General features: G+C 50.6%; 1 protein-coding gene, 1 long non-coding RNA gene and 1 other non-coding gene across 3 annotated transcripts; 1 reads left to right on the top strand and 2 right to left on the bottom strand.

Moving 5' to 3' along the window:
- Window positions 1-44,137: 44,137 nt before the first annotated feature.
- LOC137233033 (uncharacterized) lies at window positions 44,138-55,916 on the bottom strand. The gene is made up of 5 exons (XR_010947269.1): window positions 55,655-55,916; window positions 51,224-51,320; window positions 48,911-49,070; window positions 48,008-48,189; window positions 44,138-44,298 (listed from the first exon to the last, which is right to left on the bottom strand). It is a non-coding gene; the product is annotated as an uncharacterized lncRNA (long non-coding RNA).
- Window positions 55,917-71,026: 15,110 nt separating this feature from the next.
- LRFN2 (leucine rich repeat and fibronectin type III domain containing 2) lies at window positions 71,027-248,039 on the bottom strand. The gene is made up of 3 exons (XM_067753044.1): window positions 247,574-248,039; window positions 106,283-107,707; window positions 71,027-72,368 (listed from the first exon to the last, which is right to left on the bottom strand). Exons 2-3 carry the CDS (start codon window positions 107,680-107,682, stop codon window positions 71,399-71,401), a joined length of 2,370 nt encoding a protein of 789 aa, XP_067609145.1. The 5' UTR covers window positions 107,683-107,707; window positions 247,574-248,039; the 3' UTR covers window positions 71,027-71,398.
- Window positions 83,033-83,139, top strand: LOC137233235 (U6 spliceosomal RNA). The gene has a single exon (XR_010947394.1). It is a non-coding gene; the product is annotated as a U6 spliceosomal RNA (small nuclear RNA).
- Window positions 248,040-288,358: the final 40,319 nt, after the last annotated feature.

The raw sequence follows: 288,358 nt of genomic DNA, 5'->3' as shown, positions 1-288,358 counted from the left end.
CGAACACTTGAAAGCAGAATGCCTAGAGCAGGGATGGGCAAACTTGGTCTGCGAAGGGCCACACAGTAAATATCGTAGGTCTTGGGGATCCTATGATCTCTGTCACAACTACTGGACTCTTTCTTTTTGGCTTGAAAGCAGCCACAGACATGATATAAAACTTTATTTACCGAATCAGGCAGTGGGCTGCAGTTCTGCTGACCGGTTAGGGAACTGGGGCGGGAAGGAGTCTCAGGGGGAGAGGGGTGGGCGCTGGGCTCCAGCAGAGAGGATGAGAAGGCCTGGGAAGGACCTCAAACTGGGCACTAGAGGTGAGGAAGGGCCCTCGGAGGGAGGTGACAGGACAGACAGTCTGATGCCTACTCCTGACTTAACTACTTTTTGGCAGGAGGCAGAGGCTCTAACCGGCAGGTGTTGGAGAGACCAAGAGCAGGCAAGGTGGGCGTGTGCACCTGTGTGGGGGGAGGGGGCCAGCAGGAAGGGCTAGTGGTCCAGGCTGGAGGTGGCTTGACGGGCTGCCCCATCACGCCACCTCCCCCAGGAGCTGCAACAATTGTTTCCTGTGGTTCAAGTCACCGCAGGCTTCCAGCACAGGACAAGCGTAACCATTACCCCTTCCCACTGAAATGGCAGTAAAGACTGTCTAAAGGGAGTGTATCCATCCCCTGCAAGACAGGAGGGAGACATCCATGGACCCTCTGAGGTCTGAGAGGAGAGCAGGGACTGATTGAGTCAGGTCAGGGGAGAACCCAGAGCAGAGAGGCAACCCGCCAAACTCACCAGGTCTTAGAAGGACAGCGGGGAGGGAGAGACTTGTTCTTCTCTTGCAGCCGACAAATGAGAGGCCAGAAGAGGAAGAGCAGATCAGAGTCGAGGTGATTAGTTGGGAGACTGTCTGTAGAACAGCTGTGCAGTCAGCTGCCCCCAGGCCCCAGCGTGGAGAGTGGCTGCAGGGGGGATGTTTACCCCGGGCTGGAACCAGAATGGTGCTCTGGGAGAATAATTTCCTAAGACTTCTGGGATGTAGGTGTTAGCCTCACACCGTCACACCTTCCTTCACGTGTCAACATTCCATGCTGTGCACATTCACAGAGGTTACAGGAAGGCCTCTCATTCTGGGGACTTCTGATTCTCATCTTAACATTTTATACCCTTCTGTACTGTTGGATTTTTTTTTTTTTTACTACAAGCGTGTATTACATTTAAAAAATTTCTTAAGAAGAGCTAAGATAAAATATTTATACCATATTTAACAAAATACTAATATTTATACTATGTGAAGAGTTTTTATAAATAATCATAAAGGCAGCGCTATAAAAATGGGTAAAGAATATGAATAGGCAATTTACAACAAGCAACAGGCTGGTGCGTCATACAGAGCCCGGACAGGAAACAGAGCTCACGCCCAGATGGTTCAAATGATGGCAGTTACATAAGGGAGCAGCTTATGGGGGGTGAACAGGGTTAAGGGAATAAGCAAAGGATGGCAAGGCCCCCAGAGGCCAGCCAGCGCAAGAGGATGTCACCGCTCACGCGCTAAACGGACTTCAGTCCCACGAGAGGTGAGGCATGCGGAGGGGCTGCCGTGGGGGAGCTGTAGTCTTAGAACAAAGCCAACGTCGGAGACATGGGGCTGAACCAGGGAAGAAATACCCCGACCTCTCTCTCCTACCACCCTTCAAACTGCTCACCCAGCATTCCAGAAAAATACTCCATAGGCAAATTCACACATAACATCTTCATTATAGCATTCCTTATAATAGGAAAGACTGGAAATAATGTTAATTAATGTCCATCAATAATAGTGATTATAACGTTGGTAAAGATCACGAGAGCTAATAGTTTTGTCTGTGTGTGTGCGTGTGCACGTATGTGCCAGGATTGATTCTAAGAAATTTGCATGCATTATCTCATTTAATCTCACAATAATCCTGCGTGGCAGGTACTATTATTATCTGCATTCTACAGAGAGTTAACTGAGCATTAGTAGAGGTGAAATTCTGATACAGCCACTTTATGGAACAGTACGGCCACTTAAAAAAGAAGATAGGTCTAAATACATGAATCTGAAGAGAAACACATTAAGGGAAAAAAGGTCATAGAAATGTTTGTATAGTGTAATCTCTTTTATATTTTCAAAATGTCAACTGTGTGTGTGTGTGTGCATGTAGATAAAAGGCCTGGAAGGACGCACTTGACAAATACTGGTGCTCACCAACGGGAAGGGGGACTGCTGGGGATAGAAAGAATTTCATTTTTATCTTACACGTAAGCAGAATGTACTCACATATTTCTTGTGTACAAAAAAATGAAGGAATAAACAAGTGAAAGAAAACAGAAGAACAAGCCTCTGTGTGGAAACTGGGGCTTCAACCCACCAACGTGGCCACTGCCCTTGTCTAGCTGTGTGTTCCTGCTCCTTGCTTCTCTAGGCTCAGTTTCTTTGTCTACGAAGAAGGGTTCTAATGGCTGTACCCTCCCTATAGCTGGCGTGAGGAGTGGGTGGGTAGCCAGTGAGGAGTGCCCCACAGACCCGCCCAGTAAGCGCTATGCTTCCAGCCCCGGGATGGCTGGGGAAGGTGGGTGGGTAGGGGCCCACTTCTGGCCTTAAGGCTCCCTAGTGTCCAGGGGACACTGTCCTCCCTGACCGAACAGAGCTCGAAACCCAGACCTGAGGCCTGACCTGCCCTCATGTAGGCCAGGCACGTCCTCTGTGCTTGGCTTCTCAGTTTGGCAGAAAATGGCCTGAAGAATCATGTCCTGGGAACCAGCAGCCTCATCCCCTGATCAGAAGTTGGAACAGAGGCCAAGGTCATTTAGTAGAAAAGTGAGTTAGAGAACCCCAGGCATATACCTCTGTGACTTTCTAGACCTTAATGGTAATTATTTGCAGAGTGTTGCCAACCCCCCTCTGCAGGTCTATTTTAATAAAGCTCACGTGCTCTGAGCACACTGATGAGGGCTGATAGGGAGCTAAACGCTGCCCGGGAGAAGCAGCTGGTCTGCACCCTCTCCAGCAGCTTATTCAGAGGCGAATCTTTACCTAATGTTGACAGGGATCTGCATGTTACATCTCCAAGGACTGTATTGTAAAACACAAGTGTGTAACTTTAAAGTCTGGAAGGGTAAGTACCAAACTTACCCCAGAAGTTACCTCTGGTGAATGCGTTGTATGGGGGTGGAGTTGGGGGGCAGGGGGGTCCCCTAAGCGGGTGGTCAGGGAAGACATTTGTATTTTACTCCAAATACTGAAGCAGTGCTTGACTCTGTTACTATGAGAATGTTTGCAAATATTTCTTGTGGAAAAAAATTAATAAGAAAAAAAAAGGAGAAATGCACCAAACCAGGTTTCTCTGTGGAATAAACAAGCTCATGGATATGAATATGTAGTTGGCCCTTACGTCGTCTATTTAGACATAAAAGGATGCACTGGACTGTTTATTGAACCCTGATGAGGTGCCAGGTGCTGTTAGACATGCGTTAGCATATTGGGTTGACCAGATGACCCTACCAGGTAAGTATTATTTGCCCCATTTGCAGACAGAGTCAGGGCACAGGTGGAACTACACCCAGAGCCCTCAGCCATGCATTTACGGGTTAGTGAAATCACAGAGCAATGTGAAATGGATTTTCTCCTCCCAGAGAAAAGCAAAGAACCTCACGGAGAAAATTCTTCCCCCCCTACCTGGGAATCCTCGGAGAGAACCTTGCAGCATCTGTTCACATGTTATTGGGGAGCAAAATGCTAGGAAAATTGGAAACCCTGCAATTCCGCCCCGCTGGAACGAGTCTGGGAGGGTAATCAATCCTCCTGACAAGGAGGAAGAGCGAGGGGTCCTGGTCACCCAGGGGAGCAAGCCAGGTCACCCCTTTTCAGTGGACACTCAGGGAAGACTCCAAACAGGGGGTCATGGCAGTTTTGCCACCAGGGACTGTCCTGCAGCTACCGTCCAGGGCGTAACGGGGGGTGGCGGGGGCGGGGGGGGGGTCAGAGCAGGTCCCTTTTCCCCAGAAACGGGGCCAGCAGCCAGCAAGCTCACAGCTGCCCTGTCCCAACGCTAAGATGGATTTTATAGGAGCAGCTAGATGGGCATAAACCACACACAGGCAGGTTGTTACTCGCTCCAGATGGGTCGTGCTGAACGCAGGCCTTGGCTTTTAGAACCAGCTCCCTGCCTTCCCCATAGCTAGAGGCAGACGGAAGAGGAAAAGTCGCAGCTGGAACTGCTCTCCTGGTGACTGTGCCACCCCCAGCCCTGGGACCCCGGGGGCCTGTCAGCCCTTCCCTCAGCTTCCCTGGAAGTTCCTTGGGGGCTTTCCTTTTCCCTCCCCCAAGCCCCTGCTCACTAGGTGGCAGATAGCCAAGGACTCCCACCACACCAACGGTCGAGTTTACAACCCAATTACATGGGGTTTCTGTGGCTGAACACCGCTTGCGATTACTCTCAACCTTGACAGGACTCTAGGGGTGGGGGCTTTGGATTCAGGTCTTCTGGATTCATCGTCAAGCGCACGGCCCCTGGACCGGGTTAGAGTCACTCCTCCACCTTGTGGTCATCCTTGGAACTGCACCCCGGGAAGGAAAGCAGATCCCGAGAGCTCTTAGCCCAGCCGATAGGGATACGGAGATGGCTGGGGGGACTTAGGATGATGATTTATTGATGACCACGATGATGACGCTGAGTCAGTGAGTTTGAAATCACTGGCTTCTTGCCACTTTCTGCTCACATCACCTCCTCACAGAGGCTTTCTCTGACTACCTTACTTAAAATAACACCCACCCATCATTCTACCCCTCTACCCGACTTTACTTTTTGTAGCCCTTATCATCACCTGAAACATTATTCGTTTGTTTACTTGTTGATAGTGTAAGCTCCACGAGGGCAGGAACTTTGTCTTGTCCACTGACTTACTCTCCCTCACTAAGAGTGCCTGGCATGCATGCAGTAGGTGCTCAGTAAATGTTTGGGGAATGAAGGAGTTAATAATGACCCCCTTACCCACCCCTGTGCCCAGCAGTCCTCCAAGCCCCTGGCAAGGCCTCATGTCCCTCTCCCGCAGGCCCAGCGATGCCCCTTGTGCTGGGAATAATTACCATGTTGGACCCCTGGGCTCAGCCCCAGCCAGCCTGTGCTGGCCTGGCCCTTCATGCTCAAGCCCCTGCCTCAGTTCTCATCTTTAGTACCTGTGTCCCTCAGTGTCATTCCCTGCGCCTGTGGCTCTGCCTAAGTCACAGCGGCTTCAACTTATTGCCCATGCGTTGAGTGCCTGGCCCCGGGGCTAGGTGCTTCATGTACACTAACCTCTAGTCTTCATAGCAACCTGCAAGGCAGGTGTTGGTTACCCTCATTTTTCAGATGAGAAATGAGTTCAGAGAAATTAAGTGATTTTGCACATGTGATTGCCGCCACCCTGGTGTTTCCTAGAGACCATGCCCCATGACGCTAATGGGTGAAACAAACAAAGAAAAATTCGTATGAACCAGAGTTTCCATGGTGAGAGATTTTAGAAAATGCTAAACACGGCAGGATTGTTTCTACCAGGACTTCTCAGAACCTTTAAAATACCCACGGGCATTGCCACCCTGCAAATGGGGAGGAGCATATGGAAAGCACAGCAGGTTCCCAACGTATTTGACTTTGGAACCCCTTTATCAAAGAGCGCCTCACAGAACGTGGCTTGGAATTCGATGCCTGCAACCTTGAAAGCATCAAGGTCCACCTCAATCGCTCCGGCCAGGGATGCCACGGGGCGGGGGTAGACAAGCGTCCGGCACCTCCAGTATGTATCTTGCTTGATCTAGTGACAACCCTGTGAAGGACGGCTCATGTATCCTCACTTTCTAGATGGGGAAACTGAGGGAAAGTAATTTGCCCTATTTGCCCCACAGATATTTGACGCAGGTGGAGCATGATTCTTCACCATGTTCACCAGGGTTAAGAATAATAATGAGCATCTATGGGGAACGTGGAGGCAGCCCGGGGCCTGCATGAAAGGAGCTGGGGGTAGGGGTGCGGCTGTGCCAGGCCTCTGAGGGTCCCCCCAGCCCTGACAAACTCCTGCAGCCACGGCCCTCCAAGCTCTTTGGGTCCACATTCTCACCCGCTCCTTCAGTTTTCATTAAACACTGTGTATGGAGGCTCGTTAAAGAGAAAACAGTTGTTCTATTTCTGAGTAGCCTCAGGACTCCTGACTATTTTTACTGCTTGAAAAACACTGCAGAGAATTTTGTACTGTTTGAACTTGACATTGCCTCTGAGCCCAGCAAGGCCTCCAGGCCAGGGCTGAGAGACAATTCTCTCCACTCCAGGACACCTTCCTCGCTGCGCCAAGGATCTGCCTCAGGCCCCTCCTCTCCCCCAGGAGCATTCTTCTCATTACTGGAGGTCCTCATTTCTGGAAGTTTGCCTCACTTCCAAGCTCTGAAACACACCATTTGGCCGTTTGGTTCCCTGTTTTGTTCCTAGTGCTTTTTCTGAGAAACAGCCTATTAACAGTATTAGCTTATCCTTAGATAGCACTTGCTGGGCGCCAGGCACCGTTCTAAGCTCTTTACCTATATGAACTCGCTGAAACCTCACAACAAACCTATCAGATAAGTAGTGAAATAGATGGGGAAACTGAGGCAAAGAGGGGTTAATTTCCTTGTCCAAGATCATAAACTACTAATTGGTGAAGCCAGGACTCAAACACAGGCTCTAGATTTTGTGCTCTTAACTACTCTGTTATGCCATCTGCTAATAAACTCCCAGGTTTGGCCCTGCTCTTGTCTACCACCCGCCTCGGGGTTTGTAATTCTGCCACCAAATCCCAGCCCAGTGATGACAGCTGGGTGGGCTGCCCGCCTAGGTCTCCAGCCATCACCTGATCCTGGATTGCCATCACCTGGATTGGCATCACCTGTGGCAGATTGCATTTCCCAAAGACGGTGCAACAGTACCCCCTCGTGCCACATGTTCTTCTAGAAACTTCCTACTCCCCTCACTCCTTGAACCAGGGAAGACCTTTGGGACTGCCTCAACCAACGGAGTATAGCTGAAGGGTGACACCATGGGGCTTCAGAAGCCAAATAATAAAAATATCCTGCAGGGAATTCCCTGGTGGCCCAGGGGTTAGGATGAGGTGCTTTTACTGCAGTGGCCTGGGTTCAGTCCCTGGCTGGGGAGTTAAGATCCCACAAGCTGCGTGGTGTGGCCAAAAAAAGAAAAAAAATGATCATGCACGTCTGCCTTCTCTTCAGGGACTCAGCCACCATATTGTGAGGAAGCCCAAATAACTGTTGGAGAGACCCATGTCTCCTAGCTGACAGCACCAACTAGCCCCTGGGGGTGACGGCGTGTCACTTTGAAAGCTGTCCTCTAGCACCTACTAGAGTAACCCAGCTAACGCAATGGAGGGCGGAAGCAAGCTGTCCCCACCCAGCCCTGCCCAAGTGGCCGAGTCCCGAGCAAAAGAAATGATTATTGTTGTTTTCAGCTCCTAAATTTGGGGGCGGCTTGTTACATAGCGACAGACAACCAGAACGCCTGCTGTGACTGTCTTTTGAAGCACTTTGTGACTCTGGGTGGTCATCCCTGATGCAGCTTATTTTACTACTGGCTTTACTCTAGGGACTTCCCTGTGCTGCTCTGTTCCCACAATTCCTGTCTCCCTAACAGAGAAAGTGACAGCTGATGCTCTTCCATCTGCCCACCTCACTGCAGGGAACAGGGCCCCACCAGACTGGTCCAGCTGCCACCCATCCTCCCAGCAACTGAGATCCGGTCTCCTCACTACAAGGACTCAGTTTCCTAGGCAGTGGGGTCAATTGCCACCTATCTTCTAGTTCACAAATTCTCACTTCAGCAATGCCTCACTCTGCTGTTTGCCCCTTCTGTTGAGTTTTAAAGTTCACTTCTTTTATTTCACTTATGGAAGTTATATTTAGTTCTTTTGCAAACTGGTCAATTTTGATAGCTCTTCTTTGCTTCAGCATCCTTTCAATCTCCTTTTCATTCTTTAACCATATCCAACTTACTACTTTTGTACTGGGTATCAGATGGTTACAGTAGCTCCCATTTGGGGGAATCTGATCCTTCAGTGTATGGTTTCTCATAACTCTTGCTCATGGTGGCTTGTTTCCTTGTGTATTTGGTGATTTTAAAGCGTGAGTTCCAAGTTATCTGCAATTTTTATCTGTGAGAATACTTCAAGATCTGTATTTAAAGTGTGTTCTTCACACGGGTCAGAATGGTCATTATTAAAAAGTCTACAAATAACAAATGTCGGAGAGGGTGTGGAGAAAAGGGAACCCTCCTACACTGTTGGTGGGAATGTAAGTTGATACAGCCACTATGGAGAACAGTATGGAAGTTCCTCGCAAAACTAAAAATAGAATTACCATATGATCCAGCAATCCCACTCCTGGGCACATGTAGGGACAAAACTATAATTCAAAAAGATACACGCATCCCTATGTTCATAGCAGCACTATTCACAATAGCCAAGACATGGAAACAATCTAAATGTCCATAGACAGATGAATGGATAAAGAGGATGGTACATATATGCAGTGGAATACTACTCAGCCATAAAAAAGAATGAAATGATGCCATTTGCAGCAACATGGATGCAACTAGAGATTATCGTACTAAGTGAAGTCAGAAAGAGAAAGACAAATACCATATGATACCACTTTTATGTGGAATCTAAAATATGACATAAACGAACCTATCTGTGAAACAGAAACAGACTCATAGACATAGAGAACAGATTTGTGGTTGCCAAGGGGGAGGGGGTTAGGGGAGGGATGGAGTAGGAGGTTGGGATTAGCAGATGCAAACTATTATATATAGGATGGATAAACAACAGGGTCCTATACGGTACAGCACAGGGAACTATATTCAATATCCTATGATAAACTATAATAGAGAAGAATATCAAAAGACTGTTTATATATGTGTGACTGAATCACTTTGCTGTACAGCAGAAATTAACACAGTATTGTAAAACAGCTATACTTCGATAAAAAGAAAAGTGTGTTCTCCAGAAAAGATTTGTGTTTGTTTCTGCAAGGCTCCTGGGGATACCACCAATTTGGAATCACTGGCAAATTTCACATGGATTTACAGGTCGACCTCATCTTATTGCACTTCACTTTATTGTGCTTCACATATATTGCATTTTTTTACATATCGTAGGTTGGTGGTGACCCTGCTTTAAGCAAGTCTATCAGTGCCAGTTTCCAATTGCATCTGCTCACTTCGTTTCTCTGTGTCGCATTTTGGTAATTATCTCAATATTTCAAACCCTCCACCAGCAAAAAGATTACGACTTGCTGAAGGCTCAGGTGATGGGTAGCATTTTTTAGCAATAGAGTATTTTAAAATTAAGGTATGCATTTTTTTAGACATATTGCTATTGCACATTTAGTAGACTATAGTATAATATAAACATAACTTATGCACTGGGAAACCCAAAAATGTGTGTGACTCACTTGATTGCTATGGTCTGGAACCGAACCCATAGTATCTCTGAGGTACGTCCGTATTAGGTCAAATACGAATCTTTAAGGACATGCCACCATGGCCACATTTGGCTCTTTTCAGGTTCCCTGAGGTCTACTTTTCCTCTCTTCTAATAGTAGAAGTATTTTGAAAGAAAGTCTGCTTCAAGTTTCACTCTCATTCCAGTGCCCCAATGTGCGCAAATCTGCCACATGTTGATCTGAGTTAGTTTTCCTGTTTCGTTTCTTACCAGAGGTCCCAAAGACATCCTTAGGGCACTGTGTACCTCTGGAGAAGAAGGGGGCCCTAAAAATGGAGGCGTTAAAACAACAAAGGCAATAAAAGATAAACATTTTTATGGAAAAGAAAAATTGTGGGTTTGTACCCATTTCAAGAAAACTATTTCATGGGACTAACAACTAAAATTGTTTTCTAAATGCTTTGGCAGCTCTCCCTGCCATATCAATGAGTTAATTACGATTGAATTTCCTTAAAGTCCATTCCTCAACCCGATAACAAGTGGTTAACACTTACTTACTATAGGCCCTAAGAAGCAATTCTCAAAAAACCCTTTTCGCTTCAAATATCTTAACTAACTCAGTGGATCTCTCAGTGGTTCAGCATTTTTATCCACCTGGTTAATCTGCACGTGTCTGGTTTGACAATGTCTGCATTATAGCAGGTGTATGAGTTATACGTCGCCACCATCAAACTTAGTGGCTTTAAACCATGAACATTTAAACAGTCCGTGATCTAGCCTGGGCTCAGCTGTGTGGTTCTTCTGGCCTCAGCTGGATTTGCTCAAGTGTCTGGAGGTGAGCCTGCTTTTGGCTGACACAGGCTGGCCCTGCCTAGGGGGACCGGGCTAACTTGGTTCTCTTCCATGTGTCTCTCATCCCCCAGCAGGCTGGCCTGGGTGTGTTTTCAAGAGAGCATGTTTTTCAAGCCTAGGCAGTGTCTCACCCATGAATATTTCACTGGACACAGCCAGTCACATGACAAGCTGAGAGTCAAGGGATGGACTTCACTCCACCAGGTGAGAACATACAACAAAGGGTGTGAATACAGGGAGGAGTAAAGAACTGTGGCCAAACGATGTGATCTATCACAGCCAGCGTCAGGCATTGCTCTCACAGGGGGCATGTCAGGCAGCTGGTTTAATGGACCAGGGTGCCCCTCAGGCACTGGGGCACAGACAGACAGAACTCTCCTCCCTCCTTCCTGAATCCACTTTGGTCTTTGACTTCAGAGTCAAGGTGTCTTGCTCTCTCACTACACACCTACTTCTCCTGGTAACGCAATGTTAGGGTTTTCAGAGATCACCTAGGAAGGCAGTGGTCAAGCAGGGCTGATCTTCCTGGGGCCAAGGAGTCCACTCCCCAGCTCAGGCCAGGGCAGCTACTCAAGTCTCTGGGCACATTGCTGAAAGTAAATAAAATGCGGCTGGAGTTCGATCACTTAAAAACTGAACATGATTTCTTTCCTGCATTAACTGGGGATACCTTAAATTGATGACCTGGAGAGAATCTATCGAATCTTTGGTTTGTCAATACCATGCCAAGGAAAGGAATATAAATCAGAGAGCAATTATAAGAAATTGTGTAGGATGCTGCAAAGCCCAAGGTCAGGGGCCAGGACACCCACTTGCCTCCATGAACTCAGAGCCCACACCAGGGCTGGGGCACACCAGGTGTGTGCTTAATAAGTGCCCAGCAGCCTTGGCTTCACAAGCAAAGAATATGCTTGTGATACTTTGGTGCAAAGAGAAGGGCCGAGTAGATGTATCCTGAGAAAGATTAGGGGAGACCCTGAAGGGCCTTTGGTCTGAAAGAAAGGTCCATATGGGGTATACTTGTCAGAACTATAAAGGGAGCAAGTGACAGAAACCTAACTCACGTTTGCTTAAAAAGAAGGGGAGATTTCTTGTCTCAGATGACTGAATAACCCGGAAGGCTGGCAAAGGAGCTGGCCTCAGGAACACTTGGAACCAGCAGCTCTGTCCCTTTCGCTCCCTCTCCTCTGCTTCCCAGGTTTTCTCTGCCTCAACTCTAATCTCACTGACCTTTTTTCTTCACGTTGTAGGTGGAGGGTAGGGAATTGTTGCGGAACTGATCAATAACCAGCCCTGAACTCCATCTGGAAACCTCCATCTGGAAACTTTGTGACCAGAGAGAGGAAAGGGCTCTCTCTTCTGAGATCTTATCTGAAAATCCCCAGGAAGGGTTCTGACTGGCCAGGCCTGTGTCATGGGATCCATCCTAGGCTGATGGATGGAGCTGGAGTTGGGGGTATGGGGCAGGAATGGGGTCCATGACTGGTAAGTCCTCACCAGAACCACGTGGTTCACAGGCACATTTCCAGAAGACGAGGATACTGTTGGGGGCAGAAGAACCATCCCGTCCACCACAGAGGGCAGATCATTCTAGTACAAGGCACAGCTTTGTCCCTATATGCTTCACCTTCACACCTCACCTAGCTTATGGGGGGTGCGCACCGGTAGAGACTGTAAGCTACTCTCTTGCTGAAGGGAGACTGGGCTGAGGTTAGTGAAATGTGGACGGGGAGTGAAGTAGACAGGAACTATCACTTTCTTAAACATGCTAAGCACCACAAAAGGTGCTTGACAAATATTATCTTTTAAGCCTTATACTGAACACTTGAGGGGTTCTTAGTCCCACGGAGGCCCAGAAAGGACAAGTGGGAAACCCAAGGTCAAACGGTGGTGGAACACCTGAAACAAGGCTCTCTGACCTACTCCCCCAATAACCTAACTAGACCGTGAAACCCTCTCTGAGCCCCAGCAATTCCACCGCCAGGTTTTGACCCTGGAGACGTAAGGGCTTATGTCCATCAGACAACATACATAAGAATGTTTCCAGCAACTTCATTCAGCCCCAAACTAGAAACAAGCCGATGTCATCAACAATGGAATGGATAGATAATTTGTGGCATATTTGAACGTGGGATACACCCTGGCACAGAAAACAAACAAACTTGTTAACGTGCATGAACAGACATTTTGTTAGAAGACAGACACAAAAGAAAACATACTGTATGCAGTGCATTTATAGACGTTCAAGAATAAGCAAAGCCAATCATGGTGACAGGGATCAAATCGCAGTTACCTCTGCGGTGGGGTAGACACTGGGAAGAGGCACCAGGAAGCCTGAGGGCGTGCTGGGAAACTGGTTACTTGGGTGTATCCATAGATAAGAAGGCAACAAGCTGTACACTTAAGATCTGTGTACTCTATTGTATATATGCCACACCTCCATTTAAAAAACAACTATTCTCAGGTTTGATTGAAGTTCCAAACCCTTCCAATTTGCATTGGTCTTTAATTTTCATTCATTTCATTGCTCACTCATTTATTCAGAACAGAACCTGGGGTTTTCCCATCTAGGTTTCCAACTGTATCATTTCTCAGTGTATCTCCCTACAGGTGCTTTAGTGAGACCTCACTCAGCAGACCACTCTGGGGTTCCACCCTCCCCTTCACCCAGTTCCCAAATTCCAAAAAAGAAAACCCAGAAGTTCCAAAGGGGCCTCCTCCTTTCCTGGGATCAACCGTCAGGGTGAGTTGGGGCTGGGAATGCCAGCTCCCAGCACACGATCCTCCTGAGCCAGGTGGCGCTAGCATGGCCAAGAGGAGCTGGAGCTCCCTGGAGGAGCTGAGGAGGGGCTGCCTGGCAGAGGCAGGATGTGGGGAGATCAATCCTTCCACACTTGCCCTGAAGGAGGAGCACCAATAGAAACATCTTCATAGAAGGCACTGGAACCAGACACAGGACCATGGCTACAGGGGCCAGACGCAGTGGGAAAGGGGCTCTGTTTTGGGCTTGCTTTGCAGTTTGGCTAGTTCCTTACTTACTCACTGGATGACTTTGATCTTGCCCATGTCAACTTCCTTACCAGCAAAATGGACCCCAAATACCCATTCATAGGGTTATCTTGAGTTAGAGATCAAAAGTAGACTTTGCAGAAGGGCTAATCTAGTTTATACAGTGCCTTCTCATGAATGACAAAAGAGGAATCCTTCCTCAAAAGATTTTACTGCCTTACATTGGACATTTATCATAATATACTGATTTTCTTAGGACAAGAGATATCATAGCCATCTGTCATAAAAAAATGGTCATATTAAGCTTTCAAAGCCACAAGGTCTCTAATGTGACTGGTAACCAGTAGGGTTGTGCAGTGCACAACGTGAACAACCATATATATCCCTGCTTCCAGGATATGAGGCAGTATGAGAATACAGGAGCTTTGCCTTATTTTTCTAGCCAGGAGGCTTAAGTTAGCTCCTTCATTCTTGCAGGGCGTTACTCTTGCTATGGACCAAATTGTGCCCCATCCCCACCCCATGAAAATTCATATGTTTGAGGCTTTGGGAGAGAATTAGGTTTAGATGAGGGGCAGGGGGAGAGGGGCTCATGATGGGATTAGTGCCCTCATAAGAAGAGGAGGAGGCACCAGGTTTCTCCCTCTGCCATGTGAGGACACAGTAAGAAGGCGGCCATCTGCAAGCCAGGAAGAGGGCCCTCACCAGGAGCCAACCAAGCTAGCACCCTGATCTTGGATTTCTAGCCTCCTGTGAAATACCTTTCTACTGTTTAAACCAGTCTGTGGTATTTTGCTATGGCAACCCAAGCTGAGTAAGGCAGATTTTAGTCCCAAGAAGTGGGGTACTGCTGTCATAAATACCTAAAAATGTAGAAGTGATTTTGGAACTGGGTAATGGGTAGAGACTGAGGAGTCTTAAGATGCATTCTAGAAATAAGGACCTTAAAGGGGATTCTGGTGAGGCCTTAGACAGAATTGAGGAACATGTCATTGGAAACTAGAGGAAAGGCACGATCCCTGTTTTAATGTGACAAAGAACTTGGCCGAACCGTCTCTAGTTTGGTGGAGAGTAGAACTTTCGAGGGATGAAATTGAATACTTAGCTGGGGAGGTTTCTATGCAAAGCATTGAAGGAGTGCTTTGCTTCCCTCCTGACTGCATAAAGGGCAAAAGGAGAGAGATGTATTGAAGAAGCAGTTGTTAAGCAAAAAGGAACCAGAGCTTGAAGATTTGGAAAACTGTCAGCCTATCTGTATTGCAAAAAATGAGATATCTTGATCTGAAATGAACACGAAGGGTGTGGCTGAACGGGATTTGATAAGGAGGTCATGGGTACAACTTGGGGGACGACACTGGTTCCAGGAACCTCACAGATAACAAAATTCAAGGATGTTCAAATTCCTTATATAAAATTGCATCGTATTTGCACGTAACCTGCGCACATCCTCCCATATACTTTAAATCATCTCTAGATTACTTATAATACCTAATACAATGTAAATGCTATGTACGTAGTTGTAAATACAATGTAAATGGTATGTAAAGAATTGCCTGCATGTGGGAAATTCAAGTTTTGCTTTTTGGAACTTTCTGGAACTTGCTTTTGAGTATTTTTGGAATATTCCAAAATGTGGAACCTGCAAATGTGGAGGGCTTACTGTATATAATGACACTGCCAGCTTGAACTAAAGGGGACAGAGAAAACAGGGTGAAATGAAGGAAAACTGCTGGACCTCTTAGATGAGCCTTCAGGGCTGGATCACAGAGCTGTTTGCAGCAGGTGCTATTCTTCAAGAAAAGGGAAGATGGATCCCAAAGGCGATTCAGAGGTCATCAGGACCCTCTGTTCAGGGGCCAGACAGCCCCTGACTAAAGCCTAGGGGCCACAGCTGCCCAGAGTGTTAGGGATGTGACCCCCACTCAGCAGAGATGCAGAGAACGGACCCCTGGTCCAGTGGGTCTGGAAGGCAGAGCATTGAACCAAAAAGGATTATTCTTGAGACTGAAGATCTAGTGGAGCTTCCCTCGCTAAGTTTTGACTTGCTTGGGACTTATTACTCCTTTTTTCTTTTCTGTTTCTCCATTTTCAATGGAAATGCCTATCCTTTGTCTGGAAGCACATAACCTGTCTGGATTCACAGGTTCACAGCTGGAGCGGAATTTTGCCTCTCATGGGTCAGAGTGCAAAGGCAGAGGATGGTCTGGGAACTTCTAGCTACCCGAGTCTCACCCATATCTGATATTTAGATGAGACTTTTGGCTTTAGACTTAGACTTGATGCTAGAATTAGTAAAGGATTTTGGGAGCCGTTGGAGTGGAATGAATGTACTTTTTATGAGAGAAGGACACGAGTTTGGGGGGTCAGGGCTGGAATGCTATGGACTGAATACTTGTGTCCCCACCAAATTCATATATTGAAGGCCTAATGGGATGGTATTTGCAGGTAGGGCCTTTCGGGGGTAATTAGGTCATGAAGGTGGAGCCCTTGAGATGGGATAAGTGTCTTCACAAGAAAAAGAGAGGGTAAGAGCTCTCTTTTTGCCTTGTGAGGACACAGCAAGAAAGAGGCTGTCTGCAAGCTAGGAAGAGGGCCCTTTCTAGAACCCAACCACGCTGGCACCCTGGTCTTGAACTTCTAGCTTCCAGAACTGTGAGAAATCAATTCTTAACGCCTATGCCACCCGGTCTACGGTATTTTGTTATGGCAGCCAAAGCAGACGAAGACAGTTCTCATTGTCTGCTGAAGTGACTGTCCCTGAAGATATACTGATAATGGCTTGTTATTACCCCTCACAGGGACATTTGAATTCTAGGGTCTAAACTAAGCCCCCTAGGAGTGAAGTGCTCACGGTGGGCCTTTGAGCCGCATGGCTGTCAGTGGGCAGGGATGTATTTAAGGGAGAAGGGAGATGCTGCCACCTCCTGAGACAGCTTCCCTCCCTCATCAGACTGCAAACAACACTCTCCTCCACCCATGCCTGAAGATGGTCTTGGCTCTAGGTTCTGAGGCCCTGCTCTCTGGGAAGGAGACTGATCCTTCCAGATGCAAGGGTATTAAAGTCCCTGAGGTGGGAGTTTACCATCCCTGGAGCCTCCTTCTGGCTATAAAATTAGACCTGCCTATTTCAGAGAGCCAGCTGGCAGGTGGGAGGAGTAGGGAGTGGGCTCTGACCCCTCCAGGGATGCCTGGCTTAGAGACAATAAGGGAAGTCATCTAGTGTCTTCTACACGTTTCCTTCCCCACAGTTTCTGCTTTAGTATTTTGGGAGGAAAAAAAAGCATTCTGGTGATGAAAGTGGGCCCTGCTAGAAGAACATGGCTGCCCTTGGAGGGAATGGATCCCTGGGGAACCCATGGTCTCCCAAGCTCCACGGGGCTTCCTGGAGGCTGAGCCTCTTCAGTCCCTTGTTCATTTGGCATCTCCCATGGGTGCCCCAGTGTGTAAGCCGTGGGGAGACATAGATGTACAGGAAAACACCCGCACTCCTGCCAGGAGCCCACAGCCTGCTGTAGGACTCAGGCTTGCAGACAAATCATTACCAAAGGGTGTGAGAAGTCCTGCAGGAGAAATGATGGAACTATGGTGCCGGGGGTATGCACAGGAGGGGAAGAAAGTCCTCCTGACCCCTCAGGAAGGGCTTCCCAAAGGAGGTCACATTTGTACACCATGGGTCAGAGTGCAAAGGCAGAGGATGGTCTGGGAACAGCTGAGGGGCACGGGATGGGTTGGCAATGGATAGACCCAGACACCCAGGCAGGGGCAAGGTCCTCGGGGGCCTGTGGGTAGCACTGAGTGGTTCAGATTTTATCCAAAGTAGGTGTTGGAACTATAAGATTTTCAGCAAAGGCAGGAGGTAACTTTCCCAGCGAAGAAAAGCACGTGCTCACCTGAAACCTGGGCTCTTCCAGGAAGGAGCATCAGTGGTCTGAGCCCTTGGACCCTCCTCCCTGGAGCCTGGCTGACGCTGCTAGCCAGGGCCTTGCATGTCCAGCCCAACCCTTGACTGTGTTCTGTGCGGGTTGGCCCACCTGTGCTACCATGACTACATCCCTTCCAGTCATCCTGGAAACCTCCAGTGCAGCTTCTCCAGTCATGGCTCAGGTATTGGGGTTCTTTTGTGATCTTAACACATGGGAGTCCAGGAGTAGGTGAATCTTGAAAGAAGAAATCATTCATTCACCTTGAGAAACTAGCAGAGCTCCCTGCTCCCGACCAGGCTGGGGGTCCTGGGAGGGGGCAGAGGTGGAGAACAAGAGGCTGAAGGGTCCCAGCCCTGCCTATACCCAGTCAGGCTCTGGAACAAGGCATTCGTGTTCTTCCTTCTCTCCTAAGAATGTCTACATGAAAATATACTTACACAATAGAGCCCAGGCCACACTCAACGTGACTCTCAACCAACGGAACAGGCTGCTGCCTTCCCTGCTCCACGTGAAGGGACCCTGACCTCCCAATAATCCTGCAAACAAATGACCTTGATTTTCACTCCATTACCAGGGCTAATCTGTCAACTCCCTCCTGACTCGCACAGGAAACAGGCTCATTCATTATGGATGGTGTGTGTACTTTGCTGAGTCCTCCTGAGGAATCCGTTATGTGGTGTGTCGTGACACCTTCCTAAGCAAAGGGCAGGGCTGAGACGTGTCTCCCAGGAAAGCGTCAGGTCCAAAGGGCAAAGGGCTAAAGCATGAAGTGATGCCTCTCGCCCCCCCACCCCACCCAGCAGGCAGCTCTGCGCCCTTCAATCGCTCCTCAAGGCCACAGCATCATCTCCCTGGGCAGCTCCATGCCCATTTTGTCCTCAGCCCCTCTTGGTTTACAGAGGGGAAGACAGGGAGTCTCAGGGAGGGAGCTTAGATTAGTTCTTCCAGGGCAGCGGTTCTCAACCTTCAGGGCACATCAGAGTCCCCAGGAGGGCTGGGAAAAACTCAGATTGCTGGGCCCCACCCCAGAGCTTCTGTTCGGCAGGTCTGGGTGGGCCTGAGAATCTCCTTTCTAACAGGCTTCCATGTAATGTTGGTGCCGATGCTGGCCTGAGGTCCACACTTTGAAAACCACTGCTCTAGCTCCTTCCCTGGCACCTTCCTCACAGGTGATGCTGGAAACACTACGTGTGCTTCTTCCTCTTAGTTGCCTTCCTCCAGTCACCACTCTCTACTATTTTATTTTCTTGTCTGTCTGCCTTCCCAGGCTGTCCGTCCCTAGAGAGCAGGATCTGTGTCTTAACTACCTGTGGATTCCCAGGAAAAATACTTAGCAGGACTCAAACTGCTTGGAGAGCAGTGGATCTCTCTCCGGGAAGAAGTGGCACTGGGGTGGGATGGGTCCCAAGAGGCACTATTACTTTTTCATCGTATTTACTGCTATACTGTCTGGATTTTTGAAAAGGAGAACAATTCATGTATTATTGTGTGATTAAAAAATTGTGTCAAGAGAATGAGAAGACAAGCCACAGACTGGGAGAAAATAATTATAAAAGACACATCTGATAAAAGACTGCTTCCACAATGTACAGAGAACTCTTAGAACTCAAAAATAAGCAAACAACCCAACTAAACAATGGGCCAAAGACCTTAATAGATGTCTCACCAAAGAAGATATACAGATGGCAAATAAAAATGAAAATATGCTCCGCCTTATATGTCATCAAGGAAATACAAATTAAAACAACAAGATACTACTGCACACCTCTTAGGATGGTCAAAATCCAGAATACTGACAATACTGAATGCTGGAGAGGATGTGGAGCAACAGGAGTTCTCCTTCACGGCTGGTGGGAATGCAAAATGGTACGGCCTCTTTGGAAGACAGCTTGGTCGTTTCTTACAAAGCTAAACCTACTCCAACCATACAATGCAGCCATTGTGCTCCTTGGTATTTACCCACAAGAACTGAAAACTTATGTCCGCATAAAAGTCTGCACATGAATGTTTCTAGCTGCTTTATTCATAATTGATGTCCTTCAGTAGCAACCAAGATGCCCTTCAGAAGGTGAATGGATAAGTAAACTGGTACATCTAGACAATGAAATATTATTCAGGGCTAAAAAGAAATGAGCTCTCAAGTCATGAAAAGACATGGAGGAGGCTTAAATGCATATCACTAAGTGAAAGACGCCAATCTGAAAAGGCTCCCTCCCGTATGATTCCAACTTTATGACATTCTGGAAAAGGCAAAACTATGGACATAATAAAAAGATCAGTGGTTGCCAAGGAGTCAGAGGGGAGGGAGGGATGAATAGGTAGAGCACAGAGGATTTTTAGGGCAGTGAAAACGCTCTGTGTGATTCCATAATGATGGATACGTGTCATCGTACATTTGTCCAAACCCATAGAATGTACAACACCAAGCGAGAACCCTAAGATAAACCATGGACGTTAGGTGATAATGACGTGTCAGTATAAGTTATTGGTTGCAACACAAGTATGACTCAGGTGGGTGATCTTGGTAATGGGGAGGCTGTGCACATGTAGGAGTGGGTTTGTGGTAAATCTCCCATAACGTCCCTTCAATTTGGCTGTGAACCTAAAACTGTTCTTAAAAAATTAAGTTTTTTTAAAAAAGAATGGATAAAGGACCATTTCTTTGACTGAAGCATCCTCTCTAAAGATACTAAAGATACTAAAGGTACCATCCCACCCCCCCACTGAGTCCTAAAATGTATTTAGCTAATAGCATCACTTAGCACCAGGTGCTGCTGAAAGAGTTGTAAACACACAGACTTACTTAGTCCTCAGAACCACCACGTGAGGCGGGTACTACTTATTATCCCTCTTTCCCGTGTAGGGAAACTAAGGTACAGGGATGTTAGTTACCTTATTCAAGGTCCCTTGTCTAGTTAGCAGTGGGGTTGACATTCACCCGCTGGTAGACTAGTTCTGGGATTGTGTCTTGACCTCTAGGAGGGCTGTAGGGCTGTATCACTTAAGTTATGAACACCTTGAGGATGGTCAGAAGATGGAGTCGTATTTATTTACACCTAACCCACTTTCTTCTAAAGAATATTTGAGGGAACTACTACCTGATTTTGTTAGCCAGAGCTTACACTGCCTAGAAATGCTTGCTACCGTATATATATATACACACACACACACACAAAACTATATACATATACAAAACTATATTTGTGCTAGAAACACAATACAGAAACATGAGCTTAAGCACGTGTGCTCACTCCCCACCGAAAAAAGTCATCAAAGTAGATGTGATCAGTGGCTTCTGGGATTTCTTGCTCATACTGGCTTCTCACTGGTTACTGGCAGGCACACAAGCATGAGGTGCCGAAAGGAGAGGAAACATCTATGGGGGGTGGGGACAAACCTTAAATACAGAACATTTTCTTCATTAGCCTGATTTTTTCCTGTGCATTGGGAAAAGAGCTGCGTGATTTGATGGTTGGGCCCGCTCTCAGAACCCCTGAGTTCCTTGTCAGTGGAGCCTGGAGCTTCTGGACTGGAGGGCAGTTCAGAAGCTCCTCATCTGAGCAGCTCAGGCCCCACGCAGCCTGACTGAGTCAGCATCTTCGGGGGCTGTGGAGGGGAGGAGTCTGGCTTTTCTCTCTGTCTCTTTTTTTAAATGCCCTGCAGGTGATCCCAATGTGCAGCTGGGGCTGAGAGCCTCCTGGAAGGTCCCCTGCAATTTTAAAGTTCTGATTCTCACTCTAAAATCCCTCGCTTTTAAAAAATATTTTGTGTTCTTATCCCTGTCCCACAGCCCCAGAGTCCTGGCCTTTCTGGGGGACGGTGCTGGGTTCGTTTAGAATTTAATCACCTCCTTGGAAGCGGAGCCCAGCTCCCCAAGGGGCTGCTTGTTCACCTCCGGTGAGGCCAGTGGATTTATTGATGGTTTCTGATTTTATTTATTTCCCCGCCTCGGAGATGTTCTTCTGCATACAGAGAACTCGGGCTGTCTGCTGCCTGCACAGCCAGGGCCACTGTGAGCCCTGGCTCAGATAGATGGCAGAGTCTGCCCAGCCCGCTGGCTGAGAAGCTGGTTGCCTTCCTGGGGGTGATCTATGTGATGTGGCAAGGCCCTGCCTGCACCCGAACATCTTCCCCACGAGATTTCCCAGCACAGGGCTTCGGGATGGATGGGACAACACAGGCCTTGCCTGCAGGAAGCGCCTGGAAAATTCTGTTCTAACTTGGAGGGTTCGGCTCTGCCTATTTAACCCTTTGCTTCGGCACCAGCCCAGGATGGCATCAGTCGGAGCTTGTTCTAATGCATGTTTACTCCCCTGCCCTACCTTCTATTGCCTGGGACCAGTTTGGAGGACACAGCCTTTGGGAGGGCAAAGGTCTATGCTGGAGACCACAAAGAGGGGATAGGCCCATCATTTGTCCTTGATTTCTATTTTTCATGCTATCTCATTTAACACCCACTCCCTTCCCTCCCCTGCCCCCAACCTAGCCAGGTTCCTGCCAAGTAGATGGAGTATAAGTCAGGATCTAAACAGGAAAACAAATAAATTCAAGTATGCAATGGAGGGAATATAACACAGGGGCCTGGTCACGCAGATATTGGAGGAGTCAGCCAAATAGGGCACCAAAGTAACTTAGAAATTAGCAACCTTGAGAAGCCACTGCCAGTGCTCAGGTTGGAGAGAGAGAGAGAGAGAGAGAGAGAGAGAGAGAGGGAGGGAGAGAGAGAGGGAGAGGGGGTGCTGGCAAAGCCTGGGAGCTGGAGCCACCAGGACAGCTGGGACCAGATGGCCTTTAGAGCCAGAGCTGGGCCATAGCTGCCCCAGGCAGGGAGAGAGGGACCCAGACCTGGCTGCTTCCTTCCTGATCCTGTGCTCCCTGCTGGGGAGATGAAACTCAGCTGACTCAGAATCTGCGGAAGGCAGATAAAGGGCAGGGAGAGGACAGAGGACAACAGGCGTGAGACCAACACAGTGGGATCGCCAGACCACCCTGTACTGGCTGAGAGGCCACTCAGCCAAGACCCCACGGCTAGTTCGGGTTTGGGCCAAGGCCTACGCTGACGGCCGCGTGGCTGGGACCCCATCGTGGGCCTTCCCTGGGTGGGACATAGCAGGCCTCTGGCTCCGGCCCTCTTCTTTAGGACCAACCAAGACCTGCTTTGAAGGCAGGTGGCTGACGAGAAAGGGTTGGCTGTGGTGATGCTGACTCACCGAGCTTCTCTTTCTGGGCTCCGGCCACGTGAGTCCCTGCGGGAGAGACAACGCTGCGTGTTCGCTGGTCTGTGTCCTCTGTCTGAGCACACGGCCAGGCTGTGTCTCCCAGGCTCCCCTGCACCTAAGCTGGGGCCACGTGACCAGAACCAGCCAATGGCGTGTGGGCAGGAGCCTTGTGGGTCTCTTCCAATCCAAGGCACTTAAAATCAGGTGTGAGTTTCCCGGTTCTTCTCTTTCTGCCGCAGTCACCTGGAAGCTGGCACGTATTGAACACGACACCACAAGACAGAAGCAGCCATGATCCCTGTAGGGAGGACGGCTGTCCCAGGGAGTCACACAACCTGCAATGGAATGTGTGTGTGAGAAAACCTTTATTGCATTAAGATACTGAGATTTCGAGGGGTTTTTGTTTGTTTGTTTTCTGATTTTTTTTTTAAGCCACAGCATACGTGACATTACTGCAATACAGTTGCTATATGCTATAACAAGTCCTCCCATTATATCAGGGCCCCTCTTACATGCTTCTGCAGGCTTTCCACAAGGGCAGCCCTGGTTCCATTTCAGTGGTCCTCGTTGAGACTCTGGTCTCCACGGAGGCCAGGGACTGCCTTAGGCATGACATTCTCCTCGAGCTAGCAGAGTGGCTGGTGCAAAGGGGAAAAGCAGCTGTAGACTAAATGGATAAGTGAATAAAAAATGAATAAAAGCAAGACCAGAACCAGAACTTGCCTTACACTGGAGCACTAGAAGGAAAACACTCAGTCGAAGGGAGCCAGGATATAACTCAGGAGAAGCTGGATGGATTAGAAAAGCAATCCATTCAGGACAGGTGAAATACAAGGCAAGGCTTTCAGAAGTTACGCCCAAGCCCCGGCAATCCAAGAGGAGGCAAGAAGAAAACCCAAGGGGGCCCAGGATCTCAGCGGACCACAAGCCTGATAATATCTTCAGTGAAGGGCCAGCCTCCACCACTGGGACAGGGCCCAGGAAGGAGGAAGCAGCACATGCAAGACAGGGTGCGATCATCCCACTGCACTTGGCCTTCTCCCGGCATCTTATTTTAGCTTCACATTTAAGAAGGATTCGGAGGTTCTGGAGGGGAGCCAGAGCCAATAGGAGAAATGATGGAAAGTTGGGGAAAAAATAGAACTTGTAGGAAAAGCCTAGAGGGTGGGTGGGAGTTAAGTGGGGCCGGGGGAGGAAGGCAGAGGTTAATGGGCGCCTCTCTAGCTCAGGGGGGCAGAACTAGGGGACCTGGGTTCATAAAGCAAGAAAGACTCAAGTTAGACTTCAGTCGGCGAACCTCAGTGAAAAGGGAGTGATACGTTGGAGGACGTGGTTGGGCTTCTGGTGAAGTCATCACCTCCCTTGGCGATCCCTCTTCTCTGCATGCCTCAGTGGGCCCCTCCCTGGTCCCATAAAGGGTCAGGCACAAAGGACGACCGGGAAACATGAGGTCCTAGAGGAAAGACGAGAGAGGTCTGATAATGCCACTGGTGTCGCATGACAAGGAAGAAGAGGAGACTGACCAGCGTCTGCCTACTCTGGTTTATGGATCTGAGGCAGGGGGCTGGACCAGATGACTTCTGTAGGTTTAGAAATTCCTCACATGGTGTGGAGAAAGAGCATTGTTTCAGCAGTTTGGTACTTGACACTTTCCGCCTCGGTTTTATCCTGCATGGCTATGGCCCTAGGAAATGTCTTATATCTGTTGGAGCAGATCACATATTGTAACTAACCATAGCCCTGGGACAGGCTTTAGAGAAAGGGTCACGGAGAAGTGAGGAAGCCCCACGTATCCCTGGATGTCAGGCCTGGAAGGGTGCTGGGAGGAGCAAGGAGCTTTCGAACATGATTTTCCTGCAAGAGAAAACGGATCCAGTTCCCCTAGCTGAAGGGCCTCTCCGTTCTTCTCAGGCCTACGGCAACGTCACAGCAGGAGACACTCAGTCCCTCTCCCAGCAACGCACTGGTGGGATCTTTGCTCCATCTTCCTGCCCTCAGCACTGCCCTGAGGCACCTCTACGTGGCTGCCTCTTTCTCTCCACAGGGGGACAGTCTCTGGGCTTCCTCTTGCTTTGCTAATGCTTTTAAGCCAAACCACAGGCCCTATTTGGGTCTAAGGAGGCAGAAAGGGCTAATACAACAACCCCCCTCCCCCCACTCACTTACTTGCTCCTAGGGACTGTCATTGGTCTTACCGAGCGCCCCAGTCCCACCTGACCCCTACACTTTCCCCTGCCCTAATGCTGCAGCCGCCCCTGCACATGGCCACAAGAGGGCACCATGCCATCACCACCCTAGCAATCTGGCCCTCTCCTATTCCCCCTTCCTTAGAGGACAGAAGGATTCACATTGGCACAACTAGGAAATACCAGGATATTCTAAGGGGCTTAAATCAAAAGGTGTAAAAGGCTGAAAGATAGATAAAAATATGTGCCGGGCCCTGTGCCAGATGCCAGGGATTAAAAAGGGAATGAGACCCACACCTGCCCACTTCTCAGTCCTAAAAAGGAAACAAACAAGGAAACTAATTACTATGCAGACGGGTAGCCTAGGGAGATACAGAAATGTAGCCTTTTGAGGGAACACCTAAGAGGGCCCCCTGCCCACCCCCAGCTACAGCAGGGGGCTCAGGGAAGATTCCTGGAGGAGCCAAGTCTTGAAGGGTGTGCAAGAAGTAGCCTGGTGATGGAGGGAAGGGCAGCCCAGGGAGCCGGGACAGCATGAGCAGAGGCTCAGAGGCATGAAAGTTTTCATACTGGACTGTAGGGTAATTAGAGCTATGCCATAGTCTGTGCAACACGATCTGTTCCTTTCCTCGCTAGGCAGAGGAAACACCAACTGTGTTGAGCTTAGTGGGGTTCCCAGACCCTCCTCTTCCTCCTGGGGCCGGGGAGTGGTGTCACTCTGTCCTCACTGGTGCTCGGGATGCTGACCTCCTGGTTTAGGTATTATTATCATGTTCAGTTTGCTGAAAATGTAGGAACCTGCCCAAGTCTGACAGCTAGTGAGTGACAAGGCAAAACTCTCATCCAGCCCTTCTAGAAGACCCTAGATCCTATGGTCTGTGCTGGTCAGAAGAAGGGACAGTGCCAAATGTTCTCTCTCCACAGTGGCCTATAAGGATGGCCATTTGTAAGCAGATTTTTTTTTAAATGGGTGTTTTCTGACTATAAAAGTAATGCATGCTCATTTTTTAAAAAATCAAACAATATAGAAATTCACAATATTGACAGTAAAAGGCCCCCCTAATCCCTCCTCTCCCTCCCCAAGATAACTACTGCTTGGGGTATATTTTCTTCTAGACTTTTGCATGAGTTTGCAAATATATATTATTGTCCATTTTTAATGGAATTAAAATTAACAAAATAATTGTTTCTGCAATTTGCTTTCTTCACTTAACCGTCAGTCTTGGACAACTTTTCATACCCGTACACACTGTCCTATAAAGCAGGGGCTCTTGCGGTCCCCACTTATCGCTGAGGAAGACGGGCTCAGGGAAGGTTGGTTGCCCCAGGCACACAGCCCACAGGAGACAGGGTTGTCAGCACCCCAGGATCCAGGCGTCCAGCGGGGACTTGCCCACAGCTACACCTGCCCACTCACCACTTTTCTCCCAGCAGCCTCAGCACCATCGTCAGCTGCTGGGAATTTTTAGGAATGGATTTCTGTGTCATTTGCAATAGATCAGGAATATCCCAGCGAGACAGATTGCCTGAGCTTTTTGGGTGGTTTTCTGTGAGCTGATAAAGTCCTGTCAGTTGAAAATCAAGACTCATCCCTCATGTATATCGATGATTCCTTCCTTCAGGAAGACAGCTTTCAGGCAGGAGATGGAGGTGGAGTGCAGCAGTGCAGACCTGCTGACCCAACAGCCTCCTGAAATAGCCCTACATCCGGACCTGAGGAGGCGTGAGTCGTGGGGATTCAACCAGGAGCATCCCTTAGCCTCTCGCTACTCAACGTGTGGTCCCAGCTTCCCTGGGCACTAGTTAGAAATGCAGAATCTCAGGCCTCACCGCAGACCTGCTGAATCAGAACCTGCAACTTAACAAGATCCCCAAGGGACTCCTGTGCAGAGCAAAGTATGAGTAGCATGGCTTTGGCAGTGTTCTGGAGCCTGTAAAGCCAGCCCGTGGCTTCTTTTCTAGACGTTTCGTTGATGTGCTCAGTATTAGAAACTTAATAAGAGCTAGCAATTACAGGGAAGCGTCTACGTGCCAGGCAACACTGCAAGGGTTTTACTTGTATTAACTCATTTAATCCTCACAAGGACACTGCGCAATGAGGTACCATGACTATACTGACCTTACAAGGAAGAAACTGAAGTGCAGAGAAGTTTCCTAACTTGCCTGAGGTCACATGCTAACACGTAGGTGAGCTGGGACTCCAAGCCAGGCCCCCAGGATCTCAACCACTACACCCCACTGCCGGGAGGAAGGTGAGCCCGTCTGACTCCTCGAAGCTGTTCTGACGGGCGCCTCCTAAGCAGCATTTCCCAGCACTTGCCAACACATCTTGTTCTATCCCTTACTGCCTTCCACCCCCTCAAACACTGACCACCTAAGGGAAACCAGGACGCTCAGCACTGGTGTCATCACGGCCTTCGCAGCGATGCTGGGACCAAGAAGTCATGACAGCACATCACGTTCACAAAACCCTTTGTCCTCCCAAGAACCGAGTGAGAGGAGACAGGTGTCATCTTCTCCATCAGACAGGTGGGCCAAGGAAGTCAGAGACACCAGGTGACTGACTTAGCCAAGGTCACACAAAGCTAAGAGGCAGCTGGGCCTCCTGGCTCCTGAGCACGTTCCTTTCGTCTCCCCAGGCTGCCTGCTTTGCTAGAAGACTCCATCCCAGTCTCCCCACCCTGAAGGCAGCCCACATCTCCTCTCCGTGCTTCCACAGCTCTGTGGGGAAACCTGGTCCCTAATGGGGCCACAACCTCTCTCCCAGGCTGCCTCCTGCCTGAAGCAACTATAAATCACGGCCTTTTCCCTTCATTCAGACCTGATGTTTAATTCATCGCTCTTCTGGTGGCTTTAATGTAGAACATTTATTCAGCGGAATAGCTTTGCTTTGCCTCCCAAGCTTTGCTCTGTTTAGAATACCGTTTCCATTGCAGGGGGTGGGGCTTGCTAGTAGCCAGCTCCCAGGATGTCCCTCCTCCCCTTCCTCAAGAACGGCCCAGCTCTGCCTTCTGTGGCGACCCACCCTGGGGCTGAGTCAGCCTCTGTGCCTGGTGAGGAGTCCAGACTTTCCTGTCTTTCATGCAGGCACCTGACATTTTCAATTTGTCCCCTCTCTCCCAGGCCATGTGCCTGACGTAATGAGCTGCCTCGCTCCCTGTGTCCTGTCTCCCAAACCCCGCAGCTGGGGAACCTAGCCCCTGAGGTCTGGGCCTGCCTCAGGCCCAGGGCACAGAAGTTGGAGAGTCCTGGCGGGCAGCACGGCTATCATGTCACACGCTTGGAGCTCCTGCCTCATGCCATTGACCACATCTTCCGCTTCCCCCAGTTTAGACAATTCTAGAAACCTGGGTTCCTGTCCTTAGATGCTTATGCCAGGACCCCACCTCCCGGATGGGAATTTCTATCGTCCAGGATATCAGCATATTTAAAGTCAGGAGAAAATGGCAAAGACTGCTAAGTGTCTACAAAATATCCATTTCCCCCCTCTTTTGTAGCAACAAATCCCTTAGTTGAGTACAGGGCTTAAAACTCAGCTTACATATAAAACTATACTCCCATCCTCCCTAGTAGTCACGCATGTCCATATGACTGGATTCTGGCTAATGAAATCTAAGTAGAAGTGTTGTGTGGGTCTTCTGTGAAGCCTTCCTAAAAAAGAGAAGGCACAATTTTCTGAATTCTTTTTCTCTTACTTACTAGTTGGAATACGGATGCAAAGGCTGGAGCTCTAGCAGACATTTTGGACCATGAGGTGGCACTCACATACAGAGTATAGGAGAAACACCAACTGGAAGGAGCCCAGGTCCCTGACACTGAAGATCCTCCCTGTTTGTGTGGTTGGCTCATCTATGAATTTCTTTTACAATATCAATAAGCTTTTGTCTTGTTTTAGCTACTATTATTTTGTATCTTTCAGATATAGGTAGTTGAATTGATTCCTAATTGATGAAGATACAGCCATTTACCTGTTTCTTTTTTTTTTTTTTTTGCGGTACGCAGGCCTCTCACTGTTGTGGCCTCTCCCGTTGCGGAGCACAGGTTCCGGACGTGCAGGCTCAGCGGCCATGGCTCATGGGCCCAGCCGCTCCGCGGCATGTGGGATCTTCCCGGACCGGGGCACGAACCCATGTCCCCTGCATCGGCAGGCGGACTCTCAACCACTGCGCCACCAGGGAAGCCCTTGCCTGTTTCTTGATCTGGGTGATGGGAACTGCTTGCCTGCCAGGCCCATTGCCTGAACCAGTTTCTGATACAACACTGATGGATGTGATGTCTGATACGAATGAAGGACAAGAGAGACACAGTGGAAGGGAAAAGGGGTCTGGGACACAATGAAGAGTGTGTGGATATAATTCAGTCTGCTCACTTTATAGATGAGAAGACTGAGTTTCAAAGAGAATGAACAATTAGTCCACAGTCACAGACTCTGCCACCACTTAGAGACAGCTTGGAAAACATCAGAGAAAAGCTGACATGATTTCCAATCTTGCCATGGGCTGGTCCTGACTCAAAGAATCAGAGCTTGCCTTGGCAAAGCTCTGTTCCTTTCTTCTTCTCTTGTGAGGCGCATTTATGTATAAAGCACCAGACTTCTCCTAATTATCACACAAGGCAGATGCAGGGGACAGAGTCAATCCTCTCTGGGGCGAAGCTGCTTGGTAGGAGGCGAGCTGCTTCCACCTTGCCTGAGGCTGGAGGAGGGTACTTTCTGTTTTTCCACACCAAGCTTCCCAGCCTGTCCGTAGAGGGTGATGGTGAAGCACAGCCTGGGAGACCAGGCTGCTCTGGTTCGAATCCTGGCTGTACCACTTACGAACTGCATAACCTTGGGAAAATTGCTTAACCTCTCTGTGCCTCAGTTTCCTCACCTATAAAAGAGGTGATAGTTTATACCTGCCTCATAAGGTTACTGTAAAGATTGTGTTAGTCAGTAAGAACCCAGAATAAGGGTTAGTTATTACTATTGCCCATGAATTCCAGATTAAATTCCTCTTGCAGGAGAGACTCTGACATGGTCAACATTTTGCCATTTTGCTCACTTTCACATTATCATATGATCATTGATGGTTCTTTGATGGCAGGCGGCAACTGTCTTATTAGTCTTTGCTCCTCTGTACTTAGGATGGTATCTGGCAAGTGGAAGATACTCCACTAAGAATGTGTTGAATAGACCTTAGTGGAGCTAAGTTATTTCCTCATTTTTCAGATGAGCTTCTCTTCCATTCTCTCTCCTTCTCCCTCTGTCTCCCTCTGTCTCTCTCTTTGGCTTTCTTTCTGTCTCTGTCTGTCTGTCTCTCTGTCGTTCATTCCCACCATCCTTCTCTTTCCATCTCGTACACTCTCTCTTGCTCGCTCTTTCTTTATCAGCCTTTCCTGCTCCAGCCTTCCAACTGGCACTGGCACCCTTTTCCTGGGCTTCCCACCCCAAAGTGCACCCTCTTCCTGCTCCAAACTCCCACAGAGGCTCAGTCTTGTTGTGAAGAGCCTGCCCACTCTCAGCCGTGCGGACACCCAGGCGTCAGGGCTGGATGGGACCCCGCTGCCCCCTCTCTGTTCCAACCTCCTCACTTTTCAGATGAGGACACCAAGGTCCAGAGAACAGAGGACACTGTCTCACGGTCACACGGCCAGTTTGTCCCAGAGCTGGGAATTGAACCCGGGCTTCCCGACTCCCTGCCCAATGTTCTTTTCCCTGTGGTATCCCCAGAGGCAGACTGGTGGACATGCAGTGGGAGACTATGGGGTGTTTGTTGAATGAATAAATGAATGAATGAATGAATGAATTGTATCAGGAGGGAAGGGTTGCTCCAACATCACCACTTCTGGTTTCTCTGGAGACCCTCGTGACCTCTGGCTCCTGCCCCACCAACATAAGAACAGAGGGCAGTGGGGAGGAAGGCTGACGCCTTGTGTCCAGGGGTCCCCAGACAAGGTCTTGTCTCCACCGCTCACGTGGGCAAGGTCACCTCTCCTCCACCCACATTCCCTCCTCTACTGGCTCCCATGTGCATAAAGGCTGTTTTCATTGTTCTCCCTGGAGTGATCTTAGAGGTCCCAGTCCCTTCTCTGAGATTAAGTCTCGTGCCAGGAGTCGTGGACCTGCCCTTTTCTCTGGGGCTCGCTGTCTGCTCAGGGCCACCTGTTCTGGCCTCAGCACTGCCGACAGAAACCAAGTGACTCCTATTGGAACCCTGTAGCTTGTAGCTGGCTCTGCCTGTTTGTTTTTACTGCAAAGGTGGCACCCCTTTTCCTCTCAAGGAGAAGGGGGGATGGTTGACTGGACACTCCTTCCCCCAAAGCCCAGCCTGGGGCCCTCCCTGCAGGCCCAGCTGGCTCCCTCACGTCCTCCTTGCCTGCACCTCCCCTGCGTTTCCCGAATGCTACCTGGTGCTGCAGTTCCTCCTTTAACTGTTCTTGTCTTAATTCCATCCCCTGCAATCGGAGCCTGAATAATGAGTTATTTTATAGGAAGATGGATCTGGGTATTAGGGCATCATTTAGTTTGCCATTACAACAGTCGATTCTGGTTACATGCTCAGCTGTGAAGGGGAAATGGGCCAGGATGCTGGAGCTTTCTAAAGCATGGTGCTTGTGGGTGGGAGGAGGGGGCACTGGGCTGAGAGGCCAGAGGGCGTGGAAGTCTGTCTAGCTTTAGCCCATATTCTTTATTCTTAGAATATGATGCTGGGGAAGAAGCTGTAGGACTGAAAAGGGATGGAACCCTTTTTGGAAGGGTAGGAACGATCAGGGTTTTGAGGCCAGACATGCCAAGAGTGGGAAGGTATTTGTTAAACAACTGAGTGAAGGACCCCAAATTAAAGAACGTTTCAGACTCGTCAATATTTCAAGACAACAGAGTGGCTGATGTCCCTACCCACCACGGCACCTACTAGACCCAGTGCAGGACTTACAGTGCCTTCCCTTTCGGATCTCCAAGTCTGATGGGGGAGACACAGCAGCTCCCCTCAGGGAGCTCCCAGTCTGATGGAGGAGGGAGATTCTCTTTCACGTCACCTACACAGGGTGGTGGTGGGGGGGGGGAGCTTCCCCACCTCCCACCCATGTCTCAGTGTCTCCTCATCCTCTATTCCCCTCTTGTCACTTCTCACAACCAGGCAGTGCCCTTTTCTTTATTTTATTTTGACTCACTTGCCTGTCTCCTCTTCAGCTAGAACAAAGGCTCCCTGAGGGCAGAACCGGCATAGGAGCCCCCGGCACGGGCAGAGAACACTGAGTGTGGAGTTGGCAGGCTTGAGGCTTGCCCTTTGGAGAAGTCATCACACGCCTCTGAAGTTCACTGTCCTCGACTGTTTCATGAGCCTTTCGTGCCGTAACGTTTGTGACAATGCGGTTTCCTGCACAGGTTGCCTGAGTGCTGTCATTAGTAACATCATTCATCAGTGTGGCGGCAATCTCAAAACCTGTCTATGACCAATGAGCCCATGGGCCTCGAGGGGAACCAAGGGAAGCCTATCCCGTCAGGAGGCTCAGATCAGCCATCGCTGAACAAAGCAATCCCTTTTGACTCTGGCCACAGAGGGGCCATCCCCTGGCCCTCAGAGGACCTCAAATATCTCAGGGACCTGTGTGCTTCCAGTATGGCCCATTGGGGAGAGAACCAGAAGACCAGGGGATGATTTGCCCGAAGCATTTGGGTACCAGTAACAGCAGAAGTTGAATAGGCTTTAGCTGCATTACCAAAGCTATTAAAGTTAAAAACCACTAAACAATCACAGCTGCTTCCCGTCATCCACCCCACAGCCGTCCAGAACAAAACCAACAAGAACGTGTTAGAAGAAAGCAGACACTGAGGTTTATTAATACCTTGTGTTTGTCCAGAGCTTTAAAAGCAAGCCCCCGGGCCTTGAGAACACCTCCCACCAGGCACCCGTTCAGCAGCACTGCGGGTCCCTCCCCTCACACCTCCACCCCAGAAACTTCAAGGTCTGAAGTTCATTTTTCAGACCCATTATCAGAGAACATTTCTGAGCACAGCTGTAACACAGGGGGATGGTGGGTGAGGGATACTTTGACATGGGTGGTCCATGGGTCACAGTTGAAGACCCTGGGGGCAGGCAGAGCAGCCAGAGAGAGGGGAGCACGGTGGGAGCTGGGATTTGGGAATCCTCTACGTGAGAGCAGAGGCACTGACTGTGAATCCTGGGGCCAGAAGTAAGCCAACAGCATTGGTCTGCAAATAACCTTCATCCTGCAATTGTTGGCAGACTCTACAAACAGAGGGAGGTTCTGCAAACAGTACAAGTGTGTTAAATAGCTTCAGACTCCCTAAACAGCAGCTTGCTCTATACACAGAGAATGGTGCAGTCATCAGGGACCTAGTGAGCAGACAGTCACAGGATTTATACCTCAGGTTTAAAGCCACAAACCAAAAGACCATCTGCTGGTGCAAGTAGGAGAGAGAGTAGGGGTCAGTTTCAGTGTTTCAATGAGGTTGTCATAAACAAGGTGGTCTGAAGACCTGAGCCTTTTATATTGCTCCGTGGGGCACTCACTGACCGCACCCTGGAAGGATCTGGTGGGGGGCAATGTTCCAATTCTTCTCCACGGCTTCACTTTGGTCCACAGCATAACATGGCGCCTCATGGGGAATCTGGGCATCTGGCTGTGGCAGGCTTGGACCATGCATTATTAAGAGGGATGCTGGGTTCCTTGCAGAAGGCAGAGGCTGGTGGCAATCGCATCGTGGCATTGTTGAGTCCTTCTGGTTTACAGTCCATTTGCACATCCATTATTTATGACGGTGGAGTGGCTGTGAACGAGCTGAGACTCAATTAAGATAACGTTCTCCTGCACAGAAGCAGCGGTTAATGCTGAGAAGTTATTCCAACTCACCCTCTACACTGCACAGAGCCAGGGATACAAGAGACCAAGGGAGGCTCAGAGACAGAGAGACAGAAGCAGAGACAGAGAGATGGAAAGAGAAAGAGGAAGGCAGACACGCCCTGAGTCAAGAGTGGGAGCCTCTCCTCACAGCCCGTCTTGGCCCTTATCCCCCGGCCTCTACACCGGAATCCCTGCTCCCTGTCCTGGAGGAGACGGACCAGGTCTCCTGGAGTTGAATCTCCCAGGGTCCACTGTTCCCCTCTCTTCCTTCCCTTAAACTGTCCATCCTACATTGTTGGGTTCCCCAGCACATGAGAGAGTTTGGTACGTCCCCTGAGGACTGTGATACGTCTCCTGTAAGGAGAACGGGATGCCAATTCGACCTGCTGTGCCGTCTGCCCTAGAATTCACGGAGCCGGACCACAGGAGAGGCAGGTGAGGCCGGCAGGGCTCCCGGGAAAGGATGGTGGGCGAGGGAAGAGGAGGAGAGGTTGGGGGTCAAGGTGGAGAGAACGTAGGTGGTGGACAAGTGGCTAAGAGAGGTGGGGGAGCGGGAAGGGAGAAAGGGAAGAAAGGGGAGGGAGAAAGGGGGGGCTGGTGTGGGATACGTGCAGGGGAGGCTACAGAGACCGAGGTAAGAGGGGACAGGGAGACAGTGGAGGCGGGGGTGGGAGAGGCAGGGAGGGGCCTCATCAGGCATGTGTTTCAGGGCAGGGAGAGCCCGTGATGGGTAATTATGGTGCTTCACTGAGAGGCCACCAAGGGAACTCTGTCCACTGGGACCCTGAGTTGAGCATGTGGAGGGGAATGGCAGCCACGTTCCCTGAAAGTCCTGGGTCCTACATCCCTGCTCAGCTCCCTGATGAGGGCAAAGGCCTGGCTGAGCACCTGGGGGAGCAGCTCTGTGGGCAGCAGGCACAGCTGCATCCACCAGAGAGTCTGGACCTGGGAGCTGGGAAGGCGTCTTCTGGTGGGACCGAGTCCTGTCTGAGGGAGGCAGCTGGCGGCCCAGTGCCCCGGCTCCTGCTCTAGGTACTACGGCATCTCTGTCCCGATCACTCCCCCTTCCGTTCATTTCCAGATGGGCAGCCCTGCAGGTTGCCCTGCAGAGTTCCGCTGAGTCCTGGTCACAGTCACCCACCTCCTCCTGCTCGGACTGTGCTGCCTTCCTGTCAACACACAGTTTCACTGTCATCACCACCATTACTTTTCAGCTTGTAAGCTTGAGGGCAGGAGCTGTATGTCACCCAGCGCTGTGCATGCATGTGTGTACACACACCCTCACACACTATTGACACAAACCTCAGACCTACTCCAGGGAGTGCTGTGCCAGTCCGGGACTTTGCAAATCTACTCTGGATAGTTTAAGCAGAAAAAGAAGATATCAAATCTTTGGGGGAGCCAGACTCAGACTCTGGGGGAAGCCACACAGTCAGGAATGATGCCCAACCCACCCCTCGGCTGTGCTCTCACCAAGACCCCACAGCTGCACGATTGGGCACATGTATTATGGTGCTGATTCAAGGTGCTGGGTCCTGGATCTCCACCATTGCTTCCCCCAAAGCCAGATGGCTCTGCCTCGGCTCTGCAGGTAACAGCCACTGTGTGGCACCTGTACCTGCATGCCTGTCTCAAGCCGAAGCCTCCTGCAGGGGCGTCCCTTTGGCAGCGTCCAGGTCCACGCCTGTGTCCTGGATGTCGCAGAGGCTGGGAAGAAAGTCTGGTTTCTCACCCCGAGAGGTAGGACTCCCGGAGTGGGAAATTCCCAAACAGGGCAAGGGTGTTCAAGAGCTGTGGGTGACCAGAAAGCATGCCGAAGTCCTCAAGTGGTGCTGAGGGGTGGCTGAGTGCAGGAGTGGAGAGCAGCAGTGAGCAGAGCGACCACTCACTGAATTAATCCCCGACATGTATTCCAGTGTGCAGCGCATGGAGGGCCAAAGGAGTACAGCACACACGCTTCCTGCACTCAGGAAGGTACTGCCCTGGGGAACAGATGTGAATGTGTCCCATCATCCGTCACCGTGGAAGGTATGTGAAGGTGTTGCAGGGGAGCTGAGGCGCCTGTGATCAGTCAGTAAGGATGAAGTGCCCGAATCCACGCACGGCAGAGCCCTGCTGGGAAGCAGGGAAGATGGACCCTTGGCGTCTTTCCACCTGTAGCTCCCCTGCCTGGGAGCTGTCCAGTCGAGCTGGAGAAGGGCTAATGGATGGGAATGGCAGGGGTGTCCCTTCCCCAGGTGTGTTTGCTGGCGAAACAGGTACCAAAGTGAGGGAGAAGAATCGGACCTGAAGGCATGGAGCAGGGCAGTCTGGCTGTGCACACATCACATTGCCAACCTGCTCTCAGGATACTCCTGCCCATCAGCTGCCTGTGTTCCCTCCCTGCCTAGCTTGGTGCAGGGCCATAAAGACAAGAACACTCCCCGCTGGCCTCCCCAGAGGTGGAAGATACTTGTGCTGGGATTTCAAGCACCTAATAGGGACCGGGGATTGGAGGGCCTGGGACCCCTTGCCTTGCACCAGGGGGTCATTCATTCTACCCAGGCGTCACCCAGGTGGTGGGAGATGTCTTCTGCCCACTCCCCCATGTCTGTACCCCAGACCCTTCACAACGCATCAGCAGGCAACTTCCCGTCATGAATTGCTCCCCATTTCCTTTTATTTTTGGGGCTTTCAGCTAAAGGGATCTGTGAGAAGCAGGCAGGTTCATGGGCCTAATAGGGCCGGAGGCATCTCTAACCAGACAGGGAGTGTGTGTCTGGATTTGTCGCCCGACAGGTGCAGATGTTGGAGGCTCTCATCCATGAGACGGAATCACTCCTGGGGATTGAGAAGCTCAGACGGCTCAGTCAGAGGCAGGCTGCGCATCTCAAATGGGGGATGGAGGCTGCTGGCAGAGCCCTTCCAACAGACCAAGGTCAGTAGGCCCAGCACTTCATAAACGGAGTTATGGAAGCTCTGCCTCGCAGCTGAGAATTTCTAAGGATGCCTCCTCTTCTAAGAATTTCTAAGGATGCGTTTCTCATCACCTCCTTCCTATCACCAAGGAGTCCTTCCCAGGTAAAGGTAAAAGGATGAACAAAATCTCTGAGGTATGACACCCGGGGTGAAAACCCAGCTCCACTGCCTGCTTGCTGAGTGACTTGGGCCAGTCACTGACCTGCCCCAGGTCTCCGTTAACTATCTTGCATGTGGGCCTGTTGTGAGCAGCCAGTGGCTTCTCCGTGTGGTCGTCCAATCTTCTGCACTTCTGCAGTGCTTTATTCCTACTTCTGTTAGGTGATGTCGTGGTAAGAAACCCTGGCCTGTACTCGTTAGCTGGGTGGCACTGGGTCAATTACTTAACCTCTCTGAGACCAGTTAGTTGTCTAAAATGGAGGTGGTGACAGTACCAGTTGGTCGGACTGTTGAGAGGGTTAACACCTGGGAAGCCCTAGGACAGACTGGTGCCCCATGAGCCCTTGGGAAACGCTGCTGGTTGTTTTGCCGGTGGCAGTGGTGTAGGAGTCTTCCAGTACCCATTCCAAGAGTTAGATGATTCCAACTTGTTCATCTTGCCTCTCCTGTCAGCCTGGGAACTGGCCAGGGGCCTGGAGTGTACGCAGCCTGGGTCCTGGTGAGTAGGGGGACGTTCCATGAATCCACCTTTGATGAATCAGTGAAAGGGCCGCTGCCACATGAAGATAACGTGTCACCCCAGCGCCGTGCAGAGCGAGCAAGCCCCTGTGGCTTCCTGTCCACTGTGACTCCTCCTCTCCGATTCTCAGTTTTCCCATCTGTGATGTGGGGATAATTGGCTTGAATAATGTCTCTGAGGCATCCAGCACCAACCCTGGCTCACGGTGGGGGCTTCAAAAATGGTGGCTGGAAGCCGTCCCATGAGACCCACCCTGGAAAAATGGTGACGCTTCCCAAGAACCTCCCACCTTCCCCCGCCCTGGCCCACCTCTCCCTTCTGCTGCCTGCTCGAGTCCAGGTCAGTGCCCCAGGCTCCAAAATGCGTCCAGCCCACCCCCAACCCCCAAGAGCCCTAGTCAACTGGTTATTGGAGGATGGCTGTGAAAAAATTAGTTCCCACGAGGAGGGAATTAGGTTCTCCCTTTCCCAGGGCCACCTGCATTTACAAGAAGTTTGGAAATGGCATCATTCATGAGGTAGCAAGCAGGTAAAGTAAAGGTTTAGAGTAGTAAGTTGGATAACAGGGAGTGATGGGATCCAGAAAGAATTAGCACAGCACTCACATTCAAAATCGTGAAACACTATGTTGGCCAAAGCAAGCACCGGGTTATGGGTCCCCAATCTGCCACCTGTGGCTGCAGTGGTGATCCCGGCTGAGGATGGAGCACGAATGGGGTAGCAGCAAGTACCACCTCTGCCTTCAGACCAACCCAGGGCGGCTCTCAGTCTCCTCAACCAGTGAAGAAAGTCTCTCCTCCCTTCTCCTCTCAAAGGGAGCCCGAGAGAGGCCAGTGTCCCTCATGCCGCTGGGAAGGCCCTCCTCCGTGGCCACCTCCCTGCAGCACAAGCTGGGGTCGATCTTGTCCTTTCCATGTTTAGAAAACGTTGGGACCTAAATGTCAGCAGATGATATCGGAGCAGCATGACAGTTACCAGCTTAAACTGAAAGGAGGAAGGAAAAGCCCACCCAGCACCCATCAAGCCAGGCCAGAGTGGGGAGCAGAGCCCTGTGCTTCCACGTTAACCCTTCACCTGCCCCGCACTGGGGAGGAGGTATCTGGGGACAGGGAAGTGGTGTGCTCGGACGTGGGGCTGGGAGTCACTTGACTCCCTGGGGGCAGCTGCAGCCTCCTCTTCGCCTTGGGTGCAGGCCTCGGTGGGGCAGGCATGCCAGGCCAGGGGCCTGCCCCCACCTCCGAGCCGCCTGAGCCCCTGCAGCACCTCCTCCTTCCTGGCTGGCCTGCTTCTGGGCTTCCCGGAGGTGGTGAGATGGTGGAGGTGAGCCCTGCAGGGCCAGCGCAGCCTGGGCAAGCTCCCAGGAAATGTTCCTGCCATGCGTTCGGCCTTCTTGAGGGGGGCTGCTCACTGGCATTACAGCCTCCCCGGATGTCCTGGGACTGTCTCCGCAGCCTGACCCAGCTCGGCCCTCAGGCTCCGGGTAAGCTGTGGTCTGGATTTGCTTCCCCGTTCCTTTCAACCCTCTGGAGGAGGGAAGGACCCTTGGTCTCTGAACAAGGGCAGTGCTAGGTTGTCTTTGAAAGGATCTGCTGGGATTTCTACCATCTTTCCTCCAGCGTCCACAGCAGTTGGGTCACTGAGTCCAGCTGGTGGCCCCCCCGGGCCACGCCAAGAGCCTCTGCTGCTGTTTCTCCATACACCTGCAGCTCCTTCTCCACGACGTCACATGCTCGTGACGTCAGCCCATCCATCCCCACCCCACACCCAGCTCCTTGAGCCCAGGTCCCTTTAACCCCAACCTAGGTCCCTGGGCGCTCTTGGGGCTCCCTTGACATGGACCCAAATCCAGAGGCAGACTGTCCCTGGAGAGCACTGGGCTGGGAGTCAGAGCTCAGAAAGCCTGGGCTTTAGCTGTCCACACATCGTGTGCCTCTCCGAGCCTCAGTCTCAGAATAAATTTATCCTTTACGTCCTGACTGGCTGTGAGACTCTGAGATTTCTAAATATTGTTTTTATAAACAGAGTAGACTTGGCCATATACACACATGCACACACATGCAAGATCCCCAGGGAGCTGGGCACAACTTTGCTGGGTCAACACAGAGGCACTGGCCAACTCCACCCAGAAAGGGGTGGGGGACAAGACGTGCTGGGGAAGGAGGTGCGGCTGAAGAGAAGGTGGGCAGAGAGCCAGGAACTGCCTCCAGTTAACAACCCATCCCCCCCACCTGACGACACATCCCCCACCTGGCAACCCATCCCTCTGACAACCCATCCCCCCACCTGATAACCCATCCCCCACCTGACAACCCATCCCCCCACCAATCCATTCCCCTACCTGACAACACATCCCCTTAACCAAGGCCTGTGGTTTGAGGGCCTCTGGGCCAAGACTGGGTTAAGAAAACCTGCTGAGGGCAGGCTGGAGGGAGGGCAGAGAAAGCTGGCAGTGGGGGGAGATTCAGAGCAGGTAAGAGCAGGAGTAAAGAACTTCGCCCACATAGTAGGAAATTCTGAGCTGGGCCAGACCTGGGGGCTCAGGGCCCTGCTCCCCTGCCATTGCCACCTTGGCACCGGCCTCAACTAGACCTCCCAGAGCAGCGGCTGCCACAGCCATGCCGATGACCTTGAGGCCGCACGTCCAGCTTAATCCACGTCAGCGTCAGAGTGAAGGTCTCACTGTCACTCGGGGATATTTATAACCTGCCTGCCAGGCCCCAGTACCTGGAGGCTGCCTGGAAACTAGGCCACAGGAGCCACAGAGGAGGCAGGCTCTGCCCCTGCCCCAGCTTCGGAAGGCTCCCAGGAAGTGGGGCCCAAGTTAGGGGACAAAGGAGAGAGAGCCTCTCTGCCCAGCTAGAAAACTCGCCCCACCTACTGGGTGAGTGGAGTTTCCAGAAAGGGCTTCCCGTGTCCATAATAAGCTTGTGTCTAGGCTGAGTCTCCCACCCACTCCTAACAAGCAGCCCATTAACAAATGACCCAGCTGTGTGCATCCTCCCGGTGATCAAATCACCCAAGGGCTCCCAGTGCTTGGGGACAAAGCCTTCACCCACACCACCTCCCCACCCGCTCCATGTGGAGGGGTCATGGGGTCACTAAGGACTCAGATGGCCTGGGGTCCAGTGCGGGCTCCACTGATCTCTGGGTAACCTTGAGTAATCTCATGTGAAACTTTCTGGGTCTCAGTTTTCTCATCTGTAAAATGGGCTCAACAGTGAGGCTTCCATGAATAAAATGCTCAGGATGGTGTCTGGCACGTAGTAAGCACTCAGTGTGTGCCAGCTTGTATAGAAAGGCTTACTGATTAGGAGAAGAGGCTCCAGACCAAGGCTACTTGGGTTTAAATCCTGATGCTGTCACTCACTGGCTGAATGTCCTTGTACCCATTACTTAACCTCTCTGGGCCTCAGTTTCTTCCTCCCTAAAATGGGAAGAATAGTACCTACTTCATGGGGTCATTGTGAGGATTAAGTGAGTTAACATGGAAAGCTCTGAGAATGGTGCCTGGAACATAGTAGGTGTTCAGTTAGTATTAGCTCCATGATGATGATGATTCTGGCACGATTTTCTTCCAGCCAGGCTCCCTCTCTTCTTCCTGCCCCTGTACTTAGCTGGCACAGCTGCCCTCCCTATTCACCCTCTCCTTCCTCTTCCTTCCCAGTTCAAGTTCTGTACTTCTTTCAAACCCCACCTCCTCCATGCAGCCTTCCCTGACCACTTTGGTGGACTCTGCACTGCCTCCCTTCTCTGATCCCCTAGGTCTGACCCCGGCCACCCCACATTATTCCTCTGAGTAAATCTACTCTGTGGGCCCTGAGGCAGGGGCTCTGCCTGGCCCACCTCTCCTACCCACCTTGGTGCACAGAGCCCAGCCTCGTGCTGGGTGAGCAGCAGTGAAACCAAAGCTTTCCTAAGTCAGACTGGTCCTTGATGAGTCTGGACCTGTCTGTTCCATGTAGGCATCTATTCTTGAGCTGGGGGACAGTGCGTCCTAGGCTCCAACACACACACACACACACACACACACACACACACACGCCCCGTAAGGTAGAATCGAGTTGTTTCCCTAGAAATAATCCCCATTCCCACTAATGACAACGAACGTGCATCTTCCCCAAGCCCAGGCGTTCTCTGGAGTTTTCAGTCCTCCCCAACCCTGGGAGATGGGGCACACCCAAGAGCCTAGGTGCGACTCTTGGCAGGGTGACATCTGACATCACGAGGGGGCACCAAGGCAGGACACCCCAAGAACCAGGGCCAGCATGGGGGAGGGGGGCGATGTGGGAGGCTGAGGCACTGCAGTCCCTTCCTGAGGAGGAAAAGGGCACCAGAATGTCATTGTTTTCTCTCCCTTGAAGGCCTGACAGACAGCAGTCAGCCTTTCTGACCCTGAGGCTGTTCACACTTGCTGTCTCCAGGCTACACTCAGCCCCAGGGACATCAGAGGGCTCTGTTGACCAGCTTCCCCTCCCCCCCTCACCCTGGCTGGGCTCCCAGGAGCTGCCTGTCTCCCTAGGACCTGTCACAATGGAGGGCTGTCCCCCCCGCCCCCTCCCCTGCCTCCCCCAGTGATCACTTCTCCTGGGGTGCGCCCTGGACAGAGGCAACCTCGCTCATCGTACAGGGGCCACCTTTGGCGGGGGCCCCTCCTTTTCCTATGAGCCGGGGCACAGGGAAGAAGGGGGCTCAGCAGGGCAGGGAGGGAGTGCTGCCGTTGGACTCATTATTCTCTGGGTGACAGAGGGCCGCTGTCGCCAGCCTGAGTGCTCAGCCCTTTCCAGCCTCCATGTCAACCTGCCCCAGAATAGGTGAGGATGGGAAGAGGCCCTCCTGCAGCCCCCTCGGTGGAACCCCGAGCCTGTCTGCTTGGCCCTCACGCCTCTCCCTTGCTCTAGTCTAAGACAGCCTGAAAACGGTCTCACACTAGTATCTGTGATCTATGAATGAGAGCTGGAAATTAACCCCCTCCACTTTGTAAGTTATCCCCAAGGATAATACCTTCCCAAAGGAAGGTTTGTCTAACGGAGGGAGCCCGGGCCAGGGGAGAGGGGGACGAGAGAAGCCTTGTACATCCAGCCAAGCGTTGGTCTGTGTACTCCAGCCCCATGCAAAGGTAAATCCGGGCCCTTCTTCCCCAACAGCAGGGGGTTATGTGCATAATACTATTGGGTATTTACAGAGCACATCACAGCTAAAAGATGCCTTCCAACACGCTCCATCAATTTGCTACCCTTCTGCACTACAGGACAGCAATCCTCTTCCACATGGGAGGGTACTGGACCTCAGAGCAGCTGGTCCAAGCCTCAGCATGGAAGGATGTATCAGATGCCGCTGGTGCCCCACCCGGATCTCCTTCACCTGTCAGGCACCTGCCCCAAGCTGCTGCAGCGATGGCTGCTAATGGCTTACAATGTGCCCTTGTCCAGCAGGTTGTCCTTAGCCAACAGGAGACACTTCCCTGGGAGACAGCCAGGAGGTTAAGGCCTCCATCATAGGCCCCCGCCCTGGGAACAGCCCTTGGCTAATGACGCTGGGTAGGGACTAAAGGCAGCCCCCTTGTCTTAAGGTGGGACAACTCCACATGCCATCTGGCTCCAGAGCTCCTCGTGGGTCAAGCCGGGGCTTAGCCTCACCTGAAGTGACTTCTTGGCCTCGATTCTCCTCCTGCTGCCCTCACTCCTTCACAGCTTCTCCTGAGAGCACTCCCTCAACAAATCACACAGACTCGGGGATCCCAAAGAAGACCCCTCTTCTGGGGAACCAGGAGGGCTAGAACACAGGGCTTCTGATCTGAAATCTTCACGCTCTTAAGATAGTTCCTGGGGTGTTTGTTGCAGTGAGAACCTAGCTTTCTGCCAGGATCTGTCTCCCTCTCCTCCCAGAGGAGAAGCAGGTTCTTACCACTTTCCCCTGAACCTGAGCCCCGGCCCCGCCCACAGCCCACAGCCTTTCCCCCTCCCTGCCCCCAGGCCGCCGCAGCCAACACCAGCCATCTAGCATCCTCCTGGGCCTCCAGGATCGCCACCCAGTGGCCTGACTTGTTAAGCAGCACAGATGGCAATTAACTGCATGATATGAAAATATCCAACCCTAATTATTTCAGGGATGAGGCCAGGGACCATAAATAAATGATGAAGAGGCTTTCCAGAGTCTCCTCGGCTGGCCCCTGCTCTAGCTTGCGGAAGGCTGGGGAGCAAGGGGGACGCTTCTCCGCACAGAGTTCAGCGGTGTGGGGTGGTGAGACAAGGGGCCATGCGGAGGGAGGCGGCGTGAATTTACCAGGGGAAGTCAGGCCACTCTTCCAGGCACGGAAGTACACAACCGTTAGGGCCACCGTGCTGGTCTTGCGGACGAACAGGAAGCAAACAGCAGTGGCTCCCTGGATGTCCTCTGATGAATAACTGATTGTAGAATGCAATCTGGTGAACGAACTCCAGGAGGACCCCCAGTCACCCCCTTCTCCCACATCTGCCTCTCCTTCCCTGTCCCATGCCAGGCTAAGGCAGGTTTTTCATGTTTCCCAAATGATTAAGTTCCCTTTGTGCCTCGCCCCAAGGTGGCCACCCTATGGGTATGCCCCTGGGGAGTCGCAGTCAGACGCCAGGAAGGATAGGCTACAAGCTCAGATAGAGATCTGAGCCACTCAAGGGCTGCCCTTTGCTGGAACAGGGTGTCTTTTTCCAGCAACATATCACAACAAAGCCGTGGAGAGAAAGAAACAATTTGCATTCATGGATCCTTTTATGTGCCAGAGTGAATGCCAACGCGCACACACACGCACAAAGGCACACACACACACACCCAGGGACATACACACACAGACACATTTGAACAGATGGGGCTCCCATACTTTGAAAGCCTGAATATGAACATTGGTATTTATGGAGGGAGAGCTATTTACTTCACAAGAGGTTTTGCAACAGGGCTGCTTTAAACAGTAAAGCAACCAAACCACATTGAATAGAATTTGATTTACAAAAATTTGACTTACCTGCACATTTTCAGAAGCCCATGCGTTGTAGGGGTGCGAATGTGTGTTTGTACATAAGTGGAACTTGTCAGGGCCTCTGGTCATCTAGTTGGGGAAGGGGCAGGCACTTCTGATGACCGGCTACGCACCTAGCCGGGTCCACACACCAGTTCCTCCTCCACCTCCAGCTGGAGAGGAAAACAAACCCTGACCCACGGCTCATCTTCAAAGAGGTTCCCCCACTGACCCCACCCCAGTGGTTGAGCCTCCCATGAGTGTTCTGAGGGGGGCAGCTAGAAAAGAGCTTATTGACTGTCTCTACCAACCCCCTCATTTTTTTTCTTTCTTTCTTTTTTTTCTTTCTTTTTTTTTTTTTGCAGTACGCGGGCCTCTCACTGTTGTGGCCTCTCCCGTTGTGGAGCACAGGCTCCGGACACGCAGGCTCAGCGGCCATGGCTCATGGGCCCAGCCGCTCCACGGCATGTGGGATCTTCCCAGACCGGGGCACGAACCCGTGCCCCCTGCATCGGCAGGTGGACCCTCAACCACGGCAGCACCAGGGAAGCCCTAACCCCCTCATTTGACAGATGAAAAAAATGAGGCAGTGGCCTGTCGCAAGCCCAGTGCCCACCTGACCTTGGGCCTTTAATGCCGTTATCCCAGCCATCTCCACAGTACCTGGTGAGGCCAAAAGCAATAAGGAAGGCTCCTGGGAAGTAGCCTTGCTGTCCAGTCTCCTCCAGGCTTGGGCCTGCCCCCTCACTTCTCTGCCCTCCTCCCCTCCCTGCTCCAGGTGACAGATGTGTCCTCTGAGTGTGAGCCAGCCTATGACACTCCCCTGATGAGATTAAAACTCACTCCCTGGGTAAAAACTTTACCTTTTTATTAAGATCTCACCCTTCAGAACCAGCTCCTGTGTCAACTGCTTACTGTGGGTCCCTTGTTCTGACTTCCCGTCCCTGGGTGTCCAGTCCCTCTAAGGGGAACCAGACTGTTCTGGTTCCCCTTAGAGGGACTGGACACCCAGGGACGGGAAGTCAGTACAAGGAGTAAGATTCAGTTCTCTCCTAATTTCCAGTCCAGAACTTGTCCCAGCAGAAAAACACACACACCTCTCAAGATCTAAGCCCCTTTTCTGTAATGACAACGAGGCTGATCATAAGAGCAAACGCTTATTAAAAAGGAATAGCTGACACATGCACATGGCACCTATGACGAGGAATAGCTGACACACATGCACATGGCACCTACGTGCCCGGCAGCGTTCTAAGCTCTTTACATATGTTAACTTATTTGATCATCACAACAACTCAGAAGGAAGTTCTGTCATTACCTCCCCAGAGACCCAGAGTGGTTAAGTAATTTGCTCAAGGTCACACAGCTAGTAAGCAGCCCAGGAGGGAACTGGGCCCAGGAAACGTGACTGCAGAGTCCAAGATCTGACTTCTTGAACCCTTCAGACCCGGCCCTTGCTGACATCTCTGACCTCAGATCCTACCATCCCTCCTCACCCCAGCCCTGCTACTGCTGTCCAGCTACAAACACACCATGTTCATTCCCACATAGGGCTTCTGTCTTTGCTGTCCCTTTGCCTGAAATGCTTGGCCTTCAGGCTTTCATGTCTCCTGGGACAGGCTCAGCCCGGTGACACTATCTGAAGCTGCCACCCCACCCCCCTTACCCGTCACTTACTACACATAGATGTGCTGTATTTCCTTTAGCACTTCTCACTACCTGACACGGTCTTACTTCTTGGTTTACTGTTTCTGCCACTGAGATGTAAAGTCCACAGACACAGTGACCTGGCCCTCTACTTCACCGCGGTGCGCCCTGCACCTGGACCAGCTTGGCCTGGCACGTAGCGGGTGCACACTGCTGCGGACTAGAGTGTGCCCATGAAGGCGTCCACGTGAGGCGCGGCGCACAGATGGCCGTGTGTGTGAGACAGTGCTCTGCAGTGTAGCACCAGCTAGAAGTGGTGAGACCAGCTTAACGTAAACGGGCTTTCTGGCAGCCGATGCTAAGAAACAGAATGGCTCTGAGGACTGATCTCTAATTACCCGGCCTGGAAGAAGGCAGAACAGGAAAGAGAGCCCCTGTGTTAGAGCCCAAGCATCTCCACCACCTGGCCCAGGCCTTTTGTTGGTTGCCTGGAGAAATGGAAGACTTGGTTAAAAGGTGCGAGGAACTGGCCCCTCCAGAGTCCTTTGAAGGGGTGGGGACAGGAGCTGCGGTGGTCCAGTCGCTCTAGTTACTGAGTTGAGCTTCTAAATATAGCCGGGCCAGGCATTGGGCCCTGAGGAGGAAGGTCTGAGATCAGATAGGACGGAAGGGGCACCCCTCCCCCCAGCTCCCTGCCCCCCACCTGACCACTCCCTGCCCAGGAGCAGTCTGGGGGGAGGGGATGCCATCTCTACTCTGACAAGGAGATAGGGGGAGAGAGGCCAGCAGGGACCTAAGCTTATGAATGTTCTGACCCAGGGCCTGACCCAAGCTGGGGCATTCTGTTCTGGACAACAGGTGTTTGGGAAACGTAGGATCACACACCCGTGTGTGGTCTATGGAGGTACCGCCAAACTCAGGCGGATGTGACCCTTGCTCTGTGGCACTCGGGCCTTGCCAACTTCAGCGCTGCTCCAAGTCCTCGTCTGTGTGTGTGGTGATTCATACAGTAGGAGGAGAATACCCAACCCCCGTCTACCGTATGGCTGAAGGCCAGTACGTTAAATACGATGCCTTCCCAGAATGGAGGCGTGGATATGGAGGGGGGAGAAAACTCCAAAGCCACCATGAGTGGCATGAGGCAGGAGTAGTCCTCCTTGGCCTGGCAGATGCCCAAAGCCTCTGCTTCCGCAGAGAATGTCCCAGGAGTCCTGTACTGAATGGGAAGGGCTGGGCAAAGCTCTCCACAGCAGGGGGCTTGCAGAGCCCAGGGACATTCAGCAAGCCCAGGTGTGCACCTCTGTACCCACCCTGCCCGTGGTGCCAACATGCCCCATGTCCTTGTCTTTTGGTCACTCTGGCCTCTGGGGGTCCTGGTGTCCCTTCCCCCCACGTGATGTTCCCCCCGGACTGTCAAGGAGCCAGGAAGCCTTGGCTGGAAGTAGGTAGCTGGATGCAGGGATGGTGCAGAGGGCGCCCAGTCTCGTGGCCCAAGATTCTCCCTATCAGAGCGTCAGCATCAATCATCCTGCCCCACACCCACCAGCAAGGGACCTCGTCTATAAAAGGGGACAATAACGCCCTCTTCAGAGAGCTGTTATGAAGACGAAATGAGAAAGGACAGTGAGGCACCCAGCACAGTGTGTCAACCCAAACAACAAAGAGGCATGTGGACATCCACCGTGACTCTCTTCTCTGGACTCTCTTTGGAGAGTGTAAGTTGGCCTTTCCCATGAGAAGATGTGGTCAAAATTTGTTATTGCTTTCTACCATCTTGAACTGCCCAAGACAACTGTCTTCTCCACTCCTACCTCCAGTGGAACTCCCACCACCCCCCGGGCACTCCCCATGCTGGTACCAGCTGCCCCACAGGCCAGGGCTCAGTTGATCAGTGGACATTGGAACTGGGTGCCCTCTCCCTTAACCCCACTGGTTTACGCAGGGTCGGGGGAGCTGGCAAGGAGCTCCTCCAGGGACCACCTTCCACTGCCCTCGGCTATTGCCAAGGCTCCACCTTGGGTCTCCCTACCCAGGCAGGGGATGCGCTGTTTGCAGGCCCGCCCCAAAGCCTCCCTTGAGCCCCTCCTTTCTCGGGTGAGGGTTCTCAGGACTGCTCAGAAGGCAAGACTGGGATGTGAGCTGGAATCCTAGTACGAGGAAAACATGGCCCCTCCCATCATCCCTGCTCCCCGCCTCCCCTCCCTGACCACGGCTCCGCTCTGCCCCTCCACTTACATCCGAGTGAAGTCAAGTCTTCACATGGCCAGGTCTCTGCTCCTCGGCCGAGTGTCCTGGAGCACCCCCAGTCTGCCTCGAAGCCGACTCCAGGATGTCTGCTTCACCCACGGCCGAGGGGCCCCACCATCACCCAGGCTCCAACAGAGTCCCTCTTGCATCAGGCTGGGATGAACAGGTTCCTTTAAGAGAGTGTTTTATACCTTATTCTTTACTGTTTGAGGTGGTGCATGGAGTGGTGAAGTTAGGACAAGAGTCTACCTTTACTTTCTATCCCAACAGGTGGACTGAGTTTGGGAAAGAAGAGAGATGAGAATTACAGGGAAAGGGCCCTGGTCCCCGGCTGCCTCACTACCCACTACTCGAGGGACCCCCCCACCCCTTGAGTAGTGATCACTTCCTGTGGCCTCAACAGCTCTAGAGCAGAGCCTGCATCACTTGGAGGAGTGGGACCACCTTCCTGCGTGTGGTTACATTTTGTGGAGAGTGTTCTGTTAACATGAAGGAATGGGCTCCCCCCCAGTGCCAGGTACTGGGCGAGGCTGGGGGCAGGGTGGGGCAGTGTTCTTCACTGGTGTGGTTTCTTGGTGATCGCTAAGGAACAACTGTGTGAGACGATGACTCCCAGGTGACAGATGAATGCGGCAGCAGTGCTGACCACATCTGGGGAGACGTGATCCACAGGGAATCAGGGCCCTGCGCTGTGAGGTGTACTCTGGAGTGATATCAGGAGCTCTTCGGGGACTTTTAGCTGATACTGGGACAGGGGGGCCCATTTCCTCCTGGGTCTGGGGGAGTGGGCCACCATCTCCACCCCCTGTGCCCATCTGCCCTTTTGTCCTTCCCTTCCTGGGGTGAGAGCATGGCAAACACCACAGCAAGTGTTCCAGTCCAATTCCTCACCCAGAGCTGGTTTTCTTGTTCGGATGGTGATGACAGGCCACCCTGGATGCCGAATCTGTCTGTGCCCAGGGTCCAAGAGGACAAGAGAATGGATCTGGTTGGCCAGGGCTGCCTGGAGGGGGGTCGGCACAGACCTCCTCTCCCGGCCCCTGGGTGGATTCTGAAATTCAACATGCCCGTTGTTAGTCAGGATGGTGTCAGTACTCCTTGGCACAAATACGGATCAGAGAACTCTAATATCAGGTAAGGGAGACTAAGCTGGACGGCCTCGGAGGCACTTTCCGTGCCAGTCCAGTGATTCTAGAGCCCAGTATACCCAATATTGTCGTCGATATGATGTAGCGATCACAGTGTGCTCACGGCCATATTATAAATGCGATGGAGGCTGCTAGCCCTCCATTTCTCCAGTCCTGGGTGTCACGGATGTAACTACTCAGTGCTCCTCAGTTTATAAACGCACAGCTGCCTGAGCTCGATCTGCCTCTGAGGCCAATTTGCCAATTAAAGAACTGAGGCTGAAAACTAAAGGCTCCCCGCCTTACTCACGAAGAGACGGGAGTCCCCTCACTGTTCTCTCCTGCCCACTGTCTGCTCCTCCCACAAGCCCACAGGACCACGTCCCCCCAAACTTTAATGCCAGAGTTTGCTCCCTCAGGCCTCCTCTTCCTCAGAAACAACCATCAGTCTTAACTGACTCCTGGTTGGACTCAGAGCAACTCTCTTCCCCTTCGAAGGCCTCAGTCGCTTTCTCTGATAAGTGAGGCACGCGGGTCTGCAGACCTCGAAGAGTGCCATGAATCCTCAGCTGAGAGCCACCTTGCACCAGGCAGTCCTCTGGCCAGTCCATCCTTTCCCAGGCCGGGCATTCCTGATACAAGGGGACCAGAGAGGGCTGCATGAGAAGCACACCAGTCCTTGTCAGCCAGAGACGGTTCCTTAGGGAGACTTGTGAAGACCTCATGGGCCCGGGCCTAAGTGCTCTCACATCTCACCACAAGGGGCAGAGCATCTTGTACTCAGCAAGTCACTGAATGTGAATTGTCCTGATTTCTAGTCTCCTGCACAGGGCTGCTGGCCTCTGTCTTCTTAAAGTTCACGGCCCAGGTGTTAGGAGTCAGGACTTTAGGAATTAAGGAACTGTCTAGGTTTCATATCAATTCCAACACAGGAAAATGTGTTTATTGAAGGCTTCCTCAGCCCTGTCACTCCCCAGGACTGTGACCTGGGACATAGAGGTTTGTTTAACCTCTCTGTGCCTCAGTTTGCTCATCTGGAACATGGATATCCTACCCCACGTCACGGGCTTACTGAGGATTAACTGGCAGAGCGCATGTGCAAAGAAGCACAGGCTTCTCCCTTCTCTACTCAGAAAGCCCTTTCTGCATCGCTAAGAACTTTCCTTTTCATGGAGCCTCAGAACAGTCAAGGAAGGTCAGCAGGGGCCCCACCTCTTGGGCTTCTGTCTTTCATCACAGATGCCAGGGCTTGGCCCATCCAAGTGCCCCGGGAGGCTAGATCTTGGCGTTCCTCCTCTGCTCCCCTTTCCCTGACCTCCAGCTTAGCCCCACTCCCCATACGCAGGAGTCGCAGCCGACCCAGAGATCGCGACGGTTTTTAAAAGACCGGTGGCTCATTATTTCCTCCCTCTGCACTTTGGTCCCGTGGGCTGGGCTCAGCTCATCTGAGGTCAGGACCTGGGTTGGGGTGACGGGTAGAGCTCGGCCACAGAATATTCATAGCGGAGTCTGGAGCCAGGCTTCTTAATTTGCCCCAGATGTGACAGCTGTTGTGTCCCCAAGAACATGTGTGTCTCCACACCCACCGATCCAGGTTAAAAACTGACAGGTAAGAGCGATAGGTATCAGGAGCCCTGAGGTGCCCAACAGGGGGGACACAGCCCCCGAAGCAGGAAGAAAGAGCACCCTGAGGCCAGAGCACAGGCTCCCCTTCCTCAGAGGGCTGGCCGCTGCCTTTGTATGTTGACAGACACATTGGCTGCCACTCCCACTCCTGCCACGGACTCCCTAGTGGCTGGGACATGAGCATGGAGAAAAAAGAAAGGAGAAATCGGGGTGCCTCCCCATGTTCTGAGTTTTAGGAGTCCCTTCTTTCACTGGTCTAACCAGAACCAGGGGGTCTCTTCTGCATCTCTCTCTCTGTGTCTCTGCACCTAGCACTCACTTCTGGGTTTCAGGCTGTGCTGAGTTCTGCTCAGGGGAGGCCCAAGGGAAAAACAGGCTCAATTCACCCCCAGTTCAGTGGTACTTGGAATCCTGGTGCCTCTTACCCCCCAATTCACTTGCTGGTACTTACTGTTCAGAGACTTCAAATAGCCGTTCCGTACACCCTGCTCAGGTTTTATAGTCAGTGGGAGACAGGCTGCCATGGGTTTACTGCATCTCTCCTGGAACTGGAACACAGCAAGATTTTAAAGCCCCACCAAGCTACAAAACACTTGGTCCTTCTCCTCTCTCCAGGAAGAAGGAGACGAGTCCTGGCTGACTGTCACATTGTCCTCCATCCCCATATGAAAACACAATCACACCTATTCACTCATTCATTCCTCTCACAAATATTTCTTGAGCACCGGTTCTGTGCTGGGCCACTTCTAGACACCGAGAATTCAGCAATTAAGAAACAGACAAAGCCACTGTCAGGCAAGGCAGTCAGAATATAAACAAATAATTAAATATATCCTATGTAGGCGTTAAGTACTATTGTGAAAAATAAAAGAAGGTAAAAGGATGGGAATGCTTTTTTACAAAGGGTGGACAGGCAGAGCCTCTTTGAATAGGTAATGAAATCTAAGGAGAAAGTAGAAAAAAGTGAGTTCTCTAAATATCTGAGGCAGAAGTATTCCAGGAAGAAGAAACTGTCAGGGCCCTTTGAAGACAGAGAAAGCACGTCCGTTCGGCAGGCCTGAGGAACAGCCAGGGGGCCTGTGTAAGCGGGGAGCACAGGGCAAGGAGGGGCGTTGTTGAGGATGAGGTCAGAGGTTGGTGGGGGGTGGGGCAGATTACATGTAACCATGTAGGTCATTGTTAGGACGCTGGGGAACAGGGAGTTTGACACGGAGAAGTGGCATTGCCTGACTTCTAATTTAAAAGGATGGGACTTTCCTGGTGGTCCAGTGGTTAAGACTCCGCCTTCCAATGCAGGGGGTGCAGGTTTGATCCCTGGTGGGGGAGCTAAGATCCCACATGCCTCACGGCCAAAAAACCAAAACATGAAACAGAAGCAATATTGTAACAAATTCAATAAAGACTTTAAAAATGGTCCACATAAAAAAAAAGTCTTTAAAAATTTTTTTTAAAGGATCAGTTGACTGCTCTTTTGAGAATAGATTTGGGCAGGAGAGTGGGGGGCCAAGAGGGAAGCAGAGGAATCATCTAGAAGACCACGAAATAATTCAGGAGAGAGAACACCGTGGATTGGTCCAGGGCGATTCAGATGGACGAAGTTAGAAATGGTTGGGTTCTTAATATATTGATATGTTGAAGGTAGCGTGGACAAGAGCTACTGACAGTGAGCGTTCAGATGGAGAGAGAAGATGAACGATCAACTTGGCGTTGCTCTGGAGACCATTTGGCAATCACCCTGCTGACCCAGGAATCTCCGGCTCAACATCCCTGACATGATATTCAGCCACTTAATGCATACTCCTGGGGAGAGAGGATCCACCACCTCACACAACGGCCTCACGCAGTGCTTGAAAGTTCTTTCTTTCTTTTTTTTTTTTTTTTTTGCGGTACTCGGGGCCTCTCACTGTTGTGGCCACTCCCGTTGCAGAGCACAGGCTCCAGACGCGCAGGCTTAGCAGCCATGGCTCACGGGACCAGCCGCTCCGCAGCATGTGGGATCTTCCCGGACCGGGGCATGAACCCGTGTCCCCTGCATCGGCAGGCGGACTCTCAATCACTGCGCCACCAGGGAAGCCTGAAAATTCTTTCTTATACTCAAAGTCTACATCTGTGCTTTCTCTCACTGCTCCTAAAGCAATACAGGGCAGGTCTCCAACACCTTCCTCACACAGTCCTCCAGATTGTCTGATTTCTCTCTCGGTTCGCATCCCCCATCAATGCCATTTTCAGTTGCTCTGGACATGAACACATTCCAGAAGGAAGTAGCTCTGGGTGCTCCACTTCCTTCCTCGGTAGAAGGGCCAGGGACTGATTGTTCTCTGAGGTCCTTCTAGAACATCATTCACAGATTATGGTAAATGATTTGCATTCAGACCACAAATTTAAATTTGGCAAATTCACTCAACCCTTACCCTTTTTCAGGTGGGAGAAATTAGAGAGTTAGTTTAGATCTTGCTTCTTACCACTGAGAAAGCCAAAGCCATTAGAAGAGCATCTCCTTAGGTACCACCTGTCAGCATCCATGTCCACACCCCCTGCTTTCCTTCCCATTACAAAAATGGACTATCTGTGCTCCTATCTAAATTCAGCCCCTCCACTTTTCTGCTATATTCCACCCCTTCTCTCATGTTCAAGAACACTGGTGACCTGAGAGTTGGAGGGAACAATGGAATAGAACTAATATTTTTAAAATAAAATTTAAGAATCCTTTATAGAAATAAAAGAAAGCCTAAATTTATGTAAGAGCTAACCATGTGTCTGGGAAAATTGAGAATGATCAACTCAGAGACACAGCCTAAAAAATGATTAGACTTTAAAGACAAAGAAATCATACTCAAGGACTCCAGGCACAATACTCGTAATACCTACAAGAGTATGAAAATTATATTGGCATCAGGATATTTAAGAGCAACCTGCAAAGCAAGGCAAGAATGGAACGTTATTTTCAGGTAACCAAAAGAAAGGAAACAAATTGTGAGCCAAGGACTTTATATGCAACAAAGCCATCATCTAATTACCAAGACTATAGAAAAATAAATTATATACACAACGAGTAGGGCTTCCCTGGTGGCGCAGTGGTTGAGAGTTCGCCTGCCGATGCAGGGGACGCGGGTTCGGGCCCCGGGCTGGGAAGATCCCACATGCCGCGGAGCAGCTGGGCCCGTGAGCCATGGCCGCTGAGCCTGCGCATCTGGAGCCTGTGCTCCGCAACGAGAGAGGCCACAACAGTGAGAGGCCCGCGTACCACAAAAAAAAAAGAAAAAGAGTAAAAGAATCTGTGCAAATGAGCCCTTCATGGATAACCTGATAGAGGATGAATTCTATCCAATCAAGAGATGATGGGGGAAACTTTGGCAAAAGAATGATGGAGGATGTAATATATTTAAAGTGTATTTATTTATTATTATTATTTTATTTTGCGGAGGTTCCTTAAAAAACTACAAATAGAACTACCATACGACCCAGCCATCCCACTACTGGGCATATACCCTGATTATACATTTTATATGGTTTGAAATTTAGAATCATGTTAATATTTCACATATTCAAAGAATAAAATGGAATCAACATGAGGGAAAAGATACTTACATCATCTCTAAGTATCTGCCAACAAATTACTTACTAATTCCAAAAGAAAAAAGTAACAACTTTACAATGGTGAAATCTGGCTTAAAAACATTTTGATGAAGTGATGAACATTAGCCTAACCAACAATGAGACAAACCAACATCATGGCCCCCTATTATTTCACTGACAAGGACAAGATTCACTTAGAGTTTTTGCCAAGGATGCACTAGCTGAATCCAATCTACGTGTAATACAATACAAAAGAGGGAACTGTTCCAGATTAAAGAGACATGACAACTAAATGCAGAATGATGCTGAACTGAATTCCGGGCTGGAAAACATAATTGGTACAAAGGACGCTACCTGAATAATAGAAGAAATTAGAATATAAATAGAATATAAATTGATTAAATACTAGTATTGTATAGATGTTAACTTTCCTGATTGTTAATGATACCGAGCTCATAGGACAGAATTTCCTTCTACTTAGAAAAAAAATAACTATGGAAGAGTAAACAGGCATGATGAAATGTAAATTACTAGTAAATGAGAGAGAGAGAGAGAGAGAATGATAAAGCAAATACAGTAAAATGTTAACCATGAATAGATCTAAGTAAGCAAATATAGGAATTCATGTACTATTCTTGGAACTTTTCTATAAATTGGCAACTAAAACAAAATAAATGTTAAAAAATTGTATTCACACCTCTCCTATAGCAGCCCTTATACCCATTAAGTACCCCAATTTCTATATTCCATAACACTTAAGTTCTAATATCAAATATATAGTATGTTTATCATGAATCTCCCTCCATAAAAATACGAGTTCTCAGGGACAGGAACATTTGCAATTTTGTACAACGAGGTAATCCTGTTTCTAGAACTGTACCTAGCATTTCGTAGATGTAACATAGATATTCTTCAGTGAATGAATAAATGTATAATTGGTTAAAATAAGCTCTAGGGTCACATGAGTCAAATCCTTGCTCTTAGTGTTCCTTGATACAACATGGGCAAGTTACTGAACCTCTCAGGAGCTTAGCTCCTAATAAGTATTTACTTCAATACTTATTGAGGAGAGTGACATGAGGATATGAGGAGAATGACATCCGCAAAAATTGTGCAGTAGGAACAAACTCCAAAAGTTTGTTCTCCACAAAAGCAATAAATAAACTGGCAAAAACTGTGAGAATCAACTTTTTTCAGAACTCTGGAATCGAATCAAAATTTACCACAAGCAGAGAAATGATTAATTGATTAAGAAAAAAAAAACAGATGAGTCTAGATAAGAGAGCTTTGTGACATTTTAACTTACCCTGATACCATCTCCCACTTCCCAGCTTGCAGTGGCATGAAGACAACAGCTGGCATTCCTAGTATGTACCTGGAACCAGAGGGAGCAGAACAGACTTTATTCTCAAACAAATGTAGTTTTTTTCTGACCTGTCTGGTGGCTCCTTGAAGAACCCTCTCAAATGGCTTGCTTTACTTCACCTCATTCAGAACATTCCCAGGGTGGAAGCAGCTACCCAGGGAAAATTTGTTCAAAACATTTAAAGGCAAATGTATTAGCTTTTTCTTCCTGAGACCGGGAATAACGGTTGGGGAAAACAATAGACTAACCTAAAAGTTTGGGAGGAAAGGCTGGGAAATGAGATGATTTGGGGAATAAGGATTTTGAAATGCAGTCACATATTTCTGGGAATCTAGAAGGCCATGCACCTATTCAGGGCTGGGCGTATGCTAAGAAAAGACCTGAGAAGGCCCTAGGTTCTTACCTCTGGCTGAATCCAGGCTCTGTAGGAGCAGGGAGTGAAGGCTTAGGGGGAGTTGTAGTCTGCTTAGCTGAGTGCTGGAATGCATGTCCCAACACACACACACATACACACGCACATGCACACACAGAGTCCATCTGCAAAGACTTGAGGAATTTTTTCTTTTAGTTCTAAGAGCATAAGGAAATTTCTCTTGAACCACTAACTGAGCATTAATCTAACAGAACAGACTTTAATGACCACACATAACAAAGGATACAAACTTTCCAAAACTCGTTCAGAAAAGTCAAAGAACAAGGGACACGCAAATCAAAACTACACAGTGAGATGCCATTCACACCTACTAAGATGGCTATAATTTTTTTTTAATAAAAGTAAAAAGTGTTGATGAAGGTGTAGAGAAACTGGAACTCTCATATATTGCTGGTAAGAATGCAAAATGGTACATCAATTCCATGTTGGCAGTTCCTCAAAAAGTTAACTATAGACTTATCATATGACCCAGCAGTTCCACTCCTAGATATATATCCGAGAGAGAACTGAAAACAGATACTCAAACAAAAAAACACGTGTACACAAATGTTTATAGCAGAATTATTCATAACCGAAAGGTGGAAACAATCCAAATGTCCACCAACATGAATGGATAAAGAAAATATGGTATATATGTGCAGTGGAATATTATTTAGCCTTAAAAAGAATGAAGTACTGATACGTGCTACAACATCGATAAACCTTGAAAACATTAGGCTAAAAGAAGCCAGACACAAAAGGTTATATACTGTGTGATTCCACTTACATAGAACGTCTAGAATAGGCAAGTCATCAAAGCAGAAACCTGATTAGTGGTTGCCAGAGGCAAAGGGGAGGGGAGAATGGGGATTAACTGCTTAATGTGTGTGGGACTCCCTGGGGTTGTAGGAATGGTGTGTGACAAAATGTTCTGGAATACTGGTAATGGTTGCACAACGTTGTGAAGCCACTGAATCGTACTTTTAAAAATGGTTAAAGTGATAAACTTTATGTTATGTGAATTCTATTTCAATTTTTTTTTTTAATGGGATCTCAGTTCCCCCACCACGGATTGAACACCGGCCTCTGCAGTGAAAGCTCCAAATCCTAACCACTAGACCACCAGGGAATTCCCTATTTCCATATTTAAAGAAGTAATATGGGATGCTCAAATACATTGATGGATTTTGAGCTTTTCAGGACTGACTCTTTCAAAATAAGTGCCCAGTGAATATTCACACATGGGCCTCCCCCAACTGGCCTCTAAGACATTTTCTTATTCTCATTGGTCAGCGGCATCCTCATCTGCTCAGCAACCCTCTCCCATTGGCTGGATCCTTCAGCTCTCTCCCATTGGCTGGATCCTCGATGCCAAGGCTCTGAGTGAGAACCCGGGTCCCCCAGGTTCTGTGGCAAGGACACAAGGAAGCATGGGATAATGGTAAACCGTCCTAGAAGGGTCTGGGTCCCCAAGGGCTGGCTGAGACTGGGTAAAGCTTCCTCTATAGTGAGAGGCCTTTGGTTGGTGGGAAAAGGTCAGGAGTTGTCATTAGGGGGCTCTGAATTGCAGCTCAGCCCCTAACTCCTATGAGGCCTCAAGCTATTCACACCTCTCCTGTAGCTCCTATAGCTGGATGGTGCTTTTCTCTGAGGTAAAATGGAAGTGAGGACTCTGGGATCACAGGCATCACATTATCAATGTGGTTTGATGTTCTGCCAAATATAAAGCGAGGGCCACTGCCCTCAGAGGCCAGACGGCAGCCTATCTACATTCTGGACGGTCTACGGGCTCCCATCCCCTCCCACACCCCCAACTCCTACTCACAGTGCTTGGCCCATCCAAGACTCAGAGGTTCCCTAGAAGGCCCCAAACTCCACGGAGTCCAGGCGGCCTCTCCCCCTACTCCTGCCTTGGGACTGCTGGTGTAGGACCTGTCGAAGGCTCTGAAACGTTCTAGAAGGCGCGAGGCCATCCTCCGCTTCCCCCTTACACACCGCAGGGGGTGGGCAGAGGGAGGAGGGCCTCTGATTGGAGGAGGCTTGGTGGGAGGGTGGCTTGATGGGCGTGGCCAACGGCTGGAGGAGAAGCAGTTGAGAGCAGTTAATTTCGGGAAGCGCCCTGCGCTTTTTTCCTGAGGTGGCGCTGACTTAGTTGAGGAACAGGCTTTTGGGGATTCCCCCCTCCAGGAAGATCAGAACTGCTATAAGGACGCAGGAAAACCCTTGAGGCCCAGGACGTGGAGAACGGGGCACACTCTCCCTCAACCCAGGTTGGTCGCAGAAGTTGCGGCCGGAGGGTCCCCTGGGGCCACAGCCCTGCCGTCCTTGGGGCCTGGTGCTCCTGTCCCGCCAGGAGATGGGCGGTGGTTGGCAGGGCCCCGAAGCCCCTCCCAAGCCCCCTCCCCCTGGCCTCTGGCCTCACCAGAACGCTTCTCTGCTCTTTTCTCCCTTTACCTCTTATTGCCTCTCTCATGGAGGAAGGATTCCAGTCTCCCATCCCAAGGAGGAGAGCCACCTGAATGCCATGAAAGACACTGGGACTCTGGGGACAAGTACGTGCCTGGCAGAGTGACCTCCCAGGCCATTCCTGTGTGCCCTGCTCTGCGCTCTGCCGGCTTCTACCAGGCCTCTCCTTCCGGGTCTGAGGGTATTTTTCCTGGCTTTTAGTCTCATTTCTCAACTCCCTTTCTGCGGTGATTTGTGAAGGGTTGGGGTGGACAAACTGGAGACCTGGGGGGTCAGGGATCTCAGTTTCGAGTCCAAAGACGTCCCTCTAAGCTCTGGGTGATCATGGGAAATACGCTAACCCCTTCATGGGTATGTGCTCTCACGTGGAAAGTGACAAAATCATAATGCTAATTCCGAGTCTTGGTGAGAATGGGAGTGATTTATGTGAATGTCTTTTGAAAATGGATGTGCCACAAATTACTTATTGTGATTTTAACTCTGTTCTTCCCACTCCCCGCCACCCAGCTGCTGCCTTTCAAGGTACCGAGTTTCTTCTGATTGCCTTTTTACTTCCACAGGATGGGTCAATCAAGCCATAACAAAGAGCATGGAGGCAGCCCTTTTGTCCACCCCGCCATCTTCTAGGAACTGGGAAGCACCCTTCAGGAGTCTCCGCTCCAGTGGACCTTCCCAGGCTCCTTCCTTCCCAGCCTTTGCTGTGGCATTAGCCATCTGGAAAAGGAGCTGCTAGTAGGACCCTGACTTTTGTTCCCGGCGCCACTCCCACCCCTTCCCCTCCTGATATCCAGTACTCTACCTTCAGGGAGGAGACGTGAATTTCAGGCAGCAGGAAAAAAACCGAGCCTTCAGGGTTATGGTTCCCTCCGAGGCCAAGGTTCCCATGACCGTCAGTAGAGAGGGCTGGGCTGGGCCCCTTCCCTTCCTCACTCTTCTTTTCCCTTTTTGTCCAAGAGCTCCGCTCTGACCCCAAGGCTTTTCCATTTACCATCAACATGGAAACTTGACTCTTCACACAAGTATATTCTTCCTCGTTTGTGCATTACGTTGTTCCTCAAAACTGCCCTTCCACGCAGGAGGCCTGTAGGGCTCAAGGGGCCTCGTCAGTCAGCTAGGCCCCCCTTTAGGGCCTCTCAAACCACAGGTCGAGTGGAAAAGCTTAATAAAGGCTGCATGTCCTTCTTGACCACTGGCTTGTGGTCAGTGTGCTGATTTGGAAGTGAAGACTCAGAGGGATCCTTTCTGTCCTTCCCACCCAAACCAGGTGGATGGTGTTTGTGCCGCTGGGAAATGCAAAGAGGGGCAGGTGGGAGGGCTGTTCAGGTGGGCACGCCTGGCCCTCCCACCTCCCCTTTTGAATAACGCTCGTCACTGTCTCATCTCGGGACCTGGCCCCAGCTGGTTTACAGACACCTGGCAGAGTGCGCCGAGCATCTGCGTTGTAATAGGGCAGGAACTAAAGGAACAAATTTATCCACCAGAATGTCAGGTCACGGGGAAGGTTGTAGGAGCAGGTAAACAGTGATTCACACTGAGGTCCTGGAATTTGATTAGTTACTATTTTTATAACTTTGCTCTTTTAGTCCTTGATTGAGGATAAAGGGGGAATTGGAACAGATCACAGGTGGGAGGGCATGGAGGGGGTTGCGTCCTCATTAGAGTGGGAACGGAGGAGTGCAGGTATGCGTCATCGGCCTGTGCTGTGTACCTGAGAGGTATGGGCAACTTTCCTGGATCCCACAGTGGGGAGTGCAAGTCCCAGAACACAAAACATCGGCTTATTGGGGCCTCAGAGGTTGCCCGGTGCCCCTGCCCCTCTCCCCTACCTGTTTTCCCTGTGTGTCATGGAGACCAGAGCTGATGTGGCAAGAGCACAGACATCCCTCAGACTCCCCATCTGGGGCCCTGGTTCTGTTCTCTTCTACCCCAGTGGTGACCACAGAATATTCTGGGAGTTGTCTTCTGTTGTGACGCTGGGGGCCTTCCAAGGAGCAGTAATGGTGGAGTCTGTACAAACCTGGAGCTCATTGACACACAGGGCACGTGTTCTTCATCTATTCTCTTCCTTGGTGGGCTTCGGAATTAAAGGTATAGACCCGTTTATAATCACGACACCACCTGGCAGGGATATTGGTGCATGGAGGAGGGCTTATTTGGAGACCTCTGATCTCTCCAGCCCTCAGACTCTGGGCCTGATATGCGTATAATAATCACTAATGTCCTGGAATTTATAACAGTGTTGTCATTGATCCGTGTCATTACTCATCATGAATTGGTGACTTCTCGAACTCTATGGGTTATTTGTACTGCGTAGAGCTCTGTGATTTACAAACACAAAAATCGTTGGAGGGAGAGAGGTACTATGCTATCTTACAGATGAGGATACTGAAACGGGAAAAAGACCCAACTCCCTTGAGCGAGGGGGTATGCAGTGCACTTGCCTTGCTGTTGCTTTATGACTCCTCCCCTGTCTCCAACCCTCACACTTTGGAAAGCGAAAACAAAAAAGAACAGGCATCTGGGGATTATTTAACGCTCAGTTTGTCAGGACAAAGTTTAAGGACTCTTAGGAGGTACTGGGACAGGCACAGAGAAGTCACTAGATATTTGCTCAGTCCATTTCTCCATGTCTTCTGCTTTTCAATGTTACATTTGTTCTTAACTCTCATGGCTCACCTTCCAGAGAATCTGCTGAAATTCTAATGTCCTTTGCTGTTCCATAGGTTACTTTGGGGCAACTCCAGTTTTCGAGTGATTACCTAGCCCTCCCCCTAACTAGTTGTACGGCCTGGCAGCAAGTCATTAACACCTGTCTGCGTGTCTGTTTCCTCGGTGAGAAAATGGGTGATCTAACCCATTTATGAGGTGCTTACTACACTGTTTGCTAAATAAGACTAGTTCCCTCTCTCCTGCTTGGACAGTCCTTTGTATTCTGTCAAGAGCTTGCCTATTTATGGTGTATCACAACCAAAAGGAAAGAGTCCCAAGTCCTCCCTCCCATAGCTGGTTCAAGACCAACCCAGATATCATAAAACTTTCTGAAAGACTTCCATCCTTCTGTGCAACAGCCCCCCCGCCCCCAGAGACTGGGTGTGACAGGTCAGTGCACCTGGAACAATCTGAAAGGCCTGGGGCTCACTGCCTTCCATCATTCTCCACTCATTTAGTCTCCAGCCATCCCCTCGTGGAGACCTGGAAGGGACAAGCGGACTTGATGGTGGGGCCGTGCCCCGAAGCCTACAGTATTCATGGAGAAGCCAGCCCTTCCTTCCTTCACTAGGCCTCGAAATGCAGGTGTAGACATAGCCACGATTTTCCAATGTGCTTCTCTCTTCCTACACGGGGTCAAGAGTCTTTGCCGGACTAGTTCCTTTGAGGAATTAGCGCCTCAGAGCATACAGCACAGTCACTCGAATCCTGAAAACGACCTCAACTCCCGGATAGCCTTGTGGCTTCACTAGGTGGAGGGCCCTCCAGGACACTCCATGTGGAGCCCGAGCCCTGTCCTCTGCTCCTTCCCCCTTTTCTAGATGTGGACAGCACACGGGCTGGATCCACACCTCGGACCTGCACAGCTGTGTCCTCCCAACAGCTCTTCTGGTCCTGCCCCTCATCCCTGCCCTACTCGACCTTTCCTGGACCCATCTCACGCCCCTTCTTTTTTGCTTAGCCCCCAGTGGACAATGGTGTCTAACCCCTGTCCCAGCTGGACTGGCCCTGGAGGGCTGAGAGAACCTCATGTCCACAGAGGATCCCTGGCAGAGCTGCCCTTCTCAGCCCTATCTCTCAACTTTCCAGGGTCCTATAGCCTTTGTCTGCCTCTCCAAGACCTGCTTGTGGGGCTGCTGTCTTTCCTACCTCTGGCTGCCTTCCTACCTATTGTGGCAGCCAGCACTGTAACGGCTGAGTGTCAGTGGTGTGGCATGAAGAGAACTCCAGTTGTGGGGTCAGAAGATACAAAGTTTGAGACCCACTTCTGCTTTATAAGCTCTATAAGAACTTGGGGGAAAATGGACAACTTTCATCCTCAATTTGGAAAATCTATAAAGCGGGGAAAGCAGTAATGTGTAAATTGGAGTTTTTAGGTAAGGAATGGAAGGAATGATAATCCGTGTGAAGGAATTTATTTGTAATAGTGAGAGGCCGTACAGTCTAACTCTGCTGCTGACCGTGTATCTTAAATGTCTCCAGTTATGTTTCATCCCTCACGATTCTGCAGACATGTTGGAGGTAGGGAAGGAAACTTGGTTGACCACCCCTGGAACTGGATACTCTTGCCTGGGCCCACTCCGTCTTGTTCTTTACTCCAAACCGAAGATGGAGGGATTCAGGCAAGAGGATCTTGCTTTTTCACGCCTGGCGCAAAGCCGCGCTTTCCAGAAATCTTAGGGAGGTGGAAGGCCCTAGAGCTCAAGAGAAAAGTCCCAGCCCCTGCTTCCCTAACAAGTCAGGGCTGAACTAAGCTACAGCTGTTTGCAGGATTCCTCAGCAGGTAGAATCTCATCAGAACGCTTAAAAGTGTGAAGATCAAGAATTTGGTCCTTTGATTGCCGTTGAGGCCCTCCGCACCTCCTCCCAGACCTCTGGGGTGATCCACAGTTGTCTCCATTTACTCTCGACATGCAAGCCAAGCTCTTGGTGTGTGGGGGTCACCTAATCCCCAGCATCGTGTCCTGCTGCCCTTCCTGAAGCACCTGTGCACCATCAGCTCCCCCAAGGGGCCTGTCCAGCTATGCACACTCTAGCCAGCCCCCTCTGACCTCCAGATGGAGTGAAATATTTCTCTAATGTTCTTTGTTCATTCAAGTTGGGACTAATGTGCTGCTTCAGAAGTAAAATCCCAACTGGGAGCCAATCTTAATCTTCCCTCCTCAGGCAGGTGGATGTCGTTTGTGCTACAGGAGACCTGGATGTTAAGGAGAGGCTGCCTGGGGTCATCCCATCACCCCTCGGAAAGTGCTCACCGCCTGACTCAAGTGGGGACCCTCTGGCCCACTCTACATCCTTGAACAGAGCCGGCCTCTCCCTGGATGGCTTACCTGGCACCTGGCAGAGTCTTCCCATGGGTATTTACATTGTAGAAGGGAAAAAGTCTTTTAACCCAAAGGAATAAAGAAAAGCCAATGGGAGATTTTTAGTGGCAGCATTTGTGTCATTCCAAAGCCCTGGCTGTTAGATTTTCGTCACTATGCCAGATGTGAGACAAGGGTGAAGTGTGAGCAGGGATAGGGGAACCGAGGAGTGAGGGAACCCAGGGGAGAGGTCTGGAATCTTCCAGGTCCTTCTAGCTGCTGGGACAGTGGATCTCAGAACACAAAGGAGTATCGGGCTGCAGAGGCTACCATGTGCTTCCTGCCCCTTTCCTCCCTCCCTCCTTTTCTCAATGTCATGACCAGCGTTGACTCAACAGGGGAACAGCCCCTCCGCAGATGTTCCCAGGCAGGGCCCTGGCTCTGTACCTGGTTTCCTACCTACCTGTGGTTTGGCCACAGCAGTCTCTGAAAGCTGCTTTCTCTCTGGGCTCTGGATTTCACGTGAAGGCAGGAATAATGGTTCTGCAAGGGCCCACCAGGAATAAGGAAACATAACCATCCGGCACTGATCTGATTGGAGTACAGGGAGCCACAGCCTGCCTGGGTAAATTCTGAAATTCCTCCCGCACGATCTTGCCTGTAGTAAGATTAATAACAGTTTTCATGGATATTGAACAGGGGATTCTAATACCCACTGAGGGAGGCTAGAGTGGATGACCTCTAATAGCTCTGTGAGTCCTGGGATTCGGTGAACTTGAGATACCTATTATCACTGATATGATGTAATTTATAATAATGTTTTCAATGATGCATACCATTAATAATAATGACTTTTCACTCTGCCTTTTCCAACCCGATGTGTGAGCTATATAACTAAATGGTAACTCCTCAGGCGTACTTACTGCAGTTGATGCTTACCATCGATACTTTACAGGAAAGGAAACTCAGGCCAAGAAATGGGCTCTGAGCCCAGCTCCTCCCCCTGGATGGCCCCTCCCCCCCAGGAGCAACTGCACCTGCCTTGGGCTACGCAGGACCCTCCAGTTCTTTGCAACTCCCCTCCTGCCCTCCTCCCACCCACCTCAGAAGCTCCTGGGCAGCTAGAATTGTCTCCTTCTGTCCCTGCTTGTCCAGTACAGGATTCCAGTCCTGGCTGGGCCCGTCTGACCCAAAGCCAGTCACTTCGCCATGCTGGTCCCTTTGGAGATGAAAATCTAGTGAATTCTTCCAGCCAGAGACGCCACGTGGGCTTCTGGCCAATCCATCCACCCATCTGTCTCCTCCTGGATAGTGGGTTCTTCAGAGCTATAGGTTATCTTAAAACGAGCGAAAACAGGCCATCTTTGTAAAACCAGAGATCTAGAAACCAGCTAATGTCCCTGCCCCTCGGAAGTGTGTAAGGCCCTCCAGTGCATGCCCAGTGTCCTTCACTTTTATTTTGATTTCTCTCGATACCGGGCACAGTGCAGGGCACACAGTAGGTCAGCAAATGCATGCTGAAAATATACAGCAATGATTTCTCCAACTCTCTCACTTTCTCTGCTGGACTGTTTTCTCAAATTCAAGGTTTATATACCAGGACTCAGGCCTTTGACCTGAAACCCAGCAAGCTCTGCATTTCTAATGGTCTGTGCAGTTCTGTTAGTAACTTCAGTGTAAATCAATTTATTGAGTGTTTACCCAGCTCTGCCACTCACTAGCTGTGTGACCTTGGGCAAGTTATTTAACCCCTCTCTACCTTAGCTTCCCCAGTGGGGATGATAATGATACCCACTTGATTGAATTGTTTTGATGATAAAGTGAAATGATCTATAGCAAGCTCTTAGAATAGTGCATGGCACATAGGAACCTCAATGAACAGCTGTTATCAATTCAATTTTGCAGTTCAACATCCACTCGGAAAATGCCCACCTTGTGTCAACCTAATGAAGGGATAAGAACCTTCTCATAATTAGTCAGGGTAGGTAAGGCAATGAGGCCATCCTTGGTAGACAGACAGAATCATATCCTTGAGAGATTCCCCAAAAGAATGTGTGGGAAAAAGTATGACAGAGAACCCAGGAGGGGAACCTTCAAGATTACTGGATGTAAATGAGGGCTTAATTCTCTTCTTCTTGGTAATATTCCTTCTCAAATGGTGAGCAAGATACTTGCTTGTTACCAGGACATGCCAAGTCAGTGACTGAGGGGACAGGTGTGGGGCTCTGAGGTTTTGTCTCATGAGAAAGTGGGAATGGTCTCAGGAAGGTCAGCTGACAGAGGTAACCACGGTTTGGGGAACAGGGGACATCTGGAGATAGCACTGGCCGTTCAAAGGAAAGAAAACTCACCCTTGCAAAACATATAAATGCTGGAGTCCTTGCTGGGTGTGCCAGGGAGCACCAATGAACACATGTTACAGAGGAGGTGGCAGAAGAAGAGGGGGTATGACAATCATCACCTAAGCAGATGGGCAGCCTGGACGGAGGGGCCCAGGGCTGTGGGAGGCTGGTCAGTAGGCTGACTGGCTGTGGACCAGATGGGCTTGGGGATCCCATGGAGATGGGTGTAATGCCAGATTCACCCCCTCATCAGTAGGGAACCAAGTGGGTAACTGTGGGAGACACTGACATCTCCGAAAGGGGCTGGATAGTGAGATCTTCCTTGCTGCAGCCCCAGAGAGACTCCAGCACAAAATGGTGGAGAGAATGCTGGCTCTGAGTCACTTGGACTACATTTGACTGTTGGCTAAAGGGATCAGATCAGTTATCCCAACAAAAACAAGAAAATAACCAGACAAGAGCCTGCAATCTGGGCCCATTTCCCCAGAGTCAGCGAGCAGAAGAAAGATGCCAAACGTCCCAAATGAGGACATGGCTGTTGCACCTGTGGGAAGATGCTAAATGGCCAGGATGGGGACCACAGGATAGCTGCAGAGGTAAAGCTCAGCTCCCCTCCTTGGTCTGTTGGGAAGCATATCAATTTCCCCCTGCCAGAGGCTGCAGGGAAGGGAAGCCTGCGAGCCTGTAAACATTCACTGGCTGTGAGTTGGGGGACCTGAAATAAGATAATGAAATAAGCTGAGAAAATAAGATCTTTGGTTTAAAGGCTGAAAGCACAAGTAGATATTTTTAAACGGAGAAGGGGGCAGCGTTCCTCTGAGATGTTTGCAGAGCAACCTGGATGGGTCTGATTCTATTACGCAAAAGTAGAAGCCTCAGGTGTTTACCTGTGAGAAGCCTTCTTGTCACAACGAACTTTTCCTGCTGCCAACTGCATCACACAGAATGTTGCTGGGTTTGGGATCTGGGTGTGCTGTATAAAATTGTGTGTTCAGGTTTTGACTGCTGCCTGCCAACAGCCTTTTTTTTGAATAAGTGTGTCTAATTTACCAGCAGCCGTTTGCAAACCCCCATGGCTGCAAGAACAGAGGAAACCCCACCCAGTTTGCTGAAGCCCTGAGACCTTTACTGCAGACACACTGAGAACAGAGAACAGAAGACACGGAAGTACTCAGGCTGTACTTATGAAAAGTCTATACCCACAGACTCTGGGAGAAAAGTTACTACCCATTTGGGAAGGGGGACATCTGAGACAGTGACCTTCCTCTTACCTGGTTAGAAATGATATCCCTTATATACAAAAAAAAAAGCGAGTCTAAGTTATTTTGGAATTTCAATGCTGTAATCATGGCAAAATGAAAAAAATCTACTTTGAGGGGAATCTGAGGGATGTGTCATTATCAAGAACTTGGGGAGAGGGGGTCGAACACTTGCCAGAAACTCAGTAATTCAGCCAGGCTCAGAGTGTATCAGCTACCTCTCTTCTGTGAGAGATCAGAGAGCTAAAGGCTTCTCTCTGTCAGGAAAGAGGATCTGGGTAGGCAAGCATCTCTCCTGATAGGGACAAAAGTTTTGAATTAGGAAGAGGCGAGAAGATGGGTTTGGGCATTAGAGTGAGCTGGTGTGAGGTTTTCTGTCTTAAGGGTACAAAGTTATAGGTTTTCAGGGCAGAGGGGGCCAGATGAGGCTGGAGGTTGGAAAGCTATTAAACAAGGGACCTCTAGCGGTCACCAGGCCAGGAGAAGGGATGATCAGGGGAATTTTCCTGGGATGGGAATGTGTTACAAGCCAAAGAAAGGGCCAGAAAGGCTCGTGCAGGGTCAGAAGAAACCACTTAACCAAGGGGCCCTTGCCTGGAGTCAACACTCTGAGAATTTTAGCAGACCTTTGGGCCAAACCCAGGGTTTCCAGATCAGGCTATAAATTTGAGTACTTCAGTCACTGTAAAATATAGTCTGTAACGAATGAGTTGAAGAGAGGAAGAAAGGATAAGGGAGGCCGTGTGGCGTCACGTGAAGAGCTAAGGCTTGCAGCCATGTGTGACCTTGGGCAAGTCACTTAACCCCTCCGAGCCTCAGCCCCTTCGTTTGTAAAACTGGCATAATAATAGTTACCTTGAGAGCCTGCAGTGAGGATTCAGCGAGACATGCGTGTGAAGCAGCAACACAGGACCTGGAACCATTAGCTTCCTTCCCCGTCCAGAAGCTGTGCTTGCAAGTCAGTGGTTGTATGTGTAGAGCTGCACTGTACCAGCCCCATGCGGCTCTCAAGCACTTTAAAGGCAGCTAGTCTGAACTGAGATATGCCATGTGAAACACACATCAGATTCCCAACACTTTGCACAAAAAAAAAGAGTAAAATATCTTATTAATCATTTTATAGTGATTATATGTTGAAATGAAAATATTTTTATATATTGGGTTAAATAAACTATATTGTTAAATTAATTTCACCTGTTTCTTTATACTTGATTTAATGGGCTACTAGAAAATTTAAAATTACAGTGGGGTTCACACTTTATTCCTCTTGGACAGTGCTGACCTAGACACTAGAGGAAGATAGGGTCAGGAAGCTGTGTTCCAGAAGCTCATCTGTTTCTCTACCGTGGGTCTGTGCTTTAGTTTGTTGTCCTGGTTCCCCGGTAAAAGAACCTTTTGAAAAAATGCCACCTTGGGCTCAAAGTGGGTGGAAGGTACTCGGGCTCCCCTAGTGGCTACGTGCGGTAGTGGCCATCCAGGGAAAAGGAGGCAGGGCTGGAAGGCGACAGGATGGAGGGATCAGGTTGTAGCCGGGGATGGACTATTCCTTCTCAGCCTGGAGCTTAATTCCAGACCCTCTACTGACCTTTACTCCAGGAGGCCGGCCCCATTCTCTCTTATTTCAGAAGGCTCCCATCTTATACGTGAACTTGGCAGGAAGCAGGCTCTCACTAGGTGGTACCAAACACAGGTGTAAGGGAAGATGCCACCTCAAAGCCACCTTCAGAAAACCACAGCGTTTCCAGAGAAATAAACAACAGACATTCACAGACACAGGAATGTTCTTTTTTTGCTCTCTCCCAAGAAGTGTGATCCGTTGTTGTTTTTAAAACTGTACATTTTACTGTACATTTTTTTTTAGCAAAAGAGAAGATTGGCATTTGTATTCTGCCCACAGGGATGTCACTTTCCAAAACTCCAAGTCAGAAACCTGACAAACACAAGCGTGAGTACATACCATGTCACGACAGAGCTCGTAGCCGCTGATGAGGACAGAGAGTTGATTCCCCCCCTTCCGATGTCCACCACTTTCCCTCTGGGCATCTGAACCCAAAGGCAAAAAGAGAGGTGGTATTTGGGGTCACTTCCTCAATGGCTACATTTAGAAAGGCTTAGTGAGAAAGTGCAGAGGGAAAAAAGAGTGGAGGAAAACGGGTCCGAGAAAGAGGGAGGATGGGAGAAAGCATGTGCTCTGGCACCGGGGCTGAAAGTCAGCTTGTGGTCTCAGGAAGAGACTGGCCTGGCCTGTTAATGGCCTGGTCTGTTTAATGTCCTGGTCAGGACCAGAAAGGGACTGGGGGAGGCAGAGAGGCACCAGAAGAAAAAGAATGAAGACAGGAGAGTAGAGGGAAGGTGAGGAGAGAAAGGAGGACGGGGAGGAAGGACGAAGGCATGGGATTTGGAGGCTCCTGGGAGGAGCCAGAAGGCAGTCCTGCATAGACAGCTCCCCGCCCTCTCCCCGTGTGTTCTGGGCGAGGTTGGGGGCCACCAGCTCAGCTCCAGGTCTGAGCCCATTAGAACGTTTCAGCCCCAAATGGACTCACCTGTATGCTTCGTAGGCTGTGTAGTGAGCAAGTGGCAGAAGGAGGGAGAACAAGAGACAGAGGCTAGAGATCTATGGCAGATGCTCGGGAGAGGGAAGAATGAGGTGGAGAGAGGTAGTGCGTTGACAATGAGGAGAGACCTGGAACAGACAGGGACCAGGAGAGACAGAGATGCGGGGAAAGACCTTCAGATGCTTCCAAAGCCTTTTCTCCCCCGCCACGTCTCGTCTGCCCCCTCTGGCCACTGTCTGGGAACGTAGGGGTCAATTCCTAGATGGAGAGGAGCCCGTGTGTCCCTCCCATCGCCATCCTGACATTTCCATGATGGATCCTCCTCATGGAAGGCATCCCCCGTGTCCCCATGTCCCACCCTGAGCCACCTTCTTCAGGAACAAACAAGGGACAGACTTTGGACATAGAAACACCCTAGCTACAGTGAAGACAGGGTAATGGATTTCAAGCACCACCCCCAGGAGGTAAGTGGCCTTGGGCCGTGCCCTGACTTGGTCACTAACTCACTATGTGACCTTGGGCAAGTCCTTTAGACCCTTGGGGGACGGGAAGAGAGGGTTAAGGATGAGATGATCGCAAACACCTCTTCAAGCTTCAGAACCCTACAATTCATTTAGTCATGAGGAGTCCTTAGTCCTTCGAGCTGGAAGGGAATTGGAGACTTGGTATGATCGCATTCGTTTACGAATTAGGAGCCCGAGGTCCAAAGAGAGAAAGGGTCTTGCCCACTGTGTTTAGCTGGTTATTCGGTGGTGGCTCTGGAACCCAAACTCAGAGCTTTGGACCCCGTGTCCAGTGCTCCTCTGCCACCCCACTCTGCTCTCCTTAATTAAGAGAAGCCCTCTTGCCACCCCCCCCATGTCCATAGGGACTCCCTGTGCCAGCTTCCCCCAAAAGAAGCAAAAATCCCAAAGCAACTCCAACAGTTAACATCCCTTATGTCCTTGTGTCTCATAAAAACCCTTCTCCCTCTCCACACGTAGAGTCCCGGAAGTTACCCTTCTAGTTTAAGCTGATGTGATGGGTGTTTGAGAAGCAAAGGAAGCTGAGCCAGGGTTGGGGGAGGTCACTTATCCCTCCCAAGTGTGGGGACTCTTGGGAATAATGAGGCGTCTGGGCAGGGGACTCCAGTCTTCCCCCAAACAAATGTGCAGCCCAAATCATGCCCTGCTCTTCTCAATTGGCAATGATCGCCCACCGCCAGGGCTGCTTTCGTGTGTAGAGTAAACTCTCCGTTATCCGTGTCACTGAAGAGAAGGAGTCGGGGAAGTGGAAGAAATAAATTAAGAAATAAAAACAACACCGGAACCATCAGCAATGCAAAGCCGCTTGCTTATAGGCTACATTTGTGATTAGAAAGGCAGGAGCCCCGCCTTTCCAAACACTCAGGGCTTAGTCTGACATTTGAGCCATCGAGTCTGCTTTCCCTGAGCACAGCCTGATGGGCGGTGGGGGATGGGCCTGGGAAGGTGGTGTGTGTGGTGTGGTGGGGAGGGGAGGCCGTTGACAGGGAGACAAAACTGTCCCTGGATGTAAACATCACCATGGAAACGCCACAAAGACTTGTGGGTAAAGATGCTTTCCTCTTCTCTCACCCTGACAGGGTGGGAGGGAGGATGCCCACCCGCCCACCCAGGCCTACACCGTGCTCTCCATCACCCACTCGGAGCTGCCAAAAGTTCCCCGGGCCCCCGCCAGGTCACTCTCCTCAAAGGGCAAGAGCATGCCGTTGACAGAAAGACTGCGTTTTGTCCAGATGTTCGAGACCCTCCGAGGGGGGCTGTAGCCACCAGGGGCGACCCCTCCCGCAGCCGCAGCTGCAAAGTCCCCCATGTCGAAGGAGTGGCTGCGTTTGGCCTTGCCCTCCAGGGGCAAAGGGAGCAGGCTCCTGGCCCGGGCCGCAGGCGGCCCCAGCAGTGGCTCTCGGTCCGAGGGGTGGCCCCTGGCCGATGTCCCAGACCCTCTCCCGCCTGGAGTCCTGGAGTCCAGCAGCTCCTCCTTTCTCTGACTTTTGAGGTCCAAGGAGGCGAAGGCCCCCATCAGGCGATCAAGGTTGGGCTTGGGGCGGGGCGCGGGGGGTGGGAGCCTCCAGGGGCCCCGTCCCAGCCCTGCAGCCTCCCCGAAGCCCAGGGAACTGGAGGAAGAGGAGTCGCTGCCTCGGGCCAGGCCAGCGCTGAAGTCCATGAGCTCGTGGCCCACCACCACCTTGGGTGGCCCGGGTGCGGGGGCCCCGCTGGGTGCGCTGCCCAGCGCGGGGGGCTGGGCCCCATTGGTCTGCGAGTGCATGTTGCTGACGGTGGCCGCCGGCTTCCCGGCGCCCTCCTGGTTGCAGACCTTGTAGCGCACCATGAGGATGACGATGAAGACCAGCAGCGTGGCCACAATGATGCCACCGATGACGAGGATCATGGTGCCGCCCAGGATCTGGCTGTGCATGGACTGGCACTGTGGGTAGTCGGCCTTGGTGAAGAACTGGGCACAGCCCACGATGTTGGTGGCCGTGAGCGTGGTGGCCGTGTCATCCCACATGGCCAGCACGCACAGGTCGTAGCCAGTCCCTGACACCAGGTTGTTGACCACGAAGGCCTTGTTGGAGGCTGGGATCATCCTGTGGGGGGTGGGTGGGCAGAGAGGGGGAGGGATGGTGAGGGACAGTAGGGTGATGGGGGGACAGAGGAGAAGTAGAAAAAAGAGAGAGGGTGACAGAGACAGGAGAGATGGAGAGGGAGAGGGAGCCACAGACGCAAGGACACAGAATGAGGCAGAGCAGAAGAGGGTGACAGGTGGAGAGACAGGAAAAGGGAGAGACAGGGAGACAGAGGGGAGGAGGAGGAGGGGGACCCAGGTGAGAGAACAGAGACAGGTTGGGGTGGAAAGGGAAACGAGAGAGAACGATTCCGGGGTGGAGGGTGGAAGTGCCAGAAGCAGGTACACAGAGAAAGACACCGGCGATCAGTTGCAGGGAACAACCCAGAAGATGTGGAAATAAAAGAAGGGAATGAGATGGGGGATAGTTGATGGTAGAGACAGTGGAAATTGGTTAGCGATGGAGGTTCAGGGAAGAAAGGGGAGAGATTCAGCAGAGAGGAGAGAGGAAGCACACGGGGAGGGGCAGAGGGAGGGACAGAAGAGACAGAGATTAAAGGTGTGAAGAAGCAAAAACTGAACAAAAGGGACTCCCCACCTCCCCACTTCTGCCTTGTCTGCTGCAAATGGTCCCTGGGTCTCTGGACAGTGGGGTTGAGAGTAAGGTCGGCCCTGGCCCCTCAGCACCCTCCCAGAGGCCGGGTCCACCCCTTGTCTGTCCTGCGAGATTCCTCAGCACTGACAGCCTTGTTCTGAGCCTGGAGTTGTACTGAGTCACAGACAAGGTCCTGCCCTCAGGGACCAACTCCATCCTCATCTCCACATGGCTTTCTCGTGCCTCGAGAGGGAGAACACTCGCTGGTGCAGACTGGGGTCTAAGCAGAAGAAAACTGGAGGTGGAAAGAGGGGGTGTTGCGTGGAGGGGAAGGGCACGGTGCAATGTTGAAGAATGGTGGGCAACTGTTTCTCAGAAGGAGGGGCCGGGTCCTCCATCACTGCCATAGCAGCCCAGGCGCATCCAAAGACACCTGGGAAAGGGTATCACTGGTTGGGGAGGTCTTGACTGGTCTCTCACCTTAAGGGAGGGTCTGAGGGGGCAGCAGTCTCCCCTCACTGGGGCCCATCCACCATAGCCTGGGCCCCTTCTGCCTGGACCTTCAGGAAGCGTGGATGCAAACCGTGACCTCTAAGGCCTTTGTGCAAGTATCATGCCTTCTGGTGGGGGTCCCTAGAAATGACACCTGTCTCACCCCATAAACACTCCTGCAGAAATACCTCGGCCTGAAGGTGCCACATCTCTCTCTGCAGCCTTCCCCACCTCCCTCCACTCTCAAAGAGCCCTCCGTTTTCCTGTCCCCTACTAATCCAGGGCTCCATCTATACTTGCCAACCCCTCACACCTAGAGCCAGGCAGCTTAATTGAGATCTCAAATATGAAATACTGGAGCCTGAACACTTCCACCTGGGAACCGCGCACGGAGGCTGGGACTGACAGGCAGGTATTGACAACCCGTCAGTGGGCAGCCCTGGAGGCTGCTGCCTCCCTGCTCACTCTTGGCCCACACAGCTGCTGGGGAAGCCACATGGAAGAAATTGAGTACTCTGCCCCCATCTCCATCCCCAACCCATAGCTACAGTGCATGGGGCAGAAGAGGCGGGTGGAGGAGGTTGGAGCCCAGATCCAGCATGCGTCCTGCAAGCCAGACCTTTAGGTCTATCTATCTCACCTGGGCATCATGGTAATGCTGTGTCCTCATGTCACAAAGGAGGAATGGCCAAGGCTCAGAGAGGCTGAGTGATTTGCCTCAGGTCACACAGCTGGGACTGCCAAGATGAAGCAGTTGGGGCTTTAACACTAGCTTCTAGATCCACAGTCTGGTCTTATGCTTTTCCACAAACTCGGACGTTTTTCTTCATCTCAGTGAAAACTGCAGGCCCCGCCCCGGGCCTGTGGCAGGTCAGCCACCCCCTTCCCTGGAGAATATTCAGAGCCCACTGAGGCTCAGTTCTGCTGGGCCAACTGCTGTGCAGAGCCCAGGGCTACACGGGCCCACTTCCTCCCCCCTCAGGGAAGTGATGTGAGTTGGAGGGGCAGGAGCTGTGCACACCCAGAACGGTGACAATAGTAGAGCAAACACTTGATGGCAAGTGTGTGCCACGCTCTATTTTTGGTGTCCTACTTCTATCAACTCACTTAGCCCTACGGCAACTCTCTGAAGCAGCCACTGTCGTGACCCTTGTTCTGCAGAGGTATTAAGCAGATGTAACATGGCAGAGCCGGCATTCAATCCCAGGCAGTCTGGCTCCCGTCCACTCTGACCCACCTTGTTCCGCCACCTCTCTGGGTCGTGAGCGATGGAAGAGCATATCCATGGAGGAGGGGATGGGCTGGCTGCTTTATTGAACACTTGGTATGTGACAAGGGTTTCCACATTCAATATTGCATTTAAACTTCACCACAATTCCAGGACACGGGAGATGGACTCCGAGCCCAGAAATCATCTCAGTGTTTAGCCATCTTATCCTGGGAAGCAGACCCCACTACTACTACTTCTAACAGTTTAACACTAGCAAACAAATCTACAGCTGATTTCTACAGCTGATAACAGAGGTTTAAGAAGAAATCACACGGGAGCATACTGGTTATTCTGCTATTGGCTCTCAGGTCTGTCTTCCCTTTCACCTGCCCTCCCATGGACAACAAGGAACTACATTTCCCAGGCTCCCTTGCCTGTTCCCAGGCTCCTTTGCCTCCCAGATAGAGCTGGCCACTGGAGGCCCCAGAGGAAGACTGCAGTGTGGGAGGAGGGGAGAAGCCAGGTATTTCTACCTTTTTCTGCTTTAAGTGGTGTCTCCCTCTCAGCTCCTGAGCCTCCTCTGTGATCCCAGCTCCAGGGGCTCTGCCTCCTGCCAGAGAGACCTGGATCTTAGGCTCTGATGAAACCATCTTCTCCATTACCTCCATCCTTGGGCGGGGCGGGTGGTGGCAGTGGCTTCCTGCTGTAGCTAATCTCTGTGATGCTGACCCCTCAACAATCCCATCACCTGTAACCCAACCCCAGTACTGCATTCCCTCTTCTATCTAGCGTGTTCTTTGTTTTATTTTCTCCTTACAGAATCCTAGGTGACACAAGGACATCTAATTTACACGACAAGAAGGAAAAACTTATTTTTTCCTTGCACTTTGGGAAAAAACTCTCATTACTTGATGTCAGCAGCAGCACATCTTATCTAGTAGAACCCCAGCTGGAGGAAGCACTTTGCCACCTTCTCAGAATCATTCATCACTCCCCAAATCTACCACCTGACGCCTTTGCGTAGAGCAGCCCCTCTTCCTAGAAACCACTTATCTTTCTCCACATGGTGACCTCATCCTTCGAGGCCTGACTCAACGTCTCCTCTGACGCAACCTCTGCTCTCTGCTCCCACAGCCCCCCTGCCTTCCTCTGCTAGAGGCCCTTCTCAGTGGATGCCTGTGTCTCCCCGGAAGAAATGGGCCGTGTCTTCACCTTTGTATCTCTGTTGCCAGTCATCATATCTGGCCCTGTGTCACTGCTGAGTAAATATTTACCCTATAGTTGAGCAGTGAATGAAAGACTGCTTTGTTAAATACTAAGGCCTGTACAAATGTCAGGGATTCTTAGTTAAATATGACAGCTGGTGACCCTTAGACACTGCCTGGCCCTGAGGATGTCTCGGGAGAGGCGTTTCTACATCTTTGAAGTACACCCCTGACGATCTTGATGGACTTGCACGTAGATATGTGTTGGGGTGTGTGAGTGCAGACGAATGTGTGTGCATGTGTGAGAAACGATGTGTGGGGGGCATGTCTATCATTTGAGAGCCGGCTGCGTGGGTATTTGTGAACATGTGTGTGTGTGTGTGTGTGTGTGTGTGTGTGTGTGTGTATAGGTGTTCACTTATATATAGTACACAAAGGTTCTAGTTCCAGACAATGTTGGTCACTGCTTTGTCCCTCTTCCACCCAGCCCCCCAGAGGCTCCACATGTCCCCTAACACTTCTGAGTGGACATCCCATGTAACCTCTCCCAGAGACACTTGCAGACCAAGTTTGCTCTTTCCTGACTGCTGCCATTAAAGCTACTATTTGGGGCATGTGGGAACGGAGATGGGAGAGGTTCTTAGAGTCTCCCCCTGAGCCTCAGGGCAAAGCCTATGAGCTGACTACCAAAGTCTACTGTCCCCCTTTCGCGGGCTCAGTCCAGACCACATTCCCCCGCCAACTGTGCACTTAGTGGTGTCCAGGTGGCGAGTTCTGGCCAATGGAATATGGTGGCAGCAGTGTGTGCGCCTCTGCGCCAGGCCTTACAAGAGGGGGAGGACTTGCCCAACTCTCCTTCCCCTCTGCTGGCTGGACCCTGGGTGCAGTGACCGGCCTTGGCCAGGCAGATGACAACAAGGCCCACCCGAGGGATGCTGGAGACCGGGTGCCTGAGTCTCCACATGAGGAAGGCCTCCTGATGAAGCCGGTAAACCGCCCTGGACTCTCAGGAGAGCGAGAAATCAAATTCTGCCGTGTTTGAGCCTTTATGCATTTGCATGCATTTGCTGTAGTAGTTGGCCTCTCCTAGCTAATCCAGGCCCCTGCAGATACGATGAGGTGAACTTGAGGAGTCTGTTATGTGTAGGCGTGACAGAGAAAAAGAGGGCGTGAGCGTGTGTGTGGGTGACTGAAGAGGTGTGTGTGTCTTTGTGTAAGAGGGAGAAGTCGGTGCTGGCGTCTACACAAGAAATGCGATTCTTGCCTTCCTGGACTTGTCAGCAAACGCCACCTCTTTTACCTCCAGCCTCCATCCCCCTCAGCGCCCAGCATCACCACTTTTAGGTGCTCTCCTCCTCCCCTCCCCCATCGATGAGGCACCGGCTGCCTGCTGAGCCCCAGCACTAATTTGGAGACACCATGTCAAGCTGCCCTCACTCCACTTCCCTGGCTCTGCACCCTCATTACTGGCTCTTCACAGAATCACCAGCCTGCCAACCTCTCTGGCCGGCCATGACATCTCAGGGCACATGAAAGGGACTCATTAAACCAAGGCAAGCACCCTGGCTCCCCAGCCTCTCCCTCTAGCTGCCAGCCCCAAAGAGGCCTGTTTGCTTTCCTGCACAACTGCAAGGGAGCAGAGGAGACATGGCTGGTTCTATCTAGTGTATGATTCATTGAGTACGTACTATAAGCCTGGCACTTGACAGGCTGGGTCTCTGATTCTGCACACTGATGCTGTGAGGTAGGAATAGTTATCCCCACACTACAGATGAAGAAACTGAGGCTCAGGCAGATCGGTCACCTGCTCAAGGTCACACAGCTGGAAGGCGGCTGAGTCAGCGTGGTTAGCCAGGGCTGCCAGGCCACCAAGCATGGTCTTCCCTATACTGTATTACCGTGAACTGAATTGAGCAGAATCAGATGGTAGCAGGAAGCAAGTCTCAGAGTCAGGGTAACTATCTGACAGCAATTAAAAACCAAAAACAGAAACATGTATTACTACAAAGGCAGCTAACATTTATTGAACACACTATATGTCAAGCAGTGTTCTGAGTACTCTACCTGTATTAACTAATTTCATCCTCACAGCAACTCTGTGAGGGAGGTACTATTATTATCCCCATTTTACAGAAGAAGAAATCAAGGCTCAGAGAAGTTAAGTGATTTACCCAAGGTCTCATGGAGAGAATGTTTGTGCCTAGCCAAGATTTGAAGCCAGCACTGTCACATTATTTCAATAAATGCTCTTGATAACCCTGGGAAGTACCTTTCGGAATTATGCTCCCCATTTGAGAGACAGGTATGAACTGAATTACCCCCTATAGCTATTTAGGGGTAGAGATGAGAGTCTCATGAGGGTTGTTTTGCTACTTCTGAATGCTCATGGGAAGTCTGAAGGAAGTGAGGGAGCTATGTGGATGTCTGTGGGCAGTTTTCCCACAGAGGGAGCTGCCAGTGCAATGGCCCTGAGGCAGGAGCCATGAGGAGGCCGGTGTGACAGAAAAAGAGTGAGGGAAAGGGAGAGTGGTAGCAAATGAGGTCACCAAGGTAGTAGCCAGGAGCCAGGTTCTAGAGGCCTTGCAAACACATTGTGTCTTGTGTGCCAGCGCTGAGGATTTGCTGGGTGCCAGTTTTGAGAAGGATTCTGAGGCTGTGTTCAGACTCAGTGGGACACAGTGCTATGGGTCTGGAAGAATCTGTTTTATATTTGTTGCTTCTCGTCTCAGGATCAGAGAGCCATTAGAGAGGAGTACTGGAAATACCGGTACAAGTGGTAGAAGCCCCTCTTCTGGTTTCGGTGCCGGACGCTGGCCCTCCCTGAATGCACGGCCCTGAGTGATAACAGGGGAAGGCGCAGGGCTGCTCTTTAGAGCAGGATTACCATAGAGCTGGCGTGACTCAGTGAGGGCTCCGAGAATTAGGAGCCTCCCGTTAACTTCTGAGACAGGCCAGGGGCCGGGGGCCAGGCTCTGTCGCTGCCCTACTGCCTGTGCCCCTGCTGAGAACATGGGGCTCCCCTGGCTGCCCTGAGACACTCTGTCTTATTGGCAATGGCTTTGCCCCATCAGCAAGTAAAGGAGGCACATTCAACATGACTGAGATTCTGAGGCAGGGAACCCCAATATCCATTCCCACAGCCCTCAGAACAGCAGGCAGGTGGGGATCAAAACTCTTGGTTGCATTGGCCTCTGGATGAACTCTCTTGCTCCCCTCCCCCCACCTCTCCTCTACAAGCAGCCAGAGGGATCCTGTTAAAACCCTGATCAGACCAAGTCCTTCCTCTGCTCAATGCCCCCAGTGAGGCCTGTCCCACGTAGTCAAAGTCCTGACGTGGCCCCCAGACCCCTTGTGACCTGCCTCTCACCCCTCCAAGTTCCTCTCCTCCTACTTACCCTGTTCACTCTGCACCAGTCACCTGGCCTCCCTGCTGTTCCTCAGGGTGTTGCCAAGGGTGCTCCTGCCACAGGGCCTTTGCACCGCCTGTTGCCCTTGCCTGGATGCTCTTTCTCCAGATGTCCATATGCTCTCTGCCTCACCTCTTTCAATTCTGCTCCAACGTCACCTCCTCTGACTGTCCCGTTTAACATTGAGGGCTTCCCCCATCTTTACCTTGACCCCCAGCCCCTTACTCTGCTCCATCTTTTCCCATTACACTTTTATTGCCTGACAGACACTATCATTTGCTTATTTACTAGGCCTCCTGTTAATCCTCTCTCTCTCTCCTTCCACTCCTGAGAGCAGGCTTTTTTGTCTGCTTTGTTCCCTGACGTTTCCCCAGCCTCTAGAACAACACTCGGCACATAGTAGGCCCTCAAAAATATTCTGTAGGGCAGGTGAATGAAATGAATGTTCCGTACCGGCACTGTCCAATACAGTAGCCATACATGGCCTTTTAAACTGAACTTCGAACTAATTAAATTTAAATGAAATTAAAAACTCAGTTCCTCAGTCACGTTAGGCACACTTCAAGGGCTCAGTAGTCACATGTGGCCAGCGGCTGCCACACTGGACAGCGCAGCTGGGCGGCAGCCCACCGTCTCCGAGTTCTACTGGCCGTGGCTCCTGTTATGCCCTCTGGCAGGTGGTAGGAATCCTGCCATTTCCTATGTGAGTCCTGGCGCCCCAAACAGATGGGCCAGGCCGGGGAGGCTTGTCCAGCTCCGGGACAGCTCCCGCACCAGGACAATTGGTCTTGAAGGCTTCAGTCCGGGCCTCTGCACTCTCTGTCTCCCCAGGTGTTCTCTCCACGACGCTGGACAGCTTCATGCCTTCTTTTTGGTTCTTCCAGCTTCCCTCGACTCCTGGGGCCTCCAAGTTCAGTGGGGTCTCTCTGGGGCTCCCCCAAGCCTGACTCAAGCTCGTCTGCCCCCCAGGAGTGCTCTGACTCTCCACCTCCCACTCAGCCTGTGGTCCAGCCCCTTCCCAAGACTCTGTCCCGTGGCAGTACCACCTCCCTTTACCCACGGTCCACAGGCTGGGCCAGCCCTGGGCCAAATGGAGCCTTTGGGCCCCTCTGGTCCTCCACTGCTATACCCTGTTCCTGCTTTTCTACTTCGCATCTACTAGTTACCCTTGTACTTCTGTTGTGTAAGTCTCTATTAAGAAAACTCCCTGATAAATCCAGTCACCATGATGAATGTCACCCCTCTCAGGAAGAGTGACCATTAGAAAGAGAGGCGGCAGAGGGCAGTGGTGAGGAGCACAGTCTCGAGCTAGACTGCTAGGGTCAAACGCTGGTTCTGCCTCTTCCTAGCAGTAATCACTTACTGTGGGCCATTCCTTTACCTGTCTGTGCCGTAGTTTCCTAGAAATATCCTATTTCTGGAAAAAATGGGGCATTTATAATCTCTGCTCTGTAGGGTTATTATGAGGTTTGAATGAGCCATGACTCATAAGGAACCCGGGTCAGTGTCTGGCCCACAGTAAACTCCACTGGAGGGTTTGTTATATAAAGGGGGGGTGAAGCTGAACTAAAAGTAATGTATCTCGGATAGTGGAAATCCAGGCCTCGAGGGTTTGTGGCTGGCAAATCTCATGCAAGCTAGACCCTGGGAGATGTGTGCGCAGCTCCTGGATCCTGGCTGGGCTGATAGGAGACATCGTGGCTTCGACATTCACAGCAGCAGGACATGTTCCCCCCTGCGTGTGGCTCCAAAAGTCTTTTTCAGAAGAAATGTGGTGACAATGTTAGTCCAGCCCTGGCTGAGTGAATGAAGGGATTACTGGAAAGTCAACCAAAGTGAGCCAAGCCCCAGCAGGCTGCCTCTTCACTCATCTCCCCAGAGTAAGTTCCATCCTGTTCCATGGTGCTCCTTCACCAATGGGATAAAGCCGGGAGTGAGAGTGCGAGCCTGGGACTGGACCACCAGGGTTCAAAGCCCAGTGCCATCGCTTACCGGCTGTGTGACCTTGGGCAAGCCACTTAACCTCTCTGTAATGGGGGAAAGATGATAGGGCCTCCCTCACAGAGTTGCTCTGAGGACGAAATGAGTCAGTGCCTGTAATTTAAACCATGCCTGGTCCATCGCGAGCTTAGCATATGTAGTGATTCTGACTGAGGGAGTCGTCTGGCCCCAACAAGGATGGAGATGAATCCCACAGCATGAGGTTAGATTAAATATGGGCTAGTGAGGCAGGTACACAGCCCAGCTCAGGGGCCAGCCAGCTGAGCTCTGGCGGTCTGTCTCTTCTGCTGGCCTCAGCCTGCCCTCCAGCCTAGCACTTCTCTGGCTGACCCACCAAGATGATGCCGGCTCTTTCTAGTTCCCCCTGTGCCATCTCCACTCACAGACCACAGGAAAGCCGGGTTGAGGGGGCCCATCGACCCCCTGGCTGTCAGCGCTCCACTCACACACTTCAGGGACACGCCAGGCAGCCCCCCATCCCCCAGCTTCGCGCATCTCTGAGCTGCTCAGAATCCCTGCTCACGTTGCTATGGTCTGACGGCTGCTGCTTGGTCCCACCGGCCCCAACTCAACCCCACAGAGACACCTGGGACAAGGTGTTTCTTTCTTGAACACATTTCAGCAGTTCCCAAATTGTGCACCAGCTCCCTCACGCCCCCCCCCCCCCTTGGGTTTCCACTTCTCCAGAGTGAACATTTCCATTCCTTCCCACCATCTTTTCGGGACACGCTCTCCAGCTTGCCTCGCAGCTGCTCCTCACTGATCACACGCCAATCTGTCTTTGGCCCTCCTCTGAGTGTATGGGGGCGGTGGGCAGGGTCTGAACCGGAGAACAGAGTCACGTTCCCTCAACCAGACGTCCTGCTTCTCCTGAGGCCCCCCACCCAAGACAACACGGAACTTTCTGGAAGCTGCATCGCCTCGGTGGCTCACACTGAGCAGGTGGCTAATGGAAACACCCTGTGATTTCCCCAGAGCTGCAATTAAGCCACGTTGCTCCCATTCTGTCCCCTAAAGTAACGTTTCTACCATCATAGGCTGAGCCGACCCAGGCGAGGTCCCCTCCCCTCATCAGGCCTTTTTCTCTCTCTGTATATCTTTATCTCTCTCTCTGTTTCTCCTCATCCAAGTTTCTATGGATGTGGAACTTTTTCCTGCATCTAATTGTCCTTAGCTCCCAACCCCCAAGGATTGGGTGGGCACATCACAAGAAAAAAAAAAAAAAATGTGCGCTCTGGGATCTGACAGAAATCTCTCTTCGAAGGCTGGTTCTGCCCCTGACCAACGGTGTGACTCAGGGTCAGTTTTTCCTCTCTCTGAACCCAATTTGCTCATGTATGAAATGGGACTAGCGGTCCCAACCTCCTGTGCTGAATGTGAGACATTAAGTGTGCTGGGGAAAACATGACTGCCCTCTCCTCTCCCTTCCCAGGGCCATTCAGTACTCCTGTGACGACGATGATGGCCACGATCTTGCCATTTATCTCCTCAAGGATCTGAGAAAAGCTTGCTCAATAACAATTCATCACTTACAGAAGAAACGCAGAAGGTGTCAGACCAATTATACCTCGTTGTAAACACAGGAGTGAACAAAATGAAGATTCCCCACCAGCCACCTCCAAACGCACTAGAACCACCGGCAGACGCCCAATCAGTACCATCCAGTGATGTACCTGATCAGACAACTCTGCCCGGTTAGCAGATCCATAATTTCCCAGGGGCACCACGCAGGGGCAAAGTCACCTGTGGCACCGACTCCTTAAAACGGCTATGATGGTGCTCACGTCAGCTGCACATATACTCAAACTGGAATGATGTGGAAGAGATTAGTATGGTCCTTGCACAAGGATGGCATGCAAATTCGTGAAGCATTCCATATTTTTATGAAATTCTGACCCATGTTACAGCTTGGATGAATGTTGAGGACATTATGCTAAGTGAAATAAGCCGGAAGCAAAAGGACAAATATTGTGTGTTTCCCCTTATATGAGGTACCAGAGTGGTCAAATTCATAGACTGAAAGTAGAAGAGTGTTTGCCACGGGGAGGAGGAAATGAGGAGTTGGTATCGGATAGGTGCAGAGTTTCAGTCTGCGATGATGAAAAAGTTGTGAAGATGGATGGTGGTGACGGTTGCACACAAATGTGAATATACTTATGGCCCCTGCACTGTACACTTAAAAATGGTTAAAATGGTAAATGTTACGTTATGTCTATTTTAGCACGACAACAAAGTGGCCAAAAAGATGCTATCACAGAGCAAATGCTGCCAGGTGGGCAGGAAGAGGAGAGTTTGTTGGTGTTATTTGTCACTTCAGTGTGGCTGATGCACACTCAGGTGCAGTCACCCCCGGCAGGGACCTTGTGGTTCTGTGGTTGCCAGGCTTGGTTGGCCCAGTCAGGTCTGGGGAGGGCACAGGGTGGGGCAGAGTGGCCCCCTGGCCATCCGCTTGCTCTTTTATATCTGTCCTGTTGTTGGAGAACAAGGCAGCTTCAGAGCAGAGCTTGGCACACACCAAATGCACGCAAAGAGGTTGCAGGAGATAAAGCATGGTGGTTCCCAGCATCCGCTGTGCTGTCAGCTGGATCTGGGTTCCAGTCTCACTCTGCCACCGACTGACTAATTGTGTGACCTGAGGCAGATTATCTAACCCTCTCTGTTTTAGTTACATAGAATGCTAGTACCTACTTTGCAGGAATAGTGTCAGGATTAAATGAGGTAAAGTGTGTCAAACATTTGGCATGACTCCTGGCAATAAATCAGGGAACAGCAAACACAAGGTTTTGTTTGAATGACAATGGTGACGTCATTGATGACCCTTGATAGAAAAACTCAAGATGAAATGAAGTCCTCAGTCATCTCATGGATGGGTTTTGGGGCCCTGCCTTTTCCCCCAGTTCTAATCCCCTCCCTCTGTCAGATCAGAAGCTCCTTGAAGAAGGCAACTTTATCACCCCCAGGTAAGTTTGTACTATGGTGTAAAAAGCTTACTGACTGCGCAATGTAGGTAAGTCATTTCGTATCTCTGAGCCTTACTCAGTTTTCTTGCCTGCAAAATGGGTTAATAGTATTGATCCTACGGCATCTTGTGAAACTTAAATACAGTGATATTTGTTCAGTACTGAGTATAGTGCACAGGCTATATTTGTGCAATAAAAAGCGGCCATCAGTAGAAACGAACACAATATTTTAAGTCGACTATACGCCAATAAAAAATTTTTAAAAATAGCAGTAATCAGTATTACCTTTAGTAACTTGGCAATAAGTGATTCTCTGTGCTGTTTCTTAAATAAACCTCAGAATTTATTGAAAAACAAAAGCAGCCATGATGACACTTGGATTAGGTGTCTGAAGACCAAGTTCAAATCCTAGCCCTGAGAGCTGCTAGCTGAGGGATCTTGAACCAGGAGATTGTTGGGAAAACCTACCAAGCTCCCTGGTTGCACTTAGTAAAGTGCTCACAAAGCTGAGGTGTCATTTTTTGTAATGGGGACCCTCAGAACCCCTGCATGAATGAGTGACTGAGAAACTGACAGGCACCTCCCTGAGGGCTTCTCCAAGCTGCAAGCCTGGAGGCTGGACTCCACGACTAAGAGGCCTGCCCGACTTCCAGCTCGCTGAGCTGCAGCGCCGGAGTGCCTGCTGCCTCACCCCGAGGAGAGACGCCCTTTCCAGCTGGTGGTCTGGAGGAGCCCGCTTAGCACTTCTCCAGCCTGTGTTTCCGCTGATCCGGCCCTAGACACCTCCGCCTCTAACAAGCAGGCTGGCCGGGATGGGACGAATCAGGTCAGGAGAGAAACAACCTCTGAGGTGAGACCTCATTGGGCAGTGGGGAGGTCACTGTCCAGTCAAGTGGATGGAGGAGCAGAGCTGTCCCCACCCACCAAATAGTCTCAAGTTCAGCTGGATGGACAAGGCTGTAACCCTGACTCTCTCATGGAATTGCTGTGTGACCTTGGGCAAGTCACTTTCCTCCTCTGTGCTTCAAAGTCCAATTCTGACATTCTAGAATTCCACAACAATATCACCAGGAGAGGGGTGACAGGAGCAAGGGAGAGGCAGGAGGAAGGAAGGCAAGGCACAGTCATCAAAGAGCTGTGGGAGTTCGGGCACCAGGTCCCCAATTCTGAGCACACGTGGGATTTGGCACAGAGTGACCGGGGTTCTGGGCTTAAATCCTGACTCATAACTTATGGGCTGCATAATCTTTACCCCAGTACTTAACCGCCCAGAACTTCAGTCTTGTTTGTAAAAGCAGTCTGCCAACCTAATTTGCAGAGTCGCATGAGGATTAGAAGTAAAGTACGGAAAGCACTGGCATACGATATACTCAATAGACCGTATATGTACCTAGTGCATGCTTACCTACGTTATCATCTATCATCTGTCTATCATCTGTCCATATCCATCCATCCATCCATCCATCGCCATAGTGTTTATAGAGAATGCTAACACCGTCCAACCCACCCATCTCCCAGAAGGACCTCTGGCAGTGGCGAAGGTGAACTATCTGGGGGGAATGGTGGGTTGCCTGGGGGTTGGCCCTTTGTGCTGAGTGGGAAGGTAAGCTTCACTGTGGAATTCCTTCATTTGTCACGAGTTTCCAGGTGAGGCTGGCCTGGCCTAGAGGTGCAGCATCCTGGTTTTAACTGGGAATAACTCAAAGCAGTATTGTTGCCCTCCCCCTCCCCCTCCCCCTCCCCTCCGCAAGCCTGGGGCAGCAGCTCCTGTGGGGACAATGAGCCCCTAAATGTGCTTCAAGGCCCCTGGAGGATGGCCCTGTGGGTGTGTGATCTTAGTATGGAAGTAATCACGTGAGCAAATCTAATGTGAGTAAATCACAGACTTCCATCTGTAACTTTCTGGTGGTCTCCCCAGCACTGTATATTGGGGTGCATGGGTCTGAGGCTCCAGAAATTGGTTTGCTTTCCTCCCTCTTCTGGTCCAGGCTGGGAGGGGTGTCGCTGGGCTGCAGAGGGGGCAAAAGGCGGGTGAGCGGCCTGCCCCTCTCCCACCCACACAGGCGGGATGGAGGCTGGAGCCCGGCGGGGGAGCTGTGTGTGTGTCCGCTGACTGGTGTGTATGTGTGTAGGTGTGTTGTGTGTGTGTGTGTGTGTGTGTGTGTCTACTGACCAGACTAGAAGCATCATTGGTGTGTGAGTAGATGAGAGGAGGGTGTTGGCTTGAGGCTGTGAGCCTCTGTGAACATTTAAAGGAGGTGAGCATTTGAATGAGTCAGAGCCTGGAGAAAACACCCTCCCGGGGCCCGCAAGGCTCCTCGTGGTCTGGCCCCACTACCTCCCTGCCCCGTCTCCTGGACTCTGCCCCTAGCTCTCTCCCGCTGCTGCGGCCACCCTGGCCCCCGTTGCTCCTCAGACATGCTCCAGCCTTGAGGCCTCGCCCTGGCCAGTCCCTCTGCCTGAAATGCCCTTCCCGCAGACCTGTTTGGCTCACCTCCTTCAAGTCTCGGCCCTGACTCACCTTCTCAGTGAGGCCCGCCGGGCCACCCTATTTAATATTGCAACTTGCCCACCCCCTGGGTAAGACAGAGCTCCTTACCCTGCTCTGCAGGTTCCTTTTTGCGTAACACTGATTTTCTCCCCTCACCTCTATGATTTGCCCATATATCATGCTTGTTGCCCGTTTCCCCCGCGAAGACGAGGATCTCCAGGTGTTCTGTTCGCTGATGCGTCCCGAGCACCCAGAACAGTAGCATTTATTTGACGGCATATTTGCCTCTAGTTTCTCATCTGTAACACGGGGACAATAAGAGAAGCTATCCACTTCAGAGAGTTGTTGGGAAGACTAAACGAATGAATACCTAAGAGCACCGAGAACGGTGCTCGGCACACAGCTTAATACACGTTAGCTGTTGTCACACTCCATCACTGCTTGGGAGGTGGGATTGAGTGAGTGAGCCATGTGAGGGATCCAGCACACCGGCCGTCACCCAGGGGTGAAGGTGCTTCCTAAACGCTTCTCGCTTCACTCTCACCCCACCCCTTAAAAATTCCCAGGAAGGGAAATTCCCTGACCTCTTCCAGTCATGGAGCCCGTACTTTTGGGCCCTCTTTGGGTTAGGAAGTTAGTTATCAGTAAATTTACTATCTGTTCGGGTTTTGTTGTTGTTGTTTGTTTTTTATCAAAGGAAGAAGCAAGCAAGAACCCAGCCTGCCCCACCCTGGGCTGCATAGCTCCCAGGTCCTATAGGTAGTTAATAGCATGTGACTAACAAGCACATCCTTTGTTGGGTGTGATAGCAGCTTGGACTACGCGGCACCTGAGCCCAGGAGTCGGGTGCCCAGATTCTTCTCCCAGCTCTGCAACCCCCGATAGGCTGGATGACTGGGGCACGTCCCAACCCCAATCTGAGTCTCTGCTCTTCCCTGGTAAGGGGTTGGGATTAGACCATTGCTAAAGTCTTTCCAGACTCATCTGTTCATCCGATTTTTATGGAGCACCTGTTACGTGCCAGTGCTGCTAGAGGGGATAGAGCAGTGAGCAGAGGACACAAGTCCTTGTCCCGTGAAGCTGACGTTCTGGGCGGGGGGAGGGTGAACAGTAAATAATTAACACAATTGGTAAATCATGTACTATGTTAGAAAGTGGAGTGTGCTATGGGCAAGAGAAAAAGCATAGCAGATTAAGAGAAGGTGAAAGGGTTTGGGCGTGGGGAGGGCAGACTCAGCTCCATGTGGGCTGCTCAGGGATAATCTCCTTTAGCGGTGACATTTGAGGTGAAGGACATCTTACATTCCAGGAACCTACGAATCTCTGTGATTCTCTATTCCGTTCGGGGTCCCCTGGAGTCCCCATCTCTTATTTTCTCTCCTTCTCTGAGCACACTGAGCCCCAGCTTGCCCAGTGGGTGACGGGGCCAGAAGACAGGTCAGCCAAGTCCCCAGCGGTGGTGAGTGATCTATCACCGTCTTTATTCACATTCCAATATTTCACGGCTCCTGTGGCTCTGATGGAATCAATATGACCTTTTATTCTTCACCTCGCTTAAGGCTCAAGGTCAACAGCCCAGCTGCGATCTATCGGCTGCTCCCTCCACTGGCTGTCTGTGAGCCAGGGAGCCCCATGGCTGCCAGAGATTCATGGCGCCACCTCCCAGCCCCACGCTCCGCCTGCCCCCAGGCACTGGGCCTGGGCCTTGCCTGGCTGAGGAAGCAGCAGCCACGGTGGCTCAGGGGACCATGGCTTATTGAGGGCAGAGACCAAGCCATAAACCTCCCCCCTCTCCCCTGAGCACTGCCCATCACTAAGGTTGAACCCATGACCCGGGTTTCATTTCAGTCCTGGGAGGGGGCAGCCACGGGAAGGCCAAGCAGCCACGGTTCAAAGGGCAAGTCATATATTAGAACGCCAAGGGCACGGCCATCAGTTTTCTCAGCATGGAGAAGGGACGAAAAGGCATCGGCCTGCCTGCCTCAGATGGAACCCTCCAGGCCCTTCCGGCAGCCGAGGCCCCTGCTTTCAGAGAAGCCTGGTTTTGCCTGTCAGACACCACCAGCACTCCTGGAGGTTCTTCCACTTGTCTGACGGAGACCCATCCCTGCAGCACCCGCCTCTTTCCTCTCGTTTCCTCCTTATGTGTGGGTGGTGGGTGGGAAGGGATGGTCTGGTTCATACTTCCCCTGCTTCCTCATGGTAGTCTGAGTGACACGGGCTGCTGGTCTGGGTTCGCTAATAGATTAGGTGGCTGGGAAGGGGTGGCTAGACAGTCTAGAAAGGAAACGCAGTCACTGGCCTGTATTTTGAACACACCACCTGTGACCCTAAGATACCATCTTGCTCCTCTCCATCCTAACTCATGTCCTGGGAGGAAAAGGAGGGGTCAGGAGCTCTCTGGAGCACAGCCAACCTGGGTTTGAATTCTGGCTCTGCCACTTCCAAGCTGGGAGAACTTGGGCAGCTTACTTACCCTCTCTGATCCCAGAGATTCCTACCCTGCAAAGCACCCATAATAGTCCCAGCTGTCTCCCAGGGGTGGTGCACATGCTCGATGAGGGGTGGGGGGGGGGGGTGGGGGGAAGCACAGAGCAAGCACTCAAATGCTAAATGTGTATTAGCAAGGCCTCGACGTGCAGACTCTAGAGCCAGTCCACCTGGGTTCAAATCCCAGGTGGGACACCTTGGGTAAGCTTCTTAACCTCTTCGGGCCTCAGTTTTCTCATCAGGATAATAACATCTCATGGGGATGTTGCAGGAATTAAATGGGCCAATAAATGGAAAGCACTTAGAAGAGCACCTGGCACGTAATCATTTCTCAGAAAGGTCGGCTCCTATTATCATCACCATGACTGGAGGAGAAACCATCTGCGATCACTTGGCACTTTTGACCTAAGCCCCATCAACTGGTTTTGGGATTTATAATCCACCAACCTCCAACCAAGCTTATAAAGGGCCTTGCAACATAAAAACATATATAAAACGAGACGAGTAAATTTTTAAAATGCTTTATGGCAGATCATGAGCCGGCAAGAAGGCTTGAACTAGAGGACCCCAGGATGCTTGCTGTGATGGCCAAACAGTAACCTCACTTACAACCCCCGCATACCCACCAGGTTGCCACACAGTGCTGGGCCACTTCATCCTGGGAAGAGCCTCGGGAGGAGGGGGAGTGATGGCCTCAGAACATGTGAGGGCCACCCTTTCAGTGTGGGACTTGGACCAGAGGAGGCCAGTGGGGCTGAGGCAGCCTTCAGATGAGGGGCACCCCCGGCCCAGTCCACTTTGCTCTGGTCAGGCCACATCCAGCATACTGCCCACTGCTGGATCCCACACATGCAGAGGGATGGCACAACCTGGTACACATCTGAGGCAAGAGACCAGGAGATGTGCCACAGGACCCACCCCAGGTCCCTTCCTGCTCCAGGGACAGACATGACAGCCCTTTACCTGTAATCCCTCCCACGTCTCTTCACTGATCGCCCTCCTACTTGACCTTCTGGGTCACCTCCAGGAAGCCTTCCCTGACCGCCCCAGGCTCTCATAGGCTCACACAGCTTATCATACCTGTAGTATCTGAATCAGTGACTACACAAGTACCTAGTCCTTTAATGCCTGTCTCCCCGGGAAATGTGAGCTGCAGGAGGGCAGGGGTGTCCCATTCTCAGCTGTCTTCCCCGTGAGTGGCCCAGACCCAGCATCATAAATACCTCTTGAATGACGAAAAGTAAAAGGCGAAAATGGACGGTGGCAGGGAGGGAAGATGTTGCATCTGAAAAAAATAGCACTAGGTGAACCATGAGAATTATCTGCAAAACTTAAATAGACATATTATGGAAGAAGAATGAGTTTTATTCCTGATAAGAATGAAGACAGAATCTACGGCTAGGAGGTAGAGGGAGATGGAGTTTGGGGCCTGTAAAAAAAACTTCTTAGCTTAAAGGCACCCAGCAGTGATCTGGGCTCTTGAATAAAAAAGAGGGCAGGTTCCTGGGTCTGGAAGTTATCCCCACGTGGGGCCAGTCAGCATCCCAAGGAGGTGGTAGGCGTGGGGGTGGTCAGTAGGAAGGGTGGTGGGCATCATAAGGATTCATGAACAAAGGAGAGAGCTGGCCTGGATGACTTTGAACTGCCCCCTTTTCACTCTGGACTTTTTTCAGTCTATGAGAGTAGCAAGAACTAGGCCCATTTTAAAGATAGAACAACAGAGTCACAAGAGAGTTTTAACAAATGAACAGCTGAATTGGTCCCCAGACCTTGGCTTTTCCTCCCTCTCCCTGAGCTCTCTCAAGCCCTCGGCAATGTGTCCACACAAGGGAACTAGGCTTTGAGGATGCCTGATGACCCCTTCCTGACCCCCTCTCCCTCCTCCTGTTAGAGCCTCCACTGTGCCCTCCATCATGTCTGCATCCTCTGTTGGCCAGTCCCAGAGGAAACCACTTGAGTATCTCCCATGGCAAATGCAAAGAAACACATCTCTAATGGTGGGATTTCAGATCTTCTGATCTTTTGTGAAGGCAGTATTTTTGGATGGGATTCTATTCCTAGGCCCACTCTAGGCAGGACGAGGGAGACTGGAGTTTGGGTCTGGACCTGGGCAATCCTTTCCCGACCTCAGGAAGGTAGCCTCCACCCACTCACTTCTTCTGCAGGACAGAAGCTTCTTTCCAGCGCCCCTACCTGAGGGAAAGGACTGCTGAACACCAGCCTAGCCAACCTGAGAATTTTCAAAGCCTCCCTGTTCCACGCAGACCTTCTTTAGATCGATAGTCAAAGCTTGGCGGAAAAGCAGCCTTGGGAACCAGCCCTTGGCACTGGCTCATAAACGGTGGCATTCTGACGGGTGGTAAAAATATCTCTCTGGTGTTCAGTGCCAGCTGCCGCCACCATCTCAGCTTCTAAGATCCTGTCTCCATGCCCAGGACCTCAGCAGCCTCCGCACCTGTCCACACACACACCCCAGGAGACAGAACACAGGTCACCCAGCCCCTGACCACTGGCCACCCTCACGCCCACAAATCCCACCCCAGTTGTTGCAGCCAGGCACCAGCAGAAAAGGCCCTTAAGAGCCACCAGAGAGGGAGATGCATCCTCAGAAATACTGCAGCACATTCCTAATGAGCTAATTAAGCAAGAACATAAATAATTACTCCCTATCAGAGTGAGAGGACTTGGGGGGAGAGGGGGTGATGACTGAGGAGCTGGGACAGTGATGGGTGAGCTGTGATGCTCTGGAGGGGGAGATGGGAAACTCCTGTCCACTGTGGCTGTGGGTTGGGCCTCAGGGAGGTCCCCGGGCCAGGGAGATGGAGCCCCAAGGAGTCTGCCAGAAACATCATCACAAAATGCTGATTTGTTCCCTACCTGAGCGTTTCCTGCTCACTCACGTGCCCACGCCCTGACCTCCCTCCACCGTCATAACAAGCCCAAACGGGAAATTTTGGTGGAAGGGGTCGTTCCCCCCATTTTATGGATGTTGACATTAAGGATCAGGAGGGTCTCAAGACATTGCTAAGACCCCTGAAACCGTCCTCTACCTGGTCTCCCTGCTTCCACCCCTGCCCCGATAGTCTCTTTTCCACTCAGCTGCCAGAACCTTCTTTCTTAGTCACATCATGCCCCTCTCCAGTGTTCAACCACCCAATGGCTCCCATCCCATTCCAGATAAAGTCCAAGGCCTCGCCATGGCCTACGAGGCCCTACACGATGCAGCCCCATCCAGTTCTCTAACCTCATTCACTGTCACCCTTCCTCCAGACTCCCTGGAGTCTTGCTGCGTCTCCAGCGTCCTACCCTAAGGGCCTTCGCACTTGCTGCTTCCCCTGCATGGCTCTTCCTCTCACTCCATTCAGGTCTCTGTTCCAAGTTCACTCTTTAGAGAGGCCACCTCTGACCACCCATGTAAAACAGCGGCTCCCCAGTCTCTGTCTCCTTACACTACTTATTTTTCTTCCTAGTGCACATTTAAATTTTTTCTTCCCTCTCCTCCATAAGAATGTAAGCTCCTTGTAGAAAGCACTTTGCCTATCTTGTTCTAACCCTATGGTCTTGACTAGATTTTACCCCAAAGCAGACACAAAATAAGTATTTACTGATTGAATAAATAAAAGTCTAGATACCAAAAGTCGAAGTGTGGTTTGTGCCTAGACTATCCAGTTCCAAATCCAGAGTTTCTCCACCACAGGTCATTTCTCCCCTCAGAACTTGACCATGGTTCCCCACTGCCAACAGGAGAAATCTTGAAGTCAGGAACAGAGCACTGGCTACAAACTCCAGCTCTGCCACTTCCAAGCTGGGGAACCTTGTAAGTCCTGTCACCTCCCTATGGCTCAGGGTCTTCAACTGTCAAATGGCAATGTCATACCTCACAGGGTTAATGTACCAAATAAGAGAATAACTTACACAGCACATCTTTAAAACCATACCTAGAATGTAGTAAGGACTCAGTAAATATAGCTATTGTGTGTGACACTCAAGGCCACCCTCTGTCTGCCCTCTTCCATCCTCTCTGAACAAACGTCTTATTATTTCCCTAGACCAGAGGGTCTCAAAGAATGGCCCCCAGATGGACAGCTCAGCATCACTGCGAGAATGCATTAGAACTGCAGATTCTCCGACCCCACTCCAGACCAAATGAGTCAGAAGCTCAGGGGGGCTGGGCCCTGTATCAGTGTGCTAACAAGTCTGCCAGGTGATTCTGATGCGTGCTCAAGTCTGAGAACCACTGCACTAGAGACAGCCTTTTCAGCAGGTAAGCCAGATGTGGTAGACTGAGCTGTTGGACCTGGTTCTTCACTTCTCTTTAATAAGATAAAACCTCCACAGCCTTGCCGTGGCCTGACAGTGGGTGATATGCAGGCCCTGCTTGGCCTTGTAACTTGCTTTGGCCCATGGGATTTAGCAGATGTAATGCCAGCAGAGGCTTGACATTTGCTTCTTCACCTGCCCACTTGCATTTCTGCTATCACCATGAGAAGAACATACTCTGGGTGGCCACTACACCCTACCTGGGCTCCAGAACGAGATAAACAGAGAAGATCTAAACCAGACCCAGAGCCTGGAGCCCAACCCAGCTGAGACCAGGTGAACTCCAACCAACCTGCAGACCCACGAGTAAGAAGATTCAATAGGTTGTATGTCACGTAGATTTTGAACTTGGTTGTCACGCAGCACTATCCTGGTGACACTGACTAATATACTGGGGCTCTCAGGGGTCCTTGACCAGGCCTGATCATTCCTGCCTCGGCCTCTTTATTGCTTCCACCTAAAAGAGCTAACCCCTCCCCTCTTCCTTCCAAATCCCACCTACTCCCCCGGACACAGCTTATACCTCACTCCACCTGCTCCCAGAAGCTCTGCCCCATCCAGCCACAGAATACACCCCTCCCAACCCAGGCATGTGAATGCACTTCCATTAGCTCATGAAAAAGCTCAAGTGTATCAAGTTCACCAAGCAAATTCATTTACATTTTCACCTTTTGGGTGGCTAATTACTAAGCTGAAATGCCCCTTAACTTAGTATCATCACTAACTAATTACCTGGTTAGAAGGTTAAGGGTCTTATAGTTCCGTGTGGTGTTTCATTTCTGAACAAGTACCTTCCTGACGCTGCAACAGTAGTTAGTTCCCACCCACAGCATCAGCCCTGCAGCCACAGCACAAGTGGGAGCCCGTCTTTGGAGCCCACCCCAGCTAGAAATAGCTCTCCTTTGTAAATAGCTAATGAGCTTGTTCATGCGTGTTGCATGTCTCCATTGCCCTGCTTTCACCTTGGGCTGGCATATCACAGTCTGGTTTTGTCTGATTCTGTGGGCTCACCACCCCCCACCACCTCTGAGGCTCTGAAGATGATGGGCATTAATCTGACTTCATGTTTGTAACCCTTCTGTCACCTACGGGGTGCCCACTCTCGTCACACACACACATGCCGGACCACAGGCCTAATTGGCAAGGACTCAGACATCCCTCTTGGCTTCTCTCTCTGTCTCAGTGTCTCTAGAGATGAGCAAAGAGCACTCACAGAGTGGCAGAAAATCAGCCCAGATCACCTTCCTTCCCAGGCTGGCCTCAGCTAAACTACACACTGGCTACTGGCTCCCGGGATTTTGTGGGCAGGTGCCAAGAGACGTGGATGACACAGACGCTTTCGCCCATATGGCTGTGTGGCGGTTGCACTCCTGCCCAACACCCATCCTCTTCTAACTCCCCTGCAGAGCCCTGATTTTATTTGGGAAAGCAGCATACCTGAGCAAATGACCAACTTTCTCGGGCTCTGACGTGGTCTGAGGAAATACAATGAGATGGAAGCAGGAGTCATCGGGTGGGACTTCTGGGGGACTCTTTAAAGGGGCTGACTCATCCAGAAGGTTGGTACCTGTCTTAGTTGGGCTTTCCCGGGAGCAGACTCTATGATGAAGATTTGAGTGCCAGTAGTTTATTTGGGAGGTGGGCCCAGGATTCTCTAGAATGCGGAAGAAAGGCCAAACAGGCTGTTTCGCTAAGCAACTTACCCTTGTGAGCAGTCTGGGCTCAGTCCTACTGGGACCCTCTGGGAGACAGCACAGAACATGCCTCAGCTGTCCTTCTTCTTTCCCCCCGGGGGAGGAAGCTGGGGTATTAATCCTCCAACTCCCTCTGGCATAGGGTGGGGCTGCTCCTGGGGACGTCAACTCTGCTGCACTTCAGCTGCCCTCCCTGTGGGCTGGGCACACCTGAGGAAGTCCCAGAGGGAAGGGTCAGTGAGCCACATGTTGAAGACGGCAACTGACCTAAGAAGGAGCTTCAGTCCCTGAGGCCCATGGAACTCCCATACCAGCACTGAGCTATATCCCTCTGGAATTCCATGACATGACAGAAACAAACCCCCAATTTTGTCAAACCACTACAGTCAGATCTTCGCTACGAGAAGCACTTCACACTATCTGAAGATGCTCTTCACGTCTTACATCTTTTATCATTTCACAACATCCTTGTGAGTTATTATCATCCCCATTCCGCAGATGAGAAGCTTGAGGCTCAGAGAAGGAAAGGGAGGGGATAAGAGACCACGTCTGGAGCCCTGGATTCGATCCTCCTGGTATTAATCACTAAGCCTCAGCTGAGGGGTAAGAAAAATGACTCCAGCAACTAAAATGCACAGGATGCTTTTGTTTCCTAAATGTTTCACATGCTTTATCTCTTTGGAGATAACCCCATTTGAAGGGGTTTGTATTTCAATGTTATAGACGAAGCAAAGTCTCAGAGTGGTGAGATGACCAGGGCAAGGTAGAGCTGGATGGGAAGCCAGGTCTCCTGACTTCTTCCCTCACCAGAAGTTCAGAGACCAAACCCCAGCTGTGGGATTTACAGCAGCTCTGCCCACCAGTACTGCCCATTCCCTAGGTGCAACGGCCCAATGCTGAACACACACCAGAGTCACCGGGGGAGCTTTAACAACACGGATGCCTGGGCCCCACCCCAAGCTGACTCAGGATCCCTTGGAGAGAGGATACAGCTCCCCATGGATTCCGGTGCACAGCTAGGTTTGGGGAACACTGGGGTGGTGGGAAACCTCAGGCTCCAGGTCAGAATGCCTGGGTTTCACACTTCCCCCACCCACAGTTCTCCTGGAGCTGTTACGAGGCTGAAAGGAGCTGGCTGCTGTGAACATGTTTGGGGGAAATTCTAGTTGTCAGGTGAGTGTTTGTGTTTGGTGTCATTCTGACGGCTGCCACCACCAGCATGATCCCCGAGTCCCAGACACTCCTCAAGCCTAACCCCTCCCTCTGTAAACCTTCTTTGGTAATTTCCTGGTGAGAAATAAGTAATATCCCCACCCGCACCCCCAAACCAACCAAATGTATATAAAATTAACAAGGAACTGGTTCTCTGGTTCTCACTTGCTAGAGGGGGAAAAGCCACATTCCAAAAGAAAAGTAGACTGGATGCGCAATTCTACTCCCTTTACTCCTGCTAATTATTTCTCCCTTCGAAGATGTCTTCAGACAGAACTTTTTGAGAATAAAGAGTGAATGACAAGTAGAGAATTTAGTCACTTCTGAACAGATGCCCTGAAGGTTTTTGAATCTGAGTGGAGTCATCTTCTTGTGCAGAGCAGGAGGGGCAGGATGATAAAATGGTGATATGATTTGAGATGCTCTTGGAAGGTACCCCTGAAAAATGTCTCTCCTATGCACAAACTTGCTGTGGGTTTTGAAATTCCACCATTAGAGATTCACTCCTTTGGGTCTTTCAGAGTTTCCAATTGAACTGCGAAGATTTCTGAAAGGGGTGACACCTTATACTTTGATCTCTTAAAACTCTATCAGATTGTTTTCCTAATTTACAGTTCTCTTAGAGTAAGGTTTTGAAGAATGGAGCCACAAGAAGAAGCCTGGAGAACAGGGACGAAAAGAGGGGGCTAAGAAAGGAAAGTGGACAGGCTCCTAATAACAATAAGTAATGACATGTATCCTGTACTTCACAGTTGACTATGAAAGATGCACTTTCAAATAGGTGATCTCATTCAGTTCATGCCACTGTCTATATAACATATGCAGAAAGGAATCTCTGTTCCCATTTTACAGACAAGAAAACAGAGACTGACAGTGACGCAGTGTTTTGCCCATGATCCCAAGACTAGTAAATGGTAGAGTTAGGGTGCACACTCAGGTTCTAGAAGTGCTAGCTGCCTCTTTGTCTTCTGTATATTACTGGCAGTGCATTGTGCCTAGTTTTAAAAGAACTACATTTCCCAGCCCCCCTTGCAGACATGTGTGGCCATAAGAGATATAAGCAGAAGTTATTGGGTAGAGTTTCAGAGAACCTCTTCCCCTTTGCCCTCTGGCTCGTCTGCTTTTTATCTTTCCTGCTGTATAGAAAGGAGATGTGAAAGCTAGAGTGCCAGCAGCCATTTTGCACCATGAGGGAACCTTAAGGACAGAAACTGTGTGCTGAGGATGGCAGATGAGAGAGGTAGGAGCTGGGCCCTTGGTGGCCATGCTTCCCAGAAACCCAGGCTAAACTCTCTTCCACTGGACTTCTCTTACACAAGAGACATAAAGCCTTATGAACTTAAATCTCATTAGGTTAAGTTTTCTATCCATCCTAATTGCCACGGCTAGGCCTTAGAAATGTGGGGAAAGCAACTAAAGCTGGAAGAGAAAATCTCAGCAGACTCCCAGTGGGTTACCCCATCCTTCCGAGAAAAAGAAGTTATAGTTGGTGCCCCCCAGCCCAAGTCTCCAGCCTTAAGGAAAACTCCTTGAGGTATCAGTGAGATGTGCCCCACAGCATGATACCTGGCATTGGATGTAGGACACCACATTTCTAGTCTTTGCTTGTGGAACCTTGGGAAATCCACTCAATTCATTAAAGACGTAGTTTCACCATCTATAAAATGGGTATAATATTGGTCCTGTCCATCTCCACTTGTGGACATCAGATTTCTATTGTCAAGCAATGTAAAAGAAATTTAGAAAAATATAAAACCCAAGGCAGGCTGATCTGGCTCTGACCAGGGAGTTGCCAGGGATCTTTCTACCCCACACACCCCAATTTCCTTCTTCACACCTTTTTTTCCTCTGCCTGTCAGGGTTCAATCCACTGTTTCAGGAGAAGCTGAGATGTCAAAGAAGCAGCTGAGTCAGAGAAACTTCCCCCTGTATAGGTGTCAGGTTTTGCATATGGCATGACCCTTCCTTTAGGGAGCACCTGTCCCTAGCAGTTTCTTCCCATATCCACAAGATCCCAGGTTCATCAGTAAATTTGCCTCCACCCCAAGGTGGGGAGGGCTACATTTTCATGGGGTAGGGGGGACCAACTGAGGTGTTGATTCATAACATCCTGATGGGGTAGAAACTGGCTGAATCTGCCATTTTATTTTTTCCCCAGAGGGGAAACAGAGCAACAGTTAAAAAAAAAAACAAAAAAACAATGCCCTAACCCCAGCCTTGCAAAACTCTGTGGGGTGGTTCAGTCTCCCCCAAGGTGGGGAGTATGTCTGACAATCATGGAAGAATATGGCATGGAAAGGGGGGTCTGAAGATAATTGGGGGTTGGGGCATGGAATGGTTACTATCTTCTACCACCTTCAGGTCTCTTGCCTCATAACCCCTCACTTTTTCTACACGGAATTGATGACAACAGACTAAGCTGCACAAAGACAAGGCTGCATCCTGGCTAATTCCACACTGTGCTATAGAAGTATGCTGGCTGTTCCCCTGGCCCTCCTGGGGACTGTTCCAACATCATGCCTGGAGGCAAGTGTTTGTGAATGTCATTTGGGCTGCTAATGACATGCAGGGCACTTAACTTACCATGTCACACGGGGGATGAAGCAGAGCTGGGATGGGCTTCTGCTTTCTCATGCACGAGGGGAGGCCCCCTTCTTTCTGACTCTCCTCTCGCCATCCTTCCTCTTCCCCTCAATGACTCCTCCCCACCCCCCTGACACTGCCCCCATTAATGCCAGCCACTTCCTGAAAGGGCAGGCCCTGGGGCAGACAGATGCAGGAGCTGGCCCTCCCCAGTCACACGGGAAACAGGCCAGGCCCCACTTGTGGACTGTATGTGTCCAGCATGACCCAGGGCTGCCGGCAGGGCTCAGCCGTGTGTACTCAGGGAAGGCAAATGGCTTGGGAAGTCAGCAAAAACCATTAGATAATTAGGGAGCTAATTATCTGATTTAAAAAAATAAAAGCGAGACACTATTTCATAGCCAAATTCAAATCCTGAGTTATCCATGGCTTGGAATTAGCCATGTCTCTGCTCCCCCTTCCTGGTATATAGAATGGAACCTGATGTTTCAGACACAGCTCACAGCCCCCAGGGCTTCTGTAGGCCCATGGTGTTGGTCAATGGTGACCTGTCAATGACGTGTCCAATCTGGCTGGACAACTGAGCCTCCACCAAGGTCCCTGTCTGTGGCCTCAGGCCTCAGGGCTTAAACCCCTATGAGACAGGGCACCCTAACCCTGGGAGGCAAGATGCCATGTGGCCCCAGCTGGCTAAAGCAGGTGGATTTAGCAAGTGTGGTAACCATACTGTCTTGATCATGGGATAATAAGAAAACAGAGCCATAGACCATCAGGGTAGGCTCACTTAAGTCAAATGTTACAGTTAGGCTGACCACTCAGCATCCCTGGCATGGAGTTAGTCGGGTTCTACTTGAACCCTTCTGGTACGGGCAGCTCACTACTTTATGGCAGCCCTTGCTTATTCTGCTGTTGGGCAGCTCTGATGTTCATTTCCATTCTGTTCAGTTCACCAGGTGTTGACTCAATAGCTGTTGTGGGCCAGGACTTACTAGGAGCTAGGGATCCACAGATGAGTAGGTATGAATAGCACATGCTAGAGAGGAAGAAAGACACAAGCCAAATCATTTTGCAGCCAGATGGAGAGCAATGAGAGAGGTAGGTACAGACGCTGCTATTGAAAATTTTTTATTGTAATGGGTCAGTGCCTGCTTTCGTATGTGTGTGTGTGTGTGTGTGTGTGCGTGTGTGTTCCTCTCTCCTACTCATACATTCTTTGAATAAATTAAGGGATATATGACTCCTTTCCCAAATCCTGTCATCTCCAAGGTAACCTCTGCCCATCTCACAAGATTCTAGAATCCCATTCTCATCAACGGATCTCTGGATATATTGCCATTGGTAAAGATAATCTCTTGAGACTCTGTCATCCTGTATTAAACGTGTTACAGCTCCACTCCGACCAGCTTGAATGATTCAGTGATTAAAATCGTAACCTCCCATGATCTGAGCACTTCACCTCTGTTAACACAACCCAAAATTACAGGAGTCTTTTGGCAGCTCCATCACCTTGCGGCCATGATGTCCTTGAGATCAGCTAAAACTCTGAGCCGATGCCACACAAAATTCCAGTCAACCCAGATGTGCCTCACCTTGAACTCATGCAGTTGAGTTTTTGAACTGAAAGAGAATACATATTTTCTGTGTCATTATCCATGTCAATAAGAAAACATACTGAGCAGTACAGAATGGGGGCAGGTATGGGCACAAGGCAGGGGGCTTTCTCCCATGCTCACATCAATTTGTTAAGCAACCTGATTACTTGACCAGTTACAAGTCCACTTCACCAGTTCACACGTCTCCATTTTGGCCCAAACACAGGGTAAGATTTTTGTCAAGTGTCCTTTACAATTGTGATGTGCTCTGTTTATGGCAGTGAATCACAGCCATAGAAACTCCTAGGATGTTTTCCAACAGCATCTATCACCGCAGAGGTTCTGGCCCACTTCCCCCTTGGAGATGCATAGGGGTGAGGGTCTCGTGGAGAATCCTGTGTCAGGAGGGATGTCACTGAGGAGGGCTGCCCTCGTGAATGACAAGGAGGCAGATTGAAAGAACTACTGGGTCACAAACTAGTGAATATAACAAAAAAGAAACAGACTCACAGATATAGAGAACAAACTAGTGGTTACCAGTGGGTGGGAGGGGCAAGATTGGGGTAGGAGATTAAGAAATACAAACCATTATGTTTAAAACAAGCTGCAATGATATATTGTACAACACAGGGAATATAGCCAGTATTTTGTAGAAACTATAAATGGAATATAACCTTTAAAAATTGTGAATCAGGGCTTCCCCGGTGGCGCAGTGGTTAAGAATCCACCTGCCAATGCAGGGGACACGGGTTCGAGCCCTGGTCCTGGAAGATCCCACATGCCGCAGAGCAACTGGGCCCATGTGCCACAACTACTGAGCCTGCGCTCTAGAGCCCGCGAGCCACAACTACTGAGCCCATGTGCCACAACTACTGAAGCCCGTGTGCCTAGAGCCCGTGCTCCGCAACAAGAGAAGCCACCGCAATGAGAAGCCCGTGCACCGCAACGAAGAGTAGCCCCTGCTCGCCACAACTAGAGAAAGCCCGCGCACAGCAGTGAAGACCCAACACAGCCAAAAATAAATAAATAAAATAAATTTATTAAAAAGAAAAATTGTGAATCACTATGTTGTACACCTGTAAATTATGTAATATTGTACATCAACTATACTTCAATTTAAAAAAAAAAGAAAGAAATACTGGGTCATAGTGTCCCCTGAAGACAGCTGAATACTTGGGCAGGATTTGTCCCCTGGAAACCCATGCTGGGTCCTGGCAATCAGCATTCTTTGCCAAGGGCTTATAGCCATCTGTTGAGCAATTCTGCCCAGCCTAGCATCCTATGCTCTATGGGGTCTAGTCTTCAAAAGGAGACTATCCACCCTTTTCCCATCTTGGGCACTTCTCTTTCCCTCCATGCTGTCTCAGGCCCACCCCCATGGGCTTGGGAAACTCAGCTAGTGTCCTCTAGTCCTGGAATGTGACCCTTTGGGTACGTGTGATGTGTCTCTGTTGGCCTTGGTTTCCTCCTTGAGTATTGGTCTTGCCCTTCCCATGTTGCCTGGATTCCAGTTCTGTCTCTGCTACTTTCCATGTAACACCTTGGGTGAGTTTCTTATATGGGAAGTGGAATAACAATAGTTCTCACCTCCTGGGGTTTTGAGAAAACTCAATGAGTTAGTACACATAGAGCCCTCAGAATAGCGCCCGGTTCAAGTAAGCTCTCAGCGCAGATGTGTACCATTATTGCTGGCCCTGTTCTTGCCGGGGAAGGTGGAGGCCAATTGGAAACTGTGCAGCTTTCCCTGTGGCTCTTGTCTAGTCCTCCTGCAGCCTCCTTCCTAACCAGCACATTTGTCCTTCCTGCTGTGAACATGGATTAAAAGCCCTGCCCTCTGTACAGTGTGTGCTCCTCTTTAATATTCACCTTTGGATAGAAGCCTTTCTGCCCCGCTTTTGTACACATCCCTCTTGAAGGGATGTTGAAGGCCAAGCGTGTCACAGAGCCACTGTGCAGCCCACTGGTGTCTCTTCTTTCTTATGGGAACAGTTTGCTTTCTAAAAATCCACTGTATCCTTCTTGGAATCTCCCATTTGTCCTAACAGCCAGCTTCACTGTTTGGGTGAGGGCAGCACAGCCATGGTGGCTAAGTCTAGGCACCAGATCAGTCCTGCCTTGTTCTGGCTGCACAACCTTGGGAGAGTTTTAATTCTCTTGGTCTTTTATATTTCTTGGTATGTCCAGGAGATTTAAATGAGATATTTACTTCTTGGAAAGCTACATTGAAACCCACAGTAAGCTGGCAATAATGTTGTCTGGTGATTGCTGTTACTATTATCGGGCTACAGACTCACGCTGTCCTTTTTCTCTAAATTTTGGAAATCCAACTTCTTAAAGACTGAATTGCATATCTAACCATACTCTTCCCGTTTCTCGCCCAGGATGGCAGACAAGATAATGGTCTCAACTCTCACCATTACTGTTACTATAACCATCACTATTGCTAATAACAATAATAATAATAATTTGTATTCCTTGAACACTTACTATTACGTGCCTGCACTGTTTGGAGAGCTTTCCATGCGGCTTCTCTTCTAATCTTCAAGACCACAATAAGGGGAAATCTGCATTGTTATCTGCATTTTTTCCCTAAGATTTCTGACGTTTCCATTTACTTCATTTTATTGCACGTTGCTTTATTGCACTTTGCAAATATTGTTTTTTACAAATTAAAGATTTGGGGCAACGCTGCATTTAGGAATTCTATAGGGGATATTTTTCTAACAGCATTTGCTCACTTCATATCTGTGTCACATTTTGGTAATTCTCGCAACATTTCCAACATTTTCCTTATTGTTCTGTTTGTTATGGTGTCTGTGATCAGTGATCTTTGACATTACTACTATGACCCACTGAAGGCTCAGATGATGGTTGGCATTTTTTAGCAATAAAGTATTTTTTAGTTAAAGTTTGTACTTTTTTTAGACATAATGCTGTAATACACAATAGACTACACTATAGTGTAAGCATAACGTTTATATGCACTGGGAAACCAAAAAAAGTCATGTGGCTCGCTTTATTGCAACATTCACTTTATGGGCGTGGTCTGGAACCCAACCCAAAATATCTCTGAGGTGTGCCTATATTTCTATCTATAAAGCTAGCGTCTCCAGGATCTCAATCACCAAATAAAAGCACTTTGAATTCAGCTTTGAGTGACTTCAGAAGTACACCTCCGATCCCTCCCGCGGCCCTCGGAGGGTTTCTGAGACCCCCAGGGAGGGGTACCATCTTGGCCACCTTGGCTTGCTGCCACCTTGATGCCAGTATCTCCCCCTCACAAACTGCATGTCCCTTCATCCTGCGTCTTTGCAAACCTCAGAGCTGGTAGCTTTTTGCCTTTACACTTTGTATCAAAGTCGAAACCATATAATAAATTCACAAGTGAAGAAATATACTTATTTTCAAAAGGTCAACCTCACAAGGTATCAAAGAAATGCAAATTAAAGCAAGGTCCATTTTTCACCTATGAGATTGGCAAAAATGAAAGTAATTATATATTCTATAATTGGCAAAGGTGCAGTCAAAATGGGCACTGTCACCTTCCACCGGTGAGAGGATAAATAAATGTTTATATGCAATGTATAAAGGTTATAATTTACCCGTGAAACCAGTGATTCAACCCTTAAGAAAATATGCTAAGGAAATCACTGAAGTTGCACAAATGTATTTATGTACAAAGATACATCCATTGCTGCATTACTTTTTTTTCTTTGCTGCATTACTTCTAATATTGAAAACTGGAAACAACCTAAATGTCCAACAATAGAAGACTGATTAAATAAATTACGGTGCAGCCAAATGAAAAGTACTTTTAATACCATGGGATCTAAGCAAGCTGCAATGTTGAGTGGAAAGAATTAAGAAACAAAGGACACACTAGATTGATCATAAGTATTATTTTGAACTGAAATAAAACTTAGAGGCCAAATGCTCCTGGTTAATTTTGAGTGGTGGGATTACAGGTCATTTTTTTCTCTCTCTTTATCATTTTGTCTATGTTCCAAATTTTCTACAAAGACTATTACTTTTATAAGTAGGAAAAATATATATGCAGATTGTTTAATTTCATATATATATGAATACATAACATATATTGTTTAATTTCATATATATATATATATATATATATATATATATATATGACATGCATATACTTCAGTTAAGTTCTAATGCTGTTTTCTCTACATCCTGAGAATGAAGCTGTTCTCCAGACAAGCTACACATATGACGCCAGGTAAGGGAAGTTCCTTGGCTCCTGCAGCTTCCATGGTGTACCCACCCTCCATCTCATGGACTCCGTTTGGTGAATAAATGCCTTCCTTTCCCCACAGCTTCCCATCCAGAGACCGATTCATCAACTGAGAAAGTCAGAGTAGGAAGAAACCTCATTGACAGATCAAGGTTCTTGACCTCTCTTGTACCATGGACGCTTCAGCTGTCTGGTGAAGTATATGGGATCCCCTCTCAGAATAATCATTTTAAATGCATACAATAAAACACACAGGATTTCAAAAGAAACCATGCATTCCTTGAGCTGTAAGATTCTAGGCCATGTCTGTCATGTTCAACACAAGCTGAGGCTGGCCAAGGAGGAAACACACCTGTGGTCAGCCCCCGACCCTTTGGCCTGGACCCATCATCTGTGGGCACCTCCCTCCCTCCGAAAAACGTAGGCAATTCTGTTGCAGCTTTTCAGTCTTAATCTCCCTTTCTATCAGCCTAGGAAATGGCCCTTTGATTATCACAGAAGGAGATGAACATCAGTGTCTCCATTTCCAGATGAGGAGACTGACACCCAGAGTGATCAGGACAGGTGGGCAGGATGGCCCCACCTCTAATATTCAGTAGGCTCACATGACCTGCTCTGGTTAATCAGAGCTCATCCAGGGCTTCTGAGAGACCAAATGGGACATGAACGCTCTTCTCCTTCTAGGGCTGCATAGAGGAAAGAGGTTGTCTGAGGGTGAAGCCAAACCAGAAGAGAAATGAAACTTAGGGAAGCTAAGAAACTGAGAATGCAGGATGTTTGTGGGGCCTTTGATCTACCCCGAGGCAGGTCCCCAAGTTTTCAATTACATGAGCCAACACATTACCTCTCCCTTTTTCTTTTTTTCAGCCAGTTTGAATTGAGTTCAATTACCTGCTGACCAAGTCAGGTGCAGATTATCCCCATTTTACAGATGAGGACTACTGAGGCAAGGCAAGAGAGTTAAATGACTACCAAGTGGCAGAGTGACGATCTGAATTTTACACCTCCTGACCTTAACCGTGACTGCCTACAAGTCCAGGTGAAGGTCAGGTTCATCCCTCCTTGAAGGAGTCAGATTCTTTGGCCAAGAGTTCTGCTCATTGTTATTGTGTGCCCTCCATCTGAGGCTCAAAACAGAAAGTTCTGAGGCTCACAGCCACGAGCCCACCTACCACAGTCATGGCCCTGGGAGGTACGGTCCTCCGACATACACATCTCTTTGGGCTGCCCATGTGGGGTCCCGTCTTCTTAAACTTGTAGGTAATGTTCATTCTACTTCCTCTCACCTGCACAAATGGCGCAGTTTGTCCCCAGAATCCCACAGCCACCTCTGGGGAGGTGGGGCATAGGTGGGAACAGCTCAAAACCCTCCCCATCATTTCCTCCTGGACCAGCCAGACACCTCCCTGTGTTGCCGCAGTCCCGGGCTCACCTGTAAATCAGTACCTCATCGTCGGAGCAGTTGTACTGCAGCTGGTACATCTTCACCCGGGGGGCGGACTTGCTGACCGACCACTTGACCAGGGCCGAGGTGGTGGTCACATCGGACACTAGCACAGCCCGTTCCGGGGGGCTTTTGGGAGGCTCCCCGCCCCCGCTACCTCCACCTCCCCGGCTGGTCTTGCTGGAGCCAGTGATGTCCGAGAGGCGGGACTTGGGGGACGCCGTGCGGCCGGTGCTATTGCTGAGGTGTGGCAGCTGGACAATGGAGACCTCCACTGTGGCCGTGGCCTCCCCAGCGGCGTTGGCAGCGATGCAGGTGAAGGCACCGCTGTCCTGAGACGTGGTGATGAGGATGTCCAGGGTGCCATTGTCATACACGGCAGTCCTGGAGGAGTTCCCCACCAGGCGGTCATCGGGGGCCACCCAGTGGATGAGGGGGCTGGGGTCCCCGATGGCCTTGCACTTGAGTGTGGCCGCCTGGCCCTCCAGGACCAGCAGCTTGTGCGTGTGCTGGGTGATGAGAGGCGGTTCGCACACAAACTCCTCCTCACGCACGTGCCAGAAGTAGCGGCCCTTGAGGCCCCCCGGGGAGCCACAAGTCTCCAGGTCATCGTCCCGCTCGAGCCTCCGCAGCCAGAGAAGCTCGCAGTTACAGTGCAGTGGGTTTCCCCCAAAACTAAAGGACAGGGGCGGAGCGAAGGGCGTGGCCGTCAGGGCGGAGGCCTGGGAGTGGGCGAAGATGGGGTCCGGGGGCAGCTTCTGCAGCCGGTTGGAGGTGAGGTCCAGGCGGGCCAGTTTCTGCAGGTCGGTGAAGGTGCCCTCGGTGATGTGGTCCAGCAGGTTGTGGTCCAGGCTCAGCTGGTGCAGGTTGACCATGCGCCTCACAGAGCCCCAGGGCAGGCCGTGGAGGTTGTTGTAGGAGAGGTCCAGATCCTCCAGCGTCAGCAGGAAGTCCTCGAAGGCCTCGTCTGCGATGCCTCCCAGCTGGTTGTTGTTCACAATGAGGTGCTGCAGGTTGACCAGGCCCCGCAGCGTGTCCTCCCCGAGGCTGGGCAGCCGGTTGCTGTCGAGGTGCAGGGAGCGCAGGCTCTCGAGGTCCAGGAAGGAGAAGGGCTGGATGTGGCTGATGGTGTTCCTGGACAATGTCAGGTCCACCAGCCCCGTCATGTTGGCGAAGTCCTGGCGGCCGATGTGGATGATAAAGTTGCCGCCCAGACGCAGCTCCACCGTCCGCCGGTCGATGTCAGGGGGTACGAAGAGCAGCCCCTTGGAGGGGCACAGGGTCCCCAGTGACTCAGACAGGTTCTGGCAGACACAGTACTTGGGGCAGGCGTCGACCACGGTAAACGCCATGACAAACGCCAGCAGGCCACCAAGCAGGGTCTCCATGGTCTGGTCACTCAGGCCACGGCGCCTGGAAGGGAGGGACACAAGGTCAGGGTCAGGAGGCGACTTCCGAAAGCCCAGGCCCAGAGCTTCCTCCCTCACACCCACCCCCCGCCTTGGGGAGCAGTAGAGTAGCATCTGCTCACGCAGGTGTAATCTCTTCAACCAGTCCCTCCAATACAATTCCACTTTTTCCTTTCTCCTTAGCTCTTATCACCTTGGAACAGACTATTTAATTACTTATTAATTATGTTTATGGAATATTTTCTATCTCCCTCACTAGAATGTCAGTTCCATGAGGGCAGGTACTTTTGTCTATTTTGTTAATTGCTATAACCTGCACATCTAGCACAGTGCCTGGAACATAGTAGATGCTCAATAAATATTTGTTGGATGGATGCATGGATGGATAATTCCATACCAGTGGTTCGTCGAATAATCATTGGATTTGAAAAGTGTTTTATGGCTGGATTTTGAAGTGGTTTTGCCTTCTTAATTGGATTAGGCTCAGCATGAAATCAAATTGGACCAGCATTCCCTAAGAACAAGAACATGGACAAGGAGAGAGCTGTCAGAGAGCTGTCAGAGAGCTGGGAGATGCCAGTGTTAGTGGGGAACTGGCTTTGGGTAAGTTCTTCACCATGGAGAATCCACATAGTGGGTGAATCTCTGGGAGTTCAGGGAGGTGAAGAAGGGGGTGGGGTGGGAAGCCAAGGCATGGACCTCTTCTGAGCACTTAGTATGTGCTGGGTCCCCTGCCCAGACCTTCATATACATCACCTCATCTGGGCTTCAGGAACACACTTCATGGGGAAGGGCTTATCTGTGTATATAGATGAGGACTTGTCCATGGCCTAAGAGCCTTCTTCAGGTCCTTATGCAAAAGTCACCTTCTCACCAAGGCCCTACCCTCTGTGCACATCCCTCTTCCTTGCCCTGCATTTTCTCCTTGGAATTGATCACTATCTAAGTTACTATATGTTTCACCTAAGTGTATCGTTATTGTTTGTGTTCTGCACTGGCAAAAAGGCCCCAAACGGTTGGGACTTGTTTTTATTCACCACTGAATAAAAGGCCTATAGCACTGCCTGTTGCATAGTAGCTGCCTTTGTGAGAATGACTATCCAGGGAAGGAGGGAACAGGGCTTTGGATCAGGTCTTTGAATCTCCAAATCCTACAGTTTCATCATTATTCCATGTGGCTCTATTTATGTAGTACTAAGAACATCAACTGAGCTGGACTTTTGGAAAATCATTGCACGCTGGCCGTGTAGCATCACGCAGACCAACAGCTCTCGATTTGCCTTCTAGGAGTGCTAATTAGGGTTCTGCAAGGAAGGCTCCTAAGGCCACTGCATTGGGAAGCACAGCCCACTCTCGCTCACCCTTTCAAAAGCTCTCGCTGCACTAGCAAGTTCGTAGAAGTGTTGAGAAATTCTGTGGCAGTAAAGAAATATGAATTAATGTTTAATCCTGCACTGCTCCTTTTTTTAAGCTAAATATACTCCTATTTTTTTTGCATAACAACTATTAATGCCTTGAGGAAGTAGAGCTCTATTGCACCCAGTTTAAGGAGCACAGATGCAGACAAAACAACCAGCTGATAAAAAAAAGATACATAGTAAATTTAAAAACCTATTCCAATCAGATATGACTTTATTGTGAAGATTTGAGTTCCATCACTGTGTCTCTTTAAGGGTAAATCTCCGACCTGAAACCCCTCAGGGTGAGATTTACTCTGTATTTTATCTGTAGTGAGTGTTATTCCTGAACAGCACTGTCCGATAGAAACATAATACGAGCCACGAATATAATTTTAAATTACATATTAAATTACATTTAAATTACACGGCCATATTAAAAAAGTGAAAAGAAACAAGTGAAATCAATTTTGATCATGTATTTTACTTAACCCACTATATCCAAAATATTATTTCAACATGTAATCAATACAGTTATGAATGAGATGTTCAACATTCTTTTATTTGTACTAAGTCTTCAAAATCCAAGTGTATTTAACACTTAGAGCACATTTCAAATGCTCAATAGCCTTATGTGACTATAGGCTTCCACAATGGACGGTACCGTTAGAGCAGGTGTTAGCCAACTGTAGCCCAAGGGCCAAATCCAGCCTGCCACCTGTATTTGTAAATAAAGCTTTATTAGAACATGGCCATGCTCATGTTTGCATACGGTCTATGTCTTTTTTCATGCTACAATGGTGGAAGTAAGTAGTTGCAGCAGACAGAATATGGCCAGCAAAAGCCTAAAATATTTGCTGTCTTGCCCTTTACAGAAAAAGTTTGCTACCTCTGTTCCAGAGGATTTTCTTTTCTTTACATCTTCTTCATTATGGTCACCCTCATTAAAAGCCTTTGTCAACGTGCCTATTTCCATGCAGCTCTGCTCTGAGCTCCCATGAGCAAAAGCCCACCCTTCCAGTCCCTGCTTTTGCCCATCTCCTCCTTGAGGGGTACCAGCCTGCCCTGACCCAGGTCCCACCAGGCACATCCATCCCAGAGGTGTCTACATGTGGAAGCTTTTGTGCCACCTTCTCCATGCCCAAATGCATGGCCTTCTAGGTCCATACTTAGCTGGGTCCTGATAAAGCAAACAGGAATCTTTTCCATCTGCCTTGACCCTGTTATGTTTAGCACAAGGACAAGTCTTTGCAAGAGCTGGTTCTGCCCATTTTTCCACTTTCTTTCTCACGACTCTTTCTTCCTTTGTTCTTCTTGCTTCAACTACACTCAACAGCTCTCACTTATAATTGCCAGGCTTGATCTTCCTCCGGGACTTCTTCCAAGCCCTGCTCTCTTCCCGGCTTCTCCCCCACCTCCACTCCTGCCTGCCCAAGCTCCTAGCCCACCTCCAGGCTCAGCTTAAATGTCACCTGCTCCAGGAAGACTGTCCAAAACCTAGACCAAAACAGACGTTCCTGCTGTGGACCCCTTAGCAGCCTATACTCGTCCTACGTATTGCTCACCACACTTATACAATTCCTTAATCACTTACATATCTGTCTCCCTAGGCTGGAAACTCCACAAGGCAGGGAATTTATCTACCCTGTCCACCCAGCACCCAGTACCACACCCGACGTGTAGTAAGTGCCCAATCAGTATCGAATGAGTGAATGAATAAAATGTGGTGCTGGGCCAAGGGAGCTTCTGGCATTGTCACTGAGGTTCTGAGTTCTGTATCAGCTCTGCCCAGGGCTCACTTGGCTAATCAGCTGAGAAAACCATCTTCGTGGAGTGGCCTGGTCACGCAGAAGCTTCAGAAGTATCTTCTGCCAGCCATCCGTGTGCTTTCAAGCGTATGGTTCATTGTGGTCAGGGAGGTCAGAGGTCTCTGGCCCCTTCATCTGCTCAAGGAGAGGTGAGTGGTATCTCCTACACCCACTGGGGACACAGGGATAGCCACACCCAAGGAGGTCCCTTGCTAGTTAAGCTGCAGGTGGCTGTGTGCACACGTGCCTGTGTCCATGTGCATGTGTATGTTTATGGGGTGGGGGTAGGGTTCTGAAAGCCTCTGGCCCCTTGAGAAGGGCATCCTCCTCATGAGCTCTTGTCAGTAGACACTGCAGTTTCTAAGGCTCAGCAGCACTTTCCAACATCTTCCCATTGCTGCACACACAGGAAATGGTAATAATCATTGTCAAGTGCATCTGAGTCCAGAGCCGAGGCTGTTGGTGGCCTGTGGGGGTATCTTCCACTGTCCCTCCAGATCCTCTTTCTCCTCCCTCTCTGACCCTGCCCTGTGTCCTGGAAGGCTGACCAGCATGGCGGCATCAGTGAGATACGGACTGACTGCCCTGTCCTAGGGCATCCTTGGGCCTTTCCATCCCTGCCTGTGTCGCCTGCCCTCCGGCAGAGAGCGACGGCAGTGGCAGCAAGCAGGAATGATCCGGACACTTTGGGATGCACTCCCTGCATGCGGCTCATGGTTTCAAACAGTTTTGCCCGTGTAAATTATGCTATGCTAAACAAACCACATTTTAAAAAAGAGTTTGTTGAGGATTAACAAACATCTAATGAATTCAAATCTGTGACATAATAGAGCTGGGTAAATATATTTTAAGTAATCAGCATGGAAGCTTACTGACAGAGAAGTGACTATTGAATCTTAATTAAAATTGTATTCTGAGAACCGTCACTTATTACTCTTACAGCCAACAAAAGGCAGCTTAAACCCCAAGTTGGGAGGGAGGTGAGGGGAACGGGGTAGGTAACAGGCAACTAGCGCACACCTGGGGGGGGGTGGGGAGGATCCCTCTTTTGAGCGGAGATTTGAACAAATGCTAGAAGGAGCAACCCAGGTCCCTCTAAGCATCTTGGAATGGTGTAGGTGGTGGAGGGGACCACGGAGAGGTGGCGGATTAGGAGTAGAAGGCTGGTATCAGGAACAAAGAAGCAAATGAAAGCAGGCAGGAGGGGCCAAAGCTGAGAGAGGTGCGTGGGGATCAGAAGCGAGGCTATGAAATGGATGCTGGTATCAAATGTCAGAATCAGCCTTCATGGGAGGAATCCATCCGCAAAGGAGCAGAAGCTTGTCTGCTCAGAATGTCTATGAGCCAGGACTGGGGGGAGGGGAGGGGCGAGGCAGGGAAGTTGCCAGAGGGACCAGGCGATGAGCGGGAGAGGAAGAGAAACAGTCTCCCCTGGCCCTGCAGTGCCTGAGAGAATCAGCATGTCTCTGGGAGTTTGCCCAGGGTAGGAACAGTTCTCCTCCCTTCCTCCCTAGGTTTCTGGACGCGGTTTTCACAACAACTCTGCAAGGTGAGTGCTGCCACTAGTCCATTAAGATGCTCCGGTGTGATTGCAAAGAGGTGTCTCCACCGGGCGTCTGGAGTCCTCCTTAGCTGAACAGCCTTGTGCAGTGAGCAACCTGATCTACCGTACCTCATGGCCTGAGTATTGCTACCCCTGTTTTAACCATCAGGAAGTGAGGTTCAAAGAGACTTGGACCTGCCCAAACTCTCCCATCTCCCCTGAGAAGAATCATGATTTGAACTCCAGATAGTCTGGCTCCAGGCCGCCCTGAGAGTAGAAGAGGCCCCTCTAGAGGCTTCCATGGGCCTGGTGTACGTAGAAACCGGCTGCCTCTACCATGAGACTGCTTAGTAACCTGCGACAACCCAGCTGTTCAACTAAATTTGGGCACTTGTGTTTCCTGCTTGGGGATGGGCCTGGAAGGAACGCTGCTGGTGTTCTCAGAAGCTGAGGCCTAATTGGCTCAGAAAGACCCACCCGCCAGGCCCGATGGTAGTGAGTCACACACATACACACGCACGCACGCACGCACACAATTAAATATACTGGCAATGAATATAGAGTTGTGGAACTAGGCTGGTGGTTTGTAATCAGAATCTCCAGATGGGATTTTATATTTAAAACCAAAGGAAAAACAGAACGATGAGGACAGAAAGGGGAAAACTAAGGGACACGGCAGACATGGCAGCACAAAAGCAAAGTTCCTGTTCCTTCACTTGATGTGGAGACCACAGACTTTCCTCGCCCTTCCCCCAGCCCCTGGCCCTGCCTTCCTGCCAGAACCACCTCGAGCTGCTCCAGACAGAAGAGGCAGCATTTAGCAGATGGCTGGCACGATATATGTGATATCTCTCCACCCTGATTTCCATTTAAAAGATACCTTAGCAACCAGCCGAGGAGCCACCCGCCCCTGGAGCCTGCAAATCAAGTAAGAGGCCTGTCTCTGCTTCAGGTGAAAAGAGCCCCTCCAGGGTGCTCCAGGCCGACAGGAAAGTGTGAATTAATAAGAGGGGGAGGGGCTCGTATCTGCCGGGAGAGGCAGCCGCCTGCGTCTTCTTTCCAGACTTGCCCTCTCAGAGTACATCGCACCACTCGAGGCAAGACCTGAAGGGACCTGCACGGGAGTCAGGGGACCAGAAAAGGACACTTGATTTCCAGACATGGGTTTCCTGAAGGGGCTGCTTCTCTGATCTAGGAGTTGTCAGGTGGCGACCCTGCCTCTAGCGCGGTGTGTGGTTCCAGTTGGAGGCTTCCAGCCCCTGTCCTTGCCGCATCGCCAGCACCTCCACCTCTCAGGCCCTTAGGAAGTAACAGTCTGGGGCTTCTTCTAAGGGTAAGAGAAATGAGTTAGCATCAGAGAACTGTTATTCTCCATCCCCCTCCCTGATGCTGCTTTGCACAGGAATCCTTCTAGAATCTCGAGAAAGAGGGGATGGGGGCAAGTTCAACGAACGTGTTGGAGAGGGAGAGAGCTCCTGACCTCCGAGAGCTCCCAGTCTGATGGGGGAGGCATAGCTTTTGGCCACAGGCAGCTTCTATGTCGATGCTGGAGTCACAGATTCTAGTTTGAAGGGAGAGGGAGAGAAGGAGAGAGAGACTGAGAAGCAGAGACAGAGAAAGCCAGAAAGCTGGCCTTGGAAGCTCTTAGCTCCGTGGCTGCAGAAAGACACCCACACGGGATGGGCAAAAACATTCCCTGTGCTGTCCCCAGGCAAAGCCGGGGAGACAGAGGCCACAACCCAAATCCTGGGACTTCTTCATAAACTAGCTACAAAGCCTGGTCTTAGATAGCAGAGGTGACAGGAGAGAAAAGGGAAACGAAGTCTAAAACCTGCAAGGGCAGAATGAGCCCACTTAGGCTCTGTTTAAACTTCTATTGTGCAAGGTAAGCAGCTCTTCTCATAAGTAAGTTGCTAAGCTCAGAACTGCTTCCTGTCTGCTCTCAGTGACAGCACGATGCCTCCGTGTTAGCGCATCCACGATAGCTTTGATTCTGTTGCAGTGCAGTTACGTGTTTCCCTGTTTTCTACCCTATTCACCCGGGAAGCCCTTCTTGGTATTTTGTTCAGCTCTGAATCCCCGGTAGCAAGCCCAGTACTCAGCACAGAGCAGGCACCAGGGACATGTTTGATGACAGAATGAATGACCGAATGAATGACCGAATGAATGAACGAGAGCCCCAGCATGAAGAGCCGTACACCTTGGCGCCTGCGACCCCGCACACGCCTTCCTACGGCAGGAGCGTGCGCGCCCCGTCGGGGCAGGCCAGGCGGGCTGGCGCGTTCACGCCCCGGAGAACAGCCCCCCAGCCGAGGCCAGTGAGGGGGGTGAAGATGAGGACCTCAGCTTCCTCCCGGTTGGGAGGACCGACTCCGAAGCACGTTCTGCACCGTCTCCCACGGGTCCCCAGTGAGACCGGGCCGCAGTGGCCCTTCGCAGTCACCTGCTCCTAACGCGCCCTGTTACTGGCTGCGTCCCCCCCCCGCGTCCCCTCCCATCCCTCTTCCTCTACCCGGGTGGCCTGCGATCACGGGCCAAACAAGCCACTTGCGCTCAAATCCGTGTTTCAAGCCCGCTTCTGCGGAATGCAGCCCAGGGCACACTTCTTACAACTCTCCCGCTATAAGGTACCCGGCGAGCCTGGGCCGTTGTGCAAACGTCAGATACGTGGGCATCAGAAATGATGGGAAAGCCATGCACGTTCTCGTCGATGACCAACGCCAACAGGCCACTATGGAAGGAAAGAGACCTTCGCCCCCGCACACATGGTAGGTATCGAGAGCTGAATGGCAAATGGCTTCTACCCAACACGTGCGAGCCGGTGTGGACGCGTGTTCGCGTGTGGATGGCGTGGAGCACGTGTGGATGGGCGTGTGTGCGCGGGGGCGGGCGCCCGGCCGAACGTGCCGGAGGCGCCTCCGTGGCTGCGCGAGCGGCGCCCCCCGGACGGAGGCGACGACTGAGGGAAGCCGCGGGGCCGGCGAATGGCGGGCTGTGTGGGGGAAGCAGGGCCTGGCTGTGCGTGAGGCGGCCCGTGAGGGGCGGGTGTGTGCGGGAGGGGCGGCGAGCGGATCTGTTCAGCTTTGACGGGAACAAGTGCCGTTTCGTGGCTGCGTTGTCAACCGCAAGCGCGCGCATCTCCATGGCCGCCTGGGATCGGTCCCCGCTTGGGGGACACAGACAGCCTACGGGCCGGCGGCTCTCAGCGTCGCTTCAGGCCTCTCCATCCGGCCCTCAGCTGAGGGCGTGTGAGGCCTCGGCTTTGATTCAGTCATGACTCTCGAGACTTTTCTCTGCAGTAAGCCCGGGCCCGTTTCGAGCATCTTTTAGATTCTATCACCTGCGGCCTCAAGCGAGCGAGGCTCCGGCTCTGGGCACCTGGGCGGGGCACCGCCTTCTTACCTCAGAGGTGGAATGCGGGGAACGCGGATACCCAGGGATGCGCCTGCGGCCCACTCGGCCTTTCCGGTCCTTTCTCCCTCTCCCAGGGTCTTCCCCAGCAGATTCACAGCCGAGGACCCGTCTTCGCCATTTCAGCCCCTGCATCTTCGCCTGCTCTAAACCAAGGGCACCCGCCGCCAAGCACCCCGGCCTCTCTCTGGTCCCCACCCTCAAGGGAGCAGAGTGCGTGGTCCCCGCTAGGACCCTGGTGACGAAGGGAGAAGCGGGGTGGATAACTCAAAGCGGCAGAGAATCCAAAGCCCATTTCCATTCGGCCGGGGATGTTCACTCTGTGATGTACTCTCCTCATTACGTTTGGCGCAGGCTAAAATTAAAATTGGCTTTTCTTCTTCAAGCCAGCCAGGCTACAGGCTAGGCAATGGCTGGAGAGCACTGAAGTTTAGTCCGGCTAGACAAATTAATTCCGGGTTAACATCTGACGAGGGTATCACACGTGAAGGTCAATAGAGGTAGAGGTTGGAGCTCCCTCAGCAGACCGGGGCTCCCTGAGGGCGGGGCCGCGTCTCCTCCTCAGACCGGGACTCCCTGAGGGCGGGGCCGCGTCTCCCCTCGCTGCCTGAGGGCGGGGCCGCGTCTCCCCTCGCTGCCTGAGGGCGGGGCCGCGTCTCCCCTCGCTGCCTGAGGGCGGGGCCGCGTCTCCCCTCGCTGCCTGAGGGCGGGGCCACGTCTCCCCTCACACCGGGGCTCCCTGAGGGCGGGGCCGTGGCTAGCATCTGCCCACAGTTCTTCCTCTGGGATCTGAGGCTAATATCAGCAGTGTCCTGCTCCTCACAGACCCCTCTCCTTACCCCACCCTGGGAATCCCAGGTGAGGGCCAGGCCTCCCTGAAGCAGCCCTTCCCCGCAAGTCCACAGCTGGGCCTCAGCAGGGGCGGCCCCCAGCGCCATATCACTGAAGCTCACAGGCTGCTCTGAGCAGGGTGACGTCTCGTTGCACAGGCCTGTGGTTATTACCCTTCCCTGTTGTTATGCACTTGGCGCCACGTCAAGCGTGGCATATTTAATCTTGGACTCCTAGTAACACCTCTGATTATTAAAAGAAAAAGAATTTAGACAATCAGATTGGCCTGATGGGAGTTTATCTGCCTGTTTGTGGGTGGCGGGGAGGGCGCTCCTGCAGCGGGGGACACAGTCACAGACAAAGATTCCCATGTTGCACCTGCAAGGTCAGGTCTTTCTTTGGCCTTGAAACAGAATCCTCATCACCTGTTGGCCAACCTAGACTTACAAGGTGACACCAAAGCAAGAAGACTTTTCAGTCGGGGCTACCTTTGATGTTCTATAGAGGTCCCACAAATTCCCTCAGTAGACGTACGTCATGTGAAAAAGTCACACTAGGGAAAAGGCCTATCTGTGGGGTCCTGTGACGCGCTGTCCCGTGTCCCATGCCCCGGCTGAGCAGCACCGAAGGGCCAGGAGGGGTGGTGAGGCAGGGCTGCCCAGCCCCTCGGGGGTGGGGTGCAGGGTGCCAGGCCTGATGCCCGCTCTACGCCCGGGCAAACTCCTCCTCATAGACCAGCTCTAGCTCCAGCGCCCCAGGCTTCCTCCCACTTTGTAAAAAGTCTCTTCCTGTGTCCTCCCAATTCTGGACGGAAGGGACAGAGAAACATCACGAGTCGGGGAGGAACAGATGAAAGAACTGAAGGGATACCTGAAGGGAGTTTAGTGAAGGAAGTTTAGACTATTTACAGAAGTGTGGGCAGGGTTAGGGGAACCCGAGAGGGGTGATGTGGCCGCCAGGGGCTGGCAACAGAGGGAGGCTTTTCAAACCTTTTCATCCCTAGGCCTGAAGGGTTGAAGGCAGAGGGCAGCTCCCAGGACGCACGCAGTGTTACAGACGCGGGAGCGGGATGGGGTGGATACAACCCGCTGACCAACTACAGCCTGGGAGGGAGCTGGCCGAGGAAACGGTCCCCTCTCTCTCCTCCCGCCTCTCACCTCCTCCCGGGCCTCCCAGTCGCCAAACCCAGGAAGCTAGAGGACAAAGGAGCCTGCAGGAAGTGGTCCACACAGGCCAGCCTCCCAGGGCACAGGCAGGGCAGATAAAGGTGGAGAGTGCACCTGCAGGAGCAGCTGGACAGTAATCTGCACACAGAGCGAGCAGCCTTCTCTCTTGTCAACTTTCCCGGTGGGTTGTTGGGTAATAAAACCACTTGTAGGGCTTCCCTGGTGGCGCAGCGGTTAAGAGTCCGCCTGTCGATGCAGGGGACACGGGTTCGTGCCCCGGTCCGGGAAGATCCCACATGCTGCGGAGCGGCTGGGCCCATGAGCCATGGCCGCTGAGCCTGCGCGTCCGGAGCCTGTGCTCCGCAACGGGAGAGGCCACAACAGTGAGAGGCCCGTGTACCGAAAAAAAAAAAAAAACCCAAAACAAAAAAACAAAAAAACAACCACTTGTAAGTGTAAGAACAGGGAGGAAAAAGGAGGAAGAGGAGAGAGAGGAGAGAGAGATGAATCCACTGGAAACAATAAACCCCACAGAATCAAGGGCAGTAAATATGAATTCAATTTGCTTTTGCCATTTACACAGCCCGGTCTTCAGTAAGCGCTGACAGGCTGATCAGATAAAAGTCTCCATTGCCACCAGGACGGCACATTTAAATTTTTATTACAAACATCAGGCTCCATTACCCTGGGATTTGCTCTCTGCATTCCTAATGTGGTCTTTCTTCACGTTGGAATGGGAGCACCCTGGCTCCCAGGGACTGACTCACACAGCAGGAAGAGCCTGGTGTAGGAGTTCTGTGACCTGGGTCCCATCCTGGCCCTGCCATGGCCTCAGCAAGCCGCCTCTCCTCTGTGAAGCCTCACCTTCAGTCTCTCTTTTTTTCCCAGACTTGGCTAAAGCACTGCCCTAGGCACAGCTGTCACTGTCTGGTAATGCCTTCTTCCACCTGAACTAACTGGGGACCTGGGATGAGAGGGTCTTGAGAAAGTGTGTCCTTAAACCTATATTTTTCTATGAACGTCTCAGAAGGCCAAAGACTTGAATTTGGCTTCAAGAATTCTTACTCTTTAGCCCTTGAAATGTAGATGACGTCATTATCGTCATCATGGTCTATCACCATCTAACGGTGAACATGTGCTGAGTGTTAATTTCATGCCCATCGTTTCATGGTTTAACCCTCTCATCCTCCCACCCACCCTAGGGGTGTGGTAATTATCCCTATTTTACAGATGAGGCAAGTGAGGCTCAGAAGGTGTTTAGGTGACTTGCCCAGAGTCCCCCTCCTAGTCAATGACCGCTGGTCCCTCTGGGCTGTCCGAGTGTTTTGTCAATATTGTCAGTCTCAGGACCCTAGGGCTCACCTAGCTCTCCTGGAGAGCCAATCGACAACATGTACAGGGGCTGTAGCCAAACAGTAGGCAGAGTCACTTTATTATCAAACGTTCAACGGAGAGAGAATGGGGAGCTCCCCCTAGAATTTCGGGGTGGGGTTCTCTGCCCTGATGTGTCAAAGGTCAGAGTGCTCCCAGAGTTAAAGCACAAGCAGGTGAGAGATCAGGGGGCTGGTTGCTCCTGAGTGGTGCCCTTCACACTGGTCCCAGTGGGGGACTGTGAATCGCTTTTCCACTTGCACCATCACTTGGCCTCAGGATTCAGGGGGGTTGCCGACTTGGAGGAAGGGACTCACACCTTCCTGCTATGAATGGGAAAAGCAAATCAGTGCTTAGTCGAGGCAGTGAGTTTTATGTTTCTCCTGCAACCCCCAGGGTTTAGTCCCAGCAAGCAAGTGCTCCCCTTGAGACCCTAACTCCACCAGCCTCAGGTAGGGTGAAAAAAATCATTCTGATAATCAGGAGATCAGAGTGAAGTTAAAGCTGAGAGGAAGCTGTCCCTGCCACAGTGTGACCACAGCTGTCTACATCTCTCCTACCACCCCCGGTTGCCTCCAATGTACATGGGAAGGGAGTTTGGGAGCAAGGCGATCTCTGGATCCTCTTCCAGACATAACCTTTCCTAATCCTATTCTTGCTGCCCCACTTTCAAAGATCAAATAACTGGTTAAAATATTAATCAGTGGTTAAAATATGAATAGCTGATTAGGTTAATTGAGAATTCTGCACTGCTTAACCAAGGAACAGGGTCCCTAATGAAATCTTAGGCATTATCCCCTGATTTGTGGGAACGGTGTTAGGAGAGACTGCAAGGCTGGGAGAGTCTAATTGTTTCTCCTAATTCACATCACGTAACTGACTCCTGCCTTTTGACATAAAGCAGAGCCAGAAAGGACGAATGCCTCTGGCTTAAGTTCCCACACAGAGACAAGGCGATTGGATGGAGGCTCACTAGACGAGTGAAGGAGGACTCAGCCTACTTTGCTAAAGGAAGTAAACGGGGCAACTTCCTGCTGTAGTTGAGTGGAGGAGTAGTGGAGAAGTCAGGTTGGAGAGTTAGGTGGGCAGTCAAATCAGCCAGCCCTTCCTTGACGCCCAGCGTTGTGCACTTCCTCCATGGTGTGACAGTATAGAGTCCCCTGGTTGTCCGCTGATATCCATTCTCCCCTTTTCCCCAGTAAGAAGTCCCAAGTGTTATTTGGCCACAAAGCCATGCAGAATAAAGACTACATTTCCCAGCCTCCCTTGTACCTAGGTGTGGTCATATGACTAAGTTTTAGCCAATGGGCTATAAATAAAACACTAGTATGTGATACCTTAGAGGTGTCCTTTAAGAAAGGATGCACCCTTCTTTGCCCCTCCCTCTTTCCTAATAACTGGGATGTTGATGCGTGGACAGAACTTACACAGCTATCTTGGTCCACGAACTGGTAGCGATGTGTTTGAGGATACAAAGTGACAAAACAGAAGGAACCTGGGCACCTGGTGATCATAGCACCACCATATAGTCCTGGAATCCCTGAAGTTTTTGTTTTTGTTTTAATTATAACTTAAAAAAAATAGTTTAAGACTCATAAGAAGTTTCAAAAATAGTAAGAATTCCCATAGACTCTTCACCCCACTTTCCCCCGTGATAACATCTCATATACCTAAAGTACATTATCAAAGCAGGAACTTGACATTGTTACAATGCTGTTCACTTGAATATAGACCTTATTGCCCGTACTTTCTACATGAGAGAGAAAAAAAGTCTTTCTCATTTAGGTTACTTTGTTTTGTTTTTTAACACTCACAATGAAATCAATTTCTGATATAATTTCCAAAAAGTATAAGGTGGCATCCAAGCTCCATCCCTGAGAAAGGTACATGGCAGGCAGGAGCTGGCCCAGATGCAGGGAACAACCAGACAACCTTCAGGGCAATGTGGAGAAGTCCTTTTGAACAGTGAAAGGCATAGGACTATCGAGCCATCTTTCCCTTTGATGGTGCTCGTGAAAGGACTCTCATCCTCGACCTCCTTGCTCTACCACTGGCCCTGGCAGGCATCCCTGCCCTCATGCCTAACTCTGTGCTCACTCTTCTCTTGCTGGACCCACCTCCACACCCACCTCTTACCTACGCAGAGCTCTGCATCCCCTTGCTAATTCAGGAAGACCTGAGATGCTCATTAGTGTTGCTGGATCCTGGCCCTTCAAAGTCACATGTTAGTAGGACAGGGGAACGAAGGCGGGTGACATTTGTTGGTATTTTCAACTCGGGTGAAAACAAACAAATTGCACTGGAGTTAAATGTCAAAGAAGCCTGAGACTGCTGCATGGGAAGAAGGGAGGAACGTCTCCTCTCGGGGACAGCCTTCTCCGTATCCCTGAGCGGGTGCATGTGGGAGATGCAACTGTGTTTGAAGCCTGCAAGGAAGGCCAAGTGGGCCGTGTTTGTCCATGTCCAGCTTCATCCTACTGCAGGCAGGCTGGTTAGACATGTAGGCAGTCCCCAAGGGAGGACACACATTCATCACCCATCCATGTATCCAGAAAACATATACTGAGAACTGGCTACATAGAAAAGGCTCTACAATAGGTGCTGAGGGGAAACCAAAGATGAAACAAATATGGCTGGTCCCCACCTCCCGGGAACAGGTCTCCCGTAGAGAGGACAGAAGGCGTATAAACATATAGCGTAAGAAGAAAATAGTCATCATCGTTAAGGGTACAATGTTCTCAGACGAAGAAGAAGGAAGGAGAACCAGGGATGAATTTGAGGCTTTGCCATGAGGCCTGCAAGATGGACAACATTTAGACGTGCACAGATGTGGGATGAAGGTGGCATTCGACTCAAAGAGATCACCGAGGCATCTCCACCCACATTACTATTAGCTTTACTATCATTGTTCCCCCCCAAACTGGAAGGAAGTACACCTGTGGAGCTGGACACATGTGATGTAACCCAGCAGCACAGGAAGGGTTTCTGGGGTCTATGAACTTATTGGAATCGTGTGCTGAATTTTGTGTGGTCAAGCATTTTTCTGGCAGGAGTGTCCACAGCCTCCATCAGACTCTACAAGGTAGAGGTTATTTGCCCCCAAATTGGACCCCTATTCTAGAAGCTGGCAAGAAGCCTTGCTGGATGTCAAACCATTACTTGTCTGAATGAATACACTCCATGGAGACAGGCTGGAGATTTCCAGATGCGGCTCTTCCTGCACAAGCTCTCATTCCTGAGACCTGATTTGGAGAGACTAAACCATCCCCAGCCCCAGCTTGAGTGGGTGGGGCAGGAGGTAGAGAAAGGGCGTTGGTGGCGGTCAGTTGGGCAAGCTCTTTCCCAGGGAAGCAGCAACCTCTGCTTATGCCCAGCCCTGCACTGATTGAATTATCAGCCCTTTCACTTAATGAGCATCTCTCTAGGCTGGCCATGAGACCTGTGTTCGGGAGAGCAGACATTTCATTAGCAGAATTCAGTGGCACTGTGTTGATCCCGGTTTCCTGACAATTATAAGAAGGAACCAGAGGGCCAAGTGGCATCCTTCTGTGAGCCTTGCCTTGTTCAAAACATGCAAGCTCTCTTCCACTCCCTAGTCTCACGTGTAGCTCTGTGTGACCAGAGGAGGCAAGAAGCCCCTTCTAAGAGACCCCAAAGTACAAGAGGAAGGGCTTGTGGGGATGAGCCCTTGGGCCTGGACCACTTTGGCTGCAGAGAGATGATTACAGATTAGGAATGAGGAAGAACGCCACAGGCTGCTGGTGGACAATCTTCCAGGAACCATCACTCCTTCATCTTGCTTCCAAGGATATCTCTTTCAATGCAAATGACATTATGGATACTCCAGGTCACCACTGGGATTACCATTATCTTCCTTTCCACACGAGGAGAAACAGAGGCACAGGAAAGAGGACAGGGGCACTGGTGGAAGACTCTGGGAGGACTTCTGAAGTGTTCAATCTTACCTCCGCAGTGAAAGTCTTCCAGGAACAATGGGTGAGGCACATACCAGATTTGCTGTGTAATGTGACAATGCAGGTGGGAGTTTCTCTAGGTCAGCCCGCTTCACATCCATGGTATCAGCTGGCCTCAAGGCCAGAGTCATGGCTGGTCAACATCACAAGTCCAAGGCCACGCAATCCTGGGTCCACCATGCCATCAGTCTGCTCCTGTTATACCCTTAGCGTCCCAAGCGGACAATGATCCAGAATTAACCACATGAGCTGTCAAAGCCACAACAGCCAGTGGTGTCACCAGTAAGGATTATAACGTCACTGTCCACATTGGTGAGCTCTGAGCCCAGGTGGACTCTTACCCCAGGGCATGCTGAGTGTGGGAGAGAGGAGTGCCCTTCGGTCTATGGGTCTGTGGTGTGTGAGCACAGCCCTTCCTAAATTCTCTACATCAAAACCTAGAAGAACTGAGGGACTAGACCCATCTGACTGTTCCATCAGATCCAGAAGACCTTACAGATGGTGACAGGGCTCTGAGAGGAGCCACACAGACCCACTAACAGGAGAAAGATGACTGATGGCATCAGCAAGTTTCCCTGAAGACAACCGTGTGAACAAATGGAATTTTCCTTCTCCCCCACACCTCCGTATCACATGGGAAGGGAAACACACATAGAGAGAGGGAGGGAGGGAGTGCGAGAGAAAGATGGAGAGAGAAAGGGAAGGAAGAAGGGAGGAAGGAAGGGAAGAGGGAGGGAAGGAGAGCAGAAGAGGGGGCAGAGAGGGAGAGAATATAAATGAATACATGGAACTTTGGAAACAGACACACCAGCCCCCTAGGGCAAGATGCTGGGTTGTAGCGTAAGCTACTTATGCAGAATAAGAGTGACCTGTTGCCAAGTGTAGGAGATGAAGCAGTAGGTGGTTTCTTCCCCATGGGGGGTGTTCTATGGCCCTGCTCCACTCTGCTCACCACAGCAGGTGGAGGCCCCAGCTCGCTCCAGTAAGCAATCAGCAGTGCTTCCCTATGTGTGTCCTGTAAGGAGCTCTTACCCTGGGAAAGTCACTGATTGTGTCAAGAGGCTGGAGGGAAAAGGAAGAAGGGAAAAGGAGAGTTGGAGAGTGAGGATGTGGCAATGCTTTTGTGGAGAAAGGGGGATGTGACTGGCTGGCACTGATATTCTCATCTATATCCCACTATGGAGGATGGATGAAGGAAGTCTCAGCTCTCTCTAGCTTTAAGGATTTAAGAGGGAAGCATCCTCTAAGGAGCATCACCCCAACACCCCGACAGCCACCACCCTTAGCAAAACCACTCCCACCATAACTCCCCCAATGGTGGAAGCCTCCCCCCACCGCTGCCCCCCCAGACATTCACAGACACACACAACTCCCTTTGAGTTGGCTTTGATGTCCAGATGTTTCTTCCCTCTGGGTTCAAAACTCCTTCCTTTTTCCCCAAGGGCATTTCCCCAAGGGAAGTGTGGTCAGGACTGGAAGGAAGTCCAGGAAGGTTGCAGGAAGTTGCAGGAAGGTTTGGAGTTTTACTCACAGATCCTTCGCAGGGTCTCTGATTTGCTGGGTGCATGCTTTGTGCCCAGGGTCAGAAAGTCACTCATACTGACTATCCTTTACAGCAAACGAATTTCAAGGTTCTCACAGATATGCCAAAGCTCCAAGTCAACAGGCATGTAAAAGTCCAGCCCCATCCATCATGCATTGCGTTCAAACATCTACCAGCCTCTCCCTGATTCAGGTTAACCCTCAGTCCCCATGAGCTTTTGTGCTGGACAATCTCTCTGCTCCATCTCATCCTGTTAGAAGTGACCCCGTTCAGCTGGGATACTCGAGACCAAGAGGATGGACTGCCACATCCAGCGGGCAGGTAAAAAGTCAGACCTTCATTACGTTAAAACTCCCTCAGGACTTCCCTGGAGGTCCAGTGGTTAAGACTTTACCTACCAATGCAGGGGGCGCAGGTTCGATCCCTGGTTAGGGAGCTAAGATCCCACATGCCTCGTGGCCAAAAAACAAAAACGTAAAACAGAAGCAATATTGTAACAAAATTCAATAAAGACTTTAAAAATGGTCCACATCAAAAAAATCTTTAAAACAAAAACTCCCTCAATGTCTAATATACTCAACCTTATTCATAATAAAGGAAATGCAAATGAAAACATCTCAACATTTTTTATTGACAGGGTGGTAAAGACTGTGAATACCCAGTGCTGGTGGGGCTATAGGCAAACAAGTACAACAAAATACTGTTGGGGTAGTGAGGAGAGGGTGTGCAAATTAGGAAGATGCTTTGGCAATACATATAGAAATTCAAATTGCATCCACTAGTCCACATCTAGGAAGTTAATTCTACACAGATACTTGCCCATATGCACAAAGAAGTAGGTACGAGGATTTCATTACAGCATTGTCTACAATAGACAAAGACTGTATATAATTTAAGTATTCACCTGTAGCACATCCGTATTTGAAATGCTGAGTTGCCAAAACCTAATGTATCGTCAGATCCTATATGTACCCCCCAAAAGGACACACACTCTATCTATCTATCTATCTCTCATCTATCTTTGATTTATAAGCCAGACAATATTTGGAAGAACACAGAAAAATTGTGGTTTCTCTGGGAACTGTACCTGGAAATCTGGGCCATGAAAAAGACTTTCATTTCACCATTCACACTTTTTTACTGTTTCCATTCTTTATTGAAAGGCACTACCTCTATAATAAAAAAGTAGTTATAAATACCTTAAATAAATGAAAATGTCTTGATCTCCCCTCCTCGTCCCCGTATTCCTACTGTTCCTGCCTTTGAGCCATTTCCCCCACTTGGACCACAGCAGGAGCTCTCTGTTGCCCTTGTTCTCATTCCTCTATGAGTGGTTGCCTCTGCGTCACCACGGGATTCGTGTGTGTCACCCTATCAAACACACCACGATCTCCTGGCCTCACCTGGCTCCCAGATCATTAGCCACTTGCCCCATCTCAGTGGCCGCCATGGCAGAACACTTCCATGAAGACAAGCGTGTCCTGGAACAAGATGCCACATTCCAAGGCATGGGATCTGGCTTCTACAGCAGCTCCCCAAAGGGGCCAGTGGAAACAGGAGACAGGAGAAAGCCAGGCAGCTAGCTTCCTCTATTGCCTCTTCCCTCCAAAGTATGGATTCTCCACACAACCTGTCCCGAGAATTTCTGCTCAGCTGAGCAGGTTCATCTGATGCCTCCTTGTGGCTTGTTGTGAAGCAGTGGCCATCGCAATGACAGTGACCCGTCACCATGCTGTGCCTCCCATCCTTCCCTGCCTTCCTCCCCTTCTCCCTCACTCTCACTGCCCTGGGACTGTACCTCCCAAATGAGCATCAGTATTTAATCTCCACCCCAGGATCTCATTTCTAGGAACCCCCAGGCTAAGATAACCATACTGACAATTACTCGTTTCTAGGTCTCTTTGTATCTTTCAAATTTAGGGTACAAAAGGAGACTCAACCTTTATGAGACTAGAATTCAGCTCGATCTGAGACCTCTCGGATACCGTGGTAGGTAGCATTCCAAGATGGCCTCTAAGAGGCCACCTCTTGTAGGATCCCTTCCCTGTGAGAGTGAGGAAGTGGGATGTGGGGACTTGTGAATATGATGGCATATTACTCCTGTGATTACGTTACATTATATGACATAAAAGTTTTGTGGATGTTACTAAAGAAGGTCCCTCATCAACTGACTTGGAGTTAATCAAAAGGGAGATTATCCTGCATGGGCCTGACTTAATCAGGTGAGCCCTTCAAAGGGACTCAGCTCTTCCTAAGATCAGAGAGATTTCTCCTGCTGGCCTGGAAGCTGCAAACTACCATGCTGTGGAAGCGTCATGTGGCAGGGAACAGTGGGCAGCCTCTAGAAGCTAAGGGAGGCCCCCAGTTGACAACCAAAAAGAGAGCAGGGGCCTCAGTTCTATAACCACAGGGAACTGAATTCTGCCGGCAATCTGAACGAGCTTAGGAGTGGATATCTCCCTAGCTGAGCCTCCAGGTAAGAGTGCCTTGATTTCAGCTACGTGAGACCCTGAGCAGAGGACCTACAGACACAGCGAGGCAATACATCTGTGTTGTTTAAGCCACAACATCTGTGGTCATTTGTTATGCAGCGATATAAAACTAATACAGATACCCAGAAGTGTGGTTTCACTTCCGACTAAAAGGAAGAGGCAGCTAGCTGCACAGACAGCCAGAGGAGAAGGACACTGCGCCAGAGGGAAGCGGACTGAGGAAAGAGAGCCTGAGAGAAACCGGATCCAGGCATGCCAATGAGATTTGTTTCCTAAGCCAGAAATAGCCACATTCCGCAGCCACTCTGGGTACTTATAATTGCTGTTATCTTTGTATCTTCTGCTCTCACGTAGGGGAATAAAATAACAATAATGATGTTGATGATTGTGATGATGACGGTGATGAGGGTAATGATGGTGGTGATGATGACAATAGCACAGTGGTAACCCCTTAGTTTGCACAGCCCTTTCTAGTTAACAAAACTGGTATATTTGTTTGCATGTTTGATTCTCCAAGATCCCCGGAGAGAATATTTTCATCTCTATTTTACAAATGAAGAAAATGAAAACAGAGATTGGAAGCCTCTCCATGGTTACACAGTTATTAAACGGCTGTCCAGGACCCAAGGCTCATGGCTCCCTCCCAGAAAGGAGAAGAATGAAGAAAGAGCAGCTGTGTTCCTTGGGTCGAGGCCACACGAACAAGCCTCAAAGGCAGCCCTACTCATACTTACTTAGAGGAATTTCGGCACCTGGGAAAAATGGCACCAGAGTCCCTCTCAGCCTATACGTGCTTTTCTCTAACCAGTAACGGGTTGACCATATAGCTCTTCGGCATTTTACTCAGCGAGAGATTAGGCTGGTCATCATCCCTCCCCTCCAGGCATCCCACACTCTCCCCTCTGCACCTCCTCCCCTTTCCTCTTTCTCCTCCCCCTCCTCCCCTACCTGTTCTTACTCCCAGACTCTGCCCACTAAGAATACCATGGCCATATGGAGGTATGAATGAATAATGTTGGCTGTACATGCCTGTCTGCAAGCCAAGAGAAAGTGTGCATTTTAAGAGGGTTTTCCCACGGCCCTAACCCAAAAAAAGGGATTGTAATTATGTGGATTTGAGGCCTGGAAGTATAAGTAAGCTGCCTAATTTGCAAGAAAGCTCAGCATCTACAAGGAGTTTCTGGGTATGGGATTAGCATTTCCTCCCCCAGATGACTATCTTATCAGTCACAAAGGTAATTATTTGCAACTATTTGTTGTTATTCCCAGGGAAGAGTAAGTGGAGCTGCCTTATTGTCAGACTAGGGTTACATCAGAAATGAGAAAACTCTTAAAAAAGCTTAAGGGGCCATTATTTGCCATGGGATCTTGAGCAAAACAATTGTGGTCACTATGTCTAGTGTTCGCCAACATCCACCTCTCCCCGCTTCCAGACAACCCTCCTCGACCCGGCCCCCTTGCAGGTCCGTGAGCTCTGGGACCACGTCTGGCTCATGAAATGTAAGCAGACTGTGTGTCGTCATCAGACATGATTCTAGTCTCTCTCTCGCCCTACCATGAGGACCAAGGGGGTTACATGGTCCAGATGATGAAGCTACAAGAAGACGGAGACGTCATCAGCCTGGATCTCTGAGAACCACGTGGAGGACAGTCGCCCTGAAGAGTCACTCAGGCACCTTTTACTTCACGTGGGTGAGAGGTAAACCTTCGTTGTGTTCAGGTACTGAGATTGGGGCTGCTTGTTATTAAAGCATAACTAGATTATCCTGACGAATATATCACATAACTTCACTGAGCCTGTCTTCTCTTTGATGATGTGGAGAAAACCTGCCAGGCTTCATCCTAGGGTAGCCACGAGGAACAGATGAAACCATGGACAACTGCTTTGCAAACGTGAGTCGATGTCAGGACAGGTCAGAGAACGGCCAGTTCACCAGAATGGAGGTTTTGTTGATACTTGGTGCTGTTCTTTCACGTAGCCAGGGGTGGCCCTGGTGCAGGAGGCGGGGAGGGCTGGGTGGTGGACATGCTCGTGAAATGAGGTACCGCTTAAGAGCAGCAGAAGCCCAGAGGGCCCAGGAAACAGCTACACACGTTCCTCTTAGTGCTCAGTTCCACAGCTGCCCGCTGCTATCTGCATAATTGGGTTCTAAGTCCTAGCGCCATTGGGAGCTGATGGTCCGGAGCAACATGAAATAACTCTCAGCTGCTTCTATTTCCTCAACAGTCAGAGAAGAAACACTAAGCACTCTGATTCCTTATGCTAACAGACCCCATCCCTTCCCCAGGGCTCCACTGGGCACAAAGTAGCAGCCAGAGAGTACTTCCCAGGCCCTCCTAGGGTTGGGTGTGACAGTGTGATCTTGTGTTTTCCAAAGAAAGCATGCAGAAGCGATGAGTGCAACTCCTGCATCCCTTGTCTTAAACAAGAGCCTTTATACTCAGCTTCTCTTTCCAGTTCCCACATGTTGGAAAGCAAATGTGCCAGCCACACAGCTCCAACCATGCAGGTGAACACAACGCCCAGGGGAGAGCTGAGGCACAAGATAAAAGGAACCTGGGTCTGAACGCTCTGTCAATCACAGTGGCCCCACCAGCCTGAACCAGCTAGACTGTTATGTGAGAGTAAAACATACCTTCATCTTTTTTAAGCCACTCTCTCAGGACTCTGTTATAGCAACTTCACATTTATACTAACTGATACGCTGGATAAAAAGAGGCTGCAGCGAACGTTTTGGTTTATTCCACACATGCTTTCCAAGAACCCATAGGACAAACTGCAACAAAAGCAATCTTTCTTATTTATAAGACTGGCTAAAGATCGCTTCCTCCCTAAGAAGAAAAGCCAGGTCCTTCTCCTAGGCAGGCAGGTTGGGGGCTCTGAAGGGTCTAGCAATCTATTACCCCCACCATCTAACACTCCTCACTTTCCCCAATAATCCAAGGAAATTGTCTCTCCAGCTTGGCGGCCACATTCTCAACAAAGTGGACAAACTCTATGATGGGACTGGCATAGGAATAAAGTCTTAGACCAGAGGAGCTGCCATGGAAGGGGATGACAGGTGCCCCTGGTATCCCTGCACAGGGGGTGTTGGAATAGAGTAAGAGTCTTGGGTAGCCTGTGAGTAATGTATAACTCCCTTGTGAATTGCAGTGAAATTGCAAACACTGTCTTTTTATGTAAACAGAGATATTTCAAGTACAGATACAAACATTCGCCCTTTGCCGTGAACGTCCCTTAATCCATAGCCCACCCTTTCCTGCTTCTTAATTGCCTCCACCTCCTCTCTGCAGGTCCTATCTTATCAGTCTTTTAGGGCCCAGAACAAATGCCACCTCTTCCCCTCGGAAAAACCTGCATGCTGTCCACACCCAGATCAATCGCTCCCTTCTCCAATCAGCTAAAGCATTTTTATCTGTGCTTCCTTGGGGACACCTGGAACTTTGTACCTTGTAGATGGGTTGGTGAAGATGCATAATGAAGGCTTGTGGAGTAGCTGGAGAGAGGATCTTTTAATGAGAACATCTAATGTCTGTCTCCTGCTTTCTGCGAGGGGATATGATCTTACTTGATTCTTATGTCAACCCTAGAGGCAGGTACTATTGTTACCTCCACTTTAAGGACAAGGAAACTGCAGCGCCACGAGATTAAGGAACGCATGGTCACCCAGCTAACAACTGGTGGAGAAGAGATTTCAAGCCAGGAAGCTAGCTGCAGTGGAGAGCTGACTGTTATGATCACTGCACAACGCTGCCCTCTTTCATGAGAGGGGAAAGCGGGTACCCAAGAAGCTGGCACAGTGGAAATATCCATACCAGAGGAGGTGGCTGCAGACAGGAACAGGCACCCCTGTGTCCAGATGCCCCCTGGGCTTATGTGTGGAGAGCCATCACATGACAGCAGGCTTGAGCTTTGAGTTACTCAGCTGAGACCGCGAAACAATTCTGTCAATTAAGTCAAACATCTGGTCAATGCAGCAAAAAATCAGTCACCAGGGGTCTGGCCACAGACCCAGGGCTCCTTCCAGGCAGTAGATTCTTCCCCAGGCTCCAGATGACGGAAGTGAGGCTTCCCTAATTCCCAGACCCTAATTTGCATGTTCCCCTTTGATTGGCTGGGAAGATTCATACCTAATGCAGCCCTTAGGACATCATGTGAGCAAAGGAGGGACAAATCCTGTGGGCTCTAAAAAGGGCTTCAGAATGGAAAGCCAAATTCAGCGCAGATCCAAAAAGCACAGTCCCAAGCCGGGTGGTAAATTCTGTACTGCCTGCTGTAGAAAAATGCAAATTGCCATAATAAATGCTGATTATCCCAATTACCTCTAATTGTCTGGCTTGTGTACCAAGAGCATTACCATAGGAGAGGCTGATAAGGGAGACCGTGTATTTAGCAGAATACCCTATCCTGGGAGTTGGGTTACAAATGAAGTAGGTGAACTGGGCAAGGAGGCCCCCTCTGTGGTCCCTGGGAGGGATGTCACAGAAAGACACGAGGGCTTCACAGCTGCTTGGGGACAGCACTGACGCAGTGACATCTTTATGCAATGGTCATTACATGCTATTTTAAAAATTGGCCGTGTGCTGGAGAGATAAGGGCAGAGAATATATGCTTGTTCTCCATGCCTCCCTCCTTCTGGCCAGCTGGGTCTGCGGAACACCTGGGGGGGAGGGGAGGCTATTGGATGGAACATGACATTATTTTCCATCATTGTAATGTAACATTTGATTCATCCATTTATTTAATCAACCAGCCGGGACAAGCATACGCTATATACCAAGCATCTGGAAACACAGAATTTTAGAGCCAAAAGTGACGTTAGAAATTATGCCCACTGAGTATACAACAATCGTATCAGGTGATTCATTCCTTCCAGTAGCAAATAATTTACAGATTCTACCACGTGCCAAGCACTGTTCTAGGCTCTGAGGACACAGCAATGAATAAATGAGATGAAACAAAAACAACAACAACAGAGGAGAGACAGAGAATAAATGAGATAAACAAATAAAATAAAGAGCATACTAGAAGGTGGTAAGTGCTGAGGAAAAGCAAGCAGGAGAGAGGATGGAGATTACTGATGACCGGGCTTGAGGTTGAAATTTAATGTAATTAGGGTGACATGAAAAAGATGACATAAAAACCTTAAATGGTAGTAGCAATGATAGACTGGCCCTGCCTCTAAAAACCACATGCTTTTAGTCAATATCTGAATAAACTAGAGAGAATTTGATACAAGGCAGAAAAATGTGGTCACCAGTTATCGACAAGTGCATTAGCTAAGGTCTTCCGTGTAATTATGTAGGCTCATTCTTTATTAGCTTAGGTAAGATCACAAGGCTTGCTGGGACCTCTTAATTCTGTTACAGCATCGATTAAACTGGGCAAATGCAAAATGCGCGATTTGCATGCACCCTTGTGGAATTAAAACCTTTCCGTTTACTGATCGAGCAATAATTACTATAAGGAACACCTCAGCTAAACCAAGAAATGATTTAATTTGCCAATGAAGAGAAAAACAGGGCCTCAGCAAGGAATCTACACTCTGTCTTGGTCCCAGGACAGAAGCTTGGTATAGGCTCAGACTGATGGGGGAGGCCCTGAAGATGGCTGGATTATGAAGGAAACAATCCAGGTGCCTCCATAGGCTCTTGCCCGATTCTAGGTACAACCACTGGGCTTTGGCTGAAGATGTCTCCTTCAGAGATACGTGGACCTCATTCCAGGACACCCCACAGGTGCCCTCAGTACTCGATTCCCAGCCTTCCTGCCCTAAGCCCTCTCTGTCTGGAAGAAGCCCTGCCACCACATGACTCTTTTCCTTCTTCCATCCCAAGCTTTTTTACTGGCATCCTTGTAAAGCAATTCCAACTCATCAATGGGGCCACAATGAATACAACCGCAGGGATACCTCACAAGTGATAGCACTCGACAGTTTATAAAGTTTCTGTGTCTGTTACTTCATCGAATCTTTACAAGAGTCCTAAATCTCTGTTTATGGATGAGGGCACCAAGGAAGGGTCCAAGGTAACAAAGAATGGAAGCCAGGACAGTCTGGCCACAATACACATGTTCACCTTTACCTCATCACGAACAGTTGCTTCCAGGGTCCACTGTGCCCTTCTTTTGTGGCTGGGCATATGGCTTCCAGAAAGAAGACAACATTTCCAAGCTCTTCTTGCAACTAGGTGTGGCCACAGGACTAAGTTCTGGCCAAAGATATGTAAGGGGCAGAGGTATATGCGACTTACAAGAAGTATCCTTACAGGCAGTTGTGATATACTCGTATTAGAATATAATTTGGTTTTCATCCTAGTCCTGGCACAGAGCTCCTAAAACCCTTTGTAACTTCCTGTGATGAGAGCCATAAAGGTATCCTTTGCTACATTAATGGTGATTTTTGGAAAACACCTAAGGGTAGGGGCTGGTTGCTAGGGGAGTGAACCATTTAGTTAGAGGGTTGGAACTTTCAGTTCCACCCTCCTGACCTCCTGGGAGGGGAGAGAGGCTGAATCAATCATCGATCGCCAAATATTAATCATTCATGCGTCTATGACGAATCCTCATTAAAAATGGTTTGAAGTACTTCTGGGGTGGTGAACACCTGGAGGTGCCAGGAGAGTGGCACACCTGGGCAGGGCATGGATGCTCTCTGCCCCTTCCCACATGCCTTGCCCTGTGCATCTCTTCCAACTGACTGTTCCTGTGTTATATCTTTTCTGTAACAAACCAGTGAGCTAGTAAGTAAAATGTCTCAGTTCTGTGAGCTGCTCTAGCAAATTAATCAAACCCAAGGAGAGGGTCATGGGGAACCTCTGATCTATAGTCAGTTACTCAGAAGCACAGAAGACAAACTGGACTTGCAACTGATGTCTGAAGGGGGGGGTGGGCAGTCTTGTGGGACTGAGTCTTTAACCTGTAGGATCTGACACTGTCTCCAGGTAGATCGCATCAGAATTGAGTTGAGCTCTAGGACACACAGCTGGTCTTGGAGAACTGCTTGGTGGAGTGGGGAAACAACACACATGGGAATTAGTGTCAGAATCAGAGGGGGTTTTGACCCTTCCCTCTTCTCCTTCCTGCTGCCTGGAATGTAGATGTGGTGGCTGGAGTTGCACTGGCCATCTTGGACCAGGACGTGAGTTTGGAAGTGGAGGCTATAGCCATCAGGGCAACAAGATGGAAGGAGGTCAGACTGCCTAGCTGGGCTTTTATGTAAAATGGAATAAACTTTTGATGTCCAATTTGGATTTTCTGTAAGTCAAAGTCATACTTCATCCTAAATAATATTTTATCTACAAACAGAGCTGGCCTTGGAATACCAACATATGTCTTTCTACCTTTGTAACCAGAATCCTAATTTGGATGCTCTTCTTCTCTCCCTGGGACCACTGCAATAACTCTTCACTAATCTCCCCTGCTTCCAGTCCCACTACCTCAAACCCATTTTCCACACCAGGTACAGAGGGACCTACCAAGTATGCTCATCTGGCTACACCCCTTCCTGCCTCAAAACCTTCACTGGCTTCCCATTTGCTGCAAGATGGTGTTCAAACCTCTTCTTGAGGGGCCTGATGCCCCACGACCACGCCCCCGAGCTCTACAGAGGAATTCTCACAGTTCCCTGCACAGTGTTTTAAACCAGGCTACTTACTCCACTCCGTCCTCCCCGCATGTATCACACCATTGCTTGCCCTGGTGCATTTGCCTGTGCCATCTCCTCCGTCGGGAACAGTGCCCTGCCCCTGTGGTCTGGCCATCTCCTAAATGTCCTTCAGTGTGAACTCAGGCTTTAGCACTGCAGGATGCCTTCTCTGATCTACTTCTTATTCCCCCTCCAGACCATGTAAACTTCCAGCTCATGTCCCTATGCTACACTGACCACATTGCAATATAATCATCTCCTATGTGTCTCTCCCCTCCACTATATTGTGAAACCTTCTATAGCAGGGGTCCCCAACCCCCGGGCCACCAACCGGTAGCGGTCCTCTGCCTATTAGGAACCGGGTCGCACAGCAGGAGGTGAGCATCAGGTGAGTGAGCGAAGCTTCATCTGCCACTTCCCATCGCTCCCCATCGCTTGCATTACAGCCTGAACCATCCCCTGCCCCTCATGTCCGTGGAAAAATTGTCTTCCATGAAACAAACATTTTGGTCCCTGGTGCCAAAAATGTTGGGGACCACTGTTCTAGAGTAAGTTCTGGTGTCAATTTCATCATTCTCTCACTGGGACCTGGTAAAGACCTGGCCAAACCAGACATTCACATTATTGATGAAGAAATAGATCAATTAATTGTAGCAGACTCTGTTGGTAAGTGGCCCATACCTCCTCAGGGCTCACCATTCCCATGCATGCGGATGGCTTCACACTCCAAGCATCTGTGACTCTATCTAAAGGCTTCCTCTGGCCATAGGAGCTCACTGGGCTAGGGAAGACAGGCCAGAAATGCTGAGAAATTACTTCCCCCTGCAACCAATCTTGAATGGGAAATGGTGGATAAATACCCTGGCTTTCTCACCCCTTGGGTGGGACAGCTCTGAAGTGTGACCTATACAATTTCCTTTGGTAGGCAGAATAATGGTCCCCCAAAGATGTCCATATCCTAACCCTGTGAATATGTTAGGTTATGTGGCAAAGGGGAATTAAGATTGCAGATGTAATTAAGGTGGCTAATCAGCTGACCTTAAAATAGAAATAATCCTGGAATATCCTGGTGGCCCCAACGTACTCAAAATGGCCCTTAACTGTGGAAGAGGGAGGCAGAAGAGGGCAGAGTGATGCAATGTGAAAAAAACCTGCTATGGCTGCCTCTGAAGGATGAGGCCATAAGCCAATGAATGTGGGCAGCCTCTAGAAGCTGCAAAGGGCAAAGAAGTGGATTCTGCCCTCGAGCCTCCAGAAAGGCGGCACTGCCAATACCTTAATTTCAGCTGTGTCTGACCAATTGTGGACTTCTGAACTATAGAACTATAAGATAATAAATTTGTTCTTTTAAGCCACTAAGTTTGTGGTATTTGTTACAGCAGCAACAGGAAACTAATGCACTCCTAGAGGTCCCCAGTGAGACTGAGTCCCAGTTGTTAAAATCAGTAATTTGCTCATTAACACACCCTGTATCGGCTTCCTGCCCTTCCTGTTCTCATTTCCCTACTTCTCTACTCATGCTTCCTGAGTTCACCCCCAAATATTCTACTTACCCTCAAATCCTCACCTGGGTTTGCTTCTAAGGGGATCCAACATAAGATATTAATTAATTGGAAGAACTAGTGTTACTTGACCAAAAAGGCCTGGGCTCTCCTGACCCAGGATTTGACCCAGATCTGATACCTAACAGCTTTAGGAATTCTGGGCCAATTAAGTTCCCAGGATGATCAAATTTGTGGGAATTTGGAGAGTTAAGAGACATCCCGCAGTTACCAGGGATTAGGGGAAGCCCAGCAGTGGCTCAAAGGGAGAGGTGTGCTGGATGGGATGGAACAGAGGAGAGGGAGGGCAGGTGGAGCAGAAGTGGGCTCAGAAGGGCCACCCAGAGAAGGGTGGCAGTGACCTACCACTCACCCCCTGCTTCCCTCAGAAAGGTGCCCGTGGGAAATAAGAAGCTTTAACCTGAAGAAAAGTCTGGGGAGGACAGACTGGAGAACAGGGTGGTGGTGGAGAAGCGCACTGCTCTAAAGGCCCTACCAGGGGTGTACCAGGGCTCTTACCCAGTGTACAGAAAGGAGGGGAAAGTGATGCAGCAGGAGAAGTCAGACTCCAGCTAACTGTCTCTCTTTAGCCACCAAGCACGTGGGATAGAGGGATGTTCTTTGCAGAGAATCCAGGAGATAGAATAAAAGGGATGACCTTTGCAGGCCCATTCAAATCTGAAGTTTGGAGCTTTTATGACCTTAAGACAAGATAACAAGATCACCCCAGGGAGCAGGCAATAGCCGGAGAGGGGGAAGAGGGGGAGAACCTATAAATGCACTGAGCAGAGATCTTCCCGGTGCAACTACTGCCTCCGCTAGAAGGGCCAGAAGGAGGAAACAGAGCTCTTCCCTGGAGAGCTCCCAGTCTGAGGGCAGAGACTCAGCCCCATCTTCAAGGAGACCCTGATATAATGGGGGTGGGGGGAGGAGATAGGGCACCCACCTGAAAGATACCCACTGGCCACACATCCATCGAAACCCTGGATGAGTGGGTGTCTTCACCATGAGGTGATATGGACAGAGAGGAGAGGACCCCACTCAAGAATCTACCGGGATCGCTCCTTCTGGAGGGCAAGCCACAGGGTCTTAGGCTGGGCACAGCATGACATTTATAGGTAGAATGTACTCTGACCCACTTCTGCTTCTCTACCCCTACTCAGATCACCCCAGGCAAGCCACTCCTCTCTCTACCTTAATTTTCTCATCTGCAAAATGAAGATAGTGTATGTTTTACTTATCTCAGTATTTGGAAATTTGAATGAGGTGATGTTGATGATGATGACGATGATGATGTGTATGGTCCAAAAATAAGGCCCTCTCCCCTTCCCTTCTGCCCCCTCCCCCGCCTAGGTCCCTGGTGTCCTTTCTTTGATATCAGTCGGTGAGCGGAGGGGAAGAGCTTCCTCTAGATCCCATCTTGGGGCAGGCTCAGCTGCCCACGATCCCAGAGGCTGCACTCAGTGTCTGGGGGACATGGTGAGTGACTCCTCACAAAGTTCAGTGATGCCACAGGGATTTTTTTAGGTGCGTTATCTCCAGAGTGGGAGGTGAGAAGAGAAAACAAGGTGGTCTCAGAGATGTCTCACACTGCTCAAGGACATCTCAGGGGCAGGAGGCAGGGGCCCGGCTCTGCTCTCTGGAAGCACACAGGGAACGTGTGCCCTCTCTCCTGCACAATGGCAAGGAGACAGCTCTGACAGCAGGAGCTTCTGATGGGAAAAAAGCCACCCCAGCCTCAGGGATGGACCAGTCTGATGGGGGGAGATACAGCCTCTGTCTTCAGGGGACTGCCAGTCAAAGGAGGAAAACCACCTCCGATTTCAGGAAGATCTATCAGATGAAAGACACCTGAAACTCAGGATGCCCTAGTCTGAGAGGAGACAGACCTGACTTATGACATCTCCCATCACGATGGAGGAGGCACAGTCCCTGCCGCAGGTGGCCCCAATCTAATGGGAGCAGACAGCCTCTGCTTTAGGAATCTCCCAATCTGATGCAGGACACTCAGCCCCTGACCTCAAAGCCCCAAACCCTGGCCTGAGGGAACTCCTAGTGAGAGGATTAGAACACACTTAGAGCGCATCTGTCACAAGCCAGTGCAAATGTCACCATGTGGAAAGGGATAGAATGGGCTCATTAGGGAATGATTTCCCTGAATCGGATGTGCGCGGGGCTGCCTTGCAAACCCCTCCACCCATCCAACCCCAAGTCTCGCTCATGACTTTCTTTAGTGGACCGCAGGCCCTGCTGACCTAGAATGGGAGGTTTAGCGTCTATTCCAAAAAACATCGTCATTACTTCTATCCGTGTTTAGTGATCACTTGTTCTCAGCCAGGCGGGGCTTCAGAGACGAACTTTTTCAATCTGGTCTCTGCCTTCCAGCAATTCCCACCCACTGTCAGAAACAGACAAGGGAACACGTCTTCCTCCCACTGCCCTTCCTCCCTACCCCAAGCACCTAGAGATCCCACAATGCCCTGTTTACACGTCCCAACCTCACCAGCTGTCGGGCTTGCTTTGGCCATCTCTGTGACCTGTTCCTGGCACGGAGTTCAGCCCCAAAGTTGGTGTTCAACAATTCCTGGCTGCATTTAACACACAGCAAGGCAAGTACCAATGCACTACTTTCTACACTTTTCTATATGCTTGAAACTATCATAATTTAAGAAAAAAATGATAAGAAAGACATATAATAAAACCACACAGAAAGGAGAGCGAAGGGAAATGGCCAGCATTCAGAGTGATGGGAGATTCGGATTCAGAGGGATCTGGGGGTGTGGGACGCAGGGACCGGGCCCAGATGTAAGTTATGGTCAAGCTGTTTCTTTGGTGGTGAGTTAGTGCATACTCTCCATTACTAAAGAAAACTAACTCAATAGTCAGATAAAAGTGGTTCATAGAAAACCAGGGAGACATGAGACGCAACTTCAGGTCTGGGCACCTGAAGTCCAAAGAGGAAAAAACTACAGAGTGAAAACCATGCTAAGAGGAGACTGGACAGAGCGCTGAGGAAGCAGGAGGGGGCTGATCTGTGCCTGCTGGGTTGGGGGGTGGGGCGGGAGCACATGGCACAGGAAAGCTACACCCCCGGCTCCCGTCCCGCCTCTACTTCTTACTAGAATCCTCTCCTCTCTTCTCTTCTTTGGCTTCATCTCTAAACTGGAAATAACAACAGCCCTTTCTTCCTTCCTGGCCAGTTTTGAAATGCACTGAGGTGACACGTGTAGGGGACATCGAGAAGGGGCAGGAGCTCACCCGAGATGACCATGAAAGTGGGTTGAATGGTCTACCCTCCCCCGAAAGATAAGCCTACCTCCTAACTCCCGGAACCTTGAGTGCCGCCTTGTTTGGGAAAAAGGTCTTTGAAGATGTAATTCAGTAAAGGTGATGAGGTCATCCTGGACCCCAAATCCAATGACAAGTGTCCTTCTAAGAGACAGTAGAGGAGATAAAAAGACATAGCAAAGAAGGCCATGTGAAGACAGAGGCAGAGACTGGAATGTTCCTGCCACAGCCAAGGGACACCCGGAGCCACCAGAAGCCAAAAGAGGGAGGAAGGATTGTCCGCCAGAGCCACTGGAGGGAGCACCCCACCACAGTCCTCATTTCAGACCTGTGGCCTCCAGAACTGAGAGAGAATACCTTCCCGTTGTTTTAAGCCGCCCGGTTTGTGGTCATTTGTTACAGCAACCAGAGGAAACGAATACAGCCATCACCACTGGTGTTCATGCTGTTTTTTTTTGTTTGTTTGTTTTGTTTTTTTTTGCGGTACGCGGGCCTCTCACTGTTGCGGCCTCTCCCGCTGCGGAGCACAGGCTCCGGACGCACAGGCTCAGCGGCCATGGCCCACGGGCCCAGCCGCTCCGCGGCATGTGGGATCCTCCCGGACCGGGGCACGAACCCGCGTCCCCTGCATCGGCAGGCGGACTCTCAACCACTGCGCCACCAGGGAAGCCCCATGCTGTTTATTCTCCGTGAATCCACCCCGTCTCCAATCCATTTCCTTCCCCCTCTGACCCCTGGGTCTGGTCCCAACCAACTGCGTTTCTCAGACTTCCCTTTCCTCTGGCTTCCTTGGGTTCGGTCACCGGGGGGTACCAACAGGAGACTGGAGAGTGAGGTGTGGTGTTTCTTCCACCACCCTGCCATGGCGCTGGCTTCGCGGCCGTTCTGGCAGTGGCTGTGTCCTAAGGCTACGGCTCTTGTGGGACAGTCCCTCTCCCCGGCTACAGCTCTCAGTGTTCCCTGTGTTCCCTCCCCTTGCTCTGCAGTCCCCAGGGCTGGTAACCGTTTGTTCCCTGCCTTGTTTTGCCGGGAGTGTACCAGCCCTGGTGGGCCCGCTGCCCTGCCCACACCTCTGTAAACCGTCCCTTCACTTAGCCCTCTGGTTAACGCTGGGAGTTAGTCATCCTTGCAGCTGGGTCCCTGCCAGCCGGTGTCCATCTGCCTGGGGCAGAGGGACAGACTTGTAACCTCAGAGCTAGCCCCTTCCATTTGAATTCTCACTGGCAGAGGTTTCTCTCTAAACAATCACACTGGGGGACAATGGGGCCCTTGGCACCCGAAGCATGTGCCTGGGCCTCAGTGTTCTCACCTGTCATACATCCCCAGCTTCCCTGTGGAAGCCCACCTAGGACTTCCCTGCCCCAGCCGCCTTAGTCCCCTGAGGCATGCCCATTTGGGAAAGGGGCGATCATGGGGTGGGCGTGCATCGAAGAAACACAGCACCCCTCCCCACTGCGCCCCCCCATGCAACAGAAACCAACAGTGAAATTGTGCCAAGTGTTTTCCACGTATCCAGTGAGTTAAGAGGCTGTTTGGGGGCTTCCCTGGCGGTCCAGTGGTTAAGACTCCGCGCTCCCACTGCAGGGGGCGTGGGTTCAATCCCTGGTCGGGGAACTAAGAACCCACATGCCTCACAGTGTGGCCAGAAAAAAAAAAAAAAAAAAAAAGGGGCTGTTTCCTGCCTGCTCTTAGAGGAATTCCCTGAGAGAGGGAGAGAGAGAGAGAAATTTGGAAGACTGAGCAGCCTGTGTGATGACCCCCAACCCCATCCCATCTCCCCCCATCTCAGGATCTGCAGCCTCCTCCTGCTTTGGCCCTCACATCACCTCCCGTTGCTCTGACTGTTCAGCTCTGACATAGGCGACCTCCAGGCCTGGGCCCCACTTCAGGGACCACCAGGAGAGGGGCGGAACATGAGAGGCAGGAGACGGGACAGGGGGTGGGGCACGCGTCCCGGGTACCACTTGGAGTGTCAGAGCTGGAGATGACATCAGAGCCACCTGATGAGCAGGTCACACCCAGAGTGTCCCTAAGCCTGAGGATAGCGGGCTGAGAAGAAGGTGGGCAAACCAGAGCGTGTCTAGCAGAACTGGGCCTGACAGGTGACGGGTGGAGGAGCTGATGGCCAAAAAGGAGGAAGAGCTGAGGGGCCAGGGGACCCTGCTTGTGCAATCCGAGTCTGCAGGGGAAGGCATGGGGCCGGCCTGCAAGTATCCGAGGGGTATCAGGCCAAAGGGATGGACTTCTCAGTGGCTCTAGAACTTCAGCCAGTGCAGGAAGGGACAGCGAGGCAAGTTTGGGGCTCAACAACCCAATGAATTTTCCCAAAACTCAAACTCCTGGGAGATGGGTCTGGCCTCCTGGCAAAGTAACAAGCAGCCCAACATTGAATGTGTTCAAACTGGACTGTCGTGATTCAGGGATGCTGCCATGGGGACCTCTGTAAAGGATGTTACTCTGACTGCTAAAATCTCTTCCTGATACACCTGCGCTGCCCCGTGGAGGTGGCATGGTGTGGAATCCAGAGGATAGGCTGGAGGCAGCTGGCCCCGATTCAAATCCCTGCTCTGTTATTAGCAGCCACGTGGCCCGGGGCAGCTCACTAAAGCTCCCTGCTGTAGAATGGGCATAAAAGTAACAGCACCCCCTTCACAGGACTGCTGATTCATTCTGTATCACATCGAGATGCCCTCTGTGAGATAGCTTGTCACACACCCACAGCCAGAACAGATCTGCCCGTAGGAAGAAGGTGAACAGGGGACCCCATGCCTGCAAGCAAGGCTGGCAAGAGGGTGCCCGAGTGCCCAGAAGCAGTGAGGCCCACTTATTCACAGAAATTTAGTGAACCTTATGTCCCCAAGTACCCCACATCTGGTGGCATGGTCACAGGGACCCAATAACCCGTCCAAACGCATGCATCCCCACACACATAGGGGTCTTGATGATAAGCTCCCTGTGTGTGCACAAAGGATAAAGACAACGTGGTTATAAAAAAAGCTTGGATCTCCCCCCCCTCCCCCCTGCCCTCCCCACCCCCATCTCTGCTCTCCATCTCCCCACCCCCCCCCACCCCTTCAGTTTCTCTTGTTTCCTCTCCTCCCAGAGCTGGACAGGTGTCTCTAGGTCAAAACAACTGATCGATTTCACCAAGTCAGGGACCTAGCAGGCAGGGCTTTGTGAAAGCCAGGAATCTGGGAACTTATTCTCACCATGAGAGAGCAACCACTGCCTGCCCGGACTTTTCACTTGTTTGCCAGCTGAGTTGGCATCTGAAGACCCGAACTGCTCCCCACAGCAGCAACTCAGGGAGGATTTGAGGGCATGGGGAGCAGGTCAGGGGGGTACTGTGGTCTTTTTTAGTCCAATAAGGATTCCCAGGGGTCCTGCCAAATGACCTTGGGCAATGGTCGGCTGAGTACCCCCTCTGTCCCCATAAAGCTCCAGATTTCCCTGCTCTGAACCCGTAGCCTCATTCCAGAAAGCCTGGCAGCACAACGCATCTCCCTCCTCCTGATGCGGACGTTGGTATGAATCCCTCAAGAAACTGCATCCTGTGGTTCCAGGGAGGTCCTAGGAGGAGCCCTGGATGCGTCATGACTCCGAGCATCACTGAAGACAGCGATATTGTATTTTCCCCCTTGGCCTCTCCTCTGCCTGTGGCTGTCATCCCCACCTTCAGTTACCTTGGTGGACTGACAGCCCAGAACCACATCATTCATTCCCCAAACCTCATTTTCATTGACTCTCAACTTCCTACGACTGTGATTCTCCTTGGCCTGGAATCTCCTGTCTCTTTCCACCCTGGTGTTCACACCCTTCACTCACGCTGGGCAGCATCCCCCCAGCAGTTCTTAAGCACCTGTTTCTCAGGCTGTTATGGAAACAGGTCTCATTGGGTAAGATGCTGGGGCAGAGGCCCTCCTGTGCCATCAGAGGAACACAACGCGTGCCTGGCCCATCCCTGCCCCTCTGTGTCTGGCTCCTCCTGTCTTCCCAAGGCCAGCTCACACCTTGTCTTCCCAGTTCCATGTCTCCAGTCTAGCTTCTTTCCCCTCAAAAAAGGTGACCTCCTGGGCCCGGCCCAGCTCCAAGGCTCTGCTCTCTGCTACGTGTTGGCCAGGAGTGATGGTCCTAAAGTGACAGGCACCCCCAGCTGCCACCCCTTGACAAGAAGTCCTGTTACGCATCCCAGGTAACATCATGCCCCCCCCCCCCCAGCTTAAATGTCAAGTCTCCAGGAAGCTCCTGAGAAGGAGACATGTCTGTCAGACTAGAAAGCACCTCTGCTTCAAAGGCACAAAAGCCTGAGCTTAAACCCCAGCCTGGCCATCTGCTCAGCTGGGTTAGGGAAGTGGCATAACCCACCCGGGCTTCCATTTCCTCACCTGAGCCATGGGGAAATAACAGATAGTGGCCGAGACTTGCTGAGTCCCGGGCATGGTTTCAGAGGTGTTATATAGGGCTGATTCATTGAATCCTCCTGACAACCCCAAAGCTGGGCATTGCTGTTAGCATCCCCATTTAATTAATGAGGAGACTGAGGCCCGAGTGGTTAAATCACCTGCCCAAGGATATATGACTATAAAGCGGTCCCTCAGATCCACTGTGGCCTTAATCACTACCACACACACGTCTTTCTCGCTCGTTGGGATGCAACACCCAGATACTCCCTGGCACACAGCAGGCACTCAATAAATGCAAGATGGTCTTATGGTTGTTGGTAATCTAGATATGGGGGCTTCAGGCAGGCCAGTGGGACGGGATCGGTGTAATGAGGGAGACTGGAAAAGGGAGGGCAGGGCACATGCAGGTAAATCATGACTCTTCTGCACTAGTTTCCTGGGGCGGCCTTAACAAATGGCCACAAACTGGGTGTTTTAAAACAGAAATTGATTCTCTCTCAGTTCCGGAGACCAGAAGTCTGCAATCAACGTGTCGGCAGCACCTTGCACCCTCTGAAGGCTCCTGGGAAGATTCCTACCTTGTCTCTGCCAGCTTCTGGGAGCTCCTCAAAATCCTTGGCCTTCCTTAGCTGTGGCTGCGTCGCTCCAGTCTCTGCCTCTGTCTTCACGTTCCTTAGCTGTGGCTGCATCGCTCCAGTCTCTGCCTGTCTTCACGTGGAGGTCTTCTCTGTGCCCCTTTGTGTCATATGAAGCGTGGTGAGATGATGCCTTTCTTGTCTCTTATGAGGGCGCCCATCTGGGGACTAGGGCCCTCGTTAATCCAGGATGATTTCATTTCAAGATACTGATCATCTCTGAGGTCCTGGGTGCACTTATTTTTGGCGGGCCACTATTCAATCCACTATGCATTCTTCATATTCCTTGCGTAGAGAAGGTGATGCTAGAAGACCCTGTGCTCTCCTGGATCTTGGAGGGAGATGAGTATTGACCCCCATCAACCACTGAGACAGGATGGCGGCTAGTGGGGACAGCCGGGGCTGCACCCACTTTCATGGTTGCTGGAGACTGGGGTTGCCACTTGCATCCCATACACGGAGGAGGGGCCGCCAGAGGTCGGCAGAACCCCCAGAGTTTGCCAGAAGACAGGGGCTGGGCTGGGCTGCGCTGGGCTGGGGATCCCAGCACCTGCTCTGAGACTGTAAGACTGCATTTGACTGACTGCTGTAGCTGTACTGCTCTGAGAGGTCAGCTGGACCAAAAGAGCATCGCAGGGAAGAGACCAGGATATGAGCCCAGCGGGTCCCTGGAGGGAAAGTGGAGAAGGATTTGGGGATTCCACTCAGTATCAGAGACAAGCACTGGCTGCCTCCCCGCAGTGCTGGCTCTGGCATGACGCAGAGCTGTGTGCAGGGGATGAGGGGTAGGGATGGACAGAGCCGGGTCCCGGGCCTTGGGGCTCGCGGGCTGCCACAAGGGGGCGAGGAGCGTGCACAGATGGGGTGCACAGAGAGCTCTGTAGGTTGTGCAGAGAAAGGGTATCATCAGCACTGACAACCGAGTGGTTCTCTTTGTTTCAGTGGGAAGATTTGATGGTACGTATAGGGAATGGGGATAGTGAGGCCGAGAGAGGGGCCCTTGATCCCTTCCCCAAGTGCCAAAACTAAGGCTGTCCTCAGAGATGCTTTTTTAAAAAGCGGTTTCACGCCTCTTATTTCAAGTCTTCACTCCTGCGGCCCCTTCCATCCTGTCGCACATTCCAGGGGCACTTTTCTCTGTGGGTCCCAGGTCGATGGCACCCCCGGGAGGGTGCTGCCTGTGAGATGGGTCTATTGCTCCTGGGTTACAGAAGGGAAAACTGAGCTTCAAAGAGGATTGGTGATTTGCCCCAGAACACACAGCTAATCAAAGGTAGGGCTCAAGGGCTTCCCTGGTGGTGCAGTGCTTGAGAATCCGCCTGCCGATGCAGGGGACATGGGTTCGTGCCTCCGTCTGGGAAGATCCCACATGCCGCGGAGCGGCTGGGCCCATGAGCCATGGCCGCTGAGCCTGCGTGTTCGGAGCCTGTGATCCGCAACGGGAGAGGCCACAACGGTGAGAGGCCCACGTACCGCCAAAAAAAAAAAAAAAATAAAAATAAAATAAAAATAAATAATAAAAAAAATAAAAGGTAGGGCTCAGAAGAGGATCTAGGGATGTAGAATTCCAGCCAAGCAGGCTGCCCCAAGGCAGCATTGTGACCTTTCTGAACCCTAGGCATGTTTGCCTTCCTGGGCTCCTTCCTTCACAAAAAGATATTAAAAATTCTATTTTATGATTGCATTGGTATGACGAGGAATACAATCCAGACTTGATTAAACATTAAAATATTTTCTTCTTTCCTAAATTTGAGAATGGGTCTAATCGGCCCAACATGGCTTCTGGGACCACTTACTGCCCTGTCCCAGCCTGGCCTGGTGTGGCTCCACCCAGGCCACCTCCCTGGACCTCAATCACGGGGGCTTCCCTGCCCCACCCATACCTCAGGCCATGTCAGGGGCTGGATCATCAAACATGCAAGCCTTTACCCCCCGCCCATAGCTACTGCAGTCCCCTGAGATATTACCTGCCTCCTGTGCACTGTACATTTCTCCAGACTCACCTCCTCCAAGCAGCCTTCCTTGATAACCCAAACCTATTAGGAGCCCCCACTAGGAATTCTCTTTGTATGGAACCATCTGGAAATTCCCTTTGAACTTTGTGTCTCCCAGCCTCACTGTAAGTATTAAGGGTGGACCCATGTTCTCCTGTGGGAACCACCCCCCAGCTACACCAGCAAAGCCTGGTACAGAGGTGGGCACACAGGGAGCCCCATGAACAGGAGCAGCCCCTGGGCCAGATGTGCCGAAGTACTTGCTGTTTCCCATTGCCTACTGGGGAATGTTGCTACCTCCCCTGCTTTCCACCTGGCAAACTTGTATACATCCTTCAAAGCCTCAACTCAAGTCTCCTGGCTCCAGAAGCCCTCCTTTACCTTCCCAGAGAGAACCCATTTCTCCCTTTTCCTACTCTCCCTCGTTTCCAGTGCACAACCCACTAGAGGACAGATCATACCACTCCCTCGTCATCCTTTATGGGGCTGTTTTCCCACCACTCTGGGGCTCTCCTGAGAGCAGGGCTCAGCCCAGGCCTCAGGAGTCGTCGGTGACCTGATGGATGTTTTCCACCCTGGCCCCAGCCCATGATCAGTGGGAAGCAGAGTCAGGACAGCATCCTGTTTCCAGCCTACCTGGGCTGGACCCCGAGGAATGTCTCAGGTCTGGAGGCCAAAATACCTAGACATCTGGTTCCCCAAAATCTCTTCCCATCTTCTTCATTTATTAAAATCACCTTCAACTCTTGATCATTAGGGAATGGATTATCTAGGTCATATCTACAGTTCTCAGCCCTGGTTGCACATCAGACGTATGTGAAGCTTTTATAAAATTCCAATGCCTGGGCTTCCAGCAGATCAATTACATCAAAAATCCCAGTAATGGAACCCACCCAGCATCAGTGTTTTTGGTATTTTTTAAGACTTTTCAGGTGATTCCAATTATCAGTGGGGTGAATAGCACTCATCTTGCTGGTGGATTTTCTCATCAAAAGGGTCCCGTTCTGTTCTCACAATGTCTATCTTTTGGCTCATATCCTAAACCAAGGGGATCTGCTTGAAGGCTGGCTGGGAAGAGTTTACGCTGGACAGTGTGATTCGGCTGCCTGCCTTCAACACGGTTTTCTCTATTGGCTGTGGTCCAGAGAGGTTGAGCGTCTTTCACAAGGTCACTCAGCTAGAGGATGGCACAGCTGAGTTGATAAGTAGGTCCTTTCAACAAATGATTCAGTGGTGAGCCTGGCAGAAGGACTCTCACTAGGGGACCAGTGAGTCTTGGGGATGGTGTGCAGCGTGCCTTTTCCCAGCACCCGCGCTGCAGAGGTGCTCCTGCACTGTCTCCCTGGGTAACATCTCCCCAGCCTCTAAGTGGCCAGCTTTGGGCACGTCCTGTCATGTCCTCCCAGTAAACAGACCCCCAAGCTGTAGCTGCACACTCTTCGTTCCCCATCCCCTCCGGAGCACTTGCTCTAAGAGGCCCAGGAGATGACACCCGCACCCCACTTTGGGGACCCGACGCTTCTCTCCAAGCCCAGGAAGGAGAGATGTTTAATTTCTCAGACAATGCCACAAGAAGTAGTTTACATGCACATGGAATGTAACAGACGCAGCAAACCGTGAATATCGTAAACCTGTGTGCGGCTTCTCCTCCTCCACGTGACAATTAAAGAGATAGCTTGGGTCACACATGCGAAGCGGCAGCGTCAGGGCAGGAAGCCACAGGCATAAGCTGACACGAGGGGACAAAGTGTCCTGCCCGCTGCCATGCTAGGCTCCAGGCTAGGGCCCACCCTGCCCCCTCCTCTTCCTCCTGGGTGGAGGGACAGGGTGTCCTGGTACCCTGCACACCCTTCCTTCTCCTGTCCCTGATCCGAGACATGAGTGGGGGGGCTGAACCATACTTTGTGGTTCCTCATACTCCTACTTGGTCCACAGAATAACCCTAGGAGGCAAATGCTATTATTGGCCAGTTTTATAGGCAAAAAGTAATAAATCGTATTGTCACCATTATCACCACGATCGAGGTTAACATTTGTGCATATTTACTGTTTGCCAAGCTCTATGTCCTTTACCCATATCAATTCATTTAATCCTTGCAACAGTCCTATGAGTAGGTACAATTATTATCCTTATTTTACAGATGGGAGAAACAGAGGAACAGAGAGGTTGAGTAACTTGCCAATGGTCACACAGCTAGAAAACAGAAGTGAGGAAATAATCTAATCATCTGTTGAGTGAGAACAATGGAAATTCAGGAGCAAATGATATAGACACAGCCCCATCTCTCACAGTGTGGGCAAATTAACTTGCTGAGTATCCCTCGACTGGACAGCATGGGGCCAGGACTTGAACTAGGAGCTCTGGTTCTCTGAATTCAGTATACTTTCCGCTTGCCCAAGCTCTCAGCCTTTTCTAGTGCATGCGTGTGTGTATGTGTGGTGTATGTGGTGTGTATGTGTGTGTGTGCACGTGCAGCTGTGTAGTATGTGAGAGGCCAGATCTGAAATTTATTTTATATTGATACACTTAATTAAGAACCAGTCAGTGTTTTTGGCTCTCCTTCTGATCATAGAGTAGGTCTCAACAAATACACTGATGAGTTAGACTGCATCAAATCCAGCACCATCCCCTTCCCCGAGCATCTACAGACTGGAGATGTAGAAATATTACATTCCAAGAAGTCGGTAGAGACAAACAGTTGAAGGGCAGACTCTAGAATTTTGCCTGGCTCAAGACCAAGTTCCTACACGGACCAGCTGGGAAACCTCCGGCAAACTGCTTACCTTCTCTGGGCCTCGGCTTTCTCATTGTAAAGGGGGATGAGGATGGTTCCCCCCCTCCCAGGATTAGATAACTATAAAGCACTTAGAACAATGCCAAGCATGAGCACTCAGTAAATTACAGCTATCATCGTCATCATCACCATCATTACACTTAATAGCACATGTGTCTCTATCTTTGTGCTAAAGCGCACTTGAGAAGATTCTCTTTCCTCAAGCTGACAAGTGGTAAAAACCCAGAGAAGGGGGGTCAGGCTTCACACTCTTGAGCTGACAGTGGCTACAGTGTCAAGGGGCGCTGGGCCTGCAAGACAGGACACACGGGTTCTCTCGTCCCAGCTCTGACATCACACAAGGCACTTCCCCACACTTGGGCCTCAGTTTTCTCACTGGCAAAATGGGAAGTGGACTAAGTAACTTTTAAAGATCCCCTCCAGCTCTCACTTTGTGGAATTTCTAGGCGCTCTCTCCTGACTCCTTGCTGCTATGAGCATCTGGTGCTGCCACCCAGGATTCTGAGAGGCACCCTGGGTTGGGGGGACATAAATCTGAGTATGTGTTGTTAAAACCGTACAGAGCAAGGTCCTCGGTTCACAGGTAAGGAAGCTGAGACGCACAGCAGGAACCCAGCCAAGTTAGTGGCAGGCCCGGCCCTGGGTAGGGGCTGCTGGCTCTCTGTCCTCGCCACAGAGCCTCCCTAGAAAGGCCTGGGCGCCTGGAAGGATGAAGAATGTGCCAGAATCCCACTTTTGTGAAGGGCAGAGCCAGAATGCCAACTCAAGTGCATCTGGTTCCATAGTCCTTCTTTCCTCCACTAGGTGAGGCCCTGCCAGCCCTAAGAATCTGTGCTGCTGTGAAATTAGTCTGGGAAAATAGTTTGAGCGTAAAACCTGTGAGTTTTTTTTAAAGGCCTGCTTCTAGGAAAACCTCATGGACTCTTGAAAATCGACGTTTGGGTAGAGACACGCATCTCCTCCCCTTTTGCAGGTCCATATATGGAAGCCTCAGGAGCTAGTAGAAAGGATAAAAGTAAACACTAGATTACTGCTTACTGTGTACCGGCCTTTGTTTTAAGAGCTTTGCGTATATGAACTCATTTACTTTTTTTTTTTTTTCTAGAATTCCAGGCTGATGTTTATTTTCCCTCAAGACTTTACATACAATTCCAATGTGTGTGTTTGGGGTACTTTTGGAGTATAATTGCCTTTACAATGTTGTATTAATTTCTTTTGTACAATGAAGTGAACCGGCTATACGTTGGCTCGCCTATATCCCTTCCCTCTTGGGCCTCCCGGCCCCACCGCATCCCACCCATCTAGGTCGTCACAGAGCACGGAGCTGGGCTTCCTGTGCTTTATATCATGTTCCCGCTAGCTATCTATTTTACGCACGGTAGTGTATATATGTCAGTCCTAATCTCCCAATTCATCCCCCCTCCCCTTCCCCCACTGTGTCCACCTGCCTGTTCTCTACCTCTATGTCTCTACTCCTGCCCTGAAAATAGGTTCATCTGTACCATTTCTCTAGGTTCCACATACATGCGTTAATATACGATATTTGTTTTTCTCTTTCTGACTTACTTCACTCTGTTTGACAGACTCTAGGTCCATCCACATCTCTACAAATGACCCAATTTCATTCCTCTTTGTGGCTGAGTAATATTCCATTGTCTATATGTACCACATCTTCTTCATCCATTCATCTGTGGTTGGACATTTAGGTTGCTTCCATGTCCTGGATGTTGTAAATAGTGCTTTTAACAGCACCAGATTAGCAGTATGATCTCTGTTTTTCAGATGAGGAAATGGAGGCCTGAAAAGTGATTTCACACAGCCAGATACTGGGAAAGCTGGGATTCGGTCCCTCTTGTCTTGTGGGTGATCAGTTCTAATCACCATCTAGGCTGCCTGTAAGTCAGGGATCACGTCCTAGGGCCTGAACGTCTTAGAGCTGAGTGTTCGTAGATTTGAAGCCTAACTCTTTGACCAGGTCACAGTGTGGCCTTGAGTGAATCCATGACCTCTGGGCCCTCACGTTCCACCCCTGGAAATAAGGATAAGACAGTCCACCCTGCAGAGTTGTGATTGGGAATTATTGATAATGTATATCACCAAGTCTCAGAAGGGGCCTAGTGGGACATAAACACTCACCAACTGTCATCATTTGTGGTTTATAGGAATATCAGACTGCTGACTGGGCACTTACTGCAAAGCCTAATTACTCTGAAATTCATAGTAACTGAGATGGAGCTTAAAAGAACGTCACCTATACATCTGGAGAGAAGGTTAAAAAAAAGTTCTGCGGAAAACATCCATAAAGAACTTTCTAGAGCACGTTTGTGTTATTGGCAACTGCCATGCTAATTTGAGTGAGTCACCAATAGCTAACAGGCCCCAGATAAGTGTCTAGGTCTGTTCAAGCTTGGGTTTGGAAGGGAGGAAACTACTTATTGAAAAGCAGTATTTGATTCAGACGCTTGTCAATGCAGACAGGTCCTCTCCGAGGATCAAAATCAGCTTGTTTTGGGTTTCCTTATTTTTCTTGCTTAGAATTCTAGAAATGGCAGGGATGGCAAGCAGCTTGGAGAAACTGAGGTCCAGGGAATCTGGGTGCAGAGCCAGGCCCAGGGTACCTAGAGAAGCAGGCCTGAGAAGAGGGGGCTCTGCTCTTCTACCTTCCACATACCTGGGGAGTAGGCTGGGGGCTCCCTGGGCCCAGGTCTGAGAGGTCCCTATGCCCGGGGGCAGGAGATGGGGGTGGCTAGGAGCTCAGTCCCACAACCCAGCCATTCAAAGCCTCAGTTCCACAGCCCAAAGGCTGAAGACTACAGACACCCTGCAGCACCAGGCCAGACCCATGACACTCTTCTAAGTGTTTTACTTACACTAACTCATTGAGTCCTTCCAACAACCCAGTGAGGTGGATATTATCATTGTCTCTGCTTCACAGTGGGGAAACTGAGGCACCGCAGTTAACCAGCTTGCCCAAGCAGCTAGAAGGGACACTGGGGCTGTGGAGCCAGGCAGTATGACTCTGGGGTCTGAACTTTTATTCCCTGTGCCTCTCGGATGCATGTCAAGCGCCGTGTAGATGAAGGACATACTTTTAGGCAGGAATGGGGAGAACAGGACAGGGCAAATCTAGGTTTCTGAAATTCCTTCTTTCTAGTGGGCCCAAGTCTGAAGAGGGTTACTCTGTGGGTCACTTGGCCAGACCCGGATGACAAGCCCCATGGAGTCCCCAGTTCTCAAAACAGCATCTGGGAGGCAGATTTAGCCGGACCAGCATCAGGAGAGGATGGCAAGGCCTGGGGTGCTGAGGCCCACATGCAGGACCCTTTCTCAGGGATCAAACCACATTCTCTCCTCAGAGGGATCTTACCGCTGACACTCACCCACCCACCTGCTCAGCCTTCTCCAGCGCTCCCCAAGGTCCCCACTTCTCCTCCTGCCGAAGGATGCGAAGACAGCAAATAAAATCTCCAAACTTGTTGTCTTTTTTCTTTTTCAAAGATGTCGCCTGTCTGTGGTTGCCATGGTGACACCTGCCGGCTTCTCTGAAGTCAGGGCTCAGCTCCCTCCAACGGCCTCCCCTACTGAACCCCCCTTTTGCCCCCGCTCACCCTGCCCATTTCTGCCCTCAGGCAGAGGGTCCCCAGGCCCAGCCTCCTATTCCTCCTGGCCAGGCTGGCTCAGATGCCACAGGTGGAGTGGGAGATGGCTCAGGCTGGGGTGGAGAGGACTTCAGAAGAACCAAGTGCACAGGCAGGTAAGTGACAGTGATGAGCTCCCGGGTGGCAGAGGCCTGCCAGGGACGCCCAGACATGACTGAGCTGCCCGAGGGGCCGGGTGCACTCCGCTGCCAGCTCCCTGTCCCTGCCGCAGCCCCTGTGCCCTCTGTTCCCCCGGCCTCTCCTCTGTCCTTTGGGCTCTCTCTTCTTCCACCAAAGCCCAGATGGCTCCAGCGTAGTCAAGAAGAAAGAACCTGTGAAAACTGATTGGCTTGATCCCAGCCAAGGTATTTCGCCTCTCAGAGCCTCATTTTCTCCATCCACAAAGGGTGGTTAAGATGTACCTTAAGGGTTGCTGTGGGGCGTAAATGAGAAATGTGTGCAAATGCCAGAGACACAACAGATGCTACGGCAATGCTCCTTCCCTCCTCTGCTTCCCGCTGTTTCCAACCCTCCCGCCCCTGCCCCTGCATCTTCTGTCTCCATGAACCCACTTTGCTTTTCGCTCTTCTCCATTGCCCTCCTTGCTCTGTCTCCTCTCCACCCCTTCCTCCCCAGGCGTTATAGCTAATGCAGTCAGCTTCCAGCCTGGAGGTCATCCATTCTTCCTGGGGTCATAGGGCTTCCTGGGGAAGGTGGGGGTGGGAGATGCTCAGCCTCCAGAAGGGACAGCCTTGACCTCTGGCGGGAAGCCAGTGTGAACACAAGAACAATAACGGTGGACACCGTGTATCGAGCTCTCACAATGTGCCAGACTCTATTTGAGGAGTTTCCCGTGAATCAGCTCATGTAATTGTCACACCGCCCTGTGTGCGCTTACTATTGCCATCCCCACTTCATACCTAGAGAAAACAAGCAGTGGCAGGAAACGAGGAAGGAGCTGCAATTCTACAGTGCAGGACACGAGAGGGAAGAAGGAAGAGGGGATCTGGCAGCTCAGAGGCACAAGCAGCATCTTCTTGCCCTTCCTTTTGTCAGGTCGAAGTTAGGTCCTGCCATTATATCAGATACTCCCAAGGAGCATCTGAATCCCTGAAGGTATCCTTGGCTCAAGTTCAAGGTCACCCACAGAGTCTATCCCACCACCTCCTCCAGAGCCTGTCAGCGTGCCCCACGCAGAGAGCGTGGCCATCTCCGTCCACTCTCCCGCCAGGAGCGAGGCCATCTCTGCATGCACAGCGGGCAGAATTCTCAGTCTCCTTTGGCAAAACCTTTACCATCCTGCCAGCCCGTGGCAGCTCTGTAGGGCCGGGGGCCGGCTACCTGCTGCTCACCACCTCTTCTCAGCAGCGAGGCTGCACCAGCTGCCTCCCCACTGTCAAGGAAATGATCTCATTCCAGGAGCAAGGATTTACTAGCAGGCAGACAGCAGGCCCTGACAGGGACAGAGTGTGGTGACAGGTCGAGAAACAGGGCTGGCTGAGAGCTCTCATCTCCGGAGGCCTCTGTCCAGTTACTGCTCATCAGTTTTTTCTTAGCTTTCTGGCTATTGGCCACTTCTAATTCCCGCCTGCTCCACTGCAGGCCCAAACTGGGGAGGGAGAGCTCTCCTTGCCAGATCCTCTCCCCCACCTTCTGAGTCCCAGCCGCCTCTCTAGACGGCTGGGCCAGAGCTGCACACAATTAAATGCACACACCGACCACCTGGGGTCTCCAGAAAAGAGCAGATCTTGATTCAGAAGCTCCAGGTGGGGTCTGAGATGCTGTATTTCTATCTGTCTGGAAATTACTTGGGAGTGGTGAGGGCCTAGATGACTCAGGATTGCATCCTAAGAGCAGACTTTGAGAGCCAAGGGTCTAGGGCTCCCCAGAGCCTCACATGGCCCTCACAGGGCCTTCTTCTGGGATCTCTCCTTCAGGAAATAGACATCACACAATTGTTCTTAGCTGCCGCCTACCAGTCATACAGGCCTGCCCGTGAGCACCTTCAAACCAAGACCATGAGCTCTGAGCCATGGAGTGCAACACCTCTGAGCGACAAAGTGTGACACCTGGTCCCTTCCTTGGAGGAATGCTGTCCTTAGACCCCTCCAACCCTCACACATTGACAAGCACGGCCAAGGGAGAGCTGTGCAGAAGGGCCCTGCCGTCTACACTCACTCCACAGTCTGATCCCATAGAAGATGGCAAAGTTCAGGAGACGTGAGAAAGCTCAGGCAAGACACGGTGCAAGTCCAGATGTCGTCTCAGCTAGCAGAAAAGCCCCCAGATGGAGATCTGAGAGTCACCGTCAAACACGCACAGAAGAGGCTAAGAATAGGCAAAAGCCCCACATCTTTCCGTATCGCACTCCAACCTTGGGCAGGAAAGATCATCGTCAACTTACTTCCTCTTGGGTTCACTCTTCTAGCTATAAAAGGGGTATTTCTCAGACAGGTCATTTCTAGAAAAGATCTCATGCCTCCGCCCAAGAGGGTCTGTGTGCGTTCAGACGCAGGAGGATGAACCAGGTGACATCTCAAGGTCACTCCCAAGTTGGAGGAATCTATGAATTCCCTACCAACTGCTGGGCATCATGGACAGAAAAAGCCCCTTCCCTACTGCAGTTTGTGGGTTTGGATTTGATTAAATCTCAAGATGAATTTTTCCCAGTGACAGGGTGGCCAGCGTGGAAGCCATAATCCCTTCAGTAGTTCAACATGTTCATGAGGGTGAGAGGAAGCTTAATGCTGCAGTTAAAACGCTAAGCTGAGTAATCAGTTCATTAGGAATTTACTCAGTATGTTTGCTGTCTGCAGCTGGGCCCCCTCCCCTAGACAGAGATAAATCCGCAGACAATGCAGACGGTGACAAGATACACTCTTCCAGCATCGACATCCATGCTCGTAATGCCCTGACCCAGAGGAGAAGTTTCTGGCCCAGCACCCTGCAAGGTCGTGGACCAGGCCAGGCTGCTGACCAATGCTGGGGAGAAGTCTTGATGTGGAGTACACCCAGCGGCTGGACTTCCAAACCCCAACAGAATACAGGGTGAATCAGGCCAGCTGCAGCCCAAGGACTCTTGGTAATCACGGGCCGATGAGCCCAAGTGTCTTGGTTTAAGTTCCCCCGGGAGACCCTGAGACAAGGATTCGAGGGCACGTAGTTTACTTGGGAGGTGGTCCCTGAAAACACTGGGAGGGGTGCCGGGGAAATGAGATGGAGAACAGAAGCCAGTCAAAAAAAGTGTGTTATCAAACATGTTACAAGGGTAAGCAATGGAGCTCAGTCCCACTGGGATCTCTGGGCAACTCAGAGGACCCAAGTCAGAGTTCTCCCTGCTGAGGGGTGAGGGTGCTGGGATAGGAGTGCCCAAAAGTCAGTGTTTGAGAACAGCTCTAGCAGTGAAATCCCCTAGACACTGGACGGGCAGAGCGTGCTCCAGCAGCCAGAGAAGGCCCTTACGCCAAAGATGCAGGTGGAGGCGGCAGGAGCTGGTGTGAACAGAGATGTTGGGGTTGGTGGAGTGGATTGCCCAGGCTACACAGACACTGAGTAGAACCCACTGAGGGTAGGACTATAACCCCCACAAGAGTAATCTTAGAAGAGACTGGGGACCCATGGACTAAAGAGTTTCACTTTCTGACCCTGTAAGAAGAGCTGGACGCATCTCTATAACCAGCAGGACCCCTGAGCCCCAAAGCACAGGGGCTCCTTGGGGAATTAGCAGGTAGCGAGCCCTTGTGGTGGATTGATTCGGGCTTACAGAGGGGGTCCCCCGGGATGGCGGGAGGGCATCTCAGAGGCACTGTTCCTGGGGTAGAAATGGGCAGGAAGTTGGAAGATGTGCTGGGCTCTTCTCTGAGGGGAGAATGGCCAACAGAGGCACCCTGCCGTTAGGACAGTGAGTCTCATTTGAAATTTTAATTTATCATCTGGAAGAAGGAGTACACAGTGAGAGCTAGAGATCTGCAAATGGCACTAAGTTTTTTGGGGGAAGTGAAATGTCAAGCCAATGGGGATACACTACAGAATCCCACAAGGGTGTGTGTGAGTGGGCGGAAAAGCGACAGATGAGCTTCGGTGTGGGCAAGTGTAAGATAGTGTATTTAAAGACCAATATCTCAAATTCTACAGGACTTCCTTCTGAGACGATGCACACTATGGTGGTTTTATTTTAGGAAGAGTAAGGAGGGGCAGGAGAATTGACATTTAAGGAGTGGCTATTAGGTGCCAGGTAAATAAGACACATCGGTCTTACTGAATTTTCTGCATGCAGAGTGAAGTAGGATTCAGAGCGGGGCAAAGCAAGTTTGCCAAGGCCACATAGCTGGGAAGGGCTGGGACTGGGAATCTGATTCAATCTTTGTTCTTTCTGGTCTGTTCCCTAAGGACACGAGCCCACTATGTGAAGTGGCCTGAGGACCACCAGGGTGCAGCCACGATAGGAAGACCCTGGAAAGGGATGCCACACGCTCCTGGTTTCCCCTTCCTCTCTGGCCTGTCCTGCTCGGTCTCTTGCTGGCTCTTTCAGCAAAACACTGAAGTGCTCCAGGCCCTTCCTGGCCCTTTCTTTTCCTTCTTCCTTTTCCCTTGGGGAAATATCATTGTATGCTGATGAGTCCCCCTGAGTCCCCACCTTGAGCTCTAGACTCACAATTTGACTCTCAGGACATCTCCACTGGGGTGTCTAACAGGCATCTCAGACCTAACAGGGCCACAGACAAGCTCTTCCTGCTTCCCCTGGAGCCCACAGTTCGTGCAGCCTACCTCATCTCAGGAAACGGCAACCCCGTGGAGCCTGTCCCTCCATCTGGGCACCATGAACGTATCCCAAGAAAGTCAACAGAAAGGAGGGGAGGTAGGCAGATCACTGTGAAAGATGCAGGACCTCTCACTTTTGGAAAGATGGAGGTGAGAGGATGGCTGGGAGCGCAAGGAACCAAGACATAGATGGTGAGAAGTCACCGGGTTTTACCAGCAAATCCAAGGGTGGTGGATTAGGGAATGGCTAGGATTAGAGACTCTCCTCAGAAATGTGGAAAGATACATGATAGGAGCAAACCAAAGGAAGCCCCCAGGCCCACCGTCCACTGCCACGCTGGGGGCCCTACTCTCTCTCCCAACTCCCTGCTTCTCTGACCTCGGCTCCTCTCTCCCCTCAACCTACCTGCACTACTTCTTTACGCCCGTCCCCCGGGCTACAAGCCAATGGGAGCCGCCCACCTTCTGCACCCCCTCACCCCACAGCAGCAGCTCTGATGTGAGCATCAATGCCAGCCTGGAATGGCCTGGAGCGGAGGGTGGTGCACGGTTAAGGGCTCTGCAGAGCAGGCCCCAGGCCCCCAGTCACAGCAGTTGTCCCCAGTTCCTCCCCAGCTGGGGATCAAGAAGCAGAGGGAATGGCTCCTCTTGTTGTTGGGAGGATGAAACCAAATGATAAAAAGCCGTACACTCACTGGATTGGAAAATGAGAAAGCAGAATACACAGGCTCCTGGGAGGGAAATAGGTCTTCCCGCTCTTTGAACAGGAATAAACAGGGAGAGCGCCTGTCAGGAGGGGATGTACACCAGGAAATAGATGGCTTGGTCCTGTCAGGAGCCCCTAAGGAGAGGTTTCCAGGGAGCCTAAACCTTCTCTCCTGCCCAGACTTTCTTCCTCCTGGACCATCAGGCAGCAGGGGCCCACTGTGCTGGCCGCTGGCCTGTCCCCTCCCCATCCACACCTGTCCTCCATTCCCTCTGCCTTGCTCCTCCCTGACACCTCTGCCAGGACATCCTCTCCTCCACTGAAACAAACCCACCTCTCCTCTAAGCTTCACTTCCTGTAGAAGCCTTCCTCACCTCTCTCTTCGCAGACCCGCTGAGTCACAGCCATACAACAGACAAACCCTCCACCTGTCCCCACACACCCTGGGCACCCGCCCACCACTCTATCCCTTGACTGAGCCATTTGCCCAGCCTCCCATGGCCCTTAGAGTATAACTGATGTTGCGATGTCTCCTCCTCCAGGAAGCCCTCCCTGATCGCTACAACAATCAGGTAGATTTAATGCCTCCTCCCTGTACCCACTGCACATTGGGGTAATTCTAGTTATGGCACAAGTCCCCAGGTCTGGTCTGAAGGTGCATCACTCCTGGTATGAAGGAGCCTCGCCTTCTCTGCCTCCTTGAGGGCAGGTCCACTCTGTATCCCCCCCCCCCCCCAGGGCTTCAGGGTGGTGGGTTAGGGATGACTAGGATTAGGGATCACCCTGCAAAGTGTGAAATGTTAGGAGCAAACCCAAGGAGGGGAACTGACTCAGCCATACAAAAAGCACCTGCTGGAGGAGCGCTGAATTAGTTATGGTCACTTTTATTTTGTCCTCAAGGTGTTGGGGTAAACGCTACACACAGCATGGAGCACACAGCCTGATGTAAACTTGCACTTTGTACAGATACAAGCAGGACCCAAGCCCTAACCGCCCCCCACACAGACATGCCTCACAGCACAGCCAGAGACAGACACCCCACACAACCTGCCTCCACCCCACTGCCCTCTTTGGGCCCTGCTGGTCCACTTTATTGTACTTGAAAACCACTGACGATCTCCTGCCAAAATGAAGCCTTAATACAGCAAGACAGTGGAGCAAACCCCTTTCCTCAGGACTCCAGTCAAATAATCTCCACACTGCAGAGCTGGAAGGGGGTCTGGAATAAGCTTGCCCAACCTCTTAACTTCGCAGATGTGGAAACTGAGGCCCAGAACGGGGCCGTGCCTGTCTGAGATGGCTCAGCTGGGGTGGCATCAGCGGGTCTGCATTGTGTCCCCGGCTCTGCCACTCCTTAGCTGCGCCATCTCAGACAGGCACTGCCTGGGACCCATGGACCCCTCTTCACTCATGTAACAATGCTCACTGGGTGCCCATCTCAGAATGTGCCTGGACGGCAGGGAAGGAGAAAGATGTGCCCCTGCCTTTGTCAAGGCTACCACCTCATGGAAGAGAGAAGATTCCCTCCCCAGCAGTGCCTAGAAAGAATACCAGGTGGGCCTCTGGTGTCCCAGGCCCTGACCCTACTCTGCCACTATTTTGCTGTGTGACTTTGGGTAAGCAGCTTACCCTCTCTGAGTCTCTCTTTTCCTCTCTGGAAAATCCAGGGTTTAGACCCTGTGGTCTGAGGTCCCTTCCAGCCAGGCCACTAATTCTCTTGCATCAGAGAAGGAGGAGGACAATTAGGGCAGGATTTCTCACAGGAGCCCTCACCTGAGTCCCAAAGGTGGGTGAAGCCGGGAGGTGAGGTTCCCCCCACCCCCGCCTTGTCTGTTCTAGACCCTCTTCTTCTTCCTGCTGGTGAGACAGTGGGGAGACGGATGAGGGCTGCCCTGCGGAGGCAATGAGCAGACGTGGGGGAGGGACTCACGTGACAGTTAGAGCTGGAGAAACACTCCTCCCCCCTTCTCCTCGCCTCCTGTTGAGGTAAATGCCTTCCCTCAGGGGTCTGTCCTCTGCCTGATTTAGGGAAAAATAACAATGAAAAGGTGCAAAATAGAGACCAGAGAGAGCGCCAGCCCACCAGCTCCTCCCTCGCGTCTGTCATTCTGTCTCCATTCACTTCCTCTCTCTGACTCACCCATCCTGCCCACTCCATACATATGCCTGGGGCCCCGCTCCAGTCCCCACTTGTACCCCCATCTGCTCCTCCTGCACGCCGCCCTCCGAGCCCGCTTCCCCACGGTGTCTCCAGGTCTCCTCTCCCATCCCGCCTGCCACTCCGTCTGCCAGGACTTCCCAGACAAGCTGTGGATCGGCCCGCTGGACTTTATGCCAGCCCCTTGGTCCCGGATGGCGTGGGCCGCAGAGGAAGGGCCACTGCTTGCCCCAAGCCTGGACAGGGAGGTCAGCCAGCTCCAGAGGGAAGGAGGGCCCAGCGTCTGCTGCTTCCGGCAAGCCTGCAGGGGACGTCAGGCCCCGGCGGAAGCAAACATCTTGTCGGGGCTCCACGGAGGCCTGGGAGGAAATGGGACCAATTAATCCACATTTTCCTCTCCAGATTGGAGTACAAGTGGGAAGATAGAAGAATTAACCTTTTCAAAAATGTAATTTCATAAAATCATCTTGCTTGGAACAGACTCTCTCGTTATTACTATTATTTATCGTCCGTGCCCCAGGCCACCGCCGGCGTGGAGGGACGGAGGGGGGGCAGAGCGGCCGCAGCTGCCCCGTGGAGAGAGGAGCGCCTGCCTGGTCTACAAACCCAGACTCAGGGTTCAATCACAGACACCCCCGGAGTCCCCATGCTCCCACAGGTCACTGGCGGCTCCTCTTAGAAGTGCCCCTCATTGGGCCTGAGTCCCAAGTCACTCTCAAGACAGTCACATGAAAAAATTGCTACTGTGGCCCCTCTCAGCCTGCCGACCCCCGTCCACACTGCCTGCTCCCCGCTGTCCTTCTGGAGCTCGCCCTGGCTGGTGCTGTGGGCTCCCTCAGCAGCCACCCCTCAGGTTAGCCCTGCCAGGACAGGGACACCAGAGGACCCCGCTGCCGGAGACCTGCTCCCTGGCTCGGAGAACAGGTGTTAGGCCCTGTCTGCTGCCCACCTGCCTGCCCTGGCATCCTGCCTGACCTCCCACCCTCCCTGGCTGCCATCTCGCTCAGCCTTAAGTGATGCCTCACGGCCTTGACTCCTTCAGAGTCTACGGCTCTCACCTGTAAAATGGGCAGGCAGGAGGGACAGGAAGGAGACCAATGTGGCCATAGGGTGGTGAGAGGGGAGAGGAGTAGCAACAGTGTCAGCACAGGATCACATAGGGCCTTGTGGGCCATTGGAACGACTTTGGCTTTTACTCTGACTGAACTGGGGAACCACGGCAGGATCTGGAGCAGGGGAGGGCATGATCTGCCTTATGTGGTCAAAGATTGCTGCTCACCGTTTCTCTGGGGCCTCGTCTATTCAATCTGGTCTATTCCGTCCCCAAAATATCCCCTCTCCCTCCCTGGGACTCCATGGACGCCTCTTCACTCATTTAACAGTGTCCACTGGGGGCCCATCTCAGAGTGTGCTTAGAAGGCAGGGAAGGAGAAGGATGTGCCCAGCCCTTGTCAAGGCCAACACCTTGTGGAAGAGAGAAGATTCCCTCCCCAGCAGTGCCTAGAAAGAATACCAGGTGGGCCTCTGGTGTCCCAGGCCCTGACCCTACTCTGCCACTATTTTGCTGTGTGACTTTGGGTAAGCAACTTACCCTCTCTGAGTCTCTATTTTCCTCTCTGGAAAATCCAGGGTTCCAACCCTGTGGTTTGAAGTCCCTTCCAGCCAGGCCACTAATTCTCCTGGATCAGAGAAGGAGGAGGACAATTAGGGCAGGATTTCTCACAGGAGCCCCCACCTGAGTCTCAAAGGTGGGTGAAGCTGGGAGGTGAGGCCCCCCCCCCGCCTTGTCTGTTCTAGAGCCTCCTCTCCTTCCTGCTCAGCTGCCCACCCCCAGTCTGCAGCTCCCCTCTGCTCCATCCGTCCCGGCCCAGCTCCCCTCCCAGCCCCATCTCTGGCACTGAGCAGGAAGCACATGGAAGCTGCCAGGACAAATCAGATCAGCGTGTGCAACAATTTAACAGAAGATGGATCTAGCGTGTGTGTGCGGTTTTTAAATAGAGCTTCCTTGCAGCCAGTTGTTTCACTTCGAATGAAAACAATTGATTATCTTTAGAGCCACTTACTGAGGCTTATCGGCCTTGATACAACCAGCCTGGGGTTTCCAGGGGCCCAGCGCGGCTCACCCGCCCTCAGGTAAGAGTCTGTTCCCAGGGAGGGGGTGACCATCACAGCATGGCAGCCAGGGCCTCCTCCTCTGCTGGGAGGGACAGGACCCCCAGGCAGGAGGGGCTGGATGGGCCTGGACAGTGAGGTCGGCCTCCCTGCAGACCTAGACCCAGACACAGCTCTACAGGGCAGTGAGGCACTTAGAGCAGGGATGCCCACAACTCAACTGTGCCCTTGGGGGTAGAGAAGCAGGAGAGGGGCCACAGGGCCACCCCTGCCAACTCACTGCTGAGCCAGCCCCTTGTCCTGGGATATGGATGGCAGGGAAGCCCAGTTCCAGCCTTGGGGGCTTCCAGTCCACTGCCAGTGTGCAAGGTAGACAGTAACAGTAAATACGTACATTCTAAGAGGTCAGGGCGTAGTATGTGCTTCCAGGAACAGAGAACAGGTTATAGGCTGGGAGGGGAAAGAGGAATGAGGCCTGGGGGCAGTCAGGGAAGTCCTCTCTTAGGAGGGGACATGTGAGGGAGCTGGGTCTTGCTGACATTGAGGGAAGGGCTTCAGGGCACAGGGGACACCCTAAGGTCCTCTGTGCACTGGGCCTGAACTAAGGCCAGGGTCACGGGAAAGAGTGCCCCCTGCTCCTGTCCTCCCGCCAGGGCCTTCTGCATGTTTCTCTGGTGGGTGCTCTGCTGTATTTGGAGTCTTGACTTGTACCCTGACTCATTTGGGGCACAGACACTATTTCCTACATCCCAGGCTGGGTGGGTCGACTGTGCATGGACAGATGGCTCAAAATCATGAAGCGATGCCCAGCTGGACTTGAGTACTGCCCTCGGCCTCGAGTACTGCCCTCGGCCTCCATGTCCCTCATGACATACGGGGCTGGACATGCTCCCTGATATACAGTTCCTATCCAGCACCTCACTTACCAGTAAGCCCCATGGGACCTATGGAAAGCCCCTGTGCTCTCCAGCGTCTCTGAAAGCCCTCCACCTTTGTTTCTTCCCCTCCTCCAGACCCTCCTCCATCTCTTGGGGTCTGGTTTCTGTCCCACTGCCTTGCTGCTGGCTTCCACCTCTCAGCCACGCTGATGTCTAACTTGGTCAGTCCACTCAGCCAGGTCCCGACTTCACCCATGTCCAGCCAAGGCTCTAAGAAGCCAGAAGTGGTCAAGTCCCAGGTTGCAGTTAATCTCTGGACCCTGATCTGGGCCCCCAAGGGCAGACCCTGTAGCTGGGTGAGTCCCTCAGCCATCCCAGCCTGGCTTTCACCCAAGCCTAGCCTCCTACTGTGATAGGACAGTGTTGTCCTATAGTTCTGGAAAAGGCCAGACAAAATGAAACGGACCTCCCTAGGGAAAGGCTAGGGAGCTTCCTGCTAGTGCTGTTGTCAGTCTTGTGTTTACAGCACAGACTGTTTAGGAACCTCAGGGAAAAACAACACAGAATAGGAAAACAGGTTTGGAGTAGTTATGGAACCCAGGTCCAGTGGGAGACGGGAAGCCTGGACTCCATTCTTGCCTCTGTTCTTAACTACCAGGGTGACCTTGGATAACGCTCGTTCCTCAAACGAAACATCAGCGGCATTGGATTAAATCAGTGGTTTTCTAACCGTGTGCCCTGGAAGGTTCCATGGAGCCCGCCCAAAGGCCCCTCAGAGTGGAGATGGGAATAAGGGGCTCAGTTTCCCCTACCCCCTTCCCAATAGTAGATATGCTTTTACTTCTCCTAGTTGTTTCAAGCTGCCTCAAAATGCTTCCTGTAAACAAGAGTTGAGAGTTTGACAAATTGTTTTAAAACTGCTTCACTAGATGACTTTGAAATTCCAATAATTAAGGATTAGTCATCAGTTGCTGACCTCAGCACTTAGCTCTCCGTCTCTCTCTCTCCCTCTCCACCGCCGTTCCTGCCGTCATTCTCAACGCCTTTGGTATCCCTCAGATGATCTGTTCCACACCCTGGCCTCTCGGTTCACTGACCACCCTGCTCCCCCCGCCCCCAGTACCAAAGATCTTTTCCTGCCCTTTCCACACACATGGTCACACTCTAGACCTCATCATCACCAATAACTCCCTCACTCTTGAATGCCTGACTTCAAGGATCCCCGTCTAACTTTGTCCCCTGTCATACTCCACGACCCCTGCGCTGACAATACTCCCACCTACTGAGACCTCCCAATCCATCATCACTCAGCCCAGATTTCAGCCCCCAAACCATCCCCTTCCTAGCACTCTTGATGTCCTTGGCCCCCCCCTCCCTCCTTCATACTCATCTGGAGAAACCCCTACCCTAGCTTGTTCCCGCACCATCCACTTGTTCAGCACCTGCACCCCATCGTTCAACTGTTCTCTAGGAATTCTCTCTATAGAATATTGAACTCTGCCACATAACGTTTCTATACTCTCCTAGTAAATCTACGTTCCAACTCTCCAAGAAAATTATTTCAAAAATTTCTCTCATCTCTCAAATGATCATCTCTGCTTGACCCCCCTCTCCAGATGATGGCTTTGATGTGTACTTCACAGAGAAATCAATGACATCAAAGACCTGTCTCTTCTTGCTACCCATACGTCACCCACCTGCCTACATCTGTCCTCACATTCCCTGCTTCCCGTTTTGTTAAAATGAAAAAGTATATATCCCATTGATTTCTAGGACCAAGCCCTCCACCTATGAACAGGATCCCATCTGGTTTCATCTTCTCAAAGATTCTCCTGCAATGATACCCTCTGTCCCCTGCATCAGCACTGTCTCTATTTAGATCAACCCAGTCAACAGCCATGTCTCAGTAGTTCGCATCTTTAAAGAAAAAAATCATTCCCTTGACTCCACATTGCTTTTTAGCCCCTCTATTTCCTTGTCCTGTTCCCCACCCCCAGATAAAGGTTTACTCGCTAACTGTCCCCACTGCTTCACCCCCACTTCTCAACTTGGGCTTTCAATCCCACATCTCCATGGAAGAGGCTTTGGTCAAGGTCACCAATGACTTCCCAATGTCACAAAGCCAACAGCCTATCCTCTGTTTTCTCCTTACCCCATCTCTCCTTGGCATTTGATGACCCCATCCCATCTTCCCTTGCTTTATCCCCAAACTCACACGTTGCAACTTCTCAGTCTTCTCTGCCAGCTCCCAAGCCTCTAGTCATCATATTGCCCCAACTCCGTCCTTCAGCCCTCTTCTCTCCTAAGTCTACACTCTCTTCCCATGTCATCATATCCAGTTGTACAACTTCCAACACCTTCTATTTGATGAAGACTCTTGAAATTTTACCTCCAGACCAGACCTTTCCCCTGGAATCTGCCGGAATTGCACATCCTGCTACTAACTTGCCATCTCCACTTGGATGTCTATGTGGCAACTTGAACAAAAACAGAACAGTAAACTCCCTCTTCCCACTCCAAACCTGCCCCCCTCGGAGACTTCCCCATCTCTAAAATGCCCCACCATACACCCACCTACCTTCTCTTGATTCCCCCTTCCCTTACACCTGATATCCCATCCATCACTGGATCTTGTTGGTGGAACTTCCAAAATGTATCCTGAATCTGATCCTTTCTTACCACCTCCACTGCTGCTTCCTGGACAAAGTCACCATCATCTCTCGCCTGGATCACTACATTTATCCTCTAATTTATCTCCATCCTGTAGTTCTGGCCCACCTCCAATCTGTCCTCCACAGAGCAGCTGGAAGGATCTATCTAAACCAGAATCAGGTCAGGTCAGCCCACTGTTTGAAAACCTTTCAGACGTTCCTGCTATACAGGAGATAAAAGCCACGGACCTCACTGCAGCCTACCGGGCCCTGTGTGGTCCGGCTCCTGCCTACCCCTGCAGCCGCATCTTCCCCCAGTCCTGCTCTTGGACAGGAAGCTGCAGACTCCCTGGCTGCAGCTCAACCCAGTCTTGAGATCTTTACACTTATCCCTTCTGCTCGGATCCTTCTCCCCGCCCCAGTCTTCACACACCCACTCCTCATTATTCAGATCTCATTTCATGCGCCACCTCCTCTGAGAGGCCACCCCTGATCACCCTGGTCACAGGGCCCCAACCCCAAGCCCACTGTACTGCCACCCTCCCTTACACTAACCTATTTTATCTTGTTCAGAGGTACTCAAAAGCATCTTACTGATGAGTTTGTGTGTGACTCTCTGCTTCCTCCCTCTGGAATATAAGATCCTTGAGGGCGGGGATTCCATCTATGTGGTTCCTGGCTCTAATCCCAGTACCTAAGAAGCCTCTGGCACACAGTAGGTGCTTATTAATTGACCTAATAGCCCCAGATCTTCAATTCCTTGCTGAATGTCCTTAAAACACCAGCCAATCACTCTGTGCCTTCTCAATTTATAACGTAAGAGTTCTATACACCTGATGTGCCTCCAGGGGCTGGTATAAGGTTATTGGACATGACAGAGCTTTACAATCTGTGAAGCACGACGCAGAGGCCTCAGTCCCCTACCTGACTCGGCAGAAAGGGGCTTGCCACAGAGAAGAGTTTATAGCACCCCAAAGTGAGACCCCTCTGGGCCCAAGCCCACCTGCCTGTCTAGCTCAGAAGTCTGTGTTTTTGTTTTCACCTTTGCTTCTGTTCCTTGTCCCAGCCTGAGAGCCCCCTCGGCAGTTCCTCTGGATGTCCCTAACCCTGACCCTGATGAGCAGACCGCTCCCCAGTTCCCACCTACTGAGGACCTCAGCACCTCTCTGTTCCAGCATCTCCTCCAAGCCCGCTGGACTGTACCTGCTGTCCTCATCAATCCCTGATCGTCCCCAGCACTTTCCTGGTCTTTCCTGTCCTGACCCCGACCCAGACACCTGCTTTCAAACCTGTCTGGTGGCTTTATTTTCTCCCTTTCCGGGAGTCACTCGTTACCACATTAGCATCTGTGAAGTCCTTTGTGCTACACAGAATGCACAGTGAAACAGAAAAGAATGCACTTACACTAGGACAAGGAAGGGGAGAGAAGAGGGAGCTGAGCGTCTGACAATGCCTCAGTTTCCACGTCTACGTGGAGGAGACTGCAGAGCAGATGCCCTAGATTTTCTGTAACACACTCCCACTTCCACCCTGCCTTCCTGTCTTCCTCAGGATTGATGCATGGCCTTTGCAGAGAAGGCCTTGGGCTCCCCAGGAAGCTAGGATGATCAAAAAAAAAAAAAAAAAACAGGATCGGGACAGCAACAGTGGGCACACAGGGAATTCTTGGAAGGCTAGAGAAATGTCACCTCGCCAGTCTTGGACCACAACAGCCATTTATCATCCTTACTGTTGGGGGTGAATCCTGAGACGGAGCTGACCTTGAGGAAGGAGATAATCGCTTATCGGAGTGTCCACCGGGGTGCCGAGGTACCAGGGGCCTGGGAGGGTGTGGTGGAGACCGGAGGAGCAAAGGCAAGGGGGACAAAGTCCAGACTGTCCAGAGGGGACACAGACCAGATGACAGTGTGTGTACAGAGCTGAGTCCACACTAAAGACTCCTCCAGAGCGTCAGGGAAGCCTGGAGAGACTGAACAGGGAAACAAAGTGTAAATGGGAGAAAAGAAAGAGCTGGAAGCGCGGTCACGGCCAGAGGTAAGTAACGAGTGTCTGTGCTGAGCAGTCCAGTTTCCTGCCGTCAGGTCCTTCATCACAATTGAATCTAAGCTGCGTTTGTGGCTGAAGGGTCTACAGTTAAGATCTGAATCCAGACACGCGAAGGGCCGTGGGCAAAGAGGCCAGAGCCTGTGAGAGAGGAGCCTGACATATTTGTAAAGATATTTCTAGATATTTCTCTGGTGTTTCTGCTTCTAGTCACCATGTCGCTATCTACACTTACGTCTTTTCCCATAACAAACAAGCATGTACACTTGCTCCCAGATGCAGATCCGTCCCACCCGGATACTCCCAGGCACCTCGATATCCAAAGATACTCATTCTCACACATCTCTTTCGCTCATCGGCCAACTGAGAACCCCACACAGACATGCAGATGCACACAGCACTGCGGTATTGCTGGACATAGCACAGCACTGGGGTGTGTCGGTGAATGGAGCCGACCAAGATCCCTGTCCTTGGGGAGGTGACTTTCTGGGGCACCATCCACAGAGATGCACAGACATATCCCCTCGAACCCTGCACGCGGACTATTCACATACATGTAGGTGCTCAAAGCTACTCCAAACAAACATGTATTGAGTACCTGCTTCGTTCCAGGACACATGCTTGGCGCTGAAGAGATACAGGTGGGCAAAACCAATATGGTACCCGCCCTCATGACACTCCCAGAAAGGCATACTCACAAACACGGGCCCAGCAACTTCACATGGACCCTGCACGCACGCACGTATGTGCACACACGCATGGCTCTTGGTGACTTTAAATACAAATCCAGAGTCAAGCCATTTTTAGGATGCCCCGGGAGGCAGCTCACTTAGAATGAGGAGTGGGGCCCTTGCACGTCCAAAGTCAGATCTGTAAATCGTCCATTCCTCTCCCTGGCTGTGTGTTCCTGTCCTCCAACCTCACATCATCTTCTCCGCTTCTCCCTCTCACGTGCCTGAAATGATAGCACCAGGGGCTGCCTGCAGCCTTGAGCTCTCCCTTTGCTGCTCAAGACGTCTCTCAGCCTCACCGTCAGGACGGGAGCCGAGCGCGGGCCCAGAGGCCAGGGGTTTTTGCTGAGACGTTGCATTACAACACAGCCTGCTCCTTCCAGACATTTTTTTTTTTTTTTTTTTTTTTTTTGCTTCTGCTTTTGCTTTTAAAGAATCAGAAATAACTTGGCAGTAAAAATGTGCTCTGGGCTGAAAGCTGACTCCCAGGGTCAGAGCCCAGGAGAAGATTTCTGCTACAAAGTTTCAAGGAAAATAGCAGGCGCTCAGCAGTTTTTATTTTCCAAGGCACAGAGAGAAAATAGAATCGGAGTGGATTCAGGGCTTTGCGGGACTCCTCTCCAGGTTGCAGCGTATGTGTGGTCTCTCTTGATCCGCCGGCTGGAGAGAGTGGCCGCAGAAAGGGTAAGCAGAGAGATGGTTGGAAAGCTGGGTCTGCAGCCAGTTTCGCCTGAGATCAGTGACCCACTGGCCCCATCGTGGGTCCGGGACGGTGGATTCGGAGCCACTGACCCAGATTTTGTTCCCAGCTCTGCCTTCTCATAGCTGTACGATCAAGACCTTTTTTAAACCTCTCTGTGCCTCAGGGCTTTTGTGAGGATGATAATGATGAAGTGTATCTTGTAGAATAGTTTAATGTATGATACGTAGCCTTGTTTAACCCTCACTATGGGAACAGTCTGCGTGTAGGGGTCCAGAGGAGGCCCCGGTGAGCCCTCAGAGGATGTCGGCTCTTGTCGTCCCCCCATTCTCATCCTTATCCCTTCTCTCCAGACTGTGGCATCTAGCTCCCAGCCTTTGGGTTGGATGGAGGGTGGAGCCCTCCCCTCCTGGGGCCTAGAGGCCACTGCTGAGCTGACTGTTCTGCTTGCCACCGCATCCTCTCTGCAGCCTTCCTCACCCAGCTTTGTGCTCCAGGACCCTGGCCTCTATAGACTGTATCCCCCAGACCCCTTTCCCTCTATTTCCACTTGGGCTTGGCCAATGAGAGGATAGGAGGAGAGCGAGGCTGGATACTTCTACTCACACTCTCTCTGGCTTCAGCCCCTCACTTCAGTTTCCTCTCCTGATCACGTCCAGCTGGGGGTAGGTAACTAAAGGCCTCCTATCACTGCTAGTCTTTGGGTGCCTGACATCCTTGTTGATCTGTCAAGTCTGCCCACACCTTTGTGAAAAATCCCTTCCTTAAATACTTTGGAAGAGAGTGAAAGCAGCAATGTACAAGGAGAAAACCATGGCGGCACACAAGGGTTTTCACACAAGGATGTTCATCACAGTGTTGTTTATAATGACAAAAAAAATGGAAGGAGCTTAGAGGTCCAACCATCAGGCATCGCGTGAATAATCCAGACAGTGCCCTGGACTGCAGCTATTGAGAACAATGAGTGCAAAAGTATTCACCAATGCTGGGGAATAATCACTACACCTCTCAGGAAAACAGTAGGCCACCAAGACTATGGACAGCCTGATAGCAACAAAAATAATCTCTACAGGTTTGGAAAGAGAATGTATGTGAAGGACATATACAAAAATATCAACTGCGTTACCCTTGAAAATGTGAATTATGGGCAGTGGTGGTTTTTTTTCCTTTGTACTTTTCTGTGAGGGTTTTTGCCTTTTCTGCACTGAGCAAAAATTACTCTACTGACTAGAAGTTACTAATAATATAGGCGCAAGTATTTTTTTTTTGGTGCAAATATTAAAAATGATATTTTAAAAAACATTTAGAGTCACGGGACAATAAACATCATAAAATGTTAAGTGAAAAAAGCAAAATCTCATACACACACACACATTAGACATTAAACCAGGGTCTCAAACCTTACTCAGGACTACAGCTGCTGTCCCTACAAACCGCCCTCCTGACCTGGTTGGGGGCGCCCCTCACTGACCGCCAAAGGGATTTCACACTGTACTGTTTCCAGGGTATGTGACATCACGGTGGCCCAGGGTGGAGGGGGAGGATGTACGTGCAGAAAATGCCCTTGGATCTTTGAGGACAGTCCCAGAGCTCTCTGGTGGCTGCAGTGAAGCGGCCAGCAGGCTCCTTCTGCAAGGGATGGGAGTCTCTCCTTCTTCAGGCGTGTCTGTGGTTGTTTATAACCTATCAGCAGAGCCTCCCAGGGCTCTGTGGGGCAGGGGGCAGGGCAAGGGCTGGTCAGTGAGCTCCCTAACAACATGAGAAAATAGCCTCATGGTGAGTCTAATCACCACTTTCCACAAGGAATTTCACCGCGTGTGCTCATTTGCTCTTTAATCATCCTCTGAATATGCATTTTCACGTTATACCCTAATGGCACCTACGGAATCATTAGGATCTGTTGGGACCTTAATCCATGGCTTTGGAAGTCTCTAAATATGTAATTTCGCTCCATGACGCGGGTTTCTAAAAGTCCACAAATAACCATTTGCATGATAAAGTCACAACTCCAAAGTCAATTACAGCTATGTCTGGAGAGAATTTATTTCCTTTTTGAAAATTAAAATGTGAAATCAGGAAGTTGCCACACAAAAGCCTCCCCTTGCCTGGGTGGGAAGAAGGACGAGAACGTAGCACGCCCTGGGGTCCTGATTGACAGGGTGCTGTTATGGAATCACTGGGCTAGCGGCCTGGGCTGGTGGCCTCCAGGGTGGCCCTCAGTGGGGCTGGCTGTGGGTTTCATCTTGCACAGGGATCATTCATCTTCCCCGCCCCCCGCCCGCCCCGTCTTAACTTCATGCATCCTAACGAGGATTAGGGGTCCCAGCTGTGACTCTCCAGGGAGCCCCAAGACACATAGATATGTGAGGGGGCCCAAGTGACCCAGACCTTAAAGGGTGTAGCCAAACGGCCACTGGAGCAAATGGCCCCAAGTCATTCCCCATCTCAACATCCAGGATCCTGCATGCTGGGCCTGAGCTCTGAGGGGCCCCCAACGAAGGGTCCACGTCCTTCCAGGGGCCTGGATGCTGCTTAGAACTGTGTCCATTTCTACAACACCAGGGCCACAGGGAACCTGGCAGGGCATCCTGTGCAGAGACGGGATGAAGGTAAGATGCCTGACTCAAGGTCACACACGTATTCGGCTGCAGAATGGGCTTGGAAACCCAGCCTCCTCTCTCCGAGGATAAGATGTGTTCCATGGACACTCTCGGTCCACCACGGTTTTATCCAGCCAATTGCCAAGTAGAATAAAAACCACCCAGATCCATTTTTGTTCTCTTTTCACACAGAGATTTACACCGGCACTTGAACTGAAGGCAGAGCTCTGACCAGAATGAATCTGCTGGCTGTCTGAAGCATGAATGGAACCATTTAAAAAAAAAAAAAGATACCCCCAGAAACAGTGTGCACTGGAGCCTAAACCTGCAGCCCCTATATTCTAAAATTATGAGGCTAAGACAAGAGGAGAGGCCAGAGCTCTTCTTCAGGCTTAGCGGGCATTTCATTCAGTTGGTGTTCGGGATTGCAAGCAAGGTGTGCCTGGTCTCTGGGAAGGTACCAGCACGCTAGCAGACCCCCAGGCCAGTTCCTAAATGTCCTGCAAAAAAGACAGCTTGCAGCGAATGGTTGAGTCATGCTGTCCCAGCCCTACTAGAAGATGCCTCTTCCGAGATGTCACTGACCCCAAAGCTGGGGTCAGCCATGCCTCCCTTTGAGAAGGAGACCAGGTTGGGGTAGTGAGGAGTCTTTGATTCGGAAATCAGAGTGCTTGCCCCCCACACTCCCAGCGACAGGCCCCAAGAATTTGGGAGACTCACTTCTACTCTCTCAGCCTCAGCTGTCTCAGATGCCAGATAGGACCAACTGTCCCTACTCTGCCTGGTGCGGATGTAAATCTGAAAGGAAAAGACCACAAAACTTTTAAGTTTTATACTTTGAAGGGGTACATTGTTTTCCAAGTATAAAACACTCAACAGATAAGGTACCACTATCAATTTAGAAAGCCTGGCATTGACAAGACAGTCGATGGTCCCTAAACGGTAATGATTCGTGTCGGCTCCCTGTGTTGGGGGGACACCCCGATGCCTGGATTTGGAGTCAGTAGCCAGGGTTTGATGCCTACTTGGTTCGGCTCAGCAGCTCTGCTAGACCCAGAGAGCATGGACTCATCCCACACACGGTAGGCTCTTAATAATTGCTTCCCAATGTGTCCAACGATTCCCTGAGTCAGACTCACATTACTTGGTTTAGTTCATTATCTAAAGAGGGATTTCTCCACCCCCCTGTCTTCTGTACCCTAATGTAACATGGATGAGATTTTGATGACTACCGTTTACTGAGTACTTGCTCTGTGTCAGACGCGTACTAAACCCTGAGCACACGGTATCTCCTTTAATCTTCACGGTGGCTTGCTGAGACTGGCTCCACCTTAGAGAAGGTAAGTGACACAGCCAGCTGGGGGAGGGGTCCTCAAAGAGTTCCCGCTCTTGGCCTTAACACCAAACGGCCTCTCTTAGGGATGAGCCGTTTCTTGAGACCCTCTAAACCTTAGTTTTCTCATCTGAAAATCGGGCAGAACGATGTTTCTCACTTATTGCTCTGAAGAGGAAATGAGGACTTACAGGAGAAAGTACCCCACCCAGTGGCTGGCACATTGCACCTGCCGAGAAACGCTGGGGCCATCTTGTTTTGTTCTGACTTGTCGTTTTGGTCTTGCCTCTACTGGATGCTTAACGATCTACTCAGGAAACGCGCAGGCCCTGAAAACTTCCAGATTCTATCTGCATCTGATTAAACCTCGAGCCACAACTCGGAGCCAGGCATGCTGATTCTGATGCCATGACGACAGGAAGGCGAATAAGGGCCTTTTACGAGCCAGACACCTGATGGCTATCATACCAGCGTTCAAGGTGGGAGCCTTTCTCCCCACTGGAAAGATGAGGAAGCTGGGGTGTGGATCAGGCCACTCAACTGCAGGACAGCACCGGGGCTGAAAGCAGAGGCTCAGGAGGCGGGTCAAGTTGGTGCCCAAACCTGGCTCTGTCCCTTCCGCAGCTGTCACCTGGGGCTAGTTTCCCACCCTCTGAGTCCCCACTTCCTCCTAGTCTTGGATCCGATAATGCGTGCGCAGTGCTGGCACTATAAATTTTAACAGCTATTGTTTCTCCTGCCCAAGGACGCACCACAGGGGAAGGGGGTGGCGCCAGGCTTGGGTCTTCCGCCCCGCCGTCCTGCCCCGCCCTCCTCGAGGGCCCCCTCTCTGCCGCCCCACGGCCTCCTACCTTTAGCTGCACCATCAGCCACGCACCCTCTCCCTTTGCAGCTAGTACATGCCATAGGAATGGAGGTTTCTGGAGGGGTCTGACCTACAGTGTGGGAGGGGGCACTCCAGAGGACCCGGGTATTTTTCCTGTGCCCGGAGAGGCTCTGCTCGCCCCGCCAAGCCTCCAGCAGCATGAGCTTAAATCCCTACCTCACCACGAGCTAGTGGGCAACCTTGAGCAAGCCGCTTTACTCCTCTGTGCCTCAGTTTCCTCTCTGGAAAACACGCTTTATAAGGGCACCTAGCTTCTAGGGTTGGCCTGAGGAGTAAAGGGCTTAATGTATGTAAGGCATTTAAAGCCGTACTTGGCATGAAGTTAGTGCCCCACAAATGCTCAAAGATGACGCTATAATAGGAAGAGTAATGGCAGAAGCACCGTGTTCCAGACCCTAACGTCTGGACTCTCCCCATTCACCACACCGTCTCGGCACCAGCCTGAGAGCTAGCACACGGTAGCTCCCAGCTCTGGCTCTGCTAGTGACCCGAGCATGATCTGGGATAGGCCACGGCTCCTCTCCGGACCTCAGTTCCCACAGCCGTGAAATGATGGGTGATCAAGATGATTTCCAGTCTCCTTCCACCCCAGGACTTTGAAATGCCCTCCTTCTAAGGACCACGGCAACCAGTGTGCCACATTCTCCCTCCACCTGCAGGGTCTGCACTGGAGGCGTATGGAGGGTTATTCACTCACTCATTCAGTCAACAAACATTTTAGAGCGCCTACCACAGGCAAAGCAGGCTCTCTGCTCTTGAATGACACAGACAGGAACGTTACACCCACAGAACTTCCTTCCCAGCTCTGATGGAACATCCCCCCTCCTTTCTAAGAATAATCTTGCTCTCTTAATAAGCGTGAGTTTCTGTCCCTCGTCTCCCAGGCGGGACTGCCCACTAGAAAGAGCACAGGCTTTGTGTCCAGCAAGCCTGAGTTGACGGTCACCCTCCACACGAGGTAGCTCAGGGACACTGGGCCAGAGTGTGGGTCATGACCTATTTGTGCGTCATAAACTCGGTGTAGTGGGTTGTGTCTGGCATTAAAACATAATGAAAGAGCAGAGGGAGGAATAAAATGGCACAGAAAATAAAGCGTGCCACACGGAGTAGGCGGCGAGTGTACATGTCAGATGTGAATTGCACGTATTACCGTGGGACGTGGTCAAAGAAGTTTGGAAGCCACATACCTAGAGCACATGTTTTGACTTCCCAGCCCTCAGTTTCCTTATCTAGCAGGAAGGGATTTTGTGAAGATAAAATGAGAATAGCATCAAGCCAGGCGAAGCTGGAGATCCCGACGGTTGCCAGGAGCCCCCCGTCTCTGTCCTGACACATGAGCCTCAGTCCTCGAGAAGCTGAGTCACCCGTCCTACCCCTGCCCCCAAACCCTCTCCCCTCAGGTGATCAACAAACCAGTCAGAAGATAAGAATATGCATATCAATTCTGCAAACATTTGCAATCCCCCGTCAGTAAGTTAAGAAGTGCTTACGGATCCCACGAACATTTATTGAGCAACTGCACCACGCCAGGCCTCGGGCTGGGTGCTGAGACACATGATGAGAAGACAGGCCACTGCCGCAGGGAGTTCACAGTCGAGCATGAGAAGCCAATAATAAACCCACAGACACATGCCCAGAATGCCAGGCAGCTCAACGCGCTGGAGGAAGTGAGAGCAAGGTCAAGGGCAGACAGAGATTCTCTTTCAGATTTGGCAGCCACGCTGATGGTCTGTTCATGCCCGGCCTGGTGGCAGGCAGAGCTCGGGAGTAAGTGTATGACGATGACAGGGCTCTCAGCTCCAAGGAGCATCAGGAAGATGAGACTCACACAGCAGACATAGGGGAAAGCCTTCCAAACACCTAGGTTAACACTGGACGGGATGGGGCCAACTACAGACCAGAGAGGGCCAGCCCACATGTAGCCAGGATTCCCTTTTTGCAAGAAGCAAGGGCGGAGCTAATTAATATAAGTGAGCGTGAGGCGACTGGGCATCCCAGGGCACGGGAGAAGAGGTGAGACCGGGGGGAGATGGGCAAAGGGGACCTGGTGCAGGAGCGCACAGAGAGCAGAGTCATCGTGCCCATTAGTGGGGACGATGAGAGGAGACCTTGAAGAAAACACGAAGGTCAGATGGAGTTTACTCTTGTGTCAGTAATAATAACAGCAACATTTGGGGGGTACGTACCATGTGCCAGGGACTGTGCTAAGAATTTTTCACGTGTTAGCTAATTTAATCCTCACGACCTTTGAAGCAGACATTACATTTCATCAAATCTAAGACTATTTAGATTAGAAAGTGGACTGTTAATTTTGGTATCCCCAAAAAAGAAATCTCGCTGCTATTTAAACTTTGACATGTCATGGATTGTAGGAGGTGTTCCAGTTTCAAAGATGTTAAAATAAAGATCTTAGCCTTGATGGAATGTGGCCTTGTTAACCACAGGAAGTAGGGGCGGCGGGACGGTTGGTAACTTGACCCGAGTTATACAACTCATAAGGGGCGAGGGGACTCGAACCCAGGCCATGCAGCTTGCGTCCTGCCCCGAGCCTCCTTCCTGTCTGTGAGATGCTAGGGCAGCAGGGAGGTGCTGTGGGGTTTCAAGAAGAGGAATGATGGGTGTTCCAGGAAGCATATGGGGCAGATGGGAGAGGAAGAGGCCACTGAGAGGGTGACTGAGAACCAGGTGTGGGGCAGTGGTGATGCGGCCAGCTCCTGGCAGAGGAGAAGGGGGATGAGGGGATGCAAGGACGGCTGATACCGTGATCCAAGGTTTTAATACGATGATCCTTTCTAGCCAGAGGCAGGGGTTTCTATAAAGGAGAAATACAAGTGTATAGGTTTCAAATAATTATAACTGTCACGGGCAGGAAGGAAGGACAAGTGGAGACAGAGAGAAAGGAGGAGGAATGAAGGGAAAAGAAGGGCGAGGGAGGGACGAGGAGGGTGGCTACACAGGAGATGGGCAGAGTGGGTGGGTGAGGGGCCTTTAAGAGTCACTTTGGAACCCCTGAGTCAACTGGATCCTAAAGGGAAGAGGACCCTGGCTGATGTCAGACTTCTAGACCCTTAGGGGCCAGATCATCAAGGCACAGGGCTCCCCCACCCCTCCCAGCTTCCTGTGAGCACTGACCGAAGTCTCCAGTCCCCTGTCAGCAGACGTGATCTCTCCTGTCTACTTTTCTTTCAGGAAGATTGGGAAGATTAGAACAAACTCTCTGGCTCCTGCAAAACCCAAGACCTCGAGCCTTCCTCCTCTTATGCCCAGGTGGGCATTTAACCTCCTGCCGCCCCCATTTCCTGTGGACAGCAGTGCCACATTTCATCAATCCTGAGATGTTTATTTTAACATCTCTGAAATTGGAATGCATCTTACCATCAATGTCATGTCCAAGTTTAATCAGCAGCGACGTGACTTTCTTAGTCATACGAAAAATAACAGTCCTTCTTCTAATCAAAGGAGTCTTAGATTCCATGAAATACTGTCGTGTCTCCTTCAATATCTTGGACACACCTGGTGGCAGAGACTGTCTGCACCCCCAGGCCGGGTCCCTACTCCTGGTTCTGGGCCCAGTTCAGCCCTGTTGGATTCTCCCCCTTGGTGCACAGAACAGACCCTGGATCCCTCCTGAGACCTCATCATTGCTCCACAGCTTCCTGGATCCACTTTCCGAGCCACACTGGGACAGGAAACACCCACCTGGCGTATGCCAGGACCCCACCCTTTACGCAGAGCCCATAGGGAGAGAAAATTCCTGCAGCTTTCTGCCCAGGAAGAAGTCAACTGTAGCAGCATGCTCACGGGGTGGGACGACAGTCAGCCAGGGAGACGAGAGAGAAACAAAGAGAGAGGCCCTGAGCTGAACAAGGTCAGGGCTCACAAGATCCAGTCCCCTGTCTCCCAGCTCAGCCAGGAGGAGAGCTGGCTTCTCTGTTTATAAGAATCAAGACGGATGCTTCTAACAGCCACTGTTCAGCATGTCAGTAGTGGCAGGGACTTATTAACTGCTGGGATGCAGCGGCGGGGCTCAAAGCAGGTGCCCCGGAGAAGCCAGGGAGCTGGGCAAATATTTGTTTGCAAGCCCGAGTATTGTATAACAACCGCACATTGAAGTGATTAAGGCAGAACAGCTGAGGAAGTGCTTACCATATCCTGTCATTTAACAAATATTTCTGAGCATCTGCTACGTGCGAGGCCCTGTGAATGGAGAACAGTCTGGACAGTGATCCATGACTCCTGAAGCCAATATCCTGGAGGTGAGAGATAGATCACAAATGATAAACGAAACAAATAAGGTAATGGCACAGTCTGTGCAAAGGTGGTAAGAGTCAAGGAGGGAAATAAAGTGGGGGAGGGGAATAGATCGCTCTGGGGGCAGGGGCTGTGGTTTTAAGAATGATCAGGAACGCCTCATTAGCTGGTGACAAGATCAAGGAAAACTTCCCCAAAGTGATGGCTGGGCTGAGTCTCGAGACATGAACAGGAGCTCACCAAGCAGACGGGGGTTAGAGGGAAGACCCTCCCAACAGACGACGCAGTATGTGCAAAGGCCTGGGAGTCTGCAAGCGCAGAGCCAGAGCCACCCTGAGGAGTTACCAGGAGTAGAGGGCCTGGCCAGAGAGGATACGGGAGAGGTAAACAGTGACCAGGTCATGAGGGTCCAGGATTCCAGGCTAAGATAGTCTGAGCGTCGCCCAACAGGCTTGGGGAAACTTGAGGATCTGAAGCTGAGAAGTGATGCAGTCCTGTGTCCTGTTTTTAATAGGATTTGACGAGAATGGGGTATGAAAAAGCTCTGGAAAAATGCCAAATGGCATTCCCAAAGAACGTTCCGTAGGGCACTCACGGAAGTCCTAAGAACTCTACACGAAAGAAAGGGTTTCATGATCCATAGTGTTTTGGCAAAAACAAACAAACAAAATATATAGAAACATTTATATTTATATATACCACATTCCTTTTTTGGAAAATCACAGTGCTGATTTGGATTATAAAGGATTGGAGAAGGTCTGCAGTAAATAAACTTTCAACCTTGTCAATTCCAGCATTTTCAAACTAACTTGACCGCACAACTCTTTTTCACCTGTCTCTCCCCACACCATCATAATACCTATGAACCTCCTGGAGAAACAGCAGACTGGGGCGAATGCTATCAAACAGTTCCCATTTCTCAGAGCGTGTGTGTTTCCTCATGTAGTCCGCCCCCATCCTGCCCCTGGCTGAAGGTCCCATTTCTAGAACTCTTCAATGGCAGCCCCACTCTGGTGGCCATCTGGGCAGCCTCCAGCCTGCTCGCCTGCAGCAGATGAACCCAGCAGTCATGGTCACTCTCTACAGAGATAGCATAGTCCAATACAGCAGATAATCCCAAAGCCATTTATTTTTGGCATGCTTAAGTGAGTTTATTTTTACTTCAGCCTTACCTTCCTAATTTGGCCTCCCTCAGACACATGCTAAAACGAGCTTGCTTTTTTGGAACACACACTGAGTGAAGAGGGGGAGGGGACCCAGGGAGATGCTTGGGGAAGCCACTGGGGAATTTCATACACATTGAGCGAGTGTCTCCTTCCTCACCTGCCTGTTGAAAAGACCTCCAGATTGGAAACTGTGTGCTGATCTTGTCTCTGCAAACACCAGCTCCAGGAAAAAAAAAAAAGAGCAGAACATGTGGTTCAGTGAGATTTGTTGCAAAAAGCACTAGTTGAGGGTGGTGGGGCAGGGGTGTGGGTCTCACTCAATGAGATCCGAAGCTCCGTGCTGCAGACATCACGCTGCCCTGACCTTGCCCTTTCCACAGTGCCCAACTGCATCTTTCTCCCTGAGGGCTTCTCTTGTACCAAAGCCAATTAGCCTGCCCACATGGTAGGCCCAGAGTGCCAGGGAATTAACACTCCCCATCCCCAATGCAAGAGGTCCTCAACCAATGCCTGCTGGAGTAGGGTATAAATACCCCAGCTCACTCACCACCCAGCTGGTGCAACTCTGAGGCTTATGTTTTTGCTGGATTCCTGGATTCCCCAGCAGGATTAAGCTGCAGTTGGCACCAGGGGTAAGTGACTTAAAAACCCACCCCTTCTTGGCTGCATTCCCTACCCTGTCTCGCCATCCTCCACCCTCACCACCCATCAGTGTTTCCTGAGCCAACCTCCCAAATAAACTGCTTACACGCAGATCCTTGTCTCAGGGTCTGCTTCTGGGGAACGCGAACTAAGAAACCCAGCTCTTCCTGGCAGGGGTAGCTGGATGCAGCCTGGTGTGAGTCTGGTTTTCCCAAGCATTGGAGGAGATGCATGGCCTTGCTCCATCCACTTCTTCTGAGGGTTCTGGAGGTCCCCACAGATGCTGTATAATCCTGAGCCCTTGTCAGTATTTGCACCAAAATCATGTATACCAAGTCAGGCCTGGAAGGGTCACCAAACAGGGACCAAAATATTCACAGAGAAACAGGAACGAGGGTGCTTGGTGAACAAAAGGATGCGGTTTTCTTCCATCTGGAGGCAGAGGGGAAGCTCGGCACACACGACGCCGTGGGACGACGAGAAGGGGTCACACGATTTAATGGGTGGAAATCACTGGCCGATGCCACTTGTTTTCCTAATTAGGAAATTACCCACTAAAGGGCTTCTTCCCCAGCATCTGCCTACCATCTTGCTGATACGTGCCGGTCCAGGCCTCCCTGACCTCTCCCACCCACAGCTGTCTCTCACACACCCTCCATGCTGGTCATAGGCTGTTCCCACTCAAATCTCCAGGTTCCTGGAAGATTAAGGGGTGGCCAGGAGAGGAACAGTCACTCCCGAGCGGCCAGGGATGGGTGAGACCCCAGTCTGAGCCTTGGGAAGACAACTCTATCCCTCTGGGTCTCGTCATTGAGGAAAGGGCAGGGAAAGGGCGCTTTCGTGCTCTTCTGTGATGGGCTCTTCGCTCCTTCCTCAGCTATTTGTAATTGTGCAGCCGCTGTGCACCAGGCCCTATTCTGGGCACTCGGGGTGTACACTGTGAATAAGCCAGAAAGAAGTGTCTGCTTGCACAGGGCTTATATTCTAGCTCTAGAAATCATCACTTGCTGGGAAGGACAGCCCGCCTGTGACAAAAGGACTTGGTCACCCAGGTGTTCTGATAAGAGAACTGGCCCCACTCCTCTCGTCCCCCTCCCTCCAGACCCCCTGACTACCGAGTGCCCAAAGTCCCAACCTAAACCTATTCAATTGAATTGACAGGTGGTCTCCAAGACCTCGGTAGCAGGTAGAAGGACCATTTTATCCCCACCTTGTGATGTAGGGGGAATGAAGGTTTGGTTCTGAGGTAGAGGACCCAGATCCTTCAAGACACGGAAATCTCAGGATAGGGAGGCCAATGCCTCCTGAAGTACCCACCTTCCCACTGACCCCAATCTCAGATTCTTAAGCCAAAGCTCACACTGTCCCATCTGAGTTTCAGTCGGGGCAGAGTGTCGGGCCCCGCTCTCTGCTACAGACCCTGGAAATGGGCAGAGAAGGTTCTTAAACTCCCTTCTACCCGAAGAGCCAGCTCTCCACGTGGCTCTCCCTGCTCGTCTTGGGCACCATTATCCCAGCCAGGATCCCCTGCCACGGATGCCTCCCCACCACCTGTGCAGGTACACTTGAAAGAAGGAGGCTCGTTCAACATCACTCTGTGCAAAGCCTAAGTAGGGGGTCAGTACGCGACTTCCCCTCGCACACACACATCCAGCAGCAGTACACACACAATGGCACAGTGTCACAGGGCTGGGGAGAATGGTTTATGGGATTCGCTGTACTTGGGGATTCTCCCTGCTCCATTAGTGCACACAGTTGTGTGATAACAACAGAAATTGCCTCACTCAATCGAGTGCCGAGAGGAGAGCAAGGGTGGATCAGGCTGGTCCTTCCCCCACCTCCCACCCCCTTTGTGCCAACTCTTCATCTCCCAGCTGACCCCTTTCCAAGTAGAAGTGGGTGGTGAAATACAAAGAGCCCTGCCTGGGCATCAGGCAACCTGGTTTCTAGTTCCAATCCTGTCTTCGCTGTGTGACTTGGGTTAATGCCTCACCCTCTCTGGGCCTCGGTCTCTTCATCAGTCAAATGACAGAACTGGACTAGATGGCAATAGGAACAATCGTGAACAGTTAGTGTGTGCTATGAACTCAGTCCTGTGCTAAGCATTTTCATGTAGTACCTTATTTGATCCTGTGCTGATTTTATTTTGTCCCCTGCTCTCTCTTCAGTGCCTGGCACATAGTTGATGACCAATAAATACTTGTTTATTTGATGAATTCTTCCCATACCTCTATGAAGCAAGTGTTATTATAATCCCACTTTCCAGAGGGAGAAACTGATGCGCAGCAAATTAAGTAACTTGCCAAGCTCACTCTCCTATTCTTCTGGCCTCTCTTGGTGATCTACTGAGTGCAGACGTCAAATGGGGGCAGACACCTGGCCCAATACAACCCGAGCCCACTCTAGGGTAAGCACTTAGTAAATGCTCAATGAAAGGCAGTGGGCATCATTTTCTAATGTCTTTCACTGACGACCCCACAGTACTTCGAACAGTGCCTGACACAGAGTAGGTACTTAATAAATATGTACTGAGTAAATGAATGAATGAATTCTTCTAATTCTCATAACAACCCATGAAAACTGAGGTTCAGACAGGTGACATGACTCGTCTATACTGATAAGAAGGGGGACAGGGATTCAAACACTGATGGGGGCCCAAATCTGCCCACCCGATGCCCCGTACTCATGTTCTTTGCTATAAGACTTTGAAGTGCTTCCCACAAAGGGCTAAGTGTATTGCCCCACTCTTGACTTTAATCTGGCTATTCGACTTGCTTTGGCCAGTAGAACAGGGTGGCGTGATACTGTTTCAGTTCCAAGCCTAGGCTTCAAGAGGGCTTACAGTTCCTCTTGCCTTCTTGCACTTCTGCCACTGCCATGCTGAGAATATGCCTGAGCTAGGTGCTGGTCCCAGGAAAAGGATGAGAGATATGGGAGCAGAGCTACTCCAGCCCAGCTTAACATTGCTGCTTTTAGCCACTGGCTTTGAGTGTGGCTTGTTACTCAGCAACAGCTGACAGATACAACAGGTCTGCTTTCTTTTCTGGTAGGAAAAGGGATACATAAAAGGTGTCCTAATAACACACAGGAGATGCAGATAAGTCTAGGGCAGGTAGAGAAGGCTTCCCAGAGGAGGAGACATTTGAACTGGGGCTAGATGATGAGTAAGGTCTATCAGTCATTCACAAATACTAATCGAGCACATACTGTGTGCCAAGCACTGCTCTAGGCACTGGAATTTTTCAGATGAGAAGAGATGGGGAAGGGCATTCCAGGCAGAGGGAACAGCATACACAAATGTATGGTGGTCCTGGGAACAGACTGGCATGTCTGGAGTATAAAGGGCGTGTGGGACAGAGTAGGAGATGAGGCTGCAAAGGCAAGAGGGCCAGGTGGAGGAGTTGGGTCTTATGTTGAGGTGACGGAGACCCCTTAAAGGATCTTAAGTAGTGTGACAATGAGACCCGCCTGTGTTTTTAGACAGAAACTTCTGGCAGTCGTGAGGAGAACTGCTTAGCAGGAAGGCCAGCCAAGAGGAGACACTGCAGCAGTTGTGACTTAGAGCAGTGATGGAGGGGGTGGAGCGGGGAGCACAGAGGGACAACAGGCAGCTTTTGGAAATGGACTAAAGAGGGTAGGGCAGGGGGGAGGAGTCAAGGATGATGCCCTGATTTCCAGCTTGGGCAACTGGGTTGGGAGGTTGTGGGAAAATGGGAGGAGGGTCAGTTCCGGGGGGTGGGGGGAAGAAGAGACAGCTGGGGTATGCTTCCATTGCAGGAGGGACCCCTTCTTGTGCCTTGGATCCTACCCCACCATCCAGCCGTCTATCTGACCCATCAAGAGGCGGCTTGGCCTTCCCGGCCTTCCCCCCGCCCCCCCCCCCCACCAAGAAGGTCTCTCTAATGGCCATGCTGCCCATGCACTGCGACGACAGGCAGCTGGCTCCGTGCTGACACAGAAGTGCCCACCAGGAGAGGGGCCTCCGGAGGCGGGGGGAGCAGCAGGGGGAGGGAGGGGCAGGCAGCCACCACACCTGAGCCCGGCCCCTTCTGCCCGCAGCCAGCATGGAAACAACAGAGACCAGGAGGGAGAAGCAATTAGAAAGGCAGTGAGGAGTGGAGGGAGGTGGGGACAGACGGACAGTGAGGCCTTCGAGCCGCTGTGGCCCCAGCTGTCCAGCTGGGGAGAGACAGAACTTGAGTCAGGGAGGACCTCGGAGCCAGAGGGAAAGGAGTAGGAGGGAAAGTGCATGGGGGGACGTGGAGTAGAGGGGAGAAGAGAGGAAGAAGGGAAGAAGTCTGATGAGAAGGGCTGGGATTCTCACTTCTACTCTGTCAGCAGCTGAAATCTTGGTGCACCCTGAGGGGATGGGGGTGGGTGAGAGGTGCTTAGAAGGGCCTGGACGGCGGACACCAATAAGACACCCTTCTTAGGAGGCGTCAGGGCTCCCAACCAGGATCTCAGAGCCCAAGGCACCTGCGATCAGAGGCAGGGGCACCAGAAGGAGGGGGCTTCTCTGACAATTTGAAATAAAATGGGCACAGCGTTCTAATACTAACAGCCTGTTATTAAAATCAAGCGCTATTTTACAAATTGCATTTGCCAGGGAATGGCTAATTACAGGCAAGGCACATTTCTGTGTGTTGGTGTCGATTAATCCTGAACGGTTTAAGCAGTCGAATTTTATACATATAATTATCACTCGAAATTTGCAAAACAGCAACAAGATGCTCTGGGGCTCTGCCCTTGAGGCACGTCGAGGCTGAGGGATGTCTTGGCAGGGAGGGCCGGGGGAGGAAGGTGCTGGACAGGGAGGTTCGGCTGTGCCAAATCACAGACGGGCATCTCTTCCTATCAATCTCTTACTTCCCCCGGATGGAAAGGAATAAAGCCACTGATGAAGAGGGGAGGGGCCTCCTGGGCTGGGGAAGCTGGAAACAGCTTCCAGAAGGGCTGCTAGCGAAGTTCCACCCCTTGCCAAGCGTGGTCCCTTCGTGAGACTGAACTCGCTGTGGGGTTTGAGACAAGGCGTGTTCCACTGTCCCACAGCCCAGGTTTTTTCATGTGTGAAATGGGCAGGCTGGGGAGAGTGTCAGGGATGGAGGCCACACCCCCAAGACCGTAAAGAAGGGAGGGAGTTTTTGTGGGGCTCTACCGTGCTCCTCAGCCAGTCCCGCAGCCTCCAGGAGTGGATGGGGCCTCATGGCAGAGCGAGATGTAGTGGGTGGTGGGTGCTGCCAGCTGCAAGGCATGCTGGGAGACCCTGGGGGGAGGGTGCGGCAGGGAGCTGGGGAAGCCCACCCTGGTGCAGGGAGAGACGTGGAAAAACTAACTGGCAACTGCGGCCCGACTGCCTACCCTGGGAGGAGGGGTGCACCCAGGTACAAGTCAGGCTGGGTCTAGAGGGCGCCCAGGGAGGTGGAGTCAAGGGGGCATGGGGGCCACAACCAAGGGAATGTGGTGCTCAGAGAGGGTGCGGTAGAGCCAGAGGGCTGGCAGTCCAGCCTGTTTTGCTGGAAGATAAGGCCAAGAGCCCAGCCCACCACCTGAGGCACCTGAGACCTTGCCCCGAATCTCACGGGGAGCTGAGAAGGGATGTGTGGGGAGCGAGGAGGTGAAACAGGGAGGTCCTGGCTGCATGTGTCCCTAAGAAGACAACTGCCCTCCCTGCCTCCCCTGCTCACCAGCTAAAGCTACAGGCGACCCACTTCACTGCTGCTATTGGAGTGAAACCCAAGCAAGTGGGGCTGGCAAGGGGACTGTGTGAAGGTCATCGTCTACCTGCATGAGGACTCCTGGGCCCCTGTCCTTCACTGCTTCAGAGCTCCTGAGGGCAAGGCCCGGAGTCCTATGAGCACTACCGTTTGAAAACCACTGGCTTAGAAAGGCAGCAGCGTCCACATGGGAACCCAGAGTGTTTAAAGGAAAAGGAGCGAGGAGGGGACCGAAGCATCTGATGCTTTCTCTGCCTCCTGCCTCCTGTTCGCTTCTCTATGCTTCGTGTGATGAGCCGGGAGCTGGAGCTGAGTGTCAGGGTGGGTGTCCCATCGGATGCTTGCAAGGGGAAAGTGGGCACAGGACTGGCTAGCAAAGCTGCTGTCAGAGTGACACTGGAGAGACCAAGCGCGTCAAGGTGCGCAAGGACCTAGCAGGTCTCCACAAGTGTGAGTTTTTACACACCTGTTACCACTTTCGTCCCAGTGGGCCTTGTGGCTTCAGAGGCTCAGGGGACCCTTTGAAGCCCAGGGTGACAAGTGTGGTAAGACCTGTGCAAAGGCCCAGCGCACCGTAGGCACTCAATAAATGCTCAGTATTGGTGAATTTGAACCCCTCCTCATCCTCCGTCTGAATGCCCACTGAGGACTCTGACCTCCAGTTCTGCCCCTTCAGACAGATCCTTGATGGCATTATCCCTGAACTCACCAAGAGCGGGTTTTACAAGGGCTCAGCCCGAGCCCTGTCCAGAGGCCTCAGCCCTACGGCTCAAAGCAGAGAAGGACAATCACACCGAGTCATTAAACCAAAGCACCGCCCCACTCCCCTTGCTTGTAGCGCTGAAGCGGCTTCAGGGGCTGCATGACCAAAAATCTTTGAAAGCTGGCACGACAAGACTTTCTTTCACCAGAGGCACTGTGAATAAGAGTTCAGTCCACTGTGCACCTACTGTGTGCCAGCCCGGGACCAGGTGCTGAGAGCTGAGCTCTTTGCCAGCCCTGCTTCCCAGGGAACCGAGGAAGCTTGCTGGCGAGGCCGAGTAGGACACCCAGGGCCACGGCACTCACGTGACCGCCCCCAGTAGGGCAGGGAGGCAAAACCTGTGGCCTTGTCTGAGCTCCGGTACTTGCTGTCTCTAGGACAGCGTGGAAAGGTGAGTTGCCTGGCCCCAGGTCACAGAGCTGGTTAGACACAAACTGGGGCTCAAAAAGGGTCTTCCCACTGTTACTGTAGGATGAAGGAGATGAAGAGGATGAGGCAGGAAGAGGGGCTGGGAAGGCCAGCCCAGGCTTCGTGTCATTTCCCACAGTTCCGGATAACCACACATTGTTTTACTTACAATCATGAACAATAAATAGGGGTACAGGAAACCTGGGGATGATGTCGCCTCTGCCTGTTTTCTTAGCACACAAGAGAAAGAAAATTAAAAAATATATATCCTCCCAACATTGGTACCCTAACCTGCCAAAAACACATGCAGATTTCAAAACAAAGAAAAATCCCACTGGGGTCAACTCAGCCATCCCCCTGTCCATAGCAGGACAGATCGGCTGGATACCTGCTCTGGTCCTGGTAACTCACATCATGGGTCAGCCACCTCCCTCTGCCCTGAATCACACCTCCAAACCCCACCACATGTCCACACACCTGCAGCCCTCTTCTCTCTTCGACTGTGAAGTAGCTGGAGCTTGGCCTCTGGTATTCCCCCGCTTTGGCACCTTTTCCATCCTTCCTGGGGCCCGGCTTACCCAGGCAGGGGACCAAGGCTCTCCTGCTCACCGTCTCCCCCCAACCCAGCCAGCCTTTAGACTGTGTCTTTTCTTATGAAATGAAAATGCTTTCTGTCCTTAAAGGAGTTTGGGGAGTCAGAGGGATGGTGGAGGAGATATTCCCAGGGGTGAGGGGCCTCCAGGCACCCTGAAATCAGGCTATGATATAGGCTTCTGAACAAGTCCATCCTGATAGTAGCAGCTCCAGCTCATCCTCATCCTGAATCCCGACACCTAAGCCCTGCTCCGGGAGATGGAGTCAGGGGCCAATGGTTCCAGAAGCTCCAGACCCTGTTCCTTTCTTTCCTATTAGAAAGAACCATTGTGGCATCAGAGATAAAGTACTGTACTTGGGGTAGGGAGAACTGGGTTCTAGTCTTGCACTGCACCCACCTGGCTGTGTGACCTTAGGCAAGTCACTTTCCCTCTCTGGACTTCAGTTCATTATCTATAAAACACAGCACTGATGTAGATGGACTTCGAGATGTCCTCCAGTTTTGGCCACTGGACTCTGTGACAAGACAAATGGCCCCGCCTCAGCTCCACTGACCCCAGTGGGGCCATGCTGGTGACTGGGAACGGGAAGCTGAAGACAGGAGCAGTCCCCAGGCCACTGGTCCCACCGTGTCTGGCACTGCGCTTCTTTTCCAGACTCAGAAATCACCGGAGCGTAGGGGCAGCCCTGCTTCAGGCTGGCTCCACAAGGCAAATGACAGCCTCTCAAGTGTGCCCACGACGACTAAATGGTTTGCTTTCCGTATGTAAATGAAGCCGCCAATTTACATTCATTTGCACCTGATGGGTGTCTGAAATGGATGGATTTGATTTGTGCCTGATCTGTAAGTGTCTAATTTATTAATCAATAAAACGTCATGTACAGGCACAAGGATCCCCAGTTCCAGCCGGCCTCCATATATATGTAAATAATGCAATCTCTCAATCTACTTGTTATGTAAATGTTAATATAAAACCGACAGAAATACACATCTGCAGAACTTTATGAGCAGAGGGAACTGAGATTTACACCGGCTCCTGCCCACCCTCTGCCCCTTGGCTCTTCCTTCCTCTTGCCACACCTTCCTCTCACTTTTCCCTTATGCCAGTTGACCCATCTCATCTCCTCCGGGAAGCCCACCTGCTCCTCTAGCCTTTGGACGCTGCCAGGCCTCCAGCCAGAGGCCCTTGCTCTTACTTCCTGCACAATCTTGCCTTTCTCTGGCCCTGGAACTTGGCCTGCAAGACCACACCTTACACAGTCTCCCCACCCACGCATTTCTCCCCTCTCCATCTCTGTGTGTTGAAATTTACCCCCTCCAAGGACCAGCTAAAAGTCACCATCTTTAGCCAACGCGGACACTGAGTATGCAGGCACGGACCCATTCTGGGAAGAGGGAGGGATCAAAGGTCCCAGCCCTCAATAGGCTCGATTTAATAACAGCAATGTTTCCGTTCTCTGTGTGCCAGGCGCTGCTCTGAGCACGGCTTGCAGGGCATGCTCTGCGGTGAGGGGCTGCTGTTGTCCTGCTGTGCAGATGCTGAAAACGAAGCTTCTTCAGAGAGGTTACCTACTAGACAGGTGCAAACAGGCAGGGCCAGGGTTTGACTCCAGGTAGCGCCATCAAGAGTTAGTCTCAAAGCCACAGTATGGCCTTTTGCCAGTGAGCAGAAAGGTCATTCCAAGCCACGGAAGCCAAATTAAACCCCTTTTATAATAGTCCTCAAAGGGGCCACAAAACAAACCTTAGCAAAGCCAGAAAATGATAGCTTTCTGCAGCCTGTCCCTTCAGGAAAGCATCATGCCTGGATTGCATGACCACCCGTCTTTCTTTTTTTTTAAATAAAATAAAATAAAATGGTAGAATAATTTATAGTGAGGCTCAGAGAAGTTAAGAGATTCATCTAAAGCCACACAGCTACCAACTGGCAGAGCCAGAACTAGAAAGTAGGTCTGTCTAACCACAAGGCCTGGACTCTTTCCAGTGCCCTGAGACTCCAGTTACAGAAGGAAAAGGCCTGAGCCACTACAGATGATATGTCAATCTGAAAGAAGGTTAGGAAGCCAGGCTCCGGATCATTTAGAAAGAGAATGGATATATGCCTGGCTAGAGATATAGTGACGTATGTAAGTGATTAAGGAAAAAGGTACCATATTGAACTTGAGAAGAGTTTGAAAATGATATAAATTATTCTACCCATTTTATTTTATTTTATATTTTGATACAGCAGGTTCTTATTAGTTATCTATTTTATACATATTAGTGTATATATGTCAATATCAATCTCCCAATTCATCCCACACCCCCCCTTGGTGTCCATACGTTTGTTCTCTACATCTGTGTCTCTATTTCTGCCTTGCAAACCAGTTCATCTGTACTGTTTTTCTAGAACATCGTATATTAACGCATATATGTGGACCGCCCATCTTTAGCACATCAGTTCTTCACGTTGGCTAGATGTTCTCTCTTCATTTATGTTTCTCCATGTCTGACCTCCCCTGTTCATTGTGAGGGCAAGGTCAGCTCTTCCCATGCCATCAGATGTGGCAGAAGGATCCCTGCCCACTCACCCTTCTCCTGCCCCTCTTCTCCCTGTACATTCACCGCCTCCTCTATCCCAAGCTTCAAGAACCTCTCTCAGCTGATGCTTTATAGATGAAATCTATAAAATTTGGTAGAAAGGGACAAGAAAGAGATGCACGTCCACTGATGTTTATTCTACACTGGGGGCTTGGCAGATTGAGACCGGGAGGTGAAGCAGTGTTCACAGCATCACATACCCAGGTAAGGGCACAGCCAGGTTCAAAGCCAGGTCTGTCTAGTGCCAGGTCCATCCTTAGGCGGGGTCAGTAAGGGCCTAAGCTGGATGACCTGAAAAGGGCTGAGAAAGACACCCCCATATATCTTCCCTGTCCATCATCCTCCCTGCCTTTTATCCTGCCATTAAAGATTCAGGGCTCCTCTCCCACAGGAATCATCTTTGAGAGCTTACAGATCCCCACAGCAGTAACCAAAGGCGAGAATCCAGCCCGAGTGGTCTGCAGATCTACCAGATCCCATTTCCTTCAACGTCAGCATTGAGTGATGTGTTCCCGGCGAGGAGGGGCTGCAGGAAGGTAGGGCGAGCAGGGTTTTGATGAAACCCATTATATCTCCATCAAGAGGAAAAACCAAACGTTTTGTATTAAGAGGCGCCACTGAGGGCGGAAACTGGATTTGCAAGTGCAAGTTCATTAGTGGCTGTATGACCAATGGAGACTAAGGGAAGTGGCCCTGAATGCAGGACCAGTTATAGCTTGCCTGCAGTGCTTCTAGAAATTCTTCTGGAAGATGGGTATTTCATTCGCCCTTAAAAGTGAAATGGAAATTGACCTTCTCTGCACTGGACAGCAGTTCCCCAGAAGCTTTCTAAAGGAAGAGCCTAGAGCCACAGTCAGATTAAACCTCCTCTTCTGGTCTCCTCTCCAACAAGGCAATGTTCCAGGACAGCCAAAAGCATGAAGATGAAAGAACGGAAAGGGACAAGAAGGAGACTAATATCCACTGATATTTATTCTAAACCAGAGGCTTGCAGATTTTATTTTATTCCATTGGGCCCATCACACATTATACACATGGAGATAGTGAGGCTCAGAGAAGTTAAGAGATTCATCTAAAGCCACACAGCTACCAACTGGCAGAGCCAGAACTAGAAAGTAGGTCTGTCTAACCACAAGGCCTGGACTCTTTCCAGTGCCCTGAGACTCCAGTTACAGAAGGAAAAGGCCTGAGCCACTACAGATGATATGTCAATCTGAAAGAAGGTTAGGAAGCCAGGCTCCGGATCATTTAGAAAGAGAATGGATATATGCCTGGCTAGAGATATAGTGACGTATGTAAGTGATTAAGGAAAAAGGTACCATATTGAACTTGAGAAGAGTTTGAAAATGATATAAATTATTCTACCCATTCGTGGTTGCTTAATAACGCTGTTTTTAAATTAATTAAAACAAAAACATGCTAAGGCATTTGAAACTACATGGTTATAGCCTAGATTTGGGGCCAAGTTCAGTTTGTAGTTTGGGTCATATAAAGGAGATGGAGGAACCTCCTTCCACCAGACATAATAATAATTGGAACTCTAATAGCTACAATGTGAAGTTACTAACTGCAAGTGCTTTAAACACACAAAATCATATAATCCTACGAAGTGGCTGTTGTTATCCCGAACAATAGAGGAGACTATGGAGTCTCAGAGAGGTTAAGAAACTTGCCTAAGGTCACACAGCTTGTTAGGGCCAGAGCCGGGATTCAAACCCAGTTTTCTCTGGAGCCAGAGCTCAAATAGCCCCTATAGCATATCCTAGTTTTTTTTTAAAGGGGTATCTTAAAGGAAACCTTTAATTTTCTATTGCCAACCTGCGATCCCATCTTCCCCCTGGCAGCTTGCTGGGGTGGAGCTGCATAGCTGTGCCAGGGAGACAAGGCTGAAGGCAGGAATTCCTGGACGTGCAGGCACTCCAGGTATCCTTGTGGGTACATGAGCCCAACAGAGGAACCCAGTGGGAAGGCACACCTTTCCCAGCTCTTAAATACAGACCTGTTCTTTTTTTTTTTTTTTTTTTGCGGTACGCGGGCCTCTCACTGTCGTGGCCTCTCCCGTTGCAGAGCACAGGCTCCAGACGCTCAGGCTCAGCGGCCATGGCTCACAGGCCCAGCCGCTCTGCGGCACGTGGGATCTTCCCAGACCGGGGCACGAACCCGTGTCCCCTGCATCGGTAGGCGGACTCTCAACCACTGCGCCACCAGGGAAGCCCCAGACCTGTTCGTTATCATGAGGAGGCTGACCTAGCTGACCCTAAAGCCCTCTAGCGCTCAGATGTTGGGAGCCCATCCTTCTGTCTTCCATACTTTTCTCTGGGATCCCCTCTGTGGGGGAAATAGATGCCTCCTGCCTGCTCTGTTGCTGCTCTACTGGGGGTTCCAAGGTGGAGCCCCATCAAAGCCAGGAGGCATGGCTCATTCCGGAGGCTGGGGGCCCTGGGCTCAGGCTAATACACCTTCCTTCACTCTTCCAAGGGGCCGTCTTCTGGGCTGTCTGATCCTCACCCCAGGTCCCCTCGGATTCTCTAAGGAAGCCTCCTAGAATGGTCACTCCAACTAGTCACACCGGCGCCCCTATTCCCACCACCCCAGGACATCAACTGGGCTCAGTTCGTTTGTGTGTCTGGGGCAGTCAGTGCATGGGCAGCTCCCACTCCTCCAGCAGGCAGGAACCTCCCCACTGACACACATGTTCTAATTTGTCCTGACTCTCCCTATCTCCTTCTTATTCTTCCAGGCCTCAAGGATGTTCTCAGGATGGAAAATAAAAGATGCTTGAGGTCATGGCCCCTTTTGTCTTTTTTAGAAAAAGAAAAGTGTAAATTTGGTGAGGAAATTATTTGAGGTGTTCTAAAGGGGAGCAGGAAAATCAGAGCAGCTGTGAAGGTGCTGAGATGGGAGGTCAGCCAGCATTTCAAAGGACCCCAGGACCTTTGCACAACCCTGGGCTGAGTAGGAATGAGAAGTCCCCATCATGATAGAAACTGAAATTCCACATCAATAGAAGGTGTGAGGTGAGGACTCAGGGTCAGTTTCACAGCAGTGGAAATAAAATCAAGAAAGTGTGATATTTAGTGCTCACCTAAATTTGTAGACCCAGCTGCCTACCCTACTCTCCACATTGTTTCCTGCAGTTAGTCAACGTGGGCTTAAGGGAAATATAACTCACCTTAATATTTGCTTAAACCAAATGGAATACAGAAAGGAAATACATTTGTTGCTAAGCCTTCAAGCACTGCATTTTAAACCCCAAATAAAGGGCCTGAGATTTAGATTATGCATAGCTTCTGCCGCAGCTCCCTGTGTTCTCATCACTAGAAATATTTCATGAAATACGGTGGAGAGTATGAGTTGCCTGGATTCGAATCCCAGCTCTGTCACTTACTAGCTGAGTGACTCTGGGCAAGGTAGTGAACCTCTCTGTGCCTCAATCTCCCCAGGCATAAAGTGGGAGTAATCATTGTACACACCCCACAGGGTAAATCTGACAATTCAATCAGATCACATATGTGCGTGCTGACACACAGTAAGGTTCAAAAGATGGTAGCTATTATTATTATTGAAATTTGAGGGCTCTTGGGGTTGTTTTTTTGAACTACCTAATTTCATCTTGGAGACACCCAAATAGAAGCACAAGGTTTTACCTGCTTGCATACCTTCCCCTTTTCCCTGGTGAGAAGTTACACGTGGCCCCTAAGGGGGAATGAATTAGGCAACATGCCTGCTGTGACGTGGGGAAACAGCAGGCCCAGGCAGGCGATACAGAAGGAACTGAAGCACAGACAGGCCCTCTCTTTGGGATGTCAGCTGCCTGCTCCACGCAGACCCTGGACTCTGGGTCACCCAACATCCAAGGCTCACCCTCCTCCACTCTCCTCTGCGGCTTAGACGGACAGATGAAGTCTAAGAGAGATACACGGAAAGTTCCACCTTTGGGCTGGAACCATCGATTGCACAGGCAGAGGATAGGGGAGCTCTGGCTCAGAAGCAGTTCCAGGAATGCAAAAGGGCCCACGTTAAGTCGGTGGGGGTGGGCAGTGATGTTCAGAACAGGGGAGGGTAACTGACTAAGCAGCTCACCATGAGAGAAAAGACTTGGGGGCAGGTAGTAGGGGTGGAGGAAACAGCAGGCGGTGGTGGCAGCGGGGATGGTCAGAACGACCAGGCTTGACCTCTCTGCCAACATGTGACCCTACTGACCATGTTCTGCATGAATCCCACCCCCCTTCTGGGTTTCAGCCTCTCCTTCTGGCCACCCCTTCCCAGCTGCCTTTGAAAATCTCCGCTCTACTTGTCCCTGAACCCTGGTGTTCCCAGCACCCGATTCTCTGCAGGCTTCTCTCCTCACTGTCTGTGCTCCACCCGGGGGTGACCTGCCCTTGCTTCCACACGCCCCAGACTGCCAGCCGTCCACCTCCTCTCCCGGCCTGGGTCCCAGTTCACGGCTTCCCCCTACTGCCCCTCAGGTGCCCTAAAGTCAACCTAATCCAGACCAAAGTGTCTTCTGCTGCAGCCCTGCTGCTACCTGTTCCTGGCCTTGGTTACTCTCATCATTGCTTTCCTGGTTGCTCCAAACCTCAATCCTTTTGGGGGAGATGGGGAAAGGGAAGTTTTTTAAAAGTTGTTTGTGGCGAGAATTCCCCAGTGGTCCGGTGGTTAGGGCCCCGCACTTGCACTGCCCGCTGGGCTTCCAGGTTTGATTCCTGGTTGGGGAACTGAGATCCCGCAAGCCGTGCGGCACGGCCAAAAAAAAAAAAAGTGTTGTTTGTGGAAATATAAGATGCATACAGAAAAGTTCCATATTATAAGCTCAATGAATTTCCACGAAATAAACACACACGTGGAAGCAGCCCTCAGATCAAGAAAGGAAACAAACCCAGCCCCCCAGAATCCCCACCCCGACACGAGTGACTACCGTTCGGATTTGTATCACCACAGATACATCATCTGTTTTTGTAATTTATATCAACGGGATCGTGCAGTCTGTATTCTTTTATGTCTGGCTTTTTTCACATGTTCAAGAGACTTTGTTCATGAGATCGTCACGCAGAGCGTGATGTGATTTTAGACTCTCATGCTTTACTGGGCAGTGTTCTTTGAGTCACGGTCTCTTCTCCTCTGCTGGTGAGACTTTGGACAGCGTCCTGCTGGGGCTCTTGTGTATATAGGGCGCTGCTGTGAACACCCAAGAACACATCTTTCGGGGGCATATGTGTGCGTTTCTGCTGCGTGTACATCTAGGAGGGAGTTCCCAGGTCCCAGACTCTGCATCGAGGCAACTGGAGTCAATCCCACCCAGTGGTTTTCTAAGCATTTGTCCTGACATGGCCTCCTTCCTTCCAGCAGCACAGAAGAATTTCAGTTGCCCTTGGGGCTGTTTTGGACTCCTTCCTCCTTCTCCCTTGTCTCCAAGGAGCATTTACAGCTGTCTTATCTGTGTGCCGGTTTTTTGTTTCTGAGGCTGCGTCCCATGGGCCCCAGCCCCACTGGTTCTTCTTATGCAATAGCTTTTTAATCCCTACTGTCCCCTCCAGCCCCACTGCCATCCCCTTAATTCTGTCCTCCTTCTCTCCTGGCTGGGCTATTCCCCTATTCCAGTCCTGAACTGGGCCCTCCTCCCCCACCCCATCCTCCACGTCTCAGCAGGATGTCCTCCACACCCATCACGGCTACCTTCTGCTCAAGAACCCAACAGTCCCCAGGGCCTAAAGCAAAGTGGCCACGCCGGAACTTGTGGACACCTTGTGGTCAAGTGCCGCGTCTCTGCACAGCATCCACACAGCTCCTGCGGCATCTCTGTGCTCAGTGCACATGTGATGATCCACTTCTCATTCCGGCCCCACCTACCTTTCCAATCTCATCCCCTGAAGCTTCCCTAGTGACCCCAACGACCGGAGACGGCTGCCCACCGCATAGCCATGGAGTCGCCCACCATGTTCCAGGTAGGTACTCTTCCCTTGGCCTGAAATTCTTTCCCACTTTGGGGATAGTTTTAGGCAGGCAGCAGTCTAGTCCTACTTGAGGGTCATCAGATCCCAGAGATGTCAGGGATGGACCTCCAGTTCATGGCAGCTCACTTCACCCACCCAAGAAGGAACTGACTGCCTTGTTCATTCCCAAGTGGCTAAGAGGGGTGGACGCGGCCATTGCCAGGGCAAGGGGCATCCATCCTGATATGTAGTCTGTGCCCAGCTGCAACAGGACAGAAGCCAACACACTTCTCAAACCATCCAAGCTGCCATAGGTGCATAAAGTTCTCCATCTCCTACAAAAGGGCCAGTTTTGGCTTTTCAAAGGCCAAAGAGAATCCCCACCCCGCTCAGGCGGTCTCCTAGCCAGCTCTACATCCTCTTGTACCCAAGGGCCAGGAAACCTGGACCGCTGTGGGCCAAAGCTGGCAGCCTCCAGCTCTATGCAGCCACCAGGCTTGCAGTCTTACATCAGGGTAATGCACCCGGTGGTCACAGTCACCTTATGACAACCAGGCCCCCGCAGTGTTATTTTTCACTTTTGTTCAACAGTGGACATTTCATAAGACAGTGTCACAGACTTTATCTCTTACTGCAATAGCCCTATGAGATACAGACTGTTATCCTCACTTCGTAGATGAAGAAACGGGCACAGAGAAGTTAGGTCGCCCACCCAAAAGCACACAGCTAGGAAGTGGCACGGTTAGACATTAAATCTAAGGCGCGCAATGCAAAATCCATCCCACCCCCGCCGCCCCCGCCCCGGGGCTACAGAGACCCCGCCCCGCCTCCAAGATGCCTCATCAGTTACTCCTTACAGAGCAGTTCTGGACCTCCCAGTTAGAATTAATTAATCTCCCCTCTGTGCAGTTTACCTGAACTTTTTTATTATAATCATTATTTACCTGTCTGCCTCTCCAGCTGGGCTGGGAGCTCATGAAGGGCGGAACCCTGTCAATTTTGTACCTTGAGCCCCGGCAGGTGGGCATTGAGCACAACGCGAGAATAATAACAGCACCATTATTATTATCTTTTGGAATAAAGACACAGACGTAGAGAATGGACTTGAGGACACGGGGAGGGGGAAGGGTAAGCTGGGATGAAGTGAGCGAGTGGCATGGACATATATACACTACCAAACATAAAACAGATAGCTAGTGGGAAGCAGCCGCGTAGCACAGGGAGATCAGCTCGGTGCTTTGTGACCACCTAGATAGCTAGTGGGTTAAGGAGGGTGGGAGGGAGACGCAAGAGGGAAGAGATATGGGGATATATGTATACGTATAGTTAATTCATTTTGTTGTACAGCAGAAACTAACACACCATTGTAAAGCAATTATACTCCAATAAAGATGCTTTAAAAAAAAGACTAAAAATAGATCTATCATATGAAGGAACAACAACAATAAAGAATGATAACATCAAGACAGTAATGAAGCCTCCAGCCTTCAGGCTTAATCAAGTCCTCAGCTTAATTCACCAGGACCGTGGGTCAAGTACCGAGAGGCGACAGGCTGCCTATGATTGTAAAAATGCAACAGAACCTTCAGAGGTCTTTGGTGGCAGGGTCTCAAGCTCCCACAAGAGGAGGATGTTTCTCAGAACATCTTGGGATGTCTCAGTGATCATTTTCTTGGTTCACCCACTGCGTCTCTATTTTGTTTTCCTCTCTCTCTCTCTCTCTCTCTCCTTCTCTCCTCCCCCTTCTCTTTCTCCCTTTCTCTGTATCCTTGTCTTTTCTTTCTCCTTCCTTTCTCTTTCTCTACAAAATACAGAACCAAAATATATTTTCCATTACTTGTTGTACCAACTGTTTTTTTCTGTTTCCTGCTCTAAAAAGTACTATGAGTGGGATGTTTGCTACTTCACTGCTCTATTGCTCAACACACACACACACACACACACACACACACACACACACACACACCAAGTTGTACTTTGGTTTGGTCACTCCAACCGAACCAAAGTACAACTTCCTAGATGGCATCAGGTCAGCCAGCCTGCACCAAATGTCCCAGAAGCCAAGGACAAAGCATCCCTTCTTTGGACAAAAAATAAAGGGGAGACGCATCCCCTGGGTGTAGGGACCTGATGTCCTAATGAAGGAGACAAGCCCTGCACCCACAGAAAAGGGGGCGGGGTTGCCAAATCATAAGAAGCATGTTGTGGAGGAAAGGGGGATTTGGAAGCCAAGGTGTGGACCTCCGGATGGCCTGTACTGAGGAAGGAGTGAAAAGGAGCGAGAAGGCAAGGCAGATGCAGGATCGGCACAGGATCATTGTGCTAATGTTATTACACGAATATGATGCTAATGCTATTACACTAATATGACGAATAGCCACATTCACTGAGCACTTAGAACCCATCAGGCACTGTTTTAACTTCCTTCCATAGACTAGCTCGTTTAAGTTTCACATCGTAAGTATTCTTACAACTATCATCCCCATTTTCCAGATGAGAAAATTGAGGCACAGAGGGACTAAGGAGCTTGCCCATGGTTACACAACTGGTAAATGGCATGGACCAGGCAGTCTGAGCTGCAGAGCCTCTGCCCTGAACCACTTTCTAAACAGTCGAGGGGGTTGAGAGGCCCAAGGCCCAGTGTTAGCTCTGTTACCTTGTCCCCGTGGGCCCTGGGTGAGGCATTGTGAGATGGGCAGGCTCTGAAGTCAACTGTGTAACTTCCCTGTGCCTCAGTCCCCCCTCCTGGAAAGTGAGCTTCATAACGATACTTCATAAAGACGTTACGAGAATTTACTGAGAAGTTGCACGCAAAGAGCTTAGGGCGTTGCCTGGCGCAGAATAAGCCTGATATGCATAGGGAATGCTATTGCCAGCATCTGGACTCATTGTCTTCCTCTCCTCTGTGGTCACTGTCCTTGGGACCCTGGGTACAGGCTATGGGCCACCTTTCCGGGAGGGAGAGGAAGGGGCAATGGAGCTCTCAGACAAGACCAGGACAGATGCCACTGACTGAGCACTTCCTAAGTGTCTGGCACCCTGCATGCTGCTTCTAAAATTCCTGGGCGAGAGGCCCACTAGCCCATTTCACCGATGAGGTGCCCGAGGCTCAGGGCAATGAAGCAATTTACCCAAGGCCCACGACGGAGAATGGCAGGGCTGGGATTTGGACCGAGGTTTGTCTGACTCCAAAGCCCAGGCTTCCAATCATCTCCCTGGGGCTACCAAGGGTCAGGCCTTGGGTCTCAGTCACCCCAGAAAGCAAAATGGGGCCGAAGGGAGAGGGGCCTTGTTGCTGCCACCATGCCGCGTGATCATAAAACAAACCTCTCCACATCACTGAGCCTCAGCCCTGCCTGTCAGATGCGATGGTGACAGGGAGGGCCCTTGGGCAGGCACGAGGGCATTTACAGCTAGACGGCGCGATTAGTATCATTGTCAGGACGATCATGATGGTTCACCCCAAGTTAGCAGATGGACAGCTGTGTCCTGGACGCTCGGGGAGAGCTTAGGGCAGCCAGAAAGCAAGGCTGTGACCTGGACGCAAAGTTCCAAAGAGGAGGGAGGAGTGGGGTCTGGACTGTCCCTGCCACTGCTCTGGTGTCCTGGGGACGGACAGGAACCACCTGGGGTGGGGAGACATCCCCACTGAGCCACTCAGACATCAGCTTTGACGCGACTCCGTTAACCACCTGGACCTGTCCTCCCCCATCCGGTCACCCCCGTAGCAAGTGGCAGCCTTGTGAGCCAGGGCCCTACCCCGGCTCACCTGCAGCCCCGCGTTCGAGAACTGATAGCGCACGTGAAGCCCCGCAGCCAGCAGCGGCGGCGGTGCAGGCAGGGAGGAGGGGGCAGGAAGGTGCAAAGGCCCTGCGCTTTGCTGATTACGCATCCAAGCTCTCATTATGCCCATCATATCACTGCGCTCAGGGCTTCCAGCGAGTGTAGAGAACCTGCGTCTGTTGATGCTCCCTCTGACATGCAAAATGCAGAGGAAAAATAATTCGATTAGGGAACAGGGACAAGAAAGACAAGGAGAGGGAGGGTGACCTGGTTTTGCAGCTGGCTCAGCGATATACAGGCAGATGGTCTGACCCGAGTTGGGATGTTAGGAAGATACTATACAGGCCCAGGATCCGGGAGCAGGGGAGAGATGGAAACAAATGAGGCTGAGGTCAAGTGCCAGCTGCGTGGGACCAGTCACCAGAAGCAACTCTTCAAGAAGAAGCAGCACAGAAAAGAAACCTGGAAAGGATCATGTGAGGGGGGAGAAGGCTGAAAAAGAGTCTCACACAGACAGGCACAGCCTGCCTTCAGGGAGCCCCAGTCTGGGGGGAGACACAGCCCCATCCTCAGGGAGCCCCAGTCTGGGGGGAGACACAGCCCTGTCCTCCGGGAACCTCAGATGTAGCTTGAAGGAGAAGGAATAACCTATACTTTCATAAAGCTTCTAGTATGAGAAGAGTCAAAGTATTGCCTTTCCCAAAGTGATACCCAGGGAATTTACATAGATATTAACAATACCCCCCGAGGTCAGAATGTGACTTTCCACCTGTCCAGAACTAAACAGAATGATGGAGATGGGTACATGGAGTTTTCCTCAGCGGCACTGAATCATGTAAATGAAGAGAAGCAGAGTGATGATACTGAAGGGCCTGTGTCTATGTGTAGATAAACAGAGGTACAGGGAAGATGAAGGGGAGCTTGTTCTCACCTGGGGACCACAGGGAGGTAGGGGGTACCTGGGGAAATGCAGACCTGTCCCACAGAGCAGGAGGGGCTCTGTCCAGGATGCAGCCTCCGCTACAAAACTAGAAGCCCGTCATCTCAGAGCATAGGTGCCCGGGCGAAGTCCTGCCAGGTGGAGGACAGTTAAGAAGCCAGGGACTCAGATCTGATGGAGCCTCTGAGGCCTTGAATCTCATCCTCTGTCCCCAGGGAAAGAGAACGCCCTAGAGGATAATCATACCAGTAATTGCCACTATTAGTATAAAGGCACCGTTTATTGAGTACTTAACTTGTATCAGGCACTGTTTTCATGACCTTCCATGTATAAACTTTCTTAAACATCACAATATTAGGAGGTAAGTATTATTATTATTCCTATTCCTCAGATGACGAAACTGAGGCACAGAGAATATAAGTTACCGCCAAAAATTATACAGCTAGCACCTGGCACAGCTGGAATTTGGACAGAGGGGATCTGACAGCGTGGTTATTCATTTTTTGCTTAATTACTTCCAGGGACTGGGAGCTCACTACCTTGAAGACTGCTATCGCTAGGGCACCTCCTGGCATTATCTGAAGCACAGAGCAGAGGCTCATCACCCTAGACCTATAAGGTCCAATACGACAGTAACCTAAACACTGAGAACAGAGCCTGGTACACAGTCCTCAGGAATATTTGTGAAATGCATCTTCCAGTAGAAACATCCCCTGGGTACACATCCCATCACTCCTGGGGCCACAACCAGGGCAAAACCATGGGTTCTATGTCATACCCCTCACCATGTCACACATAATGTGGCCAGAAAAAGCCCCAAGAATGGAAACCCAAACAAGGAAATTCCCAAGGAAAAAGTGCCATGAGAATTGAGGGGCAGAGCTGAAAGCAAGGCCCATCTCAAATGCCCCCTCCTCCAGGAAGCGTCCCTGACTGTCCAGCCCCACTTCCACTCCCATCATCTTCACCTCCCCCCGGTCCTGAGCCACACCTGATGGGGTTGGTTCCCATCTATGTGGGGGACCCACTTCCCCACTTGACCCACGAGCTCCATTACAGGGGCAGGGACTTGGTTTCATGTGCCATCCAGTGCCCCAGTGCCTGGGCGTAGAGTTAGGAACAAAGGGGGACTCCCTCAGTGTTAAAGATGGACAGCCATCTGAGGTCACGGGGAGGGGCCGGGCCACACTACCCATCCCAACTCCTACAACCCTCCGGCTGCAAATACGAGACCCTAGGGCCTCCCAGAGTCTGATGGGGGCCTGCAGGCCCATGGAGCCCCCTCTCCTGTGCCTCATCTCGTCATCATCTTCCCTGTGGCTCCAGCTTCACCTTGGTCAGGCTTGAGGATTAGGAGGGGAGGGAACCCCCAGGAGCCCTCTCACCACCACGGGTCTCTCCACTCTGTGTCCTGGGTGCTAAGAGAAGGAGCTGCCTTTTCCAGTTCTCTCTTTCCTACTTCGTTACTCTTTGAGAAAGGGTAACAGGAGAAACCATTCTGTGAGCCCTGGGCATCCGATGCTCTAGGGAGGGGCAGGAAGTGAGGGTCGGCCATAGAAGGAAGGAGAGTGGGTTGGGGCTGGTTGGGGTGATGGGAAGCCCATCACTTCCAGATTTCTGCTCCGCACTCCCCTCTGCGTGGCCCCCAGCTACCCACTGCCTTCCGCTGACAGCTCATTCCAGAGGAGAAGGCGGCCCCCACCCCAGCTCAGGATTCCTGCACCCCAATGTGAATTACCATAAACACAATGGGTCCAGTTAGAGAATGGCTGGCTTAAGAGAAACATTCACACCCACGGCCCTCTTCCCCTCCTTTCCAGCACCAGGCAAATCGGCCACTATATTCTCTTCGCCGCTCACAACCTCTCAGGATGACACCCCATTCGCCACAAACCCCAATCACCTCCCCCCTCAAATCACAGCTCTCTATTGACAGCTCCCAAGACACATCCTACCCCATCCCCATCCACACCCATCTCTGACCCAGGTGACAACCCTACCCCCACCCTAGCCCCCCCATTCCGTGACACCCATTCTGAGTCAGGCCGGGGACAGGGGCTAGTGGGAAGGGAGCGAGCGAGGAAAGTCGTGCATAGTATCAGATCCCGTCTTTTTTTGTTTGTCATAAATGTCTGCATTCATTCTTTTTTTTAGAAATATTGCATTAAAAGATTTTTCATCTGTTACCTGCAGCACCCCCTTACATTTTGCGGCCAAGGTGTGCACTTCACCCTGTTCCTGCCCGGCACACACTCCCTGTGGTTGGGGGGAGTCTGAGGCTCTTTCCAGTCTCTTCCATCATCTCTAGTGACACAGGGCAGCTGACAGCCTGATACTCACCCCACCCTCTACCCCTCCCCAGCCCCAAGCCCATCACCCGTCCTGTAGAGTTAGACATCTTTCCCTCCCCCTTCCCCCTCCCGGGGCCAGACCTGCTGAACAGAGGGCAGAAGCTGATAACAGCTGTTAGCACAGATATCTCAAGCCGTCCTCAACAGAGCTGAGGTTGCCTTCCCTTCTTGGAGGGTCACTGACCCCCATCCTGTCAACACTGCCCCAGAGGTACCATTTCCCCAACTTTAATCATTTTGAAATTTCTTCCCTGACAGCCACTGACGAGGGTTCAGTGTAAGGCAGTACTAACAGTTTGGTGAACAGAGGAGTGAATAAAGACGGGGCGTTCTCACTGATGGAGGCAACAGCCGCTCTCAGGAGCTCCGGGAAGCTTCAGGTTCGATTCGTTCATTTACTCAATAAATACAGCGTGGGCACACCCATTCTGTAGCAGGTGCAGTTCTAGGAGCCGAGGATACAGTAGGGAACGAAACAGAATCGCTGCCCTCCGGAGCTTCGGTTTAGGGTTCCACGGGGGAGGCACAACCCCACCCGCACAGACTCCCCGCACACAGACTGTACCTGACTTCACTGGCACGGGATTCGCGGGCCCTGTGGCACTAGGGAGCCCAAGATGATCGGCTGGTGTGTCTTTGTGTCTTGAGCAAAGAATAAAGGCAGCTCTAAACTCCTGTGTAGGGTAGAGAGGCTTAAATGGGTGGGAGGCTGGGGTCTTCGTTTTTGATTGTGGCCCCTGCCCTATTCACTGTGGGTACAGCAATTCCTGACTCAGTGTCGCCACCTGTGGCCAGGACTGGCTAATCCTCACTCCTCCTCTCCCTTCTCCATCACCCTCTCTGGGATATTGTGAGATAACAGGAGAGGACAGACACTAGCACTTGAAATCGGGTGCATCTCCCCCAGTGCAGAAAGAGTGTTAGACCAGGAAGAGTCAGGGTCATGTTCCTAGCGTGGCCACAGACCGTGGAGCACAGCAACTGAGTGAACGGACGCTGAATTTGACTTGGTTCAATACCAAGTCTATACTCTACTAGTAGTAGATACTCTACCCTGTAGGTAGTCAATACTCTACCCTGCCTAGCCGCGCAAGCTTGGGAAGGCCTCTGTGCCTCAGTTTCCTCATCGGGTACATGGGGAAAACACTACCCCACGCCTGACAGTGTTACTACAAACAAAACGTTCAGAGCAGTCCCCGGCGCTTAATGAGTTCTGTATACGTGTGGGTGCTCGCGAGCTTGCTGGGTGACCTTGGGCCAGCCCAGCCCTCCTCTGGACTGCAGGTGTTCCATCTGCAGAATGAACAGGTTGGACCTAAGCTCCCCTCTGGATCACAAGCTTTTGTAAAGCATCAGAGCCTCTTCCCTCTGGGCCCCCAGCACCAGACCCTTAGTTGGGGTCTGCCTACTTCCTCCCCAACAGCACAGAGGCCTGGAGCATCTCCAGGTGCCCTGGCCAGGGAGGAGGAGAGAGCCAGAGAGGTCTGGGATGCTGTGGTTTTCTTTGTGGATCTGCTGTGAGTGGCAGTGTGGGGGAGAAGGATGTCGCCCGAGGGGCTGCCAGCTACCTCTGCCAAGATATTGCTGGGAGCAGAAAACCACAGTGGTATTTTCATTATGAAAGGGAAGCGCAGAGCGAGGCTGCACCTTCTGCAGAGACGTATGTTTCTTTCCTCCCTCCCTCGAGGGCAGATCGGCCTGGTGGTGGAGATGGCGTGCTGTCCTGGGGACACATAGACAACTGGACCTCCAGAGGCCTGAGGGGCACAGCAGGGGTCTGTGGTGCCCAGGAGGGCAAACCTTTCCGTGATGGAAGAGGGCAGTTGGCAAATAAAATCCTTCTCCAGCTTCCTCTTGGGGCCAGAAGGGGCCTGTCTGGGGCTGCAGGAGGCTACTGGGATCAGAAGGGATAGAGATTGCTCCCCAGGAAAGGAGGGTGGGTGCCTTTGAGCCTGGCGCCTAAGCTGTGTCCTGAAGGTTTCCTCCCCCACCCCACCCCATCCTGCAGCAGCAGGACTCTGTGAACCCAGACCTGCCACAGACACAGGATGCATGCACCCTAACTCTGCCAGCGACCCGCGTTGCTGGTAGAAGCATCAGGTCCTGGCCCTTCCCCGGCCGGCCAGCGGCAGGCTCCAAGCTTCCCGTGATGAGTGGCCACTTCAGCCTGGGATGGTTCTGTCCAGCGTGGACTCTCCGCACTAATGCCACTACACAGAGGGATACCCCAAATAATCTCCCAGCTCAACCTCTGCCAGATGACACCTCCCTGAGCACCTGTGTGTGTCTGTAACACCTGTCCATTCATTCATTTACCTCATGTTCCCCCAAAGGACCTATCTGTGCCGGGCCCTGCCCTCAAGGAGCACATAGCTGAACCCCGAGGCAGAATGTGTCCCCGGGGGACAGCTGGGGACTCACTGAGGTCTTTGTTCACCATACCTCCCCCTTCCACTGAGGTGTCAAGAAGTGATAGGGTCCCTGAGAATGTGGTGAGGTGGGGGCAATGACAGGGGCAGACACTTGGTACAGATGGCATGGGGGAGCCCTGAGGAGCCGTCCCTGCCCAAACAGAGAGTGAAGGGGGCAGAGAGAAAGCTCCAGCTGCAGGGCAGAGACCAGGCAGACACTGAGCTCACTGGCAAAGTCCCAGACACGCTAACCACAGATGTAGGTGACAGGTCTCAGCTGCTGCGAACAGGGATGGTCTCACTTGCAGAGGATGCTAGGAAACAGGGCTCGTCTGGACATGGGCCTCGGCCAGGGCAGCCATGGCCCCCCAGTCCTCCAGCGCCACCCCCCATAGACACACGCCCAACAGTGGGCTTCCGGCCCATAGAGAGATTCTCATAATGTTATTCAAACATGGGCACCCATCGGACACCACAACAGTATGCAGAGTGCCACACGGGCACCCAGAAGCTCACCCCCACCTGTACACGGAACCCAGAAAGGCACACGTATCTACAGAGACACAAACACGCAGCCGAGAATGCCCGCGTGCCCTCACACAGAGCAGTGCTACGCGCAGGTACACACCGCCACGCCCAGGGGCCTCTGTCATCCCAGCCACCAGCAAGGCCTTCAACACACAGACTTTTGCTCATGTGGAGAGACTTGGTCCTTCAAACACACGCATGCACACGTGTACACACACACACACACACACACACACTCCATCTCCAGGCAGGCTGCTGCCTCGGGCTGGATGCTTGCTGCAGGCGTGCTCCCATCAATTCTAACACAAGGAGAGAGAGCAGTGGACCAGGAGGAAGCCCACACCCTCCACCATGAACTTCCTGGGCCCCTGGGTGATTGCCTTTTCCCGAGATGCAGGCTGTGAGTTTCCCAATTAGGAAACCTGAGCCCTGAGAGGCTCGGCCGCAGCGGAGGGTCATTAAGGATGTGGCCCAGGCGGTGCTGGCTGGGAGGAGGAAGGAACGGGGCAGGCAGGCGGATGGGTGGGCAGGAGGCACCGCATATCATGACCCAGCAGCCGGGGAGGGACTTTCAGAGGCTCTGCAGACAGGTGCGGAGCACTGAGCCTCCAGCCCCTGCACCCCGGCCTCAGCCAGCAGCCTTCCTCACTCTCTGCCCAGGACACCTGCACCATCTGGCCCCTGAGCCTGGCTGGGGGCAGAGAAGTAAGATGTTAAAAGACCCCTTCATCGTCTCCTCTGTATCCAGCTCTGCCCCCAACTCTGACCACGCCTTGTCTCTTCCCACAGGTGACACTCGCCTTGGTACCCCTGGCCCTCCTAGCTCCAGACAGAACTCGGGTCCCTCAGGCACCTACCTTGAGCCTGTCCCCAGAGGGCTGGGCACCCCCAGCTGCTCTTCCTGCTTGGGAGGAGTCCCCTAGGTCTCTGTGGATGCAGCAGGAGCTGTGACTCCCCAAAGCCACATATCCACATTTTCCCCAAGGGCACCTAACACCAAAGCACCCTATAGACAAAGGCAGGCTTGCAAAGTGAACGCGGGCTACGGAGCAGGGTGCTAATTCCCGGTCCCCCATCCAGTCACTTACATGACTTACCCACAAAACGGGCAGCAAATCATTTCTAAAGTAAGTGGTTGGGTCTGATGACTTGTGGAGCCCCTGCCAGCCCCCAAAAGCTGGGACAGTCTGAATTAATCTTGAATGATCGACCTTCAGACCTCATGAGCACATTGAAAAGATGATACATCTGTTTCCCCTCCAACAGGTGGACATCTCCCTGGCTTACGCAGTCCCTCCTTGTCAGCACGGAGTCCAGAGGGACAATCATCCCTGTTATTCTGGCTTCTCTGGTTACACCAGTCCCATAAAGCCTTCAGATTGAAGCCTGGGGCACCTGCATATTATACGTACACACCTATGTGTGTATGTACCTTTCTCGCTGCCGCCAGAGACGACTGGCTAGGTTTTTGGGAGCTGAGTCCTATTCCTGGCTTCCATTCAGCTCTGGTCCATGCACACCCAGGTGTCCTGCACATCTGTATCCTCCCCACTCCTACTCCTGCCTCCCCCCATCCTAGCCTTGCTGTCCCCTCTCCCCTCCTCCCTCCACTCACCTAGGGAAACAAGCTGTGGGAAAACAAGACTGATTTTTCGCCATGTTTATAAGTCTCTTAAGCTCTGCAGGGTGCTTTTTTTTAGCTCAAAGTCTAGCTGGAATGTTGCTGTTTTCACAGAGGAAATCAAAGAAGAGGGATTATAATTATGGGTCAAGTCCTCAGCAGGAAACAGCTGCAAGCACTGGGGGCTTCCCTTGCTTGGGCATCTTTTATATCAGCAAAGAGCCCAGGCATCCTAGAGGTGAGCTGAAGAGGGATATGACCTGGGCTTTCATCTCTTCCCATTCTCTCCATTTCTTGCTCTCGTGAAATGCCACGCTCCCATCACCTCCTGAACTTGTCCTCGGTGAGGAAAATGCCTGTGGCCAGTCCTAAATTCCCAGCTCATCAGCCACAGAGGCCCTTGGGCCTGGCCTGCTCACCCTGTCCTCGTCCCATCCTGGGGAGGCACCCTGCTGACCCCCAGCTTCCTTCCAATGGCTGGCGTGGACCATCCCCACCTGCCGCTACAATCCCCACCCCGAGGCTGTGGGCCATCCAGAGGCTCTCACAGGAGGTCACAATTCGCCAGTCCTACCCAAGCCTGGAAGTGCTTTTCCAACCGGCCTGCAAGCACGGCAACCTGCCCAACCCACAAGAGTCTTCAGAGCGTCTCATCCGCCCCCACTAACGCCAGACCTGAAAGCCCCACGTGAGGCTGATGTTTTCAGACCTCTTGCTTTTTTTTTTATTTAGCACAAACTTTCAGCATCAACTTGAAGCTGCCATAAACCCCCAGGCCTGGCGGTCCTGCGGCTGAGCATTTCCCCAGGGATTTGAGTCAACAGCCATGTATAACCCAGTGTTTCCTGCAGGGCCGCACGCCCTTGTCCCCAGAGGTCTGGGAGCCCAGACCTCCCTGTCTCAAACCCTTGATTCAGAGCGTGTGAGCTGCAGAACACTGTGGCCCCCGTGCCCTCCTGTGATGGAGGAGAAGGAAGAAAACCAGCCCAAGCTCAAAGGACGGTGAGCAACAACCACCTGCCCCCTCCCTACTCCTCACAAAACAGCCCGGCAGGTTTAGGGATGGCCCAGCGCCCCAGTTCCTGCAGAACTGAGGGTACCCTGCATGTTCACAGTACTGGCCAGGAACAGCAAGTCCCAGCTCAGCACTGGCCCCATGGCAAACTGCCTTCCCTCTCGGACCCCAAAGCTGCATCTTTCTAAGGAGGAGGATAGAGCAAATGGGCGGCAGGGCCTTTTGCAGCAGTGACAAGTTAGGATGTGGAGGGGGCAGCCTGGGACGGTGGTTGGAAGCACAGCGTTGCCCCAGGGTCAGTCACTCCTCTTCTCTGAGCCAGGGTTTCTGCATTGTAAATCGAGGGTAACAAGGTGGCCTGTCTTATGGAATTGTTGTGGGATGCAGAGCGAGGTACATGGTGAGTGCTTAATACGTGGTATTATTTTCTCCTCTTGGAAACTGACCAGATAACAAGGCACCTGGCAAGCCCACTCACTCATTCCTACTGCAGAGCCAGGCTCCGCAGGCTCGCAAGGCTGCAACAATGTGCTGTTGGTCAACAAGGGGCAGGGCACAAGCCACTGTCGTTGAAAACAGGGTCATTGATTGAATGATTTGCATTCCCCCATCTCCCACACCCAGGCACTGAGGCCAGTGGCGGGAGCATGTTACGTGGGTGACCATCTGTGCTGATGGAGACAGGAGGGGGTGGGGCAGGGGAGGCGGAGACACAGGAGGCCCCTGGGGGAGGAGAGGGAGGAGGGAGGGGGAGGAGACTGAGAAGGTGGAAGAGAGGAAGAGGGAGGTGGGGGGGAGAGGAGGCAAGAGGTAAACGGGGGGAAAAAGGGGAAAGATGCACAGGGAGGAGCAGAGGGTTAGCGGGGAGGCGGGAAGGCCCAGGGCCTGGTGTCTTGAGCTGCAATGGTGACTACAGCACAATTCCGAAGGCCACAGACATCCTTTGGCCTGTGAGTAGAAAGTTATTTTCAAATGGAAGCTCCATGAGGCAGGGACTATTTTTAACTGTTTTTTTTTTTTTTTTTTGCGGTACACGGGCCTCTCACTGTTGTGGCCTCTCCCGTTGCCGGAGCACAGGCTCCGGACGCGCAGCCTCAGCGGCCACGGCTCACAGGCCCAGCCGCTCCCCGGCATGTGGGATCTTCCCGGACCGGGGCACGAACCCGTGTCCCCTGCATCGGCAGGCGGACTCTCGACCACTGCGCCACCAGGGAAGCCCTAACTGTTTCTTTTTAAACTGTTCTTTCAGTGTTGTATCTTCAGGTCCTAGACACATGCCTGTCCAGGAAAGCATGCAATAACCACTTAGGGAATGAGAATATTTCCACGCAGGCTATCAACTAACAGGTTGTAGTCAAGCGGCTTCTGTGGGTTCTGTCCTGCACTAAGGAACAGACAGGGTAGGGGCTCCAGAGAACCCCAGTGGCGGATTTTGAGGACTGCAGCTTGGCTGGGGCAGGGGACTGAGAGACAGCAGGCCAAGAGAGTTCAGCTCAGCAGCTCACAGGCAGTGGGTGACAGGTGGTTTTGCGGGCAGACAGCACAGGACAGACAGTGCAGAGACGGCCTGGAACGCAGCTGAAAATACGGATCGGGTGTGTCTACCTGGGCTTAAAGGTATGACACGTTCCAGAGGGTTTGGGCCAAACCCTGTGCATTGTGACTCTTCCTTTCTGGGAAGAAGGTGCAGTGATCAACCCCAGTGACCTGCTGATACGGACCCCGAGTCTCCCCGCAGCCTCTGTAAACCCCCTGACTGCTAGACCCCGATTCAGTAGGCGCAGAAATGAGTAGCCAAGCCCAAGTGTGTAAAGCACCTCCGGGCCAGTGCTGGTGGGGAGCCCATGGGAGCCCCTTACGACATGCCCTCATTGGCTTCACCAACTCTGTGATATGGACCAGATGACGAAGTGGCACTCACTGGCTTTAGAGTCTGGATTCAAACCCCACCTCTGCAGCTTCCAAATCACGCAACGTGAGGCACCGGGTGGATAGTACAAGCTCATGTTTATTGAGCATGTACTCTGTTCCAGGCACTGTTCCGAGTGTTTTGCATATACTTTCACTACCCTGTGTGGCAGGTAGTACTCTTATCCCATTTTTCAGATGAGCAAACTGAGGCACAGAGTCACAGAGTGAGTAAGTGGTAGAGTTAAGATTTGAACTCAGGCAGTCAGCCTCCCCAGCCCTTGCTCTTACCTTCTACAACACCTATTTAACCTCTCCGAGCCTTCGCTTCCTTATTTGTCAAACGAGGCTCATAACTGTATCTTCTTTTCAGAGTTACTGAGGAGATTTGAAATAACATATATAAAGTACTTGGTAAAGTAGGTGTTCAATAAACTGCAGCTCTTATATTTTACTGATTTAAGAGTGTATTTCTGTTGTAAAACTGGCGATAAAGTAAATCTTGATTCATGTCAGTAAATGGCCCAAAACTACGGTGACTCTCCCGCCCCATAATGCCTCTTATTCAGTTTGTTATGCCTCAGTGCTCCTGCGCTGAGAATCGTTTGTTTCGCCTCCAGATCAACTGTCCAGGCTTCTTCACCCTGATCACTGCCCAGGAAGCTGGTCTGTGGGTCCAAAATCAATGCCCATCATGCTTTCTGCTTCTGCTTGGGGCAGGTCAATTGGGAGGACCAGCAGGAGATGGGAGAGGAAAGGGAGAGTGGATGTGGGCTATTTATCCCTACCCCAACCCCTCCAGTGAGTCTGGTTGTGACCTTCAAGCAAAGGTCACACACTCTCTGGGTTTCAGGAGCTACCCCGACCCTTTATCCCTTCAAGTTTAGGGGTGCTAACAGCTCCCCACTGTAACTAGCCCTACGATACTGCATTATCACTGTGGCTCCCCGATGCCATGCCTGCATCTTTAGAAATAGTTCCTTTTTGAATAACCCATGAGAGTGTGCCATCTGTTTCCCGATAGGACCTGACCGACAGAAGGCTTCAACTAGATGCAGCCGGAAAGCATCATTTTCACCGAAGTCTGGCAGACTTCAGAGCAAATTTTCTTCTAATACCTACCCGTCATGTGACTTAGGTAAGAACTTCAGTTTTCTCATCTATTTTTACATGGGAGTATAATTAGGGATAAAAATACTACCCACTTTATAGGTTATTTTGATCCAGTGCACAGGGCAGAACAATAAATGATAGCCATCAGCATTATTAGTGTTATATTTATATCAGGAGCATGTATGGCTATCTTCCCCCAAGCCCTTGATTTCAGTTTGGGGAGCTATGTGGTTCTGTGAAGTAGATTCCACCCCCTCCCAGTGCCAATCGGTACATTTAATTCCAGAGGCCACAGTGACTGGTTTTGAGAGGAACATATGGCTCCAGCAGGTGCAGTCAGAGTGGGACTCAGAACTCCTCCCAAGGAAACAAAGGCAAAAATAAATGCAACTACATCAAACGAAAAAGCTTTGCACAGTGAAGGAAGCTATCAACAAATGAAAAGGCAGCCTATTGAATGGGAGAAGATATGTGCAAATGGTATACCTATAAGGGGGTAATATCCAAAATATACAAAGAACTCATACAATTCAACATCAAAAAAACAAAAAAAACCTGATTAAAAGATGGCCAGAAGACCTGCATAGACATTTTTGCAAAGAAGACATACAGATGACTAACAGACACATTAAAAGATGCTCAACATCACTAATCATCAGGGACATGCAAGGTAAAATCAGTGAGAGAACACCTCACACCTGTTAGAATGGCTGTCATCAAAAGACAGGAAAGAAGAAGTGGTGTTAAGGACATGGAGGAATGGGAACCCTTTTGTATGGTTGGTGGGAATGTAAATTGGTGCAGCCACTATGGAAAACAGTATGGAGGGTCCTCAAAAAATGTTTTTAAAAATAGAACTAACAGGGGCTTCCCTGGTGGCGCAGAGGTTGAGAGTCTGCCTGCCGATGCAGGGGACACGGGTTTGTGCCCTGGTCCGGGAAGATCCCACATGCCGCGGAGCGGCTGGGCCCGTGAGCCATGGCCGCTGAGCCTGCACGTCCGGAGCCTGTGCTCCGCAACGGGAGAGGCCACAACAGTGAGAGGCCCGCGTACCGCAAAAAAAAAAAAAAAAAATAGAACTAACATATCATCCAGCAATTCTACTTCTGTATTTATCTGAAGAAAAGGAAATTACTAACTCAGAACAATGTACGCATCTCTATGTTCACTGCAGCGTCATTTACAATAACGCAGACATGGAAACAACCTAAGTGTCCATTGAGAGATAAATGGATAAAGAAAATGTGGTATATATACATCCTGGAATATTATTCAGCCATAAAAAAGAAAAGAAATCCTGCCTTTTGTAACAACATGCAGGGACCTTGAGGGCATTGTGCTAAGTGAAATGAATCAGAGAAAGACAATTACTGTGTGATCTCACTTATATGTGGAATCTATTTTTGAAAAAAAAAAAGAACTAATTATACAGAGAACAGATTGGTGGTTGCCAGAGGTGGGGAGTGGGGAGTGGGTGCAATATTTAAAGGTGGTCAAAAGGTATGAACATCCAGTATAAGGTAAGCCCTGGGGATGGTATGTATAGCATGATGACTATATTTAACAGTATTATATATTTGAAAGTTAAGAGAGTAAATATTTAAAGTTATCACAAGAAAAAAAATTATATAACTGCGTGATGATAGATGTTCACTAAACTTATTGTGGTAATCATTTCGTGATATATACATATAGCCAATCATTAGGTTGTACAATGTTTTAGGTCAACTAGATCTAGATTAAAATAAGGTAAAATAAGAAAAAAAAAAAAAAGAATTCCTCCCAAGATTGTGGGGAGAATGTGTTCTCTCTCCTTCTAGATGGTCTGACCTGTGGACATGCAGACTACACGTGCTGCAGCCATCTTCCCACCACAAGGAAGGCAACCTGAGGATAAAGCTAACTCAGAGATTGAGGAAATGAGCCAAACTCTGGTGAATCCAGCTTTCTAGTTACACAAGCCAATAACCTTCATTTTTAGAAGTCAGATCAAATTGGGTTTTTGTCTACTTGTAATCAATCGCATCTAATGGATTGAGACTTTGCTACCGGAAGTGGGATGTGGACATAATTGATCCTACCGTGTCAGGCAGGGTGTTTATACCATGCCAAATAGATATGCTGGCAAGCAACAAAGATGTGGCCAACCCAGGACCACCATGGACAAAGCCCTTCACAACCCTGGGGCATCGCTGACCTTCATAGCCGTCATAGATCTGTATCTTCACAAGACGTCTTTCTAGCAAATGGCAGTAGAATGACTTGAGAAGAAGGGAGAGGTTTTAAAATTGGCACAATGATGTCAACTGGGGAAGCAGTGGGGCTCTCATCCCCCAATCTGGCAAATTGTCAGCACTTGATATGTAACAGCAAGGAGGGTGGTTAAAGCCTTGCCTCAGTCTCCTGGGGTCGCAGACGGTGTGCCTGATAAGGCTATGGCGGGTGAGAAAAATGTAGTATTCTGGAATATACTGACTGCTTCCTGTGGCCCTTCAATAAAAAGTGGAGTCCCACAATACAAAGACAAACTTTGGTTCCAGGTGACCCTCTGAGAGCAGAGAAGAAAGAAAATATGGCTTTGCTAAGGGAAGCTATCATTGCCACCTGTGGTTTATAATGCAAATTTTCTTGAGATTATGGTAATCTGGAGTCTGACAGGGATGGAAAAGTGATGCTGTTGTGTGTGAGCAAACGTAAGTGTAGGAACCACAGTGGAACATAAGATTGGGATCCACAGGAGGTCTGAATCCCTGAACCACACACAACATCTTTTGAAATAAACTCCCCTCCTGGCAATGAGGACAATCTCTTCTGCTGTAAGGATGCAGCTGAGGTGTAGGCAGTGAGCAAAGGGCAGATCAGTAGCGCCTTCCTCTCCCAAGGAAGAGGCCCCCAGGAGGTACAGTGTGGAGGCAGAAGCTATGAAATTAAGGGCTAGGGAATGAGCAGAGCAAGGAGGTCTGTTGCTAGGAGACAATGCTCAGACTTAAGACTTACTCAGCAATATCTCTTGGCTGTTGTTATTGGCACATGGCATTGACTGGGAAGTAAACAGACTGGAAATCTATAGTCTTTAGAGAGAGTTACATTGTCAAGTCTGGCTGACAGTGGCCTTTGATTGGTTAAACCCTAGGGCAGTGCCCAAGTTCCCAGCCTCATCCAATAGGAGGCAACCGCTAAAATAGTAGGAAAGAGAGGTCCTCTGCAATGTCCACCTCAGAGGGGTCTAGAGAGGACAATACACCAGGGAAAGCCTCCCACCCATGACTGGCTAAGCAAGGAAGGCGCACACTGCCAGAAGAAGGTGCTGTGGACCACATACCAATGACAGCGATGTAGCTTTCCAATTTCACTGTTTTCCAAATGGAAGGGGTATGTTTTTGTTTGCTTAATTTGTTGATTTTTGCAATTCTCGTAATCTGTCTCCACTAGTGCATACTGGGTGTGTTGAGACATAGATAGCTTTCCATTTAACAAATCGGGGCCTGAAACAGCAGCAGTCTTCTCTGGACTAAATGCAGAAGACTGTGAACACTGAAAGATGGTTGACCAGGAGCTGTAAGCAGCAGCTGGCTGAAATCTCACAACGCCTTGCTCTGGGCACAGGTGAGTGCATTGCATGTAGGTGGGTGTTTTGGAAAGTGTACAGGTAGTACAAGAGTATATGTCGCAGCCAAAGAGGTGGACTGCCGTGGACATTCACGGTTGCCTTCCAAGCATCCGTCATTAAAGCTCCCAAATTCCATTAGGACCTCCTGTGGGTCTGGGGAGACTGACTAAATTTCCAGCTCCAGGGTGGGGCATGTACGTGACTAGGACACTTAGTGATGGTTCATGACCGGAGCCGCAGAGACGAGTTCCTGAGGAAAGTGTGATCCAGATCTGTCCGTTTAGAGTAACTCTCAGGGACACAGCACTCAGTAGCAGGTAATCACGGAGGCCATCTGCATGCCAGACACTGTTCTAGGCAATGGCAGATCCTACAGTGAACAACAGAGGCATGGTCTTTGCCCTCCAGAAACCTGCGTTCTTCAAGAAAGCACAGGATGCAGATGTGAGGCCAGGAAGGAAGTCGGTGAAGAAAACAAGGCCAGCACACAGAGGACAAGACACAGACACACAATGAGAAACTGAGCCCACAGCCTGCTCCTGAAGTCCACAAACACATGAACAAATAAACACTCTCGATGGCTTTACCTACTTTGATTTGGGTTTTCCATTGCTTATATTTAAAAGATATGCTGTGCATGGATCTGTTGAGCTTAATTCACTTCTCTGGATTCCATCATAGCACCTAACCCACTGGCAGGAGCCTAGATCGTGATTGATAAATACATGTTGAATGAATCAACAAATACGACAACCATTAAACACGGGAGGAGGAGTGGCCGTTGAGGGCTGATTCCGAGACGGAACTATAGAGGCCATGATGCCAAGATTGTACACAAGCAGTCAACCTAGCAATTCAGGAGGGTGGCTGAAGAATTAGCAGAGCATTCTGCATACGAACAGCAGAATGCCTTATAAAAATAATCATTCTGTCCAACTTCTACATGCCAATGGGATAGAATCAAATATTAGGAGAGATCAGAGGTGGAAGGAAGAGTCTAGTCCAACACGTCCAATTCGCCCACTTAACTGATGAGGAAATCGAAGCCAAAAGAAAAGACGCATCCAGGTCCCACACATATGAGAATCCATTGCCACAGGTGAAGGGCACACTAGTGCCTACACTGTTCCCTCACTGGGGGCCATAACATGTGGCTCCTTCCTGAGAACAGTGGTTCTCCAAGTTTGAGCTCCAACCTGCAGTATCAGCCTCACCAGGGAACTCATAAGAAATGCAACTTCTCTTGGGTTCCACCCCAGACGTACTGAATCAGAAGCTCTGAAGTGGGCCCCGCAGTCCTGGTCTTACCAAGCTCTCCAGGTGATCTTGATGTATGCTCAAACTTGAGAACTGCTCTTCTAGAACAGTGGTTCTCAAATCTGAAGGTGCGTACAAATTACCTGAGGATCTTGTTAAAATGCCAATTCAAATTTAGTAGGTCTGGGGTAGGACCCAAGAATTATCCCTTCTAACTAGTTCCCAGGTGACGCCAGTGCTCCATGGACCACAGTTTGAGTAGCAAAGGTCTCTGTATTAAAATATTGTCTTGCATCCGCTCCCCATTGCCTGTGGAAATTGGAACTTCTTACAGAGGTAGCTGAGCAGACACAATCACGCTGGACTTGAAAAAGTAAAATTCCAGAGAATTTTACACACCATGTAAAAGAAGATCTATTTATAGCTAAAGACGTTAGATAATTCAAATTTAAAACATAGGTCGCTAAAGTTCCAAAACCTATTTTTCTTGTCTTTCTCACTTAAAAACAGAAAACTTTCATTATAACAGCAATATCATTAAAAGGTTTCTAGAAAAGGAAAGGAAGAAAAATACTCATAACTCTAATCACCCTAGCCCAGCAACTATTTTTTTATATTTGCATAATCCTTCTAATCTTTGTTCATAAATACCCTTAAAAAATAAAATAAAACCAGCTCTTATCATGTACTCTGGAGTTTTCTTGACTAGGATAATTCTGTGCTGGAATGCTCTTATGCAGTTCTCATTTATCTTAATCAGTAAAAACCCCATACTTAATCAGTCCATTAATATACTCAGATATTCAACAAGTTAGTTAATTCTCTGGGCCATGGAGGTCCATCCACCCTTGTGTTGTTCAAGGACACAGGTGTCCTTTGTCTCTCCCATGGCTTCTAGCAGGGCTCTCCTCTCTTAGCTGACTTTTCAAAGTCTTCAGAAAAGGAATCACCGTTCAACGCCCCCTCTTCTTCCCTCCTACCTACCCACCTGGGTCCCTCCACTGACTGGTCCCTCCATTCCCACCACCTGAGAGTCAGGGCTTCCTTACTGGGTACAGGCTCCTTGCCCTTATCCCCATCTCCTCCTAAGAGGGAGAAGAATGGTCTATGGGAAACATGAAAGCAAAGCAGAGAGTCTGTAGAAGAACGGGCTGCCCAGAGGCTGCCCAGAGGTCTGGGTAGGAACATGTGAGTGGACCGGGATTCAGTTTATGAGATCACCTCACTTCTGGAGGCTTCTGTATAATGCACTAATTTCACACCTTCCTCGGGGTCTTTCTTCTTGGGCCTTCTAAAACGCTGTCTTCCCTACCTTTGTTCCACCTAGGAGTAAGCTAGAATTCAAGACAGAGAGAGAGATGGGTGGACTGACAGATGGATGAATGAGGTAGACAGATGGGTGGGTGGATGAATGGGGCAGAGGGAGGGTGTGAATGGATGGAGAGATACAGAGATGATGGGTGGAGAGACAAGATGATAGGAGGTAGCTTGGATGGACAAACTGACAGGAAGCAGAAAGGTCCCAAAGAAACATAGGTAGTTATTTTTACTATTTTCCTTGCCTGTTTCCCAAGAGCAATCATGAATTCAAGGTAAAGTGGACCCAACAAATGGTTGTCAAATCATAATCACAGCTTCACAGAACCACTGACTAAGCTAAAATGGGGCCCCCTTTTACAGATGAGCAAACTGAGGCCCAAAGAGGTCAGATGATTGGCCCAAAGTCTCAAACACTGCTTGCTTTGTATACTTTTGTTTTTCAATCTCTCAACCTCAATCTCTCTCTCTCCTCCTCCCTCCTTCCCTCCTTCTCTCTGAAAAAAAAAAAATCACTCTTGCCCTTTCACCTACATATCTTCCATCTATCTTTTATCTCTGCCCCCGGCCAGTTTCTTGGTTCAAAGTCACCCCACAGTAAATCAACCTACGAGCACAGTGGTTTCCACAGCAGAAGCAGGAGGTGAGGCCGACATTCTGTTTCTAACAAAGCCATTTTCAATAACGTATAATTAATTATAACGTATAAGGAAGGCCTTTTCCTTGCCTGCTGGTGGAAAGTTCTTCCTGACATCTAACATAACTCCATCCTTCTCTTTACAGTTGATTAAATAATTTCCCCCATTCTCTCTTCCCCAGGAGTGTAAGGCATTGTCTTTGCCAGCCTTAGAAAGGCCAGGACAATGGAAGGCACTCTGCGGGGGGGCCCCCTCCTGCCTGCTCTTCCACCTGGGGCAGCGGGTGAGGGGAGGCTGGCGGAGATGAGCTCACCGCTGGTTAGGAGAGGAGACCCTCCCTGCTCTCTCTCCCCTCCGCACGTGAAGCTGAGCTGGCAGGATGCAGGAAATCTTTCTCAGAGTATTGATCACAGAGGGACAGGTGGCAGCCAACTGATGCCCTGATGCGCTGTCGGGGCCCCATCCGGGAGATGAGAGCTGCATGCAGAGCCCCTTCCTCACAGCCCTGCTCCAGGGGGCAGGGGAAGCAGTCTGTACTCCTGGCTTTGTGAGAGACATCCTTCACTTGTACTCACAGCCCCACATCCTTGTACTTACCCATTTTCCCCGGCCAGTTTCTCTCCCTCCTCCAAAGGGCTTCAGAAACCTCCCCTCCCACAGGAAGCCTTCTTGCATGGAATAGATAGAGGCAGTGGTGATTCTGGTCCAACCCCCTCTACACTGACTTGGAGTGCAGTGGGTGGAAAGCCCGCCACTGGGCACCCACCCCACCTGTGCGTATCCCTGACGTCCACCTTGCCCACGTAGTCTCCTACCCAGAAACTACAATTGTTTTCCTGCGCTGCATCTTTCTTCTTTGCCTACATCTGTGTCACCTTAGACTGGGAGCTCCCTAAGAACAAGACAGGTAATAAAACCAGGGTAACCTTAACAAAAATAATACACTGAGAACATACTCTGTTCCAGGCTCTGCACCAAGCATGTTCTGGGCACCGTGACCCTCGCTGTCAGCAGACCAGCCCCTCCTCAAGCTCCACCCACCCCGCCCACCTGAGCCACCAGGGAAGGGCCCCAACAGCTGGTGGGTTTAGAATTTGCCCAGTGGCTGTAACCTGGGGTCTGGAGAGCCTGGGAGGAGCCACAGCCATCAGAGGGCCCTCCGAGGCTGGATGCTGACACCCTAGCAGGCCCCTCTCACCCCAGGGCAAGAGCTGCTCTGCCTGAAAGGATGAATGTGATCTGAAGTTGCCCTGAAGGTGCGGAGCAGTGAGGATGGAAGGAGGGAGGCCACGTGCTCTTCTGAAAGGGCAGAGGGAGGGGAGGGGAGAGATACCTGGAGTGTGATCCTTCTCCCAGGACACTCCCATCCACACCCTGACTCTGCAGGACATTCCACCATTACAGCCTTCAGAAAGCACACCTCTCATTCTCAGGATGGTTTTCCAGCTGCGAGTGCAGGTGGTGGGCACAAGGTCACACAGATGGTTAGTGATAAGAGAGGGAGCTAGGACCCAGTGGCTCTCTCTCTCTCACACACACACACAAACACACTCCCCTACTAATGCCCTGGGCCCTCTTCTGAATGGCTGATTTCTTGGACCCCTGTCTCCCTGTCTGAGTCGTCCCAAGTTTGGCCCACTCCCAGAATTCCTGAGGCCATGGCCACCGATGCTGAGGGTGCCTAAGATACAAATCCAGCTCAAGGAATTCAACTTTGCCTCATCTATGTCACCTCTGACAAGAGCTCCTTAAGACAAAGGGACATAATAATAACCAGGATCATAATCAACACTCAACTGCCAGGTGCCCCCGGGTGGCCCCCCCATTGGCATGCCTCACAGCCTTTCTGCCATCATGCTACCACTTCATTCTGTGCGGGCCCCCCAGCCTAGCACCCCTGAAGGATTTGAGATGGGGTGGCTGTGAGCTCACACAGAGGATGCCCATGATTCCTCAGACTCTCCTTCACTCAGGGTCCAGCACATGTCTGACCTTTGGAGAACACAAGCCTGCCCTCAAAGCACTGACATCTGCCCGATGGAAGTGATGTCCTGACTATCTCACAGAAATAACAGGGAAAGGGCAGAAAAGGGCAGGAAGCAGAGGTGCAGTGGTTCAGAGAAGGGGCGAGGATGGTGGAGACGGTGGTGGGGCCAAAGCTGCCACTACTGGCCTTCACCCCGGAGAGCCACAAAGAGACAAGATCCAGAGGCAGGGGTCCATGGAGGCCTTGGGGTCAGGGACAGGGCTCGGCCTTGAGGGTCCAGCACGACATCTACAAGTAAAGATGAGAGTGAGGTATGCCCAGGGAAAGAAACTGGGCAGCAGAGGTGCTACACACCCTTGATTAAGTATGCAGATCCTGGCTCTGCTGTGTGACCTTGGGCAAGTTGCTTACCCTTTCTGTGCTGCATCTATAAAATTGCAATGAGAGCAGCACCTACTTCATAAGATCCCAGAGAGATTTAAATGAGTATTTACAAAGTGTTTACAACAGAACTTGGCATGTAATAAGTGCTATATGAGTGATAATTACTATTGGTGTTGATGATAACGATGTTATTTCATTGCATGGAAGCCTTTTCTAAATGAATGCCCAGTGGTTTTGCTGTTACCTGGTTTCTATACTTTGGGTAAGGATTTGCTTGCTCATTTTCCTGAAAGAAGTAACAGATTCCAATACTGAGCGGTGGGGATCCCTGATGGGGTGCCCCGTGCCTGCTGACTCCCCACGAGAAGGGGAAAAGGGGAGGAGAAGAGGTGCCTTCTGGCTAATGGGTGGTTTCTTGTGCTCCCCAGCCTGAGCCAGCGGAAGTCCCCAGGGAAGCTGTTCTGATGACCCAGAGGGATCCTCCAACACCACACCTCCTTCAGCCCAGCTTGTCCATGGATCCGGGCAGGAGCAGCACGCCCAGGGGAGCCTGGGAACAGGAGGAAATTCCCAGCCCACACCCTCTGCACCACCAAGTGGACGGTGCGTGGATTCTCTTCCGGCCACTGGCTCATGGCCAGTGGAGGAACAGCCAGGAATTCCTTCACCTGGATAGTTGCAGGGCTCGGCCAGTGCCGTCTGTGAAGGATCTGCCACTCTATTCTCCAGCCCCACGGCCAGAGTCTGCAAGGATGGCACTGCACAGGGGGTGGGAAAAGGGTGTGGCCACATGGCTCCTACGGGGCTTAGACCATCAGTGAGCTGAATGCGAGAGGCCAGTGGGTCACAGGAAGGCGGGGGCGGGGGGGAGCGGGCAGAGTGGGAGGAGATGCCTTCCATCTGGTAGGAAAGAGGGTTCCTGACTTTGTGGAGTTTGGGGTTTAGTGGGGAAGGCGAGGACTATACTTATGCTAGAATCATTCAATAATAATAATTATTATTATTGTTATTATTATCAGCTCCTATTCCTATTACTCAGAGCTCCCCCTCTGCTCTTCCAAGCACTTTCCTTGCATCCTGTCATTTAATCCCCACAGAACGCACTAGGAGGTGGGTGATGTCATGCAGGTGAGGAAACAGAAGCATGGGGAAGCTATGTAACCTGCCCAAGGTCCACAGCGGTCAGAGGCGGCTCAGGGTCTGCAGGCCAGGCTTCCCCCTGACCCTGAACTGTGGGGGGAGACAGAGGGTGCAAGCAGCATGCCCGACAGGTGTGCCAGCATGGCATCAGGGGAAGGCACCCACAGGAGTGATTCCTGACGACAATGAGGATTAACGGGGGGCTGGGCAAGGAGCATATGCAGGGGTGCGGACCCCAGCAGAGAAGCATGTCAGGATGGTGAGACGAAGCTGCTGATTGTGTTGGGGGTGAGCGGGGGTGAGGCAGCGCTGCTCTGCTCTCCTGCCTTTATCCTGTGCAGAATGGGAGCCTGGCGGCCGGTGGGGAGGGGTCAGCCTCTAGATGCTCCTCTGGCAAAGAGCGGGGCCTCGAGGCTTCCTGATGATGCTGTAAATCAGGGCTCCTGAGTAAAGCCATTACTCTGCCTCCATCGCTCAGTCTATTGCCCGATGTCACTGTTTGAGACGTTACTTGAATTTAGTTTATGACTCCCACTATTGTAAATCCTGCCTAGAGCACAGCCAGCCACTGGATGCAAGACTCCAGCACCCTGGGAATCCCCGGTCTGGGTCTGGCTGGGACGGTCCCAGGCCTGAGCAGGGGAGCCTGGCCGAGCCTGGCACTGGCTGGGGGTGGGGTGGAGGGAGGGGAGGGTGGGAGGGAGTAACCCCTGGGGGGGTTACTTGGTCCCACCTGTAATTACCTGCCTTTTGACCCTGAGAAGTCATCCAGGCTCTGAGATCAGCAAGGGATCAGAGATGCGAAAAGGGCCAGGAGGGGTGTGACTCAAACCTACCCCTCCACCCCTGCCCAGCACCCTCCCCAATTTGAGCCGCATTGACTCCGCCTCTCCCACCCTGCAGACACCAACCTCCCCATCCTGGATAGTCTCCCCCAGTCCTGTTCACAAATTCTCATTTCTCCTTCTCTGCCATTCTCCCACATCCCACTCATGTGGGAGCAGCTGGTACACAAGGGCCGGCCTTCCTCTTCCACTTCGCAGGCTCAGTCCTGAGTTGGCCATCCCAAAGCCAAGGACAGTTTTAACCATCTGTCCACACACGCCTCCCCCAGATACGAGCTCCTGGAAAGCAGGACTGCATCTCCTTCATTTCAGCACTGTCTCCATTAGCCCTGGGCCAAGTGCTCAGAGGAAGCTCAGTAAACATTTGTTGAGAGATCTCTTCATTTCTGTGGCCTTAATGTATTACAGTGCGGGGGACACGGAAAATACTAAATGAGTGTTTGTGGACTGAATGGAATCCAGTCCAGGAGGCCTCCCCTCCCACTGAGTCTGGGACAAGTCTCCAGCCTTCGCCACCTCCCACCTTTCAGAGATCACGTACTCCAGGCTCTACAGACTCTTCCCATGACCAGGCCAGGATGCTGTGCTGCGTCAGGCACTATCCCTGCAGGGGAGCCCTTGTGAGGCCAGGGACCCTCACATATTCAGAAATACCTCAGCAGCACCAGGGAAATATAGGGGCAGGGATGGCAGGCAGAGGGCATGCTTCACTCCCACAGGGAAAGGGTCTGCGGTTGCTGGCATGCTGCTGAGGGAAATTTCTCCGCGTCAGCCAGCCGGAAGATGCTCCAGGAGGAGAGCTGCTCTTGCTAACATTGGAACAGACAGAAGCTCCCTATATCCATCACAGAAGATCTGCCCAATCACTCTAGATCAGCGTTTATCAAATTGCAGTTCATGACCCCATTGGTGGGTGATGGAATCAAAGCAATAGACGACCAGCATGCTTAGTAGAACAGAAGAGAACAGGATAAGGTAGGATTAGATGGAAGAGAAGAGAGAGGAGAGAAGAGAAAAAGAGAAGAGGAGAGGAGAGGAGAGGATAGAAGAGAAGAGAAGAGAAGAGAAGAGAAGAGGAGAGGAGAGAAGAGAATAGGAGTACTGTACTTTGTAATGATATTGTTTCACAATATCTTTGTTTCCATTATAATTTCCATTATACACACATTGGGTATTTGTATTTGTCAAATGTACCTACTAGGTTGTGATGTAAAATATATTTCTTCCTGTGGGTTCCAGTCAAAAAAGTTTGAAAGCCACTAACGTAGGTGACCTAGACCACCCCCAAATCTACCTAATTGACTTCTGCCTCCCTCCCTATAATTTGATTCAGCAATTATGTGGTGTGTCTGTCTGTGGAAGGGATGTTTTGAACAGACTCTTTTTTTTTTCTTTAAAAATACTTTTAATAGTTTTCTAAGTCTTCTATCTTGTTTCCATCCATAATACATCCTTTCCCCTATTCTTGGACACTTCCATTCTCATTTTTACAAATAACGTGTTTTTCTAAAAATTTTTATTGGGGTATAACTGATTAGACTCAGTGTGGAGCTATCCTCTACCTGGGTGTCACAGCTGGGCATGTTCAGCAGGGAGGCATGTTCAACGGAACCCCGGGGACACACAGCCACCAGACCATGAGGTGGTGCTGGGAGCTCAGGTCCTAGGGAAAGGGCAGCTGAGGCAGCCCCCTTGAAGCTCTCTGCAGTCAGCCCCCCCTGCCTTCAGAGGAACAGAAAGTAAAGGCTGCAGGAGAGCTGGCCTGCAGAAAGGGGCCCCAGGGAGCTGTAGCAGCGACCCTCATTTTGTTGTTGGGAAACCTGACGCCCCTGCAGAGGGAGGCCGATGGCTGGCTTGGGGCTGCCCGGGGTAGAACCCATGTCTCCTACAGCCTTCCCATGAGCACTGCTCCCACTGTTGCCCAGGCCTGCCCAGGGCGGCTGGCACGTTACGCCGTAGGCAGTGTCCTCTCCCCTGCTGGGGGCTGCCTGCTGTAGACACTGCCGGCTCAGGGGGCTCCCGGGAGCAGCTGGATCCACTGTTAATTCTCTCCTTGGACCTCCACAAGAAGGCACCTTCGCTCAAGGGGTTGACAAGAAGCTGCTCAGAAATGAGGGAAAGGGAGAGGCACGGCCATTTCAGATACTAGAAAAACAAGAGCCCCGCCTTTCCCACACTTGGCCCTGATGGGAGGGTGGGGTGAGGAGGGAATTCCAACGAGGACAAGCTCCAGAGGGGCTGGAGGAAGGGGGTGGGCTGTGGCAGGCCAGGGTGGCCCACCCAGGCTGCTCACTTTCCCAGGTTCCAGGTGACACCCCGTCCCCAGTTAGGCCTCCCCATGCTGTCCTGCAACCTCAGGTTTCAGGGAACCCTGGATATCCCCACTCCTCCACCTGCTGGCCTGGAGTCAAGGAGTCCCAAAGCAGAAAACCGTTACTCTTCCTCACCTCCATGGCCCCAGGGCCTAGTCCAGTGTCTGGCTCATAGCAGACAAGAAGTTCAATGAGTATCTGAAGAATGAATGAATGAATGAATGAATGAATGAGGATGACAGCCCAGCTAGAGCATGAGGACAGTGACAAAGAGAAAGAGCATTTAAAAATGACCACGCGATGAGAGGCGGAGGAGGGTACACATGGTGAATGAGGCGGGTGCTGTGGGCAAGACGGAGCTAGAGCAATCTCAGAAGGCTTCCTGGAGGTGGGAATTAAGGGAAGGCAGGAGGAGGCATGGCAGCATCGTAGTGCTGGGATTGGGGAAGTACAGGGCACCAGAGGGGACCCAGGAGGGATGTCTATCTCATATTCAGAACTGGAGAGTGCTGGGGGGCTTCCTGACGTTGGAAGAGTGGAAAAAACTAGGAACTGGCCCAGCGAGTGCCAGGGAAGGGGTACAAAGTCAGGAGGGAAAAAGGGCCTGAGAAGAGACAAGATTTCCAATTTCACATCCCCAGCAGGAAACGGGGTCCGCCTGGAGAGCGGGCCACTCTGACAGGACCCTGCGGTTCCAGCCAGAGGCAGGGCCTGCTGGAGTCTCCCTCTGCTGCCCCCACGTTGAAGGACCTTAGCCACTGGAGAAGCAGCGGGAATGGGGCCTCCTGGTCCTCCCATCACACACATATTGTCTTAACCAGCTAGAGAAAGCTCTCAAAAGAAAGCCAGTCTATTTCTGTCACCACTTGGAAGTGAAGACTTCCTTAGAAATTGACTGTTGAGGCTCCATTGTACATGTAAAGGCACTTGCGTGCACGTGGGTGTATACACACACACACACACACACACACACACACACACTGCATTATTCTAAGAGGCCCAATTTGGGGCTTGCCCATGGCTGTGCCCCTCAAGGGGCTGCAGGTGAGTCTGAGGGCAGGGCTGGCCACACAGGATGTGAAGGTCAGGACCTATGCCTCTGTCTGTGCAGGAGTGTGTCACATGGGTGTCTCCCTAAGGCCCGAGTCCAGATTTTGACCGAGTGCGGCTTCTGGTCCCACCCACATCTTCCTGAGGGTTGACTCTAAGCTGACAGATGGCTCAAAGGGCGCCACGTGCAGAAACCCCTCCCTAAACACATACACAGTACCCACAGACGACCCAGGTGTGGATGCGTGCCTCTCTGTCCTGCTCTCAAAATATTTGCCTCTCTGCATCCAGCCAGCAGCTCAGTGTCTGTGACTCATATCTCGCTCTCTCTCCAGTGTGGACGCACGAGGACGGCAGCAGGGGCAGCTGCTGGGTCAGTGAGCTCCCTCCCCCTCCTTCTCTGGGAGGCCCTCCAGGGTCCTCAGGCTTGCTGAGACCTCCCTTTCCCATCAAAGGGAGGAAAGGCACAGACAGCAGCAGCTGCTGGGGGCTCCCCGTCAATCCACAGTCATGGAGCAAAGACCCTTAGGGAGCAGTGGTTTTTAGGGGCTTCCATCTGGAGGAACATCACCTGTTGCTATTTTTAAAACACACTTCTTTGTGACTAAGCTGGAATTCAGCTGAAGCAAAGGTAGATGTGGGAGCAGCTGAGTCCCCAGACATTCTGCTTTCCCCGTCGGCACCAAGGGTCTGCCATGAGCCTTGGGGACTACGTCGCAGTCCCATCTCCTGGACTGCTGAGAAGCAAGAATGGAAGTGAGGGTGGAAGTGACAGGATGCATGTGGAAGGAGCATCAGTCTCCCATTCTCCCCAGCCCTCTCCCCGAAGTCCTCAATAGCTTCCCGGCCTCCACTCCTTTCTTCACCGTCACCCTGCATACACGCCCTCTGTGTGCTGGCACGGCGCTGGATGCGAGACACAGATGATTCTTATTTCTTAAATGACTGCCACCAACAGCCATGGTCCAGGAACTGGGCTTAGTGCTTTACAGCATTATATTACCTCGTGTCATCAGTATAACAACCTTGTGAGACAAGCACTCTTTTTATCCCCATCTTAGAGGTTAACTCGGGGAAGTTAAGTAACTTTCCCCAAATCATTCAGCCAGTAAAGGAAGGTCCTGGGATTTAAATTCGGGTTCATCAGAGTCTGAGGTTCAGCTCTGTAACTACTAACCATTTGTGGGCCAGCTCCCAGACTGTTTGGTGTCCAGTGGAGGACATGGGCATGGGAACCAAAAATTGTAATATACTGTGTCCATCGTGATCGGACCCAAGAGTCGACAGCAACAGTCATCCAACCAACATACCCTAAGGGTCTACCATGTGCCAGCTGCTGCTTGAGAGCCTGGGCATACAGGTGGACACAACAAAGTCCCTGCCCTCATGCAGCTTACATTCTAATGATCCATCCAGTTGCCCAAGCCAGAAACTTAAGGTTCACCTTCAATAAGTTGAACTCTTCTCACCCTTTGCACTCACGGCTCCCCCAGTCTGATCAAGGTATTATCTAATCATCACCAAGTCCCATTGATTTTACCACCTAAGTAGCTCTGGCTTCTGCCCACTTCTCTCCATCCCACCTCTATCACCCCAATCCAAGCCACCATTCTCTCTCTCCTGGAGTATTCCCATAGCCTCTTAACTGGTCTACACCCATTCAATCTTGTCATCTTCCAAGTAGCTTTCCACCATGCAATTAAAGTAAGCTTTTCAAAACATAAATCTGGTTCCCCTTCCTTTAAATTATAATCCATCAATATATATCCTTCCTATTAAATATAGAATGGATAAACAACAAGGTCCTACTGTATAGCACAGAGAACTATATTCAAAATCCTATGATAAACCATAATGGAAAAGAATATGAAAAAGACTGTATATATATGTATAACTGAATCACTTTGCTGTACAGCAGAAATTAACACAACGTTGTAAATCAACGATACTTCAATAAAAATAATAATAGTCCTTCAATACCCTTCCATTGCCACTAGCAAAAATACTTCTTACCTGCCTGTGATGCCCTGTCTCCCCAGCCTCTCCCTACACCATGACCTCGACAACCATCTCCACCATCATTGTAGTCATACCCTGCATCCCCACAATCAGCGCAACCTCCTCCGCCACCATCCCCACCACCGCTGCGGTCCTCACCATCACAGAAGCATGAATCTTCATAAAGCATCCCCTCCTCGTGTGTGGCTGAGCGGGTGCTGTGTGCAATGATGGAGGCAGACAGCCCTGCCTTCAAAGCTCTGATGATTTGAGGCACAGACTCAGAAACACATCATCATGGCATGTGTCCGTTCAAATAAAAGCCTTATGACTGATGCGGAGTTTCTAGCCTTCCCACATCTCTAAAACAAAAGTTCTCAGCCCCTAGTAGAGGGCGCACTGCTCTTCCTGCCCTGAGGCAGGATGTGTAACAGCCAGGACCATCTGGAAGAGGATTGGGATCCCAAGACACATCACTGTAGGACCCCTAACACTTATATCCCAGCCAAACCCTGGGATGATGACCTTTGAGCGCAGCCTTAAAAAGAAACACAGGGCTTCCCTGGTGGCGCAGTGGTTGAGAGTCCGCCTGCCGATGCAGTGGACACGGGTTCGTGCCCCGGTCCGGGAAGATCCCACGTGCCACGGAGCGGCTGGGCCCGTGAGCCATGGCCGCTGAGCCTGCGGGTCCGGAGCCTGTGCTCGGCAACGGGAGAGGCCACAACAGTGAGAGGCCCACGTAGCGCCAAAAAAAAAAAAAAAAAAAAAGAAAGAAACACAAAGAGTAGGCTTAAAGTTGAAAGAGGCAGGACCATTTCCCTAGAGTCCTTAGGATATTATGTCTGTAGCTCTTCCATCTCCCAGTGTTAAAGATGAGGAAACAGAGGAGGGCCAGAGAGGAGACCCTCTTGATCATACTGCAAGTCCCTGGGACAGCCAGCATCCAAGTCAGCCTCTGAGACTCCGTCCCTCAGCCCACTTAGCTTCCTGGAGAAAAAGAAGTAGAGACGGAAGCCACTCAGGAAGGGAACAGCCTCCTGCTACCAGGGTCCTTATGGCTGACAGGACAAGACATGCTTTCTCTGGGCTTCTACTTATCTTTCACAGCTGAGAAAAAACCAGACTGGTGGACACAGCTGGCTCCCAACCAATAGGGTGGAATTATGAATGATGGGGGCGTTTCTGATTGATACCGCCTCGGCTAAAAGGAGAAACAAGATACCCCCCTCAACCCCAGACCCTAAAGGGCCCGAGGGGAGCAACCTCACCACTTTATCGCTTAAAACCAATTATTCCAAAGCCGTCTTGGTTCTTGGCTTCCTCTCTGGGTCCCCATGTTCCTCCTCTCCCCTTCCTAATCTCAGTTCCAGAAGAGAGATGGGACACGAGGCAATGCCAGCTGGAGAGGCCAACAGATGGAACCCAGAGAAGGAAAGCGCTAGTAGTTAGAACTTACTAGACATTCACTGTGAACTTATTTCCATATGAACACTTACTCTTCACTTTTGGGAGGAATTTGCATGCACTGACTCATTTAACCCCACAGCAGCCCCTTGCTGAGGAATTCTGAGGGGGAAGGTGCAGACCTGGCCTAGCTAAGGCAGAGGTGCCGGTGAGGTGGCCCTGGCAGGCATCCTGCTGTGGAAAGTTCCTAACAACTCCATTGTGTTCTTTGATGCCCCTAGACAGCCACTCAAGAACAGAAATGCCCAGACCAGCGGCCAGCTGATCTAGTTCACCCCCTCCCCAAAACGTAAAAACAAGATTCACTGTTCCCAGATGGTCTGCAGCTTCTCCCACTCTTCTCCTCTCTCTCATAAATCCGGTCTTAGCCTTTGTTAGTTGACAGCAGTCTACTGACGGTCCCCTCATATGAGAAACATTATATGCAGATAACTGAGTCAAGGCTTGACGCAGCCTGGGCTGGCCTAGGACACCCTGGGGAAATGGCCCAGGCTGGCCCCCCACAGAACTGTTAAGGCACATGTGCTCGGCGCTGTCTGCCCTGTGTGCCGTGAAACCCCTATCTGTGGGGAACCGTGAGCTGGCAGGAAGGCCTTGGGTCTCTAAAACGGTGTACAGATGGCAGGAAATTGAGGCTTCAGCTTCTCTGTACCAAGGAGACACACATGCATCTCAGCTCTTATCCACAGCAGCCGATGTGCCCCGTGCGAGCAAGGGGCCAAAAAATTGTTTAGGTGAGCAGGTGCTGGACCTCCCCATGAGATGAAAATGAAGATGCTCTGTGTGCTTTATTTCCTGTCCTGTCCTGAATGCTCCCCTAATGCTAGGAAACAAGGTGTGAAATAAAGCCCACTGTATCCTCGGAATTAGATGGCCAATCCAAACCCATGGCCATCACTGGTGGCACTGGACTAAGTAAATGTCTCTGAGTTTTCACCCCCATTTTACAGATACGGAAACGAAGGCACAAGGAGGTCAAATGACTTGCCCAAGATCACACAGCCCGTAAGTAGCAGAGGCAGGTTGAAGCATGCATCTGTACTGCCTCTAAGGAGTAGCGTGCAGTACAGTACGGTGGGAAGGACGTGGGTCACTTTGTTAACAGCCCTGCCGTTCAGAGGCAGCACTTGGACCCACATCCACATCTAGGACGATTGAACAATGAGATGGAAACAGCTTGGTGGCTGGGGACCTGGGAGTCAGAAAGTGCGACTCTCACCTACAAACCAGGCGCAGGGGAAGATGAAGAAAACACTCCAGCTGTTGCTGGGAGAGAAGGGCTTGGGGATGGGAGCCTGTTGCTTCAGGGATGGACCGGCCTGGAACCTGGGGAAAATCGGTACATTTAGATCACAAGCTGGGGGACATCATAGGTGAGGAAGTGGACCCGGGAGGGATTTCCAGCTTGAAACCACCAGCTCGAGGGCCAGAGGGCTGTGGAATAGAGAATTTTTGCTGCAACTTGGGAACCTGGCTTAGAACTCAGACGGAAAAGCCCTTCTGTGGTCAGGACAAGATAGGGTTTACATCAGCCTAGAGTGACAGGGGTTTCAAATGCGGCTGGGGATAGGGTGGCAAGGAGGAATCCTACACTGTCCAGATTTCACTGATCAGACATACCAAGGAGGATTAAGTAATTAAACAGGGACCAAGCCAGTCGCCTTCTCTGTATGAACCGGGCCCTGAGCTGCTCTTGTGGTAGCAGAAGGGCTTCTGTCCTCTGATCTCCGAGCCTTCAATTTCATTCACGGTAATCCTTCCTCCACACAGCCACCCAGGCCAATTTCCTTAAAGGCAAATCGGACCATGTCACTCCCAGCTTAACAGCATTCCAGGCTCCCCACGGACTTCCCCACGAAGCCTAGGCACGTAGGGGCCCTTCTTGGCTTGGCGCTTCCTTTCTGTGCTACCATTCAACTCCCCTGCCCTGGCCTCACTCTCTCTGCTCCCTCTTCAAGGACATCCTTTATCGAGGCCTTCCAGCTGCATGATTTTCTTGGTGTTGTGTCATCTCCATGGTTCTCAACGCTGGAATCAGAATCCCAGGAGAGCTTTAAAAACTCCAATGCCCAGGCCACACCCAGAATAGTTAAATCAGACTCTCCTGGGATTGCGCCCCAGGCATCACTGGTTTTTAAAGCCCCACCCCCGCCCAGGTGACCTCAGTGTGCATCTAGGACCCAGAAGCAACCCTAACCTACTCCCTTGAAGATTCAGCCCAGGTGTCTCATTTAATCATCGAATACTTATTGAGTTGCGCACTATTTTAAGCACTGGATATAAAAAGAATAATGATATCTAATATTTACTGAGCACCTGACATACGCCAGACATTGTCCCAAGTGCTTTATGTATATTAACTCATTACACCGGAACAATACCTCAGTGGGGTAGGTACTGTTATTACCCCCCTGGGGCACAGAGAGGGGAAATGACTTTCCCAGGGTCACACAGCTGGTGAGCATTGCTGCAGGACTTGCAGGCAGGCAGTCTGAGCAACAGTCTGCGCTTTTAATTCCTGTCCTCACATCGTTCACAGGCTGCAAGACTGAAGCGATAAACAAATGAGCAAATAGAGTAGAAAGAGGGATATGGGGGAAAAAAGGCTGTCTGAGTGACTGCAGCGAGGGGCTGACTTTAGACTAGGTGGTCAGGCCATCCCCAAGAGCAATATTTAAGCTGAGCCCTGAAGGATGAGAAGGACCCGGCAGAGTGTGGGACACGGTGTTCCAGGCAGGGGGCCAGCGAACATGACGTCTTCTAGGAACTGTGGAAGTCCAGTGGCGGGGTGGGGAGAGGGCACAGTCAAGTAAAGAAGCTGAAGGGGCAGTGCCTCTGCAAGCCACCTAAGAAGAGGAATGAGGTCTTCAGCAGGGCACACAGTGTCCAACTGAGGGTGGGCCGTAGGCGCCCAATGCAGCCATTTAGCGAGAGGCACCCGCTGCGGAGCTGGAGAGAATCAACTCCTCCACGAGCCTCTCTCAGTTCCTCACCTCCACCTGTAGCACCATCACGGTGTGTTGTAATTGGCTGTTTACCTCTCGGCCTCCCCTCCCAGACTGGGAGCACCTTGAGGGCGGAGACCAATCTAATTGGCCTCTGAAACTCAGCCACTGACCACTACTAGGTGCTCGGTAAACATCTGTCATCCACAAGAAAGTTGAATGAAAGCCTGGCAGACTGGCAGCTTCCTGAAGAATTTCAGAGGGAGGAAACTAGGAGAGGTCCCTCTGCCCGCTTTCTCCTCCATTGATCTGGGGGTTTCACAGGCCTTGGCCAGAAGGAAGGGATGTGGCGCCCGCTCTGTCCCCAGCAGAGCCCCTCAGCCCACCCTCATGGCTGAGTACCCGCCTCTGATGGGAAGGCAGTGGCAGAGCTGTAACAGTTCTCAGCAGCCAAGCCCCATCCCTTCCCCCAGCCCCAGCAAACCCCATTAGGCAGGGCAATGGGGAGGGAGGTGGCCGTAGCCCGGTGCCCAACTGAAACGGTGGAACCTCGAGACCCCAGGCGGCGACTGGCGCTTTCAACGGCCCAGGCATTTAGCTGCAAGCCTGGGCACCCACTGCTGCCCTGGGTTTCTGACAGTGGAGGCAGGGCCAGGCCTGGCGCTGGAGCTTCTGGGGTCCTACTTCTGCTGCCATGGCCACCACCAGGTGGGCCCCCGAAACCAAGAGATGCTCTCAACTCAGAGGAGGGCAGAGGCAAAGGGCAGGAGGCTCCGAGGGGCCACCTAGGCCACATGGCCAGTTGGTGGCTAAGCTGGCCAGGACTCAGGTTTCCGGGCCCCCAGCCCAGGGTTTTCTCCACCGGCCTTCACAGCCCCTGCCTGCCCTCACTGCTCCTTTAGGAATGTCTCGATCTGGCTGTGCTGAAGCTGCGTAGAGCACGGAGCACCTGGAACAGAGGGGCCCACCTGGCTCCTGAGCAGAGGCAGCCAGCTGGGTCGCCCAGGGACGGCAGTAGCCCCTGCTCACCGCCACAGGCCATTCCGCGTTGACGTTTTGCTGATGGCGTGATGGTTGCGCGTGCAGGTTCAAATCACAGTCCTGCAACTTCCCAGCTCTGTGGTCCTTGGCAAGTGACTTAAACTCTCTCTGCCTAGTCTCCTCACTAGAAAATAGAAATGACAGTGACAACACTAATCCCGTGTCCTAGGGTTGTGGCGGGATTAAATGAGTTAACAAGTGTAAAGTGCTTAGAACAATTCCTGGCAGGTAGTAAGTGCCTAATCAGTAGAAACGTTAGTGAGAACTTCCCGGGACAGGCTCAAGGGACTTGGGTCCCTGTGCGAACCCGGGCTATTCATCAACACACTCTATGCCTCAGTTTCCCCATCTGTGAAATGGGGAGTAATTCACCTCTATGAGTGGCTTGAGGACAACCGTGAAATGCCAAGAACCCTCAAAAGAGTTTGGAGGTTAAAAAGAAAAGACCTTACAAGCGGGAAGCGTGATGGGTAGGTGACCCTGTGGCAGACACAGGGGCCCATAAATCACCCTCGACCCAGCAGCTGCCTGGGTTTTATGGGCCCTGGTAGCCAGGCTACTTTCCTGAACATCATTCAGAATTTATAGACTCTTGTCACTGTCCTTCCCAACTCTTTTATTTCGTTGCCTGAGAAGGAAGCCTGGCATTAACAGAGGCTTTGCTGCCCTCCCAGGAAAATGCAGCCCGTTCTGCATTCAGTCCCCAGCCAGTGGGAGGAGAGGAGCTGTGAGGCCAGCAGGTGTATCCGTTGCAGCCGGGTCCCTCCTCTACCTGCTGAGGGAGGATCAGAGGATGACATCCCGGAGCCCAAGCCCAGAAACCAGCCTCTGCACAGGGGACCCAGTGATGACTGAGACCTCAGGCCTCTAGGAGTGTGAACAGGACTGGGCCGGGGGCCTCCTCGCAGTTACCGAACAAGGAAAGCACAGTGGGAGGTACCCGCTGGGAACCCCTGGCAAAACCTTTCCTGCTTTTGTCATTTATGAGCTCTGTGCCGTCAGCTAAGTAACTTGGCTTCTCTGAGCTCCCATTTTCTGACCTGTACTCAGGGTTAAAAGTACCTGTCCTGTCTACTCCACAAGCTACTAGGATGAGGAAATGTGACCATGAAGGTGGAGGGAAGTGGGAAGGGATACAAGGGGAGCCGTAGCAAAGTGACCAGGACTGTGGGGTACTGGTGCCACTTAGCCAGGTACAAATCCCCATCTCCTGTCTGGGTGACCCCAAGCGAGTTACTTCACCTCTCTGTGTCTCAGTTTCCTCTTTGGTCAACTCTGGATAAGAATGTTTAATTCACAAGACTCTGTGAGGATGAGGTCAGCATCTCTAAAGCCAGCCAGGGCTCAGCAAACGTGGGCAGCTAAGAGAGGCAGCAACCCCGAGGGAGTCTAGAGTGGTGGGTAAGGGCCTGGAGTGGGAATCAGATATGACTGGGGTCAAATCCTGGCTCAGCCATGCAATGTCTGTATGACCTGGGACTCATCCCAGTTGGCCTGGGACTTCCCTGGTTTCAAAACGGAAAGTCCTGCATCCCAGGAATCCCCTCAGACCCAAACAGGGTCAGTTGGTCAACTTAGACCCAGAGCAAATCCCACCGCTATTCTGAGTTTCAGTTTTCACATCAGCACAAAGGGAGGTAATACCTACTTTGCAAAGGTAGTAGGGGAACGAAATGGGAGAATGCATGTAAATTACGCCAGACGCTGCAGCACCACATAGATGTTCACTCATTTCATACTCACCACGACCCCAGGGAGGCAATGCTCAGCAGGGGTCCCCCAGGGAGGGAAGAGGCTGCACCCAGCAGAAGACATGGGGCCCACAGGCACCGCCAGCTCCTCCTCTGATGCCTGCTGACCTGCTGGGCCCCTGGGAGCCAGGCTCAGCTCCAAGCAGCTTTGCCTGTGATTAGAGCTTAAACCCCACTCTAGGGGCATGTCCAGCTGCCACGAGGTCCCCCAAGCCTTTCCCTTGGGTGAAGGAAAACTATTCTAGAAATTGAAGGTGTACAAGAATAAGAAAGACTCTCGTATACCAGGAAGCCATCCCACCTCTATCCCTACCCTCCCACCCCTACTACCTGTCACGGCATGTGACAGATTGAATCTGTAGATAAGAGTGTGGGCTCAGGAGCCGGGCTTCCTGGGTTCACATGCAAGCTCTGCCCTCTTACTTGCTGTGTGACCTCAGGCAAGCAACTTAACTTCTCTGGGCCTTTCTCCTCACCTGTAAAATGAACTAATAAGTACCCACCCCACAGAACTAACGTGGGGATAAAATGAGTACAAAAAGCTTACATTAGAACAGCGCTGGGACCATTATAAGCATTCAATACCCAGTAGCTATTATTCTGATGGTATACTATAATATAATTCAATCCAACATGACCTGGTCATTCCATTAGCCTCTTTGAGCCCATTTCCTCACCTTTAAATGGAGACAACTCTGCTTGCCCTACTTCCTCACTGTCATGGGATCCAAAGTAGATAAACATGGCTGTGAGTCGAGTTTTAAAAACCATCAAGCGCTGTATATGTGAGAGGGATGAAAATAATGCATACTCTAATAAACATAAGGTAATAGAAACACAGTACTACGGGGTAACATGACACAATGTAAGATAATGCTCTGCATTAAAAACTGAATTGAGAGAGAGACAGGACAGATGGAGAAAGAGGAGGAGAGGCAGAGAAAGGCCAAGCGAGACAGGGACAGCGAGTGAGGTCTGAACTTCAAGAGCAGGGAATTGTTGCTGTACTGTAATTTAAAAACCAATATACAGTAAATATCAGCCCGGCGCCACAGAGCAGCAGCGTGGCAGGGTGGCCCGACCCGAGATAACTCACACCCCAAGCTGGGCCAGCCACCAGCGCCCTGCCGGCCTGCCCTGTAACTCACGTGCCATTGCTCTCTCCCCCTGCCTGGGGCCACTTGTACCTGCAGGGCCTCCCATTACGTGCCATATTCACTCGGCCCGAGATTTACGGAACAGACTGATCTCAAAGTCCCGGAAATGAGCTTGGAGCCCAGACCCCGCCCCTCGAGAGAGGAGGTGTGGGATGGGGCTCGGCTTCCAAGCAGCCTGGCTTTGTGCTAGGAGTGGCCCGGAGGTCCAGGCCCCAGTTAGCTCCCATCCCAGCTCTCCTCCTGTGGCTCCACCACCTCCCTGACTCCTGTCCCCTCCCTGTGGTTACACACCCCCACCTCCATCATCACCCCATGTCACACTGACTCCGTAACCCCCTCCTGGACCCGATGCCCCCAGTTCCTGAAACCCTGCCCCCCAGCATTCCTCTGGATCTGCACTCTTCTGTGTCCTGGCCCAAGGCCCATATTTTTGCCCCAGATGCTTTTCCAGCTTCTGCAAACCAAAAAAGCCAGGAGGTCCCTCTTCCCACCACCAGAATCAGCCCTGGGGAATGGGTGTTTGGGGATGGGCAGGAATCATGGCCCAGGGAGATATTTCTTTCTGGCCTTGTCTCCACATAGAGACCAGGCTGAATCAGATGCCTCCTTCCCTGACAGAAGATTCCCCAATCCAGGTTCCACACCCACCTCCTTAGGGCCCCCAGCACCTTCCCGCCCCCACCCCCAACCAGGGCATGCACAACGGTTTCAGAAGGACCCAAAGCAACATGTTCTGTGGCCCTGCCACTAACTCCCATCCCCTGAGATACCGTGTCGCGCTTTCCCCCGTGACGTGCCCTGTAGATCCAGCCTAGGCACGCTGACCTGGAACATTCCATGAACGCCCTCCCACACTGTGGCGTATTTCTCCAATGATCCGACCCCGACATGAATGAGGCCCACGTGGGAGGTCCAGTCCCGAACTCATTAGCCATGTTCACCCAACCCCTCCTCCACAAAATTCCCCCAACCCCTCAGCTGAACACAGTGTAGTTGTAAGGTGTAATAAGAACCCAACTGGACCGGGAACCACTTAGTGACCTCTAAGTGCCTCAGTTTCCTCTCATGTATAATGGGTATAATCATAACATCTGTCCTTCCTGCCTGCCTGGTAGGATTGTCCAAAGGGTCCAATGAGATCATGTGGAGAGTATTGTGAAATTCCCCAAGGCGCTATACGATTTAGGGGGTGGTTGTTGGAAAGGACCATCCGTTAAGCCGGTCCACGGTCATTCCTCTCCTCGCTTAGGAAAATGCCACTGGTCTATCTACCACGAAAAATAACAGCACCCATTACACAGCATTCACCATGCGCCAGCCGTTGCTCCCGGCACCTCGCTTACAGCAATTCACTGAATTCTCCTAACAACCCTATGCCATGGGTACTATTATTATCCCCATTTTGCAGATGAGGAAAGCAAGGCAGAGAGAGAGTAATCTGCTCACATGACCAGGAAAAGAGAACACAGTATAAGCCCTAGGAATGAGGGTCCAGTGCACACACACTCCCTACAATAAGAAGGATCTGCATCCACATATTTCAGTGCCTAACCTTCCTGGTTAATGTGCATGTTTCTCTCCTCCATCCTCCTCTTAGACCTAAACTTCCCAAGGACAAAAAGCAGGCCTTTCCCCATCCGAGGAAGGTTTCTCAAGAGTAAGGAGCCTACCTTGCTCACTTGCGACCTCTCTGTGCCAGCAGCCCCCTGCCCAGATTATTGCCCATCTAAGGCCTGGGAAACCGTCCTGCCCCCAGTGTGACGGCTCTCATGTGACATGTGCTTAGAAGCTGTGACTAGACAGAGGGGCTGGGATTTATGTCCATTCTAGACTCTCCTCTTAGTTCCCCTTCTCCCAGCTCAGCCCCCGTGACGCACGTTACCAGGCCAGGAGGAAGATTAAGCGGTTCCTTTAGGGTCAGCTGCCCCTAAACTGGGACCACAACCCCCAAATCTCTTCATCCAGTCAGTTTGCATTTGGGTGAGATGGTAAGATGTCAGCTAAGTAGTGGGGCAGGGAGGGAACTGGGAAAGCAGCTTGAGAGTGCATTTCTTAAGTGGTCCTCATCACCCTTCCACTACCACCATCATCACCACTACATCATGTAGCTAATTGTGTGTGAGCTTTAGCTGAGTCCTGAGCAAACACACACACACACACACACGCACGCACGCACACACACACACACACACGCATGCGAATGCAGGTGAGGGAAGGCACTAGAAACAAGCCAGAGCTGGGTATCCCCACCCCAACTCCCACCTCCACCAAGTCCTGGAGTCCACAGGCAGGGCTGGAAAAAATACAGGAGTAGAAATCAAATGATCGCTGTGGTGGAGGGCCGTGTGCACACACAGACCGGAGAGATGATTCATCTTTGTAGCAACTGGCCTGCGGGGTGGTGCACAGTAGGCGCTCAATAAATGCTTGTTGAATTAAACTGAATTGGTGAGGACTGCTGACCAGCTAGTCACGAAAGAGTTGGATGAAGGACCATGGGCTTGATCACCAAATCCTAAACACACAGGCTCTCCCGACTTGAAAGCTTGATGGGGTGGAGGGAACACTTTAGAACAAGTAAAAGGACACCTCACTCCCACACTGGCAGCAAAGTACAGAACTTACGGCCTCAAGAGGTGGAGTGGACTGAGACCATGAAAATGGTGCCAGGAAATCGTGATGACCATGCTTTGATCCTTAACAAGCATCATGAAAAGTGGCCATGACAGGGCTTCCTCCGCCCTGTGAGGACAGAAACGGTCCAATCCTGTCCCGCACCTAGGTGGAGGCCTCGGTGGAAACGAGGCAGAATTGGGGCTGGAACGTCCGGGGGAGGGCTGACCTAGGGTGGAATTTCTCAACTGCAGGAGGTTTGCTGTGAATCAAAGCTCCTGAGAGCAGACCGAGAGCCAGGAAGGAATGATCACCAAACAGCCACACGAGTGCACACATGTCCCAGCAGAGAAGGACAGAGGGCTCCAGTGCGGCTCCACCACCTAGCGCGTGGATCCCTTGGTGAGTTCCAGACAAAGCCGAAAGAGAACTTATTCCAGGTTCCCCTGCACCCCAGTGAGTCCTCCAGGACCTGTTGCCTTGTGCTGTACGACGACCTCTAACCTTTTACCTCCTTGACTCCAAGTTGCCATCCATCCTCCCTGCCTTCTGCCCCAGGAGGATTTATCTGGGTATTATAGTGGCTTCATTACAGGGCAACACTGAATCAAAGGATCAACTTGCCCACCCAGGAATCTTAAATACCTTTTTACAATGACCGGGCCTCATCTTATGGCCCTTGTTGGGCATTTCCAGGAGCTCAGAAAGCCAAGCATGCCTTCACCTCCATTGCCATCACCCGGGAGGGGCTCCCACATCTCTTTCTCATCAGGTACTGAGACCCAAGCTGGAGCCTGAGCCCAGCTCACTCCCTAAGCTCCTCCAAGGCCTGCAGGCTGAGTGACCATATGTCACTCATTTGGGTGACCAGAGAGAGTCATGTAACAGCAAGACCTAGTTTACCACTAGTCTGAAGTAGCAACCTGCACAGACTCCCAATATTAGCTGGGGACCATAGTAAATCCCCACCCCCAGCTTATTTGACTAAAGCTGCCTTAACAGGAGAATAGACCAGGAAGGGTAATGAGGAAGGAGAGTGCTAGCTTTGGGGAAAAAGAGTAGAAAGTAAGTCTCAGGGAGGGGAGATGGGAGGACCAAATAGATTTTGCATCCCTGTGAAGTTTCATTAGAGACCTGAGTTAAGGCGAAAGGGAAGACCTCCCTGTGTTGGCCTAGACCGAAGTGGGGTGTTGAGGGGAGATGGCCCAGGAGGGAAATACAGAGGGAAAATGAGTTAAGAGAGACTCAGCGTTTTGCTTCCCATGCTGTGTCTGCTGTGAGTGAGTTAACGTATGGCGTGCACAGCTGGCCCCCCAGTACCCAGGACCCCCATAGATACCAAAATCCACGGATGTTCTAATCTCTTTATAAAACGGCACAGTATTTGCACCTAACCTATGCACATCCTCCCATGTACTTTACAATCACCCCTAGATTACTTATAATACCTACGACAATGTGAATCATTATAAATCCTTGGTAAACAGTTGTCAACACGTGGCAAACTCAAGCTTGGCTGTTTGGAACTTTCTGAGATTTGTTTTTCTCTGAAAAATTTTGATTGAATCCACAGATGCGGAATCCACAGATAAGGAGGGCTGACCGTCAATGCAGAGTTCTAAAGAGCCCAGCTTTGGGATTTTGCAGTCTCTCATGTTTCGGGGCTGCCCTGTTAATACAGGACTGCGGCAAGGAGACCGAGACCCCACGCAGACAACCCCAAGCAGGTTGACATAGTACAAGAGCTCAGTTTTGCTATTTAATCCAGCTTGACACAGTTTAACACCTAAGTCTTGTGTCTACGGTTCTAGTCTGTCTCCCGGGTTGGTCTGGTTCCCATTAGCCTTGGTTCTTGGGGATATTCAAGAAAGCAGACCCAGATCTGTCCGAATTACATGCCTGCTCAGAAGCAAGGCCATACACAGCCTCGCGCCTCCTCCACAGGACCTCCACACCTTCTACACAACTTGCAGCTACAAAGCAAGGAATCACCGGGAAAAAAATAAAGAGCGCGAGATCACAACACAGGTAGATAGCGTCATTGCTTAAACGTGCTCGGTGCACCAGCACGCAGCTTAACAAGCTGGCTTCTCGTGCCGTTTCCTTTGACCTTCTGTTCACAGACTAGCCTTGTATTCCAGGACCATGCCTCCAACCCTTCCCCTACCTCCCATCTTGATGAAATGGAGACGCCTATACAGGAGGTCTGGAGTGGGAGCCTGCTTCCAGGTGATGCTGCTGCTGCTATAGTTCATGGACCACGCTCTTGGCAGCGACACGCCAAGGTGAATCTGTCCTCACCGTCTCCTGGATTCTCCCTGCCTCACATCTACCTCTTCTTCTAATCCTAGTCCGTTAGCCCTAAAACCTGCATTCGCAATGGTGGCAACAGCGCCCCCAAGGGGACAAAACTTTGTTATTGGGAGGGGTGAGAAAGCGGCTTACTCTTTTTTTTTTTCATACAAAGCACAGCTGTACCTACAGTACATAAACAGATACACAGCATATCTGTGGTATTAAAATTTCATGGGCATGCAATTATAAAAAATTGTGTCTAAAAAGTTTCCTGCGAGAGGGCAATCCTGAAAGAAGGATTGAGAAATACTGGCTGAAGGCTAACGCCCTCTACCCTCTCTGGTGCCAAAGCTTCAATAATGGCACATGATTACAAAAGTGAATGATACATGTATCCGTGTGTCCCTTCCTAGCTGCCTGCCACCAATCCCTCCCAATTATCTGGACCAAAGACCCCTCTTCTGCAGGCTCTGCAGCATCCCTTTTCCCGGAAGGCACAGTGTCCATCTGCCTGGCCTGTTATCTTATTGGGGAATTCCGGTCCCACGTGAAACTGATACATTAAAGCCCACATGTAATGCCCTCATATCTGGGCACTATTGCCGTTGACACTTTAGTTGCTCAGTCTAAATTAGGAAGGGGTCACAATTAGGAAGGGGGTGAGTGCAAAAGGGCTTGCTCAGTGCAGGAAGCGCATTCACACAGGCCTGCCCTTATATCAATGTTGGAAAGTCAACATTTGCATCCTGACTTATCAGTAAAGAAACCAGGCCTCAGGGGCTCCCAACCCGTCACACATGATAGAGTCGGGTCTCCTGACTCACGGTCCAGCTCAGCCTACTGTCCCGGCTCCCATCCTGTCCAGGAGGACAATGCTGACTGTCTGATGGGAACTTTTAAAGAGTCGGGTGTGAGCGAGAAACGCAGGCAGGGACGCCCATGAGAACACTGAGCTCCTCAGGGCTCTGTGATGGAGGCTGTGAAGTCTCCTCCTCAGTCAGGCCAGGAGGACAGCGGGGCTTACAGACGTGCTGACCCATGGTACCTACTGAGCCTCGCTTTGGGACAGAGGCAGTACAGAGGAGTTAAGAGTGTGGGCTTTGAATTCACACAGACATGAGAATTGAGTGACAGCTCTGCCGCTTACTAGCTAACTGGCAGGCACCCAACTTCTCTGAACCTCGGTTTTCCCATCTGTAAAGTGGAGGTAACAACAGTGGCCATTTCACAGGATTGGGAGAATTCAATGAGATAATAATGTGAAGCTCTTAGCACTGTGCCTGGTGCATAATAAGCAAACAAGAAATTATTTGAAGGAGCTGGTCCTGATAGCCTAAGAAATTTCTCAGAGCATTCATTCTACTTGTTCAGTACCCCATGCCTGAAACTCCCCAAATTCCCAGTGACCTCTGAATTTACAAGAAGGCAAAATGTGCCTTCTATGGACTTCAATGGGCTTTTGTTGTTCCTGAAGTCCTCACCTCCTCCAAGAAGCCATCCTGATTGCCCTCACCCTGAAGCATACTGGACATGGCTATTCTCCCAGGTCCCTGTCTCCAGACCTGACTTCCTGCTCCCTGAATATACCTTTTCTTAGGCCTGCCCATGATGGTTAGACACCCTCTCCACTCCTTTTCCAGTGATTCATTAGTCAGATCCCACTTAAATACATGTCTGGGTTCGAGCCCCTCTTCCCGACTGGATGTGCCACCCAACTCCACAGACGGGACCCAGGTCCAATCACAGGCCCTGCACAGACCCCAGCAGGAGCTGTGTCCACTCACTTAGCCTGGGCCTGACACCAGCCCTGTGCGGCCACTCTTGGGGCAGCAAGAGGCAGAGGCAGAGAAGGAAAGGCGGGGGTTGGATTCTGGAAGATATTTCACACTCGAGCTTGAGGTAGCAAAGCGTGATAGATGACACTTGTAAAACACAGAGTCCGAGCATCCTGAGTAAATGTGCGTGGCTGTAAAACTCCAAAGCAAACAGGAGGGAGGGAGGGAAGCAGGTGCCACAGCCCCAGAGGTGAAATCTGCTTCTCGAATATCAATTCCTCAAGTTTTCTTGGAGGACTTCCTGGAGTCTTTTAATGATCAGCTTACATGGGATGGCATCAAACCCTCCTGGCAGTTACGTGGCAGGGGAGGCTGGGGACACTATCCTCCATGTCTCTGAGGGCCCCTCCCTCTCTCTAAACCTTCCGCCTCCACCCAAACACTCCTCCAGATCTACAAAGGAGTTTGGGGAGCACCGAGTCAAATATGGGGTCATACACATCTGCAAGGCATATACTATTATTTTCTGTCACCGGAGGAGAGAGCACAGAGGCTCCAGTGCTTAACCAACAAAGATGTGGCAGAGCCAGAATTTGAACCCAGGCCTTCCAAGTGTAGGTTCCATTCCATTACGGGCATACCTTGTTTTATCGTGCTGCATTTTATTGCCCTTCATAGATATTGTGCTTTTCACCCATTGAAGGTTTGTGGCAACCTTGCATCGAGCAAGTATATTGGCAACAGTATTTTTCCAACAGCATTCGTTCACTTCGTGTCTCCGTGTCACATTTTGGTAACTCTGCAGTATTTCAAACATTTTCATTTTTATTGTATTTGTTATGGTCATCTGTGATCAGTGATCTCTGATGTTACTACTATGACTTTCTGAAGGCTCAGAGGATGGTTACGAATTTTTAGCAATAAAGTATTTTTAAATTAAGGTATTACATTGGGTTTTTTTAAGATATAATGCTCTTGTACACTCAATAGACTACAATGTAATGTAAATATAAGTTTTATATGCACTGGGAAACCAAAAGATTCATGTCACTCACTGTATCGCGATACACGCTTTATTGCAGTGGTCCGGAACTGAACCTGCAATATCTCCAAGGTATGCCTGTATATGACAACTCTATCCCTTCAAATAAGTTGGACCCTAACACTCTAACTGCGCTCAAAATAAAATTGCAAAACACCCAGATGGTTCTTGCTTTTGTCCAGGGTCCCGTTCCCTTCGGCTGTCTCTGGTTGTTTTCTGCTCTATGTCTCTGCTCTCAGTCTAGAAGCCTCCCCCAGCAGAATGGAAAGCCGCCAGACGCCAATATTGTACTCATCTCCACTTCAAGACAGGGGACTTTCTGAAAGAGAACTGCTCCACCCCACAGGCTAGAGAGACTTGACATTCCTGACACTTGGAGGCCAAACCCCCCCTGGATCTTTGATTTTACTTCAGGGCTGCAGCCAGGACACAAAAGCGATTTCCACTGTAGCCAGACCAGGGCTCGGGTGGCCAAAAGGCTGCCCTATTCTCCCAGTGGCCCCACCTACCTCGTCTGCATCTCCCACCCCTCCCACCCTCCATCTCCTCCTCAGTCTCGCCTCCTGGAAGCTCCCTGCTCACCCTCTCTCAGGCCACACTCCCCAGCTTCTCAGATTTCAGGGCCTGGGAAAAGAACTGGCATCTCATAGAAGCTGGGAGCCTGAGCCCCAGAGGAGGCAGCCAGGTACCCGGTCCAGCCCGACAGGGGATGGAGCTGGGAGCCCACCGCCCAGAGAAGCACCGCCAGAGGGTGAAACGGAAATGCCAAGTTGGCTGTTTGTACTCCCCAGGGCAAGGGCAGGGAGATAAGTAATTACATTCCCGGGCAGGAATTAGACCAGAAGCTCTAAACTGAGGGCTGGGCAGGGAGCCTGAACAGAAGCATGTGAGGAGACATAGGAGAGAGACGGAACTCCGCACCCCTAGCCAGAGTCAGAGGGAGAGACGACATTCCAGCGTCAGCCGAAGGACCCAGGCAGCTGGCGTGGTCTGCAGCTCCAAGTGCAGGCCCTCGTGAGCTCCCGAGTCCCCCCTGCAGGATCCTGATCCCCTTCAGCCCCCAAGGTACCCCACAAGCGAGTCCCGCAGCCAGCCGGGCTCCACTGCAAGCGGCTGGGCAGAGAGCAGCCCAGCACACGACCCCAAGATCTGTGCTCCCAGCCTCCCCACAATCTCCCCACCTGGGTCTCCCCACCGTGAGTTCCAAGCTGGCCCCCATCCACGTACAACAACCTGACAAGAACCTCTCAGTCTGGTCCCTGGGAACTTCACAGCGGGCAGCTCCCTGCCTCGCTTTGCTCCTCCCCAGCCACGGGGGGTCAATTTCCTGAAGCCGCCCCCTCCCCCAGCCCCACAAGACCAATCAGCCCATGCAGCCACAGAGGCCCCCCTCCCTGACACATGCATGCACACACGTACAATCACACGAACACGTACACACACTCCACAGTGGCGGGGCAGAGGGCCAGCATCTACCGTCATGCCTGTAACTCCTGCTCGGAGTGCGGGCTCTGGCGAGCGCCCTCTCCCCGAGGGCTTCTGACTGAGGACATCTCAGCAGGCACTTGGTGTTGGCCTGGCTCAGTCCCTTTGCGGTCTCTGCTCAGGTTCCCTCCTATTTCTCTTTCAGTTTCTGGCTTTCAGGGGCTCTGTCTCCCTCGAACTCGCTGCCTATGTCCTTTGTACTGGGGTGAAGGAAAGATGGGCAGGACACCTCCCCGTCGTCCCCTAGGGTCTGTGCAGAGCAAGGCACTGCCGGCCTCCAAGCAGCTGTCCACCGCTTTCCCTCCTCCCTGCCCAGGCCAACCTTAGAACCAGGGCAGGGCTGGGTGGGAGACAGACCTACCAGCTAGGCACGGCTAATGCCAGTTTCCATATTGCTTCATCATGCCATTCTGATGCCCCGAGCTGCACACGCACAGTCTCCCTGATCTCCCTGCCTTCTACCTGAAGACAGGACAGGGTCCCTGAGGTTGCCCTACCTGCCTGCCTGCCTAAACTGCAATGATTCCTTCCTTCCCTCCATCAGCACTGAGTCAACCTTCCACACCGGGCTCTACCCCACCCCACCCAGCCCATGGAGCGCAGGGAGCCCTGGCGTCCGACCCAGCCCCCAGCAATCGCTCTAGCCAGGCTTCGCATGTGGAGAGATGCAACAGAGTGGTCTGGTGGCAAAGTTCTCCTGCTGTTTCAACGTTTCCGTATACCTGCGGCTCCTGTCTCTCCCTCTTGCTCTCTGGCCTCACACTGACCCGCTCTCCCCGCTCCTCGCCCCCACTATCGGAAAAAAAAAAGGAAATAAAGAAAAGGAAACCTCCCGCGACAAGGATGGGCAAAAAGAGAAGAGGGTATTCGCATGACTGCCCAGGTGAGGGAGTCCTCCACTGAAAAAGAAAGGGATGCAAAGTTCCCGGCTCCCCCGGTGCTTTCAGCCCAGCGCCGAGCTCCCGCGGACACCCAGATCGCTGAGACGCAGCGGCGGCGACCACTCACCTGGGCGAGGCAGCATCTACCCCCGGCTGGGAGGCACCTAGGCCGGCTCCGCGGGGCGCCCGGGCTCCCTGGCTCGGCCACGCATCCTTCCCTGCCCAAGACCGGCTCGAGCTAAGCCCTCCGGCTCCGGCGAACGTAGGCAGATGGTGGCCTCGGACGTCCACGCGGGGAGAGCCCTGAGCGGTTTATTCAGTTATATCCACGGCATTTAGCAAGAAGAAGGGAGGAAAAAGCACAACTTGTTCTCTTCCAGATTTAAAAAAGCAAAAAAAAAAAAAAAAAAAAAAACAGATAATCCCTCCCTAGGAGGACGCCGGTAGGATTTTCCAGATCGAAGAACCCCGGGCATCCCCAGGAACCTCAGGCATCTTGGAATGTGGGGCGTCTTCAAGTTCAGACGAGCCAGCCGGTTTGTGCGTGAGAGACAGAGAGACAGAGAGACAGTGACAGAGAGAGAGGGAGAGAGAGAGGGGGAGAGAGAGAGAGAGAGAGAGAGAGAGAGAGAGAGAGAGAGAGAGAGAGAGAGAGAGGGAGAGGGAGAGGGAGAGGGAGAGGGAGAGGGAGAGGGAGAGGGAGAGGGAGAGGGAGAGTGTGTGTCTCAGCGAGAACGAGCCAGGCACTCACACCCACACGCACACAAACACACTCCCCCCGCACGCCCCGCAAGCACACTGCCCCACACGCGCGCGCGCGCGCGCGCCCCCGTCACACACACACACACGCACGGCGATCGCAAGCATGGAGCCGGCAAGGAGCCGGACCGGCTGCCGCGGCCGCGCGAGGCCAGCGGCACAGAGAGCCCAGCGGCCGGAGGCGCCCGGGACCCCGGGCCGTGCGCACCGTCTCCGCCGAGCTCCCCGGCGAGGCCGCCCCCAGAGGCGGCCGGCGGAGCTGCAGGAGCCAGGAGCCAGCCTCGGGCCAGCCGCGCGTCGCACCCCCTTCCACGCCGACCCACCCGGCTGCCGGAACCTGAGGGCTCGGGGGCCCCGCGGGGGTGGCGCGAGGGCAGCCGCTGGCCAGCCGGGCCCGCACGAAGGGGCGGCGCGGGGCCGGGGAGGGCGGCAGGCGGGCCTTGCGCTCCGGGAGCCGACAGGGCGGACTCGGTGGCCGAGCGGCGCGGGCAGCCCCTGCGCCAGGCGAGCCGGGTGGCCCGGGCTGCGCGCTGCGGCCGGAGCCGGTGCTGCCGCCTCACGTGCAGAGCGCGCCGTGCAGCCTTCAGCCCAACGCCTGCCGGAGAAAAACCCAACAGCGCCGGCCCTGGGCTGGGGATGGGGGCTGGGAGGATAGCGTCCACCCAGCCCTGGCCCGGTTCTGATTCCGACACCCTAGCGAGGCGACCCAGGACAGATGAGCGCCCGGCGCATGCACACGCATGCTTAGACTTTTCGTGAGTATCGCCAGAATCTGTGAAGTGTGCAGTGGTGCCAACTGTTTGCACGTCGCCTTCCCTTGTTCGATCCTCCCAGCGACCCTCATTTGACGTGTGAGGAAACTGAGGCTCCGAAGAGTAAAGCAATTTGTCCGAGGCACGTGGCACATAGTTGAGTCCCCACTCCAACGCTACTGTGGACTTAGCATCAGAAGCTCTGGGTCTGGCAGGGTTCTCATCTAACTTTGGTTTTCCTCTCTGCCCACTGGGATCAGCAACCAGTTCTCGGGAAGAGAGGACCAGGCTCTGCCTTACTGGGCTTCCCAAGAGGTGTGGGTACCTTTCCCACTGAAGGAACTGAAAGTTTGAGATTCCTGCTTGTACTCCAGCTGCTAAATCCAGGGAGAATGTCTCAATCCATCTCTTCTCTCCTACTGGCTACACCTCCCATGCACCTGTCCCAGATACCCACAGGGAGGCACATGTGGCATATGGATGTGTCTCTGCAGCCCAGGATTGGCTCAGCTGCATAAATCTGTAATATAAAACCCTGCCTCCTCTCTGTGTGCATCTAAGTGGGTGAAAATCTGCTGAAGCCCAGGCACCTAGACCCCCATGTGGTGGCCACCCTCCCCATGTACACTCAGGGAAACTGCTAGATCAGTGTTCTGCAGACCCTGAAAGACAAGTCCTTCCCTGGGGGGATGCTAGAAAGCCAGAGGGGAAAAGGGCATGGCCAGGATGAAATTCAAGGTACATCAGAGTGGGTTGACACAAGAAAAGAGGGGCTGAAACAGGGGGTGGGGATAGAGGAAGGGAGGAGAAATGAGGAAAGGAAGAAGGAAGGAGGAGGTGAGTAGGAGGTGGGGTTAGAAACAGGAGGATGTGAAGGTAGGGGAAGGGGAAGGTCAGCAGGAAAAGGGTTTTCTTCCTCGCTTACCCTTTGGTTTTGCATTCCATAGGTGAGGGCTCCAAGGGGAGGGGTCAAGAGTGGAAGGAGGAGCTATAGCCCAGATTCAAGTCTCTGAGTTGCTCCCAAGGGTCAGGGGCATCAGGCTAGATTATCTCCTTACACCAGAGTCACCCATGAGAGGACCAGAATCTAGTGGCAGGGATAGGATGAACCTGGCACCAGAGCAGAGACGGAGCTCCACTCAGAAACCAATAAGGCGTTAGGATGGTGTGAAGGCCAGGGATGCTGGAGGGATAGCCCCATCCCTCCTCCAAAGGGAACCCAATACCCCATCAAGAAGTTGTCCCAGCTCAGAGAAGGGAATGGATATCCCAGGAAGAGCCAGGACCGGGATCATTTCTTGCACTTGGGGTAATTCTGAGGACAACTGGCTTATTTTATGAATAATATTTACCTCACCTGAGCACTCAGCACTGGGCTAGGAGTCAGGTGGCCTGGGTGTTCACCGTGGCTTTGTACTAACAAGCAATGTGACAATTCCCGTCCCCTCAAAGGAGCTGGCCTGTGTGCTTTAAGGGCCTGTCCAGCTCTAGGAACCCCTGAGTGACTTTGGCAGATGGAGAAAGGTGGGGACCCAGACGCTCCTCGGGAGGCCAAGAGAAAACCAGTCTGCAGTCACCATTCATGGTGGAAAATCCCCGGAAGAAAATCCACACTTGGGTAACGGAAAGGTGAAGGATGGTGGATTGCTTGTTTCCTTGAGCAAGCCCAGGAGGCCTGGGTAGGGACAATGCTGTGCTAGCTGTCTGTCTGCTTTTACTGACTGCTGACCACAGAGGTGGGCTGGGGCTTCCCAAAGAGGTGCTACTATCATCCTGTATGAGAGAGAGAGAGAGCTGGGGTTGGGGGGAGAGGGAGAGAGAGAGGGAGGTACAGCGAGGAGAGAAAGCTCGTATACAATCCATTCTAATGGTGGGCATTGGGATGCTTCTGGATTTCACAAGTTCACTTTTCTAAATAACCCTGTGATGAACATCTTTGTACCTAAGTCTTTGCCTGCATTCTCGCTTCTTTGCTTGGGCTAGATTCCCTGACGTATAATCACTGGGCAGAAGGGTATGAACATTTTCAAGGCTTTTTGTACATACTTCTTTGTTTCAGTTTTAGAGCCAAGGCACTAAAGTGCAGGGCAGATAAATGATTTCCCAGAGAGCTCCCAGCAGGCGCTTAAGAATGTTTTCACGCACCTTTTCCTGTCTCTATGGGGCAGAGAATGATTGTGCCTGTGCCTCGCACTGCACAGCAGGGCAACGCTGCATCCTTGGGGTACTGGGATGACTCCAATACCCCAATGTGGAGAACGCTCAAGCTCCCCTTGCCCCCGTCATGGCTTGTCTTCCCCTGCTCTCCTGGGCACTCCTGACCAGCTTCACCCTGTTGTCTAGCTTTCTGGCTGAACTGTAGTTACCAATCCCCCTCCCCCCACTTGTGGTTGGCTCCCAATACCCGCTCGCTCAAGGGGATGGCAGTGCATGATAAGAGGGGTTCTCGGGAGGGTCTGGAGGTGCCGAGGCTTTCAGCCTGAGGAAGAGAAGGCTGAGTTGGCCTGGGCCTTCATAACCAATAGAAGGACCCCTGTGCAAAAGGCAATGAGGGGCCTCTCTGTATCCACTGAGTATGGAAAAGAGAGAGAATGGGTGTAAAAAGCAGTGAGGGGTTCAGGTAGCTGACAGGACAGAGCCAGGTGCCTGAGGATATGGAATCACGGGGCGGAGGCTGTTGAGCCTGCTCCGGAAAAGAACAGTCTACAATCCCAGGAATGCACTAGACGCTTCTTAGATTCCCCCTTGGCACATCGTGGCCTGAAGACTGATTCCATGGGCCACGGGAATCGGAGAGATCCTAGGGCACGGTCTCATAAGGCCTTGGGCCCTCCCTCCACTGAGTCTACTGCATGGCTAGAAGCTAGGGGCCATTCCTAAATCCTTAGCCCCATTCTCTCTGCTTCCAACAGGACTAACAGCCAGCCTGATCCCACTTTATCCCACAGGCCTTGTAGAACTTGCAAAGTTTCCTCAGGAGCCTAGCCCCAGAGTGTACCTTCTAGAGATACAGGTCCAGTGTCTTTTAATCCTGCAGTGCCCTCTATCCCTCCTCCCTTCCCAAATGCTGGAGTAAGAAGCAGCAGAATAAATCCCTATTAGTATGCACATGTATTCCCAAATTCCTTAACAGAACGGCTCACACCACCTACAGCCATTAGCTGGAGTCTGTTTTCTAAATCCAGTTTGCTTTTCATCATCAAGTCCTCTGTTTGGCTCCTCCCCCTCCCCCAGGCCCCTTGGGTTCCCTTCACGGCTTCACTCGCCCCAGTCCCAGGTCTGGGGTTGGGTTCCTGATACATCAAAATGTCAGACAATCCTGGAAGATCACATTCAATCAACAAGGAAGTCTTTACCGTGCATCTTCTGCATACAACCCAGCACTCTGCAGGGGAGAAAACAGGGAGGAAGAAGGCGGAGTCTCTTTCTGGAGAGAAAGGACACGAACTGACATCAGCACTGCGCCTTGCAGTCTATAAAGAACATTTGCAAATGCTGCCCCACTAATTTGTCCTAACAGTCGCAGGCAATAGATCGTTACCCCTGTTTCACAAACAAGGACATGGTGGCTTCAAGAGTTTGGAGCTCTTGTTGGATGGCACTGGATTTCAAACCCAGTCTTCGGACTCCACGTCCCAGGCTCCTCTCTGTGTACAAGGCAGCCTCTCTAATACTAGCCTGGATGCCACTAAGTGGTGAGTTCCCAAGTACGCCTGAAGTGCAGTAGACATCCAGGGAAGAGAAGGCCAAGGCAACGAGGGCCAACTTGGTGATATTTCACAGCTTGAGAGAAGCACCCTGGCAAGTGCAGAGAGTTGGGAGACCCTGGATTTGTGGGGTTGAAAGAGCACCAGAGGGGAAGATAGAGGATCTGGATTCTGGCTCTTTAATGTGACCTTGGGCAACTCTTCCTCTCTCTGGACCTTGGCTTCTCCATCTTTAAAGAGAGAGAGTTGGAGCTAAATCGTCTCTAGGACCCCAGTGAAGAGCAGTAAAGGAATCAGGCCTCAGGAGCAGGACTTAAGGCAACAGATGCCAGTGACTTCCCTGGCTTTTGCCTCCTGCCAGGGAATCCCCAAATCTTGAGGGTGGTATTGAAGCAGAAAACATTGTGGGCTGGGGTAGGTGCCCAGGAGGATCTGGGAAGGACCGTAGCTCTTAGCTCCACCCCGTCACCTGTTGCGGCACCCCCAGTGCTTCACCAGACCACCTTGGCGGTCCCAGTCTCCTCTCTTGCCATCAGGTACCTACCAGTAAGGGTGCTAGGCAACATTTAGGGCACACGTGTGTCAGCCACGCCTCCGCACCCTGGACAGTGGCCATTTTATTTAATTCCCACAAAACCCTCTGAGGCAGGTACTATTACTGCCTTCATTTTACACACAGGGAAACCAAGGCATAGAGAGTTTGAGTCACTTGCTAGGTCAGAGAGTTGGTGAGTAACAGAGCCAGAATCCCAGCCCCGGCACTCTAACTCCAGAGCTCGTGCTCGAAGTGACTGGTTGTGAAGTAAACGTGTTTAAGGAGAACCAAGGCGGGGATTCATTTTGTCATTCGTTCATTTTGTCACTCTCAAAACGGATAGGCAAATTCCCTCCTTTCATACCAACTCTTACTGCCTTCCTTCACCTCTCCCCGCCTTTTTTTATATATTGTTTGGATCGTATAGTCATAAGCATGCAGTTTGTTTTATAATCCAGTCGACCTGGAAGCACAGCTATAGTCATTTATGTCCCTGCCTCACCATCCTTCACCCAAGAGATTTATCACAGCAGGAATCGACCGACTACAAAATTCTTTCCATTCCTTAATCAAGTCTTTGGCTTTTCTTTCAAAGGGACTTGGAGAGCGGAGCAGAAACCAACCCATTCTTGGTCCCAGGCAGGACAATAATTCAATTTCATCTCATAAAACTGCCTTTGTAAGCGTCATGTGAAAAATGCAGAGAAGGATTAAGGGAAGCATCAGCTGCGGCCCCATCTTACACTCTAGAATATAAAGGAATTAGGTAAAAATTAAAAGTTTGGGAAATTTTTGTATTTACAGAATAGAGAGATCACTTCCAAGCAAGAAAATCAGACAAGACTTCAAGGAGGCATTAAAATTTGAATGACACTTGAAGGATGAACGGCATTTTGGTGAGTAAAGAGATGAGAGAAACTGGCAGTCCAGGTGGGGTTAAAAGTACAGGTGACAGCAAGGAGGCAGGACCGTAAAGTGGGTGCGCAGGCGTGGGGAGTTTTCTCGTGTCACCAAAGCAAGGACAGAAGAAGGAATGGTGGTTAGAAACGTAGGCTTTGGATACAGACTCTCGATTTAAATTCAAGTCCCCCACCTGTAAGAGAAGTTACCTCAGGCTAGTTGCTGAGCTTCTCTGCAGTTCCATCTCTTCATCAGTAAAGTGAGATTAATAATAGTGACAGTAACACAGTCTGGATGAGAGGATTAAATGACATAAATGACTTTAGAATATTAGATAAAGTGGCACATAGTAAATTTTCAAGAAATGTTAGTTGTCATTACTATTATTATTATTCAAGAGCATAGTGAGAAATAAAAGGGCTTTCCTGGTGGAGCAGTGGTTGAGAGTCCGCCTGCCGATGCAGGGGACACGGGTTCGTGCCCTGGTCTGGGAGGATCCCACATGCCGCAGAGCGGCTGGGCCCGTGAGCCATGGCCGCTGAGCCTGCGCATCCGGAGCCTGTGCTCCGCAACGGGAGAGGCCACAACAGTGAGAGGCCCACGTACCGCAAAAAAAAAAAAAAAAGAGCATAGTGAGAAATAAAAGAGCAGAATAGGTTGGCACTGCCTTGGGTCCAGGTTCCTTTGTGCAAATAACTGTGTAACACTGAAGTGCTTTGAATAGATCTATGTAGGGGTTTGGTGGTTAAACTGCTGGGAGAAGTACTTGAATAAAAGAAAAGCATGTATAAATGTATTGAAATAGTCCAGGTGGGGGGAAAAAACCATCACAACGAAGGCTATAGTAGTGACAATAAAAGGGGGTGGATGTAAGAAGTAGAATGGACCAGACCTCGGAGATGCCTAGCTCTGAGGTCTGAGGAAGAAGATGATTGGGGTCAAAGCCCACTTCATGTCACGAAGCCTACTTGGCTAGAAGGATGGTCGGTGTCCTTGAGAGATACTGGGAAGATGGGAGAAAGTGGGAGGGGAGATGGGGAATGATAAGTTCCACATTGCATGTCTGGAGATTGAGAGCTTGGGGATACCCAGGTCCTCTTGTTCAGGATGTAATTGAATAAGTGGGTCAGGAAGAAATAAGGGCAGAGTGGAGGTGGAAGGTCACGGGAATGGAGGAAGTCCTCAGGGGAGAAAGCATAGAGTGAGAGGGAGGTGGAGGTTAGGAACCTACACTTATTGGGCTTTACTCCACCTGTGGTCCTGCACTAGCCATTTTACACCTATTACCCATGATCCTCCCTGCAAAGCAGAGATGAGTTGGCCCCATTTTATGGATAAGGAGACTGAGGCTCAACAAGATTAAGTAGCTTGTCCAGGGTCACCTTGTGAGAGAAGCCAGACAAGGAGACAGAGAAGCAGCCCACAGAGGGGTAGAAGAACAGGCTCTTATCATGGGAATCAAGGAAGGGGAGGGGGCTTGGAGCTTTGCTACCCAATTTCCCCATGCCAGGGCTCACATAGAAAATATCTCTATACAACATGGAGGGTCAGTAGAGAAGCTGATTTTCCCCGGGAGACAACTTGCCCTCCAGACTCCCCTGACTCTACATGGCTAGTCCCAGTCTGAAGTAATCAATATTTCAGCACAGCATTAAACAGGGATGACATTGAAAAAGATCTAACAACCGGTATACCCAGGTACCCACTAATACGAGCAGAAGCCCCCTACCACACAAACATCATTCTGTTACATAATGAGAGGTTCATCTTGGGGTCCTAGAGCAGGGGCTTGGGCAGCCAGGTGGTGGAAAGGGACACATGGGGGACTCTGGCGGTGGTTTGAAAATATTTCTATATTTTCATTACCCATATGGCTGAATGGTACATCCCAGCCTTGCCTGTGACCAATCTCCAGCACACCCCTGTGCCGTGACACACCAGCTGGGACCACTGGCTTAGAATTTGGTTAAATAGTGTATTTGACCTGGCAGAGGAGTAGGTCTAGGAGGATGGCGACTGGTAAAGCAGAGCTATCCGGCTTGGTGATTCGGAGGTCATTGTGGCCTTTAAGAGAGCAATTTCTGCAGTGTTATGGGTGTGGAAACCAGATTGCTAGTGGTTGGGACTGAGTGGGAGGTGAGGAAGTAGAGGCGGTGAGCGTATAATACTTTTTCGAGAAGTTTAGCTGTGAAAGGAGGGTGGAAGGTGGGATGGAAGCTCAGGAGAAATCAGAGTGGAGGAAAGAGTTTATTGGGGGTGGGAAACACTTGGGTGTAAGCCAGAGTGAAGCAGCCAGCGTAGAAAGAAAACAAGAAGAGATCTTCCAGGGGAGGGGAGGGGAGGGGAAGGGAGGGGAGGGAAGGGGAGGGAAGGGGAAGGAAGGGGAGGGGAGGGGCAGGAAGTGTTAAGGCATGAACCCTAGAAAGAGGAAGGGGTCCTTCTTCTGCAGAGACCAGAGGAAAGGAACAAAGGAAAGGAGACGACAGATATTTTGAGGTGGAAGGAAGTGATATGTGGTCTGGAAGGAAGTGGTATGTGGTCTGGATCTTGCAAGTTGAGGGGTACAGAGAGAGGAAGTGGGATTTGAGGGGAGAGGAAGGTTGGAGCAGGCCCCTGGGGATGAGACTGGCAGTCTGCCAGGGGATGAATATGAGTATTTCAGGCAGAAGCAATGCCCATTGTTTTCATTAAGCTGTGATGAAAACTCAGGCAGGTCACGGGACTTTGTCCTGCCATTTGTCAACCTGAGAACAACAGAAAAAACCAGGATGTTTGTGCCCTGGGATTTCGGGTAGTCAGGAGGGAGTGGGGACATACTGAGTGTGCAGTGAACTTGGAGTCCTTGTGAAAGATGGATTCTGAGGTCCTAGGTAAGCAGGATAGTGAAGCTAGTCAGGGGTTATTGGTGGGGAGTGAGATGAGCTTCCTCTGAAGGGGATCTGGGGTTCAACAGGCATAAAGTGAAAGATGGATAAAAACATGTGGTCAAGAACAAAGGAAAAAATGAAGTTCCAGACCTGGGGGAGTGTGTTGAATGGTGCCTGCTGGCAGGAGACCCATACCTGCTCTTTCATGCTCTCCCCTGTACCACAGGGGTTTGGGCACCTGAAAAACTCATTTCCAAGACTCCTTCGCCAGTTAGATTCTGCATTGGACCCACTGATGGGAAGCACTCAAGTGAAGTTAGAATGCACAAAGAAGGTGGAAGCTCTTTTTTGCTTGTGGTAACAGCATTAGCAGGGATGTGAGATACTAGGTTTCAGCAGTGGTTCCACTCATGTCAGGGAGTGCAGGATCCTGGGATCTGGGCACTTTCCCCTTTTCATTCTTTCAGCTCTATGAGCAGTAATGGCTTCATGAAGTTACCAACCTCTGGGTAATAGCATCTTCTCTTTTTTGCTTTGAACATCCAACCAACCCCTTTGACACACATTCCCTGTATTGAATTCCCCTCTGTTTGAAATACCTAGGGTGCTTTCTGTTTTCCAGGTGAGACAGTTTTACCTGTTGGAAAGCCCAGGATGTAACTGGGCATATAATATGGATGGCTGAAGTAAAGAGGAGATGAAGGGCTTGGGATGGGGGGTTCTGAGGTCAAATAACTGAGAAATCAGGGAGTGAACAGCTCAGCATAAGAGTCCATAGTTGAGGCTAGAGAGGAACTCTCACACCCTCCTCGGGGCTCTGAGTTCTATTGGGATCATGGGCTATTCCCCCAAATATTCCTTCCCAACTTCCACTCAGGCAGACCACTATCCTTACCCCCACCTCCCCAAGTTAACATCTTCTGTACCCCATGGGTTCCACTGACTGATCAAACTGTGATATGTTTGTTATCCATTCTCCCCACTACTTCCTCCTAAACTATATCCTCTTCATAGTTTTCCCACCTCCCCAAATCTCCAGGAATGTATTTTGTCGCCTGTTTTTGAAAGTCTTATTCCTTAATATAATTTCTTAATATAATTTATTGTAATAATAATAAATTATAATTTATTATAATAAAAATAATAAATTATAATTTATTATAATAATATATAATATAATATAATAAAAATAATAAATTATATTAAATATAAATTATATTTATAAATTATATTTAATTTATATAAATTATAATTTATTAAATTATAAATTATATAAATTATATTTAACAATATAATATTTAATAATATATTTATTATTTATTAATAATATATTATTTATTAATACTATTATTATTTAATAATTATTTAATAATAATAATAATTTAATAATATTATTATTTAATAATATATTATTTATTAATAATATATTATTGTCATTTATTATTTATATTTAATAATATATAATATTTAATTATAATTATATATAATTATATAATTATAATTATATAAATTATATAAATTATAATTAATTTATATAAATTATATTATATAAAATATATAATATAATAAAAATAATAAATTATAATATATTATAATAATATAATATATTATAATTCCTTAATATAATTTCTTAATCTGGAGCCCATGGGGATTCTAAGGGTTAGAATTTGCACAGTTAATTTCACATGTATGTGCATGTGGCTTTTTTGTCCCCCCGCCCCCCGAGAGAGAGACTATCATATTTATCACACTTTCAAAGGGATCCTTGTTCCCTTCACCTTGGGTGTGGTTCTAGGAAGAAAGAGAACAATCACTGATGAGTCTTAGAACTTAATTTGCTCAAGGTCTCTAGCTTTTTCTGTGACCTTGAAAAAGCCATTTTTCACCCCTTGGGACTCAGTTTCTTCATCTGTAAAGTGGAAACAATAATTCTTACTTTTCGGGATTATTATAAGGATTAGAAATAGCATAAAAGCCAGCACAGTGCTGGGCATGGGTGACTTTTAATAAAAGTCAGCCATTGGAATTGAGCTAGTTTGGGTTCCTCCAGAAACAGACCCTTAGTAGGAATTTCAGTACGAGTATTTTATTTGGGAGGTGACCTAGAAAATGTCAGTGGGGGGCGGGGTGAGAAGTGAAGAAAGAAAGGGGAGTAACCCAATAAAGCAAGTATTTTCAGTTGGAGCTCATTCCACTGGGGATCCCTGGGATACAGTGTGAAGCACACTCTGAATTATCCCCTCCAGGGGTGAGGGACTGGGGTACTTATCCACCTACTTGCTGCATATCATTGCCTGAGGGCTTCCAGGGACATTAACTCTCCAGCACAACTGGTTCCCTTGGCCAGGAAAAACCCTCAGGCATAAATTTTCAGTCATTTATAGTAGCAATTTAGTTGTATAAAGGTAAATGCTCAAGAGATAACAGCAGGGCAATGATAGCAACTGCACAGTGACTAATAGGAGGTCTTCCCCTGTCCTCACAATGAGCATTGATAGAGTCCCCACTCCCTGCTCCATGACCCCTTAGCTTGTCCTCTTTGCTCTGTGCAGGGCTAGCACTATAGTATCCTGTGCACACATATGTGTCTCTGCAGGAGGACTCGAACCTCTTTGAAGGCAGGGGTTGTATCTCACCCTAGGTCTCTGACACTAGGATTTGACATAATGGCTGATACAAAATGAAAATATCTGGTACGTGTCTATAACGAATTAACTGCCCTTAGAGTGGCTGTTCGGAGGTTTCTGATGACCCCACTCTGCCAGAGGTGTGGCACCATTAGGCATTCCACACACACGGTAGGAGATTTATGCCCCCTCCTGTTTCTGTGGCAGGTGCCTTTATCACAGCGTGTATGGTTCCTGAATCATTTGCCAAAGGATTCGTGTCCCACTATTTTAATCTCCAAAGGGATGATATTAGAAATTCCGTTTTAAAAAGGAGCTGTTTAGAGTGTCAGTATGCTATGATAATTATCTGGGAGGAGTTTTCCCCTCTGCTTCTCCTTGAACTGTACTAGTAAGCTCTTTTTCACCTCAAATACAAAGAATGGGAAGAATATGGACTATTTATGTGTGTCCCCCACCCCACCCTCATCCTCAACTCTCATCCCCATATTGCCAACTCATGGGGAGTGTACCCTGTTCCCCGGAGCACACGCCTGAATAAGCCTGATTGCTTTCCTGTATTTCTTTATAAAACTTTAAATATTCATCATGCCATCAAATCAAATGGGATTCTTTGGCTGTCATTCTTTTCAACACACTGAGTTCTTTTCTCCAGTACCTGTCCTATCACCATTTGAAGCCTCGGGAGACTTGGCATTTATCTAACATTCCCCCCTATAAGCTTGGCTCCCAATCAAGTGAGAGGGATGCTAATAGAAACAGAAGGCTGGGGCTTGTTACTGAGGCCGGGAAATCAGTTGGAGGTTTGAGGGACAGCAGAGAAAGACCAGCCATTTCTCCTAGCTCAAAGAAGGGGATTTGAGGATGAAAGGCCACCATCTCTGCACTATAGCCATTTATAACCAGCCTGAAGTTGGACGAAGCACCGCGCAGGAGAAAGCCCCGCGCTGCGGCTGCAGCAGGATTGGCGCGCCGCCGGGTGCAGGGAACGGGACGCGGGGTGGGGGTGGGGGGGGCACTGCAGGCGGGCACTGCAGCAGGTTACACTGCAGGCCGCCCGCCGTCGCTGAATTCACCGCAGTGCCGGACACGGCAGCTCGCCCAGACGCAGGCGGCGTGCTTCAAGAGCACGAGGTGCTGGACAGCGCACTTCGAGCTTCGGGAAGCATAAGGACGTCTCTGAAGAATAGCATCACCTGGACCACGAAGACTGCACGCGCAATGGGGAAGTGACACCTGTGGAGGGAGATTAAAAATGCACATTCTCAGACCCAACTGTGGAGTTCCGATTCTGTAGGCTTGGGATAGGATGAGAAGAATGTTTATTTTTAACATGCATCTTGGAAGCCTCTTCCGCAGGCATTAGCACAGAGGAGTTTGAGAAATACTGCTTTTGGAGTACCTCTCTGATGTTTTGATTTTCCCATCTCCCCACCACGACTTCTCTGCCCTCACATCCCCCACCCTCACATCTGTGCAACATACACACACACACACCCAGGCATCCGGTGCACAAATAACGTATTTATTACCCAAACTTTAAAAGTACTCATTCTGTTCCGGGGAAACCTTAGTTTTCTCAAAGAAAGATAAACAATCTGTAAGACAAAGCAGTTTCTCTCAAAGAGGTCCTACTGTCGCAGGGAAGACAGACAGGCAGACAGCTAACTGTAATACAGAGTGAAAAGGGCCCCCCTCAGGGTATGCAGCTGAGTGCGGTAGCAGCACAGGTGTGCAGGCTCAGGCTGTGTGCTCATACGGGGGGAAGATGGCTGTCACCTTTGGGCAGTGTGTCACTCTCACGGGCCTGCTGCGTGAGTTTTTCATGCACAGTTTCCTCCGTGTTATGGACAGCTCTCCATCTGTGTGGTGCATAGCACGCCGCCAAGTAAAGTGATAATTGCTTTGCTCGTTCATCGTGGAATCTCAGGGGACACCTGACTTGCTGAAAGAGCTTCCTCCCCTTAGTCTGCTGCATCACAGTCTTCTTGTCTTCCTCTTTTTCCAAGGTTCTCCCTCACTCCTTTCTTATCCACATGTCTCGATTTTGATGCCCCCCACCCCCCAAAAAAGAGCCTCTTTTTCCCCTAACTCCATTCCTTGTCCCTAGCTGCCAGATGCCATCTGTGCTGAGGGAGGTTTCGTAGTTGCTGCTAATGAGGGAGGTCCTTGAAGAGATGGAGTTGGATTGTTCGTCACAACAAATTATGGTGAGGGTGGAATGAGGTTTGACCCTAGCACCATGACACTTGGGCTAGCTCGGTGCTGAGGAGGTAGGATTGGCAAAGCAGGACTCAAGTAACAATCAAAGACCTTAACAGTAACTGCAACCAAACTGGCTCAGCATTGGTCACAGTGCCCTCTTGTCCAGAGGTCTATGCACAAGACTCCTTCACTCCTTGGCAAATACTGAGTCCTTCCATCCTCCACCCCATTGTCTGTCTCGAGTTTTCTCTTTTGCTAACCTACCACTTGGTATCCCATTACTGTCCTTCTCTTCTCTCTTCTCATGGACCTGATGCTTTGGACATCGTTATCAGTACTGTGCATTCTATAGACATATCCATTTCCAAATACCCAAACCATTCCCTTTCATCCAAGACATGATGGAGACCCTCTTCTAGGCCCTTCCATGCAAGCCACCCGTTTCTCAAAGTTCACACAAGTCCACGCATGTGATTAGAAGGCACAAGAAACCCTTATCCCTATTCTGACAGGATTTGTTTTCAAACAAAGTCATTGTGTTACTCCCTTGAACGAACCTGATTTTTAAGTCATGCCAGTTTTCACCAGTGATGGCTGTGTTTTTAACGCCACATTCCTGCTTCCAAAAAGTAAGGTTTGGAATGAATATTTCTGTGGCTGCCCAGTTATAAGCAAAGTTTCCGATGTGTGCCTTACACACATAGCATAGGGGCTTCCCCAGTTCTTTTCCCCAGACCATGTCTTATGTTTGGCTTTCTTGCCAGGACTGTCCTGGAACATGCTTCTCAACTTGCATGGTTCTTTCTGCCTCAGTCTAAGCCCTGTTTCCCATATCAGCCTATCTGGTCTGATGTCTGATACTCCAAAGCAGGAGTCTCATCTAGAGCCAAGAGTATGCACCCCACAGAACTCAGTGACCCCCATTACCACAAACGCCCACTGTCATGTCCCACCATCACATTGGTCTCCTTAGATGTAGTAGCTGGTTCAGATCCAGCTGCAGTTTCCTAGACCACCCCCTATGCTGTATCATGGACTAATGGACAATCTACTGGAGGAATTGGACGTGTTCCCATCAGTTCCCTCAGCTCCAGCCCAACCCAGCCATTCTCTTGCCCATTTGCCCCTTGCATTTAATTACCATAACAACCCATCAAGGTATGAGTGTTCCTTCTTTGCAGGTATGGAAGTTGAAGTTCACAAAGGCTGAATAATTTGCCCATAGTAACTGGTTGGCCTGTGACTATAACGCAGGTGATCAGCCTTCTTCATCCAGGAAACAGTCTCAGACTGTGTGAGCTTTTAGCTTTCATCTTTAGAGGCATTCCAATGAAAAGAAGAACACTTTCCCTACTAGTTCTTCCAAGATGGTTGGTTCTTCTCACTCTTGGTTTGGCCAAAGGAAGTCATAGACTTTTAAGGACGTTAAATATGCATGGCAAATGCTGGCAGTGTCCTGCTCATATCCCCTTAGCACTCAGTGGTTCTGTGCTGAGAGCCTCTTATTGCAAACATCTGCATCTCCTTGCCTGAGGACTTTCTCTAGCAGCGAGAACATGCTTCCCCCCACCCCACCCCACCTGCCCTGCAGAGAAGGCTGTAAATGCTAAGGAGTTAACACCCTGAGAGAGGCATCCAATCAATGACAAATTTGAATTTTGTGATCAATTACCTTGTCACCTCTCATGAGGGACAGCACTGGAACATGTGTCCTACACCATCTCCCAAAAGTTCCCAGTGGGATTGAGCCCCAGTTACCCACAGCAGTAAACTGTTCACACAGACCTTGTGTTGGCTTCCTTCCCTGTCTCACTTCCTGATTCTGCTACTGGTACTTCCTGGGCTCACCTCCCAAATACACTACTTGCTCTTGAATCCTAGACTCAATGTCTGCTTCTCGGGGAAGCCAAGCTAAGACACTCAGCTTGGAATCTTAGAGGTCATCTGGCTCAGCCATCTCATGACTGAATTAAGTCCCAGAGAGGGAGGTGACCTGCACAGGGCACACCTGGTAGAGGTGGGCTGTAGTCACAGATGTCTCCAACTCTTAGTCCAGCTCCCATTCCATTCTGGGATTCTCCTCCTGCAACCCCTGGCAGCCACATACCGGGCAGTCATATATCACTGTGAATACACCACCAGGAATTGGCAGAACTGGCTGGGAAGTGGAGTAAGGATGGTAGGGAAAGAGCGAATGAGTGCAGAAAAACCTGCAGTCCATAAATCTCATTATGATTCACCCCTGAACTTCGTCAACAATTCACACCATTCTGCCTCTCTGGCTAGCTCTGTGCAGCAGGAATCTGCTGCCTCGACCCAGGTTAATTACACAGTTGTCCTGAGACTTTAGAACCACAGAGGTTAAAACAAGCTTTGTGTCTGTGTCCTGGCAGGCTGCTGTATGCCCTTTTCAAGCCGCCACTGGCGCTGCTGAACGCTGGCCTTGGTGCTGGAAGCTGGGGTGAGCTGAACCGGGTTGCTGGAGGTTAGAGGCTCAGAACATCATCAGAGCTGAACGGGAGCTTTGTGATCACTTATTTTACCTCCCTTGTGGTACAGGGGGAGATGTGAGACCCAGAGGGTGGATGGGAGCGCTCCAATGGCATGATTACGCCTGCTCTTTAAGAAGATCATATAACTTGGCTTTGATTACCTCTGTCAATGGGAGGGAAGAGGAAGCTCATAGAATTCCAAATAGCATGTAATACAAAATAATTTCTATTTTGAGTGTAGATTGAATTCAAAGCCATTTGGGTGGGGAAAGGGGTTGCAGGTGTGCTTTTGTAATCACGTTGAGCCCTGCTGAATGAGGCGAGAGGCAGAAAGGTGGAGAACGTAGGGAGAAAAGTCAGGAGGTAGCCAGCCTAGGATTAAGGATGCCCTGTGGACAGTCTACATGGGGATAAACAACAAGCCACTCCACAAATATGAACGTATTTCCTTCACCAGTCTTGCAACATTGCCCTACACACACACACACACACACACACACACACACACACACTCACACATGCACTGCATGGTTTTAAGAGCATCATATCCACCACCTCTTTCCAGAATCTCCAGCATCCTCCTCTCCTTGTCACTCTGCCAGATGCATTCTGAAATCCTTCGTCTTTGGTCCATCCAGCCATCTTCCCCTATACCTCTGCTGCTGAGCCCTGGGGAGAAAATGTGGACACTGAACTTGGGCCAGAGTTTGGATCTCATGTCTCAATCTAGCCCCTTCTCCCCCTTGGGACTTGGGCTTGGGTGATCTTTTTTCACTCTCTATGGTGGCTGTTCTAACCTTCAACTTTTCTGAAGACCTTTAAACTTCCCCAGTTTCCTCTGAGTAGATGACAACACTTCCCTGTTAACAATGAACAATCGGACTATCAGGAATGGATTCCCTCAACCCCATTAAAAATCCATCTGCTCTCCAAATTATCCGTTCCTTCTTTCTTTCTCTCATAAAGGAGGACGTTTCCTTCTTCTGCCCAAGGAAAACCCTTCTATCCGTGATGTAAGGCCTTTCTCCTTCAATCTCTCTGAGGAACGCTTCCCATCACTAAGGCACTCTCCCCATCTACCTCTCCCTTCTACTGAGTCTTACCTCTCAGCACAGAAGCAGGTTCAAGTTTCTGTCATTTTATAAAGTCTCCTTCTAACTAATCATCTCCTCTCTCACCTTACTTTAAGCGCCAAATTTTCTTTATAAAGTAACATACATTTCTCTCACTCCAATCATCCCACAATGCATTGCACTATGGGCTTTAGCTAAGTCACTTCACTGAAACCACCTTTGTTTAGGACAAAAATGACCTCATATTTACGATGTCCAGTAGACCCCTCCCCTGCAATCCTTTTCTTACTTAGTTTTTCCTTACCACTTCACACTTTTGAGTACCTTAAAAATCATTTTTCTTCCTTGAAATTTGTGACCGCAGTGGTTTTCCCCCTCCCTCTTGCATCACACCTTCCAGTCTCTTGAGCATTTTTTAAAGATTTTGGTGTTCTACAGGATCCTATTCTTGATCCTCTCCTCTCCTCACTTTATGCATTCTCCCTGGGTAAACCTGCCCATGCTCCTGGGCTTCTCCCACACGAGTTCATTGCTCCCAGATGCATGGCGCAGCACAGCCCTGTCCTCTGAGCCAGACACGAATATCCCAAGTCCTATGAACACCTTCATTGCATGCTCACAAGCACCTCAAACTCATCCTATCCTCCACAGAAATTATCACACTTGCCCCCAAAGATAGCTTTTTTTTCTCTTATTTTCTATAGCAAAGAATTTGAGTTACCCTTAACTCCATTCCCCACCTTCCTCTTACCTTTCTATACTAACATTCCATACATTATGCATCTGTAGTTACCTAATATCTAGTCTTATGGCCATTCAACACACACTTGTTTATTTGCCAGTTAAGCTTTTTCGTTTGCTTTTTAGGTGCTTGTATGTGTATTTGTCTGTCTGCCCTTGTTTTATTCTTTGTAAAATACAATTCCAGGCAGGGAAAAGGCAAGTTATCATTAGTCATTTATACTTTAGTGTCAATGAGTTCTCTGATAGGAGGATATGATAAGGGACACAGGGGGGAAGCCTGAGTGCCTTAGAAGGTAGCTAAATGGAGAAGAAAGAGGCAACCCCCAGGCACAGAACCAGGTAGCTGGAGCACTTGAGCCAACTCTGCCAGCTTCCCAATTTTCTCCCAGCCTCGGCATGCAGTGCTCACTAGCCTCAAATTACAAGAAGCTTGTCATTGCTTCGCTTCTATCTCGGGACTGACCCATCTGTGTCTGGCTCTCACTGACTGTTGCACTTGAGATTTAAAGATTTAGGATCAAGTTGTCTGGTCTATAAACATAAGCTATATTTTCCCTCCTCTCTCGCTTTCTCTCTTGCTTTCTTTCTTGCTTTTACTTAGCTAGAATGTAATTAAATTTGAATTGCAGCCAAAGCTGATTTGTGAGACAAGCATTTGGTTAGCGATATCAAGCCAACCAGGTAAAAAAAAACTCAGCAACATTTCAAAAAGGCCAATAATCGCATTGTGATTGAAATTCAGGCCTTCTCTTCTCATCCCCTCTCCTATTAACTCGGACAAGAGCTGGAGTTCCTCTTGGGACCTTTGGCTCGTTGCATTTTGCAGGTGGGTCTAGGTGTATAACTAGGCACATAGCACAGAGGGGAGGGCCACAGCGTCCCGCCCCCCACCCCAGCCATAGCTGAGAAGCAGTAGTTTGACTAACAGATTCCAGGATATTAGAGGAGGACTAGATTTAGCAGAATTAAGGGGTTAGGACATTGGGGTAGGGACAATGATGGAGGGACAGTGAAGGAGCGGGAAAGGACCGGATGGTTCGAACATCAAATCCTGGAATGTGAGGATGGAATATAAGACGGAAAATGAGATTAAGAGTCAGAGGGAAGGTCTTTGAGGATCATTCATTCATAAAACAACAGATTCTTAAGGTTGGAAATGAACTCAAGTGGCATCTATTTTTAACACCCCTTCTCTATCCTACTGATGTGGAAACTGAGGCCCAAGAAGGAAATGGACTTACCCAAGGTCACCCAGTGGTATCCATTCAATCATTGACACATAGTAATGTGTCCTATGCTGTGCCTGATGCTCTGGGAGTTTCCAAGCTGTGTTTAGGTACAGTTTCTGCCTTCCTGGGAAATGACGCCAGAGTAACAATGAACACAACCCTCCCAGCAGCCTGCACCCTCAACTTTCTGTGACCTGCAGCACACCTGTTCCAGGTAAGCTGTGACCCTGGCCCTTCCTTTTCCAGCTCTTAGCAGGATCATATTTGGGGGAGCTCATTGAGGGGAGCCGAGTACAGGCAGGAGTGTGTGTGTGTCTATGTGTGTGTTCACATGAGTGTGCTGGGCAAGCAGGAGACCGCTGGCCACTCTCATTCCCTCTCAATACCAGAGAGAAAGGGTCCATAGGCTGTTTATTACTTTGGGTCCTCCATGCCTCTGTATCCTTCCTTAATGTGACGAGCTCTTCATAACTCTCCTCTGTGGACATGTCAGGTAGATCTCCACTACCTACCAGTGGTTGTATGTAAGCCCCGGAAGACAGGAATGATGCTAGCACTTCCCCAGTTGAGCATGTGGATTTTCTATATACACTTATTGGATGGATGGGTGGATGGATACATGGATGGATGGCTAAACAGTGGGCATTGAATGAGGAAACAGGATCCCAGAAAAGTGAAATAACCTACCCAAACCCACACAGTTAGTGTTGGGCAGAGTTGAGATGAAATTTCAGGTCTTCTGACTCCTAGCCCGGTGGTCCCTGTGGCCCCCACAGCCCTGAGAGAAGGCCTTGAAAGGCAGAGGAAAATATAGGGATGAACCCAAGAATAACCAGCTTCTTGGTTAAAGCCAGCTCAACACCCTTGCATGAAGTCCCTTAGAATTTAAGAGCATCATATATAGAGTCCAAAGATCTGGGCTCTAGTCCGGGCTCTGAGGTTGGGTGTACAAGTTGCATTGCCTCTTTCAGTCTCAGTTTCCTTATTTGTAAAATGGGTTATATCTGACTATATGGCATTCAAAGGGCTCTGAGCCCTGGTATTTTAAGACCCCATCATTCTAGATGCCAATGGATACCCAAGTCCTATTAATTCATTTAGTCAACAAATAATAATAGCAATAATAAAAATAATCATTATGATTATTACATTTTCCAGCTGGATGGGAGGTGTTTGGCTGGGAGGCTCTTCCTCCCTGTTGCTATTTGGGGAACTCAGAGCTAAATATAGCCCAGTGCCAGGCATTCCAAACACCATCATCTCAAATTAGGAAATACATTTGCACCTCCTATCAACAGTCCTGTGGCAGACATGCTGACAACTCTGGCAAAGATGCAAGAAGACTGTTTCCTCCCATGAAAAAATCCATGTCTGCCTCCTGGAAAAAACAGTCTAGAGATTCTGTGGAAAAAACTGATGGCAGGGTAAGGGAGAGTCGTAGGTAAGGATCGACCCTATCACTCAGGAGGACTGGCATATAATCACTATGGTTTATTGAACACCTACTATGTGCCAGGTTGTGTGATGAGTAATTTGTGTATGTTACTTCTATCCTTATGGCAACCTTGAAAAATAATCTTTCAAGGCCACATAGCTTGGAAGTAACAGAGGAGAGATATGCATCTTTGTCTCAACCCAAGGTTCATGCATCGTCCACTGATGGTACGTACAGTCTCTCTGCAGTTCCTTCCTCTCCTCCTTCCTTGAACACTAGTGGATACTTAACCGTATTTCTGACCCTGTGCTAAACATACAAAGGTAAATAAGACTGTTCTTACTCCCAAAGGCCTCCCAGTTAATGCTCCATGGATAACATTAACTGATCATCAAAATACAATGTGACACAAACAATGACAAGGATAAATACAGGGTGAGGTGGGAACATAGACTTGGGGTGGCAGGAAACACTTTAGAAAGGAAGTAAAGTTTGAGCCAAAACACAAAGGGTGACCCGCAGTTGACAAGCCATCGAGGCAAGGGATGGCCCTCAGCAGAAGGAGCGTAGGGACAAAGAAACGGCACACTGGGTTCAGGGGGGCAGCACCCGGTGTACGGTGGTCTTGTCCCCTCTGTACCAAACCATCTCCACTGCCAACATTAAGTGGACCGATGCCTGCACAGAAGGAGCAGAGCCAGTTCAGGTCACCCCAAACTGGAGCTCTCCTTCCTGCTTCACAAAATGAGAGAAGCATTGAGTCCTATCCCTGGGAGACCTCAAATCCTAGATTCAGGGACTAAAAAAATAACATACAGGAACCTGGATGGTGGCCTGGAGCCAGAATAACCCGAGAAAATCCCGCCCCCTCCCTTGGCCTCCAAGCCATGCTCTGCAACCCTGGCATCTGAGCCGGACAGCATCTCCAGGGAGTGGAAGCTTTTCCAATTGATACTGACTGCTGCCTTTGGCTCTGATGCCTTTCCACGGGGGGCGGGCAGCACTTGGGAGATGGACGAAAGGTCTTACTGAACGGCATCAATTCCTTCCTCCTCCCTCCTCGGCCACCATCGTCCTCTGCCTTCGCTCCTCAGCCTCCCATCGCACCCTGTCACTTCTGTTCGCCCTTCTACCCCATTATTTCCTCCTCCTTCTGCCTGACCACTCCCTGTGTCCCGCTCCCCTCCCTCCCACTTCTCACCTCCATCCCTCCTCATTCTCTCCCAGCACTGCTCCCTACAGCCTTAGTTTTGTGATGTTGGAAAATAAAAACAAGGCACTTTTTATGCTTTGTTCCTAATCCCAAACCAATAAAATGCTCCTTTCATTTGAGGAGAAGGGAAAGCAATAACTCAGGCCTTAGCAGGGAGCACAACACACTTACATGTAGTCTTCCTGGAGCTCTGCGGGGGGCCAGCTCCTCCCACATCAAGGCCTGCTCCCAGAGCAGGGAGCACGGGGTATAAGATGCAGGAAACAGCCCAGAGGGGAGTGCAAGCAACAGGCTTGACAGGGCTGGGACCAGACACCACATCCCCTGCCTGTCACACCTGGCCCCTCCCCTTGGGATGTGGCTGAGTCCCACCCCTTGACCACGACCCTAGGACAATCTCCATCATCCCTGTACAAAGAGGCTTCAAGGAGCCTGAGCCCAGCTCAGGGGTGGCTTTCATGGCAGTGCAGCCCTGCCTTCTACCCAAAATGTAACAAGCTGCCATGAGCTGAGAATTCCCAGTCTGAGGGGTAGACCCCATTCCTGGCCTCAGAGATTCCCAGTTTGACGGAGCAGCTAAAGTTCATAATCTCAGAGCTTCCAGTCTGATAGGATCAGCACGACCCCTCCCCTCAAGGAGTTCCCAAGTGAATAGCTTACTCCCCCCAGTACTTGAAGAATACTAGAGGGGTGACGCAATAAAAAGAGAAAGAATGCACACGGTCTTTGGAGCACGGGGTGCTGCTGACTATAAATAAATCCCAGCTCCAAGCTTAACTGATATCTTCATCTGTAAACTGGGGCTTCTCTTCCTCTTTTCCTAGCAACCTGCATTCCAGAGAAGGACCGTGGAAACCTTTAATTGTCACGCCCTCTAACATGCCGGTGGGCAGGACTGTGGAATGGTCGCCTATGACCCCTTGCGGTTCCCGTCTCTGTGGCCATTCCTGCCAGTCCCTCTTTCCTCCCTGCCTCTGTGACGCTCGTGCCAATCTCTGCCCCTCAGACTCTCTCTAGAGTCACAATAGTCACATCCTTTTATAGCGGGCCTGCTTGGTACCAGGCACTGGAGTAGTTGTTTAACAAAATCTCAATCCCTGCCTCTTGATTTTGATCCATTTCCCTTCCTGGGAACTCCTGTGTTGATTGCTAAAGGTAAATTCCACTTCCCTGCCGTTTGCTGCACGTTCTGTGTGCCCGGTGACTGGGATGTCAGTTGAGTGACCATCTGTAACCAAATGTTACCATTTGTAAACCCGCCCAGAACCATCAGCCAGCACGGTCTCCCTGGGCCTCTTACACAGCTTCACATCTCAACTCCCACAGCCGGAAGTTCCCCTCAATGAGTTCATTTCTTCTCTTAAAAAATTTTTTGATTGAAGTATAGTTGATTTACAATGTTATGTTCGTCTCTGCTGTACAGCAAAGTGACTCAGTTATACACATGTATACATTCTGTTTTATATTCTTTTCCATTATGGTTTATCCCAGGAGATTGGATATAGTTCCCTGTGCTATACAGTAGGACCTTGTTTATCCATTCTCAATGTAATAGTTTACATCTACCTTGAGCCCTTTATTATGAGGCGACAAATCCATTTTCCAGATGGTGTTGCTGGCAAAAGGCAAGCCTGGGACACGGGCTCCAGGCCACCCACTGTCCTGCACCGAGAAACATGGTGAGCGTCTGGAGGTGACGGAAGCCGTGATGGAAAGGGCTGGGGCCCCACCCCGCCAGTCTGCAGGTAGAGGGCCTGCGAGCTGTGCCTGTCAGTGAGCGTGCAAGTGCTCCCTCCTGCACGCCAGCCACAAGGTAGGCTGTGCCTTGTAGCTCTGATCCAGGCTGCTGCAGTGGTCAGACTAGAAGCCAGCGAGGCGGGCCCAACGTGGAGCTAATGGGACTGTCACGCTCCTGCCAGGGACCCTGAGGAGCTACGAGGCTGGCTGCTGGGCACTTAGGGCCAGTCTATGAGGCTGGCTGCAATGGCAGCCCCCTTTCACTGAACAACTGCCCAGCGTGCTGAGCAACCCAGGCTCGGGTGGCACTGTGGCTTCTCACATTCCTCTGCTGCAGGGCTAGCAGAGAGGGGACAGTGTCCATCATCACCTCTTCCTCAGTCTCCAGAACAGTCTGGGGGGTGGGAAGGGAGTAGGAGCAAAGCAGCTCTTAGCTAGAGATTTCTGGCTCCTTCAGACAGGCTCCCACCCGTCCTGGGAGAGAGAATGTCAGCTCTACCACCCCTGCTTCCTCCGGGATTCCTCAGGCTGGGGGCCTGTCTGCCTCATCTCGGAAGTAAGGGATCAGTAATGTCCTAGCCCACCGGAGGACTCAGAAGAGCTGTAGGGTGACCAATTATCCCAATTGACTTGGGACTGAGGTAGGGGAGAGAGCTTCCTGGGATGTGGTACTTTCTGGGCTAAAACTGGCAAAGCCTAGGCAAACGAGGATGAGCTGGTCACCCTAAAGAATCCTAAAGAACTGTCTTTTCCTGCCCATTATGGGCCCCTGCCTCCTGGTTCCCATCTTCCTTCTCGTTCTTTAAACATCTCTCTGGATTAAAAGTTCCTTGTTCAGAATTTATCCAGGCATAAAGGACAAAGGGAGCCTATTAGAGAAATGGGCGAACAGACACTAGCCCCACGGCCACAGCCTACAGACACTGAAACTGAGCAATGCTGGCTTGCAGAGCACCCGCGAGAGAGGTGTGATGCAAAAGAGAGGGAGTTGGCTGTCTTCCAGGGAAGCAGGTGCTCTGACCAAGGAGCTGGCACCTGTGGCCTTGACCATATAGCTTTATTAAGGTTGCCCGCTGCTCACTCCAGAGGCCCCCAATGTGAAGACCTGGCTGTGAAGGACGTCACGGAATTGGGAACTTGCAGTGAGCTGGTATGCATGGTAGTCCGCAAGGTGTGTCCTCTCCCTCCACTCTTGTTCACCCACTACTCCTGGAACACTTTCTTTCTCTGTCATCCTCAGCTAATCTCGGAGCTCACCTCTTCCAGGAAGTCCGCCGAGAAGAGGGGTTTCAGCGAGTTTCCACTAGTCTTCATTCCACTTTAGGTGAGATGCATGGACATCTTTGATTAGGGGTCCCCATTCCAGTTACAAGGTTGGTGAGGGACATGTGTCTTCTAACTTGGACTTGGAGGGACAGAGCTCCTGAGGACAGGGCCCAGGCACAGCTGAATGTATGCATCAAATCCTCAAATGCGGTTGGGCATCCCTTTCACCACTTGGCATGGCTGTAGCATGCGTATTGTGACTTTTATTTTAATATGCATTTGAAGGCCTTGGGTTGTAATTTAAACTATAATATTTGCACTAAAGTAAAATGCCTCCCCTCTTCCCATTAACGTGCGTGTGTGTGTGTGTGTGTGTGTGTGTAAAATACCCATTACATGTTTCTTTTAGTTGGGCATTTACAAGCCAGGTGGGGAGTCAAATGAAGTTCCCAGACCAATCTTCCAGGAAAGGGTAAATGTTCTACATGTTTGGGGAGAAAAACAGAAGAACCGGCTAATGTTCATAAGAACTAATAATTAGCAAAGTAGGACTCAAGGTATTTCTTCCCCAAAGAATAATCATTTGTTTGTCTTAAGTGAACAAATGGGTTGATTACAATTACTAGCACGTGAAAGTGTTGACTGAGCCTGACTAGCAGCTGTGAAATGCACACAGACGTGTGAGGACATAATCACATTCTCAATCCCACTAATGACTTGAGGAAGGCAGAACATCATACTAAAATCTGGAAAGCTTAGCCTTGAGGTTATATGTTCGTATGAAAGTTCTTTAATTAATGCATGCCATCTCTGTTCTTTGGGGCAGACTTTTGCTGCAAAACTGTCACTTAAAACCTAAGCATGCTGGTATTTATTTATCATTATAAGGAAAAATCTTATTTCTCATAAATTTTGGGGTGTATACAAATACTTTCCAACAATATTTTCTTTATAATTTTCCAACAGTTTTTAATGAAAATTTTCAAACAGACCGAAAAGAAAAAAGATAATTTTTTTTTTTTTGGGCGCATTGGGTCTTCGTTGCTGCGAACGGGCTTTCTCTAGTTGCAGCGAGTGGAGTCTACTCTTCATTGCGGTGCACGTGTTCTCATTGCGGTGGCTTCTCTTGCTGCGGAGCACAGGCTCTAGGTGTGCCGGCTTCAGTAGTTGTGGCTCGCAGGCTCTAGGGCACAGGCTCAGTAGTTGTGGCGCATGGGCTTCGTTGCTCTGCGGCATGTGGGATCTTCCCAGAGCAGGGCTCAAACCCTTGTCCCCTGCACTGGCAGGCAGATTCTCAACCACTGCGCCACCAGGGAAATCCAAATATTTTTTCAGTGAATACTGTATAATTATCACCTATATAATACAATCAACATTTTAGAATATTTGCTTTGTCATATATCTATCATCTATCCGTCCATTAATAAATCTTATTTTTGATGCATTTTAAAGTCTATTACAGATATCAGTGTAAGTCACCTTTAATTCCTTTAGTATACATATCATTAACTAGAGTTTAGCATTTGTTTACAGTTCTTTTTTGGGGGTGATATTTACATATAATGAATGCATTGATGTTAAATATACCATTTGATGAGTTTTGACAAATGCACACGTCTGTTTAACCCAAACCATCACTGCAGAAAGTCCCCTCATATCTCTTCCAGTCAGTCTCTGCACCACCCCCATTCCCTGCAAAAAGTAAGCACTGCTCTGATTTTTTTTTTTTTTACCACAGAATCATCTTCCAGTTCTAAGATTTTACATATGGGAGCATGAGCATACAGTACATACTTTCTTGCACAACGCTTCTTTCACATAGCATGTTTTAAAGCTTCACCATGCTGTGTGAGTCAGTAAATTATTCCTTTTCATGGCTGAGGTGTAGTTCATTGAATGAGTATCTCAGGTTTTGATTACCCATTCTCCTGCTGATGGGCACCTAGTCTGTTTTCAGTTTTGGGAAATTATTAACAAACTTATATGAACATTCTATACAATACTTCTTGTGAACAGATGCTTTCATTTCATTTGGGTAAATATCCAGGGATGAAATTACTGAGTCATGGGTTAGATGTTTAGTTTTGTGAAAAACTGCCGGAACTTTCCAAAGTAATTTTACCTTTTTACATTCCCATCAGCAACATCTGAGAATCCCAGTTCCACATCCTCATCAACAGTGGTGCTGTCAGTCATTTGAATTTTAGCCATTCAAATGGGTGTGCAGTAGTAGATCATGTAGCTCTAATTTACATTTCCTGAATGACTAATGAGGTTGAGCATCTTTTTTCATATGATTATTGGCCATTCATTAACCTTCCTTTCTTAAATACCTGTGCAAATCTTTGCCCATTTTCATTGAATTGTCCGTCTTTTTATTATTGAGTTGCTGGAGTAATGTATATATTCTGGACACTAGTCCTTTGTCAGATATATGTTTTGCAGATCTTTTTCTCAATCTGTGACTTGCCTGTTTTCTCAATAGTGCTTTTTGATGAGCAGAAGTTTTAAATGTTTATGAAGTCTGATTTAACCATGTTTTCTTTTATGGTTATTGTCTTCCTTAATTCTGTCTAGGACATCCTGGCTACCCCCAAGTCACAAAGATATTTTCCCAGTTTCTTCTAGAAGCTTCTAGAATTTATGATCCATATCCGATTAATTTTTGTATATGTGTAAGGCAAGGGCCTAAATTCGATTTTCCATGTTAGTATCCAGTTCTTCCAGCGCCATTTGCTGGAAAGACTTTCCTTTTCTCCATTACAATGACTTGGTGCCTTTGGGGAAAATCAAATGTTTATAGATATATGAGTCTATTTGCAGACTCTCTATTCTTTCCCACTGATCTATTGGGAGATCCTTAGGTCAGTTCATACAGTTTGGATTAATGTAGCTTTTATAATAAGTCTTGGAGACAAATAGCATAAGCCCTCCAACTTTATTCTTTTTTAAAGGGTTGCTTTGGATATTCTAAGTCCTTTGCATTTTCATATAAAATTCAAAATTAGCATGTCAATTTCTTTTAAAAAAATCTGTTGGAATTATGATTGGGATTTCAGTGAATCTAAGAGGAGAATCTAATTTGGGAAGATTTGTCATCAGTTTTGAGTCTCCCAATTCATGAACATGGGCTATCACTCCAGTTATTTAGATCTTCTTTTTTTTTTTTTTTTAAATGGTTTAACTCATTTATTTCACCATCTTTACACCAATGTAGTGGAAGAATTGCACCTCCCCTTTATAAATCTTCCCATTTATTCTGACTCAGGTTTTTTTTTACATAGATTTTTTGTATATATAGCAGGTTTTTATTAGTCATCCATTTTATACATATTAGTGTATATATGTCAATCCCATCTCCCAATTCATCACACCACCACCACCACCCTCCCTAGATCTTCTTTATTTTCTTTCAACATGTTTTATATTTTTAGTCTTGCATTTATTTTCTTAAATTTATTCCTAAGCATTTTATGACTTGCTGCTATTGTAAGTAGAATTTCAAGAATTGCTTGTCACTAGTATGTAGAAATCCAATTGCTTTTTTTATTTGACCTTATATCCTGTGATCTTCCTAAATTCACTCATTAGTTCTCGTAGTTGTTTTGTTGCAAAAGCCCTAATTCCTTAGCATGTTCTATGTAAACAATCAGCTCATCTACAAATACAATTTTACTTCTTCCTTTGCAGTCTCTGCTTTTCTTGCACTACTGTATTGGTCGTCATGTCCAGTACATTGTTGAATTAAATTGGTGAGAGTGGACATCCTTGCCTTGTTCTCCATCTTAGGAATGTTGGGAAATAATTCTCCATGGATCTCTCGAATTCATGCAAGAGATTTCTCTTCTGTAAGAGAAATGCTTACGGCAGAGGCACTAGCCTCTGGATTATCTTTTCAAGAATGTGGGTACAGCAAACAGCCTAGGAAGACAGAGATAGTGTATCCCTCTGGAGAAGAGGGACAATTTATTTGCTGTCCAATTTGTTTGATAGTCACTCCAGGGCAAAGGCTGGGCAGGTTTTCTTGCAGCCACTTATGAAAGATTGAGGTTCCCTAGGTTTGGGGTTCCTCCTCCATGACACAAACCCACTTGGTGTGGAGCATCAATTTAAGCCCAATAGGACTTGGGGAGGAATGATGAGAACATGAAGCTTATGCTACCTGCTGGGCTTTGAGTAACTGTCTTTTGTCTCTGACCCAGGAGTCTCGTGTCTCCTGTCAGCATCTGCTATGGACGGAATAGTGTCCCTGCTGCCAAAATTTGTATGTTGAAGCACTAACCCCCCAATGTGACTATATTTAGAGATAGAGTCTATAAGGAGATAATCAAGGTTAAATGAAATCGTAAGGATAGGGACCTGATTCAATAAAACTGGAGTCCTTACAAGAAGAAACACCAGAAAGCCTGCTCTCTTTCTCTGTCTCTCTCTGTCTGTGTGTGTCTCTCTCTCTGTCTCTCCCTGTCTCTCTATCTCTGTCTCTGTATCTCTGCCATGCTCAAAGGAAAGGCCACGTAAGGATGAAGCACTGTCTATAAGCCAGGAAGACAGCTCTCACCGGAAACTGAATCCTGATGGAAACTTGAGCTTGCACTTTCCAGCCTTCAGAACTATGAGAAAATAACTTTCTGTTTATTTATGAATAAAATACCAATCTGGTATTTTTCTAAGGCACTGAGTCGACTAATACGATATCCATGAAGCTACAGTAGGCTAACTTGTTAGCTTGCAAGAAGGGTAAAATTCAGACTCTTCTTAACAGGAGAGAAAACTTTAAATCTTTAATTAAGTATGATGTTTGCTCTTAGATTTTTGTAGACAGTTTTAGTCAAATTGAGAAAGTTCCCCTCTACTGTTAATTCGCTGAGTTTTTTATAAATTGGGCATTGCATTTTGTCAAATGCTTTGTCTGCATCTACCAATACCTCCTTTATTCTATTAATATATGAATTACATTGATTGACTTTTTAAATAAATTTATTTATTTATTTGTTGCTGCACACAGGCTTTCTCTCGTTGCGGTGAGCAGAGGCTACCTCTTCCATGCGGTGCACGGGCTTCTCATTGCAGTGGCTTCTCTTGTTGCTCATGGTGCAGAATGGGGAATCCGGGGGCAGAGCACTGGTGGTGGTACCAGAGGGCTGCAGTCTGCTTAGCTCTGACAACACAGGAAACAGGCACGGCCAATGTGGTCAACTGCCCAGGCTCGAACCCTGAGGTCCTCAACCTTGGCCACCTAGAGAATCACCTGGGGATGAATGAAATCTCTTCAGATGGGACAAGCAGCAGTGTTTATGAAAGCTCCCCAGGTGAGTCCCATGTTCACCCTTGGGCTAGAGTCCAGGCACTTCCACAGACTGGCTTTGCTGCCCGGGTATATGGCCAAATCACTTAACTTCTCCAAGCCTTGCTTTCCTCATTGGGTAAAGAGAATACCCACCTGGGTGCCCAGAAAGATGTTAAGTATCACAGATACTAACCCCAAGTATCTGTGAACGTGGCTTTATTTATTGATGAGGTCTTTGCAGATGTGGTCAAGTTAAGATGAGGCCATTAGGGTGGGCCCTAATCCAGTATAATAAGTGTCCTTGTAAAAAGGGGAAATTTGGACACAGAGAGCTGTACACAGGGAGGACATCATGTGAAGACTGGAGTCATATGCTGCATAAGGTAAGGAACCACCAGATGCTAGGAGAGAGGCCTGGACCACACCCTTCTCTAGCCCCTTCCGAGGGAGCATGGCCCTGCCGACACCTTGACCTCCGACTTCTGGCCTCCAGAATGGTAAGACAATACGTTTTTCTTGTTTAAGCTGCCCAGTTTGTGGTACTTTGTTACGGCAGACTAATACACCACTTGACAGGGGTTTTATAAGACTTAAGAATAAAATCTGTAAAGCCTCTGACACAACATGTACACTCAATAAATTATGGTGGGAATATTATTCTACTTTTCTGAGTCTCAATTTATTTATAATAAATAAAGAAATATAATGTAGTGGGGCTGTGCGACCATGGACAAATTTCGTAATCTCTCCGCCTCAGTTTTCTTACCTGCATAAGGGCAGTGATGAGAGCACCTGTTTCACTGGATTGTTGTGAGAATAAAATAAGCTCAAACATGGAGCGCACTTAGAACAGTGCCTGGCACATAGTAAGTTCTCAATAAATAGGATGATGATGATGGTGGTGGTGGTATATAAAATGAGAGGGAAGAACAAGATGGTCCTTAACATTTCTAGCTAGACAACCAGATACAACAACTGCTTTTAAAATGGTCAAAGTAAAGAAGTCCTCTGCTTTTACTGCAGTTTGGCTACAGAGAGAAACTAGGGAGAAAATGCAGGTTTTTCTAGGGAGTCCAGGAAGAGAAGGCAGTGTCTAGGGAGCCCTTAGGTGCCTCTGACACTGGGTCCTGGGGTTCATCTCTAAACTGGCAACTACTACCCGGCCTGGAGTTTGTCCCTTGATGGTTCCTTACCCGAGTGTGTCTTAGCATGAGGGACCAAAGGGTGCCTGAGCAGAGACAGATGGCCTTGAGAAGCTGCTGCCTCAGTGGGACCCCAAGCTCCCAGGTGAGCCAAGGAGTGCGGGGGTCTGGGGAGGTACCACCTGACCCACTGTGCTGAACAACCCAAGGGGGCACTGGGGATGGTGAAGGTGATGGTGACAATGTCTGGGTCTCGCTGTGATTGGAGGACCAGCCCAGCCCACGCTAAGCTCAGGATGCCGGGAGGATACATCTGCCCTTTTTATTGATGCCTCTGCCTCATCCTCCCAGAGAAATCTGATTATCTGGGCTCTGCTGGCAGATGTCAAAATGAAATGTTTGCTCCCAGGTCTCCACGTGGTGGGGGAGGGTGTCTGGGGCCAGCTCCTGCCTTCCTGTCAACAAACCATCATTAATCCCCCTCTCTTACAGTCGATACCTGATGTCACTTTTTCTGGCTTATGTGGCTCGGTGACCTTCCCTTATTTTGTTCCTAATAAAGACGGCTCCAGTGGGGCTGGGCCTGCTGTGAGCCCTTTAATTCAAAGGGTGTTAAGTCAGAGGGAGCCTTCCAGACAGCAGGCAGCTCCTGGGGTCAGCTGCTCGGGTCTCTGGCCACCTGCTGCCCTGGCCACTGCTGCAGCACATTCCTGTGGCTGTGATGTGATGCTCCTTTCACGAGAGTTTCTTACTTTGTCTTGATAAGTGTGCCTTCCAGAAGATTCCAGCTCAGTTGCTCCGGGGGGCACCCTGGACTCCAGGGTAATGGCTCCTGTAGGTGCCTTTGTTGCACCTACACACACACACACACACACACACACACACACAGAGTCTACCCTGGCTTCCCCAACTCTGTCTCCCAAATCTACTGTCATGGCTAAGCCACAGAAGTTCTCAACCCTGGTTATGTACTCGTATCACCAGGGGAGCTTTAAAAACTACAAAGCACTTCACGAAAGGGGCTACCTAAGTGGCCAGTAAACACGTCCAGGGGCTCAGATTCACTGGCCATCACAGCTGGCTAAAATGAAGCTTACAGATGATACCAAGCCCTGGCTGGGCTGTGGAGAAACCAAAATGCTCATGCATTGCTGGCGGGAGTGTAAATTGCACAATCACACAGCAGAAAACTGCTCGGCAGTATCTAAACTAAATACACACATACCCCCGCTCCAGCATTTTCCTAGGCATGTATACAGGAAAGGCACGTACATAGCTACCAAAACACACACATGAGTGTTCATAGCAGCCTTCTTCATAGTAAACCAAACCAGAAGCGATGCGTACGCTCGTCAACCAGAGAACTGAGAAGTAAAGGGTGGCGTGTTCGTACAATGAGATTCTAGAGCAGTTTGAGGATAAACAGACACCATTACAAGCAAACATAATGTGCATGAATGAGGCCAGACACACAAAAAGTACCTACTTTTCAATTTCCATTTGTACGAAGTTCACATACAGGCAAAACTAGCCTAAACGAAATAACTAACTAACCTAAAACTAACCTGAGTGGGGATGTTGGTTGACTTTAGGTGGAGACTGGGAGCGGGTGTGAGAGGGGTTCCAGGTGGCCAGCAAGGCTCTGCTTCCCGAGTTGGACATTAGTTACACGTGTGCATTCAGTTTGTGAACACCCATCGCATGTGTACATTTAGCATTTGCACACTTTTCTAGAAGAATGTTCTTTTCTAGAAGAATTTTATATTTCAATAAATAGACTTAAAAAAGTTACCAAGACCCAGACTCCACCTTCAGAGAGTCTGACTTAATTAGTCTGGGATTCAATACCCTGGCATGGGTACTTTTAAGTTCTAAAGTGCAGCCAGAGAGGAGAAGCCTGGATTTAGAGAGCGAGGGTTTGGAGTCAGAGAGAGCAAGCCTAGAAGACTAGTTCTCCCATGAACTTGCTTGCGTAAGTTTCTGAATCTCTCTGGATCTGTTTCTTTTTCTTCTTTTTTTTTTTGGTCACACTGTGTGGCCTATGGGATCTTAGTTCCCCGACCTGGGATGGAACCCATGCCTCCTGTATCGGGAGCGCAGAGTCTCAACCCCTGGACGGCGAGGGAAGTCCACTGTTTTTTCTTTTTACTTCAGGCCTGTTTCCCTCAGGGTAACATGAGAGGGTTGGACAAAAGACCCAATGGCATTAAGGAGACACCACTGGGGACCTCTGAGAACGAGTTATAGCTACAGAGACCAGGATCCTCTGGCTCGTCCCCTCCCCCCTCCCCATGTCTGGGAGTCCTGTATGTAATGTATATCAAGGCAGAACCATTTTGGCCGATGGAACCAGAGTGGATCCCCTGACCCTGGAGGACTCTGTGCTACACGGAGGCCAAACAGTGCCTCCACTTAAGCTCAACTGAGAGAAGGGAGCTTCCACCGATTTTATAAGCCCAACTTCCTCACCTGTCCCTTTCCAACCCTCCCACATGAGAAAAGGGGGGAGGGAAGGAAAGCAAGAGAGGAGTTGCCCACTCTCCCCTTTGTTCAGGGAGCTTTCTCAACCTTCGGTATTCCTAACTCTTGAGCACCCCAGCCAAATCCCTAAGCCCTTCAAATCTCGATTTGCTCTGCCAGCCAGGGAGAAGTGTGCTTTCGTCACTTCCCACTCACTTCCAGGTGTCAGCGACTGTCCCCAGGTACAGAGCCTGGAACCCCACGGGTTCAGCAGAAATATTCCAGCTCGATTAAGCAAGCAGAAACGGAGCCGGGGAAAGCCAGGATGCAGATGTTGGCAAGCTCTTCTGCCTTGAGAAAATGTCATCCCCCTGGCAGGGAACGGGGAGGGGGCCAAGCTCAAAAGTTTCCTGCCCCCTCTGAGTTCACTGAGAATCCTCTTCCCACATTAGTCATCGGAATGTTTAAGAAGATGACAGCTGGGCTCCCAGATGGGAAAGTGGAGGCAAATGGATGTGGGGGACGACTGCCAATCAGGCGATGGGGCGGCTGTCTGAGGACGTGAGCCCTTCCTCATTTACCTTCTCCCAGGAAGCGTAGGTGGGAGCCAGATACCTCAGCACTCTGTCCCAGGCCTGGCCCCTGGGGGGGGCTGGGAAGGACTGGGAAGTGGAGGTAGGGTCTTCCCTTTAGTGACCAGGCAATGCATAGTTTTCCAAAGTCTTCACGCAGCCCACAAGCAAACGTAGAGTTTGTCGAAGTTAAGGAAGATGACGTCGCACAATTTCAACCTCTGCCACAAATGAGAAAAACGTTACTCTGAAAGAGAAGAGGATCTGTGTTTTGCAATGGTCAGTGGAGCAGAAGTACTGATAGGCTATGAGAAAAAAATTCCATCTGCTTCAAAGGCCGTTTGCAGTTGTTTATCACCCCTGGACCTACAATGTTTGAGTTTAAAAACTGAAGGAGGACTTTATGAAGACCTGGTATAGACCAACACGTACTCCCAGAACATCAGCGAATATCTGGCTCATGTTCACTGAGCATTCTGTGCACGTGGAAGAAAAAGACTAAGAAGGACAAGGCACGGAGAGAGCCACACACGGCGGCAGCCACTAAGGGAAAGATGGACAGACGGACAGGTACACACAGAGGTGACGACAGAGAGAGACAGGCACCTACAAGCGGAGAGAGAGTGACAGTGTTCCATGCCTACAAGACATAAATACACAGAGAAGGATAGAAAATCCATTGGCACCACAGGTAAACAGGGGACACTTGTTTTGGTCACTTCTTCTCCTCCAGCACTAGGGATCCCCTGCAGAGTCCAAGAGCCCAAAGCCTTTGACCTCTCCTCCCCCTTGCTCCACACCCCTGTACCCATAGCTACACTATGATGAGTAATTCCCCGAATCCCTGTGTATTTTGCATGTAAACCCATTCGGCCGAAATTGAGGCTTCTTAACCTTAGGAGCCGAGGCATATGCCTGCCTGTGGAGGGAGATCAGAACAACAGGGCCAACTGGCTTGTTGGTTTCCTGAGGGCTAGAGAGCAGAACCATGATCCTCCCTGAATCCCTGAATCAGACAGCCCTGCAGGATTTTGGACAGGGGCCACTGGTGGAACTACAGGTCCTGAGTGTGGGGACAGACATGCAAGCCAAAGTAAGAGAGGATCTGAGGCTATTCTAGTTGGTTGGAGATGGAAATGGAGTCGGGGAGGGGGGGAGCCACTTAAGGACTGGTAGTGACAGAAAAGAACGATTTCTACTAGATCCAGTTTGGCCTGTGGAAGCACATGGGGCCCTGAGGGAAAGATGCCACCACTAGCTAAAAGTCTCTCTCTGGTGTTGGATGTGATTTGAGGTACCTTTGCATCCATTAGGATGCTCTGAGCTGTCAGTAACAGAGTATCTAATTAAAACAATATTTATGGGCTTCCCTGGTGGCGCAGGGGTTGAGAGTCCGCCTGCCGATGCAGGGGACAGGGGTTCGTGCCCCGGTCCGGGAGGATCCCACATGCCGCGGAGCGGCTGGGCCCGTGAGCCATGGCCGCTGAGCCTGCGCATCCGGAGCCTGTGCTCCGCAACGGGAGAAGCCACAACAGTGAGAGGCCTGCGTACCGCAAAAACAAACAAACAACAATATTTATTATTTACATAACAAAAGTCTAGAGATAGAGCATTTCAGAGTTGATTATAGGCTAGTCACCGAGTTCAGCTCAAATTTGAGGGGAGAGGACATAGACCCCATATCTCGATGGGAGTGGTGTGACAGACTTTGAGAAGCAAAAAACTAAATGTGAAAATAAACAAGTGTTGTCTCAGGCAACTACATTTTGGGGTGGCTTGTCCATAGTATCACTGCGGCAGTGACTGACTCATACATTTTAAACTCATACCCTGCTGGGAGTCAGCCACTACTGTAAAGTTGGCCTAGTCTGGAGGAAATAGAACTGCAGAAAGGGCATCCAAGGGGGCCTCCCTGCTCCTGTGGTTGCTCCCCTCCCCTCCTTCCACCTTCTCTCTCCGCCGTCAATCTCCCGCTAGACTAAAGGCCGCAGAAAGCCCTCTGCCCTTCACCTCCCGCCCCCTTCACGTTGTGCAGTCCTTCTGCTGCGTTCACAGACTCCACATAACAGCTAAAGCTGCACGATCCCCTGCCGGGGCTCCTCATTTGTTGCTCACAAAGCCTCCTCTGTGGACCATTTTCCCCTTAAAAATTCCTTTCTTTGTATCACATGTTCCATGGAAGCTTTCTCAAGCTAGAGGCCTTGGAGATCCGCAGGCCAGCCAATTTGCCGAGGCAATGAGACATTAACTTCTGCCTTTTCTCCAGGTGGCTTTGACACGTTTAATCTTTATCTATCAGCTTTCTCCGGACGGCTCTCCACGGCTCCCCCGCTCCCCACTCCAGCCTCTGCTCGTGCAGTGATGTGGCTTCTGGTTTCTACTCCTTACTCAAGACGGAGCTCTATTATGCCCTGGGTTCCAGGAAGGCTCTGGCGCCATGCTAGGAACAGGGGCTGCTTGGTTCTGGGCCTGGCCTAGAGGGCTGTGCCCGTGTACTGAGAGGCATAGAAGAGAAGTGAAATGTGCCGTGAAAAGCTATTACAGGGGCCTTCATGTTCCAAGAGATGTTTCTTGAGCACCTCCTGTGTGCAGCGTGAGGTGCTGGGCACTGGAGAGACAGCAGTGGCCCAAACAGATGGAATCCCTGCCAATGAGAGCTTCAGCTCGAAGTTCTTATAGGATTCTGTCCAGAGGACGGCGGTAACCAGTAAGGAGGAGGACATTTCCCTGGGGGGCAGATGTGGTCAGTGCCCCCCCGACCCACTGTCCCAGCTCATGATCACAGGGACCCACTCAAGCAGCCCTGACTTGGCTCAGAGCTTTCTCCTCTCCGTGCACAGGGAGGGCCCCAACCGCCAGGGGGTTAATGGGCCCAGCGGTGTCCGGGGATGTGTGGGAACTGGAAGATGAGTATCCTGGGGTCCTCACCCTCAGGTGGGACTCCTGTGAGGCTGTTCTACACGGTGGCCAGGAGGACCCCAGTGGGATGGGGGTCCCACAGTGGGAGCTGCTCATTAACATACACAGTGGTGGCTCCCGCCCCCTCCCCACCTCACTTCCCCACAGACCTGCTGGCGCCTCCAGGGCTCACATCTCAAATAAACTGCTTGCGTACAACCCCCAATTAACATAATAACAATGATAATTATTATTAGTAGTAGTACAGTAGTAGCAGTAGATTGAGAACTCATAATGTGCTCGGCCCCTCTTTTTTTTTTTTTTTGCGGTACGCGGGCCTCTCACTGTTGTGGCCTCTCCCGTTGCGGAGCACAGGCTCCGGACGCGCAGGCTCAGCGGCCATGGCTCACGGGCCCAGCCGCTCCGCGGCATGTGGGATCTTCCCGGACCGGGGCACGAACCCGTGTCCCCTGCATCGGCAGGCGGACTCTCAACCACTGCGCCACCAGGGAAGCCCTCGGCCCCTCTTAAATTGCAATGCCTCTGTGTGTAGGTACTGCAATTATCTCCATTCTGAAAAGGAGAAAACAGGCACTAGAGGAACTAGAGAAAACAGGCACTAGAGGCACTAGAGAAAACAGGCATAAGGGAAGACCTTTGGCTAAAATCCAGGATCTCAGTCAGAGCTCTGAGCAAGCAGCTCAGGATACTGGGGTATCTGTGTTACTCCTAAACTTCAGTTTCCCCTCCTTTCATAATGAGGATGCTACTCCCAGCCTGCCCTCCTCATAGGGATTGGAAAGCTACTGTAAAGTGAGGAGTTTTAAGCTCTAACAACATAAAGGGCATGAAAAGCTTTTGGAGAGCATGAAGCTCAGTGTGAAAACGAAGGTTGAAGGATGTGTGGAGTTCTCCTTCCTGGACAGCTGCTCTTAGCACTGACGACTCCCTCTAGGAGGGGTGAGATCCTTGAAGGAGGAACTTTTGAGTCTCAGCCATAGGAGGTTCTTCTTATCCAGCAATCCTTATTCTCTTCTCCAGTGTCTTAGTCCTGTGTTTGTTTGCTTGTTTAAATTCTCTCCCTCAGACTGGGGATCCCTGAGGGCAGGGCTGTGTCTCCCCTTCCCACCAGTGGTCCCAAATGTGGGAAATTGTTGTAGAAATCCTTAGGTTGGGGATTCCCAGACCAGGTCCAGGGCTCTTTGAGCAGTTGTGGGAACTGGGCAGTGGGGATCCTGACCTGGACTGACATGGAGCAGAGAGCCTGTGTTAACTGAGGTTGTCCTAATTCTGTTTGTGGAGCTTTCCAATTGACTTATTTATAGGTGTCCACACCCGGTGAGTTTACTGGCGCTGGTTCTGCCGCCTTTAGGGATCTCTGTGCTAGATGAGGTGGAGCGGAAGCGCGGGTAGTAAGAGGAGTGAGAGGTGAGAGGGGGAAAGAGGGGGCCACTTCAGGGCAGAGCCAGAAAGGAGGATGTGCCCTGGACCCCATGCTCCCAGACTCCCACAAGAAACTATATGGGCCAATCTGTGCTATTTCGCATAAAGTTTTTTCAGAGGTTTCAGTACAGGATATGTTCCTGGAGGATGAAATTCAATTCTGCCTGGAGACCTGGCCTGGCCCAAATCAGAAGTGGGTAAGACACGCTTTTAGCTGCAGGCCTTACCTCTCTAGGCTTTCCATCTTGCAGGGTCCCACCTGCCTGAGCTCCTTCATGCCCTGCTTCTCAACCTACCTGCCCTGTGTCCCCCAACCTCAGGGCCCTATTCTGTTCATCTCTGCCATCTTAAGCTAATGCTACGTCCTCCAGATAACAACCACCTTGTAAGGACAACCCCTGAATCGGATCAATCCTGGTGGGAAACCCACGTTGAGCACTTCCCCTCCACCAGGGCCTGCTCTGAGCAGTTCACATACATTAACTTGGCTCCCCTCATAACCTCCTTATGAGGAGCAACTGGTGTTATAACTCATTTTACAGATGAGGAAACTGAGGAACAGGGAAATTAAGCCCAAGGTCCCACCATCAGTGGCAGAGGTGGCTTGAACCCAGTCTGTCTGCCCAGTGGTAAGCAGCTCCCAGATTTGGGGACTCAGAAGCCCTTCCTACCACCTGCCCAGCCCCCCGACGGCACTCCCTTTACTTTCTTCCAAGCAATCGGCGTCTTTGCTCATGATATAATCTCCCCTTGTTTATTGTTTACCCGTGACTGTCTGTGTTCCCTGCCAGCCCACAGGCTCCCTGAGGGCAGGTACTTGCTGGCTCCTGGAACAGGACCTGTCACATAGGAGCCACCCTGTACATGCTTGTGGAATGAATGAAGAAATGATTGGCAGCAGAGGCAGAGGTGGTCACCCAAGGGATGGGCTCCAGTCACCCAGTGAGGCCCCAGACCCAGACTCAGAAGACTGTGTGTGCATGAGTGTGCGTGTGCACGCGTGTGCATGCGTGTGTGTGCACATCTGTATGAATGTGTGTGCACATGTGTAAGTGCATTGTGTGCACACATGTGCATGTGTGCTTGAGTGTGTGTGTGTGTGTGTGCACCTGCCCAGGCGGTGCTGGAAGCTGTCAGCCTGTTGGGCAGGCTGGGCTGCGCGTGGCCTGAGTCTCACTGCAGCCTAATCATGCCTGACAGATTGATTAGGGGAGCAAGTTGCTGCGTCTCTATCACGACAGACAAGGCGAGCATGCCTCCACTTAACCTTTCCCTTCACACAGGGACGGAGGGGCTGCAGGCCGGGGCTGGGGAGGAGGGGCCGGGCAGGGAGGGTGAGTAGGTCTGTGGAGAGACAGAGGCAGCAAGAACAAGCCCAGCGGTGTGGAGGGAGTGTGGAGGGAACAGGAGGTGGGGAGCAGTTGACAGAGGCTGGAAGACAAGGGAAGCGGATGTCCAGCTGGTGTGGCAAGGCCAGGGCTTGTCTCCACGATGTCATCCAAGGAGCCCCAGGGCCATGGATGTTCTCCTTGGGACTAAGCATTGCCCTCTGTTTCCCTGAGGGATGGG

This window comes from Pseudorca crassidens, chromosome 10 (assembly GCF_039906515.1).
Source record: "Pseudorca crassidens isolate mPseCra1 chromosome 10, mPseCra1.hap1, whole genome shotgun sequence".
NCBI lineage: Eukaryota > Metazoa > Chordata > Mammalia > Artiodactyla > Delphinidae > Pseudorca > Pseudorca crassidens.
The sequence above is the reverse complement of the archived record's forward strand: the minus strand, read 5'-3'. Positions and strand labels throughout refer to the sequence as shown.

Bases quoted from the DNA above. Each gene is read 5' to 3' on its own strand.
- LRFN2 (XM_067753044.1), bottom strand. From the start codon at position 107,682: ATGGAGACCCTGCTTGGTGGCCTGCTGGCGTTTGTCATGGCGTTTACC. The intron at 72,369-106,282 runs GTGAGCCCGGGA...CACCCCCCACAG, and splicing joins GATGAGGTACTGATTTACAG to GATGATCCCAGCCTCCAACA.